Genomic DNA, 284,276 nt, shown 5'->3' on the forward strand with positions numbered 1-284,276 from the left:
TCCATAGTAAACGCTCAATAAACGCCAGCAATTGGCAGTGGTTGTTATTGTTATTCCTACTGTTACTATGGACATCCAGGAAGAGATCAGACTTGTCCAGGGCAAGAGCAGCATCTCCCACCCACCTTGTGGTCTACAGAACTCCTGCTCATGCAATGTTAATAGGTATCTATGCAAAGAGGGTCTGAAGCCAAATCAGTTTGGGTTTCAAGTAAACAAAACTGAAAAACTAGAATTTCTCATAGCCTTTAATATGCTTATGTGAATCGTAAATCTCCAGGAAGTGGGAGATGGCCTAACGTGCAGCATATCTCGAATGGATTTAACCAGGGAACCCTCTTTCAAGGAATGTTTATTACAAACTTGCAAAGCAAATGGTCGGTGGGACCCAGTTTGTGAACTGTTGTTCTCCAGTGTCAGCCTTCTTCCCTGCAGTGCTGGTCCCCAGGGCTTGGCTCCCTGAGCCTGACTCCTTCATATGGCCCAGCGCCTTTCTCTGTCTGTGATGCTGAGGCCCATTCAGCCACTCACCGCCTCAGATTCCCCCTGGAAAACCCGCCGGGGTGCTTCTGCGGAAAGATGAGCCGGGGCTGGAGTTTGAGAGTCCAGATGGGACTGAGGTCCATTAAGGACACGTTTGGACTTAATTCCAAGTGAGCGACTCCGTATCGATTTGGGTCACTGGTGTTAAGGCATCACTTTCACTTGTGTTTAATTTAAACAAATAGTAAAAGACTCCATCCTGTCTGGAGTGTGATCTGGTGGATGTTTAATTCCCAGCACGGAGAGGCAGAGGGCAAGGTAGCAAGGAGCCAGAGGACTGCGTGAGTGAGTGTGTGTACATGGGAGAGGCGGGGCGGGTTGTGGGGGGCGGGGGGAGGCAGGGGGTGGTGATGGTGGAAAGAGAATGAGAATATTCTCATGTGTGGATCTCTGAGGCAGACCCAGAATCCAGCATTCCTCTACCTTAGCCACTTGGCACAATTCTTTTCATTTCTCTGAGACTCAGTTTACGTATCTGTAAATTCGGCGTAAGTAAAGCTGCCACAGAGGGCTCTTGTGAGGATTAAATGAGATGACAGAGGTGGATCACACTGAGCTTATGAAAGTTTTAAAAATCCTATTTCTCATAGAAAGATTGGCTCCATGAGCCTGTGCGTGTGTGTGCACGCACACATGTCATGTGTGAGTGTGTGTACCTTGGCCATGATGAACACTCAAGAGCTCTGGCTCTGGACTCCTCCTGGGTACAAATCTGGTTCTGCTGCTGTGTTGTACTGGGCACGTGGCTTAGCCTCTCTGTGCTTCAGTTTTCTCATCTGTGAAATAAGAATAATGGTAACTCCAGCCTCATACGTTACTGTGAAGATTTAGTGAGTGCCCAGCAAAGGAGAAGCACTTTCATAAACGCTTGCTACTCTTAGCGCCATTATCAAACTTCACGGGGGTCACAGGGGACCTGTGACCTCTGGGGGTGTTTCCTAGGGTCAGGAGGAAAGAAATTTGTTTTGTGCTGTAGCGCCCTCTGTTGGGAGAGCCTGGCTCAGCACCATGGACAGAGGGAGGCTGGGGACAGACAGCCCCACTTTGGCCCCTGGGAGGCCCAGGGCACCTACCTGCTCAGCCATTGCACAAGGAGGAGGCATACCCCACCCTGACTCACGGATCTGAGTGCCAGGACTGCGAAGTGGAGACCATGCTGCTGGCAGTCCGTCCATGAGGAGGCAGGAGCCAAGGGACGTTAAGCAAATTAAAAGCCTGTGGCTGCCCTGGGTGACTTTTCTTTTGGCTGAGTCACCCCGTGCCCTCTGCTAACCATGCCTCTCAGTGCTTCAAATATGCCTGTCTCTGGGGCAGAAGAAAAGATTCGAAAGCTGTGTTTCAAAAACAGGAGCTGGATGCACGGGGTCCCCCAAGAGAGGGTGTACGAAGGTGGCAGTATTACTATGAACAATTACCATGTGCTATAAACACACACATCACAGCTGAGTTTTTTTTGGGGGGGTTGGGGGGGGTGAGGAACCAACTCTGCATCTGGGCAGGACGTCCTCTCCCTGCACACGCAATCCGGGGGGGGGGGGGGGCGGTTAGTTCTCTGAGAAGGTTCCTGCCACAGGCTGCCTGCCAACACCTGCCAAGTGGCAGCCTCGCACTAAGAGCTGAGGAATGCAGTGCCCTGCCTTCATCCATCCACCCATTCACCCACCCATCCAACAAATATTTATTAATGGCCTACTGTGTGCCAGGAACTGGCTAGGAGGAGCAATCATGACCATGCAGGATGAGATTACAAGGAAGTGGGAATGATTCGGAAGTCCTGGGGCTGGAGGGCCCACCACTCCCCTCCTGGTGCAACCCTTGGCCCTAAGAGCACCCCCCCCCCCCGCCCCGCCCTGCCACCGGCTTGGCTGCCAGGCCTCCTTCCCTCCATGTTAGCCTCTTGCTGGATGTCACTCACAGCTGCCACAATGGAGGTCTCTCTAGCCCCTTCCTGCTGCTCCCTGGGGATGTCCCCCCCCCCCCCCCCCCCCCCCCCCCGCTGCATGGACCCAGGATGAGAGGGGAGCTGGAATCCCGCCTGACCCCTGGCTCTCCTCTCTAATGGCTGGGCTGCAGTGCGTACAGACAGGAGACTCACCTGTTCAGGGTTCACCTGATGACTTGCTGCCGGTCCACCTGCCTGATTTGCAGCAAGGCCCACAGCGCAGGAATGTCTCCACCGTGATGCCTGGCATTGACCTTGGAAGTCAGACCAACCTGCCACCATGAGGGTCCTGACTCTGCTGCTCCCCAGTCAGGAAAGGCTTCCGCAGAGAGCCTGGCACCAGGATGGAGTTGGGTTCTGTTGGCTTTTTCCTTGGCAGGGCGGGGAGGAGGCAATCAGAGACTTGGCAGACTTGGATCAGCCCAAAGGGGGTGGGGGTGGGGGTGGAGAGGTGACTTAAGCTGGCCCTCAGCAACTTGGAAAAGGAGAGACCTGGGAGGGGGGGTGAGAGGGAGGGAAGAAGAGCCAGCCAAAGTGAAAAGAAAGGACCCAAGACTCCGATATTCAAGCCATAACCAGCCCAATCAGCCTGGCAGCCAATTAGTCTGATTCAAAAAAATTAAATAAATAAAAATAAACCCTGGTAGGGACAAACTGTAATCAAACACCTATTTATAAGGGTTTATTATGATCATTATTATTATTTTACTGAGAGGATCATTCTAAAGCCTGTCAGGTGAATGTTTGCTTTCAGGTCTTCATATATGCAAATTGCTCCTTCTCTGGGGCTGGGGGGGGGCAGAGCTGCAGCAGGGCTGCCTTGGGGAGCCTGTGGTGAGGCTGGGAGAGGGCAGATGTTGGAGGCGGGTCCCTGCTACAGGGCATCTCTGCACAGGGCTCCCCAACAGATGGCTTAGCAGCCACCCACTGCCCACTGCACTTCTCCCTCAAAGGGCTGCTGGGATGGAGCTGGCTATGTACCCATTGGCTAGGTAAGTAGTGTCAAAGTCTATGCAGCAAGGGGACAGAGCTGGGGGAGCTGGGGATTCTCCATGGAGTGCTGTAGAGAGAACACTGGGTCCGGAACCAGAGAACTGCATTCTGAGCCCTGGCTGTGCTGGCCTTGCAGTGCCTCAGCTGGCCGTCTCCAGGGATGACGTGCGCTGAGTTGCCCCATCCAACCTCGCCCCCAGCTCACCCCGAGGGCTAGAGTACCTCTCCCCTCCTAGGAGACCCCAAGGCCCACAGGCTCCATGGTGTGTGTGTGTGTGTGTGTGTGTGTGTGTGTGTGTGTTGGTGGGAGGAAGATGCTAAGATACAAGCCCCAAACCCCACTCCTCAGGCCTGGGGTAAAAGGGACGTCAGATCTGCCAAAAAAAAAAAAAAAAGTGAAAACGTAGTATCTGCCAAGAGGAAACAACCAGTTCCTTACCCATTCCCGGCTGGATCCGAGTGTGGCTATTCTAGGAAGAAAGGACCAAACACCCCACTTCCCTGGGTTCCTGGAGGGTGGGCACCCCTAATTTGGGAAGTTTCAGGACACTTATGCCCCTAATCCTTCCCACTAAGGGCATTACTACCAGTAAGTGGCAAGGCCAGTACTGGGGCCACACCCTGCCGGCTCTGCCCGCTGTGGAGGCATCCCTCTCAGGAGGCTATGAGGCTGCCTCCCCCACTAGTGTGTGGGGGGTGGGGAGGGGGGGGAGGAGGGAGGTGAATCCCAGGGATGGAATTAGGTGGAGGGGGATCAGCTGGAGCTTGGCTCATGGAGGGCAGGAGACCTAGGTCACCTGGGAGATGGTTGTGAAGATAAGGGTTTCAATCGAGGTGTGAGTGAGGGGGGGGTCCCCAGGGGTAGGGGTGGGGGGGAGGAGACAGGGAGGGAGGGGACGGGGGAGGGGGAGCTCTCCTTCTCCCTGCAATAAATCGGCTTAGCGGAGAGAACCGAACAGCCCAGAAAGGATTAAAGAAAAGTCTGTATAATACAGCGGAGAGCGCGGCGAGGGGAGGGCGGGGAGGTGGGGGGCGGGGAGAGAGGGGAGGGACGGAGGGAGGGCGCTGGGAGGGGGGCGCTCGCGCAGCCGAGAGAGGCGAGCGCGAGGCAGCGAGAGCGCAATTTGGCTCCAAACTCCAGCGCCGCCGCGGATCCGAATCCCGGCGGCGGTGGGTGCCGCTCGCAGCCGCGGAGCCGGGAGCCAGCAGCTGCGCCCGGAGGACGCCCGGAGCCCGAGGGTCGCGGCGCCCCGCGGAGCCCGAGCCCAGTCCAGCCGGGCGCCTGGGCAGCCGGGCCGCGGCGGCATGGGGGCGCCCCCGCGGCGCCCCGCGCTGTCCCCCGCGGTCTCGGCCGGCGGCCCGAGGCAGGAGCGCGCCTGAGCCCATGGCGAGGGGACCTGCCTCCGCCGCCGCCTCCGCCGCCGCCGCCGCCGCCGCCCCGCCAGCGCCTCCCGCTCCCGGGCAACATGCGGGCCGCCCGGAGCCTCCGCAGCTGCGTCTGCCTGCTGCTCGCCGCGATCCTGGACCTGGCGCGCGGTGAGTGCGCGGGCGCCGGCGGGAGCCCCGGCCGCGGGCGTGTGCGGGGCCGGCCGCCGGGGAGGGGCGCAGGCGGGGGTCGCTCCGGAGAGGCTCGGGTCCGAGCCAGGGTCTCGGCGTGGGGGTCTGTGGAGCTGGTCGGCTTGGCGACGGGGCGGGGGGGATGTCTCCTGTGGAGAGAGCGCTCTGGGCTCTGGGTCTGTGCCAGTGTGTGCGTGTGTGTGTGCATGTGTGTGCCAGTGTGTGTGTGTGTGTGTGCGCTCGTGCCTTTGTTGCGCCTGTGTGTGCGATGCCCGGGAAGGAGCTGCGTGTGAAGAGGGCGCGGGAGCGCATTTAGGGATGCGAATGTGCGTGATGGTGCGTGAGTGAGCGAGTGTCTGGAGGGTGTTGAGTGTCTGTGTCAGTTACGCGGGGAAGGTGTGAGAGAGAGCGGGAGCGAGAGTGCTTGGGGCTGAGTGGGTGCCAGCTCCTCCGCGAGGGTGTGAAGTGGGAAGCTCGTGGGCTGGGTGTGAGCGCGGCGGAGGGAGAGGGAAGGTGCGAGGCGTGGCGTTTCACGCGTGCCCCAAGTGTGCGGGTCCCCGGAGGGGCGTGTGACAACAGATGACTGTGTTTCTGGGCGGGGACTTGCGGGCACCGCAGGTGAGAATGTGACACTTGGGCAGAGTGTGGAGGTGCTCGTGCGGGGCGCGGGGGGGGGGGGGGGGTCGTCGTGTTGCTTCATGGACCCGAGTGTGCGTGCGTGTGGTGGACCGAGCGTGTGGTTGGGGGCAGGTGTGGGCGCGTGGGGGTGAGGAGGTGTGAGCGGTGGTCTGTGTGTGTCCCGCATGGACTGGATCCCAGCTGGAAGGAGGAAGAAGCCGAGCGGGCTCCCCAGCGCTAGCGATCGGAGATTCGAGGCTCCGCAGCCCTGGGGTTCTCGCTGCCTCCGTGCCTCCCGCCCCGCGCCCCTGGCTGGTGGGTCTGAAAAGCTGTGGGAGTGGAACCTGCGACTCAGGCACCTTCCGTCAGGGAGCCCAGGCACTGGCTGCCCGCCCAGCTGGAGGGAGGCGGGACCAGGGAGGAGCCGGGCGAGGGTCCGCGTCCTGGTCCTGGATCCTCCCTGAGCCTCTGTCAGACCTGGGTGCCCCAAACCGGCCCCTCTGGAAACACAGCCTGGTTCCGCCATGGAGGGGGAAAGCGACGTGTGGTGCCAAAAAGTGGCCATTGTGACCAAGACCAGTAGGGCTCAGCCCCTGGCTCAGTGGGGTGATGGAGGTGGGGGAGTCAGCTGCCCTCTGTGTGTGCCTTGCCCTAAGGGGTGGCGTCTAACAGGCTCCCAGAGTGCCTGCCAGGAAGGGGCGCCCCGAAACCCCCACCCCCTCTTCTCCGCGGTCCTTGGAGAGCGCTGGTCTGCAGACAGGAGCCCGCTGTTGGTCCTGCTGGCAGAAGCGGGGGAGAGGCAGGTGTGAGCCAGAGGAATGCAGGCCTGTACTCTGTGCCCCATCCGTGGAGCAATGGACTTTTCAAAGTGGATCAAAATCTACCCCCAACTTTGGGGCGGGGACTCCCTCCCTCGGATGCCCCCAGCCTAGAGGGAAGGTTAGATGGAGAGGAGGGGTGGGGGTAGGGGTTGACCGGGTTCCTGCGCTTCCGCCACCGCCACCGAGAGGGCGCCCGGCTTTGCTGAGAGGCACTGGAGCCCTCACCTGGCCATTGCAGGGAGCAGGGGTTGGGGTTGGAGGCAGGACGGGAGCACCCCCCTCCCCGGACCCCCCAGTGCTCAGAACCGAGAGACCCGGCAGGAAAGGGGGATGGCGGCGAGTGGTGGGAAAGGCTTTGGTGGGAAACCCGCTCCATCAGGACCCCACCCTGCGAGCTCTCCCCGGAACCCCGGCAGCGTTTCCGGCTCCAGAGCTGCGGGTGTCCTGAAGTCCCCCTGCCCACCTCCTCCGCAGGCTGCGGGAGGCGGGGCCCAGGAGCCGGGGTGAGCGCCTCTGGGCTTGGGGAGCCGGGTGGCCTCTGAGCTCCGCTGCTCAGGGTGAAGGAAAGGCGCAGACCCGATCGCGCACCGGAAACTTTCCGAGCCTGGGGCGCGGACCGGGTCCCGATCCGCAGGGGAGCAGTCTGTTCTCCGCAGCGGAGGAAAGACTGCGAGTGGGTGGGGTCTCTACTTCCCGCTTCCAAGTAAGTGCCCACGAGGGGGCTGGGATACAGCAGGGTCCGCAAGAGATGCAAGAGGCCGGCTTGCCGGAGGAGGGCGCCCTTCCCGGACCAAGAGCCAAGCACCTGGCACTGGGCTCCCGGCCCACCTGCCAGGGGCTGCCTCGAGGGCAAGAAGCGTAGAATCTGGAGCAAGTATCGTAAACATGCTTGCTCCATGGGGGACGCGGCGGTCATACTAGAGAGGGGTGCGGCCATGCGCCCTGGCCCGTTCTGCCCCTTTGGGTTGCCAAGCAGGGGGGTTCCACTTCGGAGAGGGAGAGGTGGGTTAGAAAGGAGAAAGGAGTCCGCTGCCCAGGCTGGCTGGCTGGGGGCGGGAAATGCCTGCCGCTGGCTCCCCATTCCCCAGAATCTGACTCCAGAGGAGAAACCCACCCTTCTCAGATCTCCCCATCACCCCGGGTGCAGAAATGGCTTTTTCAACTGGGCACTTGTGGGACGAAGCTCTGCTCTTGGGCCTCTGCAGTGGCCCCGTGGGGGTGGGGGTGGGGGGTGGGGGTGGGGGGCACCAGGGATTGGGAGTGGGGGCTGGAGAATGGTTCTTGGACCTGCCACATGTGGCTCTGGGACATTCTCCAGGAAGAGTAGGGGTGGTCAGGTGGAGCCACAGGCCCTGTCAGTTGTCTCTTCACAATCAAGCACCAGCAGGTGGGTTGGAGGGGGGTGGCCAGCTTGGCTGGGCTGAGGCAGCCGCAACACTGAGACTGCAGGGCTGTGCTGCTGGAGCTGGTGTGAGGATTTTACATATTTATCCTCCCTCTCCACCCCCACCCCACGCCCTGACCTGCTGGGGCTCGGCACCGCAGGGCTCCTTCTGAGCCCTGGGCAGCTGTGTTAAAGGGCCTGGCCCGTGCAGGCTGCTTCTCTCCTGCTCCCCCAGAATGCCGGGACCCCCAGGTAGCACTCCACTCCCTTCCCAGCATAGATGCAAATTGGAGTTTTGCCTGAGATGTTGAGCTAGGTTTTCTTCTTTATGTGCAGAAAACGCTAGTGCTGGGAGCAACCTCCAAGATCACTTCACTGGTTCTGAGAGTTCTATTGTGTTTTAAGCAGGAGAACCTTGTTAAAGTAGGAACTGATCACCCCCTACCCAACCCTAATGCCTTAGGCGAGATGATGGGCTCAAAGGGAGAGCTGCCCTGGTCCAGCGGTGAGGAGACCCTGCATCTAACAGCCCTTCCACAGCAAGTTTCTAACAAGCTAAGATCGCTCCCGTCTTATGTCGTAGCTAGGGTTTTGTGTTTTCAATAGCCACGATTATGTGGATCAGTTGCCACGTGTCCAGCACGTGCTGGCTGCTCACAGCCCTCATGCATGCTGTGCGATGGGTTTAAGCTTCTCTTTTTCACAGACCAGGAAAGTGAGGCTCAGAGTTTTCAGATTTGTTCATGGCAGGGGCACTGGCTCCTTCCAGCTCCCGGCTGCTCCAGCCCCAGGCTCGCTCTTCTCTTCCAATGACCCCTCTCTCGGGCTGCAGGGAGTCCTGTGAGACCAGTGATGCCTTAGGTTGGCCTAGCTACCTGACTTTTCAGAGCTGCTGTCTCTTACACACTTAACTGCTGTTACCGTTCACGGGCGGGGTGGTGGGGGAAGGAGGTGGAGGAGTTTGAGCAGCTTGCCCAGGTTTCTGGATAAGCAGTCTGCGTCTTCAAAGGCAGAGGCCAAACAAAGAGCTGAACAAAGAGGAGGCTGGTTAGTTCTGTTCACTGGCTTTCCTGGCATTCATGAAGGTGTCTGACCTGGCTTACCACCCTGCCCACCTCTGCTACATCCTCGGGCCCCTTGAAATTCAGTGATTCATGCACCCGCACATGTTTAGTATAGACTGATTGTGTGCGAGGCACTGTGCTAAGCATTGGAAACACAGCCCTGAACACGGTAGGAGGATTTTCTGCTAACAGCTTAGCGGGAAATTGATTCTTCACGTAGAGGGAGCGAGGGGCTAGATCTTGGACCCTAACTGAGCTCTCACTGTATGTCAGGCATGGTGCCATGTGCGTTGCTGTTCTTGTCCCCTTTAATGCTTACCACCGCCCTGAGAGGTGAAATTAGCCTTATTTTGCAGATGAGTCAATGGAGGCTCAGAGAGGTTAAGTGACTTCTCCAAGGCCATCCAGTCAGTACATGGCAAGCAGAGATTTTGACATGGGATTCTTCCCCTCTGTGCTCTGCTGTCTCCTAGTGAGAATGGCCTGCAGTCCCCTCCCCGGCTCCAGCCACATGGACAGTTGCAATGGCTCCAATTCCCTCTCTGGATGTTTTTCTCCTGCCTAAATCCCCATTGAGATAGAATTACCAGTGTGCTCGCCTGCACAGATGGGAGAGCGGGTGTCCCTGAAAGCCCTCGTCATCATCTAGAGAATGAATGGGCATCTGTTGTGGGCAGGGCGCTTCGGAAAAGAGGGAGACCTGAGACCCAGGGTCCTCACCCCAGTGGGGTGAGAGGGTGGGCATGTTCCTGGAAAGATGCAAGGCAGTCCAGGTGGACATGCATTGATACCTGCTTAGATGCCAAGTGAATTGATGTCCCCTCCAGCAGGTTCTTGGGGGGAGAGTGATTAATCGGGGTGTGAGGGGGATGCTTCAGAGGGGAGGGAGACATTTAGACCTTGAAGTAAAGGGAGGACGTTCATAAGCCCAGGGCTGTGGGCAGTGAAGTGTGGGGGTGGGGAATATGCCAGGAAGAGAAGCCTGTGTGAGCAAAGAGCCAGAGGCAGGACCATGCATGGTGGACCAGCTCGACTCAAGGCTGTCTCCCTAGACCAGGGGTGGGCAAACTTTTTGACTCAAGGGCCACAATGGGTTCTTAAACTGGACCGGAGGGCCGGAACAAAAGCATGGATGGAGTGTTTGTGTGAACTAATATAAATTCAAAGTAAACATCATTACATAAAAGGGTACAATCTTTTTTTTTTTTTTTTTTAGTTTTATTCATTTCCAACGGGCCAGATCCGGCCCGCGGGCCGTAGTTTGCCCATGGCTGCCCTAGACACTAGGACCTAGAGTCTTGTTGAGGACTGGGACAAAGAAGAGTGAGGGTGCTGACATCTACTGTGTATTATGCACCTATGAGGTGCTCTTTAGGCATTAAATGCCCCCAACAGTCCACGAGGCAGGATTATTAGCCATGTTTTGCAGATGAGGACAAGAGACCCAGGATCTTTTCCCCCCATCCCCCCTTCCTTTCTTCTTTCTTTTCTTTCTTAAATAATGCATGAGGCTTGGGATCTTTTTTAAGTGGAAGATCTGGGAGTTTCAGACCCAGGTCTAAGGCAATCCGACACGGCTGGTGCTGGAGGAGAGGAGAAACTAGTTATTTTTCATCATTTGCAAGGGGGATGCAGCAGCCTCCACCATTTGCGAGGGGACGCAAAGCCTTCCGTTTTGAGTGATAGATGCTGGTGGTGTTGAAACACATGACATCACTTCCTAAGAGGTGTCCGTCTTCGGGATGAGGTTCTTGGGAACGAACCAGAGAGATGAGATCCTGGAACCCATCTTTACAGATTCAGGTGGCCCAGTAGCTGAAGGGGCCCACGATCACCAAGATCTACTGTCCACGGTCCATGGATGGAGCAAATAGATACCATGTGCACGGAGCTGGAGGTGTACAGAGTAGCTGCCCACAGGGGTGGAAACGGACATTGGGACACCCAGGAAAGGAATCTGGTCTTGAGCTTGGCCCCAGGTCATTTCTGCATCTCCTGGCAACATGCCAGATTTGTTCTGGGGAATTATGCAAGCGCCACCCCCAACTGCACACCACTTTCGTAGGGGGCACAATCAGGTAACGCACCCCCAAGACGAGCCCATCAGACACACTCGCCCTGGAACCTGAATATTAAGCAGAGTGTCAGGAAGACTGAGAATCACTGGTGCATCCCCCTGACCCAGGGGTGGGCAAACTTTTTGACTCGAGGGCCACAATGGGTTCTTAAACTGGACCGGAGGGCCGGAACAAAAGCATGGATGGAGTGTTTGTGTGAACTAATATAAATTCAAAGTAAACATCATTACATAAAAGGGTACGGTCTTTTTTTTTTTAGTTTTATTTATTTCAAACGGGCCGTATCCGGCCCGCGGGCCTTAGTTTGCCCACGGCTGCCCTGACCAGTGGAGGCCCCCAATAAACTGTACTTTGCTGGTTTCCCAAGAAATAATGATGGGACCTACTTGGCAGGGAGCTGACAGGGTGGAACGAGTCATTGCATGCAGAGCTCTCGGCTCTGATGAGGGAACCAGCATCAACCACGGTTACGCCAGAGCTGTCCAGCTCATGTGGCCAGAGTCCTCCCCAGGCCCAGCGCTTCCGCTTGTCCTGCTCGTTAGTTCCCTTCCTTTGGCTTGAGTTGTCCAGAGTGATTTCTGCTCCTTGCAACAAAGACCCCACTTGACAGCCTCCCTAAGGCAGGATGAGCCTTAGAGTCACTGATTAGCAGCTCTGGGTAACCCCTGGAGGAAGGTTCATGACCCCCTGGCTGGGGTGACCGATTCCATTGTCGGCTCCCTGCCTTTCCCCGGAGGCCTGAGGCATTGCTGTCCCGCACGCTCCCCCTCCCCCCAGTGCAGCTCAAGAGCCAATGAACATTTTCCCAGTGGAATTTGGGGATGGAGCCAGTCTCCCTGTGGACCGCCCACATCCCACCTCCGTAGAATAGAAGCTCCCTGAAGACAGGACGCTGTGCGGGTCTGCCATTGAATCTTCTCCATGAAACACATGGTGGGTGCGCAATGGAGGTTGTTTGGATGCATAAGCCGCCTTTGGCCTTTAGGCACATGCGTCTTGATTTAGATGAGGGCTGGGTCCATGGCTTTCTACAGAAAAGTGTGTGAATGGGCTTACCTATGGCATGTGGAACTGAGACTGGTCTTACAGGTGAACTTCCTGTCAACCAAGTTCTGCTTCTATCTTTCTTGGAGATGCTCAAATAATCAAAGTGGTGGAGACCCTGACTCCGGACACCCCACTCTGCCCATTGAAAGCAATCGAGAGCTGACCACCTGCTGGCAGACCCATCGGTCCATATCGTCCTCGTATCAGAATGAAGGCAGCTACTCTTGAGCCTATTGAACAACCAGGGAAACTGAGGCTTAGGGACATGAGAGATGGCAGTAGGAAGGGGCTGAACTGGACCCAGGTTTGGTGGCTGCGAGCCCAGCCCTCCTTCTCTCCCTCACTCATTGTACTGCCTCATTTGGTCCACAGGGGTCTGGAATGAGGCCGGCCAGCTCCCCATGAGCTCACAGCCCAGAAATATCAACCAAAAAGCATGCGCTGTGAGCTGGGTGCTGTGATCGTCACTGTGCTGATGTGACCTCCTCTCTCCTCCAATGCTGTATGAATGGGTGTTTACATCCCCAATCCATAGGCGTGGACACTGATGTCCCTGGTCACACAGCATGGAGACCAGAGCCCACGTCTCTCCAGCCCACAGGCTAGGCCTGCCTGGGGGGTTTCTGGACTTCTCCTCCCCTCCTCCCCTCCTCCCCCACTTCTGCTCTTTATTGGCACAGAGAGCAGACATCTGCCCTCAGCCATCACAGCCCCTGACCCCCAGCAAACCTCTCTCCAAGCCTCTGCTCGCCCACTTCCCACCCTCCACTGCTGCCCGAACCTCAGTGACTCTGGTGTCCCCTAAGCGTGCTGGCAGCGTCACCTTGGGCAACATGCTGCTAAAACCACCTCCTCTGGGGATGGAGGTGGTTGTGGGTTGGTCTCCCTATTGAGCAGAGAGCTCTTGAAGGTCATATCCCTGGCATGGGTTCTAGTTCTGAGCAGATCTCCAAGATGTGTTTATTGAATGAATGAATGAATGAATGAGGTCTTCCCCAGCCTGGCCCTGCTCAGTTACCACTGGAAGTCTTCCCAGTGTGAGAAGGTGTTCATTGTCCACTCTGCCCACCACCACTCATGCCGGCATCACAGCTGACATCTGGGGGTGAGCCAACAGTAGAAGGTGATGGGAACACCAAAGGGCTTCCTCTTCCTTCTGAGCTCCCCTTGGCGGGGAGGGAGCTGCCCTTGATTGGTGCTGGGCCGGGGTGTGGAGGAGAAAGGAGGGAAAATGTATGCACTAAACATCTATTTGTGCCAAGCCCCACCTGAGCATAGTGTTCATGAGAAACTGGGAATGAGGTTGGCGTTGTTGGCGGAGGCCCGAGCGCCTGGTGAGGGGTCTGGATTGGAGCCTGGGGCTTTGGGGAGCAGTTGAAGAGAGAGGAGAGACCGTCCCAGAGCAGTGCTCCAGGAAGATTAATTTGGCTTTTCTGGGCCACCTGAAGCTGGAAAGTCTTTGGAACCGCCACTGGGCTGTAAATGATGGCTCTGGGTTCCCAAAGAGACACGGCCTCAGGGAAGAGAAGACCACCCACCTCTCCCAGAGTGTCCAGGCCTGCAAGGAGGGAAAGCCAGGCCCCTGCCCATGACCCATCCAGGTCGCAGGGCCTGGGAGGGGGCTGCTCCCAATGGAACTTGTACCTCGGGTCTGAGCCAGGAGTGATGGGAGGAGGGCGCCTCTGGGGAGAAGCTTCTAGATCTCTAGATGACCTGGGTTTAGATCCCATCTCCACCATGTGTCCACCATGTGAGCTCAGCTAACCTCTTCATCGCTTTCAGCTTCCATTTCTCTCATTGAACGTGTGGCTGCCTTGATGGACTGACTGTCTGGGTGGGGCTGCTGGGAGGGCGAGTCACGTGACCTGAGGGGTTTGCATGCACGGTGTCTAGTACGTAGTGGGTGTGTGGAAAGTGGCTGTCGCAGCTATAACGATGGTTGGCCCCCCAGCATGTGCCAGTGTGAAGAAGTGTTTACAGACCCCGGTGCCCAGGAGGACGGGGTACATTGTAGATTTTCCACGTGGAGCGTGACCCAGCCTTTGGGTTCGGAATTACAGAGCAGCGGGGCCAGCAGGGAGCTGAGAGAGATCTGCAGGGGAGTAAAAGATCTCCTTGCTCCCATTTAAAAGGTGAGGAAACTGAGGCCGGAGAGAGGAGCTCACGCCCTGGGCCTTCTCCCTCCAGGTCCCGGGGCCCATCCCAGGGCTCAGCCTCGCACACCCCCATCAGAGTTCCCCAGACTCCGGTGGGCATGTTGGCCGCACTCCCGCGGGGAGCGACCCCCAGCCTCATAAATCATAGGAGCGGCTCGGGAGTCGCCAGAGAGAGAAGCAGCTGAGCGTTGGGCTCTTTTGTTCCTTTGCCAAGCGGTTCCCTTTGCCCTTTTGTTTCTCGTTCTGCAGAGGCACTTGCACTCCTCTGGTGGGGCTGTTTGTCACCAATCCCGGCGCCTCCTTTATCTCCCCAGCTCTGTCTCTTCCTCCCCTCTCCCCGAGGCTGCCCAGAGGAAGGCGTCCATCATGGCGGCCCTGGCATCGGCTGGGCTGGCCTGGGCGGGGGCGCAGAGTGAAGACAGTGGCTGGTGCGGCCAGAGGGTGGGTGACATCCGCAGTTAGGCCTGGCGCTCACTGCCCCGGTGCAGGTTTTGTCCAGTGGGGATTCAGGTTGTGCAGGAACCCAAGGGCAGGTGCCTGGTTCCACAGAAGCAGGTGGTAAGTGGCTGATTGTCGCTGGGCACCTCCTATTCGAGGCGGGGGAGGAGAGAGCGGGGTGGAGGGCTGGGAAGGCAACCGCAGCACAAAGACGTCTTTGTTCACTTGGGCAGCGGGCAGTGGAGCAGGCGCTGGAGCTCAGTGTGGAGGGGAAGAAGCAGCCTTGGATGGGAGATTCCTGGGCCTGTGGCTGCCCGAGGGGCGGTGGTAGGAGAAAGACAAACCGAATGGGGAAGAGTTAGTTCCCAGGACAATCTGAGTTGCAGAGCGAGCAGTTTCTTGTTGCAGGAAGCAGTGTTATTCATTTATTCATTCCCTGACTCATTCATTGGTGCCGCAAAAATTAATGGAATGCTTTCCGGGGGCCCAGCACTGTGTTGTTCTAGAAACTCAGAGAATGAGCAGGCACGTTCTCACCCTCCTGGGGCTTACAGTCTAGAGCTGTGCTGTTCAGTATGTGGCCAGGGGTGCTGACTGACGTTTGCATTAAAACGAAGCAAAGTAGCTCAGCTTTTACTGAACTGAATCAAACACAATTTAGTTCTCCAGCCACATCAGCCCATTCCAGGTGCTCCGTAGGCCCCCGGGGCCAGCGGCTCCTGCGCTGGGTGGCACAGGTGTACACAGGACATTCCCACCACTGCAGGAAGTTCTGTGGGACTTGGGCCTGGGGCCCAGGGCAATGAACCTCTGTAGGCGGGGCCTGCCCATTGGCAACAAACCGCAGGGAATCACAGGGAGGGATTGTTTCTTGCTTGTCCTGTCCTTGTAGGTGTGCCCAGGAGAAAGCCTGGGTTAACGCTCTCATTTCCTTCACATCCTCTATCACTTGCTGATCTCTTTCCAAAAAAAAAAATCCAAAACAAACCCTATCGGTCTAGGGCACCCGGGCTTCAGGCAGCCAGCGGCAGCGAGGCTTAATAACAATGTTTTGGTTTTGTGGTCATTCTTTTTCAGTCGCCCTCTGTTTAAGGCAAGTGAGACTGGGGTTTGCCATTGGGGGCAGTGATTTCAATTCTCTCTCTTTTTAAAAAACGGCTTATGTAAGTAAAGAACGAGTCGCGTTAACGAGAAACGTTAAGTACACCGCGGAGCAGGTCGCTGGTGGATGCGGCCAGTCTGTGACCGTCGCCGGTGTGAATGCTGGCCGTTGGGAAACCCCACTTCAGAGGGACCCACACGGGCGTTGGAGGCTGAGGGAGTCGGGTTCAAGGGTCAGCACGGCTGTGGGCGAGCTCCGTGGCTCTGTGAGCTCTTCTACTCCCCTGCGTGCCAACCCGGTGCCAGCAGGACACACAGCGCTCCACTGGGGAGTCTGAGGTGGCTTATTGCAGGGGCTGTTTGCTGGGGGTTAGGGGATGGTGCAGCCCCAGGGGCTAGGGACAGTGGGAGCTGTTAACACCCCTAGCCTGGGAAGAGGGCTGGGGGGTGGCTGTGGGGACGGGGATGCAGTCAACTTTGGGGCACCTGGCAGGGAACCAGAGGGAGAAAGGCCCCAACTTCAGGCTTTTTCTGTCGTTTAGTCTCTTGCTGGTGTCGCTCCTTGACCAAACCCAACTGGGTGCCCCTAAAGGTTGGCCTGCCAGGCACAGAGCTGGTGGAGAGGGGAGGAGATTGAGCTGGGGAGCAAATAGCAGAGCGGCGCATCCTCCTGCTAAGCCTCGGTTTCCCCATCTGTATAATGGGGGTTGTGTAACTCACCACCCAACAGAGTGGGGGTGATGGTGACACGAGGCGAGGCACGGTGCTGATAATTGGCCATCTACGTCCATAACAGCAGCAGTCGATTCATAGGCCCAGTGCTGAGCTGGGTGCTAGGTTTTCCTGAGCCAAAAGGAGCAAATGAATACGGGGCTGGGTCTCCAGAGGCCCACGAAGGTGGGAGAGCAGTGCAGTCCGCAGAGAGGAAACGCCTGCCCTCGCCACGGCTGGCATTGACCTTTGCGATGTGTCATCTCTGCTCTAGACTCGTCAATGTCCCTCCCCCTCCCCTGTCCCCCGGGCCACCTCGCTGATGGATGGGTCCACCCCAGGGCATACCTCTGCGCTGTTCCCGAGTCTATTTTCCACCCTATTGGCCACGGAGAGGTTCCTTCTCCTTAGACCCAGTTAGTCATCTTGCCTGCCCGCCCCCTGGCTCTCACATGTGCGTCCTGGCCCACACCCGTCAGGAGCCGGCTCCACGCTTCCTCCTTCCACGGGGAGGGGCAGGTGCTGTCGCGTCTCAGCTGCTTTTCCCAGGACAGGATGCTTCCACCCGTGTGTGCGGGTGTGGGGAAGGGAGGGCGCGGTGAGTTCACTCCCGGGACCACCCGGTCTTCGTCCTGTACCTGAAGCTAGAAGTGCCACTGCCACTTTCATTCATTTATTTTATTTTTTTAAATGTTTTATTGACTTCAGAGAGAGAGGGAGAGAGAAACATCAATGATGAAAGAGAACCATTGATTGGCTGCCTCCTATTGGCTGCCACACTGGGGGTCGAGCCCGTAACCTGGGCATGTGCCCTGACCGGGAATGGAACCTTGACCTCCTGGTTCATAGGTCGACGCTCAACCATTGAGCCACGCTGGCCTGCACTTTTAGTGAGATCTTAGCAGGGTGTCACTGGAGTTCAGGGAGCTGCTGCCTTCTATCCTGAGGAAATGGTTTCTTGGGGGAACGTCCATCAGCAGCGAGCTCGGCTCCCAGCTCCCCATTGGCCGAGGTGACTTGCCTTGCGCCCCTCTGTCCCTTTGTCTGGCCCTTTTCCATCCACCTTGGCTGTTCGGATGGGCTCTGACGAGCACTCGTTTTGCCAGTTGAAATCTGTGAGACACGCATTCCGTGCTTTGCTGAAATTGCCATGACAAATACCAGCGGCAATCTCATCCCCGGCTCATTCTCCAAAGTGCTCCAGGCAAGACGGAGTGCCCCTGCCCCTCGCCAGCATGCCATCTGGCGGCTCCACCATCTTCTCCTCCTCGCCCTGCCCCGTGCAGGTTGGTCTCCGTCCTGCCCACTGGCTCAGTGGCAGCGGGACCCTCTGTGGGGGGGGGGGGGGGGGTGTCGATTGCTCACTGGGGGTAAATATTCCTTAGGAAAAACTCCACGAACAGTCTCCTAGTTCTCAGTTTCCAAGTTGGCCAAGGCAACATTCCCTTGTTCAGTACCCTTCCACCTACCACAGCTTTCAACTTGACTCATTTCCCGGTTGAATCTGGGGCCATATCCACAGGCTGGTCCTCCCTCCGTGCTGGCTGCGTGGCCTCCATGGGAGTACAGGCTGCCACCTCTGGCTTCAGGGGTAAGTCCTGAGCCTCCATTCCTTGTGGGGGGCGAGGGGCGGTGCTGCCCTCAGGTTGGCCAGCTCTGAACCATGCCCTGGTCCGAGCCTCGGCACCCGGCAGAGATCACCAAACTTCAGTCACCCCTTCACGACTTTTGTCTCATTCCCCCTGTGCTATTATTTACATTATCATCTTCTTAAAATCAAATTTAAATGGATTCCCTTTCTTTCTATTTGTGTTTTGTGCAAAGGCATAATGTATAGGTTTGTTAGACTGGGTTTATGTTTCCTTAATTCATATTGAAATAAACATGTGCCTATTTGAATTTCCTTCTTAATAAACGAAGCCTGTTTTATTATTTCAAGTGTTAATGATGAAGGATTCCGGCACAGCTGTTGCATTTGAGCCGTGAAGCCGCGTGCTCTGCTTCTAGCTCAGGAAACCGACGAACCCGGTGGCGTTGAATGGCATGACGACTGAGCACCGCGTGCAGACCTGTCAATGAAAGAGCGACTGGTTGAAAGTTACTGATTATGACACAAACGGGTATTCACAGTTCCAGCTTCTTTCTCCTTCGACCATCAGGTGCTCCACCCATTTGGCGTTTCTGTGTTGAAGGCGTTGGTCCTCTCTTCCGTTTCCCACCTTCTCTTTCTCTTCTAGGCCCACGTCTTCTCTCTTGATCGAGGTCATTGGGTGCCCCCCCCTCTGGAGCTCTGGCCTTAGGAAACCAGTCAGACCTGAGCGGAGGAGCATTGGGAATGGCATACGGTCGCCATTCATCAAACACGTTTTCTCTGTCTAATCGGATTTGTGACGCAGGCAGGTGAGGACATGGTCCTCTTCCTCGGTATAGTTGTTTCCTTGGCTAGCACCATCGTCTCCGCTGATGAAAAGGCGCTTTGTCCCGTCCAATCTTTGGTTCCAGCGCTTTTTCGATACGAACTCTGCTTTGAGTTCTTGCCTCTCCCCTTTCAGCCTGAGCCACACTCTTTCCTATGTCCTGCAGCTCATCGTGTCTTTCCCAGCGCACAGCCGAATATTCCATGACTTCTTCTGGAGTTTCCCCTTCTCCTTCTCCTGCTGTATTTTCAACAGCGTCATGTTCGCTTCCGCAGAGCTTCCCACACCACCCGGCACCATCCCCTGAGCCAGGGTGGAAAGCACCCTTTGGTGGACAGGACACTGGCCTCGGGTGATGAGCCCTGGGGGCTGATGGTCACTCCGGCGTTAACTGGCTGTGTGACTGGCTTACCTCCTCCTCTGAGCTTCAGGCCCATCAACAAAGAGGTGGCTCTGGATGCTCCAGTTCTGAGAGCCCTTGATGTATAATAACAGTGGGAAGGAGAGTCCCGTCTCTTCTGAAATAGTTCCTGTGAGACACACTCGGTGCCCCTAGACCCACCCCCTTTGGGATGAAGCACCCTGCTCCAGGGGACCTTGCTAAAGAGCAGCTGTGACAATGACGAGAGACACTCCAATAGCCACTCATTTCCTTGCAGGACAGAACTGGCCTCATTTCCATTCCATCCAGCAGCCATTTACTGAGCACCTGCTCTGGCCTGGGCCCTGTGCTGGGGCTGGCACTACAGGGGTCATTAAGACCGAGTGCCTGTCTTCATGGAGTTCACGGTCTCCTAGGGCAGTCAGGCAGGCCAACAAATAAATTACAGGATAATATTGGGAATTCTAAAATTGAAATATCTACCAAATCTTTGTGCAAAGGCAGAAGAAGAGATTACTGATCTGCCTGAGGTATTGGGGAAGGTTATATGTCACTAGAAGGGGTGATACATGACTGGGTCTTGAAGGATGCATAGGAGTTTGTCAGCCATAAGATAGCTCCTGCTTGTATTAGCTACTCATTATACCATCTTCACAAACCCCCACGGGGCGTGTGCTTCTAGGGTCCTCATTTTATGGCAGAAGAAACTGAAGCACAGAGAGGGTTAAGCCACTTCCTCAGGGTCACACAGCTAGTAAGTGGCTGTGCTGAGTTTTGAACTCAGGAGGTCTCACATTTTAACTGTTTTTCTGTGCCAGAGAGATCCCTCCCAACTTGACCTTCCATGGTTCTGGGGCTCTGTGGACTTTCTGTCTTGATTCTGCGTGGTTCTAGCGGACTCAGATGCTCCAGCAGTGGCCTGAGTTGACCATGGGCCCCAGGGCTGAGTCACTGTAGAAGACTGCAGTCCTGGCCCCTCCCTGCTCAGTTCTGCTCTGTTGCCTCTAGACTCATCATTATTATTATTTCTTTCCAACATGCTGCTAAAAACTTCCTGCAGAGAGCACGCAACCCCAGCTCTTTAAAATTTAAAGGGCTTTACTTAAACAATGCTAGTTCCCTTGGAAAGGAGACAGAAGAGGCATATGTGATGGTTATATTTAGTGCAGTATGGGTTTCAGCAGATGAGTGTGGGGCTCAGTGGGTGTGGAGGTTACCAGGAGGGTATGCAGCTGGTCACCCCTCCTTCTCATCCCCAGAAAGTGTGGCCTCAGAGGAAACCTATTGTGTGTGCAGTGTTCTAGGAAGAGGAGGATGGGTGCCACGTGAGGGAAATCGCTGGGAAGACATAGAGCTGAACCAAAAGCCCCATCCCCCTGCTGCGCAGGACCTTAGCACTGATGACACCGTGCTCCTGCTGCCCCAGGATCTTTGCACATGCTGCCCCTTCTGCTGGAAGCCACCTCCTTCTTTGGACAAAGCCCTGTGCATTATGCAGGTATCACCTTAGACATCACTTGATTCATTCATTTGAGCTATATTTCCCTACATCTACTAGGTTCACAGCACCATGGACACAGAAGCTATTTGTGACTCATCTGTATGTCCCCTGTGCCTGGCACAGGTCCTGATGAGAGCAGACATCAGTAAGTGTTTATGAAACTAATAAAAGCTCATGGAGATGCTGTGGGATCTGGAGGAAGGACACAGTTGCCTGCCAGGAGCTTATAGACTCCTTAGAGAGTCATACTGAAGATATTGCGAACTCTGAGTGAGCTGACAGGCCTGACAGAGCCACACCCTTTCAGGGAAGGAAGGGAGAATTCCGTCCTTCCTTCTTTTGACCATTTATCATCAATTCATCCATCATCCATCCATCAATCCATCCATTCATCTATCCATCATCCATCCATCAATCCATCCATTCATCTATCCATCATCCATCCATCCATCATCCATCCATCCATCAATTCATCCATCATCCATCCATCAATCCATCCATTCATCTATCCATCATCCATCCATCAATCCATCCATTCATCTATCCATCATCCATCCATCAATCCATCCATCCATCCAGCTATCCATCATCCATCCATCAATCCATCCATTCATCTATCCATCATCCATCCATCAATCCATCCATTCATCTAGCCACCGTCCATTCATCCATCCATCCATCTATCATCCATCCATCCATCCATCCATCCATCCATCATCTATCCATCATCCATCCATTCATCTAGGCATCATCCATCCATCAACCCATCTATTCATCTAGCCATTGTCCATCCATCAATCCATCCATTCATCTATCATCCATCCATCATCCATCCACCAATCCATTCATCATCCTTCCATCAATCCATCCATTCATCTATCCATCATCCATCCATCAATCCATCCATCCATCTAGCTATCCATCATCCATCCATCAATCCATCCGTTCATCTAGGCATCATCCATACATCATCCATCCATTCATCTATCCATCATCCATCCATTCATCCATCCATCATCTATCCATTCATCTGTCCATCATCCATCCATCATCCATCCATCAATCCATCCATTCATCTATCCATCATCCATCCATCCATCCATCCATCATCCATCCATTCATCTATCCATCATCCATCCATCCATCCATCCATCCATCATCCATCCATTCATCTAGCCATCATCCATCCATCCATCAATCCATCCATCATCCATCCATCAATCCATCCATTCATCTATCCATCATCCATCCATCCATCCATCCATCCATCCATCCATCATCTATCCATCCATCATCCATCATTCATCCATCCATCCATCCAATGCACTGGACACCTACTAGGTTCCAGGTAGTGTGGTAGGCACTGGGGATACAGTGGTAAGTAGAAAAAGGTAAAGCTAAAGCCTGACTTCCTGGAGCTTACCTCTGAGACTGTGTGACTAGATAGATAGGACACAGGAGTATCCTATATAATAAAAGCCTACTATGTAAATTGTCCCCTCGTATGGGCAGTTGACTGGGAGTTCGACCGGGAGACCAGGAGTTCAACCGCTCGCTATGATGTACGCTGAGCACCAGGGGGCAGTGCGGAACATGGTGGGCGTCAGTGATGCAGCGCTGGCAGTGGGCAGCAGTGGAGGCGCTGCTGGCCCCGATAGGCCCCCACGAGAGCGGGACCATGGTGGGATGGTGGAGCAGGTGAGCAGGCGGTGCCAGGCCAAGGTGGGTGTGAGTGGGGAGCCCTGATTGCCCCACAGATGGAGGCGGGGGGTGGGGCCACTGCCCGGCTCCTAGGCGCTGAGGGAGAAAGAGTAAATATCAATATTAAAATATTTCTTCTAGTAATTTCCCTTTCAATGTGCACAAATCCGTGCACCGGGCCACTAGTATAACATAAGGCGGGAAGTGATAACTGCTACGAAGGAGAATAAGGCCTCATGATAGTAGAGGTGTGGTCTACAAAGTGTAGGATTAGATCCTGTTTATTGAATGTCTGTGTCCCAGGCCCTGGCAGGCCCTGGGCTGCAAACAGTCAAGAAGCACAATCACCGACTACAGTACATGTTGGGATGGAGAAGGCCAGGGTGTTCGGTGGTGACTAGGAGAGACGCACGATCCTGAGACATGAGCTGGGCCTCGGAGGATGACAAGGTTCAGGCAGGATTTGGCAGACCCATGGTTCTCAAACTGTGCCCCTCTGGACCTCAATTTCCCATGGAGGTACCCTACAAATACACGTACCACTTTGAGAGGCCAGCATATGGGTCAAGGTGATGGTTGAGGGGGGCCCTTGTCCCCAGTTAAGCCAAGAGCCCTTCTTGCCTATTTGAAACACGGTCTTCTACTCAAGCTTTACTTAGAACACAGAGTCCTGCAGCCACAGAAGGAAATGGAAGATGAGTGGATTGGATGAGGAGGTGTCTCCACCGTCAGGGCTGGAGGAGGTTCTGGAGCTTTCTGGTTAGGTCCAGCCCTCCTCTCACTCTATGTGTGGGGAAACTGAGGCACAGAGAGGCCGGGGACCTGTCCTAGGCCACCAGCAGGAGGGGACCGTATCTGGGACAAAGCCTCTGACTTTCCCCTTGTTCAAGCGGAATGGAGACCTGTGAGAAGCGCACCCTGACCTTGGGCAGGAGGCTTGGGGCTGCCGTCCCTAACCTGGTCCCGCTCCACCCACAGCCCAGCCACAGGGCACCCCTCTGGACCTTTCTCCTCACCAGCCCTGCTGGGCCACCCCACCTTCCTGGGAGCCCGGAATTAGAGAAAATACTTTATGATCCGCTGCTTCATTATGTTTCATTAAAAGCATCCGTGCTGGCTTCCACCGTCACATCTGCCAGCCTCCATCCTGGGGCTTCCTCTCCCTCTCCACCCCCAACCTCTGACTGTCAGGGAGACAGACAGCTGCCACTCCACCCCCACCCCCTCCCTCATAGAGCAGGGCCCCAGCTGGGCTGTCAGATGTCCATGCGATAAAGGAATCCCTGCAGGTAAGGACAGACTGGAGATTCAGGATGATGACCCTGTGTGCTCACACATCCCTACCCTCATCTGGTCCTGCAGCTCCCCTGGAGGGGACCGGTTCAGAGAGGTGGAGGGCAAGTCCAAAGTTGCACAGCACATTAGGTGTACCCAGCCCTGCAGGCTTGGCCCTCCCCATGCACCCGTGCAAATCCACGCTCAGGCTGATGGCCCTCCTCAGCTTGTCATGCTATCTCCGCCGGTGACCACAGGAAGTGCCTTGCTCTCGCAGGCTCTTGGTTTCCATCCGGGAGCCAGGAGGAAAGCCCCTACACCCAGATATGTCCAGTGGAGAAGCACCCCCCACTTTATTCCTCATGGGAGGTACTGTGCCCTAACAGGGGGCCAGGTAGAGTCCTTAGAGTGTGGCTCCCCTAGATCTGAAAGCTCTGAACCTCAGTTTCTCATCTGTAAAATGGGAGTAACAGTATCCATCATGTTGAAGGCATCACCTAAGGCATCTGATACCGAGTGGAAGTTTAATACACAGTGGCGATGTTTTTTAATGAGCTCCCCCACTAACGGAGAGAGGGCGTTTAATCAGATCTTCACTTGAGGGAAGAAGGAAGTGATCATCTTGCTTATTATCATCATCATTTGCTGACACTAATAGACAACTTGTTATTTGTTTATCAAATACTTATTGATCTCCTATTATGTGCCCAAGAAGATGGTGCCAACAAGACTGTCAAGAGCCTTGGCCCCCTGCAGCTGATATTCTGGTGGACGAGGCAGAAATTAACCAACACATTAATAACCTCGCTTTAGATGGTGCCACACTGTGAGGCCAATGAAGCAGGGCTGTGGGATAGCGAGGGGCTTGGGGGCAGAGCAGCTTCTCTAGATGGGGTGGTCCAGGAAGGCTTCTTGGAGGAGGCGCCTTTGCATCAAAAAGGGAGAAGAAGAGAAGCAGGAAAAGGCTGGCTCCGCTCCAACACTGGCATCTCCTGGCCAGGCTGCATGTTTATAGCTGACCCCTTCTTCTGATGGGGACTCCTCTGGACCCTGCTCCATCCCTGGGGATGGGTCCCCTGGCGCTCCCTGACACCAGTGCTACAAGCTCAGCTGGCCCAGGACAGCACCCTCCTCCCTCCTCGGGGAAGCAGGGGGCCTGTTCTCATTGAATTCTTAGGCAGTGAGTCCTGTGCCTCTCTCTCCATTTTGCAGATGAGCAGCCCAAGACTCAGAAATGGAAAATCTCAGAGTTGGATGAGGAGCTGGGGTTTGAACCGAGGTCTGTCTGCTCTGCCCCTTCTGAATTAGCCGTCACCTCTTGCTCGCTCGCTGTGTATATCTGTGAGTTTAGCAAGAGGGTGGGGAGAGGGGCAGAGCCCACCCTCAACTCCTCTGGTTCCACCTGGAAGCCTCGGAGTGCCTCTGGGCTGGGGCTGGCGCGAGTGGGGCGAGTGGGCTGGGTGGCAGGGCGCCCACAGAGTATCGATGGCCCTCAGAGCTGGCAGGCGCTGGGAGGCAGAAAGGTATTAATTAGCAGTTATTCCCCGGCAGTGAGGAGATGGATAGAGATTAAGGTGGCGGCCCGCGCATCCGTTTTGTTGCAGCCGAGAAGCAACAGTAAATCAGTGCTCTGAATCGATGCTGTAAGAGGGAGATATGTTTTAATCTTATTAGTGGTGTAGCGTTACGGGAGCGAGGCAGGAGAATTCCTCACTCGCTGGGCCTGGGTCAGGAGGGGGAGAGAAATCGACAGGGGCCTGGGCCATCGGGAGAGCATCAGGATGGAGAATTTTGAGCCCTGTTGGGAAAAGGCAGGGGGAGGGGGTGGGAGCAGGGAGAGAGGGTGGGAGGTCGGGAAGGAGGACCCTCCAGTCTCCCCAGGGATCTTCGCCACAGACTTAGTTCTGCTGTGTGTCCCTCCGGCCCCTCCCTGTGACCGGGGACATTGATTCAACTGCTGGGCCTGGACGGGGTTCTGGCCGAGCCTCGCGTCCACCCACAGTGCAGGCTGGGAGGCTGGTGGTGGGTGGAGCGTGGGAGTCTGCTTGGCCGTATGGTATGAAGAAGAGGACAGAGCGAGCTGGTGACTGGGGAGCCGGCAGGCCTGTGCCCCCACAGCAGGGGGCGGGTCGCACCTTGAGCAGCGTGGCCTGTAGGTCTCCTAACAGCATCATGACAGGTGCCTTGTCCCCAAGGCCAGGGGGGAGCAGGGGCAGGCGGCGAAGGGACCTACACAGGCACCGCGGTGCCAGGCTGTGACCCGTCTCTGGACGGCGAAAGCCTGTGTCCTTCCCACTCACGTGCCGGGCCACCTCCAGCAAAAGCCGAGGGAAAACACGTGAGAGCCGGCCTTTCCGTGAGACGAGGGGTTTAGCAAGGGGGCGTCTCACACCCGCCCCTTCCGCCTCTCCCTCCTCAGTTCCACACTTGCGCCAGGACAAGACGTGCCCGTGGGAAGGAGACTGGTAGTCAGAGGAAAGGGTGGAGGAAGCAGCCGCGAGGATGCAGTATGAGTGCCCGCCTTTCTGTTCCACCCAGAGGTAGCGCCCGGCTCTCTCTGGGCCTCGTTTTCCCTACCAGATCCCAGAGGGCCCTCCAGCTAGAACGTCCTCCGGTTCCGTGTTTCTCTCTTCTTAAATGATCCGTTGCCTACTCTGGCACTAAATCCTCTCCATAGCCCCTGTGATGCAAGCATCATTAGCCCCATTTGACAGCTAGGTAAACTGAGGGGCTCAACGAGGGTTAGTGACGTGACCAAGGTTACACAGCTAGTGAGTGTCAGAGTCTGGATTCAAACCCAGATCAGTCTGCTCTCAAAAGCTCAGCGCCCTTCATCACGTGGCACCATCTCCTTGTTCAACAGCCAGAAACTCATGGAGAAAATAATGTCGCCCCAGAAGGAATCTGACTCCGGCTGTCAGCGGAGAGCAGCAGCCCTTCTGTGAGTGCGCAGTGGGGTTTCTTGCCACCCACCTGCCTCTAGGGTCTGTCCGTGTTTGGCTGCCCCTTATCAGCCAACCTGCTTTGAGGGCTGAGCCAGCCCTCCCTGTGTGTGGCTCTGATAGCCTGCACGGGGGGCCCGGAGCACCCCTGAGCTCTGGCAGCCTTCGGCGGCCAATGAAGATGTCTTGGAGGTCTGCCTGGGCTGCCAGGGACTGGGCCAGGCCTTTGAAGGGAGCCGGCTGCCTCCCAGGGGTGAAGCCCAGTGTCTCCACAATCTCGCTTCCTTTCATCCCGGGGGAAGGGACGGGGGTTCCGATGGATTGAGAAAAGCCCTTCCGGAAAGATAGCAACTGCCAGAGAAAGAGGGTCTGGCCTGGGGCCCTCTTGTCCCTGCTTGGGGTAGGGGGGACACCAGGGTCGGATTTATTTTTATTTTTATTTTTTGGTTTTCTATTCCATGTTTTTGCTAACAGAAACCACACTGGTGGCCCGAGGATAATCACCCAGCCTCAGCCTCTGCAGCCAGAGGCAAATGAGGACACCAGGCCTTCCGGTTCTAGGCTGTGGTTCCCTCTCTGAACCCCCCGCTAGGAGCATGTTGCCGTATAAAATGAATGGATGTGGGAGTCAGGTATAAGTCCCAGCACCACCGCTTTCCAGCTGTGTTACGCTGGGCAAGTTAATTTACCTCTCTGAGCCATGGTTTTCTCGTCCAAAAATGAGAGCAACAAGTAGCTACCCCATGTGGTTGTTATAAGAATCAAATGACATGAATCTATCCCTTTATTTACTTTATTATAATGGGCAGAGCATGGTTTGCAGAATGGTGGGATATAAAATTCAGTGAGATTAGATAGGGCAGCATTGCTGCTGTAACAGACCCACCCTGAAATGTAATGGACACAAGCTCGGTTGTTTATTTTTAGCTCACCGGGCAGGCATCTTTGCAGGTGCGTGCCTTTGCTCCATGTGGAGACTCAGGCACCCAGGCTCCCTTTATCTGTGACTCTGCTATCTCTTAGGGGCTTCAGGGTCCTTCTATGCAGCCAGTGGAAGAGAAAAGAGGAAGTAGAGAAGCATCTGGGAAATGCCATCCGTGGTGGTGGGGGGGGCATGCAGAGGGGAAGGGTGGCAGTTGCCTCTTAGAGACAACCCCATTGTATGTGGCAGGGTGGAGGTGGGGGGGGGGTGTATTTTTTGTGCACGGATTTTTGGTATCCAGATGATGTCTCCGCTTCAATAAGTGTCATATTTACTTTCCTGCCTCACCCACTCTATGAAATCAATAAGGATAGTGTCCTTCTTTGTTTTATTTGCCCTATCTTATTAATTTTTGCAATTTTAGAACCTAACACTATTCTGGGCACAGAATATGTATTTATTGAATATTTGGGTTGATGGATGGGTGAAGGATGGATGGATGATGGATGAATGAAGGATAGATTTGTGGATGGATGATGGGTGGATAGATGGATGGGTAGGTGGGAGTGGAAGATGGATGGATGAATAAAAGATGGATGGATGATGGATAGATGGATGGATGGAGGATGGATGGAGGATGGATGGGTGGATGGATAGATGGATAGATATGGATGAATGATGGTTGAGTAGAAGATGGATGGATGGGTGAGTAGAAGATGGGTGGGTGATGGATGGATGGAAGATGAATAGGTAGATAGACAATGGATGGTTGGTACATGGAGGATGGATAAGTAGAAGATGGATGGATAATGGATGGATGGAGGGAGGGAGTTAGGGAAGGAGGGATAGGGGATGGATGAATGATGGATGGATGGATGATGGATGAAGGATAGATGGACAGGTAGAAGATGGATGGACAATGAATGGATGGATGGAAGGAAGGAGGAAAGAAGGGATGGAGGACGAATGGAAGATGGGTGGGTAGATAGATAATAGATGGATGATGAAGGATGGATGGGTGGAAGATGGATGGGTGAATGGGTGATAGATGGATGGGTAGAGAATAGATGAAAGATGGATGGGCAGATAGATAATAGATGGATAGTGGGTGAAGGATGGATGTGTGGAAGATGGATGGATGGATGGATGGATGGATGGATGGATGATGGATGGATGGAGAATTGATGGAGGATGGATGGGTAGATAATGGATGAATGATAGATGAATGAATGGGTGGAAGATGGATGGATAGGTGGTAGATGGATAGGTGGATGGATAAAATGAAAGTGAATGAAACCACAATGACCTATGACTAAGGGAACTCATACCTTTATGGTCAGTCAGGAGGACATTCTGGCCTCAGTGACTGTTCGATCCCCACCACTGAGCATGGTACCTGGCAAATGGCAGGTTTTCAGTGTTTGTTGAATGGAATTCTCAGAGATCCTTGGAAGGTCAGCATCTGAACCTGGGCTGAGCCCTGGCAGCCCCAGCCTTCAGGGAGAAGGATGCCTGAGATTCCCTGGCTATGTGCCAACGCCCACACCTGGGAAGTGGCTGCAGACTCTTGCCCCATCAGTAGGTTCTGGGCTTAGGCAACCTCGAGGGGCCGTTGAGGAAGGAGAAGTTGCAGATCTCTCCAGGGCTGCCTTAGAAAGTCCCCCGCCCTCACTCGAGTGCCTGTAGGGACCCCTGGCGTTTCTCTGCTTTCTCCTCTGTGGAGGTCTGGGCCGTGGGCAGACAGGCGGGCTCTGGGTGAGGGAGAGATACTTGAGACAGGGTTAAGTGCATCTTTCTCTTCTTGCCAGACCAGTGAGAATTTGGCTTTAATGTTCTAACCTAAATAGAGTTATATTTGTTCTCATTTCCACTAGATGTAAAACTCCTTTTTGGAGCAATTAAGGAAAAGCATAAATCAGTCCATTTTTAAAAGCTCAGGCTGACTTTTTGGCTGGCTAAAATTAGTGTCTCCATAAAGGAGGGGGTGGGGGGGTGGAGAGGAGGCTGGATTAGGCCTTAAGACATCCATTCACTGAGGCTGAGGGTGAAGCCAGGCCTGTGCCCAGATGGGCCCCCAGGTCAGGGGAGCAAGGGCCCCCAGCCGCATCTGGGCTCTGCAGACCAGAGCACCTTTTCTAGTCCCATCCCTGATATAGTGGAAAAAGAATGGGCCTGTAGAGTGCCTGAGCCTGAACTCCAGCTTCATCGCACAGCTGCTGTGTGGCTCTAGGCAAGTCACTTCACCTCTCTGAGCCCCCAATTTCTATGTCAGAAGAATGCCACCCTTTTTCTTGCAGACCTTCCCTTGACCACCTGACCAGCCACAACACAGGCTTTGGACTCACACAGTTCAGAATATGAAATAGGCCCTTGGCCTAGGACCCTTGCCTTGGCTTACAATTATACATATTAGCATATTTGCTATTTAACCACAGCGACTCCTCCATTGGGGTGGAAGACCCGAGGGCCTTGTCTGCTTGTTCACGGCTGGCACGTCGTATGTGCACAAACAATATTTGTCTCTTGACCGGACGTATTTATGACAGCCACGCTCACCAGTCAGTTTACCTCTGGAGCCTCAGTTTTCTAACCGTAAAATGAGAATGAGACTCTTTTCTCTGCAGGTGAGAATTAAGTGTGATCAATCCCGTATTGGGGAGATGTTTACCACGCTCTCACTATATGCTGGGATTCCGGGACATAGCAGTGAGCAGCGTAGGTGTGGTCCATACCTTCCAGGAGCTACAAACCAGTGGGAGGCAATGTTTGTTCTAGCACCTTGGAAAGCGCCCTGCCGATGCTGGTTGAGTGATGAATGAGTGAGCAAGTGACTAAATGGAAAGACATCTCCATCTTCGAATTCCCTTAACGCTCACCTGCAAGGTTCCCACTACACATTGCCTGAGGGAGTTCGTTTTCGTGCTGACAGTGTAGAGACTTGGTTCAACTCTGGCTGTGTTTGCCCTGCTGGGTCCCATGCCTTCTCTGGGCCTTTTTTTTTTTTTTTCCAACTGTAAGAGGGGGTGGGGTTCTCATCTCAAACTTCCCTTCAGCTGGGCGGGATGTGCTGCCTCCTGTAGACAGGGCCTCAGGAGCTCCAGAGACAGAGATCCTGTTGCCACGCCTTTCCTCCTGGTCTGGTTCTCCTTTAGGTCCCGCTCAGATGCCAGCTCAATTCTCAGGGCGAAGGTTAATTACTCGCCGGCGCTATCCGCTCATCTCCCAGACCTCTTTTCTGGGGCATAAGCATCTAGGCAAACACATTAGGCCAAACAGGCCAGGCTCATGGGACCCGGAGCCTTTTGACAAACATCCCTGGGCTTCTCTCGGCCATGGCGGGTGCAGTCGGACATTGCCCTGTGCTCACCAGTGACCCCTGCCTCCAAGGCCCATTTGGCCCAGGCCTTTAGGATCCACCTGCAGGTCCCGAATATCCCAGGCACTCCCTTCGGGTCCTCTATCCCAGGGACCCTGACAGTGATCTTGAGCTCTGGCCTGGCCGCCTCCCCGCCAGCTTGCTCTGTGAGCAGATGCACTCCGACAGGGGCCTCAGTCAATCACTGCGAGACGGAGAAATCCTACACAGAGTCCCACGGCCATGCCTGGGAGATTAGAGGATTCTCTGCGATTTAGGTTGATCAACAGATTTTTCTGGAGGAAGAGGAGACTGTCACTGAACATATGTTCTCTCCATTCCTGGGCTTCCAGCTCCCACGTGCACCAGCCCACGCACCCTCCCCAGCCAGTGACCTGGTGTATCGAGCTCCCGTTATGGGGGGAGGGCCCCGAACCTCACAGAAGCAAAGTGATTCTTTCCCATCATTGAGGAGTGAATCTGACATTGACTGGGCACCTCAGGGGGCAGACCCAGGGCCAGGTGCCCCTTACCTGTCCTCCCCTAACGCTCACCTCACCCTAAGAGATGGCTGCCATTATTATCCCTGGTGGGGAAACAGGCTCTGAGGTGGAAACGCACTGACTCGAGGTCCCAAGGCTGGGGAGCGGCAGTGCCGTACTCCGCACCTGCTCTGGGAAACTTCAAAGCCCCCCTCTGTGTACTGCCCTGCAAAGCCACCAAGGGAAGCCACTTGGGGGAAATGGAGACAAAAAGAGAATTCATAACGCTACTACATTTGCATGATTTCTGCCACATACAAAGGGTTTTCAGATATTTACCATCTGGTGGTTCCACCACAGCCCTTTGAGGTAAGCAATATTCGTGTTTACTGAACAAATATTTATGTAGTACTTACTGTGCATGGAGCATCATCAATATTAATGTGTTTAACCTGAATTAAGCACTCCGTGAGTCAGGCTCTATTAGTTTCCCCCCATTGTGTAAATGAGGAAACAGTAGCACAGAGAGGTTAAGTACCTGACTCAAGGCCGCACAGCCAGTGAGTGACAGAGCTGGGATTCCATCTCGGGAATAACCCAACTCCTGGTTCTGATCTCTGGTTCTGCTGCTGTGTTAGAGGAGAAAAAGTTAAGCTCAGGGCAGGGAGTGACCTGCTCCCGACGGGCAGTGGGTAAGTGGCAGGGCTGAGCCTTGAATGGGGCTTGCCTTGGGCCAGGAGCTGAGGGACACGCCCTCTTCCCCCTGGACCCATCAGGTCCCCAACGTGGAGGGTGCTTTCTGTCTCGTGGCCAAGGTTGATGAGGTTGGATCGGTTCCAGGGAAGCATTTATCTGCCCCGGGGCTGGGGCTGGGGCGGGGGCTGAAGAGAAGGCAGCCCTAAGTGACAGGTGGGATGAGGGGATTAACAGGACTGGAGACTGTCTGTGCCTGAGCCCCACACATGGGCCACAGAACCAGCGAGCTTTAAGATCCTTATCTCTCGGCTGGACTATAATAATCCCTCACAGGACACGTGGCCTCACTTTCTTCTTTTCCTCTGCCTTGTCTGGCTGTTTATCTCAACCCATCTTTACGCAGCCTGAGAAAGAAGGAGGCAGGAACCAAGGCCATCATGGCACTTACTTACTTCTCAGCTCTTCTGGGGCGGGGGCCAGTTCTACTACTCCTAGAGGCCCAGTGCACGGAATGGTGTACGGGTAGGATCCCTAGGCCTAGCCTGCGATCAGAGCCATCTTCCGCCTGCTCGCCAGTCCCGCCCCGCCGCCACCCACTCTGGTTCCCCGTGGTTCCCTGTTCGCCATCCGGAGATCAGAGCCTGCAGGCTGAGGTGAGGGACCAAGAGGTCGGCCGTTCCTCCCGCTTGCCTGCTCGCCAGTCCCCAGTCCTGCCCCGCCACCACCCACCCTGGTTCCCCATTAGCCATCTGGAGATCAGAGCCTGTGGGCCAGGGGACGGGAGGAACCGAGAGGTGGTCAATGCACCTCATAGTGACTGGTCGAGTGGTCGTTCTGGTCATTACACCATTATAGTTGCTGGGCTTTATTATTATATAGGATTATTGTTCTTACTTGCTTTTGGGGTTAGCCTAAGCCCTAACTGGTCTGGCTCAGTGGATAGAGCATCGGCCTGCGGACTGAAAAGTCCCAGGTTCGATTCCGGTCAAGGGCATGTACCTTGGTTGCAGGCACATCCCCAGCAGGAGGTGTGCAGGAGGCAGCTGATCTATGTTTCTCTCTCATCAATGTTTCTAACTCTCTATCCCTCTCCCTTCCTCTCTGTAAAAAATCAATAAAAAATATATATTTTTTTAAAAAGTGAGCCTAAGACAAGATTTGGGTACAGGGAGCTTATGTGGGAGCCCTCCCAGGAAAAACCAGCAGGGGAGGGGTCAGGGAGCCAGGAGAAGGAAGTAAGCTGAACCCCGCCAGCAGAGGCAGGGGGCACATGCCTCAGGATTGGCTCCTATTGGGGAGGAAGCTGGGGTGTTTATCCACCAATCCCCATCCCTCATGGATTGAGCATCTCTTTGGGGTGCTACTATCCTGGCCTGAACATGTGGGCCAAGCGCGCCATCGTGGGGTCTCCTGTTGGGTGGAGAAACACAGGATACCAGCTCCGCATCTGCTCTTTCACTCCCGTTACTGTGTTACTGCTGCCACCACCACTGTTAACTGAGCATTTACTATAAGCCGGGCCTTCCCTGGATTCTCTCACCCACATCCCCTTTCAATGGATATGCTGGTCCTCTTCCTACAGATGAGGAGTGGAGGCACAGACAGGCCAAGCACAGAGCCTGAGGGAGAGCTGGGCTTCAGACCCAGTCACTCAGTCACCACGCACTCACAGGCACCCACCACGTGCCGGGCCTCTTGGGGACTCGGAAACTCACATTCAGAATCACTGACCTGGCACTTCTCCTTGTACAAGTGCTCGTCCCTCCAGGGTACAGAGACTATATTTTCCGGATTCTGCAGGACGGTCCCAGTTGCAAGTATTTTTATCCTTTTCAATAAAGACAATTTGTGACATATATAACCAAATGCGGGCTAATGTTCCGGCCCTTGTAAGCCTTTTCACATGAATAAATGTACGCTCCCCTGCCCACGGGGAAGGCTATGTCTGACAAGGCATTCTAGATCGGGCTGGGAAAACGTGGTCCTCGAACCGAGGGACGGGTTCCATTCAGGCTCAGGGAACCCCATTCAGGCTCAGAACCCAGGGCTCTGGGAGGCACTGCCTGGGCCACATTGGTGATGAGATCAGTGGGGGTTCCCCTTCCCAGAACATCTCAGGGTTCCCTGGGGATGTACCCCCAACTCTCCTCCTAGCAAGTGTTGGCCTCCCTTACTTCTTGCCCCCCTTCCTCTCCATCTTCACCTTTCACCCCCCCCTCTTCCTCCTGCCCTCCTCTCAGAAGGGGACCCCATCGGGCAGTGTGGCTCCAGGGTTACCATCGCAGGCTCTGGGGAGATCCCTGGGATTGAGCCCTACAGTGTTCTGGCTGTGTGAACTGGGCCTAGTTACCTGGATGCTCTGGGCCTCAGTTTCCTCATCTGCAAGATGGGGTTAATATGCTAACAGATACTGTCAGTGCTCAATCACAGCCCCTCGGCGTATGTGTTGACCGGAGAGCCACCTGCTCACTGTGAAAGCAGCGACCCTCAGGCTTCTTTGAGTCAAAACCCTGGTGTGTCCCTCTTTGCCTTATTGTCAGAGCTGGGACGGTCAGATGTCCCACACTCATCTGAGGACCTGATGGCCCTTCTCCCCACTTCCTCCCATGACAAGACACAGGAAATCTCTCCGGCCCCTGGGCTCTCCCGGTCCCACCACAGAAAGCCCTGCACAGGTCCCCTGCCCTCCGGAAGGGGGCATTGGGCCCAACCTGGGATGGCAGCCTTCACCCAGCCAGACTTCAGCTGGGCAGGAGCTGGGCTCTGAGCCCAGCAGCTCAGACCTCGGGCACTGCAGCCAATCCGGGTGGCTTGGCCAGGCAGCAGGCGATTCTAATTGCTCTGTGGACAGTGGACCTTGTTTGCATATATGCAAATTGGGGGCTTATTAGCTCTCCTCCAAGATGGGTAAGTTCAGGCCTCAGTCTGCCCCCTGCGCTGCCTGGTTTAAAGGCTTCACTAGCCAGTGGGCCAAATGCCCGTGCAGATGGAGGACTCACAGGCAGGGAAGGTCCATGGCTTGACAGCTGAAGAGTCCAATCGGGACCTGTTTTGAGGGGGAATGGAGACCGTGATCTGTGTTCCTCTGCCTCTCCCGGTCACAGGGCCTGACTTACGCCTTCTCCTCTCAGGAACAGGACTCATGAACCTGACCTTGGCCCCACACATGCCTAGTAACAGCGGGTGCCCGCTGTCCAGCTGCAAGGGCTCCCGGAGGCCGGCGGGCATCTGCAGAGGAGGCCCCTGGACCTGTGTCCTTGAGCCCCGCCAGGCAGCTGCTCAGAGTGCACACGTCATGAACCTCATCGGCCCCTCTGCCAGGCTGAGCTCAGAATACAGAGCTTCAGGGCCTCTGTCTGAGGTCCTCCTGCCAGGGCTGTGCCCTCCATCGCAGCAGGTCCTCATGCTGGGCTGTTCATGTCCCTTCCCTCAGATGACCACAGCAGTCTCGTCCCTGGTCTCCTGTCCCCAATTCTCCCCCCTCCCTCCTTCTCTCTGCAGCCCCTCCAGCTTTTAAAAATCACAAATATGCTCATCCTCCCCTCTGCATGACACTTCCCATGGCTCCCCAGGGTCCAGACATAACATCCAGACTCCCAACCGGCCTGTCACGTGGGTTTCCAATCCCTGCTTCCCGGTCCAGCACCCCCCTCTCCCACACACACACCACGAGGGCTTGTAGGGTGGGGACTCAGTCTCGTATCTTCAGAGCCTGGCAGAGCTGTGTTGGAATTTCAGAGGCCAGAGAGCTCCCCTTCTGGGCATGCTCACCCTGGACCCCCTTTTGCTGGATTCCAAGTCCCTCGCAAACTCGGCTAATGCAGACGACCCTGTGGGTGGTGCCCTCATTTCTATGTCTCTATTGAAAGGGTCCCAGGTTCCTTTTCTGGGTGGGCGTCTTGTCTTCCCTGCTAGATGAGGAGTTCTCGAATAGAGGAGGGGTATGTCTCCCCCATCAGACTTGGGACCTCCCTGGGGTGGCGGGGGGGGGTGCTGCGTCTCCTACAACAAAGTGGACCTTCCCAGGGAGGGGCTGTCTCCCCTCTCAGACCACGGCTTCATGATGGCGGGGGCACCGTCTCCTCCCATCAGGGTGGGAGCCCCTGCAGGGAGGACCCGTGTGCTGAGAACCATCACATTTCAGCCCAAGGGGAACGTGTCCCTCGTGTCTGTTTCTGTCCGTGATGTTTCACACGGTTGTCCCAGGAAGACACTGCAGAGGCAGGAGGTCCGGACACAGGGAGCTCTCTGTTGCCTCCGCCTGGGCACAGCCCTCGCCAGGGCAGCGAGGAAGTCTGAACTGAGTGGGAAGGACCGGGGCCCATGGTGACTCGCAGGCCTCCCCTCCTCTGCTCCATGCGGGGAGCCTGGGGACCTCACACCCCCTGCACCCCACCCAGCCAGGTCCTGCCGGAGGGGGCTGCTCCCCACTGCCTCCCTGCCCACATGGCCTGTGACTGAGGCAGCTGGTTTGGCTCAACTCCCCAAACCTGAGGGAACCTGGTCCGCTTTTCCTTCCACACCCGGTTTCTGTGTCTGCTCCATCCTGACCTAGCCTCGCCTGCATCTGGAACCTTCTGGAAGCATTTAGGTCCAGTCCCCTACCCCCTGAAGACACCACCTGATGTTCTGAGTCTGACCAGAGAAGCCTCCAGGAACCACAGCACTGAGACCACCAGAAAGAATGCTGGGGACCCTCCAAAGTGGGGCCCCTTACCCCACCTGAGGGCTGTCAGCCCTGACCTCCAACCCCGGCCCAGCAGGGGCCTGGGCAGGGGAGGGTGGCGGGCGACCGGCAAGACTGGGAGGGGCTGATGCCGCTTCCTGCTGAGACCCCTTTTCTGGGTCACTTTGAGTAAGACATTTGGTGCCTCAGTTTCTCCATCCGTCCATGTTACGGAGGACAAAACGAGATGCCAGAACGGGCACCGAGGTGGCAGGTTTTTGGGGGAATCGGGGCCTGGGAGATGTGCCTTCCTGCTGCTCTGAACGATCTGACTTTAAAAGTCACTTTTTCCCATTAAGAAAGCCATCCGAGAGCCGGAGACGATCTGCAGCATTTAGAAAGGCACAAAGAAGCAAACAGCGCGCTCAGAGAGACCGCTGTTCACGCCGCGGCGCCTACCCTGCCTTTCTGGGCACAGACACGCGGCGTTTCGGGGTGAACAAAGGAAAGTGTATGCTTCTTGTTTTTTTAAGTTCTCATTGGAGGAGTTGTTGTGGCAAGATGACACCTCCTTGTTTTTGTTCGCCGACCCTTGTGTGGCCCTGAAAGCCGCCCATTACCCTGTTTTTGCCACCAATTTCCTCGATTCATACTCCCTATAAACCACCCTGGGGAACTTTATAGACCCACAAAGGCATTCAAAGTTAATGGCAAAACCAACCATGTGAAAAGCGCCGTAAAACCCACCTCCCTCCCTCCCCTGTGCCCGGGTGTCCCTGCCCCTCCTGGGTCCGACCAGGCCGCCCATTTCCTGCTGTCCCAGCTGGCACTGGACCTGGGAGAGGGGACCAGGGGACCAGGGGGGAGCCAGGGATGGAGTCCTAGGGATGACCTTCCCTCCGCTGGGACCTGGAGCGCACACACACCCTTGCCAGCACAACACAGAGGCAATAAATATCAGGACTGTAATGTATGTAGATGTTTGGAGTCCAAACCGAGGGAGGGGGGGGGCCTAATGAAATGACATCCCTCATGTTGGCTTCTCGGAGCAGGGAACATGGCAGGGTCATCACGTGTGGGGACACTTGCTAACCTGAGGATGGAGGCTAGATCAATCCAACCGCTGTCCTTGGGCTCCCCTACGGATGAACGGATGAGGTCGAGGCTCTGGCAGCGGCCGGCACCCAGAACTGGGAAGGCCTTCAGCTACTCCTCTCTTCATCCCTTTGGTAAATGCTGCCAGGCTTTGCTCCATTTCCTGCCCAAGCCCTTCCCAGGCAGACAGGGACAGGAGCCTGGCTTGGTCTTTTAGGGGAGAAATGGATGGCTTCTGCCAGGGCAGGGAAAAAAGCATGGGCTTGGCACCGAACCGGGCTCTGCTGTGTGACCTTGGGCAAATCACTTGCCCCCTCTGGTCCCGTTTGGACATCCATCTAATAGAGAAAGCAAGGGCATGATCAAGACTGAGCGCCGTGCTGTGGGGAACCAGGCAGAGAGGGCGTGCGTGGCAAATGGCAGATTCTCCCCGTCCTCCGCCAGTTCCCTCATTTCTTGCAGACCGTGGGGGAGGACAGACCCTTGCCATGCGTCTCAGAGAACCAAGTTGGAAGCCCAGGGCCTAGCAGGTTTCATTCAGTCTGGGGACCATCCCCTTGTCTTTCAGACAGAGTCTGGGGGTGTATAGAGGGGAGGTGGGGAGGTGGGGCAACTCTGATCTAGTCTGGGCCCTTGATGGACTCAGCAGGTGACCTCGGCTGAGTCATTGCACCTCATTGGACCTGGGCCAGTGGCCTCCAGGGAACACCACTTCTCAGGGAGAGGTTCTGCAATGGAAGGAATAGGCTCTCCTCCCTCCAGCCCACCCACACTCTTTTGGGGCGAAGTACCTGTTTTTGGTCCAGGCAGATGTGGGAGCAGGTGATCTAGAAAACCATTTTCTTCTGCCTCATCTGATGGTAAGGAAACTGGAGCTGGCTTCCAGCCAAGGTCAGAGCCACAGGGGTTCCCAAGTGGGACCAGAATCTGGCCCAAGTTCCCCCTTCCTTCCCAGCCCTCTTTCCTGCCTCCCTACTCACGGCACTTTCACGTTCTGCGTCTTATCTCAATTGATCCTCACGGCAAACTCTGTAAGGAGCCAGATGACATTACCCTGATTAACAAATGAGAAAAGCCAGGCTCAGAGAGGTTAGGTGACGTATTCAAGGTCACACAGCTAGTTAATGGCAGGGTCAAAAATAAGCTGTATGCCCCCCCTAGCAGATGCCAAAAGAAGAGTCACCCTTGATTCCTCTCTTTCCCTCTCTCTGTATCCAGTTTAAGAACAAGTTCTGGCAGCTCTTCCCCCGACACATTCCAAATCTAGCTGCTTCTCTCTGTTGCCACTGCCACCCCCAGTCCAGGCCACCATGGGTCTGGGCCTGCCCAGCCTCCCAGCTGGCCTTCGTAGCTGCTGCCCTCACCCGCACAGAGAGATGTTATTAAAATGTAAATCAGATCGGGTCGCTTCCAGGCTTAAAACCCTCCAAGGTTTGCCTTTGTGCTTGAAGCCAAATCCCACTCCTTGTCCCGCCTCCTCACCCTGGCAGTGGCCACCCTCTCTGACCTCACCTGGTCCCGCTAGCTTCCCCACTCTCGCTGCTTCTGGCCTCCTCGCCTTCCTCCCTTACCTGTTAGGAGCAGTCCCGCATGCGTGACTTTGAACTTGAACTTCCTCTTCTTGGATCTTGCCACAGCTTCACCTTCCCCTCCTGCAGGGCCCAATTTAAGTAAAAAGGGCTAGGAGATGTCTTCCCTGTCATCCATTCAAATATCTTCTCTCTCTAGGAACACATCTGAGCCAACCTTCAGGGCACGTCCATCATTTGTCATCTTGTTTGGTCATTTGCTTGTTCATCATCTGATGCCCTGCTAGAATATCCTATTGTCATTGTTGTCATTATTGAAACACTTATGCCTCCTACATACCAAGACTTACTAGGTATTTGTACACAGGACTCATTTAAATGCACAACTCTGCCCTAGCTGGTTTGGCTCAGTGGATAGAATGTCGGCCTGTGGACTAAAGGGTCTCAGGTTCGAGTCTGGTCAAGGGCACATGCTCGGGTTGTGGGCTCGATCCCCAGTAGAGGGTGTGCAGGAGGCAGCCAATCAATGATTCTCTCTCATCATTGATGTTTCTATCTCTCTCTCCCTTCTTCTCTGAAATCAATAAAAATATATTTTTAAAAAATAAATGCACAACTCTGTGAGAGAGGTACTATTATTATATCCATCTTACAGATGAGGACACTGAAGCCCAGAGAGGTTAGGTAACTTGTCCAAGGCCACACAGCTGGGGAGTGGGTAAACTGGGGTTTGAACCCAGGCAGTTTAGCTCCAGAGTCCAGGTTCTCAACCGCAACACCAGACTGTAAGCCGCACCAGAACGGGCCCAGGTCTGCCTTGTTCCCCAGTGCAGTCCCGGCGCCTGGGGCGCGGTCAGGCATGGAGCGGGTATGCAGTATATGTTTGCCGAGTAAAGGTGTGTGGACTCCAGTGAGCAAGAGGTCTCGTGGTGTAGCTTATCTCAATGCTCGGGAGACATGGGGGAAAAAGAGCAAGAAGTGGAATCAACAAGCCTGTGTGATGTGAAGAATGCGTGTTTTATCCTTGAATGAATGAGGTTGATTCTGTTCAAGAACAGAGTGGCCTGCCCGCCCCCACCCCCACACAAACAACTTAATGGTTTACACCCATTAAAAAAGCCAGAGTGTAAACCCAGCCCTTGAACTAAGTGTCTAGGGCTCTGCCAGCGTCAGCAAGACGTGCTCACTAGCGTGTGTCTGGCGATGTCCGGGGACTCGTGACAGGCGAAGAGCACAGAGAGCGTTCAGGGGCCTGTGTTCTCTAAACTGGAGCCAACAGCCAGGCCAGGTATGTGTCACCCACACGTGCCTGCATCCTTGTGCCTGTCAGCGCTGAAACAGGACCAGCAACACGGCTCAGGACCAGAGAGCTGGAGTGGGCGGGGGGCGGGGGGGGAAGTTATAGTGGAAGAGCTTGGTGTCAGGGGTGGTCCTGAGGCTGGGACAACCCCCAAGGCTTCGGGGTGAGGGGCAGACTTGACAGAGCCTTGCAAGATGAGGATGATATGCACAGTGGGCATCCTGGCATGGTTCAGAGGCTCCGACTCATTGCTATGCTAATCATTAGTGTCAATACTATGAATCACAGAGCTAATGTCGCTAATAATAAGGGTGATATATCCTGACTCCGCCGCCGCCCTGGCGGGGTGCCCGGCCAGCCAGACCTGACTCCCCAGCACCGCTCAGCCCATGGGCTCCGGGCTGTAGGCCAGCCCCACATCCTGCCCCAGTAGGTCTTTGTAACATGAGCAGGTCATGGAAATCTTGGGTGTCTTTCTAGGGTCCCTCCAGGGTGGGACCCTGGCTTTTAAATCCATCTCGCCACCTGGGCTTCATCATTTTCCAGCCGTGTGACCTTGGGTGGGTCATGTTCCCCGCCTCGGTCCCTTATCTGTAGAATGGGTGCTATAATACCTCCTATCAAGGGTAGTTTCGAGGAATCTTGAGGTAATACGAATGCATCACTGAAGCGAACGCCTACGCAGGTTTCACTATCCGCCAGTTATTGTTATGGCGAGTCATGTTCATTTATTTGGTAGCAGGATTATAGGCTTTGGAACCTGGTCCACCTGGGGTGGAATCCCCCTGCTGCCACTCTGACCCTGGGCCTCTCTGAGCCTCAGTTTCTTCATCTGGAAAATGGGGATTGTAGCTACCTTATGGGAGGTTGGAAAAGGTAGAGATAGTGCCTATATAACACCTGGCACCTGATACTTAAGGCGGCTTAAAATTAAGTTCCTACTGTGTGCCAGTCACTATGCCTGACCCTGAGGGATTCTGTTTTAACTCCGGGTGTCTGAGGCTGGGTGGCTGGGGACAGGAACACTGGCCTCCTGGGCGAATTGCTTGTGGGTGGTGAGGACAGGTATATAAACACCTCGTTCAGGACCAGGCAGTCAACACACATTTGCCCTTTCCGTCCCTCTGGATTCAAGAGGGTCTAAATCACTTTCTCTGAACCTCCTGGGGGGCTGAGATCCCCAAGTTCCGAGTAGTGCCACCAGGCACCCCTGCAAGCTAGCCACCCCAGCAGAGCCACCCACATGTTCAGCAGGGCAGCTGCAACCTCGCCAGGGTCTCAGCAAGTGGGGTCACCAGTCCAGTGCATCTGGACTGTTCAACATGGAGCATGCCGGCTCTGCTAACAGGGCAAGAGTGGGCTCTGAGCTGACAAGGCAGCCCTGTCCCTAAAGCTCTCTCACGTCTGTTACCATGTCTGCCCCACCTGGGTGCCTTTAGGAAAGAAAGGCAGGGCCGTGCCTGTCCCAGTCTGCAGTAGAGAAAACAGTTTCAGGCGGGTTATGTGACCCGAGTAATGTGGCCAGGTGGTGAGGGATACGGCTCGGCCACCAGGAGTCAGACTTCTGGATCCCCAGGGCCTTTGCACGAGCCATGCCCTTTGTATGTAGTTATGTTATCTCACCTGAGTTAGCTTGTGTTCTAGTGTCCCCTCCCCAGAGAGACCTTCATTGACGACTTGGAATAGCCAGGTCATTAACACTAGCTGCTGTAATGAGCAACTCCAAACTCTTAGCGATAGCACGCTAAGCGTGGATTTCTTGCTTGGGCAGCGTCAAAAGCATCTACCTCTGAATTTATTCAGAGGCTCCCCGGGAGGCTCACCTCTGAACAGTGGTTCAAGGATCCCAGCCTCTTCCACCTGTGGTAGCCTCCCTGCTACCCTCCCCTCTGCTCCCTGGGCCTGTGGGACGTCGCATGCGCCTGGATGCCATCCCTTCCCTTTGTCCCCCGAGGGAAGGGCCAGCACAGGAAGCTGACTGGGGAGTAATCTGTGTTTCATCCCCGACTCTGCCACTCTGGGGCCCTGTGATCTTGGATGGGCGGTTAGACCCTCTGAGCCCCGGCTCTTTCATCTGTAAAATGGGGATAATAATACCTGCTTTGTAGGGTTGCTGTGGGAATAAGAATCCCGCCTCTGTATACGATGAGCTTGGCACTTGTTAAAGGTCCATCAAATGGCAGCTAGAAGGGAAAGGGGCCGGCTCACCTGCCCTCTCCAGGGGCAGTTCTGCTGAGCCCCCAGGGGAAGGGCAGCGCACTGGGCATATGGTATCCAGGGTTTCCAAAGAGCTGGGGTGCCCTGCTCCCCAAACAAGTTATAGGGGCATAGAGGCCATCTTGGCACCTGGCCTGGGCTTGGGGGCTGATGAGCCCTGGTGCAGCCTTGAGCGGGGCAGGGACAGGCCAGAGGAGGGAAGCCATGTCTCCGGGTCTCTCCGTCAGTGCTGAAGGCCCAGACGCCCGGCGGAGCCTCCCCTGAGGCCTGGCCAGTGACCTTGGTGAGCCCCACTCCCCGCCCCCTCTGGGACGAGGAGAGGGAAGCTAATAACTGTGGTTGGGCGGGGAAGCTGGGCCCCTAATTGATTAATGTTGGTATGTGTTTTGACGGGCCCAGATGCAGTGCTGGTGAAAGGTGAAGCATTAATACATATAATATATAATTATGATGTACCACCGGCCAGCAGCCTGTGTAAATAGTTACCCAGCTGGGAACTAATCTGGGTAAGTGGGCAGCCTGCAGGCCCCTCTCAGACCCAGCAGCCAGCTTCCGCCCTGTTGGGAGGGGCTGGGCTCCGGCTGGCCCTGCCCACCATGGGGCTGCTGGGGGGGGGGGGGGGGGCGGGGGGAGAGGGGGGGGGGGAGTTTTCCAGGGCCTTCAGGAAACGGAGACCTTTAAGAGGCTGCAGGGGGAGGAAGGAGACCAGGGTGGGTGCGCTGTGCACACACCACCCACCTCATGCTCCTATTTGCATCTCATCCTCTTTGCAGATGAGGAAAAATCGTTCAGAGAAGGTGAGTAACTTGCTGAAGGATGCACAGCAAATTACAGAACTGGGATTCACATCCAGGTCCCCCTGGCTTCCAGTCGAAGTGTTATTTCTTGGGAAAGGCAAGACCAAGGCCACCCTCCACTCTTATCCCTTATAAGGAGGATCGTGAGGGCAGTGTATAGCCTCCTGGGTCCCTCTCTGGAATGTAATGCAACCTTTAGAAACCTGCTTTCATAAAGAGAGTTTGGGGAAGACCCCAGCAACTATAGTGCCCCACCAGTCAGCTGCAGCTTTTGTCTCTGAGTCTGCAGAGCCCAGGGAACAGCGTGACCAGGAGGAAACATGAATGTGAGGGGCAATGGGTGGGAGGCCAGGAGTGGGGTGGGGGTGGGGAAACCTGGAGTCAAAAAGACACTCAGATTTAAAACAAGTTTCAACAGCCCTGGCTGCCCATTGTGCTCCCAGTCCAGAACCCAGAACCCTTCCCACCACCCCAGCCTCCCACCCTTCTCTGTCCCTGGAGGGCTTCGGGGAGAGAGGGGGTTGCACTGGGGGTTCAGCACATTCTCGGGAGCTTTAATGCTGCCTCACTGTGTGTCCCCAGCCTGGGCTGGAGCAGGACCCCGTCACGGGGACTCACTGAATGGTGATTCCAGCCAAGTCCTGTCCCCACATCCTTCCAGCGCTCCCCAGACTGGCCCTGCAGCCCCGACTCCCCAGGCCCTGGCCTCCATGGCTGTCTCCCATGGCCGTCTCCCCAGCCTGTCTCTGCTGGCTTCCTGCCTCCTGGCCTGGCCTGGCACAGGCATTAAGACTCCACGTCAGCAGCGCTGAGAGTCGGCCCCTCTTCCTCCGGCTGCGGCCCTAATGGGATGCTAAGTGCCTATTTTGCAGATGAGGAAATTGCAATTAGGAGGGGTTAAGTAACTTTCCCGGGGGTCACATATTGGGTTTGCCTGACTCCGATACCATGATTTTTCCACTTCATCACATTGCCACTCTGACGGACGGATCTGGGCAGGGGCTGTTTCCCCATCAGACGCAGGGCTCCCCTCGGGGAAGGGCTGGGTCCCCTCCAGCAGGTATGTGTTAGCTTAGAGCAGGCACCCTGTCTCTCCCACTGGACTGGGAGCTTCCCAAGGGTGGAGGCTGTGTCTCCACTCACCCGGGGACCCTCCAAAGGCAGGACCTGTGTCTCCCCCATCAGACTGGGATCTCCCTAAGCCTGGGAGCTCTCTGAGGACAGGGGTGAGTCTGAAGTCCCTCCGTGCCTCTGCCCGTGCCCTCCACCCCACCCCACCCCACTCTTAGGCTCCCTTGTCTGTGGGACCCTGGCCCTGGCCGTGTCCTGCTCGGGGCTCGCCTTCGGCCCGAGCTGGAAGCTGCCCATGGCCGCAGAGCCACAGTACACCCCGGGCATTAATTAGTGTTGCCGCTGTTAAGTGCTTTTTCCCATTTATGCAAATCAGCGAGGTAAGAGGCATATAATGAAGTGTTTGTGGTTTAATTCTGTGCAGTAGGAAGGAAGATGAATTTTAATTACTGGCTCCTAATTGGATGGATGGCTTGTTAATACCCCCCTGACAGGATGTCTGAGCCAGGACTGACCACCCACCCAGGCCCAGGTGTCTGCTGACCGCCTGCCCCAGGGCAGCTCAGGCTAAGGGAGCCTGCCCTGCTCAGGGGTCACGCTGAGCATCCCTCCGCCTCTGCCTTTGGAATTCCCCTGGAGATTTATAAACTGCCCCCCACCCCCTCCCACACACACACCTCTCTCTCTCCCTTTTACAGAGCCCCACTGTGCCACCTACTGTGTGACCACGGGCAGGTCACCTTGTGTTCTGCAGGTGCTCAGGGGTATGGGCGAGAGGCAGCGGGAAATGTGCAGTTAGGGGGTTTCCAGAATAGGGAGGTCGGAGGGGAGCCCAAGCAGAGAGCGTGGAAGAGAGGAATGTGGGTGTTCAGGAGAGATGGGAGATGGGTGCTACCCAGGGTTAGGGGTGCTGAGGAGGAACTCCCCACTCATCCTCAGGGCTCTGCCCTGGGCAGCCCTGCCTCCCAGAATTGCCCTGCCCCTGAGGCCCCAGGGTTGAGGGTCTCTGCCCCGGGTTTGATGCCTCTCTGTGCAACCCCTTCTTCATAGCACATTCAGCACACCTCCCCCCAGAGGCAATCCTGGGCACAGGACCTGCTGCGATACCCTGGGCCTCTGGCTCTGTCAGCATCAGGGTCTCGCCTCCTGGGCCTGAAAACTCCTGGGACTCAGGGGTTGAGATAAGAAAAGGGTGCTGTCCTCCCCCTCTCCCCTCGTCAGCACTGCTGTCCTTCACCCAGAGGCCCTCAGGCCTCCCAACCCCTCTGGGACGAAGGGGAAGGGCACCCAGCATTTACTGACCACCTGCTGTATGCAGCGGGCACCTTGAAACCACCCGTGCCCCAGATGAGGAAACTGAGGCAGTTTGTGGGAAGAAACTGAGGCAGCGAGTGGAGTCAGAGCTGGGATCAGCCCAGGCCCGTCCGAGTCCAACGTCATGCTGTGTCCTCTGGGCCTGTGGAACCTGCTAGATTCCCGAAAGTGTACCCAAGCCGCCAAAAGCCTCTTCCCTTCCTCCCAGCCCACTTTCCTGGGACCTACCAGCTGCTCCCACTGCAAGTGCTGTTCCGAGTGCCTGCCTGGGACAGGAGAGCAGGCGTCGGAGCCCTCAGGAATCCCCGGCCCAGAGCCCTGCCGGAGTGTTCGAGGATAGCAAAGCTAGGAAACAAGCATTAACAAAACAAAACAAAACAGAACAAGAACATTTGTTCGAAAGGGAAGCAGATGCCACGCAGATGTGTTCCCAATTCACACTGCAACCATCGAATGGGGTGGTGGAATGAGGCTCTAGCCTATGTCCAGTGGCCACATATTTGTTAAGGGTTTGCTGCCAGAGGTGAAGCGACGGGGCCAACAGCACAAAGGCTTTGGAGCCAAGCAGATGAAGCACGCCTGGGCTGGAACCCCAGCTTCCCCTGGAGTGCTGTGCGACCGTGGGCATGTCACTTTACCTCTCTGAGCCTCAGTTTTCTCAGCTGCAAAAGAGAATCATCATACCCGATGTACAGGGTTTACTACTAGATCTTAGGGATGTAGCACAGGTCCCGGCGTTTAGTGAGCACTCAATACATGTTCATTCCATTCGCCTTTTTTAGAGGCTCTGGCGAGCTAATGACACTTACCGGTGTTGGCCCTGCAGAGCAGGCTGATGGGAGGGGGCCAGGCCTCAGGGACTGTGACAGAACTCACGGTCCTAGAGGGGGAAACTGAGGCACAGACAGAGGAAGTAACTGCCCAAGGGTGTACAACGAAGAAGTGGCAGAGCCGGGATTTGAACCCTGATTCGGCTGAACCCAGAGCACACATTTCCCCCTCCCTCACTCCCTCTCTCCTTTCCGTTTCTTTCCTGCTTTCTTGTATTGGATATTGCCAAATTGCCATCTTTAGGGTTGCACACTTTACACTCCCACAGCACCACTGGGGAGACCCTCCCTTGCCTCCCCCCCCCGCCCCCCCCCCCCCCCGCCCTCAGTCTTGCCACACATGGTGTCGGCAAACCTTTGGGAATTCGGCTCCCCCGATAAGTAAGAGATGTGCAGTTTAAATTTATCATGAAGGAGGTTGAGCATCTTTTCCTACATTTATGAGCCATTTGTATTTTCTTTTCGGATGAATATCTATCATATTCTTTGCCCATTTTTTATATTCGTTTTTGGTCTTATTGGTTTCTAGGACAGTTTCTATATTAGGGATATTACTGGTAATAGGTGACTGTATTCGTTTGCTCAGGCTGCCATAACAAAATACTACAGCCCGGGTGTCTTAGCAATAGACACTTATGTTCTCACGGGTCTGGAGGCTGGAGTCCAAGATCAAGGTGTTGGCAGCTGTGGCTTCTCTTGAGGCCTCGCTGCTTGGCTGGCAGGGGGCCGCCTGCCTTCTCCCTGCGACCTTACATGGTCTTTTGTATGTGTGAGCACATTCCTGGTGTCTCTTGTGGCCAAATTTCCTCTTCTTAAAAGCACACCAGTCAGATGGGATTAGGGCCCACTCTGAGGGCCATAGTCTAACGTAGTCACCTCTTTAACAACCCTGTCTCCACATACAGTCATATTATGAAGTACTGGGGTCTAGGACTTCAATATATGCATTTGGGGGGGACAAAACTCAGCCCATCACAGAGTCCCACATTTTTTTTTCTGTCGCCTTTTTTTAACCCTACGTGTATGTTTTTCTCACTATGTCATAAAGCTCCCTTAAATATCTGAAATCTGGTCTGATCTGGAAAATGGAGCGTTCCTCTTTGCCCTGTTCCCTAACTTGTCTTCATGGACAGTGTGGCCCAGAGGGAAGGGTGTGGCCGACTCGGGAGTCCCTCTGAGTGGCCACAGGACCGAGTCCTGGCACTTCCCGGGGCAGCAGGGTGACCCTGGGCGAGTCACTCCATCAGAGCCCCCTCCCATAAGTGAGGCTAATCACGGCGAGCTGGCAGGGCTGCTGTGAGGACGAAATGAGCTGATGTCTAGAAAGCCTGGAGCTGCTGGTCTGGCCGGTGACAGGGTCCTGGTATTCTGTGGCTGTGGTGAGTTTCTGAATAATGGCGTTTATCAGGCATCCAGGTCATACAGGGCTCGAGGGGAGGGAATGCAGAGATGTGTGTTCGGATCTTTGCTCATGGTCTGGAGGGGCAGCTGGGATAGATGGGTCCCGCTGTCCAGCTGAAAGGGGGAAGGGAGGCGTCCAAGGATGCGCTGGCCTGTATCTGAGATTGGACGGTGGAGAGGACCTGCAAGTGGAAAGGAGGGGCTGAGGGAGCATGGTGGGGAGGAGGCCGGAACGCTCCAGGGCAGGGAGCCGGAGAGCAGAGGCCACCCTGAGAGGTACCTGGCAAGAACGGAAGTAGTTGGAACTGGGAGGTGCTGTGGCAGACCTGTCAGGCAAGCAGAACCCCCTTTCCAGGAGACAGGCAGACATACAGGTGTTTGATGGGATGTGGCTGTGACACTGTGGGCGCTCCCCGAGCGAACAGCAGCCACATTGTCGAGCAAACGCGTTCGGGTTCCACATCAGCCCCCGCTGAGTTGACCACGGGTGTCCAGGCTGAGGCTGAGCTCGTGGGAGCACAGGGCACCCTGGGGACAGTGCCCGGGAAGGCGTGGCCCGAGTGGGAGTGGAGAATGACCAAGGACATCCCTGATGGTGGGCACTGGTCCCAGGGAGCACATTGGATGGAAGTGGCCCCACAAACGATGGCGAGGAAAGGACGTCAGTGCCTGGCGCTTTATCGCATCCAAGTCCTGCCTCAGGCCTGCAGCGTGGGGAGGACTGGCCCCATCGTGCCGGAAGGAAACAGTCAAAAAGGTGACAGAGTTTGCCCAACGTCACGGCGGGAGGGCAGCTGGGCTTGACACCCAGGCCCTTCGCGGCCCTGTGCTGGTGGCAAAGGTCTCAGGCTCGGTGATGCTACTGAAAGCAGCCCCCGCGTCGGGGTTCAGGGACCCCCACCAACCACGTGTTCTGCCCAATCCCCATCTTCCCCACCGTGCCATTTCCGGCTTCTTTCTTTAAACGGTTGCTGAGACCTCACTGTGTACCTTCACCCTCGTGCCCTGACGGAGGAGCATATACTGAGCCTCACCTTTGCTCCCCACTCCTGCTGACACAGAGGAGAGGCGGGGACCCCCTCCAGGGAATGCGCTCCCCTTCTCCTCAGCCAGAGGGGCCGGGGATGCTCATTTTCCCTGGGGCTTCGGGTGTCACTCCGGATTTTCTTGTCTGGCCGTGGATTCCAGGCCAGGTCTCCTCCCAGAGGTCCCGCATGCTTCTCCCTGCTCCAGGTCGGCCAAACACCTCATCGTCTCTATTGTAGGAACGTGGGCTCTCCTTTTAAAGATCGCACGCATGGCAGGGGCCAGCCAGCTTAGCATCGTGGTCCAAAAGTCTCCAATGGGCCGAGGACGCCTTGAGGGTCAGCGGGTCCCCTGCTGCCCTTGGGCAAGGGGGCAGGGTGGAGACACAGTAAACTTTCTGAACTCCAAGGAGGGTCTCTGCTGTGGTCAGAGCCCCCTCCTCGTCCCCCCATGTGCCATGGAAGAGCACCTGGCCATTAACTTCTATATAATAATCCTTAACACTGCCATTAAGTCACCTCTCATTCTTTTAAACTACCCAGGAAGGGACTTCAGGGTGATGTATGGAGGCTTTTATGGCTGGTCCTGGGCAGCTTAAGGACTTAGCAGCACGCCGAACACACACACCGGTGCATAAATAAGAGCCGCTGTGATATCAAAGCATCACTCAGCTCCGCTCGGTGCCCGGGCTTCTCGGCGGCACAGACCTTCCCTGCACCGTCACCGCCCCTTGGCGAGGGGCCCCGAGGACAGAGGGACTGGCCCAGAGCGGGGCCACCGCATCCCCGTGATCGCACCACAGCTGGATGCACCAGGAGGCCTGTTAATGTGCCCGCCGCCTTCTTTCTTTCACTCAGCCTTTTCCTCAATAACACCCTCATGTTGCGTGAGGGACACGGGGAGGAACAGGGACGTCATCGGAATTAACCTATGACATGCCGGGCACCTGCACGCACTGTCATGTCAGACCCTGGCCCTTGTGCAGCACTGACTGTTCTGCCCCATTGCCGCTGAGTGAATGCAGAAATATGCCCAGGGTCACCAGCGGGTAGGCGACAAAGCTGGGCTTTGAACCTGTCCCTGTGCCTTGCGTAAGCGTCGCCTGTAAGAAACACAAAGCTCTGGGCTGGGGTGGGGGCAGGTCCTGGTGCAGGTGGACAGCTCTGGGGGGACCCGGGAGCCCCACGGGGGGGTATAAACACGGCAACAGGAGATGGGGAAGGGGGAGGCCGGGAGCTTTTCTGTGGGTTTGCAGACAAGGCTGCAGGGCTCACCAGGGCGGGTGCACTTGCGCACAAGCAAAAGGACCGTGTGAATATTTAATGAGCGAGGATGGCTCTGGGGGAGTTGCTGTTCACTCAGTGATTCTGTCCCTCAGCAGAGGGCTCAGGACCCAGGCCAGGTCTCCGTGGCAGGCCCTGCATTAAGGCCTGTCTGCAGGTGCCTCTGATGCAACTTTGGGAGCCTGGTCCATGTTAGTGCAGGAGAAGGGGGGAGAGCAGGGAACTACGGAATCCCTGTGCCTGGGGAATTTGATTTTTGCCCTGGGAACAACTGAAGACAAAGCCCAGACAACATTTCTTCCTTCTTCCTGTTTTCCAAGCCTCCTTCCCTCCTTCTGACACTGGCTGAGATGTTAGAAGTGTGCTGGGGTCGTCAGCTCTTTCCGATTCACAAAGACGCCCAGGGTTCGAGGCCTTGGGGACATAATCAGCCTCCTTTGCTCCTTCCACCTACCTGAGGACCGTGGCCTGGGCGGCCCTGTTAGCCAGTGTCGCTGCTGGGCCTGGGCCCCCACCCCAGCTGGGTGCGGACCTCTTCCTCTTCCTCTTCCTCACTGGCCGTTAGTTCCGCCTGATTAGCAAAGATGGAAGATGAGCTTATGGGTGCGGCTTACTTGGTTGGGAGAGAGAGCTCTCAAATCTCAGTCCTGCAAAGGGGGGAGGGGTAGTCAGTGGGGTCCCGGTGCTAAAGCGCCTGGGGCCCCCAGTGTGGGTGCTTGGGAGACAAGCAGCCTGAGGGGTGGAAGTGACAGACAAGCCTGAAAACGAGGGGCTGTGAGCCAGGAGGGGAGCAGGGTCTCTGTGAGGGCGGCTGGGGGGACATTGCTCTGCGGGAAATGGGACCAGGTGGCGTCAACAGAGTGGACCTGTCCGGGAGGCCGCGCCCCTGGTGGGTAAGGCACAGGCCTTGGGGTCACGAAGCTCTGTGTTCCATCCCCGCCTCTGTCACACCCGGCTCGCCGTGGGCACCCAGCCAGGAGCAGTGGTGACGGTATCATGGAGAGGCTGCTCAGGGAAGCCCCTGGGGAGGGGAGGTGGGCGCATAGGGTGGACTTTGGAGGCTCCAGAGGGAATTCTGTCATGTGGGGCATGCGGAGGAATCGGGGGTCATAGGCCCTCAAGACTCCTTTTCCAGAACCTTCCCAGGCTTGGTGAGAATCTGTCTGTGGTACAAAGAACAGCCCAGAAAGGGAGCAAACGATTTGGTAGGACTTGCCGGGCTCCCTTGATTCCAGGGCTGAGGGACAGAACGCAGGAGCCCAGGCTTCCCACGGCAACCTGGAGGGTGTGGCTCTCCCCGCTGCTCTGCTCCGGAAGCACCCGATGGGCCGACTTCCCGGCAAGGGTAGCAACGCTGCCGGATAAGTCAAGGCAGCTGAGTGCGGAGGTGGCAGAGCAGAGCGTCCAGGAGCCCCGTCCTCAGAGATGGAGCGTCCTCGTTCTGGCTCTGCCACTCACCAGCCATGTGACGTGTTCAAGTGGCGTTTCCTCCCTGAGCCTGTTTCCTCTGCTGTAAAATGGGGATTCACAAAACCCGCTAGAAATGAGACGACTCCCAACAGGCACCACTCACACTCAATCCACACAAGCCGTTATTGTTTCTTGTCACAGATGCTCTTGGTCATCACCTCCCAACCGTGATTTCTCATTTTTCCTTCCCAACAGGAGTTTAATTTTGTTCAGGGACTCACCTTCCTCCATGTGGACAAGGGAGGTGGCACCTCCTCCAGCTCCACGGACTGAGTCATCATTGGTCTGAGGCTAAGCCAATCTTGGCTTAGTGATTGGTGGAGTTACTGGCATCTAACACAGTTCTGGCCAATGAGAAGAAGTCCGCAAGGGGGTTTCTGGGAAAAGAGGCACAGGGAGAAATGGTCCCTCTTCTTCCCAGGGCAGAGCTGTGCCTGCAGATGATGGCTGGAATTGCTGCAGCCACCTGCAGCCATGAGGAGCACTGACAGGATGAGGGTGGCAGGGGCAGGAAGAGAAACGAGACTGGGGGCCTCCTGGAGGGCCTGGGCTGTGGGATTAATCAGCCCTAGAATTCCCCGAGCTCAGGATTTCTTACGTGAGATCATACATTTTCAACACTGTGTTCAGCCAAGTTGAGATGAGGTTTCCTGTTACCTGAGCTGGAGAATATCGACCCCAAACGGTGTCTTAAATAATTAAAGTTTACTAAGCACCTGGGTGTCCTGGAGCAAGGCACTGATGTGTATGTCATATTAGTTATCCTCACAGTCTATACAATATGTATAACACCACATACAGTAATACAACAGAACGAGTACCCCCCGCTGTCTTAGTCCACTGGGACTCCCCTAACACGATACCACAGACTGGGTGGCTTTAACACAGACATTTATTTTCTCGTAGTCTGGACGCTGGAAGATCTTGGTCAGTTTCTGGTGAGGGCTCTCTTCATGACTTGTAGACGGCCACCTTGCTGTGTGCTCACATGCCCTTTGCTTGGTAGGGGGTGGGGAGGGGGAGAGAGATCGAGATCCTTCTTATAAGGCAACCAGTCCTGAGATTAGGATTCTACCCTTATGACCTCATTTCACAATAATTCCTTAATTACCTGCTAAAAGCCCCATCTCCAGATATAGTCACTTTGGATATTAGGGCTTTGACATAGAATATGGGGGGAACACATTCAGTCCATAGCACACAAGAATATTTAGGCTTATAGGGGTGAAAAGACTTGCCTAAAGTTATATAACTCAGAAGGAGACAGAGCTGGGATATGAATGTAAATTTGCCCCAATTCCAAAGAGCTCTACTGGTCAAACACCCCTGGTGTGTGTGTGTGGGTGTGTGTGTGTGTGTGTGTTTTGATCCACACATCATCCCACTCTGAGATAAACTGGTATTTCTTATTTTTTAGATCAGCTTCAGTTGAGGTATATATAATTTTCCTACCAAAAAGTCACCAATTTTAACCAATTTTAATGAGAGGAACTGGACAGATGTATGCAGTCTTGTGAAAACCACCACCACCAAGGTGTGGCACAAATGCATCACCCCCCAAAGTCCCTTCCTGCCCTCTCATTCCCATCCCTGGGCCCAGGCAACCACCGATCTACTCCCCAGCCACTGTGCTTTGGCCTTTTCTAGAATAATCCTATATAATAAAAGGCTAATATGCAAATTGTCCCCTGGACTGGGAGTTTGACTGGGAGTTCAACCAGGAGGTGAGGCCCCTCAGCCAACTGCCCATGGCCCCTCCCCGTGGACAGTTTGGACCTAACTGAGGTGGGACGACTGGACCCCACCTGTGCACGAATTCATGCACCAGGCCTCTAGTCCTATGTAATAAAAGGCTAATTGGGAGTTTGCCCAGGGGGCGGGGCCAGCCCACCAACCACCCATGGCCCCCCCTCAACCAGTTCCCCCCCGCCAGTCGCTCCCCCTGCCCATTGGGGTGGGCCGGTCAGACCCCACCGTGCACGAATTTGTGCACCGGGCCTCTAGTTTCATATACCTGGAAGCGCAGTCTGTGTCTTCTGGGTCTGGCTTCTCTCACAGAGCATAATGCTTTTCCTATTAGGTGCCCTGTGGTTGGGAGTCTCCCCGCTTTTTCCTCTTTATTGCTGAGTAGTACTCTATCATACGAATATGCTCCCAGAAGCTCCGCCCCATTTGTCTGTGACTCCTTGAGCCCCATCATGGCTGTGGTCCTGCAGGGGGCGCACACTGAAGGCAGAGGTGTCTGGGATGATGGGGTCTGTGCAGCTGAGGCCCTGAATCTAAGCGCCTTTGGGGAAGGAACCCCACGTGTTCCTCAAATCCCTTAGCCAGTGTTAAGCATCTTCACAGATGGGCAGCTCCTCTTTTATCTCGTCCCAAACCTTCATGCTTCATTACCACCCTTCCTGCAGCTGATGGAATGGAGGCTTTGAAGTGAGGGAAATGTATGGGTCTGAAGGTACAGGGAGTACCGATAAGGAGACCTACAAGCCTGTCCCCACGTCCCTGGTTATACAAAAAGCTGTTGAATGGTGAAGCTGATGCTGTCGGGACCCCTCAGATCCCCTCGCTCTCCCACTGCAGAGCACACTTCCCATCTCCACCTGCCGGCACCAGCACGTGCCTTGGGCCTCACTGGGCCTGGCACAGCCCATCTGCCCACCAACACCCCATGGCCTTCTCCCCTCAGCGGGAGGACTCAGAGGCTTACGCTGGACCCTGGCTCTCGGTGTGGCCGGAGGGCTGAGCCCCAGTCACCCACAGGCCTAAGCTGCCTGATAGCATGCTTCATCCGGGTTCCCCAGAGCCCTAGCAGTGTTTCCTGGAACTGCCCCCCAAATAAACCACTTGCACTTGAATCCTTGTCTTGAGCCTGTTTCTGGGGGATCCCTCCTGAGGCTCAGGGAGAGGGGCTTTTTGCATTATTATCACACAGTCCCCTGAGGTGGGACCCGGCCCATGCCTGTCATTTTGCAGGTGAGAGGACCAAGGCTCAGAGAGGATGAGTAACTTGTTGGAAGTCACACAGTAAATGACCCAACTGGCTTTCAGCCTCCCTGCGCTCTCTCTCTCTCTCTCTCCCTCTCTCTCTCATACCTGTGTGCCCCTCATCTAGAGGTTGAGTAAAGCACTCTGTCTTGAGAGTCCAAAAATCAGACTTCTGTCCAACTCTGCCCCATGTGTGCTGTGCAGCCTCAGGCAAGTCACTTGCCCTTTCTGGGCTCCGTTTCCTCATTACGTCTGTGGGGATTGGATTGCATGATGGAAACAGGCCCTTTTAGCTCTGACATTTGGTAGACTCTCAGGTTGAAGAGGTGGTTTTAGAACAAATTATAGGCCCCTGATTTCACCCAGCAGGGAGTACGTGTGTAGAGTTAGCCCTGGTGGATGGGAGGGAGGGAAAAGAGAAAGAGCCATGGAGGGTTCAGGGCAAGTTGGCCCTGGAGGGAAAAGGCAGCCCTAGGACATTGGGAGACTGGGGTGGGGTGTAGAAGTCCAAGGTTAATGGCCAGGGAGCGGTGTCAGCCTGGAACCACTCCTCCAAGTCTTCTTTTGGAGGGAGTGTTCTGGGAGGACCTGGGAGAGGGCTCCCCCTGCACTGTCCCTTACGTGGGGCCCCCAGAGCAGAGGGTGCTCCCCATCCTCCTTCCCTAGAGGCCCCCTCATTGGGAGGTCGCCTCCCCAGCACAAAGGAGGGCAGATGAGGGGAGTGAGAGCTAATGAGCCAGTGCCATGTTCTGTCCACCTCTGTGCGCGAAGAGCAAGGCGGCGGGGAGCGCGGGTGAATTATGCATGCGCCTGTTAATCACCCCCTGATTAAAGTGATTGTGCTAATATTAATTCTCCCGGCCCTCTCGGCGGAGAGGCTCAGGGGCCCCTGGTGGAGGCCAGTGCCTGCTCCCCACTCCCGGCTCCTGATGCTAGATCATGACTGACAGACCATGCCTTTGTCGGGTGCTGGCTCCCCACCGATCCCTGAGCACCCCCTGGGTGGGGGCTCACCCCCTGGCTGTGTGCCCCCCTCACCCCACCCTGGGGAGGAGAAAGGACTGGTGACTGGCTTGGACTCAAGAACCTGCAGAAGGACGTTCAGAGATGCCAGAGGCTTCAACTATGGACACACAGCTCAGAGCCTGGCGAGGAACCAGACCTCCTGCTCCTCAGGCCGTGGGCTGGGTCTAGAGGTTGGGGACAAGGTGGGCTGTGAGGCACCACCTGTGGGTGAACACTCTAGAAAGGGCACAACTCTTTGCTTGATCGGACAACTGCAGGAGGAGAATGGAGACATCCTCAGCTACAAATACCTGAGGGGCGGGTGAACACCAGACACCCGCTTCCTCCTCTGTAAAAGGGGGACAAAATATCTGCCAGCCTCAAATGGGTTGAAAAGTTAAAGGACATAATGCGTGCCAAGTGGCCAGCGCCCCATAAGCGCTCGGTACACTGTGGGTGTGGCCACTGGTACCATGAAAAATGGGGCAGTGACGCCCACCTCCCAGACCCACTGTCAGGCCCGAAGGACACAGTGAGCTTAGGGAACCTCCTGGCCCATGGTGGGTGCTCCTCAGGAATGCATTTTCCGAGGAGAAACCCTCTAACCGTGGGTGCGGAGAGTTTACAGGTCCCGGAGTTGAGGAGTGTTCACCCTCCCCATCTCCCTCCCCGCAACCCCCACCCCCAACCCCCTGGAGAGCTTGCCACCTCTTCCTGGGCGAGGTGGGATGAGGTCCTGAGTCCCCACAGAGAACTGAGGACATGGAGCAATTCCCAAGGAAACAGTGTTCCAATCATTAGCAGCCACAAATACAAATAAAACTTTGTCAGCGCCCCCCTACATTGAGGGGCTCTGGGGAGCAGCTACCCTGGGGCTCTGACTACCATCAATAAGGATAGCAATGCAGCTGCTACATCAGCGATGGTACCGACAGCCACACCCACGGCGCACCGAGCGCTTATGGGGTGCTGCTGGCCACTTGACGTGCATTATGTCCTTTAATTTTTCAACCCATTTGAGGTTGGCGGGTATTTTTATCCCCTTTTACCGAGGAGGAAGCAGAGCGGTTCAATTACTTGCTGAGGTTTGTCATTCTCGATGTCTGTGCTTTTCACCAGGCCTTTATTTATTGCATCTACTGACACTGCTTCTCTGGGAAGATGTATTGCTTAGTCCAAGAAGCTAGCTCATAAGTGAACTTGGGGGGTAGACACCCTTCCACGAACTAAGGATTGCAGGGGCTCCAGAGGCCTGGAGGGTCAGGAGCCAGCAGTAATCAAGTCAGTGGGCCTTTTCTGATGGGCACAGGGCCCAGGGCAGGAGGGCAGGGCTCACAGGGCTTTGCCTCTGCCAGGGAAAGCCCAACAGAGCTCAGAGCCCATACCCAGAGATGACTGGTAAGAGCCGTGTGTGTGTGTGTGTGTGTGTGTGTGTAAGCGCCTGGGCACACACATGGGTGCATACGCATGAATCTGTCTGCACTCACCTCACGTGAGCAAAAAAAAAACATAAACACAGGCCACTGCCCACTCACAAGCTTTCCCAGATGAGTTTTCCCCCAGGTGATTCCTGCCTTGCCCCGACCTCGTCTCTCTTCACAAACACACTTATTGGCGTGGCCTGCACTTCGTCCGTCTGCATGGGTTTGCGCAGTGCCCGAGCAAAGATCAAAGGTCCTAACTCCTCTCTCGCCGGCACGCAAGCTGGGAATTCCCCCCTTTACAGCCACGACCCTGCTCAGGGAGGAGGCCCGTGTCTTAGAGATGGGATGGGGTGTGGGGGAGCAGAGGAAGGTGGCACGTGACCTTTAAAAGCAACATCCAATAAGCCTGTGGTCTCCAGTGCGTGTCCCATAGCCAGTCAAGCTTCTTGGTGGGTGAAGGAGACCAGGAACATCTGCATGTGAACCTCGCGGGGGGCGGGGGTGAGTTATCTGAAGTGGCAGAGGGTAGGGGGAGACTCCGGGAGAGCCAGCAAGCCTGGAATTGCTGGTTGGTGGGGTGTGAAGGCAGCCATGGAGGGACACGTGTCTCCTTTGTTTTGCCAGCTCTCACTGGCCAGGGCTGGGGCCCTCAGTAGATTTCAATCAGCTGTAACAAACATAACCTTGAAGTGGGAGGTTGTTGGGAAGGAGAGGAAAGGAAGAGTGGGAGCAGACAGCGGGGGATGCCTCCTGAATACCAGGTACGTGGCAAACCTCCACCCACGTCTGGCTGCCCTGCTGTCGCCAGGCCAAGGGTGCACACAGCCAGGCCTGCCCAGGGCTTACCCTCTTACTGCCCCTTTGCAATGGATTAACCTGGATTTCCTCCGTCTACACGTGAGGGCGTGGAACCTCAGAGAGGCCTCGGCCACCAAGAGGGAGACTCAGGTTCCAGCCGCACATGGGGCTTCCTGGGTTCACATCCCCGATTCCCCTTCCTATCATGTCATACGGAGAAGTCATCTAACCTCGTGCTGCCTCAGTTTCCTCACCTGTGAAATGGGGATGAATAAGCATTAAGTGAGTGAATATCTGTAAAATGCATGAAAGAGCGCCAGGCACATGTTAAATTCTGTGCAAGTATTAGCTATTCTTCTATTATTATTATTATTATTATTATTATTATTATTATTCTGTGTGTGTGGTTTGTTCAGCAAGACCTCAAAAGAAAGTCCTTTTCTCTCTCTCCCCAATCCCCCTTCCTGCCCAACCCCCCTCCCTTTTAGAGTTAAGCCTGGTGTCCGCTTCTCCAGCCAGCCATGAGGGCACCTCCTGCCTCCTGCCCTGGGGTTTGCCCGTGGAGGAGGCCTGTCGATGTTACCCCGGGTCCCCCCCACCCCTTCTCTTTGAGAATTTGAGGGCGTAAGTTAGATAACCGTGACACCTGTTTTAAATTAGCCTCCAGAAGCCTCCGACAGCTGAGAAATTATTTAACAGGGAAGGAATTGAGTACATGGATAAATATTAATATTAAATCGCTGCTTCCCCAGATTTAAGGGGTGGAAGGGGGGCTCACTGAGAAATGGAGGCCGCAGCTCTCCGGGCGCTGCCAGTGTGGGCGGTTCGCAGGAATGAGACTTGGGAGTGGGGAGAGGATGCAGCAGGCCGCTGGTCCCGGTTCCTGGCCTAGCTGGGCGGGGCTCCATCAGTCAGGGGGGCTCAACAGGAAGCCTTCCCAGGTCCCAGAGGGCAGGGGCAGTCTGAGGGCAGCCAAAGCTGCCCCCCACCCCGCAGAGAGGAGCCCGTGGACTCTCAGGAGCCCAGCACTGTTCTCCGTGGGCCCCGTCCTCCCTATAAAATCATTGCAATGTATATTTAATGACCACACTGGTCTAAAAGCAAACATGATCCAGGCTGGATTTATGGTTATATATTCATTATTATTACACTACTAGAGGCCCAGTGCACAAAAATTCATGCACTGTGGTGGGGGCTGAGGGGGGTCTCTCAGCCCAGCCTGCGCCCTCTCATAGTCCAGGAGCCCTCAAGGGATGTCTGACTGAGCTGCAGTCTGGCCACCCTCTGTGGGAGGCGACTGGCGGGCTGATCAGGGGACAGGCCGGCGAGTAGCCAGCCCCCCCACCCCCATCGCTGTCCCCTCCCTCTGTGCCTTGGCTGGCCTGGTGCCACCTGCTCGCTGGCCCTGCCCCCTGCCAACTGGTCATTCTGCTGTTCAGTCAATTTGCATATTACTCTTTTATTGTATACTAGAGGCCTGGTGCACAAAAATTTGTGCACTCGGCGGGGGGGGGGGGGGTTCCCTCAACCCATCCTGTGCCCTCTGGCAGTCTGGGACCCCTCAGGAGATAATGACCTGCTGGCTTAGGCCTGCTCCTGGGTGGCAGAGGGCAGGCCCAATCCCTAGGTGCAGCCCCTGGTTGGGCTCAGAGCAGGGCCGATTGGGGAGTTGGGGCGCCACCCCGTGTCATGCACAGAGCAGGGTGGATCGAGAGGTTGCGATGCCACCCCTAGTCACCCTCAGGGTACAGCCAATTGGGGGGTTGGGGCACCGCCCCCTGTCACACTCAAGGCAGGGTCGATAGGGAAGTTGCGCCGTCACCCCCTGTCACGCACAGAGCAGGGTCGATCAGGGGGTTGGGGCATTGCCCCCTGTCATGCACAGAGCAGGGCCCATCGGGGGGGGTGGGGCTCCGTACCCTGTCACACACAGAGCAGGGCCGATAGGGGGTTGAGGAGCTCCTCCCTGTCACGCACAGAGTAGGGCCGATAGGGGAGTTGGGGCACCGCCCCCTGTCACACACAGAGCAGGGAGGATCAGGGGGTTGGGGCGCTGCACCCTGTCACACACAGAGCCGCAGGGCGATCAGGGGGTTGGGGAATTCGCCCCCTATCAGGCACAGAGCAGGGCTGATCCAGGGGTTGGGGCACCTTCCCCTGTCACGAACAGAGCAGGGCAGATAGGGAGGTTGTGGCCCCGCCCCTGTCACACACAGAGCCGCAGGGCGATCAGGGGATTTGGGTGCTGCCCCCTGTCACGCTGATCCCGGTGCTGGGAGGCATATTACCCTTTTACTATATAGAATAGAGGCCTGGTGCACAGGTGGGGGCCGGCTGGTTTGCCCTGAAGGGTGTCCTGGATCAGGGTGGGGGTCCCCACTGGGGTGCCTGGCCAGTCTGGCTGAGGGGCTGAGGGCTGTTTTCAGGCTGGCGGGTGACTGAAGTTCCCAACTGCTCCTTTTTTTCTTTTTTTTTTTATTCTGGGCCAGCTTTAGCTCTGAGGCCTTGGCTGTTTACCTTCTGTATTTGATACAATGTTGCAGTCCGGCTTCCGCAGGTTTCTGGGGTTTTGTTTAGCTTCTATATTTGCAACATAGTTGCTTAGAGTTGCAGCTGAGAGGCTGGCAAGTCAGGCGGGGAACGTTGGAGTCCACTGTCACTGGAGCAAGCAAGCCTCCCTGTTCGCTTCAGTGCATGGCTGCCAGCCGCCATCTTGGCTGGCAGTTAATTTGCATATTGCCCTGATTAGCCAATGGGAAGGGTAGCGGATATACGGCTAATTATCATGTTTCTCTTTTATTAGATAGGAAGATTTCCTACTCCCCCCCCCCCCCCCCCCCCCCGCTTGTAAAAGGAGCCACAATGAGAAGATTGTCCCCGGCCTTGGGCACTGTGTCTGGGTGGATGAGTAGGTGCCCCTGGCCAGGGTGGGGCAGATGCTGAACCTAGGGAGGCAGGAATGGTGGGGTGTGAGGAGACCTCCTGGGGGGAGGGTCCCTGAGAAGGCAGGACCACCTAAAGGTGGTGAGGAGTTGGGAACTCAGATCCCACCTTTCAGGCCCATATTACATTTTAGGTTAATGCATAATAATAAATTACTACTAATAATAATAGTTATAATTATTATTATTATGAGGCACTCACTGTATGGCTGCCCTGGCTTCCTTGGCATTCAAGAGCCGCAGTGCACTGCAGACTCGGGACCAGGCCTTTCTCTCTCTGCCTTGGAACCCTCTATCCCAGTGGCCACAGGCCTGGCTCCCGCCCTCACCTCCTGGGGGTCCCTCCACTAATGTCACAGTTCGGTGGGGTCCTTTCTGACCTTTCTATTAAGCAGCCCCTCCTCCTCCTTTTCTCTCTGTCCCCTCCCCCTGCATAATTTCTCCATAGCACTGGTGAGTCACACGAGTCCCAGGAACATAGCTGCCGCCACTGTCCTAACCCAGCAGGTGTGACCTCACCCCTTTCACCTGCTGCTGACTGCAGGCCCAAGATCACACGGAGCCGCCCACCCTCCCCAGCCTGCTGCCCTCCCCTCCGTAATTCTGCTTTCCAATAGCAAGACCTGGCCCCTGTGTACTGTCCTAGCAGCAGCCCCGGGAGCGCCCGAGAGGGGGCTGGTGGTTCCCTGGCCGAGGCATCATCTCGCCTTGTGCTCGAGGTTAGACCCACTGGCTGGCTGAAGAGGCTTCCTCCCCAGAGGTTTGAGGGCGCCGTGGGCAGGGGACAGAGCACTAAGTGAGGAGTTAAGCCCCTTAGCTCTACTACACACACCCTCTCTGAGACTCAGTTTCCCCACTGAGAGTAGAATAAAGGTGCCACAGCCCTGGCTGGTGTGGCTCAGTTGGTTGAGCATTGTCCTGTGCACTGAAAGGTCTCTGGTTCGATTCCTGGTCAGGGCACATGCCCAGGTTGTGGGTTCAGTCACTGGTCGGGCACGTACAGGAGGCAAGCAATCGATGTTTCTCTCTCACATCGATGTTTCTCTCTCTCTCTCTCTCTCTCTCAAATCAATAGGAACATATTTTAAAAATAAATACATAAAAAGGTGCTTCCTTCCACGGCTTCATTCCATTCACTGAGGCACCATCCATCTCTGAGATTTGGGGGCTCTGCCTTCCCCGTGAAGGTGCAGATGCCATGAGAACAGGCCGTATCTGTGAATACCTCAATAGAGCTGACAAAAACGAATGCACATGAACCAGATATGTGGCAATCAAAAGAACATTCTAGACGCAATGAGAATCACACGCATCTGGTGCCAATGGGCAAGAGGTCAGAGATGAGCCCGGACAGTGCCAACCTCAGTGGCTTAAAGCATTATCATTTGTGCTCCTGAGCATGGATCTGTGGTTGGGTGGGGGTCAGGGATCCGGGCTGGGCTGGGTTCTGGTGGGCAGTTCCAGGAGGCGTAGCGACAGGTTGCAGGTGGAGCTCAACCTGGCCACATGTGTGTTGATTCTGGGGTCTCGGCCGAGGGAGAAGCAACTCCTGAGGAAGGCTCTTCTCGTGGAGAAGGCAGAGAGCAAGAGGGTGAGTCCCGCGGCTCAAGCCCATTGGCTAGAGTAAGTCATGTGACCAGGCCCTAAAATCCGTGGGTGGGGCAGCATGCTCTGCCCACCAAGAAAGGGGGGATTTGCTGAATAACAGTCCAAGCGATCACAGGGTGACTCGGCGTAATGGTCAGGCCAACGTAGGTTCCCATTCTGATCCTCATCAGCCAAGTAACCCTCCCTGTCTGTGCCTCAGTTTCCCCACCTGAGAAGCAGATGTCATCAGGCCTAGCCCATTCCATGGCATCATGTCCATCCAGCGTTCCAGCCGTGGGCGTCACATGGATGAGCACCTACGTCAGCCAGTGTTTCAGGGAGGATGGGAGAGGTCCCAGTTTCATCTTTGCTGTCATTCCTGGTCTCCTTCCCCCTCTTTTCTTTCTTTAGCACCAAACCGGCCTCCCCCGCCCCCTCCCCAGGGCCTCCACTCTCTTTCAATGTCTGGACATGTCCCCAAGGTCCCCACCTTGGTCATGGTTAAGCCAGACTGCACACAGGTAGTTCCTCTAGTCTTTCCCTGTAAATTAATCCCTCTGAACCTTCCATCACTTTCCTTGAACAAGATTTAAATGAGACACATCTCTGGGCTCCCACCAGCCACAGGCTGCAGTCAGCGACCGGCTGTCCTGCCACACGGCTCTTGTCCTGCAGGGAGGGCACACTGGGCTTCCCAGAGATGAGAAGGTGTGGGCGTCAGGAACCTTACCCTCTAGCAGAAGCCAGGCCAACGTGTTTTTTTAAATGTTTATTATTATTACTATTATTATTATTATTATTATTGTTGATTTGGGAGAGAGGAAGGGAGAGGGAGAGAGGGATAGAAGCATTAATGATGAGAAAGAATCATTGATGAGCTGCCTCCTGCATGCCCCCCACTGGGAATCAAGCCAGCAACCAGGGCATGTGCCCCAACTGCGAATCGAACTGTGACCTCCTGGTTCATGGGTCGACGCTCATTCACTGAGGCACACTGGGTGGGCCCCAGACCAAGTTTGGTTGGTGTCTGCCCACAGGTGGAAGGACGGTCTGTACCTGTATTTCCTGCAGTGGGGATGGGTGGTTAGACACACGCATGCTCCCTCACCCAGCTCCCACATGGCAGTTGGCCACCATATACTCCTTATATGGGATGTGTGTCCTGTCTTATATACAACTAGGGGCCCAGTGCACGAATTCATGCACCTTGAAAGGAACTGTGGGCCAAGAGGCTGTGGTGGGCACAGGGGAGGGTTGCGGCCCCTCCTGCCACAGCCCATGGTCCCCTATCTGCTGGCAGCTCCCACGCAATCACAGCGCTGGCCCCAGCTTGCAGCCACTGACAGAGCAGGGGGAGGTGGAGAAGCCCTGAGGGGCAATTGGGGCCAGCAGCCGCCCCTCGCACCTGCTGATGGCACTGAGTGATCAGGGCTGGTACTGGGCGCCGGCGCTGGTGGGTGCGAGCGCCAGTGGAACTGCAGCGGCTGGAGCAAAGAATTTTCAGTAACCACCAGAGGCTCGCCCCAATGACAGTGGCCGGAGCCCCACCTTGGTCTGGCACCCCCACTCACCTGCTCCACCATCCCACCACGGCCGACGCCCGCCATGTTCTGCGCTCTGCCGCCTGCTGCCAACACCCGCCAATCCTGCACGGCCCCCTGGTGGTCAGCGCACATCATAGTGACTGGTTGTTTGGTTGTTCTGCCGTACGGTCTATTTGCATATTAGGGTTTTCTATAGATAGTTGTGTCTAACCGTCTGATCCTCCATGTTAATTTTAAGACATCAGAACCCATCTCTGTACAGCTCCAGAGCCTGAGGTGGTTCTTGCTCCTGGCTCCCCCTTGCAGAAAGGGATCAAGGTGTCCCCACAGACTGGACAGTGTGTGGGACCGACAGGCCCCTCTGGGGGCTGCATCCAGGGATCTGGGACTAGCAGAATGTCAGGTCACACCAGTCCATCCTTCTGTCCGTCTCTGGAATGTGGGTTGGAAAGCTGGAAGCTTATTTCTATGACCTTCTAGGAAATATCCCCCCAGCCAAGCTTCAAAATGGTCCCCAAATATAAAAGTCAGCAATCACGGAGAAACATGAAGCAAGCATGTCCCGACCCCTGGCCCTCCAGGCAGCGGGATCCATGTAGATTTGTAATTCCTTACTGCATTTTTCTCAGGCGCGTAAACCGCACATTGTATAGTCCACACAGCGGAAGTATTGTTACACGGACACTGGGCAGTTCTGAGTGGAATTCCTTCTTCCTAAATGTGAGAGCGTATAACCCGGTGGCTAAACATAGATTTGGGAGTGAGACTTCTGTGGTTAGGATCCCAGCCCTACCACTTACCAGCTATGTGACCTTGGGCAAGCAACTTTGTATCCCCGTGCCTCAGTTTCCCCCTCTGGAAAATGGAGATGCTAATAAAACCTATCAAAGAGTTTCTGTAAGGGTGAGTAAATCCAAGTGTCTAAAAATGCCTTAAAAGTACCAGGCACGGAACAAGGGCTCAGTATGCATTTGCTGCTGTCATCATTGTTGCCACTTTGCTGTGTCTCTGTAGCAGAGCGTGTCATTCCCTGCCTCTGAGCCTCAGTTTCTCCCTCCAGAAAATAGGTCTGCTGCTATTTGCTCCTCAGGGGCTCTTGTGAGAATCAGGTGAAATAAAGTGGGTGAAAGTGCTTTGCAGGATGACAAAGCATCGTGCCTTTCGGAAGATTATCTGAGAGATGGCTGCGGACGTGTGCTGGCAATGAGGGGAGTGATGAGCTGTGGTATTTGAATGAGAATTCTAAGCTCCCCAGAAGCCTTCATTTCCCCGTCCCCAAACACTTATTGTGTGGGAACATCTTCCTGTTCTCTACCTGGGAGACTGATTCACTCAAAATTGGCTTGGGGAAGGCAAAGCTATTTGAGGAAGGCGGAAGGGAGGGGAGCTTGTAAATCTCCCCCCAGCGGAGAGCTGCTGGGTGACTGGGAAGTGGATTGTAGTCTCAGGCTCTCTCTCTCTCACTCTCTCTCACTCTCGCTCTCTTTCCATTTCTTCCTCCCTCCCCTAGAACTATGAAGGAATGAGATGGATACCGTCTGTCTCAAAGCCAAGGACCTGGAAGTCATTCCATGCTCCCTCTCCCTTGTCTTCCTCCTGGACCGCAGAGTCCAGCCTCTCTCCCTTGAATGCCCTCAGTAGCATCCTAGCCGGATCCCTGCTTCCTTTCTCATCCTCCTGGACTCCATCCATGCTCCAAGGAGCCGCTAGCGGTGTCTTTAAAAAATGCTAATCAGCCCTCCCCTAAGGCTTTGGTGCCATCCTTTTGTTTATACCAAAAACAAGTTCAAAATCCTCTGAGGTCGTTACTGTTATGATCCCATTTTACAGATGAGGCAACCACAGCCCAATCCAGTTCATGCACTCAGGCCCCAGGTCCCACAGCTCCAAAGTGTCAGGATGGGGATCTTTACCCCAGCAGCCTGTGTTTGTCCACCTCTCCAGCCTCCTCACAGGCCACTGGGGTCTTCTCTCTGGCCCTCTGACCGAACAGGCTCCATCAGACCTCAGAGGCTTACACTGCCTTTCCTGTTACCCAGAATCACCTAGAATTCGCTTCCCTCCTCTCACTGTCTCCCTGGCCCCACCTAATGTTACCTGGGCGGCTCCTGCTCCTCCTCCAGGTGCCTGTCCCCACGGCACTGGCCAGGGAGGTCTCCCTGCCGGCCTGGGGTCTACACATCCACAGCCCTCCCCCTTTCTGAGTGCACTTCTACTTGCATCATCCCTCTGTGACTACTTGTTGACGACCTACATCTCCTGTCAGAACACTATCTGGATGGTAAGGGTGGTGTCGCAGTCAGCTCGGCTGCTATAACCAAATGCCACACACATTTATTTCTCATGGTTGGAAGCTTGAAGTTCAAGACCAGGGTTCCAGCTGGTGCAGTTCCCGGTGAACCCCTCTTCCTGGCTTGCATTCGGCCACCTTTTCGCTGTGTCCTCACATGGGGCAGAGAGAGAGAGAGAGAGAGAGAGAGAGAGCTCTCTGGTGTCTCTTTCTCTTCTTATGAGGATACTAATCCCATCCTGGGGGCCCCATGCTCCAACCTCATCCAGACCTAATCACTCCAAAAGGCCCCACCTCCCAATACTATTACATTGGGGGGTTTGGGGCTTCCTCATATGAATTGGGGGAGGACACAAGCTTTGAGTCTGTAACAGGTAGTAGATCTCTTGTTCCCCTCTAGATCACCGATTCCAAGTTCTTGGCACTAAGCAGGCACTCAGAATATTTATTGAATGAATGAACAGATGGATGGATGGATGAATGGAAGAATGAACAAATGGATGAATGGATGGATGAATGGAAGGAAGAATGAATGAATGAATGAATGAATGAATGAGGATTACAGTCCTGCTTGGACATTGAATCTGGAGATCCCTCCTAGATTTGAGACCAACTCTGCAAACCCACATATGTCCCACTCAAGAGATTTTTGTGATACCAGAGAGGCTAGAAGAATCATCATTTAGCAAAGACTCTGCTTTTCATTAGCAGTGACCTAACTGCTGGCAAAGCTCTGGCTTGCTAGGATAATTTCGCTTTCCCTGAAACATACATTTAAAAAAAAAAAAAAGAAAAGAAGAGGAAAAAGTCACATTGCACTGCTCCAATCTCCCACCCGTGAAATCTCCCCTGGGATAGGATCCCTGCTATAAAATATTGTCCCGAGATTAGATCTCCAGCCATGAAATATAACCATGAATTTAGATCCTCACTTGCAAATACAGTTTCCTGATTAGATCGCCCCCCATGAAATATGGCCTTTGGGTTAGCACATGCCGGTAAAATATGGCTTTTGATTAGATCACTGCAGGGGAGGCTGAGTCGCTAGCTGGGAGCGGGGCTCTTTACCACAGCCTCACAAAACACGGTATAAATATATGGAGAGGGAGAGAAGGCAGAGAAGGTGAATTATTAACCGTGACATTTTGGAACTTGGACTTCCTTCCAAGTTGTCAGGGGGACGGGAGAGGCTGGGACAGACCTCTCACCTGCCATGCGGGAGCCTCCCTCAGCCAGTGGCCATGGTGGTGGTGACGGCTGATGTCCTGGGACTTCCTATGTGCCGGACACCGTGCTGACGGCTTTATGTGTCAGTTCGGGTTCCCCAAAAGGAAGGTGACATAGTTATGGTCCTCAGTTACGGGTGGGAACTGAGGCACAGAGAAGTGAGGTCACTTGCTGGGGGACACACAGCTGGAATGTGTCAGAGCTGGGATTTGAACCTGGGTCAGCTGCCCCTGGAGACTTTACCCTTAACCACTGCCCTTCGGTTGGCTGAGCTGATGCACCCCCTGGCCTGGCCTGTGGCACTGGGTGATGTGGCCCCCACAGGCTCTCAGCTGCTGCAGGGGTGAGGGGGTGGGGATCCCTGCAAGGGTCAGAGATGATGGGCGCTGTCCCCTGGGCTCCCCTGGGTGAGGATCAGGACAGAGAACCAGGGGATCAGCTGGGCCCATACCCGAATTTAACTAGAAGCTTAGGCCAGAGCTGGGCAGGGGCAGAGCCAGGCCTAGAAGCCCAAGTCGCCTGCCTTTGAAGCAAGTATCTCCCACTTGCCCTGTTACTCACTCTCTCTCTCTCTCTCTCTCTCTCTCTCTCTCTCTAACTAAATTTAGATCCTAAGTTTATTTGGGAAGATGGGGTCACTTGTAACCAGGGGTCTGACCCTGGGGGTCCCAGGCCCCTTTCCCCAGGTGCTGCCCGTGGCAGAGCATTTCTTCAGCAACAGCCCTGAAGCCCGCCACCTAACCCAACGCCGCGCCTTCCCAGAGGCAGCCCCACCCAGTGCTGCTGGATGGGGACAGGAGCCCTGCTTTCTCGCCTCAAGTCAGGGCAGCTATGAAGGGTCCTCTCGGCTCCAGGAGCCCCAGTGGGACTGGCGGAGACACGCAGCCAGCTCCCCTCCGCCTGTTCCTCTTTCTGCATGCCTCCCGGTGCCGGCCCCGACACCCCGAGAAACCCGTACACAGCTCTGGTCTCGTGGTGTGTTCCTCAGAGTCTACCCGGCAGACACTCCTTGGTGTCTTCAGACTCTAGTTTCTGGTGCACAAATTGGGGATATGAGCACAGCTACCCCCCGGGTGTGTTGTAGGCAAAGGTGTGAAGGTGTGTGTGTGTGTGTGTGTGTGTGTGTGTGTGTGTGTGTGATGTGCTCAGCCCAGCTCCTGGAACACAGTAAGTATTCAGTGAACATTTACCCAAATCCCTGATGGGGGATCCCCAGCTAAGAAAGCAATTCCCTTCACCTCCTTTCATCTGCACGGTGGGGCCCATGGGCCATCCTGTGGGTTGTGGTGGTGTCTGCCTGCTGGGGCCCTGAGGGGCCGTGGGGCCAGAGAAGGGACTCATCCTACGCCAGTTCTGGCCCCGTCTTTCTTCCCCTGGCCTGGGAGGGGGTGGGCAGCTCCTTATCTCTCTGGAGCCAGCCAACTGGCCAGCTCTTATCGGGGATTTGTGAGCTTGTAAAACACGCGCTATCACGTCATCACCCTAGGATGAGGGTGCTCCCTGCTGGGCCTTATCAGAGGTGAACTTGGCCTGTGATTGAGGGAAAGCCGGGTTATCCGGAGTGAGTGGCAGCCAAGTCCAGTGGGGAAGCTAGAGGGCATCGGGCCTGCCTGCCAGGGTTGGTGTGACATCAGAGTGGACAAAGCCGTGTGCATGTCCCCTCTCCTCTTCCCTGCAGAGATTTCAGACTGTGGGATGACCCCGAGGCACTCCAGAAACCCAGAAGGAGAAAATTCTGGGTTAAAAAAAATAGTGGCATTAACCTCAGTGACCCCCTTTATCTGTCTATTCCTCATTAAGCACCTACTGTGTGCCCAGCACTTAGCTGCCCAGAGCGCTGGGCTTAGTCTCAAATTTCTCAAATTTCTACTTCTCACGGTTTCTAGCTGTGTGACCTCGGGCCAGTCACTTGCCCTCTCTGAGCCACATGTGTCCAATGGGAATCACGGTACTCATCTCACCAGGCTATCATCAGGGCCCCTTGAGGCAGTGACTGTGAGGGAGCTGCCCGATCAACTGTGAAGTCTTGTGCCCAGAGCAAGGATGAGCTTGCATGTGGATTATACACCAAGAGAGTGGGGTGCGGGAGTCCCAGGAGCCAGAGCGGGATTCCCTGAGTGGGAGCAGATTGTGCTAGCGATGGCACCAGGGGTGGGAGGGAGTGGGTAACAGAGAGAGGGCATTCCAGGCAAAGGGCCTGCCATCCACAAAGGCGGCTGGGCAGGGTCACTCGGGCAGGCCCTCCCGGTGCAGGCCAGCAGCCGCCTTGCTGGTCAGGGAGGCCGGGCCCATCTGGCTTTGTTTTTCTCCTGCTGTTTGGATGCTTTTCTGCTGAATCCCCCATTTGTCACTGTTTCCCTGCGATTCTCTTTTGAACTTGGCATCTGTTTGGGCTCCATCCGGTCCCCGCCTTCTGCGTTCTGATGCTCAGGTCTGTTTGCAACCTGGGCCCCTGGTCTGAGGGCAGAAGGTGGTTCCGGCACCCTCAGCAGGTCTTGGGGATGGAACCAGGGACGGGTGTGGCGAGGGCAGAAAGCCCTTGTTCACGCCCCGGCCCCGCCTGACCCCAAGCATGAGGCACCTGTCTCTGCTGAGAGTCGAGCCAGCAGCTTCCCTTCTGCCCAGGCATCTCGGGGGGCCGCCGTGGGCTCCCCCTTCTCCAGCAGGCGCAGCTGTCTCTCCCGCACCAGGCTTCGAGCAGCAGAAGAGCCTGGTATTCCGGCACTGGCTTTGGAGCCAAGCGAGCCTGGGTCTACCCTGTGGCTCTGTCACTTAACAGCTGAGCATCCTTCGCCATCTCCGGGAGCCTGTTTTCCACCTCTGTGAAATGGGGATAGTTCTGCCTGCCTGAGGATCGCCTGAGGGCGCAGAGGCATGAAGCCTGGGATAAGCATGCAGGAGGAGCAGAGCTCTGGGCCGGCTGGTAGACCCTGCGTCCTGCATCTGCCAGGGCACGTAAGCTAACGCCTCTCTGGGCCTGCTTTCCTCATCCACAGGATGGGAGCAGGACCTGCCTTGTAGAGTGGATGGGAGCAGCCAGTGAGTTTATGTATCTGTCAGGTGCCTAGAACCGTGCCTGACGCTTCGTCATCACCACCACCGGCATCATTCCTGCCCAGGAACATTATCCTGGGGCCGAGGAGAGGGCACAGGCCATGGCCCGCTCAGCACAGGGCACCTTGAGCACCAACCAGGTTCTGCATCTGGGCTGATCTCTGTGTGTAGTTGTGTGGGGGGGGGGGGGGGGGGGGATGCAGGTAGAATCAGAAGACTCGGGTTCGAGTCTCTCCCCTTGCATCGTCTGGGTGGACTCCAGCTGGTTACTTCCCTACCAAGTTCAGTTTTTTTTTCTTCACCCAGAAAATTAAGATCATCTCTCCCCTGAAGCATTCGTGAGAATTAAACAAGAAAATAAATGTTAACATTTTTTTGAAAACCGAAGCGCAGTGGACTGATTCCACGCATGTGTTTAACATTTCTCCACCGAGCTTCTGCGTGGAAAGCACTGCTCTGGCCCTGGGGCCTGGGTGAACGGGACAGGCCGATCCAGTCCCCACAGAGTCCCCTGTCTAGAGGGGGCTGCGGGCAGCAGCGCACCCCACCCAGCCGGGAATGAACTCTCCATGGTGCTGAGATGAGCGCTCAGCATGGAGGGCTGAAGGCTGTGGCCGGGGCAGGCGGCAGGGAGGCAGGGAGAGCAGGCGACATTGGACATAATAGCTGAGTGAGTGGGGACAAGCTCACAGACGCGTGGGGCAGAGGGAAGTGCAGCGCAAAAGCGGGGCTGTTCAAGGGGTAACGAGGGGAATGTGGGGTGTGACCCAGGGCCGCCCCTGCAGGGCCTTGAGGCCAGGTCAGAGTCCGGGATCCATTCCAAGGGAGGTAGGAACCACGGGGGGCGGGGGAGGGGGGCGGCCGGGCGTGGGCAGGGGAGGGGCATGGTCTGGTGGAATGTTTGTCTGTTACACTCATGGGGTACACGATATTGGTTAGCCGCCTGGCGGGGTGGCTCAGTTGGTTAGAGCGTTGTCCCATATACCAAAGAGTTGTGGGTTCGATTCCCAGTCAGGGCACATACCTAGGTTGCTGGTTCTATCCCCAGTCGAGGCATGTACAGGAGGCAACCGATCGATGTGTCTCTCTCTCTCCCCCTTTCTCTCTCTCTCTCTCCCTTCCTCTTACTAAAAATATCCTCAAGTGAAGATTAACAAATATATATATACATATTAGTTAGCCTATGATAGGTGACAAATTTTGCCATGAGGGTGTGTGTGCGCATACACACACATGCAGGGAGGTATTTGTGAGTGTTTGGGGAGGGTGTTTGTGAGTGTGGGAACAGGGCTATGATTTAGAGAACAATCAAGAACCAGAAAAGAGATACTTACCTGGCAGTGGAGAGGCCACGATCACAAAGGTGGTTTTCCCGGGCGAGGCTCATCCATTGCACTCTGGATGTGCTGACCCCTGCGATTTTCCCAAATGTGGGAAACTCGACTGGTGGTAGGGACTGTGTTCTCACTCTCCCCTGAAAAAAAAAAAAAAAAAGAAGAAGAAGAAGAAGCAGAAAAGAATTGGATGAGTCAGCATTTGAGGTGCCTTTTGACTCAGAGACTCCGTGATTTTATGAAGAAACAGCTCTGTGGCTTGTTTTCCAAGTCCCCAGACCAGGAGCAAATTTAGGCTAATGGGCAGGACATAGGGTGAAGCTGGGTGTGAAAGGCGCTCAGTGCACTGGTCAGCAGGGGAAGCTGCTGTAGTCCTGCTTCTGCAGAGCCGGAGGTCTCAGAACCCCAGGTGGAGGGGGCGGGGGAAGAGAAGGGAGACACGGAGACGGAATTAATAAAAGCGGCCGGAGCTAATGCTCTTGGCGTTCACTGTGTGCGGGCTCCGTGCTCGCGCTCCACCTGAAATCCATCGTTGGGCTCTTACATCCACGGTGTTGGTCTGGCAGGGCGGCCCTGACGGATTGCTGCGGCCCAAGTGGCTGACAACAACAGAGATCCATCCTCTCGCACCTGGGCAGCACGGGGTCTGACATGAGGTGTCGGCAGGGCACTGTCCCTCCCAGGCCACCTGGGAAGGCTCTGTCCCGGCCTGTCTCAGCTTCTGGGGCCGTCAGCAGTCCTGGCATTCCTTGGCTTGTAGACACTCCGCTCCTGTCTCCGCCCCTGTCGTCGCCACGCGGTGTTCTCTCCGTGTCTCTCTGTGTGTCTTTGTCTCTCCTCTTATAAGGACCCGGCCGTATTGGATTAGGGGCCCACCCAAAAGCAACATTACCTCATCTTAACCAACTACGTCGGCAAAGACCTTCCTTCCAAGATCACATCCTGGCGCTGCAGGTGGGTGTGAGGGCTGGGACACTATCAGCCCTGTATACTGACTCTTTCGAGGGGGTAAGGGTTTCACCCCAATTTCACAGAACCTCCAGAAGGTGACATAACACACTCAAGGTCACACAGCTACAAAGCTGGATTTGAACCTCTCTTCGACAAAGGTTCACTCTCTTGCCAGCCACCAGCTGCCTCCCGAGGGACTGGCATGGGTGCCAGCAGAATGGCTCAAGGCACCCTGGGGTGCTCAGGGCTCCCCAAATGGACTGGAGCACTGGGGTTGGCCGGCCGGAGATCAGCTGAAATGGAGTTGGAATGAGGATCAGAACAGGCGTGGAGGGACAGAGGGGCCCCTCCTTTCTCTCCTCCTTCACCTTCTGGATGCTTCTGAACCTGCCAGAGACCACCTGCCCCCTCCCAGGTTCCCTCGCCCTGCCGGGTGTCAGCCCTTGCTCCAGCTGCCCAGCCCCGTGGCTGGTGTCTCTCTGGAAGGAATCAGTGCTCTCTGTACCTTATATTCCCTGACTCGGAGTCACCTCGACGTGCTCCGGGCAAGGACTGTGCTTTATTCTTCTGTGGTCCCGGCGCTAACCCAGGGAGTGGCACATCGGAGGCGCCCTGCAGTTCACTCGTTCATTCCACAGGGAGTCATTAGCACGATTGCGTGCTGTAAACTGGACACATGGACCGGCATGGTGGGGAGACAGACATGCAAACAGACTGGCCATGGGGGAAGGGCAGGGGATCGTGGGAGCCCAGCGAGGATTCCGGTCCAGAATGGGGAGTGGGAGGGAGGCAGAGAAGGCTTCCCAGAGGAGGCGGCGTGGAGCGTGATGGGGGAGGCGGTGCAGTGACACGGTGATGGTGGCGACGGGAAAGGAGAGGGAAGGTCAGTGCAGCTGGAGGAGCAGCAGGTGCAGAGCCCTTCAGGCAGGAGAGGGGCTCGGAGCTTTTAGAACTGCAGGTGGCTTGCTGAGGCCGGGCGGCAGGGGCGGGGGGCGGGGGTCCAGAGAGAAGGTGGCAGGGAAGAGTTGCTGGAGGAGTCCAGATGAGGAGGTGGGGCGTTCTCTTGGGATAGCTCTTCCCTTGAGACAGACAGGAGGCAGGAGGCACTGAGGACTTTTAAGCAGGGACCGGACGTGGCAGAAGGCTTTTCCTGGTAGCGGGTGAGGGAGGCTGGAGGCAGGGAGGCAGCAAGGAGTCCATCCTGTGATCCAGGAGAGAGAGGCCAGTGGGCTGAATGGATTCGGGGCGGGGAGGGTGCTGAAGAGGGAGAGACTTGGGTATCACTAAGTGCTCAGTGCACTGGATTCTATATTGACCCGCAGGGCCTGATTTGACCTCAGTGCAGGGAGGAAGGGTCTTACGCCCACCTCCTGAGCCCCTGCTGGGTGGGGAGGGGAGTGTGGGGTGAGCACAGGGAAGGCAGGAAAGTGGTCTCTGTGCCATTCCTTCGTGATGGAGCAGACCTGCCTATTTCCTGGGATCAGGCCCTCTCCCTTGCCCACAAACCCCCATGGGGCCCGCGTGTCTGCAGAATCCAGGTGCACGCTGCATGGCCCTAAGCTTAACAACCAGTACACTTAGATGCCAGCAAGAGAGCCCAGGTCTGTGTTCACAGACACAGCTTAGCATGGGCCTCTGAGGGGCCTTGAAGGTGCCACCCTGAAACAGTCCATGTTGGGGATGAAATCTTTTGATGGCTCACTATTCACCAGACCCCACCGCAAGCGCTCTATGCGTTATCTCATCTGAGCCACCTAGCAGCCCCACCAGGTAGGGACTCATTATACCCATTTGACAGATGAAGAAACTGAGGTTCCCAGAGGAGAAGTGATTTGCCCAACATCACACCCCTTGGAAGTGGCGGAGCTGGGACTTGAATGCTGGTCCTCATGACTCCTGAGCCTGGCCTGTGCCCCCACTCAGGGAAGATGCCATTTTTCCAGGAGGCTGCTGGCTCCGGAAGATCACCTTCACCCCGAGCCGCAGAGCAGGGTGGGAAAGCCGCCCCTACCACCACCCCCGTCCCCACGCGTGAAGGAAGACTGATGGGCTGGCTTCCTTTCTTTTCCTGGCTTCCCGGTACCAAGTATATATTTTTTCTAATCGGCCCGGCTGCTGATGGTTATCTGGCTTCGCGAGAGAGCGAAAGAGACTTTGTGTCAAATGCTGAAAAATGACTTTTCAGGCAGCCTCTCCGTCTCCTGAAAGGAGGTGACGTGCTCGGAGCATACAAATCACTCAGCTCCGGGCATCTCGACACAAGGAAGGAGTGTGTTTAGATTGTTAAAACCACCCCCGTCCCTTCCCAAGGTCACAGGCAGGCAACCCAGCGTCCTCGGGGCCTGGAGGGCAGCGAGGCCCAGAGGGGAGAGGTGATGTGACCCCAGACAGCAAGCCCAGTGGGCTCTGGGCCCAGGAGGGGGCTCCGGGATGCAGGAGGTGTGAGACCCGAGAGGAAGTCTGGCCTGGGATCCCAGGTCTCCATCAGCCCGCCGTGTGCTGTGTGACCTTCGACGAGTTACTTAACGTTTCTGGACCTTGGGAAACCCTTCCATGGATATAGGCCCACAAACTCGGACGTCAGCTCTGCCATTCATTCAGCTGAGTGTCCTAATAACGGCGTGTGCCAAATACCGACTGGCACTCAGGGGTTCCCAGGCAGTGGGATTGACTGAGGTGCCACTGCGTGTAGGGGAAGAGGGTGGACCTGGATCCGGGCTCTGGATTGAGCAGCCTGCTCGGGTTCAAACCTGGTTCTGCTACTCCAGCTGTGTGACCTTGGGTTTGTGGCCTAGAAACTCTGAACCTCAGTTTCCTCCTCTGTCACCTGGGGAAACCAGCAAGCCCGTCTCGTGGGGCCTCTGGTGAAAATGGAGGCCCTGGCACGTGTGTCTGTCTTCAGCGAATAGCAGTCCTGCCTGGTGACTGCTCCTTAGCTGTGCTGGCTGGGCAGGTCCCCTCACCTCCCCAAGCCTTGGTTTCTTCATCTGTAAAAAGAGAAGGAGGATTCGAAAGATCAAAGTTCTTAAGTGCTCGGCACATAGTAGGCTCTTTATCATTCATTGACAGTGTGGCTCTTTGCAGAAGGATATTTTTAAAGACAATTCTGGTTTTTAACTGTAGCCGATGTCTTGCATACCCTTTGGAAATGTATAACAAAGAAGTGTCTAATGAATGTATCTCAGTATCAACACTCAGTTGACTGGAATGCCCCATTTCTGAGTGGCCATGGGGGTCCCCTGATGGGGGGCGTGGTGAGGGAGGGGGTTTGTTGACCAGAGCAGGAGCCTGGTGGAGGTCTGGGCTTCAGCAGGTCACACGTGCCCCCCTCTCCGATGTAGCAGTTCCTGTGCCACCTGCACTTCTTCCTGGAAGGCCGTGGGCCGGGAAGCTGGCCCCCACCTGTGCAAAGCAGCCGCCAGAGAGAGAACTGCGGGAGATTACGAGCCAGGCTCCTGGGCTGCTGGAGGGACATTTGTCACTTGTCGCCCCATTTTTATCTTCCTGGCTGTAAAGTGAGAGGAGCCACATCGCCAGGCCTTTAAAAGTACAGACGGTCTCCAGATGAGCTTGTGATGTTAGACAAGGCCTGCCAGGAGCTTGCCTCCTGCTAGAGCAAACGCATGGTGCTCCCCGGCCAGGGAAAATTCTAAATTTAGGGAGCAGGCCGGTGCATAAAATGCATGGGGGAGAGAGAGAGAGAGAGAGAGCACAGAGGAGGGAAAAAGGGCCCCAGGCTCGGCGCCAGGCGGAACACAGGCCTGGGCGTCACTGGATGGTGGGTGACCCCAGGTCCCGTCACCTCCCTCCTGGCCCCACTTAACTCCTGGGGTGGGTGAGGATCTAATGAGATCATGGAGGTAAAAGCTTTACTGTTTAAAAGGATTAGCATAAAATGATGGTGGGAAGGCCATTCCCCCTCAGCACCGACGCCCACCCAGAGCAGGAGCATATGGCAGTGACAGGCTTCATGGGAAAGAGAGGGTGGTTGGATGAGGCTCTTAGTCAGTCCCTTTCCCCTTCTCTCTTCCTGGCCTCCCTCCCCGGTGGGTCCTGGACCGAGGCTGGGATGCGGGGCCTGTGGCCTGTGCAGGGGGAGCCAAGGAGGGCTCAGCCAGGAGCGCCCTGGAGAGGGCAGTAGCAAGATCCCGGGCGTGTCCTGTCCCGTGGGGCTGAGCGGAGAGGGAGCCAGCGTGGGGCACGAGGCAGCGGCATGCGGGGCACAGACACAGACTGGACAGACCGGCATGGAGGATGGCCCAGCAGCAGTTTCCTCGGGACCCCCGTGGCCTGAGCTCGGGGAGGAAGGAGGCCCAGACCCAGTGTGAACACGCCATGCCTCCGTGCTTGTAAAAGAGGTGAATGAACTAGACCGTTCTAATACACAGCTTTGGGAAGCATCCCAATATGTCAAACACATAAATGGGGAGCTGCCCTGGTGAAAGGGTGGGTTGACGGCCCTGTGCCCCACCTATGAGGTGCCCCAAGTTCAAATGCTGCTCCTGCCACTTACTGACTGGATGATGTGTTTAAATTAGTTGACCTCCCTAAGCCTCTGTTTCATCATCTGTAAAGTGGGAATAATGCTAGAACTTACCTCACTCGGTGAAAATTAAACAAGGCATGTGCCTGATCCAGGGTGAAACCGCCGCAAACATCCCCATTCATGGTTGTATTGGACTCCCTGACGCCCCGTCCACCCTCAGATCCCTCAGCTCTGCTGGCACAGCCCTTGGAGACATCTCCAAGATGGCCTGTCGCTTCCAGCTCCATCTGCCTCAAAGTTCTCAGCATCCCAGCCCCGTGGCTCCCTGGGTCTCTGATTTGGCACTGCTGCCTTCCCGTGATGGGGGGTTGGGCCTGGTGCCACCTTCCCTGTGGCTGTGGTAATAGAGACCGGGGGATGGGGGGGGGCGTTCAGCAGCCCCTTGCCGCCCCCTGCACGCCCCAGGTCTCCCTCCTTCACTATCTCACCTGCGGCAGTCCCAGCCTCACGCTCTATTTAATCGCCTCCATTGTCGGCTCCGTGCAGGGTAATCTCGGCTCGGAACACGTGTTAACAAATGGGCAAAGTTTTATCGGGAGCCGGGCGCCCTCCCTGCTCTGTCAGATAAGATGCTCCTGCTTTCTGGGCTCACGCTTGGGCAGCTGCTCCCGTGGGAATCGATCCCCGGGCAGCCGCACTGTCTGCAGCAGGATACCAGGCAAGGTGAGGGGGGCAGTTCCGGGGCTCCAGGAGCCGGAAGGAGGCCCACACCTGGGTCCTGCTGCTCCCTGGGCGGCTAGGGGCCCTCGGAGACTCTGTTAGCGGCAAGGCAGGGGGAAGGGGAAAGCTCAGTTCAAGTCCCACCTCTGCCTCCTCCTAGCCGTGGGCTCTGCAGTCACTTCCCTTCTCTGGGTCTGCGTCAGCTCGGAAGAAAATAAGGAAAAGCCATTTGCCTCATCTACAAAGTGAGGTCCCATGAGATTATGGACGTGCAGTTGCCTCAAGCTTGGTGCAGAGGTAGCTGTTCCTTTGTCCTTCCTCCCTACATTAGTTTTCTGGAGCTGCCATAACAAAGTGGCTGAAAGCAGCGGCATCTATGCTCTCACAGTTCTGGAGGCTAGATGTCCAAAGCCACGCTCCCTCTGCAGACCCGGGGGACCCCGCCTTGCTCTCCCCGCTTCCTGTGGCTGCGGCAGTCCCGGCAGCCCTTGGCTTGTGGCTTCATCGCTGGAACCCCGCCTCTGTCGTCACATGGGGTGCTCCCTCTGCACACCTGTGTCCCTGTCCCGATGTCCCTCTGCGTATAAAGACACCAGTCGTATTGCACTAGGGCCCCTTCTCATCTTAACTTGGTTTCCTCTGCGAAGTTCCCATTTCCAAACAAGGTCACAGGGACTGGGGATGAGGACTTCCACATATCTTTTGGGGGGTGGGGAGCACAGTTCACCCCACAATTCCACCCTTTGACCAAGCCCTCCAACTCGGGTAGAGGGGATCCTTGTTGCCCTTGGATGCAGCCTCTGTCGCTAAGCTCACCCTGCCCAGAGGGTCACCTGCCTTATGTCGTCTACCCCACCACAGCCCCACGAAAAGCGTGCTGTGATGGGTCCCCCTTCTCTCCTCTGCCGCATCATCCTGTCCTAAGGCAGGGATAGGTGTGTGAACAGATTATGGTGTTTGCATGCGACAGGGCCAGGCCAGAGAGATGAGCACTGATGGAAGATATGGTGTCCCTTCTGCGCGGAGGGAGAGTTAAATCAGCAAGCTCTTGAGGGATCAATGGAGCTGAGCCCAGAAGGATGCCGAGATGAGAAGGGCATTCTGGGCGGAGGGAACAGACCAAGCAAAGGCCCGGGAGAAGGTGTGTAGGCAGCCCTGGAGGCTGGGTCGGGGACTGAGTGTGTGTGCTGGGGGAGGAGGGTGCTCCCTGGAGATGAAGCTCTAAGGGGCAGCTGGACTGACACCTGCAAGGACCAGGTTAAGGAGTACATTGGTCCTGGGCACTGGGGAGCCAATGAAGGTTGTAGAGCAGAGAACAGGGTGGGCTCAGATCTGTGGTGCAGAGGGCTAACCCAGCAGCAAGGACATTTGAAGGCTTTGTGAAGGGACGGCTTTTCTACCTAGAGACACATTATCACTGGACTTTTAAAGAGCTGGCGAAGTCTGTCCACTAGAAACTTCCCAGTGGGGCCCTCAGCCCAGCTGGGCCGACAGCAGCCACAGTGACCCAGCCTTCTGGTCCTGATTTCCTCTTCGTGTTGATGCTGGACACCAGCTTTGGCCCAGGATATCCAGGGGCTGGGACCTGGCCCCCTGTGCCCCTGATCAGGGCACGAGGATCTGCCCTTCTTCCCTGGCACCCCTCGCCCACCCCACTCCCAAGATTTCAACTTTTACATCCAAGACGAAGCCCTCCAGGTAGAAGCTCCCAGAAATCAGCAGTGAGAGGCTCCACGAGGCCCGGGCATCCATTTCTGTGCCCTGTAAGTGCAATCATTTATTTCTGTCCTCTAATCTTGATTAAACCCACCTGCAAATGAGCCCGATATTAAATCCACGACCTTAATCTTCCCAACCTCCCGACCCTCCCTCCCTCTTTTCACCCCCAGAGTGGTCAATTTCGTCCAGGAGAGCACCAAGCGACTGGAACATTCTATTCCAGGCCAGCTCATCATATTCCCACCTCTGAGCGCCCCGCCGCCTCTCCTGACAGTTTCACTTTTAACTCTATTTACATTCTGGAAAGTACACAAGATTTCTATCATGTACTTTCCTAATGTCAATTTTCCCATGATGAGAATAGGCTGTAAACACCCATATTCTCATAAGCCTATTATGGTTCTCCATACATTCAGAGTAGGTGAGCGATGCCATCTCCAACTCCCGGGGCTGGGCGGAGCTGGTGGGACCTGAAGGGGACGGGCCCGGGAAGCCAGCCCAAGGCGAACACTAGGAGCTGAAACTCATAGATGTCACCTTTATGGTTCACTGGGTGACCAGGCCACAATTGGGTGGCCTCTCTTCCCCGCCTAAATCAGTACCATCTCCTTTTATGATGGGCGCCATTAAAACCCATTAGGCTACCAAGTCAAGGGAATGGACAAACCCCCCAAACGGCATGCATACAGCATGCATCCCCAAGCCCTCGTCACCCCAGGGAGATGCCTTGGCCTGGCCCCCTGGACCCACGCTGGGCTGGGCTCTGGGAGAGGGACACCACCCTGATGCTCTGTAGAGTTCTGGGGACCATGGGAAGGGACAGGACGCGGTATGACGGTGGGATTGAAGTCCCTGGGCTTCTGGGTGGTGGGTGGGTGAGCTTTCCCTGGAGGACAACAGCTGTCAGTCACCCAGAGGGGTTTCCTCATCAATTTCATTTTACCGGAGACCTCGGCTCCTCCCTGCAGAGCCCAGCTGTTGCAAGGCTAACAGGAGGGCGGGGGGGGGGGGGGGGGGTGGGCGGGGGAGACTCTAGGCCCAGCAATGAGCTGGCCTGTGTCTCCTCAACTGTAGGCCTCATCCGTGTAGGGACATGGCTGGCTCTGCCTTCAGCCCTTGGTAAATAGTTGTTGAATGAATGAATGAATGAATGGTGTTTGAATACCCTCCCGTTTGGGCTAAAGGAGAAACATTCATTAGAAGGAAAGCAGCAGAGTCTATATGGAATTGGACCAATTTGGGGACAGAATCCTGCCTCCAGCCTTTAACCCTTTCTAAACCTGGGGTGGGCAAACTTTTTCTATAAAGGGCCAAATGGCTTTGCAGGCCCAGAGGTAAAATGGAAGCTGTTATGTGGGTACCATTTAAAATGTAATCATTTAAAAATGTTAAAAATCATCTTTAGCTGGTGGGCCCTAGAGAAACAGGCGACGGGCAGGACTCGACCCTGGGGGCCGCAGTTCGGCGCACGCTTCTCTAAGCCTTGGTTCCTGGACCTGTAAGTTGTGACCAACCCTCGTCTTATCGGTGGTTGTGGAGTCCCTGCTGCAGATGAGGTCCAGCAGCGTTTAGCATGTGGTGAGAGCACAGTCCTAAAGCAGAGGGCATGGAGGGCACGCAGGGCCCAGGCACTGCTCTGAGAAGGGATTCGTGAGCTCCAGAGCCCCTGAAGCAGGTACTGATGTGATCCGTTCCACTGAGGAGGAAGCAGAGGCAGCAGGCGCAGAGTGGTGCAGCCACTTGCCCGAGGCAGAGCTGGGATTTGAATCCAGGCAGCCGGGCTCCAGAGTTCGTGCACTTCCCCGCCAGGCTCGGCTCTCTCCTCGTTGTCTTCGTTGCTGCTGCTCATTCTCATTTTCAATGACCCAAAGGCGTCACAGCTGGTCTCCAGACCATGGTGACAACACGCTCCTCTGTGGGTGTGCCATGCCTTTGTTAGTTTTCTTTGGCCCCCGATTTACCTCCTGAGTTACAAATGCTGGGTCTGTTGGTTTGCCATCTCCGAGCACAGGCCTGGGGACAGAGAGAAGAGGAAGGGGAGGAGGTCCGGGGTGGCTGAGCTGAGTTGGAGAGTCATCCAGTTCACAAGCTCAGCTCCAGACAATGGAGCAGGAGCGCTGGATTCTCTTCATGCGGAAAAGGAAGACCAGGCGGGGGAGGATAGGAACTAGAGGGAAGTCGAAAAGAGTGGAACTCACAGCCAATCATGGTCGGAGGCAGCAGGAGGGGCAAGCTGACCTCTCAGGGCTGCCTCCTGCCCCTTGGAGCTGGGGAGTGTGTCCCGCAGAGAAACTACTTCGTGGGGGCCAGTGTCCTCCTTCCCGTGCCGCTGCTCCAATCCCCTTTTCTTTTCTTTCCTTTTTTAAAAAATATTTTTATTGATTTCAGTAGGAAGGGAGAGAAAGTTAGGAGAGAGACTCATTGATTAGCTGCCTCCCGCACTGGGGATCGAGCCCGAAACCCACACATGTGCCCTGACCGGAAATTGAACCATGACCTCCTGGTTCATAGGTTGACACTCAACCACTGGGCCACACTGGCCGGGCATCCCTCAACCCCCTTTTCAGTTTTGTTTAAAATGGGCTGAGGTTGGAGAAACAGGGTATGAGAGGGTTTGCAAATGCTCCCTCTGTCTGCACTCGCCTGGAAGATGTTTGGGGTATTATGGTATTGGTGTTGCGGACTGAATGTCTGCGTCCCCCCACAATCCATGTGCTGAAGTCTTAACCCCCATGTGATGGCATCGGGTGTCAGGGCCTTGGGGCAGGGATTCAGTCATGAGGCCAGAAGCCTCCTGAACAGGATCGGTGCCCTTAAAGGCACCTTGGAGAGCTCCTTCACGCTGTGGGGATACAGGGAAGGGACATCCATCTATGAGGCAGGAGGCGGGCCCTCTCTGTCACACCTGGATCTTGAACTTCCCAGCCTGCAGAACCGTGAGAAGTCAGTTTCTGTTGTTTATAAGCCACTCAGTCTATGGTGTTCCACAGTCCAAACTAAGACAGAAATAAATGGAGTCATTAGCATCTTTAAATCTAGTTAGAGAGAGCCAGTTCCAGAAACTGCAGCATCCATTCAGAAAACCCATCCTGAGAATTCTCCTCTTTTGGAAGAGGCACCACAGTCTGCATGAGTCAGGGTTCTCCAGAGAAACAGTGTCCATATGTCCTGTTGCTGTGAGGCTGGGGGGCCACAGGATCTGCTGTCTGCAAGCTGGAGGCCCAGGAGAGCTAGGGGTGTGATTTAATCCACGTCAAAGGCCCAAGGAGCTGATGGTGAAAGTACCAGCCCGAGGGAGGAAGAGGATGCTAGGGGGTGCTCCCAGCTCAGCAGTGGAGCCTTTTGCTCTGTTGAGGCCCTCCATGGATTGGCTGATGCCCACCCACCTTGGGAGGGTAACCTGGTGGACTGAGTCCATCAATTCAAATGCTCCTCCCATCCAGGAACCCCCGCACAGACACACCCCGAAATAATGTTCCACCTGGGCATCCTGCGACCCATTCAAGTTGACACATAAAATTAACCCCCACCACCGGACAGGAGAAGGTGTGTCTTGACATGTCAAATGAAACTAGTGTCACAGAGATGCGCTAAAAAGTCGATGAAAAGAAAGAGAAAGGGAGGCAGAGAACGAATGAGAATTCCAAAAATACCAACAGTGACTTTCTCTGTCAGATGGTTTACAGGAAGGAATTTGGCTTCCTGCACAATTACGTGTATCATTTTTTATTTTCTAAAACAAACAAATATTCATCTTGAAATCCCCCAAGGGAGGAGCCATTAAAGACGAAAATGTCGATAAGAGGAGGGCTGTGTCTCTTTCTTCCAGAACCAACGGGAAAGTTACCTTCTCGGTGGAAAAACCACTTTGCTTGCACAGGGGATGTTTATCAGCCAAGTCTTTCCCCGAGTCCCCCTTATCTTGCTGACAATGAGAAGGATGGCGAAGGGGCCCTGAGCGAGTGCAGCCTATGGGCCATGACTCAAGCAGTGGCTGTGGAGGGAGGCCATCTCAGGGATCAGCGTGGGGGATGACATACAATGCCAGGTCTGCTCGCCAGGGGATGCTGGCCGAGCTCCGCGGGAATCCTAGAGTCCCGTTGGAGCTGGGGGACAACTCACTCAAGGTGACCGCTATGCAGGGTCCTAATCAAAATGCAGAATCAGAGTCAGGGGACACTGTGCCTGCTGGCTGGCAAGGGTTAGTGAGAGAGCTACGGAATCCTGCCGACGGTGGGTCTTGCTCGGTCAGGTGATCTGCTTTAATGGTGAATGGTCGTGTTGACTTGTCCTTTTTGTTAAGCTACTAGATGGCACCTGATGCCGTGGCTAGTGCATTGAGGGCGCTACAAAATGCCAGTGATTCCCAGGTACCATTTCTGGTGCTGGAGACACTGCAGTGAACAAAACAAAGTCCATTCCCTCGTGGGGCTGACATTCTAGTCGGGGGTGGCGGGGTGAGTAAGAGGGTATGTAGCATTGATAATGAGCAAGTGGATAAATGTAAGATACAGCATCAGGCAGAGAAGTAGTGTCATAAGTAATAAAGGTGTTTTAAGGAGAGAGGGAGAGACGTTGGGTGGGAGTTTTAGAGAATTTTAGACTAGGTGGGCCGAGGAAAGCTTCTGTGGTGACATGACAGTGAGCAGAGATCAAAATGAAATGAGTAGGCAAGCCATGTGCATAGCTGGGATGAAAGTGTTCCAGGAAGAAGAAATGGTCAGTGCAAAGGCCCTGGGGTAGGGATGGGCTTGGGTGTTCAGGGAAGAGCAAAGAGGCCAGGGTGGCTGGAATGGAGTGAGCCAGAGGGAGGAGTAAGAAGCGAGGTTGGAGCGAGGCCAGGGGCTAGACATCCCGGCTTTCAGGACCATGGGAAGGCCTTGCCTCTCACTGTCCATTGTGATGGGAGCTATTTGAGTGTTCGGAGCAGAGGAATGGCGTGATTTGATTGAAGCTTCAAAGGAACCCCCTAGATGCTGGGATCTCAGAAAACACCTTGTATTAGTCTGTTATTGCTGCATAACAAGTTATCCCAAACTTAGAAGCTTACAAAAAACCCGTGTTTGTTTAATCCCATAGTTCTTAAGGTCCAAAGCCAGCATAGGCTGGGCTCAGGTCTCTGTTCTGTGTCTCACAAGATCAAAACCAAGGTGCTGACTGACTGGGCTCTTATCTGGAAACTCTGGGGGAGAATCAATGTCTAAACTCATTCTGGTTGTTGCAGAATTCATTTCCTTGTGGGTGTAGGACTGAGGATCCATGTTTGCTCGCTGACTGTCGACCGGGTAGCTTTCTGCTCCTATAAGCTGCCCATATTTTTTCTTCAAAGCCAGCAAGCGTACGTGGAGGCCTTCTTGGACCTTGAATCTCTTCCACCTACACCAGTGGTTCTCAACCTTCTGGCCCTTTAAATACAGTTCCTCATGTTATGACCCAACCATAAAATTATTTTCGTTGCTACTTCATAACTGTAATGTTGCTACTGTTATGAATCGTCATGTAAATATCTGATATGCAGGATGGTCTTAGGCAACCCCTGTGAAAGGGTCGTTCGACCGCCAAAGGGGTCGCGACCCACAGGTTGAGAACCGCTGACCTACACAATGGGATATATGGTTTAGCTCTGCCTGTGGCAACGCTATTTGGGTCTGTGCAAGTCTCTAACGTGGACCGTGAAAATACGGAGTCATAGAGTTGACCACACCAGTCTCTATTGCACTCTTCTGAAGTGTTTTATTAAGCACTGCTGTAATCCAGAGAGTGTTGTGTATTATGGAAGTATTAAAAAAAAACCACAACAGACAATTTTGTCTCACTGGGGAGCTGGGACTAATGATGCAGAGAGCAGGCAGTGGATGCGGTAAAATACAAGAGAGCTGAGCACTAAGGCTGCAAAGCGGGAAGGATCTGGCAGGGGTGTGATTCTATGTCCGCGCATCTCCCTCCAGACCGATGCAAAGCTCTTTTCATGGCCCAGCAACTGGCAGGTGCTTGGTAAATATTTGTCTAATAGGTGAACGAGTGAATGAATCCATGTGCTTCAGTTTTTTTACCTGGAAAATAGGGTGTTGGCCTCCCCGCAGGCTTGTGGGCAGATCAGAAACAGGAGGACGTGTACACTTGGCCCAAAGGCAAAGCAGGTTCAAGCATCAGTGTCATCTTTTTGGGGAGTGTCAGGGGTTGGCTTTGACATGCCCCTAGGAGAGAGATGGGGAAGAGGATTCCCATCAAAGGCAAATACATGGCCAGCATTCCTATGAGATGCCCCCAGTGCCCCTGGGAGGAAGGGCAGGGTCCACAGGGCTGGGTGGGCATAATGAAGGCAACTCGCTTTTTGCCCTAAAATCCAACAGAACAGAGGACCTCCCTGCCCAGAGCTGGCTCGGGACAGGATCTGTTCTGCCCTTGAAGAAAGTCCGTTGTCCCTTGGGCCTAGGAAAGTTATTTTCATGACAAAAATGGGCTTTATCCATAATATCTCCGAACTAGGAGCCCCCTGAATGTCCCTCTATGGTAGGATGGATAAACCCATTGTGGTATTTCTTATCATGGAATACTTCCCTGGGAACATTTTTTTAAAAGCATAAACTACTGATAAATGCAGCGCATGGCTGAATGTAAAAAAAATCATGTTGAGAAAAAATAGCCCAACACCAAAGGGCACATCTTGCACGATTCTATTTATAGGAGGGTCAAGAAGAAGCAAAGCCAAGCTATGAGAGAGGCCAGCACAGAGGTGATCCTGGGGCTGGGGGCGGTGACCGGCGAAGGGCGCCAGGGAACTCCCGGGCGCCTGGGCATGTGCTGCGTTTTGATGTGGGTGGTGGTTATGTGGGTGTGCAGCAGGTAACATTCCACTGAGCGTTCACTTGAGATTTGTGCGTCTTGCTGCTAATCAGACCTATCAAAAGTAGCAAAATCGTCCCGACAACGATAGCATCCCCCCTGTATTGAGTGACACATTAGCCCTGTGCCTCCATTCTCTCCAGCCCTGGGAGGGAGGCGTCTGGATTCTACCTCATGGATAAAAAGACGGAAGCTTGCCCTAGCTGGTTTTGCTCAGTGGATAGAGCATTGGCCTGCGGACTGAAGGGTCCCAGGTTCGATTCCGGTCAAGGGCACATGCCTGGGTTGTGGGCTCAATCCCCAGTAGGGGGTGTGCAGGAGGCAGCCGATCAATGATTCTATCTCATCATTGATGTTTCTATCTCTCTCCCTCTCCTTTCCTCTCTGAAATCAAATATATATTATATTCCAAGAGCACAGAATTAGGAAGAGGCAGGGCAAGATTCCAACTTGGTTTCATGGCCTGACGCAAGCCCTTTCCTATCAGAAAGGCAGCTGGTCTGGGGTGGGGCTTGCACATAGTAGGTGCACCATTGTTTTCTAAGTTGAGCTAGGCGTATCCAGTTGTTGGGTTGTCCACTCTCTAGGCCCTGGTGACAAGCTGGCCCCAGACATGGTTGGTACCACCTTTGCCTCGAGGCTGCCTCTCTGCCTTGGGCCCTGGAGGATGGGAACACAATGCCTCCTGCTCACCCCGCCCCAGCCCACTTGCTCCCCAACCCCTGACCCCCTCCACTCAGTAAGATGTCTACAATCTCTACCTTGGCCTCCAGCAGGAAGAAGTCAGATGGGGAGCGAATCAGGCCCCGATCGCCTCCGGGTGACAAGCAGGCACTCTATAACTGAACAACTGTAATAGGCTGATGTTTATCTTGCAGGATGGGTGCGTTTAATAAAGCATTAATATGAAGACCAGATTGCTTTTCCTGCCAAGCAGGCAGAGTGAGATTAGGCAGGAGGGAGGCGCGTGCCCTCCCCGGGGAGGAGGGAGCCGGAAGACTCTCCTTTGTGAGCTGGGACTCCTTTGCTTTGCAGAACAAATGCTTTCTGCCAGGGGTGACCAGAAAAGGACTTCCTCCTAGAATTCGCCTATCACAAGAGCAGAGAGGGTCCCGGAGGGCAGGAAGGATGCTCCCTCAGAGAGAGCTGATCCCCTGTGACGATGGAGAGGTTTGGGGGGAAGTCAGGTGCGAGGCAACAGAGGGAGAGCTTTCAGCCACCTACACTCCCAATTCAGAAGGAGGTCCTGATGTGTGGGAACTCTCTCTGTCTCCTGGGCCTCTGCTGTCTCTGCTGCAGGGTTTCTTAACCTTGGTTCTGCTGGCTATCGGGGCTGGATGCTTCTTGGCTGTCAGGGGCATCCTCTGCATGGTAGGATGTTTAGCAGCAACCCTGGTCTGAACCCAACAGATGCCAGTAGCGTCCCCCACCACCAGTTGTGACCACCAAACATGTCTCCAGATGTTGCCAAAGCCCCCATGGTGGGGGTGGGGTGGGATCGCCCCTGGCTGGGCCCACTCTGCCTTGATTGGGCTATTTGGAACGGCTGCTTGAACGCAGATGCATAGCGCGCTAGACCGGTGAGGCTGCTGCGCTGGTAACTGAACTGTGGGCTTGACAAGTCTGGATTCAGAGATTTCCTTCTGCAAGATGAGCCCGTTTCCTGATCTGTCGTGGGGGGGGGCGGGGAGCGAGGGGGGAGACACGCTGCCACACGAGTTTATTTAAAACTGACGCAGATCCAGAGCGCGAAGCCAGGCTTCCTTCAGACCATCTCTTAAATGAGTAGCCGGAGGGAGACATAACCGTCAGTGAGCAAATTCCCTTTGCAAATGTCCAGGCCCTCTGGTGCCAACGTGAGAAAATCCAGTCTCGTGCGCATTGCCTTTGGGGAGAGAAAAATAAAAGACCCAAAAAATTAAGGATTCCTTTATTGTGCCTCGAGCTTTGGAGCTCGGCAATTAATTCCTCCATGCTAACGGACCCTGTGTTTACGAGGCATTATTATTTCATGGAGGCCCATTTTAAATGGCCATTTTTTTCATTAAGCCGCCTCGTTTTACTGATGAAGACCAGTTTATAACCTCACTTAGACTGTGTTCCTTGAGTCATAACTATTTTTCTTTTAAAATATTTCTTAATAACCTACCATCCATATTTTAAATGTTACCCCAAGTCAGAGAAGCCTTCTCGTTGCTCAGGAGTCTGTCCTCATGATTCTGGGTCATGTCCAAGGACTCGGGGCTGCCAGGCCCTCTGTGCACCCCGATTTAAAAGCCCCCAGAGGAAACCAAACAGCCTCGGGCTCAGCCTGACCTACTGATGTATTTTGTTGTCTATTTATGCGTCTGTTCATTCGCTTTTTTTCTCTCACCAAGAATCTAGTGAGCACAGAGCAGGGACTGGGACAGCAGGAGGACACGAGGGTTCGGATGGAGATGTGCTTGGCAGCCACATCAGTCTCCTGCGGGAACCTGTCCCCTCTACCCTGTTGTCAACCCAGGACATGCTGCTGCCTAAGGAAGTTCTTCCCTTACAGACACCTCAGGGGAACGCACTGCCTGAACAAGTCCTCCCTTCTCTGGCCTCCGTGTCTCCCACCCATAAAATGGGGTGGAAATGCCCCACCCTGGCTCTCCAGGGAATTGGGGGAGCATCGGGTATCTACAAAGGACCATAGAACAGCCTTCTCAAAGCTTCTTATTAATAGTATAACCACATCATTATCAATAATGAAACACAAATGAATAATAAATAAACTAATGATAAATAATACGTATGTCAGGAATAATACATTAATACAACAAGACCTTTGAGCATCGATGGCCTCTGACAGAGGAGGATCCGATTGGCTGTCTGGAGATCACACAGGGGGTATATTCCGGAAGGGCCTGGGAGACCAAGGCAGGGGAGGGACCCCCAAAAGTGGCAGGCACGTCGCCAGGCAAACGCTGCAAAGCATTTGAGGTCCCTGGTGGCCTGGAGCCGAGCTGGCCTGCTGCTGGGGGAGTTGAGGACCAAAGTGAGGGTGAGGCCTCCTCCTCTAGATAATCTCTCCTGGCTCAGCTAAGGACCATGCTGATAATCATGAGGGTGGCCAATTCATAGCCCAATAACATCAGAGTGGATGTTATGGCCAATGTTAGGACAGGTAGCTGAAGAAGTTAGTCACCCCTGGATTCATGCATTCATTCAACATGCCTTCGGGGCCAGCGGTGTGGCCAGAGCAGGCTGAGCCCTGACAGCAGTTACTGAGACAGGCTTTTGCCCTCTAGCAGCTCGCAGTCCACGGTGATAGCAAAACAGGGTGTCACCGGGCAATGGGGTGGGGCTATGGCAGATGCCAGGAGAGGGACACAGCCCAGGATTGGGTGCTGGGTATGGAGTAGGCATTAGAAGAGGCCCTTAGATAAACGATGGCTAAGCTAAGAGTTTAAGGGTTTATCAAAGCTGGGGGTGGGCGTCAGGCGAGTCAAGTGGTGGTAGGTGTTCCAGACAGAAGGATGGCAGGTACACAGACCCAGCAGCCAGAAGACCCAGGCATATTTGCAGAGCTCAGGGCGGCTGAGGCTGGGCATGCAAAAGGCAGAGAGATGAGAGAGGAGCTGAGGAGGAGCAGGCCATGAGTGTGAGAGGAAGAGGTCTGGACTTCCTCCCAAAGGCAGTGGGAAGACGGAGAAGGATTTGGCCTGGGACGGGCATCAGTGCCCTGGACTGCAGCGTGATCCCGTTCCTCCAGGGCTCCCGCTCCCGAAGCCCTGCCTTTGTCTCATGCAGTGTTCCGGTGTGGGTTCATTCATTTATTCATACAGATGCACACCAGGTCCCTGACTTCAAGAAGCCCCCAGTCCAAGGGCGGAGACACACAGAAAGAAGCATATGTGATATTACAATGTGATGCAGACAGGCTGTGATTGAGATGTTTACACGGGGCTGTGAGCTCAGAAGAGGGAGCATCAGAATCATATAAATCAAGGACCGGGTGACTGTGGCTTTGAACCTGAAAGGACGTGTGGAAGTTTCCGTAGGTGAACTCAGAGGAGGAAGACAGTCCAGGGAGAGGAAATGGCACAGGCGAGAAGAGCCTGAGGTCTGGCAGGGCTGGTGGGTGGATTCCAAGGTGGCACAAACGCACCATGAGACGGGCGAGGTGGAGAGGCCAAGAGGCAAGATCATTGGGACCCAGTTGGCCATGACCGAGTCTGAACTCAGTCCTGAATTGAAAGGCAATGGGCTGGGAAATGAATGGCATGAACCAGAGAGGGGGCGTCATTGTATTGATGCTTGAGAAATATCGTGGAGACACCGGTGTGATGGGTGCGTTGGAGGGACAAGGCTGGAGGCTGGACACCAGTGAGCTGGCCATGCAGGGTCCTGGGGAGGATTGTCAGGGCCCAAACCCAAGCATGATCGGTGTGGGGCAGGGCCGATTTCCTCTGTTGGACAAGGCCTCCTGTCTGGCCCCCATGAGGGGCCCCTGGATACTCCACGGTGGCGCCAACACTGGTTCCAGCAGATGTCAGAGAGGAGGATCAGAAGGCACCTGGGGTCAGAGGAGGCCCTGGAGCTGCCTGGACCGAGGCCCACAGGGAGGGGGTGCTTCTGAGAGGGGCTCTGGGGAACGCCACCCACTCTGACGACGGGGAGGTCTAGGGAAGGGGAGGGATTAATTTGTTCCTGTTTCAACACCTACTCCGATCCAGGCGCTGTCCTAGGCACGTGGGTCGCATGGCAAATGGAAGCAGTTCTCGGCCTCGTGCGGCAGTGAGTGTGCACCGAGTACACCTCTGCAGGCGACCTCAGTGTCCTACGGGGCAGGGAGGGAGGTTTGGGGGACTGATAGCCTAGGGCAGGGGTTCTCAACTTGTGGCGGTCGAATGACCCTTTCACAGGGGTTGCCTAAGACCATCCTGCATATCAGATATTTACATTATGATTCATAACAGTAACAACATTACGGTTATGAAGTAGCAACAAAATAATTTTATGGTTGGGTCACAACATGAGGAACTGTATTTAAAGGGCCAGAAGGTTGAGAACCACTGGCCTAGGGAGTGAGGGAGAGCTTCTTATGGAAGTGAGACTTCCATGAGTCCTTGAAGGATGAGCAAGAGTTGCCCGAGCAGAGTGAGGGCTTGGGGCAGAGGGGACAGCGAGAGGGTGCAGGGGAGGAAGAGGAGGACACAGCAGGACCTGGATGGGGCCTAGGAGCTGAGAGGGGCCAGCTTCACCAGAGCCCTGGATGTGGCCGGGTCACCCCTGAGGATCTTCGACTTTTTCTGTGGAGCCCCCGGAGGCTCTGAGGGCCGGAGAGGCCAGTAGTGAGCATCTTAGAGAAAGAAGTCACTGTGGCTGCTGGAGGAGGAGGAGGGGCAGGCACGGATGGAAGCAGGAAGTCCAAGACAAATCCTGATCTCGCAACGTCCTTCCTTAACCTCCGCCATCGTCTGCTGACTGCCCCCTGAACATGCAGGCGCCAGGAGGAGGTCAGCACTCACTCCCACAGACCCTAAGGCTCAGCCGTGGGCAAACTACGGCCCGTTTGAAATGAATAAAACTTAAAAAAAAAAAGACCGTACCCTTTTAAGTAATGATGTTTACTTTGAATTTATATTAGTTCACACAAACACTCCATCCATGCTTTTGTTCCGGCCCTCCAGTCCAGTTTAAGAACCCATTGTGGCCCTTGAGTCAAAAAGTTTGCCCACCCCTGCTAAGGCTGGTTCAGGGAGGCGTGGCTACCCTCATGATTGACGTAGGTGGAGAGGTGTGAGTGAGTTACCAGGGCCACCCATGGCCGGGGTGGGGTTAGAACTAGGGTGACCAAGCTGCTTCAGTTTGCCGCCCTGGTCTCAGAGAATCCCTCGGTCCTGGGCACACTGAGACACCTGGTCACCTTAATATAATTTACGTCTCTTTTCAGCGTACTCTCCCCACGGAAACCCTCACGGACTCCTGTCCACCCACGGGCCAGGCATGAGTCCGACCTCTAGAAGCATCCCCTCTGAGCCGGGCGAGGGGAGGGGCAGCGCTGGGATGTTGCAAGTCGGTTTCTGGACAGAGGGGCTATTTGTCATCATCTCATGGGGAGGGCGCCGGTTCCTAAATATTGCCTGCGATTTTGCTAAATGTGTCTTAACGGGAGCCGTATAAATGCTGTCGGAGATAGAGGGGAGAGTGATGGCCGCCTTCCGGATAATGAACTCCTTAGTTAGGATGAATCCGTGCCACTCCTGATGCCGCGCCGCGATACCTCGGGTGGGGGTGGGGGGCTTACGCATCGGGGCTGACTGGTGGCAAAGCCAGTGCTGGATAAAACAGAGCCTGCCTCTAGCTGGTGGCTGAGTAGTTGGCAGACACGTCTCGGAGAAATGGCGGGCAGTCGTACCGGAAACGAAGGTGGCGAGATCTGGGCGCAGTTAACAGCGGACATGGGACTGATTGGAGCGGGAAGGCCCCAACAATCCAGCTCATCCCTCATTTCACAGATGAGGAAAGGGGGACCAGAGAGAGGGACGACCTGCCGAGGTCCCAGAGCTGGTCACAGCTGAGACCAGAGCTCATGTCCTGCGTGGCCTCAGCCCGTTGTGTGACTCTCCTCCCGGTGATCGCAGGCGGTGGTGCGATGAGACTGGCTACCGCGGCGGGCAGATCTGGGTTCAAATTCCGGGTTTGCCGCTTATATCACAGCCGTAGCGCAAGGCACTCTGAGGCTCTGAACCGCACTGCCTCCTGCGACCGAGGGATATCCCCAGGGTGGCGTGAGGATGGAGGATGCACAAGGGAGAAGGCACAAACCGCAGCACTTGTCTAATTCCGCTTTCAACACTATTGGGAATGGAACTCGAGTTGCAGAAGGCGAGGCAGATGTGCAAACAGGCAATTACACTGCCGTGTGACATGCACAGCGATCCTAGCATCGTGCAAGGCGGGCACGGCTGTTGCGAGAGCCGATGAGAAGCCCGAGTGAAAGTGCTAGGAAAACTAGAAGGTTCCATCAGTGCGCCAGTAAGGCGGCTCTCATCCTTAGTGCCCAGGCCTCCTCCTTGCTCTGCAGCCTGGAGCCGCTCCTCAGTCCCAGGGGCCGAGAGGAGGAGGAGCCTCGGCCAAGAATGGCTCACCCCGTCCTCCGCCCTCTGTGGCTCCAGTGGGGGACCTCGGGAACCAGAGGCACAGTGACTTCCACCTCAGCTTGGAGAGGTGTTTCCTGGTGTTTGTTCCAAAGGGCTCTAGCGGACCTGGATGAGGGGCTGGCCAGCGGGACTCAGGGTCCTCCTTTAATTCTGCATCGTGGGCATCTCGCTTGCCTCACCCTCATCCCAGCCCTGGTTGTCGTCCCACAAAGATGCTCGGTCAAAAATGGGCTCCAGAGTGTACCAGGGCATGAAGACCTTTCCTACCAGGGCCCACATGTGGAGTCACAGAGCACGCTGAGCACGCTGCAGCCTCAGGGCCTTTGCACGTGTGCTGGGCTCTGTCTGGAATGCTCTCCCCCTGGATCCTCAAGTGCTCACGCCTTCCTTTATTCTGGCCTCTTCAGACCACCGGGTCCAGAGCAGCCCCTCCCCCCTGGCCCTCTGCCGCTCTACCCTGATGTACATGTACCCTCCTGGCATGTTTTCGGGTGTTTGTTTGTTTGCTCATTGTCTCCTCTGCTGGAACGTCAGCTCCATGAGGGCCTGTTCTCGCTGCTGTGTCCCCAGTGGCCAGCACAATGCCTGATAACGAATAGAGTCTCAATAACGTTTCTTTCACGAATAAAGGCCAGACAGGAAGGAGGAAAGAGAGAAAGGTTCTGAGAGTCTTGAAGGGAAGAGCACGTCTAATTTTGTATAACCCACATCTCCCACACTTAGTTGTGGATCAGAGAGTCTCGTTGCTGAAACACCCACTAGGAGTTCCTTCCTTTCTACACTCTGGGAAATGCTGTCTTATGGCATCAGAGCCACCACACTCACGCATCCACTTCGAATCCTCCCTCTGGTGTTCAGGGACCCCTGTCTCCACTGTGCAGGGAGCTGCTCTCTGCTCCTGGCCTGGCATGCCCCCGTGAGTTCCCACCTCCTTCCGGTAGGAGTGGCCATTCTTTGGTCTTAAGCTATTCAGCCATCCGGACTGACGATGCTCAACGAACTCTTAGCTGTAGCATCACAGGTGAGACCCTAGGGGAGGGCAGCCCCACTGGACAGGTAAGCCAGGGGGTCAGCCCCAGGACGGGAATCCGGATGGGATCAGGTCCTGGACTCCTGCCGTGGTCTCCCAGCGGCACACCCCTCCTCCCCAGGGTTGGGCGTGACATGTTTGCCACCCCTTTCCTCACCTCCCCCATCATTAGCAAGCCTGTGCATAGCATGGTGGTCATAAAGGAGCAGAAGGTCTGGGTTCGAGTTCCAGCTCTGCCACTAGGGCTGTGTGATCTGGGCAGGCCTTGGCCTCTCTGTTTTCCCGGTGGAAAGTGAGAATAATACCTGTACCTCTCTCCTAGGGGGGTCATGGCAATTGCATGAGTGAGTGTGCGTGAAACACGTAGCCCAGTGTCTAGCTCAGAGCGGGTGCCATGGGATTTCGAGCCTTTCCTGGGATTTGGCTTGCCCCAGAACTCTCCCTTTCACTGGGTCCATCCCCCTGAGGGCAGGCTCTTGGTCAGGGTTTAGGATCCCGGCAGGGCCTGGGGACTTCCCTGATTGCTCAAGCTGGGCAGGTCCCCCCTCACCTCTCCCCACCATCACCCCCTGAGTGTGAACCTGTGTCCCCTCTGCATTCCTGGAGGGCGGGAGATGCCTGAGCCTCCTACTTCCCAGGTCCGGTCCAGCCTGCGCAGAGCAGGTGGGAGCAAACACTGTGGCCGAAGGAAGGAGGAGAGGAGGAGGCGGGAGGCCGGCCCCTCTGACCTCCGTTCTTTCAGACCCATGGCTCTGGGGCTCCCTGTGCGCCGACTTAGGTGTAAGTGAGAGGCTGCCCAGTGATGAGCCCCACATCCTCCCCACTCACCCTGGGCCTCGGCACCTGAAGCCTTGGGCCTGGAGGTCGAGTCTGACTTCAGTGTCCACATTGATCCTCCCAGGTCGATGTCTGTGTTTCACCCTGGAGTGTTGTAGCCATTATGCTCCAGGCAGCGGTCAGGCCCTGGGCTCGATCTGCTCAGGTCGCCTGCACAATTGAAACCCCCGAGCCCATCCCGGCTGGTTTTCTCATTAAGACGATTGGACTGGATCGATCCATTAGGTCGATGGCTGGACATCAGCCGGTGGGAAGCCAATCGGATGAGCCTGGATGATAAACCCAAGAAGGAGGCCCCCCGCCGAGCTGGAGGGGCACCCAGCCCTCATGGATGGGGGTCAGGGAGGCAGGGGGCGTCAGAGGCCTCAAGGCTGGACTTGGTATGGAGGCAGCTCTGTTCCCCTGGGCACGGCACCAGGTGAGAGTCCCCGGGACGCCCGGGACAGCTGTGGGCGAGAAGTAACATCTGGAGCTGGCAGAAGTTTGAAAGTTCTGCCCAGGCACTCAGCCCATAGTCACCTTCCACGACATCACCACCCCCAGGGCCAGGGTTGGGACCGCCTCTCCCCTTGAGGGGCAGGGTGCATGCAATGCGAGATTCGGGGTGCAGGAAGCAAACAGCAGTCCCCCGGAGCTGTCCGTCCTTTTCACCAGGGGTAATTGGGTTGCGAGGCTGGGGGGATCTGGCACCCAGGACACCATATCCTGATGTGGGTTTCGCGGGACCCTGGCTGCATGGGATGCTGATGGTGTTTGGAGAACGGCTACAGGACCCGTAATCAGATAGTTTTGGCAAGGCGAGATGAAATGCGTTTGAGCACGCTCACTTCCTGCGTGGCCCAGCGGGCTGACACACATCCGTGGCTCTCTCAAAGGGGGTGGGGGTGAGTGTTTGACCACAGAAGGGTTTCCCAGGGTGCCAGCAGGCACCGCTTTCACAGAGAACTCATCCCAAGAAGAAGTGTTAGGATTGGAGGGAGCCACCAGAGCCAGGGAAATTCCCAGAAAGGGGACGCCAATGAGAAGGAAGAAGAGGGTGATGGCTCATTCTGGCTCATCACAGAGACCACAGAGAACAGCGGCCCCTACAGAGGTGCCGGCCTTCTCCACCACCCGCCCCGATCAGCCCGCCCTCCTGATCAGCTCGTGCCCTTAACTCCTCATTCTCCTTTTTTTCGCCCCCATAGGCTACTTGACTGTCAACATTGAGCCTCTCCCACCCGTGGTGGCTGGTGATGCCGTGACCTTGAAGTGTAACTTCAAGACAGATGGTCGCATGCGTGAAATCGTCTGGTACCGGGTAAGTCGCCACCACTGTCCCCTTTACTCCTCTGGCCATAGCTAAGGGTGGGGTCCCCAGAGCCCATCTGGAGACCCTCCCAGGTTGGGCTATACCCTCAGCCCTCAGCCCTCAGGCAGCCCCGAGCTGTCCTGTGCCCTCTGCCAGGTGGGGACCCTCCGCCGACACCTTGCTCCAAGACCACTTCGCTCCGTCTTTCTTCTGCTCTCAGATCTGTCTCGTTCTGGCCCCTTTGTGCCCCTGATGCTGCTATGCTCGCGAAACCGCACAAGCACTCAGGACACTGCGCGTGGGCCCTGGTGCAGGGGGACCACCATGGGGTGCTGACGGGTGGAAGTTCGAGCAGGAGGCTTTGGGTGCTGTTTTCGGCAGGGGAGAGAGAGGAACAGGACAGCTTCCTGCCTTCCTAAAAACCAAACTACAGAGCTGGGCTGCCTTCCAATCCGCCCCGTAGAGGACTAGTCCTGGTGGCTGGCACCCTAAGTCTAGGTCGGAGAAGGGGTGTCGCTAGTGATGTGCAGAGGCCCACCAGCCAGGGCCCTGGTGATGGCAACAGGAGGACCAGCTTGTGGTCTTGGGCACGCGTGTTGGTCTTTTCAGGAACGGATGGAAGCTTCCTGTGTCTGCACGGGGCATCCCGGATGGGAGGCGTTGACATCCTCTCGCAATGAACGTCGGGTTTGTCCAGAGCGAGGCCCCGCCGTCTCGGGAACAGGGTCGGCGGAGGACTCCCCTTCCATGATCTAAAACAGAGGCTGGCCAGTTTGTTTTTTTCTTCAGTGGGGCCCAGAGAGTAAATATTTTCCTCTCTGGCGACCATATGGTCCGTGTCGCCGTGACTGAGCTCTGCTGCCACCGTGTAAGGACGGCGACAGACAGCGTGTCGAGGGAAGGGCGAGGCCGATTCCCATAAAACGTTACTCGTGGGGGCCGCAGCTTGAATTTCACGTCATTTTCATGTGTCGCAAAGCATTCCCCTTTTTTATCCTTCTCAACCATTGAAAACGATTTCTGAAGACCTTCTGGGTGGAAGGCCACAGGTTGCAGGTGGGACTGGTCCCGTTTTGCCATCGTTTGCCAGCCCCTGGTGTGACATGACACTTCCCAAACCTCCGTAAGCTGCGCCGCCCTCTCCTCCAATGTGACCAAGGGTGACAGTCAAATGGAGCTGCTGTCCATGGCGTGGATGGAGCTCGGGGGAGAGAGTGGGGGCGAGGTGGGGAGTGGGGGTGGGGGAGGGGGAAGTGGGCACAGCTTGGTGATCAGGCATCTGAAACTGGTTCCTTTGTTCCTCCAAGTTCTGTCCACACCCACGGCGCAGTCCACACTCACCATTCATGGCCGTGACTCAGAGCTGCTCCCCTCCATTCCCTTCCTGCTCCTGATCCTGTCTTGCTTTGAAGCACCTGCCCTTGTGCTTCCTTCTTGCATTTTTCGGTCTTTGATTCATCACTGGCTGGTGACGGTTATTTTGTCGGCTGTGACCTGGGTTCCTTTGAACCAAAATTGTTGTTCTCTGTCTTCCCATTGTAGCCCGTCCCCCTTACCAGTAGATTCACCTCCTGGGCCCTCCACCCAGGCAGCCGGGCCCCACGGGTGTGACGCTGACTTCCGGGGGCCCCGGTGATAGCTGAGGGCGCCATCCTAGATAGGTCGGTGGGCCTAGAGAGAGGCAAGGCGTATGTTAGATAGTGCCACGAACTGCATTGCTCAGAGGCGTGTTTACATGATACAGGAACTGCTTGGCTGACACGCTGTGAGCATCTCATTAGCACCTGGCAGAAGCACTGGGGTGAATTAACTCCAGCTCCTCGCTGCTGACGATGGGGCCGTCTCTCCCTCAGCCATCCGGAGGTGGGATCTGAGTGAGGGGCAGAGAGAACTATGGACACCCAATGGGAACACTTAATGGGGGTGGAGGTGGGAGGGAGCGTGGAGACAGGGAAATACCAGCGGGCACCTCGCTGCCTGCCCAGCCCTCAGAGCAAGTGTCCTCACTCTTGTTTGAAATCAACTGTCACCATCACAGTGGTGACCATCTCTCTAGGGAGGTCGCTGCCAGGGAGAGAGGATGCCGGTGCCAAGCCCAGGCCCAGGGATAGGAAACTGGGAGCCGGCCTCCCCGTGGCTCAACTCTCTGTTCTCTGAGGCTGGGGGATGGGGCTGGGCAGGAGGAAAGTGCCCAGTTTCCAGTGCAGACACTTTCCCTTCCCTTCTCCACCCCCAACACGGGGCACCCTGGCCCACCCCATCCCCGCCGCAGCCTCATCTCCCTCCACCCTAGCCTGTGATCACGTAGACTGCTTTAAGAATCTCTTACGGTGTCAAGCCCTGCATATCAGGCTATGGTAGGCTGCACTAATTAATTTATTTCATTTCACATCCTTTGACGGAGGGCCTTTGGGGTGGGGGGTGCAGATGTATGCAAATCGCATGCAAATTGCCCACTGGATCAAAATGCTTGGGTCCTTTTGATTCTGTAGCTGGACTGAGGTAGCAGCTCAGCTGACTTGGGACTCTCCTTGGGACCAGGCGAGCGCCGCGTGCCCTGTCTGTGATGGTAAGGATGGAGGTGGAGGATGGGAGGCAGCCACAGGGAAATGGCTCCAGGCTGCCAGCTCCCTCTGCCTGCTGCCACTCTGGCCTTCCCTCGCAGATGGCCTCTTTTCCCAAGGAGCCGACTGAATGGAGAGAGATAAGAGGCTACCAAGATGGGGGCACCAGGAGCTGTGGCTGGGCAGGGCTTCTGGAGGGAGTAGGAGAAGCATCAGCAGGAGCCCCAGCCTCCTTCCCCAGTCAGACACCATCACCACCACCTCCCCCCCCCCCCCCCCCCCCCGCCACCAGCACGCCTCACCCCCCAGCTCCCCCACCCAACCAGGAGCTGCCGAGCCAGTGTTGTTTGTTTTCTGTACATGTGTTTGCCTCCCCAGCTTCCTTTCCTCCTCCTCCGTGAATGAGCTTACAGAGCCCGGCTTGGAAGGAAATGAATAGATTACACAGGCCCAGCCAGGGCTGCGTCTCCAATCCCTTTAGAAGGCAAAAGCAGGGCATTGTGGTGAGGCCACCCCTGCCCGCTCAGCCCCGTGGGCATGGAATGGCCCAAAACATGCGTAAAGCCCAGCAGCCTCTCCTCTGGCCCTGAGGACATTGTCTTAGGAATGGGGTCGCCCTGAGCTTTCAGAAACGCAGTGAGTGGAGCGGAATCTTTGGGCAAAGTGAGGGAGCTGATGACATTGTCTGGAGCAAAAGGGATCGCCTCCTTGGGGTTAACGAGACCTCTGGCTGAACATTTGGGAAGGTCTTGCCTTGTGGGCCCCTTGGGAGTGGGGTGGGGTGGGGGGCAAGGAGAATAGGAGGAGGTAGCCAGGGTCCCCACCCCGGACCCTTTGCCCCACAACCTGGCCAATGTGTAGAAGATGCCAAAGCTGTGGACTAGACTCAAGGACGTGCACCTGGTCAGAGCCCCTGGGTCTGTGCTGTCCAGTGTGGTAGCCACTAGTCACGAGTGGCTATTTAAGTTTAAATTGAATTAAGTCAGATTAAGTTTAAAGTGTTTTTCCTCGGTCAGACCAGCCACATTTCAAGAGCTCACTAGCCACGCGTCATCAATGGCCCCCATATGGGACAGAGCAGCAGTATGGAGAACATTTCCATCCGCACAGAAAGTTCTACTGGGCAGCTTGCTGTAGATATTTGAAATATTTTTCTGTGGTCTCTGGTATATACTGCGCTTTCCTATTAAAGAAATAACCGTGGATGTTCATTGGACCAGCGTCCCAGGAAAACTCACTCTAAAGTGAATCTCAGAGAAATGAACTGTGTGCGTTTTGTAACCTGCCATCATTAGATTGTGGGGCATGGGGCTGGGTGGGAGGACGGATCATCTTCTCAGAAGACTTCTTTGAAAAGATAGAGATGTTGAGAGAGTTGTCAGGCCCTTAAAGTTCTGGGTATCTTCGTTGCCTATCAAAGCCCCGTTCAACGGAAGGCTGCTTCCCAGCCCTCCTCACCATCTCCCGATGCTTTCTCCCTGTTCATGGGCTTCTCCCCGAGTTTTGAGTCTCCCCAGCTCTGTCTTCACAGCTCAGCCACGTAGCTCTCCTTTCTCCCTAGAACAGCGGTTCTCAACCTGTGGGTCGCGACCCCTTTGGGGGTCGAACGACCCTTTCACAGGGGTCGCCTAAGACCACCGGAAAACACATATATAATTACATATTGTTTTTGTGATTAATCACTACGCTTTAATTATGTTCAATTTGCAACAATGAAAATACATCCTGCATATCAGATATTTACATGACGATTCATAACAGAAGCAAAATTATAGTTATTAAGTAGCAACGAAAATAATTTTATGGTTATGGGGTCACCACAACATGAGGAACTGTATTAAAGGGTCGCGGCATTAGGAAGGTTGAGAACCACTGCCCTAGAACAAGACAGTGGCTAATAGAGTAGAGGTGCAATTCCATTTATGGCCAGTAGGAGGCTCTCAGTTAACAACCAAACTACCTTAGCGTTATAGAAAATGAATGATAAATAACATCCTTTACTTAATCATCCCTACTCACTTACACCTGTAATTGGAGTTTATTTGGGAATGCTGCTAATACTAGTCTGCGTGGCTGGCATTTGAGCCTCTCCTATGTGCCATGCATATATGCCTACATTTCATTTTCCTGTTGGCATTGCGAGGTAGGGATTATTGTTAAGCCTATTTTTCAGATGAAGAAACTGAGACCTTTCAAAGAGACTATCTCAGCTCATGTTGCTGACCCTGACTTCTGCAGAAAGTTCTAGATACTCCCTACTCCATAATTCTTTTCTGTGGGTCTACACTCCATCATCAAAACACTGGTGTGCCCACTGAGCATCTCGAGCACAAGGGCCAGCTGCATCCTACTGGGCATGCCTAGTAGTCGCCTCAGGAAGTCTTTGTTAGGTGAACAAATGGTAGAGTTGTAACTATAAATGCGTGTGCACGTTTGACCGACCACACCAGGTCCCCACTTCTGTTTCCGGTGGCCATATGTATACAACTGATAGCATCATTCTGCTTGGGGCTGAGTGTGAGTCTTGGAGTACTCGGGGCTTTGTGGAATGTGGATAAAAGGAACATTCCTTATCGGGGAACACTGGCTAAACTCATTTAGTTGGAGGTCCAGCAGGCAAAGCCAAAGGTCTGTTTAGATCATAGAAATCCATTAATCAGCCATAGAGGATCATGGGAATTTAACTGTTCACAGCAGTTTTTATTATATCTCCTTTGTTTTATCTCTTTCCTTCACAATTTGTTCCCAAGAGCTGCACTGGTCCCATTATTACAAGGCACAGTGAAGAGAGCCATGGAGAGAGATAGCGAGAAGATCTACACACAGTGGCACCCCCACTTTCAGGAGCCCCTTATCTGCCCTCTTTCATCTTGTGGGGATCGGGTGCCTGGGTGTTTGTTTCATGGTGGAAATGCCTCCTCCGTGATGCTACCTGGCCACACAAGCGCCCGCTCTGGGGCTCTCTGCTGGGTGCCTCTGTAGTGAGAGATCATGGCTGTTTTGGACCATTAGAGAAAGGGTGAGGCAGAAGCCTGGGAAGGGTAAGGTAGACAGAGAGAGGACGTAAGCATCAGGATGCCTGCAGATGAATTCAGGGTGTCTGACTTTGGGCAGTGGCCTGACCTTTCTGCATTTCAGAAACCTCATCTGAAATTGCACACGAACACACCCGCATCGTAGACTTAAATGAGGTAATGTCTGCAAGTAAACAAGCCCAGTGCTTGGCTCATTATGGCACCGATTCAATCAATGGTGGCCGTGGTCCTATCCTGTCTCCCGGTAGCTTAAGGGATCCAGAGAGGAAAATTATGAAACAAGAGTGGAAGGGGTTTTGGGAGGATCGCCAAGATCAGATTCCTTGAATTCCATCCTACCACCCACATTCCCATGGCAGGTGGGCAGAGACCACACTTGATGCTGGAACTCTTTGTCCCTATGTGGTTCTGCTGGTGAATGCATTGGATTTCAGTTCTTGGAAATATCATTACACAGCTCAGCCTTTTCCATGGGTCTTAGCTCTCCCTGAAGTACGGAGTTATTTCAAAATGGCTTTACTGGCGTTGCCTCTCTGTGAATCTCAGTCCTTGACTCGGTCCTTTTGTTGTCTGAAACAAAGTAGAAAATGATTACCCTAAAGGGCATTACAGTCCGCTGGCCTCATTAGAGCAAGAAGGCAGGTACACTCTTGGTAATGCTGTAGGCCAGGGCCCACGTTCTGGAGCACAGAGCTGGACCAACCCTCTGGCTTCTCGGCTTGGAGCCCAGCACGGCAGCTACTCAACCTGGCTGCTCCCCTGGGCCCACAGCCTGATCCTGGCTCTCCGATCTTACAGCTCCAAGATCTGGAGAAGGAAGGGGATGAGGAAGACAAGAGAGCTTCCTCACAGAGTCAGAGCCAAGCAGGCCCACGCTGCCTTGTCCACCCCCTGCCCCTAGCCTTCCCAAGGGGCAGACTCCTCTGGTGAGCAGCATTCCACGCCCAATCTTGTCACACCGGTCAGATAAGAGGAGGGAGTACCAGAGAGAGAGCCCACCAAAGGACAGTTGACTGTAAAATAAATATAATAACACATAAAGGAGAAGTGAGAATATGTTTCTAAGTCTAATTCCATTGCAATTCTTTTATTTCATCTTCAGCGGTCGTTTGTATCCATTCCAGACCCTTACAACTCCTTCTTCGGGGATGGAGTGGTGGGAGAAACCTTCAGCTCCCCCTAGAGGTCAGAGTGTGAAGTGCAGTTATTGCTGGCCCCGTCCGTAGTCTTGAGTGGAAGCTTGGTTGTTAAGGGGTTGCCCACTCTGGCTGCTTTTTAGAATGTTCCGAGGGACCTGTAAAGATACACTATTGGCCGAGCCTCCTCCTACAGTTATGGAATCAGAATCTCCAGGATTGGAGCCTCGGGCCATTTATGCTTTTAACCCGCTCCCTCTGGTGATGGTAAAGCCCTCGGCTCAGCCAGGGTCCACGTTCTGGTGTTTGGGAAACTCAGAGAGGGAGCTGCTCCATCCGTTCATTCAGCATTAATTCAGCACATGGTTCCTGAGCCAGATGGTTCCAGACACTGGGGGCACATCCAGAAACAAGACGACAAGATCCCGAAGCCATGCAGTCTACCTGGGGGGAGGAGTTAAAAAGATAGACAGACAAGAAAATTGCCAGATAGTCACCGGGGCAGTGCATACAGTGAAAATAGGCTGATGGGATGGGAAGGGATTGGGTGGGCAGGAAAAGACTCATTTAAGCCAAGATCTTAACCCTTTGTGCGCCACAAGCATCTTAAAGGCCACAAGGAACCCGCCATGCCAAGGGCAGGAGATGGAGCATTGCACGCAGAGGGAGGAGCGGATGCAAAGGACCTATGTTAGGAGCAAAGAGCAGAAGGAATCCCACCCCGTGGCCTTGGGAATGAAGCTAGTGGGGAGAGGGAGAGGGAGAGGTGAGGCAAGACGGGTGGGCAGGACTGCTCGTGCCAGGCCCTGCGCTCAGGGACCTGGATCTGGGGTTTTTCTAAGGGCAGCTTTGGAGGGATTTAAGCAGGAAAGTAACAGGGCCTCGTTTACTTAATTAATAGGCCACTTCTTGGCGGAGACCGGATTGTAGGGGAGGCACGACTAGAGCAGAGACCACAGTTCAGGCGAGGGCAACGGTGGCTTGGGTGAGGACGAGGGTGGTGGAGACGATGGGGGGAAGAAATTCTGCTGTGACCTGCAGGGAGAGTTGAAAGGGCTTGCTCACGTGTGGGAGGGGTGAGAAGGGAGGATTCAGCGTGATTCCTGGCTTTTAAGCCTGAGCAGCCAGGTGTGGGGGACAGTGCTATTCACTGAGACTTGGAGGAAAGGAGGGAGGAGACCTGGAAAGGATTCTCTGTGTCGGGGTCCATGTGGCTCTACCCCATGGAGATGGAGCTATGGGGGCTGCAAATCTAGAATTCTGGGGGGATGTCAAGATTGGAGATTTCTGCTGGGGGGTGGTCATCAGAGTATGGATGGATTTAAAGCCACGAGCCTGGGTGAGATGACCGAGGGAGGGGGGTAAGAGAAGAGCACCCAGTGTGGGACCCTGGGCACCCAAGATTTACAGACGAAAAGTAGCCCAGCCAGGAGACTGAGAAGCAACAGCCAGTGTGAAGAAACCTAGGATTGGGGTGTCCCAGACCCCAGGGGAGAATAGTCAGCCCTGCCCAGTGCTGCAGCGAGTTAAGACAAGAAAGGAGAAATGACCGTGACTTTGGCAACACAGTGCCCTCTGGAGACCTGGACAAGAGTAGCCTTTTTGGAGTTAGGAGGGACAGGAGCTGGAGTGAACTGAAGGAAGCCTGGCCTCGAGGTTTTGACTATTAAGGGGATTTGACCTTGAACTTCCGGACAAATCTTTGCAGATAGAGATCTCAGCTCTACCGTCCAATGCACTCAGTGGCCTCTGGACCCCAGCCGTTCACACAGCCTTCCGGAGGCCCTGCTCGGTGCTGAGCACGGTACCCAGGGATGTAAAGATCAGTGGACTCACCTCCCCTGAGGGCGGAGGTTCCGGTCCAGCCAGGTGCCATTAAGTGGTAAAGATCCGCTTCCTCATCAGGCCGATGGGCTTGATTGACTTCCCCTAAGCATCTCACAGGGGTTTGTGTCAAACGAAGGATGCGCTTGGCAGACGAGTCGTTTCATCACCACGCGCGCAGGGGAGGTACCCTTCGCCTGCATTACTTCACCCTCTTTCCCGCCTGGCCCGGTCTTACTCATTCTCTCCTCTTCGGAGGCCCCTGACCTGGCTCACCGAGACCGAATTAAGAGATCCTCCTGCTGTCTTCCCCCAGCGTGTTGTACGTCCTTCGATTAGAGAGCCATCACCTGGATTCACTTATCCATCTTGTCTTTATGTCTGTGGCTGACTTTTATTTATCTGCTTCTGCAGTGAGGGCCGTGGTGCCAGCAAGCCCTGGCCACAGTCCTTATGTGCGGTCTCAGGATGCCTAAGACGTAGGTGGATAGGCTCTGGGGATGCTTGAAACCCAGGAAATGAGTTCCGTATGTTGTGTGCATTTGGTGGGGGCGGGGAGGAGCTGAAGGTTCTCCAAAGGGTCTGTGAGCCCCTGAGAAGTTCAAGAGCGACAGGTGCCCAGGTGTCCGTGAGTGTGCGGGCGTCATAGTCTCCACCTTCGGGTCATCACAGTCCATACTCAGGATGCACCTAGGACCTTGGTCGGCAAACTGCGGCTCGCGAGCCACATGCGGCTCTTTGGCCCCTTGAGTGTGGCTCTTCCTAAGCCTTAGGAGTACCCTAATTAAGTTAATAACAATGCACCTACCTATATAGTTTAAGTTTTAAAAAGTTGGCTCTCAAAAGAAATGTCAATCGTTGTACTGTTGATATTTGGCTCTGTTGACTAATGAGTTTGTCGACCACTGACTAGTAGACCAAGGGCTGCGGCACCATGAGAAAGCCTGTGGGACCTGAGCTGTCCAGGGAGCTGGTGCTGCCGTCAGCCTTAGGTGGGGAGAGCAGTGGGTGTGGGGATGATTAGACTCAGTCCAGATGCCATAGGACAGTCCACAGGGAAGTGCCTGGGCCGGGAAAAGGAGATAAGGTAGGAAGAAAGGAAAGGCTTGCTCTAGTAGCCCACCATTGCTCTCCCTGGCACATGGGGGGCATTCTGACCAGAGAAACCCATCCTTTTGGGGGAACTAGCATCAGGTTTCTGCTACCGGCAATGACACCGTTTCTCTGCCCGGAGGCCTTCATATGGGCCTGATACCAACCCTCGGCTCCCAAATTGTTGAGTCGAGGTGCCAGCCATTGTCGTGGACACCCAGATGACCAGAGGTTCTGTTGGGCCACAGGTGGACTCCTCCAGGAATAAGCGGCCCTATTGGATAGTAGACTTGCCACTGGAGAAGGTAAATGACTTATCTCGTCCGGGGAGTTTGTCCTCACTTGCCAAGTGCACAGAGGAGGAAGAGCAGGGGCCAGGGGGCCAAAGGTCGTACTGTGTGACCTTGAGCACATCACTGCCCTCTCTGAGCCCCAGGATCTTCATCCGTTCAGTAAAAGGGTGACGTGAGGTGGTCTCTATAGAACATGCTGTCTCTTTCCCGCCTTGCAGCCCACCTCCCTCCCTCCTCTCTCCCCTGCCCCCCCCCCAGAACCCCGGGCTGGGGGAAGAGGCTGGTGCTTCCCCTACAGGGCATTCCCGAGGGGGAGCTTGGACAGCTCATCGGGATGGAGGTGCTTGAGTTGCTGCGGGGGCCTCTGAGCCAGTGAACTCGGAGCTATATTAAGCCCAGGGTGTGATTTCCAGACGGCTGCCTGCCTTAGCCCCGCCGGGTTTAAATGACAAGGGGCTGACTTAACTTGTCAGAGGGGGATTTAAGGCGAACTTCCACTCCAGCACGCCGACGAAATAAAATAACAAGCCTGAAATGAGGGATGTTTCCCTGAAGACCGGCTCAGAATCCTCCTCCCTCCCAAGCCCTTCCTCCTCCTCCTTCTATCTCTACTTTCTGCGTGTGTCGTCCTCATAGGGAGCGTGACCGTGTCCCCTCTCCAGGACACTCGGCCATGTCCACGGGGCAGGCACCGTCTCCCCGCTGCAGATGGGCACAGCCTGGTGCTTTTCTAAAGAGCACACATCTGATCACACGAAGACCACCCACCCTTTACAAGAGCTCCCATCACCTTAGGACCAAGTTCAGGGTCACTGGCCCAGCATACAAGATCCCTCTTGATTTCTTCAATCTTGTTTTTTGACCACATTCCCAAATGGCTCACCACTTGAATGGCCTATTTGCAGTTCTCAGAACTGCCAACCCTCTTTCCCACCTCCACGCAGATGAGGTGCTGCTACCCCTGCCTGCCCTGCCCCTGCCCCCTCCACCTGTTGAACCCTGACTTGCCCTCCAAGGTCAGCTGTGGTGTCACCCCCTAGAGACCTTTCCCATCCTTTCCCCCCTCCACCTTCTCCCTCAGGCAACTGCCATGACCCAGGCTGACTTAGCTGCTCAGAACATTCTCAAAACATTCAGGACTCTACCCTATGCCTTCACACACTGGGCTCATGGGTCCATGAATGCAGCAGCTATTTCTTGAGCACCTACTATGTGCTAACCGCTGGGAATAGAGCACTGAATAAGAACAACATGGCCTTGCTTTTATGGAGCTTGTAGTTGGGCAGGGGAACAAGTATGGCATGAAAAGTTGTTAAGTAATTGCTTCCTTAAAATTTTGGACGGGTGTCTGCTAGCCAAGAGCTCACGCCAGGGCAAGATTGTAACAGTGGAATGTCTCTCGCAGAATGCAAGCCTCTTGTTGGTAAGGACCAGGAGTCCTGTTAGTCTTTGTGTCTGAACACATAGCTTAGAGAATGAATGAATGAATGAATGAATGAATGAATGAGTATCTTATGTGGTTGTGAGGGACGTAGAAGTAAATTCTTAGTTGACGAGGTAAAGAATTTTCTCACAACTAAAGCTTTTCAACAATGGATGGGGTGTCTTGGGGACTGCTGAGGGTGTCTAAGCCATGGTCACAAACGCAATAGAAAGGACGTGTGGCGTCCTAGCCCAAGGGAGCCCAGGGCAGGGTGACTGTCCATGTCAGTTCTGGAATTCTATGCTGCAGCTCGCCCAGCTGCCCAGCGATGACATGGCGAGGTAGGGATGGGGCATCCAGCCAACTAGGCTGGCCCCATATCAAGCGTGGGCACCAGGACCCCAAAAGTGCGCTGCAAACTGAACACCATCCTTCTCATTTTAGGGGGGAAACCAGGGAAACCGAGGTTGGGGGGTGGGGGAAGCTACTTGCTGTAAGTTCTGCTTCTAGGTGTCGTCAGGCCATACTTTAGACCCTGCTGTCCGACTCCAATGATCTAGATGTGAGGGTCCTTTGAAGGCCGTCAGTGTCACTGAGGGGTGGGAGGGATTTCCCCTGAGTGACAGGCAACCCCAGGGCCGACCCCTCAGAAGGGCTGGCTTGGGGAGCCTGTCTCTTCCTCGTGATCATTGTTAATGCCGTCCCTGTAGAGTGGGTCAGGGGCTGGGTCAGGATGTGACAAATCACCTCCCGGAATGCCCACAGAGGCCATTTGATACGGGTACTCTTGTCCATTTTAGAGCTGGGCACACTGAGGCTCGGAGAGGTGAAGGAACTGGCCCCAAGCCTCACAGACAGTAACGTGGAGCCGGATTTGTACATCAGCCCATCTGACTCCCCCTGACAGCCCGACCTCAGCCTCCAGCCTGGTCCCCAGAACCGACAGAGGCCCTCTGGGTCCCCCTTTGGGCGGCTCCACAACCTCTGCCACAGGTGAGAGGGAGAGAGGGCCACCAGGGTGGGCTGTCCTCATTATCACACGGCCAGGGCCACCTGTCGGCAGAGACAGTGTTCCAGATCCAGAGGCTGTCACGTCAAAGGGAGGCCAGAGAGAAAACAGCCACCGCAGAGAAGACATGGGCGGCAGGGCTCACCCAGACCAGGAACATGCAGAGCAGACGGGTGGGGGGACAGGGCCTCCCCTCCCATGCTACACACACACACACACACACACACACACACACAACACACACAACACACACACAACACACACACACACACAACACACACAACACACACACACACACCCCACACACACACACACACACACACACACACACACGGCAGCTGCCCAAGCCCCAAATCCCTTTGGTGAGCTTTACACAATGTTCAGTGAAACCTTTTTCAAGCCATGGCTCCCGGCCCTCAGGAATCTGTTAATGAGGGAGACAGGTGGCCTGGATTCGTGGGAAGTCTGAATGGGAGACTATTCTTTAAGAAACACAGCTTTTTAAAATTATTATTATTATTTTGCATGGCGGTGGAGTAACTCAAATGAGTCTAAACATGTGTTGTCAAGTAGTGGTCCTTAGGGGACCTGCTTTAACGGTTATAATAATCATTTTAATTGGCACATTAATTATACGTGAGCAGGTGCTTCCAAAATAATTGAAGGTGTTGGAAAGCTGTTTATTTCTTTAAGTGGTTTAAACATCCCCCTTTCACCCTGTTTACTCGATGAATATGAAATCACGCAGGCCTTCTTGGAAACAGAGAGAAGAGCAGCCGCCTGAGTGAGTGGGCTTGGGCTTGGCGAGGGCTCCAGGCCATGCCCTCACTCCTTCATGCACGGAGCTAGCTCCTGTCGGGACAGGGAAGGGTCACTGGTTTGCATGGGTTGTTGCAGGGATGCTGGGGGCCTTCCTTCCTCTGCAGCAGGGGCGCGGGCTGGAGGGGGACCAGTTGGAGCTGGAGGGAAGTCCCTCAGGAGATCCTCAAAGAAACCCAGCTGTGTTGTTGGACTATTTGGGTCTTGCCAAAGGATGCTGCCTTCTCTATTGATTCATCTTTCACCAAATAGTTATCGGGAGCCTGCCATGTCCCAGGCAGGGTGCTAGGGGCTGCGGTCGAGGTTCTTCCCTAGTGGAGTCGAGGAAACTGGTGATAGTTTCATGTTGTCTTCTATGCAGACGTCTTACTGACAATGTGCCAGTTCTAGTACATTTTAAAATTTCAGTCTTTTGGTTTTTCGTGTGATGCAATGATAGTATCTGCAAATAATGATAACTGTTCTCATCTAACACCTGAGCATCTCAGAATGTATAAAAGCTCATGTTGCAAAGGATCAGATCACTTGGATTCAAGTTCTAGCTTTGCCACTTGGGAGCTGTGTGACTTTGGGCAAGTTACTTAACCTCTCTGTACCCCAGTTTTCTGATCTTACATAAGAACTTAGAACAGTGCCTGGCACTGTTGGTGCCATTATTACTTATTGAACTTACTATAAATTCTTGCCTTATTCCATTGCCTGAAACTTCCGGAATGCTTATAAAATGTTTCCTTGTCTTATTTCTTTTTGTCTAGGATTGCTTTTATTTAAACATGGCCTGTGCTATTTATTGCCAGTTTCTGACAGATACATATTTTTCATGTAAAGGGAGTTTACTTCTATTCCAATTTCACCTAGAGTTTTTATAAATAAAAATTAATTAAATGCTTTTTAAGAAGCTATTGAAGTAATCATATGGTTTTTCTCCTTTAATTTACTAAAGTAATGAATTATGTTCATGATTTCCCTAATATTGATCCTCCAATGGGATTTTATAATTTCTTTCAGCAAACATATTGTGTCCCAAATAAAAGGAATGCTCAAGTACTTATTTTTTATTCTTATAAATGGAATCTTTTTCATTGGATTTTCTGTGGGTCTCTGGGACGTAAGAATGCAATGCAATTGATTTTCTTGGTGGCTTTATCTTGCATCCTACAAATTAGATGGATTCATTTAATAAGCTCGTGGTGGCTTTCCTTGTATTGTCTGGGCATTCAGTCTTCCTGAGAGAACATCTTTCTTTCATCCATCTTTTGGATCGGCATTGCAGGGGCAGGAGTAATGAACAAGCATGGGCTGAGTACCTACTAAGTGCCAGGCACTGAGCCAGGTTCTGCTTCCTGAGTACTCCCGTGGCTGTTTGGAGGATGGGGTAATTGGGGTACCCTCCTCAGCTGATACACTGAGAACAGAGGCCTGAGAAGGGGAAGAAATCCCTCCAGGCCCCAAAGCCACTTAGATTCTGATTGGGATTCAAACACCATTAACCCTGGGGCCAGGCCACCTCCCAGCTGATGGGTCTTCCCTTTCGGGGGCAGGAGCAATTAACCTTGACCCCAAGGGGAAGCCAGGATCAAAGATGCATCCTGAGAGGCACCAGGTCACTTGTCGAAGTAAAAGTGAAGCTAAACACCCTGACACGAACAGCTGACCTTGAACTGTCCAGCTCTCTGTCCCCCTTTTTGCCCTTGAATCTGGTACTTGCTTGGACTAAAAAGGAGCTAATGCTTCAGTTCTAGTTTTGTGGGGGGTTTTTCAAGCAGCATCTCAGCTCTGAAGGGCTTGAGGTAGTCTCGCCAGGTGCCATGGTCCCCGGCTTTCCCTGGAGCCTGTGGACGATGCTCTCCTGCTCCCTGGCTGTTGGCATCTCGGTGCCCATGGCCTCCCCTGCTGCCTGGCTTGCCTCTGGCTGCCTCAGGCCCCACACCTTCCTGCCTGTCATCTGGCTCTGGCTTTTCACGCTAATTACTCCAGCTCCTCATTGTGCAGGCAGCCCCTTCCCGCTTCCCAGCAGCTCGCACCCCGAGGAGCATGTTCCTTGTTATCTCCCTTCACCTAACACCAGTCAACTTAATTATCCTGTGGAGCTTAGGGCTCCGAGCTCCAGGCTCATTCCCACCATCGCCCTCTGCGGTCTGGTCCCCGCGGGCTTCCTCGGGCCTCCTGCAAAGATGGCAGCCGGTCTTGCTGCGGAGTCCCTGCAGCGATGCAGCGCCTGGGTGCTCGACAGAGAGGGAAGGGGGCTGACTCAGCGGCGCTCTAATCTCCACGTCCCAGGCTTCGGACGCCCTTTACTGATTCATGCCAAACAGCTGTGTGGGTTTGCGGCAGCCTGTCTAGCGTGTCCTGGTGGCCCCAGAGCTGCCCTGCCCACAGAAACCCAGGCCTGAGAGCCTCCTGGGGTCCCTGGCAGCCCCGGCTCTGCCCCGACCCCGGCTCTCAGAGACTGTGGGGAACTCATCAGCAGCTGTGGCTGAGTTGGGAAGCTGCTGGGGACTCAAGGAGGAGAGAGGGAATCCTCCCTGACCGTTGAGCCACGCCGGGCACTGTGAGCAGTTCCATCGTACATACAGGGAAACTGAGGCTCAGGTATGTGACCGGACTTCCCCAAAGTGCAGGGCTGGAGTCCCAAGCCGGGTCCTTCTGACTTGAGCCCCGCTCGGGCTGTTTCCTGGCTCCCTTGAGATGGTCTGTGGCTGTGAATCTTCCAGTTCCCAGGGGCTGTGGCCGTGGGGACCCCAGGATGGAGCTGGCCCTGGTCAGGCTTCCAGACCCAGGGCTGTGCGCCCCTTTCTCCTCCAGGCCACCCACACCCACCCTGGGGCCCGCCGCCATAGCCTCACCTCCTGCCTGTCTGTCATCCCGGTGGCGGCAGGGAAGGGGCACCGTCTTTTGAGTGGGAGCTGCCAGAGCGCTTGGCAGGGAGGGGCACGGGAGGTGAGAGCAAGAACAAGGGCCCTCCAGCCCGAGAGCCTGTGGGTCCTGGCAGGTCCCGGGCTCAAAGCCTCTGCTCTCTCATCCAGCAAATGAGGGAAACAGCATCCTCCTGGGGGCCTCGTGGGGGTAGAATGAGCTCATTCCGGCAAGTGCTTCCCATGGTGTCAGCCACAGAACAGCAATATCAGTAATAATACAAGCTCATCCTGAGCACCGACGATAGGCCAGACACCGTGTAAGTGCTTCACATAGACCGGCTCATTGACTCCTCATGGCAGGCAGCCTTGTGGGTAGCTACTGTCCTTGTTCCCATTTTATAGATGAGGAGACTGAGGCACAGACAGGCAGTCATGTGGTCAAGAGCATACAGTTGGACAGTTGAAGAAGTGGGATTCCAACCCCGGCAGCTGGGCTTCAGGGTCTCCACTCCTGTTTTAGTAAATACTTCAGAAGGTTAGCTCCTTCCCATGTCTCCCCTGTCTTCCCCCCCGCCCCCCCGCCCCCCCCGCCCCATCTTCTTAGGCAAATAGAGCCATGAGCTAAAAGGAGTGAACACTCCGATGAAAAAGGCCCAGGAACAGAAGTGGCTGCACAGCGTGGAGGATTGTTCCCAGGGGAGAGGCGCCAGCCAGGTGGGATTATAGATTCCCCGGGAGCGGAGGCTGCCTCTCCTCCCTCCTTTGTCCCTTCCATCCGGTCTGTGCACGCTGTGGGGGCCCAGCAATGCGGGCGGACTGGCTTTGAAGGGAGACACTGCAACTCACTTCAAGCTGCTGGGATTGACCCCTCGGTACATCTCCAAGCTTCACGCCACGTGGGGCTTTCGGTAGCCGGTCGGAGGCCGATTTCCGTGGCGCTGCCCAGCTCTGCGGCGTGACTTCTAGCGGCCTCTGAGGGAGAGCAGTGCTGGGATTTTCCATTAGGGCCGGGCAGCGTGCTGTGAGGCTTTCTGGATCAGGGGCAGGGGCAGGGGCTGCAAAACACCTCCAACGCAGGCGGGCAGCTCCTAATGGGGCCTTGAGAGATGCATTCACTCTGCTCGCTCTCGCCTGCCACGGGCCTCGGGACACAGATATTGGTCAGACATGGCTGGGAGAGGCTCCATGGCGTGCTCTCCCGTGTCAGGTGCTCCGAGTGAAACTGTTCATTTACCCGCCATCCCCAAGTCCTTCATTTCCTTAACCAATATTTCCTGGGCAGCTACGGGGTGCCAGGCTCCGCACCAGATGCTGAGGATACAGCAAGAGCAAAACAGACAGGTCCTCTCTGCTTCCAGGGAGCTGACATACTACTGGGCATGCCGAGGGCATGGACCAGAACCTGGCATGGACCAGAACCTGGGTGGTCAGGGTCTGCTTCCCAAGGAGGGAAAGTATGAGCGAAGGTTCGGAGGGTGAAGAGAGCCTGCCTAGTCTGGGCAGACATTCTAAAATGAGAGAAAGTGTGGCACCCCAGAAACTCAAGTGGCCGTCTGTTGGGGCCGAGACAGGGAGGGGAGGAGAAGCAGAGAGCAGTGGACGTTGAGTGGGGCCTGGATCTGGTATCCATCTTGATAAAATGCTTGAACTTAACCCTGAGAGCAAAGGGGAACCCATTTTTACACAGAGGAGCAGCGGGCACAGTCTGTCTTGTCCTTGGCTGCTGTGAGGTCAATGAACCAAGATTGGGTGGAGGCTAGGGAGGCCATGGGCAGGTAAAGACTCCAGGATGGAGGCTGCTGCAGCAACCCAGGTGGCCCGAGATCGGGAACTGGCAGTGGGGGATGGAGTGCAGGGGATGGGTTAGTGGCCAGGGGCCTGCCAGATGCCCAGCAGAGGGATCAAAATACTGAGGGCAGGGGGAGGGAGGGTAATGAAGAAGTCTTAGAAAGGAGGTGGCCTGGAGGTGTGGGTGCCTTTACCAGGTAGAGAAGGGAGGGGAGATGGAAAAGTGGGCCAGGCAGGGGTGGCCTTGGTGCCAAGCAGCATGGGTATCCGGGCAGCTTCTCTGAGCTTAGAGAACTTGGCCGGTACAGTTAGGTTGCCACTCCAAAACCCAAGCCCAGTTTGATGCTAATGGCATCTCTCCACATTCTGTACCCCTCAATCTCCCTGGTCTCTGGTCCAGAGGAGGGGTTGGGCAGGTGGCACGGTGATGGAAACCCACTGGTATGGGAGCTGGACCATCAGAATCCACCCAGGTCCTGGCTCCTGACCACACTCACCGACACACATGAGTGTCCTCAGACTCCTTTCCTGTCGCCGGGGAAGCCTGGGCACATCTCTGCCTGCTGGTCCGTGAGACAGTCTACTCTCCTCCTCGCACTGCAGAGGGACCTGCGGATGCCCCGTGCTCACAGCACCATCGCTCTGGCGCTGGCTCTGAACATGTCTCTCTCTCTTTCTTTCTCTCTCTCTTGATCTCTCTCTCTTGCTCTCTCTCCCTATCTCCCGCTCCTGCACTCTCTTCCTCCTTTCTCAGTTCAGTTGGTTAATAAAATTATATAGGTTTCAGGAGTACAATTCTATAATACATCATCTGTATATTGTATTGTGTTCACACCCCAAGTCAAGTCTCCTCCCTTTATCCCCATCACCATTTGTCCCCCCTTTACCCTCTTCTACCTGGACTTGGGTGAGTGTATGAGTCAGGATAGCCTAGGTTGTGCTGCATTAACAAAATAACCCCCAAAGCCCAGTGGCTTGAGGCAAGAAAGGTTTGCTTCTTGCTCACAAAAAGTTGGATATCGGTCATAGAGGACAGCTCTCCTCCATGAAGTGACTCAGGGATCCAGGCTCATTTCATCTTATGGTTCTATCCCGTCAACATGCATGGTTACCACCTGAAAGGGGTATAAAAGCAAGAAAGTCATGGGATAGCTTTTATGGGAGTGACTTAGGTTATTCTGCTCATATTTTGTTACCCAGAATGCCACCACCTGGCTGTAATTTCAAGGGAGGCTGGAAAATGTAGTTTTACTGAGTGTCCAGGAAAAAGATAACAAAATGAGATTTAGTAATTACCCAGCACCCTCCATGCTAGGAACAGCAGCAGAGTAGGGAAAGAGACAGTGGGCTCCTGCAGTCTTCTAGATGCAGGATGTGGTGGCCTAGCCATGGGTGGTGGCGATGGGGATGCAGAGAAGTGGACAGAGTCGTAACAGTCATACAACACCTGGTATTATGCCTGCCCAGGAGGCCCCATTAAGTGATCACCCCTCTTGTAATCCCTTAAAATTAAAACATTTAAATTCCCCTTTGCAGGATGAAGTCAAATTCCCCAAAGGCCTTTGCTCTGATTCCATAAGGTCAACAGGCTGAGATGTTCTCTGACCAAGGTCATACTATGTTCTCTGACATGGTCATAGGTTCTTGGAGCTTTAGCCTTGGGATGGCTTTTCGAGACATCCCAGTCCAGGTGGAAAGCGTGGCCTAGAGAAGGCTATGGACTTGCCCCAGTCATTGAGGTGGTCACTAGGCCACCAGAGCCTGGGCCCAGGTCTGCATACCCCAGGTCTCTATGCCTTCAAATACCTTCTGGTTTTCTCCTTCCCCAGCAAGTCCAAGATGACAAACCACTGGGGAAGTTCCTCAGGCAAAGTCCCTCTCCTGGTCACCTCTGGTGAGATCTGAGTGGACGGGAGGGAGGGAGAAGAGGGTGACTGGGTTTGCTCATCCAACCTGCTGCTCTCTTTCGTGTCTCCATGGTCTTGAGAAAGAATGTATGCAGCCTGAGCAAGGTCAGGGTTCCAATCCCACCTTTGCTATTTCTTCACTGTTACATCTTGAGTCAGTTACTTAACCTCTCTGAACATTAGACTTCTTTTTCAGACAAGGGGTCTAATGATGCTGGCCTCATGCAATTGTTATGAGGACTGAATGGTGTAGGTCAGTGATGGCGAACCTTTTGAGCTCAGTGTGTCAGCATTTTGAAAAACCCTAACTTAACTCTGGTGCCGTGTCACATATAGAAATTTTTTGATATTTGCAAGCATAGTAAAACAAAGACTTATATTTTTGATATTTATTTTATATATTTAAATGCCATTTAACAAAGAAAAATCAACCAAAAAAATGAGTTCGCATGTCACTTCTGACACGCGTGTCATAGGTTCGCCATCACTGGTCTAGGTAAAAGCCCCAAGCTCAGAGCCTGGCACCTAGGGGGTCTCAGCCCATGGGGGTAATGACTGGGAAGAACTGCCAAGCCACCTTCCACCCCACCCCTCCCATACCCCTGGGTGCTGACTCTGTACCATGTGGCCAAAGCTCCTGCGGGACCAGACAAGTCTGAGAACTCACTCTAATGAAGGCTTCCCTTCTCCCCGAGAAGCAGGCGGCCTTTCCTGGCATCGTCATTCACCATGTAGTGTCCATGCGACTTGACATTCCTCTGTCACAGGACGGAACTCAGCATCCTTACCACCATGGCCAGAGATCAAAGGGGCCACAGCAAACCCAAACTCTCCTGAGTCACCGGAGGGGCTGCACTCTTTCCTGGCACCCACGTGTCCTTAAATGGGCTTCTGTTGTTTGTCTCGGATCATATTTGTAGGGGAGAGATCACCGACTCCCTTGCGTAGTGGGGGTGGGTCAGACCCAGGTCTCTAGCTCCTGCCCATCGCCCTCTCAGAAGGTGTAAGGCCCCCTTCATCTCTCGTGGTCCTGCCCAGGGAACCTCCAGGCTGGATCCTGCCATCCCTGGGATCCAGCATGGGCTCTCAGAGGTAGTTCAATAAAGAGAATTTTAAAGCCTTTTAATACTTAGCAGGGAATCTTTTCTTTGCCAAAGCACCAATTAAAGGGACAGGCCAGTTCAACTTGACTTTATTACTAGCATCTTATCTGGAAGAGGAGACACGGGGGAGGTGCGGGCAAGGAAGGCCCTGAGACAGCCATCTCAGCTTCCTCGGACACGGACAATGGTCTACAGTAACAAGGCGCCTCCTGCCTTGAAGGCTCCAAAGAGAGGCCAAAGGACTCCTTGACGTTACCCCTGCCCTTAGGAACTCACAAAGCAGTGGAGAGAAAGGAGACAGTGGAGCGAGGTTGGTCAAAGAAGGCTTCTTGAAAGGGACAGACTTTACTAGTAAACTGGGCTTTGAAAGGTAGGTAAAGTTCAGGGAAAGTGGAGAGAAAGGAGGGCCCATCTTGCGTGAGAAGCTCTGCAGGAGCAAAGGCAGGATTAATGGGGAGTAACCAGTAATGTTTGGAGGGTATGTCTATGTCCCAGGAACTGTGCTAAGCACTGTATAAATTATCTCTAATCTTTCAAATAACCCTATGATACAGGTTCAATTATTGTCACCATTTTGTAGATATAGAAAGTGAGCTTTAGGCACTTTAGTCCAGTTCATGATTCTAGTAAGTACTAGAGTGTGGACTAGAAGCCAGGCCAGTGACTCCAGTGTGTCCACTTTGAAGTCCTGGGCTGAAACGTGTGAGAAGAGGTGTGGAGGGGTCAGGAGTACAGGGTTGTGAAGTTGGTGGGGTTTATATTTACTGGAGGCCCACAGGTCCCCATCTCACTCTTTATGAGCCTCCCAAGGACATGTAGCTCTGTCTACCCACTCACCAGCTCTCCACCTACCACCTAAACTGACCTGGTCTACGTCCCATTCCCTCTTATCAGCTGTCTTCTTTCCTTCTATTCTAGCAGATGCCTTTGGAAGCTGTTAGTCCCAAGGGAGTGTCTGTCAGTTGGCTTTCTCAGGTTGTGGCTGGTAGTCTTGGAATTCCTTATCAACCACCAAATAGGCTAATGCCTGCACTACTCCTGAACATAGACTACTCAGGCTGGTGGCTCTGACCAACTTCTGGAATCTTCCAAAGAGGCTTTGTCCATGCCTAGAATCCATTAGAGCATGATGATCACTCAGGTGTTTGTTCATTCTTTTAACTATCCATCTATGCATCCATCCATCCATCCATCTATCTATTCATCCATCCATCTACTCATCTATCCATCCATACATCTATTAATCTATTCATCCATCCATCAACCTATCCATCCATCCATCTACTCATCCATCCATTCATCCACAAATCCATTTAGCACTTATTTTGAGACAGTAGCCTTGTTCTCCTTACACTGGGCTTTCAAAACCCCTATAGGCTTGGACTTTCTGGGAAATGGAGAGGTTAGTTCCTCCATGCTACCTTCATGCTTTGTCCAGTAATAGGTACTCTGAATACATAAAGTGAAATTCAGTGACTCCAGGGCAAATGACAGGCCTGGCCCTGCCCAGACCCCTGGCCATTCAGTCTCCAGCTTATTCTACTGTAGGGAAGTGGATGGAGAAGTGTACAGAGTAAGAAACTGAGCCTGCCTTGGGCGCATGGCAACGAGGAGCCATCTCTGAGCATTGTCCATGACGCCTCACTCAGACACCATCCTGTGCTCCTCGCATATTTCCCAAGGGCAGGGAACCTTCTTGGTCTGACTTTCTGAATCTGTGATCAGCTCCACCTGGTGGATTTGGGTTTGTCTTTATGTGGGAAAGCTTCAAGCCTCTGATAGCACACCTGCCTCTCAGCATTCGGCCAGATTTCCAGGAAAGAGGAGGGGCCGTTCCAGCAACAAATAATTCAATAAAGATTTTCTCTGTCCACCAGCTTTGTTCCTTCTCCCTTCATCTCTGACGATCAAGGACATGGAGACCAGATCCCCCTTCCTACTACCTGGCCAGGTGCCAGCGAGGACACCCTCTCCAGCCAGCTTCTTTGTTCATACCATGCCCGGAACTGGCTCGCTCTCTCCACAGCTCACCCATCTCTGTGGCTTCCCCTTTTCCTCTCAAACTCATCCCTCTTGGTAATATTGGATTAGCCCACTTTCTTAAAAGCTGGTTTTTATTTGCATAATCCTCTGCTCTTGGAGTTACTGGGCCCTGAGTGATAAGCTGATGGATGGGGGCAAGTCAAACAAATTATACTCTTTACACTTAACAGTAGAAGAAGCTATTTTCTCAAGAAGACACACATTTTATTTTCATCTCCACATTCTCTTTGACCAATAGTGCCATCCCAGTTTGGGGTGCATTCGCCTGTTTCCTGATCTCTACCAGGAAGCCACAGCAGTCAGGATGGGAATTAGACCTGAGGAAGAACTTCCTGATTGTGTTAGTGGAGAGAACGTGCATGGAAGCTCCTTGCAATCGCAATGCATTACACTTTGTATGTGAAGCACATTTCCATATGTCATCTAACTTTTCCCCATGGAACACCCCAGGCAGCCAGAACAGGCATTTTTCCCAGGACAGTGGAGGCGAATGAGACTCAGAGAGGTTACATGTGGTGTCGTTGGTGGGACTGGAACTAGAGCTCCTGGTTCCAATTTCTCCAGCGCCCAACTCACTGACCTCCATTCCAATCAATAAACACCAGCTACCTACTGTGTGGCAGAGGCGCCAAGCCCACGCCAGGGAGCCTTTTATTGAGTGCCTACTGTGTGGCGGGTCCACACATGACAGCCTGGGGGGATTTGGCACAGAAAAGGGGTGGGAAAATAATCCAGAGGAAGGCATGTCTTTCCCACATGCCTCTTCTCTCTACCCAGGAGATTTTTACAAATCAGATGATCATCCATGTTGACCTGAGAGGACAGAGAAGAGGTCTGAAAAAGGCCAATGGGTTTGGGGCCATGAAGTCCATCCCTGAGCTGCCTTCATCCCATCTTCACTTCCCTGGAACCTCTCGCCTTCAGCCATGCCACTGGGTAGGGACTTCTCTTTTGACAGTTCATATAAAGAAGAGAAAGGGCAGGAGTGTGAGGGAGCAGGTCCAAGGTGTGTGTGTGTGTGTGTGTGTGTGTGTGTGTGTGTATGTCTTTAGGGTGGGGAGCTGTACACATGCTTATTGGCTGAAGAGAAGGAGCCAGTGCACGGGAAGAGCTTGGGGTGACATGTGGGGAGGAATTGAAGGCCAAGGCCCCGGCAGGTGTGGGCAAGGGTGGGCTCACACTCAGGTGGAGGGGCTCACGTGGGAAGGAGAGCGAGTCTCTCACCGTAGGGCAGGATGGCGCTCTGGACAATGTAGAGACTCTGGCGACAGACAGCCCTGGGTCCAAACGCCAGCTCCATCACTGGCGAGATGGGCAGCCTTGGTCCCTTCATCTCAGCCTCAGTTTCCTCCCTTCTCAAATGGATAGGAGCCTTCCACCTTATCGATGTGGGGGGGGGGGGCGGTTAAGAGGAGCCTTTAATATGGCTCGTGGCATTTGGGACGTTCTTCACTAATGTCAGCTGCCTCTCCTCCGAGCTGGGGGAGTGAGGAGAGGAGGAGGGAAGGTGCAGAAAGGGTAGGAAGGAGGGGCGTTGAGGGTGGCCCAGGGGAGTTAAAGCCCAGCGTCCTTTCTTTTTTTTTTTTTTTTTTTTAAAATATATTTTATTGATTTTTTACAGAGAAGAAGGAAGAGGGACAGAGAGTTAGAAACATCGATGAAAGAGATCAATCAGCTGCCTCCTGCACGTCCCCTACTGGGGATGTGCCTGCAACCAAGGTACATGCCCTTGACCGGAATCGAACCTGGGACCCTTGAGTCCGCAGGCCGACGCTCTATCCACTGAGCCAAACCGGTTCGGCAAGCGTCCTTTCTTAAATGACTCTCTGTCCATGTCAGAGAAGGGCCGGGTGGCTGGCCCCGGGGCCCAGTGACAGTCAGGAACCAAGAGGCCGAGAGGTGCTGGCAGGCCCCTGCTTCATCCTGATAACTGTCATACAATTGCCACAGGAACCCATCCTGGTCTTGGCTAGCGTGGCCCAGGCCACATGCAATGACCGGGGTCGCCTGCAGGAGGGAAGGTGTGGGGATGAGGGGTCAGCAGGTGGAGCCAAGGTGAAAAGATTGGGGCATCTCTTTGCCTTCAGGCCAGAGGCATCCTAACGTGGACTCATAGTTCTCACGTGCTGATCCGCCCGGGGTGAGCCTGCCGGAGCGCCAGGCTGGGTGAGCGGGGCAAGCTGACCTCAGCCGGCCTGGCTCCTTCCCCATAGGAAGCAGCTGGCCACGGCGCCTACTCCAGGAGATCGTGTCACAATTAAGCGGCACGATACACAGGAGCATTTAACAGGGGTGGGGACATCCAGCCCACGGGCCGTATAAGGCCCAGGGATCATTGGGTCTGGCCCTGCCAAGACACTAGGGTGAGTTAATTAAATGTGTGACCATAGCAGGCTCATGTTTCCGTTGATGATTTTGTATGGCCCTCGAATGATGTTATAAATACCCAAATGGCCCTGGGAAGGAAAAAGGCTCCCCACCCTTGACTTAGAACAGTGATGGCGAACCTATGACACACATGTCAGAGGTGACACGCGAACTCATTTTTTGGGTTGGTTTTTCTTTGTTAAATGGCATTTAAATATACAAAATAAATATCAAAAATATAAGTCTTTGTTTTACTATGGTTGCAAATATAAAAAAAATTCTATATGTGACACGGCACCAGAGTTAAGTCAGGGTTTTTCAAAATGCTGACACGCCGAGCTCAAAAGGTTCGCCATCACTGACTTAGAATTTAGGCTGCGCTTTCCCCATCTTCCTTCTGGCGTTGTTTGTGAAGGTTCCCATGAAGCGAACCTGAGGAAGGAGAGGGAAGGGTCTGGGGTCTGCCTGTCCTCACCCCCCCATCTCCATTAGACATCACGGGGCAGGGAACCAGTGTGGGCCCAGCTCTAAGCTGCCGTGGGGCCTTGGGGCTCCAGTGTCGGTCTGCGATGTGGATTTACCGGGTTCTTTCTGAGATCCTCTCCTGCTCCGACACATCTGCTTCTTCGTGTTATCAGAGTCCCTCAGAACCATCCACTTCCCCAGCCGAGCGGGCTTGGCAGATGCCAGGGCAGCCTTCCCAACCATGCAGCCGCGGGCCGCAGCCGCAGGAGGGAGCTTACTAAGGGCAGACTCCTGGGTCTGCTGTGCAGGCTGGGATGTGTGTCCTCGCTGAGTGCCCACCTCCCTCCCGCGGTGACTCTCACACACACTGCGTTTTGAGAACTCCACTCCCCTCTCTCCTGTAACCAGCGAAAGCCACCCAGCCGGGCCCGGTCACCTGACACTGGTGCATGTAATTTCTAAGTGGGAACAGCAACTCATCAAATGGAGCGGTTTGCAATTGCCTGGGATAAAACTATTTTCTTTTCAATCTTCCCTGGAAAGTGACAGATAATAACCAGCCTGGAGATGGTAATATTATTAGGGCCAAAAATAAAATAAAACCCCTTAACGGCTTCCTCTGACAGAGGGAGGCCAAGTCTTCTTCCATTCGTTTCAATCAAGTGATTGTTTTCCTTGCTTATTATCTTAGATTCCCAGGAAGCTGCATCACCTGCCTCCCCCGGGGCCAGGGGAGGGTCCCGCTCTGCCCTCTCCTATTGTCTCCCAGGGCGTCTCTTATCTCTGATGTGTCTCCCACATCACCCGCCTCCGGTGCAAACCCAGCAGCAGGAAGCCAAGCATGCATGAACCCTTTTAGCAAGCCTGTTTCCAACCCAGCACCCACCATTTCCACGAAATGGGATCCTGCACGTAAGGACACAGAAGTAGGCCTGGTGTAGAGTAAGTGCCCAACTTATGTTAACAACATTGCTGATAGTTATTGTTAAGAATATCGAATGTGGGGCGCATTTGAACACGGTGATTCTTGTCATGCCAAGACAACTCGTGCCCTCCGGCAAGTCACTGTGCATGAGCCTCCGTTTCTCCAGCTGTGAATGGGGGTGGGGGGGTGTGGACACAGTGAGACCAGAGCAGGGGTCCGAGGAAACCCCTGGGCACAGGGTCAGTGGTCGTCAACGCCTCCTCATTCCCTTATTCCACATATAAACGGAAACAGGTGCAGATGCAGCTCCGGACCATTGAGTTTAAGCTAAGCCTCTCTCTTCCTAGCACTTTAGCCCTTTATTCCAGATGATTCTCTGAATGCAATTTGCCTCTTTTATGCTCCTGCTTCTTTTTACCTGTTGTGGGGACTTAGGTATTCCTGTAACCTTGGCAACCCGCCCTTTCTCCTTCTCTGCAGAATGGAAAAGGCCATGCCCGCTTCTTAAGGTCCCGGTGGATATTCCGGCCGACCTATGGGCAGGGCCGACCACATGGTGGACACCCGCGCACGGCAGCGGTGGCAGAGGTCATTGCATGCGCTCATCATTCTTACTCTATTTTCTCCGGCCCACAACCCCTACCTGCAGCCCAGAAACCCAAAGGGATCTGAAAATTGAAAGGAATTTTTTTTATATAATTTATTTGCTGGCCACACTGGACCTGACTCGAACTGACTTGGAGGCAAAACCCAGCCTGAGCCAATGGGAGGTTATTTATGGTCCGTATTGATCTCACTTAGTGTTACTATCCAGACGTTTCGCTGCAGAAATATCGACGTGGGTGATTGCGGAGCGATTCCTTGGCCCCCGGGTGGGTCTGGAGTACACTGAGCGAGCTCCACACCACCTTCCGAGGAGAACGAGGCCATCGGGCTGCAGATCCCGGGTGTGGACGGTGGCGGGACTGTTCCTGTTAGGTTCTCCCTTCTGTCTGCTGTGTGCCTCCTGCAAGACTCTGCTCTTGGAAAACCGTTGATTCCCCAGCTGCCCTCTCACTCACATGTGCACGTAAATCCAGCCCAAACCCACTTACCCAGGTGCATGTCCTTTCCATGCCACATGCACGCACACACACACTCCCACACACGCACGCACACACACGCACACGTGCATAAACATGCACTCACACAGGCACACACACACGCACATGCACATACACACATGTGCACGCGCTCAGCATCCCCTCACCCTTGGTCAGCCCCTTCTTCGTGTGCTTGCTGACTCTTCCTTTTAATACGCCTCCGCCTCATCACCCGTTTCCAGGCGGATTTCTGTGCCCACCAGGCAGCTGGAAGGAAGGCCTCCGCCCTGCCTGGCCTCCACAGGCTGCCTTTCCCCCACGCAGCGCCGCCAGCTGAATTCTCTGCTCCTCACAGGGATTTCTGGCACCAGGTCCACACAGCCAGGGGTCTCCAAACAGAAGTGTGCCTTTCCCAGGCAAGCCGGCTCCTTTCCGGAGTGCCCGTGGAGGGCTCTGTCCAAGGTCCTGGATCTTCCCCTGCATTTTCCTCTGCAGGTTTTTCTTCGGAGCCACAGAGATTAAGAGCTTGGAGGTGGCCCCTGAGGAAAGAATTGTCAGTGATTTAATGAAACAGTGATGGAGCCCGGAGTGGCAGGGGTGGGGGTTGTTGTTTTTTTAATCAGACTGTGCAGCGGTGGGAATGACCGAGGAATTTATCCTCGCAGGCTCTGGTCAGCCCTCGAACAGCAATAATATTTTTAACAACCACTTGCTACGTGTTCTAAGCACTTCTACACAAACTATCTCATTTAATCTTCACATCACCCTATAGATGTGGGTGATTGCGGAGTGATTCCTCAGCCCCCAGGTGGGTCTGGAGTACACTGAGCGAGCTCCACATCACCTTCCGAGGAGAACGAGGCCATCAGGATCAGGGAGGCTAGGTAACTTGCTCCAGGTCACAAATCTAGTATATAGTGGAGCCAGAAGCTGATCCCAGACCATTGAACTGTACTTAACCAAATTCTTAACCAAACATATATCAGTTACCTATTGCCACAGTAATGCTGCATAACAAATAATCACAGTCTCTGTGTTTACAACAATATGCACTTTTTGCTCACATATCTGAAGTGACGAACTAGGTGATTCTGTTTTCTTGGCTGTGCTCGCCTGTCTGGGGGTGGCCGACTGTTGGCTGGCCTAGATATTGCCCTCACCCTAATGAGAACGAGTTGTCTAATAGGTGAGATGGGGCATCCATATAATTAGAAAACAAGTGCCACTGTAAACTGATTCAGAACGACCCAGATACAGGAAAGACCCAATCCAGGAGACTCAACCTGGGTGGGCATCCTGGAGGAGGTGAATCTTGGCCATAGTTAGGAAGGCAGAGGAAGCTCCCTGCCAGGCAAGGATTAGAAGGTGGGGCCACAGAACACAGGGGAAGAGGGTTTGGGGAGCTGATTTTCCATCTCCTTAGCCCTTTGTGGGGGCTGAGCAGCCGCTGTGGAGAAGGAAAGCCTTGGGCTCCAAGGGATTTGGAGAAGGAGGCCCCAGGCCCCTTTGTGAAGCTCGTAGAAAGGAGGAAAGCGTTGAGCAAAGGAGAGGGAAGGGTAGAGAGCAAGCCCTGAGCTGGAACCTGCTGCTTTTCCAAGACCCTGAGCTCCCAGAGGGTGAGGCTCCGTTCTTTGGGCCGGGACTGGCTCCACCATAGAGACAGAGCAGCTCCTTCTCCAGCCTGGGTCCCCTGAGCAGACGCAACTGCAGCCCACACGCCCAGCCCGGCCACCACCTGTTTTTGCAAATGAGTTTATTCAAACACAGCCGAGCTTACTCATTTGCTCATTGTCTGCGCCCATCAACAGTAGGGCTGAGTACTTGCAACAGGAACCACGTGACCCGGGAAGCTTTAAATAGTTACGCTCAGCTCTTCGCTCAGCTCTTCACTGGAAACCTTTGCCGACCCTGCTCTAGAGGGTGAGCCACGGAGGGGCGGGGTCTCTGTTGTAGTCACGCTGTCACCCAGCACCCAGAGCCTCACAGGCAGGTGCCTCCTTGGTGCCTGCGTGCTGAGTGCAGGAAAGGCCCTGCCTCTCCTCCTTCCCCGCTGCTGCTGCCGGGGGTGGGGGGTTGGGGGGGGGGTGTCTCTCCCACTCTGCTCCTCCATTTGTTCTCCCTGGTGGATCACTTCAGTGAGAAGACAGAACTTGAAGAGGCCGGTGTGAGCAGCCTTACTCCTCCTGCTCATTGTCAGCAGAGCCGGCACTCGGACCCAGGTCCCCTAACTCCACATGCCCCACAGTCCCCCCTCCGGCCCCATCCCCACAGTCACCTAAGCTGTCTGCTCTGAGGTTCCAGCTTCAGTGCTTTGTAGGGGGTTCCCATGTGGTATAAGGACGTTGGGGCTGTGGGCAGGGCCTTAGGGACTCCTGTGCCCCTGGGGAGGGAAGCTGAAGGAGAGACGACCCAAAGGCAGGTGCCCGAGCTTCCCTGCGACGTGCCCAGAGGCGCACCCAGCCTCACCCAGGAGGGAGCCCGGGGGGTGGCTGTGCTTTGCCTCCTGCTGAGGGCTGCCACCCCCGTGCCTTGGGAGTGGAGGAAGTTACTGTTGCCAACCTGCCCAACAAAAACCAATTCGTTCCTCCCGGGACTCTAAGCAGGTGGAAGTGCAGGGGCACCAAACCTGTGGCTGGCCTCCACCCTGGGGGCTCCGTGGGAGGGGGCAAGGGAAGCAGCTGGACAACTGTCCCAGAGGTTTATCCAGGGGGACGGGCACTTGTCACACACGTGCCACCCAAGGCAGGGGTCTCCCTCAGCCCCGTGGACGGCAGACTGGGCAGGTGGACACGCTCACAGGCTCCCTCCGTCTTCACGGTGGCTCCAGGGTCTTCTGTGCAGCGAACCTTCCGCCTGTGTCAGTTCAGGGCCATCTCTTTCCTGCGCTGGTGGCCTGTTCTCGGGGTCCCAGCTCCTGCACCGGACCTCTTAGTCCAGAAGCCATGGCTGTAGACGCACGTGTCAGGACGAGAGGGGAGCTGCTCCCTAAGGCACAGGAGAGGCAGGGGAGCAGGGTCGGGCCGAACTGGGGTGCCTACAGCCAATGGGCTCCCATCTCATTTGTGGATGAGGGAAGGTGCATGATTCTGATGGGACTCGGGGTGACAGACCTGGGGCGTTCCTGGGGCAAGTGTGACACCCTGGGGGGCTGCTGCGGCCTTTGCCTGAGACTTTGGGTGACTCTCAGTCTCCTCCTAGTGGGTGAAGGAGGATCCAGACTGCCTTGCTCCTGTGTTGTGGGGTGGGATGCCATCTTGGGGAGGACTTCCTGGAGGAGGAGGAGTGGCAGCATTCCTGAATGAATGCTGAGTTCACTGGAAGAGTTCCCTGCGGGCTTCCCTCCGCCAGGGAGCGGCCTGACAGAAGGTCCCCTCTCCGCCTGGAAGCTTCCCAGAGCCCCACGGCCGCCCCTCTTTTGTAAGGCTCAGTCTCCCAGTCAGACTGGGCGCTCCATTAGCGTCGGCCTGCGTCTCCTCCCTCAGACTGACGATGCCCGGAGATGAGGGAATAGGTATGTGTTAGCAGCCCAGCAGCCCCCAGAGGGCGGAGCTGCCTCTCTCTGGTCCAAGCACACGTCTCCCCCATCGCTCCAGCGACAAGGGGACGCCTGCCTTGTTCTCCACTTGTGACTCTAGGCCTTCACCTCCGTGGGGGCCACAGGGCCCATTGAGTGAGCCATGGAGTGAGCACCTGGAATTGGCCAAGCGGCCTCAGGCCAGCCCCTCCCCTCTGCGGCGCGTAGTTCCTCGCACGCAGAACCCAAGAGGCTCACCAGCGTTTGGGAGACAGACTTGCAGCTCTGAACGCCCGCCCTGCACCCTCTGGAGGCACCTGTTTCCAGCACCGGCCCCTCCCTCCGCCACATGCCGCCTCCTCCTCAAGGACTTGGCGCTGAGGCTGAGCCCGGCAGCATCTCTGTGCTCCCGCTGGCTCCTGGCAGCTTCCCTTCCCACCTCTTTGTGCGCACAGGTGGCTGAATTACCAGCCCTGCAGGGAACCCAAATTAAGAGACTCCAAGCCCTGTCTGTCCCCTCACCCCCCGGAGCTCAGGGAAGTGGCTCCTTTGAAGACCTCAACTGAAACAAGAGAAGACAATTGGAGCGATCCATCCCACTCTCCTGGCTCTGTCCCTCAGAAGTGTTTTCTTCCCCGGCCCCAGACAGTCTAGCAAGAATGGGCAGACGACTGAGGGGGCAGGGGGGACACCCTGAAAAACTCCGGGGGAGCGGTGCTGGCGGGGGCCTTTTGTACCCCGACTCAGACAGAGGCATGGTAGCTCAAGCTGGCGCGTCCTCAGGGTCCACAGAGGCAGAGCCCTAAATCCCCCTTCCTCAGGCTCCCCGGAGCCCACCGCTGACTGGAGGGGGACCAGGTTTCTGACCACGATCAGGGAGGTAACAATGTCCGCTGCCCTGGAAACAGGCCAGGCTCAGAGGCAACGGGCTTCCTGCCCTCCAGGCAGACCTCAGCCCCGGAGGAGGAGATCTTCAGGCCCCTTCGTATCAGTGTCTAGCAAAGATTTCAAAAGGAAAAAAAAACACAACAACCTGCCCAAACCAGAGCCATTGAAACTGTCCATCACTCGTCCCCACTCACAGGTCATGTATGTAATTTGATGCACTGGTAGCATTTCTGCAAATTACGCATCATTCTCCCCACCAAAGCCGCACCTTTGACTGCTGTCATAGTCACCTGGCTGTGCAAGTCATTTTCAGGCCTCACTGAGCGGACCGGTGAGGCGTGGAGGGAAGCAGGGATGGAGTCGACTGGGGACAGCAGGCCCAAGAGCTCAGAGAGACCACTCCTCTTTCCAGCTCACAGAGTTCACCGCAGAGGGTGGGCTTCTGGGGACTCTCTACCGAGAAGCATCTAACTGTTGCTTACATGCCCCTGATGATGGGGAGCTCACCACGCCCCGCAGACACACCGTTCCATTGCTGAGTACCTCTGACAGTCAAAAAGCGCCCGTTGATACTGATGGAATCTGCCACCCCATACCTTCAACCTATTACCTCTCTGTTTTGTGGGTGACAGAGAATTAGGGTGACTGACTCATCTGAGTTTGCCCAGGACTGAGCTAGTGAGAAAGACCAACATCTGGTTGGCCTGCAACTGACCAGGTATTAAACCCCAAAGCCCTGCAGTCTGCTAGCCCCCTCGGTCCCCAGCAAATCTGGACAGTTGCTCACCCTACAGAGAAAAGGCCTGGGTCCGCTTTTCCTCCTCTGCCTGACCACCTTTCTGAGGCTCGAGGCAGTCCGAGTGCCCCCAGCACCCCAGCCAGTCACAGTGGCCAACCAGTCACAGCGGCTGGCCGGGTCTCCAGCGGGAGCGGCCTGGTGAAAGGACCAGGCTCAGTCCCGGCTCAAACCCACCTGTGCCACCTCTGAGCCGAGGGCCCACCGCTCTCCACCTCGCTCCGTCCACGGCTGCCATTCAGACCACGTTTTTCTTCCCTCGCGTAACCAGCTCCATCCTTTTCAGCGTCTTTCCGTTGCTCTGACCTCCGTGTGGCATTCTCTCCCTCCAGCCTCCCCAGAGCCATTCGGTTTCCGGAGGCCGCCGCTGGTCCTTCTCGGAATCCCCAGGCCGATTCCCAGCCCCCACACCCTGGTGTGTTTGCTGCATAGCAATGGTCGCCCCTCGAGGTCACCTTGCTGATGGATTTTCTAAGTTATGTGTGAGTGACTGGTCTCTCGGTGCAGTGGGTGCTTGGCACAAAGTCGTAACTACTGACTACATCATCATTTCATCTTTGCCGAAACCTTGGGCAGGAGGCAGCAGTGTGCCCATTTACAGGCGAGAAGACTGAGGCCCACAGAGCTCCTGAGGGATCTCAGTCTCTCAGGGAGCCTGTGGCTGAGCTGGGATTTGGATCCAAGATTGTCTGACTCCAAAGCCCACTTCCTTCTCTCTCTCTTTCAGTAATCACCCTGCCGGGGAAGTCATGGCTCTCTGGGGACAAGGAAACAAACTACAGGCAGATCTATAATGAAAAGCAAATGGGATTTTTTTGTTGTTGTTGTTGTAATAACACCAAGTGTTGTTCAAAGCCAGGTAAAGATTTTTTTTTAATAGGCTGGGTGATTTTTATTGGACAGTCTCCTTGTAATAAGACCAACACCAGCCTCTTCCGTTCTCTCTCTCCCAGAGGAATGAAACCAGTCCTGCTGACCCCGTGGGCTGTGGGAACATCTACACACTCTTTTGGGGGGGGGGCTGTGATACCAGCTGCCCATGCCACCTCTGTGGCTATACTGGGAAATCAGTGTGTCAGTCTAACGCCTGGATGTGGCTGAAATGAGCCTGACCTGGGCATTAGAATCTCAGCTCTGTCGCTAGCTGTGTGTCTTAGGGCAAGTTGCTCAACCTCTCTGGTAAAGGCATTTACCAGGTCCACCTCAGAAATGATTCAGGGGCTCAAGAGGCCCACTGGGAGGAAAGACTTGTAAGTATACGGCCACGCATTTGGGTGTTGGTCCGCTCATTCCGTCGGCACGTTACCATGCTGGGATTGGGGGTGTATAGCCCTGCTCCTGTACAGTGTGTACCTGGTGCTCCCCCAGCATTTACCACAAAGCTCCATGGAGGCTGCCACCACGCCTTCTTGCTCACCACTGTAGCCCCATGCTGAGCACAGGCTTGCCTCTTAGCTCGGGCTCCACAAATAAATATGTACGGGTGCTTGTGTAGGCGAGGGCAGAGGTGTGCAGCTGAGCTCTCTCTGGAGATGTCAGGAAAAGCTTTTGAGCTGAGTCATAAAGAATTAGACTCAGGAGAGCAGGGGCTGACAATCCAGAGCAGGGGCCCAATCTGGCCCTTCATCTGTTTTTGCAAATAAAGTTTTATTAGAACACAGCCATGTTCATTCATTTGTTTGTAGATTGTCTGTGGTTGCTCTCACGCTGTAACAGCAGAGCTGATTGGTTATGAGAGTCTGTAGAGCGTGCAGATCCTGAAATATTTATTATCAGAAAGTGCGCTGAATCCTGATGGAGACAAAGGAATCAGACCAAGGGAAAGCCCGGGGGCCTCTCACCTGCTTGGCGATACCTAATTCGTGTGGGTGAAACTGTGGGCTCCTTCCTTCAAAACTGATTACAGATTTCAGATTTCAAGATGGCAGTGGCAAAGCAGTTAGCCAAGTGTGGGGCCCCCTAAGCACAGGATGCCCATGTGACCACTCAGGCGCGCTGATGGTGGAGCAGCCTGTGGGAGTCAAGCTTTCCCCCAGAAAACTGCCCTGGGACCTAAATGGTGGGGAGAAAACTCCACCTGGGCTCTGTGTCAGGGCTCAGCATCTCCAAGCCCCACACCAAACTTCCCGCGAGGACCAGTCGAAGGACCTACTCCTCAGGCCAGGGAAGGACCGGCCTTCCTTTCTCAGCTCCCCTGCACCCCCATTTCGCAGAGCCTGGCTCTGATGAAGAAGCAGAGATGGGCCCAGCTCTTGCGCCCTGTAGGCAGGTCTTTTGATCAAACATCAGGTGACCCTGGGAAGAAACGTGGCGGGTGAATGGGAATCTCTCTCTGACGATGCCAGAGGGCATTTATGGGGGAAGGGACCTTGCTTCGCTCAGCCATGGGACAAGCACACAAGGAACAGCCTCTAATGGAAACCACCTAAGCTGGGTGACCACTGAAACTCAGCCCCCTGGATTCCTAGAGTCCGTGCCATCCGTCCCCATGGGAACAGCTCCTCCTGACGCTCCAGACCCCTTCATGCTTCTCCATCCTTCTTTGTACCCAGAGGCTGAACTCCATGGGCGGCATCAATGGGCTTCCTTGCCCTCTGCCTTCCAGTGGTATTTGTCTGGTGCCTGGGGGGCACCTGCAGGAGATGGGAGGGCAGGTGGAATTGAGGTCAGGATCTCTGTTCTCCAGCTCCTCCCTGCTGGGTTCCTGTGCGCCTCTGCCCTTGTAGGGTGGCATTCTCTTGTAGGGTGGCATTCTCCTTTATCTGCTGCTCTCTCTCAAGTACAGGTAAACTCCCAGGCCCTTGCCCCTTCCCCTCTGCTCCTTAGAAAAGTAGCAGCTCCCACTGGTCCCTGCTCCAGGTACCACCCATGCCATGCTCACCCTTGTGTAAGTAATCCTCACGCTGAGGTCTCTTCCTTTACCTTCTATGTGTGGGTCATGTTTCTGGCTGGGCCCTGCCTGACACAGCCAGCTCCCCCCACCCAGGTGTGGCTTTCATCGAATAGAGGCTCTCGCGATCGGATAGGAACTTCAAGGTACTTCCCATGTGTACAGGTGCTGACACTGCGCTCTTCCTCCGAAGAGGTTGCGCACACAGCTCTAGTTATCCCTGCGTGCCACCCTCCCTCCAAATGCAGGGGCTTAAAACAACAGCCACTTTATTACATCACACAATTCTGTGGCCAGGAATTCAAGCAGGGCTCAGCCGGCTGATTCTCATGCTTCAAACGGTGTCAACTGGGGTCACTGGGTCTGATTCGGTCGGCAGCTGGTCTGATCTGCAGGTGTCAAGGTAGCTTCATGTGTGTGCAGGCAGGGCTGCAAGGCTGGGCCCCGCTAGGAGCCCCTCTCTCTCTGCGTGGCCGCTCCAGCACCATGGTCAGCAACAGGAAGTGGACACGGCCACCTGCTAAGGCCCTGGACTGGCAACGGGTACACTTTTGCACTAACGCGCATTCCATTGGTCAGAGGGACCACAGGATGTCCCCGGTTTCAAAGGGGAGGGAGGGAGCATGGACCCCCCTCCCCCATCTCTGAGTGGAGGTTTGTCAGGAAACGTGGTTCCACCTTTGATCCATCACACGCTGCTTCCTCCAGTTAGCATCCTCCCTTCATTCGCTTCGAGTTGTGCTCACAAACTGCTGTCTGAGACCAAGTTCACAGATTGTGCAACCCCGATAAACACTGGGGTTTTATTTTGTAATTAAATGACTTTGGGCCTGCATAGCGTCTCCATCTCAACAGTGGTCCCACCACTTCCCCCGTCTGCCAGGGGCCCACATACAGCTCCTGCCTGGCTCCTGGGGCCCCTGAGTTTACAGGCCTGGATTGGGAGGCACGGGGACAAGTGTAGTCTGATGGCCTCGTGCACTGGACACAGAAACCCCCAAATAATCAAGGCTTTTATATAACTCAGCTCTCCCAGTCCTACTTCCGGTAGGACATGTTGGTCCAACAAATGCTGAGACCTTTTCTGAAGGTCCTCAGGATGAAGCCATCCTGGTATCAGGAAATATCCCTGGCAGGAGGCCTGGGAGCCTGTGTCCTCATCACGGCACCGCCCGCGTGAGCTTGAGCAGGTTGCTGGCCTCCCTGGCATCGCGCATAACAAAGGAAAGAGTGTGGTTTGAAGTTACCCCATGTTTGAAGCCCAGCTCTGCCACGTGTCTTGGACAGGTCACTTCCTCACTTTGGCCTCAGTTGCCTCCTCTGAAAACTGGGGTCACAGTGAGCATCCCTCGGGCTCTCATGAGGATGAAACATTGGTGACGTGCACACAGCATTGGTCCCCTGTGCATTCTGACTTCTGGTACCAGCTCGGAGCTTCTGGAGCCCAGGCCCCCCACCCAGGCCGAGCCACTCACCTCAATGTCTAGCACAGGTCCTGACACTTAGTAGGCACTCAGGAAACACTTGTTGAGTTCAACTGACTCTTTATCAAACAAAGCAGTAGCAACAGAAATAAAAACATATGTCCATTAAAATACTGTGTGGCCCTGACCGGTTTGGCTCAGTGGATAGAGCGTCAGCCTGCGGACTGAAGGGTCCCAGGTTCGATTCCGGTCAAGGGCTTGTACCTTGGTTGTGAGCACATCCCCAGTGGGGGGTGTGCAGGAGGCAGCTGGTCGATGTTTCTCTCTCATCGATGTTTCTAACTCTCTATCGATCTCCCTTCCTCTCTGTAAAAAAATAATAAAATATATTTTTAAAAAAAATAAAATAAAATACTGTGTGCAAGAATGCTCATAGCAGCGTATACAGTGGAGAGCCACACAGGAAACTGGCCAGGCATCTATTACATGAGAATGGCTAACCAATGGTGATATCTCCTCCAATGGAATACTACTCAGCTATAAAAAGGAAGGAGTGATGGGCACACACAACTCCATGGGTGGATTCCAAAGATATTTCGCCGGGACAAAAGAGCCTCCACTAAGAATAACCTGCTGTGAGATTCCACGTATGTAAAATTCTAGAGCAGAAAAAACATGGTGTGAGAAAAAACGGCATAATGCATGCGTGGGGGCAGAAACTTGACTGGGAAAGGGGAGAAGAAACTTTCTGGAGTGATGGTGATGTTTGAGTCATGAGAGGGATTCGGGTTACACAGGTAAATGCATTTGTCAGAACTCACGGGCAATCCATTTGAGAGTTGTGCGTTCTATTGTACGGAAATTTCACCCAAAAAAGAGACTTGTGCGTAAACATCGACGTCCAATCGATGATACGCATGTTGAAGCATCTAGGAGCGCAGTGTGCCGATGTCTGCGGCTCACTTTGGAATTCATCCAGAAAATACAGGTGGATGAGTGGGCAGAGGGGTGGATAGAGGGAGGGGCATGGGATAAAACGGACGTGGTCAAATGTCCTATATAGATGCCAAGTAGTAAGGCTGCAGGTGTTTGCTCTCAAAATTCTTTACACTTTTCCGTATGTTTGAAAATGTTGATCATCAAGCGTTGAGGAATAAGACTCGATGCTGTAGGGCCACGCCAGGGCAGTGGGTGACTTGTGCGAGGTCACACAGTCTGCCACCAACATGGGGGCTCGTTTCGGGGAAAGCGAACGTGGGATTGTGTTCGCCCGGCTGGATCTGGACTGTGGGCAGTCAGTAACCCCCCTCACCTCTCTGAGACTCTGGCCCCATCTGCAACACGCAGAGAGCACCGCCCGATTCAATGGGAAGCCAGGAGCACTGAGCAGAAAGCAACTTGGTCCTTTCCAAGCCTCACCCCTTCCTCACTGGGATGTCAGCTTGAATGTGGGCTCTGGGCCGGGCCTCCTCTGGCCACCTAGTCTGCCGTGGCCCCACCTGCTCCATCCATCACACTATTTTAATTGTCTGCATGACAGTTTTCCCAGGCTGGTGCACTTCTTCAATCTTCCTTCATCTGTCTCCTCCCACTAGAATGTAGACCCCAGGAAGAGGGATTTTGCCTTCTTCGCGACTTTATCCCCTGCACCTGTTGTAACAGTCTCTGGCACGTGGAGGGACACGGTGACTCTTGGTTGAAGGAACGTATAAATGAACAGTGTTGGGTAAGCTCCAGGGCAACCCCTCAAGTGCAGAATTCTGCCGCCCGGAGTGTGCCTGTGGCTAGCACCACCTGCACGGAAGAGTAGGGAGTGAATTTAGGGATCAGCCATCCTCATCCCATTTAACAGATGAGGAAACTGAGGCTCAGAGAGAAAATGCAAATTTCCCTGCATCCACTGCCGGTTAGTGGCTGAGGGGAGATGGGGCCCAGGCCTCCTGGCTCCCACTCAGTGCTGTGTTTCCCCAGCAGGCTGCTGGGTGCTCGGTAAAGTGCTCATCCCCAGGGGTGGCCGCAGATGGACAGACACGCAGGCTCCACCGGGCTGGGCTGCCCGCGAGGCTGTGAGCTAATTTCAGGGGGCAGGATGTGCCAGCCTAGCAATGTCCGCAGGTGGGCAGGCTGGCACAGGCCGCCGATGGGCCATGTCCATGGGTCTGCTGGCGGCCGATCCTGCTGACACGGGCCCAATTGTCTGCACAGCCTGCCGAGTGTGGAGGACTCGGCCGATTGGCACAGTGAGGTCCCTCCCCGAGGGCTGGCAGCCCCTCCTGGCTGCATCGGTCAGCCAGACTGGCACAAGCTGGGCATCTGTTCCCATGATGAGCCCTTGCTGGACACAGCCTGTCCACACAGGTGTGCTCGCCGACAGGCAGCCTAGGAGGTGCAGTGGGACCGAGCGCTGAGTGTGGCCACGCAGGGCGTCATGGGAGGTGGCATGGGCAGGGGGTTGGGGCCAGGGCCTTGCACACGGAGACTCAGACACCAGGCTCAGATGGGGCTCAGCCAGGCCCCATCCCCACACACACCTGCTCAGCAGGCTCGCAGGATCCAAAAGTCAAGCTGAAGCTCTGATGGAGGGGCTGGGGAAAGGGGCTCTTCCCTCAGTCCTACAGCCTCTTCCCAAGTCCAGACCCGCTTGTCCTTAGACCATTATCTACACGGCAGCCGGGGCTCTTCCTGACCTGAGCAGGAGCTGTCACTCCTCTGCTCTCGAAGCCTGCGGTGGCTGCCATCTCTCTCCCATAGAATGAGAGCAGTAATAATATCCATGATGTAATAGCTACTGTGCTAAGCATCTTACAGGTACCACACATAGCACACAATTACAGAGCGTTTACTGGCACTTTTCTGAGCACTTTACATGGAAAACTACCTCCATCCTTCCGCCACTTATGAGGTGGTCCTCTCGTTACGCCCATTTAGAGATGGGTAAACTAAGGCAGGAGCTGTGAAGTGACTTGGCCGAGGCCTTGAATTAGATCTGACACCCTAGGAGTTGGACACCATCAAGTGTGAAGCATGACCCTTCACACCAGGCCCTGCTCCACGGCCAGGCTCCAAGTCCCTGCATCCCACACGGCATCCCACAGAACCCATCCTGAATCCCCGGTCCCGGTACCCAAACCTCAGCTCTGCCTTGCTGTTCTCTAGGCCTGGAGGGCCCTCCTGCCTCCCTGTCTGCCCTGCAGACCCTTCTCCGTCCTCCCAGGCACAGCGCAGTGGACCCTGGCAGGACTCCTTGCCCCCTCCCTACCCTGTGCTATTTCCTTGCCACGCTGGCCACTGTGGCAGGGTGAGCACGTGCTGCTGATGTTTCTCTCTGTGATCTCCCTGCCCTGCCCTTTCTGTGAGGGCCAGGATCATGTCTGATGCCACCCTTTGTCCATGGGCCTGGCCCCAGGAGGGAATGAATGAATGAATGAATGAATGAGAAGCTGAGGTCACTTGGATTAGAGGAATGAAGACTGAGGGCAGGTAATGAGGGCTGGCCTTCGGGGAGATAGAAGATGGGTGACAAAGCCATTCTTCCTCCTCCATCAGCCCCACCACATCCAGAACATGACAGGGCAGCTGTAGCCACATGGGAAAGAGCCCTCCGGTTGGGGTGGGGCCCCCTCCGGTGCTGGGACCATGGTCAGGCGGCGGGGAAAGGCATGGGGAGCTGGGTACCCCCAGCCTGGCCTGAAGTGGGAAACAGCGCCCCTGGCGCCTGGGCTGCGCACCCATGGTGAGCCTAGGTTTCCAGGGTCTGGATTCCAAGAATCCAGAGGGTGTGGTGCAAAGAGGAGGGGCCTCGGAGCTGAGGGCTCGGCTCCTGGCCCTGCCGCCTCCTTCCTGTGTGGCCCCGGCATGTCCCTCTCCTCTTTGATTCTCGGTTTAGCCGTCTGTCAAGGGAAAGGTCTAGATGGGCAGTGAGGGGTCTCCTGCTCTGAGAGGCGGGCCGCCAAGGGCACCAGGGGAAAGGTGTGCAGAGGTTCTGGCTGGGGAGATGTGGGGAGTTCAGGACAGCCTCTCCCAACTGTGGTCCCCAACCCCTGCACCCAGCCGACTCAGTGGGGCCTGTTAAAAACGCAGCATTGGGACTCCAGCCGGGACTCACGAAATGGAACCGCTGGGTGGGCTTCCAGGGAAATCAGCATTGTCATACCTACGCCCTTCTGCCCAGGTATACACGGAAGTGGGAGTGTCCCGCATCTCCCCAGGCCCTGCCTGTCTCCCTGCTGCCTGCAGCACGGATTTTGGGGGGAAGCACAGAGATGGACAGGGAGGTCCCAGAGCATCCAGGCCTGAACCTGGCAGTTTGCGGGGTAAGGAGGCTGGGAGCTGACTGTGGCTTTGCATTTGACCAATGTGTGCCTGCCTGGGGTGGGAGATGCCAAGGGGGCAGGGTTGACATGATGTTGTCTCCCAACCTGGCATTTCTCAGAAAATCACTCCCACCCACAGGCACCCGAGCTGACATCCCTTCCCCGCTGGCCTGGAGCAGGGCACAGGGAGTATGGACTGGGCCTACACTGTGGGTGCAAGCACCATACATACACACACATGCACACACACCAGGAATCCACACACAACCCTGACACACAACCCTCAACATGTACACACATAGTATCTTACACCCCCAACCCTCATCTAGACATTTAGAACAGCACCAAGGATTCTCACCCTTCCTTTTCTTTACACACACACACACACACACACACACACACACACCTCTTCATATGCAGCCTGGAAGCGCACAGGCTTGTATACTCCCCCCTGCTAACACACATAGGCACTCACACCCCTTAATGCCGGCCGCTCCTGGGACCTGTGCTCACACTAGTTGCGCACACACCTCCTCACACTTGCATAAGCACCTGCACATGTGTGTGGAACCCATAAAGCTAGCAGCCGCTCTCTGCGTTTCATTCTCTCCAGCCCCCGGGGCCCCGGTCCTCCCCACACCCCATCCCTGAGCTGCTGTCTGCCATCACGCGGTAACCAGATGAGACAAGGCAATTTATGACACCAGCTGTCTCTGTCAAAACCGGATCTCGCACTCACGGGGGAAGCCAATTACCCCGATCCCAGCCCTACCAGAAGGTGGGACTCACCAGGGAGACACAGCAGAGGTGGCATCCGGCCGCCAGGAGAGGTGGGTGGCTCCTGGCTTGAGGGTTTCCCCTTCTCTCTGTCCTTGGAAATCTGGCTTCTCCCAGCCCCAGGCCCCAGGGGAGCCTGCCCTACCCTCTCTGGCTGCTCCTCTGGCCCAGCTCCCAGACCCAGGATGGAGAACAGGTGGGCAGGAGGTCTGGGGGATGAGTGGTCCAGGGTCACCATGGCAACAAGGAAGACAGGAACCCTGGGCCTGCCCCTCCCCCTACTCAGCAGGCCATGGAGAGGCTGCATCACTGTCCCCCACTTCCTCTCTACCCTCATTCCTCTCCCTCCTCCCTGAGCAGGTGGTTTCATGCACCGCACTCCTGCCCAGGCTTCCCTTGGCATAGAATCCCCGCTCCCTTCCTTGCCCCCTACCCAACTCTACAGCCTGAGCCACTTCCAATCCTACAGCCTGAGCCACTTCCAATCCAGACCTCAGAATCGGACCCTGGTTCAAATCTCTGCTCCTCCACTTACCCGCTTAGCAGCCAATATGTGCATCTATTAAAAAAGAGGCTCATTTCTGTAAAACTGTGGGCCGAGAGCCCCCTACCTAGTGGAACTCCGCTCTGGGCGTCAGAGGAACAGCATGGGCGTCAGGTTCTAGCAGAGGGGTTGGGGCTGCAAAAAATCAAGGGAGTGATGGTGTTTCCTCACTGTCTCATCCGCGGGGCCCATGGCTGTGCTCCCGGAAGAAGCAGCGCTTGTGAAAGGAGCTCAATCCGCCCACAGAAGCCCAAAGGCACGAATGGCTGGAGCCCTGGCCCTGGGCTTGACCTGATCGGAGTACGCCCTCCATGAGCGCTAGTTAATCTGGTGCCATCTGCACACCGGGCTGTGGAGGGAGCATCCTCCGCATCATGGCCGAATGGCTGGACAGAGACAGGCCTGCCTTGGCCCATTTCTTCATCCTCCGACTCATTTGTGCATCCCACAAGCATACATAAAGGACATACTATGTGCAAGTCCGCATTCTAGGCACACTGGGTTGAGTGAGGTGAGGAAGGGGCTTCTGCTGGCGTGGCAGAAGGTTCTAGATAAGCTTTTCATCACTAACACAATGCTAGGAACACAGCAGTAAATTCACGTTTTCCAAGATGCGTTCATGTATATTTGTTCCCTTTAGTGTTTCGAACGACTGGGACATCGGTTCCATTAACATCCCTCATTTAAGAGACAGGGAAACTGAGGCACCGATGACTTGCCTGAGAACCCAGGGCCGGGACCTGGCAGCACCCCCAGCAGAACGGAGTCTCCGAATGCTCGCTGAGGTTTCCAGCCCACATTTGTCACTTGTGTTATCTAATTAGCTGTCCCTGTACCCCCAGCGGCAACCCTATAGGACCTGCCAGTGCTGGGCCTTGAACCTGGGTCTGCCTGACCCGAGAGCCCAGGCGCCAGCCACTCTCCCACATCTAATCCGTTCATTGAAACCCTCTTGGCAGACCCTCCCTCTCACTGCCCAGCCCCGGAGACCTCAGCTGCTCCATCTCCAGGACGGCCATTCCTTCCCGGCGGGAGAGGTGCTGGGATAATGTAGGCAGGCAATTTAAACAGCTCCGGCAAAATACACCAGCACTTTCCACTCTGCCACTATTACACTCTCCAGCCGCAGCGGAATTGGCCCCTAAGTGGGATATCAAGTTTATTACAGCTATTTCCAACCTGTAATTGGTTTTGTGGAACACAAAGGAAAGGAGGTTGGGGGGTGGGAGAGGTGATTCCACCCCCTCTTTCTTTCCTTGTTTTTTTTTTTCTCTTCTGACGATGGCACCCAGGGATGTTGTGGGTGAGGAGGCTGGAGCTGGAGACATTTGTTTTTCAAATGAAATACCCTCTGCTGGCCGGTGGGCTCTCGCGCTGCTGGCTCAACCAAGTCTGTCCGCATGCTTTGGTGGCACCACTTGAAAATCAACCTCACCTGGCTCAAGGCAAATTTGCTGGTGGGGGCAGCCGGGGCTCTGGGATGGGATCCCTCAGGGGCCTGGGGGCAGCTGGTTGCGCCCTAATGGGCCAGCCCAGAGCGTGAGTAGCTGTGATTTCTAGGGCCAGCTGTTCTAGGATGAAAACATGGTGGGCTTGTAGGTAGAAAGGGCCCCCTGAGGTCGCTCTGCCCCAAATATCCCTCACTGAGCATTTAGGGAAACTGAGGCTCAGAGAGGGGGACAGTGCAGAGACAGCCGTGGGTCTTAGAACCCAGGTCTCCGCTTTCTCACGCCCTTCCACACAGTGTAGTGGATCCTTCCGCACTACAGGACTCAGATGCTCATGGGAGAGGGGAGAAAAGCCACCCATTCTTGAGCACCTACTACGCACCTGCTGCCTTCATCAGAGTCTGCCCACCCTAACCAACCTTCCTACTTTGGACCTAAATAATACAGTAGTCCCCCCTTATCCACAAGGGACATGTTCCGAGACCCCCAGTGGAGGCCTGAAACCGTGGCGAGTCCTGAACCCTATGCAGGCTGTTTTTCTGTATGCGCACACCCACGATAAAATCTAATTTATAAATTAGGCACAGTAAGAGACTAATGAGAAAAACAAATAATAAAATGGAACAATTATACCAATATGCTGTAATAAGTTATGTGAATGTTCTTTCTCTCTCTCAAAATACCTCATTCTACTCGATGCAGAATGCGGATGTGCCGGACAAAGGGCTGATTCACGGCCCAGCTGGGACGGAGCTGGCGGTGAGAGATTCCATGGCGCTGCTCAGAACACCCGTGCAATTTGAAACTTAGGAATTGCTTATTTCTGGAATTTTCCATTTATTATTTTCAGACCATGGTTGACCGTAAGTGACTGAAACCATGGAAAACAGAACTGCAGCTAAGGGGGGGACTACTACAGTAGCTCATTCTCATCGGCTGTTCCCCTTATAGTTACACAAGTTTGTGTTTGCAAACGATGCCACAAATGCTCGCCTCCCCTGCCCAAGACCCATTTAACACAAGCAGGGATTGACTCCTCAGGCCGACAATGAAGCCCAGACACGGCCCCAGGGTAAAAGATGTAAATAAAACCACAGGAAAACGAGGTGAGTCCTTGAAACTCCCCTGTCCCTCGGCCCGAAACAGGGATTTATGACTCAGATAATTCCCGGTGCTTTACCTGGGGTGCGTGGGCCTGTGTGTGCGCGCGTGTGGCGTGCCAGTGTATTTTCCTAGTAATAAAACCCTCAGTCTGGAGAATAAATTCGAGCAGACAGTTTTACCGACAGGCTTTTTTCTCCTTTGTATAATAATAATAATTTAAAAATAGGAGTGAAATTTGAGATTGAGACGATAAGGGCTGCCCAATTTTAGGAGCCGATAGAAGGGAGGCGAGGCTGTGAGTCAACCGGGCAGGACGCCCCCCACTATCATGGAGGAGAAAATCCTCCAACCTCCCCTTCTGCGCATCTGAGTCCCCCCTTACGGAGCCGCCGCTGGAGCAGGGGAGGGGCTGGAGGGGGTGAGCCCACCCACAGCCTCTCTCAGCCTAGTGGGTGGGGTGTGAACTCTGCTCTAGGAGCCAGAGCTTTGCTGAACCCCTTTGCCTCTCTGAGTCTCAGTTTCTTCATCTGCAAAATGGGAACATTATTGTCTAATCTCACTTTTCAGGGGCATTGTGGGTCCACACGAAGGGGTGGGCCTAGAGCAGGTTTCTTGCCCTCGGCACTGCTGACGTTTTGGGCCAGATCATTCTTTGGGGGGTTGTTCTGTACATCGTATGATGGTTATAGCCTCTGGTTATATGATGGTTATAGCGTCCCTGGCCTCTACTCTAGATGCCAATTACTCCCCTCGCCAGTTGTGACGACCAACACCGGATCCAGACATGGCCGGGTTTGAGGGTCCTTTACTCCTCTTCCTCCCTCTTCTCCTTGTCCCCTACTGGGAAGCTGGGCCGGTGTTGCAGGAGAGGCAAGGGAGAGGGCGCGAGGCCGTGGTGCCAGCTTCCCAACTACATGGGCGAGAGGCCTCCTTATTCTGTTCATTTGTTGGTTGGTTAATCCTCACCTGAGGATATTTTTCCCATCGATTTTTAGAGAGAGTGGAAGGGAGGGGAAGACACACAGAGAGAGAAACATCGATGGAGAGAGAGACACATCGATTGGTTGCCTCCCGCATGTGACCCGACCAGGGCTGAGAATCGAGCCTGCAACCGCGGTACATACCCTTGACCGGAATCAAACCCAGGACTCTTCAGTCCACAGGCCGATGCTCTATCCATTGAGCCACACAGGCTATGGCTGGGACCTCCTTATTCTTTAGGAGGATCCATACGAAGGCGGCCGTGCCTGGAACTGGGCTGGTGCTCAGTCAGTGCCGGCTGGACTGCCTGCATCTGTCTAAACCAGTAGCAGCACCTCCTGGGCCTGACAGCTGTGGCTCAAGTCTCCTTGGGCCCAGATGTGCCCAGAGGGGCCCAGCTGCACCCAGGCCAGCCCTCCCAGAAGGGTGACAGGTCCAAGCTCAATGCCCAGCCAAAGCGGGTGGGGGAGAGGCTTTCAGCGTCCCCCACCCCAGCCCCTTGGAGTGCCCCGGCCCCCGCCACCGCCCTCCCAGCCCCTCTCCCCTGCCTCCATGCGCAGAACCGCATGGAGCTAATTCCACTTCTCCAGGCCCAGGCATGAGGCCTCCGTCGCAAGCTGTTAGCCCGGAGCCCAGCTGAGTGGCGAGAGGCTGCAAGCTTTCAGTCTATAATAGAGTTGCTGAGACAAGCGGAAAACTGCAGCCGAGTAAACAGATAAATAATTGAAACAGTGACAACACATACCTTGCTGCTTTGTGGAGTAACACTTTCATTAGCGGGAGGCAGCACGGGCCGGGATGCGGGCGGCGGGGATGCGGCAGCAGCAGCTGGGAGCCAGGGACACTAGGGTCTTGCTTTTAATCAGCTGTGAGCAGCTGGGCACCTGAGCAGCTCCGTCCTCCGGCTCAGGCTTTACTATCGCCTCCTGGGTCCCCTGGCTTCTCCGGGCTTCGTGTTTTCAGGTGCAATGTGTGTGGGCCTCCTGGCCTGTCCCAAAGGCAGCCAGGGGAGAGCAGGTCCATCACGCTACCCCTTCTCTCCATCCCCCATGCCAGTAGACTGGGTTCTCAGCCTTCTCCCAGGTCCCTGGGCTCCAACGTGCCCCTTGAACCAGTCCTCACCCTACACTCAGGCCAGAGGGCAAATCTGAAACCCTGTGGCCCTGTTGCCCCCGCCCCCACTCCAGGAAGCTGGGCTCCTTTGCCTCCATGATCGGGCACATGGTTCTCTCCCCAGGGCCTCCTCACGCCACGACTTGCTGCCCTGGCACCCTGAACAGTCTACTTTCACTGTTATTTCCTGCCCCAGGACCTTTGCTCCTGCTGTCCACTCTGCCTGGAAGCACTCGCACCATTTGCCAGGCTGTCTCCTACTCTTCCTTCAGAAAATAACTTAAATCTCTTGCTCCAAAAAGCCCACTCTGACGACTCTATTCCCAGGATGGGGGCTGCCCTCCTCTGGGCTCCCCTGCCATTCTGGGCCCATCACTGGCAGGATTCATCAGGAGCTATTGCAATGTAGCTAGTTGGTGTCACCCATGAGACCTTTGCTCCAGTGGCTGCCCAGTCCCCCTTCTCTTTCTGTCCAGCCTGCAACCCCCACCCCCGGTTCTGTCTCTTCTCAGGCGGGGATGGCGTTGGGATCAAGCCGTGACTCTGCGGCTGATTCTGCAGAACGCATCCACAGGTGCTGGCTCAGTGTCCAGCTCTGTATGCCAGGCTGACCAGGGGGCCGCAGAAGTGGAGCCCCTGGCGCGGTGGAAAGAGGGTGAGAGAAGGGCCAGCTCTGCTGCTTCTCAGCTGTAGGACCTCCGGAAGCCGCTGCACTGCAAGCCTCAGTCTGCACATCAATAAAAAGGGGATGACCTGGGCGGTTCCAGTGACAGCTGCAACGGGAACCCAGGGCGGTGGGCTCCCTGGCTTCTGCATCTCCCCAGTGCCCAGAGCCCACCGCTGCCTGGAGGAAAGGGTGGCCAGTGCTGGCCGCACGCTCACCTGTGGCTGTCTCTGTGCTCCGTTGCAGGTGATGGATGGCGGCACCATCAAGCAGAAGATCTTTACCTTCGACGCCATGTTCTCCACCAACTACTCGCACATGGAAAACTACCGCAAGAGGGAGGACCTGGTGTATCAGTCCACCGTGAGGTGAGGGGCAGGGGTCGGGGACCGGGAGGGCCACCTCTCCACGCCTTTTACATCCTTCGTACAAGGTTCTTAGGGGGTCTCAGGACCACCCTCCATGGGCTTGGAAGGCAGAGGAAGACTCTGCTCAGAAGTGGGACCCATTTCTGGAGAGAAGGAGCAAGAAGGGGTCAAGTCCGACCCCTGCCACACGGAGCAGACCCCTGACAGCCAGCCCCTCCCAAGTCCTGCAAGGCGGGCTTTCCAAGCCCTGTTTCCAAGCGAGGACACTGAGCTCCAGAGAGGGTGAGCCGTGTGCCTAACGTCACACAGCCAGGAATGCCAGAGCTGCGGTGGGAACCAGCTCTGCCTGGCTCAGAAGCCCATGGGCCCCAAACGTGGCAAGGAAAACAGATCCTACATAGCAGGGCCCAGGTCAGAAGCGGAGGCAGGATGGGCAGAGAAGAGGCCTCGAGGATGGAGAGACTTAATTCTTCCCCCGCTTTTCCAGAAGACTTTAAGGGAGCTGATTCCCTGCCAGGCCCTGCCATGTCCCCCCACCCACTCCCTAAAAGGCCCCGACCCCTTTATCCCTCTGACCTTCACACACACTGGGCCCTCTTCCCAGAGTGCCTGTCCCTGTGGTCACCTGGGCAACTCCTCATCCACCTTCAGAACCCAACCCAGGTTCCTCTGTGGACGCCTTCTCTAGACCCCCCTTCACCCCAGCAGAACTGATCTTCCCCAAAGCCTATGGCTGCCACCCCTCCAGGACCTGCCCCCACAAGAAGGGGACCTCACCAGATTGATGAACAGTAGCTTCACAGGGGCGCTGAACACGCACAACTTCACACACACACACACAGCCAGCTGCTTTGCCTGGTGGATAAAGCGCAATCTCAATCTGACTGGGCCACACTGGGCGCACGGGGAGATGCTGCCGCACACACAGGGGGTGCACAGTGCTTCCTGGGGGGCCTCTTACACTCCCACTCAGTGCCTGATGCCTGACCCTCCACTCCCCACTCCTGGGTTGCTTCTCCTTTCTGGGACCATGAGCACCAGGAGACAGAGCAAGTGCCCTTTCGCCCCTTAACTTTGTACTCTCAGCTCCCACACAAGGCCTGACGCACAGTAGATGCACAAGGAAATTTGCAAATCCACTGGATGATCCTGGGTTTGCTCCTTGGCCCCTTGGGCCTCAGTTTCCCCGTGTGTAAAATGAGGAAATGGGATGAGAGGATTTTAAAGGGTACCTCCACCCGGCACAGGGACTCTGGGAGGTGGCCCCTCCCTGGCTATGTCTGTATGATCGGGAGGTGGCCCCTGAGCAGCAGACCCCGAGACAAGGATCTGAGTGAGCGGCTTGTTTGGGTCCCCTCCTCTCTGGCTTTGTGCCGGGAGGCAGACCCCACCGCCTGCTGGGGAATCTGGTGAGAATGTGGGTGCAAAGGGGCTCTGAGGGGACTGGGGGCACGTGGCCACACAGGTGCCCTCACTCGTATATTTACGATTTCTCCTGCACCCGCTTCCAACGAGGACTTGGGGCGCCTTAAAACATTAAAGCACCCCCAAGACCAGCCCGTGGCCATCAAGATGAAAACGGAGGCAGACACTCATTTTGGAGAAGAAAATCACTATTCTGGGACCCACAGATGAGTTTACGTCAAGTGAACATTTGAATCACCCCCAAGCTTCCCAGAGCCCGCTCCTGTCGCCCCACCCCTGCGTGGTGACCATGGTCTCTGAGACCCCCAACCCCCACCCAGGACCCCAGCCTATCCATCATTCCTCGTGCCCTACCCCTGCCGCAGGTATGGTCTCCAGGTGGCCAGAACACCAGCACAGCAGAGCCCCGCCCTCCTGTGCTCACTCCCTGCGCCTGGGCTCCAGTGGACAGCATGGGGGTGGGGGTGGGGGGGTAAGGCCAGGGCAGAAAGGAAGAAAGGAGCAGACCCTCCAACCCTCCAGAGTCTAATCCGATTCCACCAGCCCCTGGGGCGGCCTCGCTGGAAGAGGCAGCTTCTTGAGGCTGCAGGGCCCCATTAGGGCTGGTGGTGGGGTGCGCCCGGGACTCCACATTTACATATAAATGAAGATATTTACAAATTAATGCATATCAACTAGAGAGAGTCCCAGCTCCACAGCTGTCTCAGCCACTTCCTCTTCAGCTGGGGAGAGGGGAGAGGAGGCTGAGAAGATGAGCAGGAATTGGCAGAGAGCCCTTGTTTCCTGGGCAGCGGAGGGGAGAGGCTGCCGGGGACTCCCAGAGCTTTCCTCCGCTGGTGGGGTTCCGGGGGGATGGGCTTCCCGGGGCAGCAGGGCTTCTGTCCCTGCGGGGGGCGGGGGCGTGCAGGTGTGGCACACCTTGGGAAGGTCCCTGTCAAAGGCCTTTCTAGTTCTGAGCCTCGGAACTCCCTGCTTGAATTTGGCAATAATTTATTCCTTCAGAGGGTTTGTACTTGAGAACCTCTAGGAGCCTGGCGTGATGTGAGGAGCTGTGACCCAGAGGTGCAAGAAAGGCGGGGAGGCGGGCAGTAACCTAGGAAAGCGAGACATGAATAATACGTCACTACAGGTCCTACCAAGGATGACCTGCAGGATGCACCACCGTGTGGGCACCTTCCCTTCCTGCTGGTTCTCCACCCCCTCCCAGCTGCCCGGGACACCCTCACAAACAAGCCGCTCACTCAGGATCCTTGTCTCAGGGTCTGCTGCTCAGGGGCCCCCTAAGTGGGGAGGTGGGGTACAGTGTGGGCGACAGTCCCACCAGCTGGCCGCCTGCACACCCACCCTCTCACGTCCTGTCTTCACCTCCGTTCACCTGTTACACCAGGCCGGCACAGGTATGAGCAGATTGGTGGACCTGACCATGGAGATGGTTATGTGGGCAAATTCATTGGTTCCTGCAGAATGCAGCTACCCCAGATGGCAGTCAAGACCTCCCTAGAGGTCAGGGTGAATCCCCAAGAGCCTTCAACCACCCCTGTGCCCCCCCTCCCCCCCCACACACACACACAGACACTGTGCTTCCATTTCCCAAAACCCTTTGCAGGCCCCTGTTCCATTCCATCTGCCCAGGGTGTCATGAGGAGCACTGGGCAGGTCTCTCTGGCTCTAATTTGTCAGTAGGAAAATCTAGACTCTGGGAGTTAAGTGTTCTCCTGCCCCTTGCACTCCTCGCCCACCTTTATTTTGCCAAGGCTCTACTCATCCTTTTCGATTCAGCTTAAATGGCACCTCCTCCAGGAAGCCAGTCCCGATTGCCCACACTGGGTCAGATCCTCAGTGTATTTCCCCTTCACACACTTTCTGCCCAGACACTAGGGATTCAGAGTTTGCCTCCCCAACAAGACCAGAAGTCCCATGAGGACAAGGATTGGGTCTGATGTCTTCACCACTATCTCCCCAGTCCTCAGCCTAGCACACCTCCCCCCTCCCCCACCACACACACACACACACACACACACACACACACACACACACACCAAGTATGCTGTGAATGATTTGAAAATATTTGAGGGGTGGATGAGTTAGTGGTGGAAGCTGTGGCGTTGGATGAATTAGGAAGGAGCAAGTCAGGCCTCTGAGCCTTCCCTCAACATTTGCATCATTCATTCATCACAGGGAATTGAGCAATTGCTATATGTCAGAGATGGTGCTGGAAATAAACTAGCGAACAAGACATAATCAGACCTGCTCTCGTGAGGTTTACGATGTAGCAGGTGAGTAGGGACAGACTATAGAAATATGTTTAGAATAATAACAAAAATATTTACAATTGGTGACGAGTGTGTTGAAGGACATAAGGTCGTGTAATAGAGAATGAAGAATAATGGGGAGGAGGACTACAAGGCTTCTCCTAGAAGAGACATTTGAACAAAAATCTATGGGCTTAAAAGAAGCCATCCAGACAGCGCTGGGGGTAGGAAGGGCATTCCAGGTAGAAGGCACAGCAAGTGCAAAGGTCCTGAGGTAAGAAAGAACTGGCCGGATCTAGGAGCTGCTTGGCCAGAGTTCAGGAAGTAAATTGACGTTTATTCTCAGCGTCCTGGAAGCCACTGTGATACGTGCTTTGTAAAGTTCACCCAGGTTGCTGAGTGGAGGGTGAGTTGGAGGTGCGAGGGCAGGACAAAGCCCTCGGAGGAGGAGCCCGGGGAGGTGGGGGAGATAGGTTTCTTCACAGGCCTCAGGACTCCGTTTCCAACTCCGAGTGAAGCTGGGGAGGGGAGCTGGAAGCCCACCTGGGCTGGCAGGGCCAGGAGGCAAACCCAAGAGGGGGCCAGAGAACCAGCTCACCCGGGGTCTGATTTCCATGCCTGTCCCCCCAAAGCTGACTGAGCTTGGGAACAGCTGGGTGGGGTGGAGCCGAGGGAGAATGTGGGAGCACCGTGATGCCTTCCTAATTCTTACTGATCAGGGGAGGGAGATGTGGGAAAAATCAAGTAAATGAAAAAGGGAGCCTTGAGGATCGAAGATGTGGAAAGAAACGCTACTTCCTTTATTACTTTGAGATACAGCCGTTCACGTATTCACTCAACAGGGCATATTGAGCATTTGCGGCATGGGAGGCACAGTGCTGGGGGCTCAGAGCCGGCGGGGGGGGGGGGGGTGAGGGGGGCAGGCACGGTACCCCAAGGGGTGAGAACGCAGCCCCTGCCTCCATGGAGCACACAGCCCACCCCCTCTCCCACCCACCCGTAAGCTCCTTCATCTTAGTAACCCCAGAACCGACTCGACATTTCGAGAGGGACAATAAATATTTGTGGGATGAAAGGAGAGAAAGGGGAGATAAAACAGGGAGATAAATAGCTAACAATTCAAGTAATAAAGTGATAGCTGTCGTAGGAGAGATTCAGATATAAGCAGTGAGGCGTCAGAGATGGAGAGACTGGGGAAATCATGGAGACGGTGGCATTTGAAGTGGCCCTAGAAGCAGAAGTAGGTCTTGGACAAAGAGCGGGGGTGGGGTGGCGGGGGGGGGGGGGGGGCAGGGAGTCTTGCCAGAGAGGCGGGCGCTGTGTGCGTGAAGGGCTGGGGGCGGGAGGCGGACGTCCTGTGGGTGGACAGAGGTTTCACAGCAGATGCCCTCTGGAATCCGTTCAAACGGAAACAAATGTAGTTGGCTTTTTAAACAGACGCATTAACTGTCTGGTCCAAAGAGCTGAGAGGTTTGTTTCCCTTTGAAAAGTTAAATGTCCCTTCTGAGTCCCATCCATTAGTGCGCCGGGCAAACTCTTCACGATGGGCACAAAGAAATATGCGGCCCGACCCTTGTTGGTTTCAAAGCCTGAATCCCACAGCTCGCTACTCCCTCTTCCTATTGTCCTGAACCATACGTCTCTTTTCTCCAAGAGACACATAACACGTGCCGCTCGCACGTGAAATCGCCATTCATTTCTCCGGGCCTGGGGACACTCGGCACACACATGCATTGAATACCTACTGCGCGCCGGGCTTGCGCTAGGCACTGGGAAAACAGGGCAAACCCAAGCCCTGTCCACATGGAAATGACTGTGGAGATTGCACCACATTCCTAATCCACTATAAACCCATTCTTCCCTCCCCCACCCAGAAATCTCCCAGGAACAGGAATGAGCCGAGGGAGACTGTAGGGGTAACCGTGAGCCCCTTCCAGCGCATTATTCCTAACAGATAATGCCTCTCAGTAACATCAGAATTGAGCACCCCAGGTCTTCCACCCCATGTGGGAGTCAGGTCCCCATCTCTACCCTAGGGGACGCTTTAGGAGCGAGGGCTGCAGTTCCCCTCCCCGCCACCAGGGGAATTTCAGTCCAATTGTCCCCCCAGCAAGGACAGGCTGCAAGGTAGTTACCTGAGCAACCAACCCCCCCACCACCCGCCTCGGAGTCTGCATCTCAGCACCGCAGGCCTGTCCCCGGACCACCTGCATTAGGATCACCTTGGAAGTTGCTTTAATAGACCAATTCCGGGTGGAATTCAATTCCAGTGGTCTGGAGCAGGGCCTGGAAATAGTCTTTTAAAAAGTCTTCCAGGTGAAGACGTTGGCAGCGAGATCTGGAAAGCTCTGCTCACACAACACTTCCATCTGCTCCGGTGTGCAGATCTGGGCCAAAGAACTCAGCAGGAAGCTGCAGGCACAGAGAATTCTGGTTCTGCTGGCAGCCGGTGATGGACCATTGTCCTGAGCCCCGCCTGCCCCCCAGGGCCAGACCCACTTGGGTTGAAGATAACAGAATAGGTGGACCAGCCAGCGACCTCCAGTCTAGAGTGACCCCCAGGTACTGACCAGTCCCCCAGCCTGGACCACCCCCATGTCCGGCTGCCACCATTAATCAGAAGAACGACACAGCTGAGTGCCAGGTCCTGTGCTGAGCTTCTCAGGAAGTGAGGCCATGGCTGGAGGCTGGGACCCTGGAGCAAGGAGCTCTTTCTGCAGCCCCCTGCCAAGGCATTGCCCCCTGAGTGTGCCCACGCCCACTGCCAAGGCATTGCCCCCTGAGTGTGCCCACGCTCTCTGAGTGTGCCCACGCCCCCTGAACCAAAGTCTTGCTGAACCCAATCCTGGCCTCCCACCCCGAGTACCCGGTAGGGAATGCAGTCACCAGACCCTCTCTGTGTCAGGCCTGCAGGTGGCACTCTGCAGAGGCCACCAGATCTGCTCCCAACCTTCCTCTCTGGGCCTGTCTCCCAAGGCAAGGACCCTCCCTCCTTCATCTCTAGGTCCTCAATGCCTGGCACAGGGCCTGGGATGGAAGTCCGGGGCCTCAGTGCAGGTTTGTTGAATCAATAGGCTGACAGGTTATCCAAATGTGGAATTACCATTTCAAACAGTCAGCAGAACGCTCTCCCATCCATCATCCGCTTTAACCCTCACAGCATCCAGGGGAGGCGGGTCTCAGGCTCATCGAATCCTGCCGTGCTGTACAGCTGATGACACGAAGAGCAGAGAGCTGCAGTCACTTGCCAGGGGCTCGCGGTTTGCACACGGTAAAGCCTGGGTGCGTCCCCACGGGCCGTTAGAGCCATATTGGGTCCCTGGATCGCTGGGGCGGAGTCATTCAACAGCCATTGAGTGCCCACCCTGTGCCAGGACCAGTACCAGGCACTGAGGACTCGGTGACTTAGTGAGGGCATGTGACCTTGTGTTTCCACCCTGTATGCACACATGTACACACGGGTGTGCCCATGCACGTGCGTGCGTACACACACACACACACACACACTGGATGCCCGGCCTGAGATGCTTGGTGCCTCCAGGCAGGAAGCTGCCAGTCAGTCACCACCTTAACAATCGCCACCGCCTGGCAGCCCCAGGCCCCTGGATGCTCTGGCCTGGCGACCAAGTGATGCCAATCCTGGCTCCAGAGTGGGGCTCTCGGAGCCTCTGCCACCCCAGCTGACAGCCCCCGTTCCTTTGACATGCTGAGAAGTCCAGTGACCTGACCAGCCTCTGCTGCTCTGCCCAGGTTCCCCATGGAGGACACCCCTCCGGCTCCCCGACTCGCCGCCACCCCTTCTCCTCATCCACGGATCAGCTTCCCACTTTCCTCCTCCGGTGGCTCCTGTCCTCCCTGCCTTTTTGGAGCCCAGTCATGCTTCCAGGCCCAGCTCAAATGCCCTGCTCATCACAGCCCCCCACCCCCGCAAATGCCCCCCCCCCCGCCCCCCCGAGGATCAGTCCTGCTCCGGGAGCACCCTGCATGGTGCCTCTGCTCTTCTCACTCTGGTTGCCAGTACCCACTCGCACAAATGCTGTCCCCACTGAGGCCATGAGCGCCCAGTGGGCAGGGCCCAGGGTCACTCACACACTGGCCCTCGGCACTTTCCGGAGGGATGGGCACTGCCTCCTCTCCTCCCAAGTCCCTACTCCCCACCAGTCAAGGTCGATTCTTCTCCTTTTATTCCTTGACTTTCAGCCTTTTCTGCTGCTTCTATGGTGGTCCTTCCCTAGGTGATGCTTTTCTTTCCTTCATTTCTCCGGGCCTCACCCTGCCCACGTGGGGCTCTCCCCCCGCCCCCCCCCCCCCCCACCCCGCCGGCACAGCCTGGCATCTCTTGGCTTGGAGCCCCTCTGTGGCCCAGAACCTCCCGAGAGCACAGACCCTGGATCTCAAGGCCCCAGTAGCATTCTAGGTGGTCCCTGTTCCACATGGCAGTAGGTGGGGGTTGTGGGTAGAGGTACTTCTCTGTGGTTGGGTCTTGGGTTCGTGGAGACCTTTGAAGCAGGGGACTGAGGTGCACGCTGTTGAGTCCACAGCGGTCACCAAGCAGTCCTCCACCCACCCCCCATTCTCTCTTTGCCCCCAGGCATACAGGAGGCCTCTAGGGCTCCTGCTTCACTAGTCTTTCTCTCCTGGGGAGGGAAGTGCTTGCAAAGCTGTCTGCTGCCCTCTGGTGATGTATTGGGCTATTGCAACCAGAGGGGCGGTCCCCTGCCTTGGCCGCTCCCCACCCATTACCAAGAATGATGGGTCTTGTCCCTCAAAAGTGGGGACCTCCTTTCTTCATCTCTAAGGCCTCGGGGCCCAGCAAGGGTCTCAGTGGAGATTTGTTAAATTAATGAGCTGACAGGTTATCCAAATGTGGAATTATTATTTCAAACGTTCAGCAAAACTCTTTCCCATCCATCATTTGCTTAAACCCTAATGACATTTTTATGAAGTGCAGATCTCAGGCCTTATTCGCCGGCCTCAAGCTCAGCCCGGAGAGAAGTGAGAGCCCATGAGCTGGGAGGGTCCCCCTCAGGCAGGACTTTCTTGCCCCGGGGCCTTCCCAGGGAGGGGGCTGAGCCCATGCTGACGGAATGGGGCGTCTGGGGGGGTAACCCCTTTTCTCCTCTGGGTGGCAGTTTGCCTTTTACCAGGGGCCTTCTGGAGACAGAGTCTTCCCCCAGAATCACCCCAGGAATTGCAAGCGCCGTGTCCGGCTGCAGTGTGGCAGGACCGGGCAGGTGGTTCTGATGCATGTCTCCTGTACCAAGATGTGTTCCAGCCACCTCAGGCAAGGGCTTGCCCTGATCCCTCACTTGCTGTTGAAAGCGTGTTGCTCTGTTAGCTGTAGACCTCAAGCAACAGGGGTACCTGGGGCAAGGGGCAGGAGGGGCTAGAAGGGGTTAGTGGGGGGCTGGAAGGGGGAGAGATGTAATAATTTCAACAACAAAGATTTTTTTAAAGGCACAAGGGTACACAAGGGCGGTGAGGTCCCTGCCCGCCCCCCCCCCCCCCCAGGTGACCTTCCCAGGGCGCTGCCTGCAGCCCAGGGACAGTCAGGGGAGGGGCTCTCTGGATGGAGAGATGAGGCAGCCATGCAAAGACCGGGAGTGAGCATTCTGGAGGAGGAGAAAGGGGAGCTGGAGTGTCAACCAGGAGCACAGAAAAGCCCGGAGCAGAGGGGCTGGGAGCAGATGAGCCCTGCGGGGAGTGCGGGGTGGGAGGAGCAGTTGGCACAGGCAGGGTCTCATGCAATGAACTTGGCGGGGCATAGGGCTCACCTTGTCAAAAACAGATTCTCATGCCATGGGTCTGCCATGGGGCCTGATCGTCTCCCAGGTGGGGCCAGTGCTGCTGTTCGGGTCTCGGAAACCCCCAGGGAGCGTTACACACTCCCCACACGCCCGCCAAGCCCAGCCCGGTAATGAGAACTGAGAACGTTGCTGGTTAACCTTCCAGGTGATCCCACTCTGCAGGCCAGGCGAGAGCCCCTGTTGCAGAGCATTCTGGGCCGTCAGAGCCCGGCTGAATTGTGTTCTAGGAGTGGTGAGGGGCCATCACAGTTGCATTCGTTTGTTTGTGTTGTTAATAGAACCCACCTGAGCTATTGGGGAGTCTGGGAAGTGGAGGAGAGGCGAGGGAGAGGAGAGGAGAGGGGAGGGGAGGGGAGGGGGAGGGAGAGGAGGGGAGGAGGTGATAGATGGCGGGTAGGGGTGAAAACAGAGCTGACCTGGCCAGACTCATGAATGGACTGGAAGTGGCAGGGCGTGTGTGTGTGTGGGGGGGGGGGGGGGGGGGGAGGGGGGCCGGGACTCAGAAAGAGACAAATTGACAGTGGCCTCTAGGGCGAGGGTCATGGCATGTAGGTGGAGGGGTGTTCCTTTCTGAAATGAGGAGACCCATAAGGACCAGCTAGGGCTGGGGACGGGGTGTAGAATTCTCAAGTTCTGTTTGGACTAAGTTCAGGCACGTCTCTTAGACACCAGAACAGAGACGGTGAGTAGGTCGATGGAAACACGGGGTGAGGGAGGGGTTGTGGTCACAGTTACAAGTGTGGGAGCCGGGTAAAGTCACTGTCCCCTCCCAGACCTGGGAAGCGCAGCCAGCACTCCCCTCGTTCTGCAGAACACCAAAGCCCAGAGACTAGGGGTGACTTCCCCAAGGTCACACAGCAAGTCGGCTATGGAACTAAAACCCAACTTCTGACTCCCAGATGGGGCGGCTTCCAGTCCGCAGAGCTCAGAGCAGCTCCCCCCCCCGCCCCCACCCCACCCCCCTGGCCCCAAGCACAGTTCCAGGGACAGAGTTGCTGAGACAGCAAATAATTTATGTCTCCGCAGCCAGAAAACACGAGCTGTTAGAAATTATCTGCACACGCGCACGCGCACGCACAGTATCCTTTTCCTTCTAAGTAAAAAATCAGTAGCCGGCTGTCAGCTTTATTACTAATTACACAACTACTTTATTGCTGGTATTTTAAAAAACTGAAGGCTAAAAATGTCCGGGAAAGACTTAATTTAGTAAACAGTTCAGAACAAAGTATTTGTCGCTGTGGTATTTCTTCACATTAGAATTCGCTCCGGGTGATTCAAACCTCGTCTTTACTATATTATCGCAGTTTAATAAAGTTCCCAGGTTCTGGGAGAATCTTCTTCGCCATGGAAGGTAATTGTGTTTCAGGAGGTGAGGGTTAGGTGGGATTGATGGAGAAGGGGGGTGGGGGAAGCGGGGGAGCCCAAGGGTCCTGGAAAACACAGTGGGGAGAGGGCGGGAGAGTGAGTGCCCTGCTGAGCTCACAGTGGATGATGGACAGACAGATGGGAGGACGGACGGAGGGACGGAGGGAGGGATGAACGGATGAATAGAGGAGGCGCTCCCAGCCGAACCACCAGGTGGTCGCTCAGCTTAGTCAAGGAAAGGGAATCACCTAAAACTTGCCATTGATGGAGAGAAAGGAGGAAGGGTCGGTGGGCCACTGGCTTCTTGTACAAAAGGGCACCTGCCACCTCTGTGTGCACCTCACAGAGATGGCGGCTGAGCCGATGAAGCAACGCCACACAGGCTGCAGGGCGTGGAGGCAGAGAGGCAACTGGAGAAGGTGGGCGACTTGCTCCAGGTCACACAGCTCCGTGGCCATGGAGAAGCTGGGCGGGCCTCAGGCTTCCTGGTGTCCAGTCAGGGGCTACCTTTCCTCCCAGGTCCCCACAGCTTGCGTCCTGTCTGGGCACCTCCAGGTTCCTCCCACACCCAGCAGCCAGGTGAGCATTCTCCAGTGACATGATACTGTGACACCTGCTGTCTGAAGCCCTCCAAGGGTGCCCTGGCTCCCGGGGGAGAGAATCCCATTTCCTATCAGGCCTGCAGGCCTCGTCTGTCTCAGTCTCCATTCTGCCCTCCCCCTTACTGTCCTCAGGTCTCCCTGACTCTGTTGGCAGCTTGTTCCTACCTCAGGACCTTTGCACATGCTCTTCCTCTGCTAGGTACACCCTTCTTCCGTCCCAGGTCCCCAAGCAAGTGTGACCTGCACAGAGGCCTCCCTGACCCTGGTCTGGAGGAGTCCCCACGCCCACCTCAGGCACTCTTCACCCTTTGCTCCTGTTGTCTTGTTAATATCCAGTAGGACTCTCTCCTTTGTGCATCTGAATAGGTTTCCCTTTTTCTTCTCCAAGGCCACCCTGAGGATGAGGACTTGGTCCCTCTGGCCCTCTCCTGTTCCCCCCACATCCAGAGCCAGTGGCCAGTCAATATTTCTTTTTTAAAAAATATATTTTATTGATTTTTTTTACAGAGAGGAAGGGAGAGGGATAGAGAGTTAGAAACATCGATAAGAGAGAAACATCAATCAGCTGCCTCCTGCACACCCCCTACTGGGGATGTGCCTGCAACCAAGGTATATGCCCTTGACCAGAATCGAACCTGGGACCCTTGAGTCCGCAGGCTGACGCTCTATCCACTGAGCCAAACCGGTTAGGGCCAGTCAATATTTCTTATGTGGATAAGTGAACTCACCGTCAGAGGGCCGGGTTATCACACCACTGCCGGGGACTGAGCCAAGAGCCCTGGGTCTCAGGATAGAGTCTAGTCCAGCCGTAGGCAAACTATGGCCCGCGGGCTGGATCCGGCCCGTTTGAAATGAATAAAACTAAAAAAAAAAAAGACCGTACCCTTTTATGTAATGATGTTTACTTTGAATTTATATTAGTTCACACAAACACTCCATCCATGCTTTTGTTCCGGCCCTCCGGTCCAGTTTAAGAACCCATTGTGGCCCTCGAGTCAAAAAGTTTGCCCACCCCTGGTCTAGTCCCAAGTCTGCCATGAAGCTGCAGTGGGAGACTTGGCCAGACACCCACTTCCCTGAGCCTGTTTCGCTTTTTCCCAGTGCACTAACAGGAGGGGCCCGGGTGATGGACAGCCCTCCCAGCTCTACCCCTCTCCGCCCCTTCCTGGCCACACTATCAAGGGGGTCAGGCCAGGGACCCGGCCCCCAGGGGACCCGGCTGGGGCCTGGAGGCAGAGGCCTTGAGTCTGAGACAAGCTGGGAACCGTCCTGAGTGCCAATCGCTTCTGTGTGTGGCTCTTGGGGGAGCGGCTCGCTCTTGCTTCGACAGTTTCCTCGTGAGCTGGGCGGACACTTCTAATTATTGTTTGGAAAGGTTTGGGGAGGCTCGGTTAATGGATTACATATTTCCTTCCCGACAGGGCATTTGTTCCGTCGTGTCTTTTATTTGTCCCCTGCCAAGTTAGTGTTCCTGGGCGTGTCGAGTATTTTGTGGGGACCATGGGACTAAAGCCCGTCAGAACTCTCCCCCCCACCCCTACCCCCCATCCCCGCTCACCAACCCTGCCGGGGGGGGGGGGGGTGGGGGGTGGGGGGGGGGGCTTCAGAACACTTTAATTGAACTTCACCGGACCTTCGCTTCCCCAGGAGGGTGATGAGAGAGCCAGGGCCCTGGGATCCGAGGCCTGGTAACCATGCCAACGCCAGTGTTAAAAAGCTCCTACTGTGTGCCCTGCCCGCTGTAAGCACTTTACACACATTGACTCGTAAATCCTCACCATGCAGGTGCTGTTACTATCCTCATTAGTAGGGGGAAGGGAAGCTCAGAGAGGTTAATTGACTGGCTCTCAGCCGCTGCTCTGTGCGTCTTCCGGTGGCTTGGGGTACGGGGTACAGGACCCCTAGAACCTTGGCGCTGGTGCAGCAGGTGGGCCTCGAAGGTTTTTCTCTGCCGGACGCTATTCGTGGTGACGCTGGGCAGGACTTGGAGCCCGGGCTACTTCATTGGTAAGAAATGAATGATGATTTTCGCTCTCCAAGCTGGGTGAGGGTTGTAGGAACGCTTAGCTTCAAAAGCCCTCATGTCTAGCACACAGTGGTGTTAAGTAAAAACAATAGCTGAACCCCCTGGCCGGCTGGTTGGGCGGCATTCCCTGCACTTAAAGGTGGTGGGTTCGATTTGTGGTCAGGGCTCACCTGACCTAGGTTTCCAGTTCGATCCCCAGTGGGGGTGCATACGGGAGGCAACCGGTCGATGCTTCCCTCATACATTGATGTTTCTCTCACTCCCACTCCCTCTCCCTCCCATCTCTCTAAAATCAGTAAAATACATTGAGAATTTTAAAAAAATAGGGGACTCACATGTGCTTGTTTATAATATACTTCTAATGTGTAGACCTCTTCCATATATTCTTCTGTATGAGACACATTTTATGCCATGATGTCAAATGGTAACAATAATGATAACAGTAATGGAGTGTAAAGGTCGTTGACTCACAGGAGGCTGTCCTCCCTTGACCCAGCAAGGAGACCTGCTCCCGTGGTCTCAGGCGCCTCTCTCATCACCTTTCCCTGGTGTGACCACCCCTGCGGGAGGGAGGGAGCGAGCAGGTGTGCACCCACCCTCATAACTAGGGAGGAGACAACCACTATTATTCCTTGTTGCAGATGGAAAAATGAGGGCCTGGGAGGTTCGGCGTCTTGCCCCTGGTTAAGCACGTGGCAAGGGGCAGAGCCAAGATTTGAACCCAAGCAGCCTGCAGCCAGGTCCCTGGGCTTCTCCACTAGGCCACAGCACCCCTGGTCACCACTGGCCTGTAAGTCCGTTCACCTGTTCAGGTGGTGCCCGAGGGAAGGGTAGGGAGTATGGAGGAGGGGGCCGGGCTTTGGGGTGAAGCAGACAGGAGTGGGGAGCCCAGATCTGCCCTTTGGAGCTGTGGGACTTTGGGCAGGTCCCTTGGCCTCTCTGAGCCCCGTACCTCACTTCCTGGACCAGGGGGTTCAGACCTACTACGGTGGCCATTGCATCCGCTGCGGCCAGCTTGCGGTTGAAAGTCTGCCTCCTTTTTGCCTCTGCAATGTGCCCACAGAGGAGGCGAGTGATGAGGTCTGGGCCCGAGAGCAGGCGGGTGGAGGTGCTGAGGTCTGATGGAGTGTATACCCGGGTGCCCTGGGAGGGATGGCGCTGATGAGAACAGAGAGGGCCCAGCATGCGAGCTGATGAGGAGAGGCGGGCGGGAGGGAGCCGCCTGGGCTGCGTCTCTACACCATTAGCTTTCCCTGCTCTGTTCCTCCTTGCTTGCCCAGGCGGTGATGCCAGCCTGTGAGATCGGGGTGGGGAGGGCCATGTGGAGGCCCTGCCAGCTGCTCTAGCTGCTGATGGGACGAGGGGGCCCCTGGGCTCATTATCAATCTCTTTAGATGCCACTAAAGGCCCCCGTGCTGCCCATGGCTGGACGCATCTCATCCCTGCTCAACATGCCCCACCCCCAGCCCAGGAGGCCACAGAACCGACTCCCGCTGCCCTGCCAACTACGTTCCTGCTACATCAGGGTATAGCAGGCACGCAGGAAGGTGCTTAGACTAAAAGTCCAGCTCAGGGAATCGGTGCACACGCATACACCCCGGGGCCACCCTCCGTCCAGCTCGCCCCTGTTGCTCCTGCTAGAAATTAGTCTCCTCATGTCTCCCGCCCAGGGCCCCATCTCCGGCACCGGCACCGGGAAGGCCGCCTGAGGCAGTCGATAGCTATTTGTTGAAGAGGTGAATGAACGGACTGACCCAGCAGACGGGGGATAGGAGCGGCCTGCACGGGCCAGGGTGGTTCTTGGGAGATTAAATGAGATCACGCTTAGTTAGGTTTCAGCGCAGCGGGCGCTAACTCTATCAGCATTAGCTGTTGTATTAATTTCTTATTGCTTCTGCCGCAAAGCACCATAAACCTAGGGCTTAAAACAATACAAATTTAATGGCTCAGAATGCTGGAGGCCAGCAGTCCTACATGGGGCTCCCTGGGCTAAAACCGGTTGTGGGCAGGCCTGACTTCCTTCCGGAGGCTCCGGGGGGAATCTGCTTCTCAGCCTTTGGAAGCGTCTAGAGGGGCTCGCATGCCTTGGCTTGGGGCTCCTTACAGCAATGGCCTCGCCCAACCTCTGCTTCTGCCGCCGCATCTCCTTCTCTGACTCTGGCCCTCCTGCCTCCCTCTCATGAGGACCCTGTGTTTTCACTGGGCCACCTGGATGGTCCAGGGTCATCTCCACACCCCAGGATCCTTACTCACATCCACAAAATTCCTTTCGCTATATGCAAGCTACCACTCCCTTCTTCCCTCTGTATCTCCAGATCCCTCTTCAGGGTCTGGCACACAGTAGGTGCTCAGGAATTCGGTGTGAGCACCTTGCAGGCAAATCGATCCCTGTGCCCCAGCTCTCTGGGGCTGGGCCTGGCAGGCTGGGGATGCAAAGGCGTTTGTTGAACTAAGCAGACTCACTAGGTCAGTGATGGCGAACCTATGACACGCGTGTCAGAGGTGACACGCGAACTCATTTTTTTGGTTGATTTTTCTTTGTTAAATGGCATTTAAATATATAAAATAAATATCAAAAATATAAATCTTTGTTTTACTATGGTTGCAAATATCAAAAAATTTCTATATGTGACATGGCATCAGAGTTAAGTTAGGGTTTTTCAAAATACTGACACGCCGAGCTCAAAAGGTTCGCCATCACTGGCCTAGGTGCTGTGTGGGACCAGGGAGGAGACTGCCTGGCAGAGGAGGGAGGGCCTGGGGGAGGCCAGGCCGGTGAAAGAGAGGAAGGTGAGGCCAGCTTAGGGAGGGCTTGGGCTCCTAATGAAAGGTGTTGTATTTGACACCGTCACAGTGTCATGGAATTGGACCTTGGTTAGGAATAATAAAGCTGAAATATAAGGAACGCTGAAGACAGGAGGTAGCAGATAGGAGCTGTCCTGGAACTTGGCTCCTGGCATCTACTGGTAAATCCCACCTCTGCCACTAACTGGGATTGGGACCCCAGGCAAGCCACTGCCCCTCTGTGCCTCAGTTTCCCCATCTCTGAAACGGGATGCTAAAAATAGCGCCTACTTGGTAGAGTGCTTGTGAGGCTTCAACGAGTTGGCAGAGCTCCTAGAACTGGCACGATGTACGCGCCATCGGATAATGGTGATTGTGTGCTCAGCACCTCCCAGGGATGGTGGCCTCGGCCACAGTCACCAGCACCGCGTACTGAGTGCCTGTGAGCAGCCAGGCAGGGTGCTGGGCTGGTGGAGACTGTGGGAAGCAGTTGGGCGCAGGCCCTTTTCTTAGGCTCTCGATGACCAGGTGGGGGCGAATTATTATTGTCCCATTTTATGGGTGAGAAAACCGAGACCTAGACCTGCTACGTGCTGGAGGGCCCATAACTAGGAAACAGAGGAGCTGCCGTTTAAAACCAGGCAGCGTCTTGTCCTCTGCCTGTCGCCTTTCTGGCTCGTGGCCCCAGGACTGAGTCTTTCTGGAAAACTTGGAAACAGTTCGGAAGTCAGGGGCTCTTCCCTGATTACGACCATCTCGGGAGCACGTGAACATTGGCTCTGATCAGATCAGGCCCCTGTTGTGGCATAACTTTCTCTATTCACCATAAAGCTAATAAACTAATAAATTAGACAGAATGAAAATATCATTGGGCCAGACTGCACACTAACGCATTGCCGTAATTACTCTCTCGGCTGGGGCCAATTCCTCAAATTTCGCCTTGGCCAAGTTTCCTCAGCTCACCGTGTCCCTAATAAGGCATAACTCACTCTATAAACATTAAATTGACTTATTTATTTTAAATGGCAGCGGAACGGAAAACCACCTTGAGAAACCTGTTCTTCCCGCCTCTGCCTCCCGGTGAGCTTCGCCCTGCGATGGTTTTTTAAACCCAGACGCTATCTAGTCTGGTTCACCCTGCCTCCCGCGGCCTGGCCTGGCTGCTGCTCCCACGCACGGTTCCAGCGCTGGAGATCTGACTGGTTCTCTGGAGGCTGGCGCAGGTCACCCTCTCTGTACAAAGATGATTCGTGCCTAATTAATGATAATAATGGCGCTAACATCTGTGAGTGTGTGTGACTGGTGCTGTGGGCTGGGCTCTCCGCAGCGGCCTCCCTCGTATGTTATGGATTAGCTTAATCCTCCTGATAAGCCGGCCAGGGCCCTCCTTCTCAACCCCACTTTGCAGAGGAGGAAACGGGATCAGAGGAGGGACTTGCCACACAGAGAATGACTCGGAGCTGGGCGGGGACCCAGGCAGGTGGTCTGAGGCCAAAGCCTGGGTCCTCACCATGATACTCCTACCTCTCAGCGGACTGGCCCCCATGATGCCTCGGGCTGGGGGGCAGCTAGGAATTCAGGCGCCGATGAGACACATTGCTTGAGTTGTGGGAGGCACTCACAACCTGGTGCGTGTATGTGGGGGGTGGGGGAGATGGAGATCTGGGCACCTAGACAGTGGTTACTGGGGACGCCCGGGTCCAGAGGCATCTACCCAGCCTGGCTGACAGGGGTGCAGGAGGTTGAGGGGCTTGGGTGGTGTATCAGAGGCCATGGTTGGTGGGAGTGGTGGGGGTGGAGAAGGCCAGACAAAGAAATGGGGGGGGGGAGGCATTCCAGGGGGAGGGCACAGCAGGGGCAAAAGCCAGGCAGGGCACCCAGAGATCGGTGGCTAGAGTGAAGGGAGAGACATGTGGGAGCCTTTGCCCTGGTCCAGCACAGTCTCAGGGCTGTTCCTAATCACACTGTGGAGACGATGCCGCTGTCAGCTGACAGCGGTCTCTGTGCTGCCATAAGCTGGCCCACATGGAACCACTGGAACCACCGGAACCAAGAAAAGAGGGAAGCCTGGCCACATGGGAATTGGGTTTGGCAGGGCTGTTGTCCCCAGAGATTAACCCAGCGCCTGGGCACCTACGAAACCCAAAGCCGCCTTCTCTTGTGTCAAATGGGTAGGGACACCTCCATCAAGGGACATTGATCCTCAGCCTCGGTTCTCTCTGGACCCACAAGCCCAGCCCCTTGTTCAACATTTCCCTTTGTCTGTCCCAGGCAACTTAACTCAAACTGAACTCGTAGGGGCTCCTCTCAGCCACTCTTGCTGCTCATCTTAGGGAAGGGCCAGGCCAGCCGCCAGCTACCCACACTAGGAACTCAGTAATGTGTTCAGGCGCTTCTCTACCTCACACACCGCCCCCCCCCCCCCCCCCCAGTCAGTCACTGTGTCCCACCCCCGGTACCTCCTGAAGTCATTCCACTGTGGCTTGTTTCGATTGCCCCTGCCAGACCAAGCCGCCAGCATTTCTCATTCACACCATTGCAGAGCCTCCTGGCTGCTTAGTCACGCCCACTCTGTCCTTCCTCATCCCACCCTCTACCCAGCAGGGCTAAGACGCAGACTAGCCGTGCATGCCAATGCCCTCATTCCCCTCAGATTTCTTCAGTGACTGCTAGCTACTCTTCTTAGGAGAGAAACCAAACTCACTAACATGACCCAGGAGGCCCGACCCCTGCCTGCCTCACCTCTGCATCCTGTGCCACTGCCCCTCACTCCACTAACCTTCCTTCACTTCTTCAGTGACCACTTCACCACCCTCCCAGGTTCCCTCTGCCTGGACCCTCGCCACCTGCCCTCCCCCACTGCCTCACCGGCCAAGTCCTGCTCCTCCTTCTGACCTCTGTTTTCATGTCCCTTCCCAAGAAAGCTTTTCCTGACTTTCCAGGGTGGTTTGCTCAGATCCTCCACTGTCAACCCTAGTAGGACCCTGGGTGTCTCAGGGAACTCATCACACTATTAATTAAACACGTATTTCTGTGGTTAGTTCCATCCCTGACTGGAGCACCAGAAAGTAAGCTCCATGAGAGCAGGGATCATGCCTGCCTTGTTCACTGTTGTCTCTAGTATTTACCCCATGTGCTATTGAGTGCAACAGAGCAGACACACAATGTAGAGTTGTTAGATGAATGGATGACGGATGAATGGATAGATGGATAGTTGAATGGATGGATAAATGAGTGGATGGATAGTTGGATAGATAAATGAATGGATAAATAAATGGATAGTTGGATGGATGGAAGGATGATGGATGTATGATTGAGTAGTTAGATGGATGGATAAATGAGTGGATGGATGGATGGATGGATAAGTGAATGGATGTTGGATGGATGGATGAGTGGATGAATAGATGGGTGGATGGATGAGTAGATGGATAGATGGATAAATGAGTGGATGGATAGCTGGATGGATGAATGAATAGATGGATGGATGGATGGACAGATGGATAAGTGAATGATGTTGGATGGATGGATGAGTGGATGAATAGATGGGTGGATGGATGAGTAGATGGATGGATGGATAAATGAGTGGATGGATAGCTGGATGGATGGATGGATGGATGGACAGATGGATAAGTGAATGATGTTGGATGGATGGATGAGTGGATGAATAGATGGGTGGAGGGAAGCACTGGGTAGTTTTATGAGATCCTCTGTGGAAGCTCCCAGCATGGTGTCTGGCATAGAAAAGTCACCCAGTGTTTGTTAGGGTGGAAACACGAAGGTCTGCCATGCTCCAGTGCAGGGATTTTGACTTCGCCTCAGACTCACTTTCTGAAAGGCAGAGCTCCTGATGGGAAACCAAAACCCGGAGCCAGCCAAGACAGAGGCATGGCAGAGGCCCACGGTGGTCCTCAGCCTGTGCCAGTCAGTCCCTGGGCCTGGGCTCTGCCAGGCAGTCATGCAGGGGACTGGGGGAAGGAGGCCCTGGAGACCTTGGACTCTGTCATCACAGAGCTGCCATCTGTCGCCTCCTTCCCAGCACGGCCATGGCCCCTGCAGGGCCACAGAGAGTGAGTTCCAAAGCTGGACATTGCAGAGTGGGGTCCCTGCTGCCACTGGGGATGACCTCCCCGTGCATTTCAGGAAGCACAGTTGCCCAACCTTTCCTGCCTCTTGTTCAGAGGGTCCTACCCCTGCTCAGTGTAACTGTGAAATGACTTGGCTGTGCGCATGAGGGAGACCCCCTGGCCCTCCCTTCCAAACTACAGGTGGGTGGACAGTCCTCCTTCCTCTTTCTCACCTTCCCGACACCACATCTCCTTACATTGGCAATTAGCAGAAGGAACAGCTGGTGGGAGGTTTCGCCTGTAAGTGAGCGTCCACTAAAATGCTCCAGTCTGCCAAGCCACGGCTCACTTCTGCCTTGTCTGCACTGATAAGGGGTGTGTGTGTGTGTGTGTGTGTGTGTGTGTGTGTGTGGTGTCTGTTTGTTAAACAGGACTGTTTTTGCTTTGAAGTTGGTGAGAATCCAAGATGCTCAGTCCAGGAGCTTGAACCCAGTGGGGCTCGGAGTGGGGACTCGCCCACACAGGCGCTGCCACCCCAACTCTTCCATGGAAGGATCGACTTTGAGCGCCTGGTGGTCCCATCTCTGCCCCGCCCTCGCTCAGGCCTCCTGTGAGTCCTTCCTCTCGTGGGGCCTCACTCACAGACCAGGGGCTCACAGGTCAAAGCTGGCCACTAACAAGTTCTGTATAACTGACATAGAATTGTTTTTAATTTAAAAATGTTTTCAATTAAATTAATGACAAGTTTTGAAAATCAGGAGATTTTTACATACAAATCTTTATTTTTTGCTTTTCTTTAAAAAGCTGAATATATGACTTTTCTACTAGTTATTCCCAAATTATAGCCATCAGCTGCTATAAGTAGTGACTGGACTCAAACCGGGGAACGACCGCTCCATTCCCTACAGCCCACACCACTCACTACTGTCTAAGTCAGGGGTCCTCAAACTATGGCCCGCGGGCCACATGCAAATACAAATATTGTATTTGTTCCCGTTTTGTTTTTTTACTTCAAAATAATTTATGTGCAGTGTGCATAGGAATTTGTTCATAGTTTTTTTTTAAACTAGAGTCCGGCCCTCCAATGGTCTGAGGGACAGTGAACTGGCCCCCTGTTTAAAAAGTTTGAGGAGCCCTGGTCTAAGTTATATCCATCAGAATTAGTTTGGGCTATATGAAAACACACACACACAACAAATAAATGTGTCTTAAACTAGATAAAAGTTTATTCTTCTTTCTCCTAAAAATCCATGTAGCATGTGGGGTATTCCTTGGTGTCAGGGACTCAGGCTCCTTCCCTCTTGATGTCCAGTGGGCACAGCCTCCATTCTCAAGTTTACCTCAAAGTCTAAGAAGGCTGCTCCAGCTCCAGCCATCAGGACTACATTCCGGCCAGAAGGAAAGGGGGAGGGGAAGAAGAGAGACTCACCTCCTCCCTTGAAGACCCTTCAGGAAGTTGTACATAATATCTCTACTTACATTCCATTGGTCAGAACATAGTCACATGGCCATCCCTGCTGCAAGGATGACTGGGAAATGTAGTCTTTATTTCAGGCAGGCATATGTCCAGCTGTCAGGGGTTCTATTACTTTGCAGAGAGAAAAGCTATTGAATTATTTAACTTCCTTACACAGGCCATAAGCCCATGAAGAGGAGAACTTGTCTTTGACTTTGTCTCTGAGCTTCTGTTACTTTATTGGCAATTTACATACTGTTGTTCATCTCATAAAGTTCTTAGGAATTCACAAAAAGATGATGGATGTCAGCATGCATAGCCAACTGTGTGGCACTTAATGTCAGTTCAGTGGTTGTTGGCTTCATCCATTCTTCCCCCAGATGTCCACATGGCTCACTCCCCTCCTTCTGTCTTTACTAAACATCCCCTCCCCTGACCACCCTGCAATTTAAAATTTAACCCCTCCTTCCTTCCCACCTCCTGCCCCCCCTCCCCCTCATCACTCTCTATCCCTGGCCTGTCTTCATTTATTTTTTTAATTTGTTTTGTTTATGGTCTGTCTTCCTCAGACCATAAACAAGAACATCAGCTCCATGAGGACAGTGATTTTTGTCTGTACTGCTCACAGCTGTGTCCCCAGCACCCAGGACAGGCCCTGACACAGAGTAGGTACTCAATAAAAATAGAATGAATGAATGAACAGATAGATATTCCTTGAATGTCATCCACGTGCTAGGCACTGTGCTAGGTGTGAGAGACAGAGCAGAGAATGAGATATCTTCCAGTTTTCACATCCCCGTGGCATCGAGCCCAAAGCCGAACGCATGAAGATAAATACCTATTACCTTGGATGGGATCTCAGTGCCAGCAGGAGTCCAGGCGTTTTAATTTTGTTTTGACAAAGAGGCTGATGGGAGAGGCTGGCTGGCTCCTCTGCCTCGCATCTGCTCGCGGTCCCCGGCGCCCTGGCCTGACCTTCCCTGCTCTCAGCCCACGGAGCTCAGGACAGGAACGTGTAATTGGCCTGCCCTACTTTTTAAGAGAACCCAGATTGAAGGATTGGGTTTTTGGTGGACTGACCTGTTTAAGAGCCTTAAGAGGAAGCTGGGAGTTTCAATTTTCCACTGCCAAAGCAGGGCCATTTTTAGCTCGGCTTTGATGAAACAGCGGGAATCAGCTTCGGCCGTGGGTCACCCGTCAGCTGACCTGCTTGGGGAAGGCCTCCTGTGGGCCCGGGCCCAGCTGCAGGCGGTGGGGAGTGTTAGGGCTTTACTCCAGCCGGGTGATTGGTCCTTCCCTGACTCAGCCCCGGGCCGTCCCAAAGGAGGGAGTGAGCTCTGGGCCACTCTCAATGTTTCCTCCTCTTGATGGGCTGCTGGAGCCAGACAGTCCTGGGCTCCCGCCCCAGCTCTGCGCACTTTAGCTGCAGGGCCTCATGCAGTTCACGGGGCCTCTCTGGGCCTCAGTTTCCTAATCTGGTCAACGAGGTTCGGCATTTTGGTCTCACTGCGTGGTTGCAGTGTCAGTGGCACTAGATGATAGAACGCCAGCTCAGACTTTGAGGATATGTCCCCCGATTCTCTCCCTGCACCGAGCTGGGCTGATGGACAGCACACTTGAGGCCAGGGGGCTCCGGCAGAGGAGGCTGCTCCGAATTGGAACACTGGGGCCCGCCTCCTGCTCTTCTAAGGGTCAAGAGCCATCTCTTTATCTTTTCTGATCCCTTTGTCGAACCGTGATGGAAGGGCGTGGCCCCAGGCGGGTCGGGTCTCCCACGAGAGGCATCGAGGTGATGGATTCGCGCTGGCGTTTGCTTCTGGGGAACATGTGGTCGCTGCAGTGAAGAGACCTGCTCTTGGTCACCAGAGGCACAGCCAGGCTGGGCACCCAGGGCCTCATGTCCCTTCAGCTGGCAGGAGGCCCAGAGTGGAGATCGTGGCCGACCTCAGAGCACCCGCTCCTCCTGCTTCCCCTTTACCACTCTTCTTGCTCCGTGGGCCTTGGTTTCCATCCTGCCCCTGACCTTCGACCTTGCAGAAGCCCAGGGCCACTCCCACCTCAAAAGGCAATGAGCATGGCGTTCAGGGCACCACCTCTGGGGCCAGCTGCCGGAGTGCAAACCCCAGCTCTGACATCCTCTGGCTGAGGGACTGTCAAGTTCTAAAGCACATCCCGTGCCTCAGTTTCCTCATCTGTGAAATTGGGGTGATGATGCTAATACCTACCTCATGGGATTATTGTAAAGATTGAGTTTAAAGATGGGGACACTGAGGCTCGGGTACTAAATAACTTGTCCCAGGTCACTCTACCATAGCTTTAGCTGAGAGTGTCTGATACACGGAAAGCTGTTTATTATTATTATTAACTAGTGGCCCAGTGCACAGATTCATGCACATTGGAAGGAAATTAATTAAAAGAAATATTTTAATATTGCTATTCGCCCTTTCTCTATGATAGAAGTGTCAACCAAATTCACAATCGACAATGACAGATCGAAACACATGCATGCGATTGGCGCCAGCGAGAGCTTTATATGTATTGTGCATGTGCGAGGCAACGTTTCTTTTTAAATTGCCAGTGTGCGTCATATGTACAGGCCGGTTGGTCGGATGGTTGAATGGATGAATGGTTGGTCACTTAGCCTTTTATGTATATAGATTATCATTATTATTATTATTTCAGATGGCTTTGTGGGGTTTGAAAGAGATCAGTGTCCATAGTGACTCACACAGGGTCTTGCACATAGTAGGTGCTCAGTAAACCGCTGACATGCAGAGGTGAAGGAAGCACGCACTGTCCCCTAGAATCCCTTGGTCCAGGGGCCTCGCACAAGATCAGAGTGCTCAGCGGTGCCAGGAGGTGCAGGAACCCCGGGTCAGCCACCTGCCATGCCTTCCCTCTCCTGCTGAAGGCAGGCTTGCCTCCCAGGGGCTGGGGGTCTTCATGATGCCAACTCTCACCCATTGCCACATAGAGAGGCAAAGACAGAGAGATTCCTGTTAAAGAGCGAAGCAACCACGAGGGATATAAAGGAGGCAGCTGGCAAAGCCGCGTGCCCTCAGCGTAGTTGCCTCGCTTCTGGTTGGCTCACTGCCACGCTTCCTGGTCTGAGTTTCCCTTAGCCGCTGCCTGGTTTCTAGTCCCCCACCACCCAGTCTGTCACGGGCCACGGGCCCTAATCCCTTCCTGTGCTTGCTGGGCCTGGGATGGCATGAGGTAGATGCAACATCCTGAACCCCTGGCCCCTCCCACCCATGCCCGCCTCCCAACCCAGACCCTGAGTTGAGCAGACTGACCATGAGGGGCTAATGGATCAATCAGGATGTGGAAGAGAAAGTGGTTTCCATGGCAGCGGTAAAAGACTGGAGAAGAGAGGCCTGGGGAGGAACGGGAGGAAGAGAGGAGAGGAAGGGGTCAGAATGGGAGGGGCAGGGGAGTGGGGGGCAGGGAGCCAGAGAGTCAGGGGAACGGGGTCCACAGAGAGAGATGGAGGATGGGCTGGGAGTGGGATTCAGGGCCTGAGGCTCAGGGTGGGAAGGGCCAGGATGGATGGCACAGTGACTGGGCATCAAGGAGGCCAGAGCGGTGGGGTCCAGAGATCCCAAATCTGTCCCCATCCAGGATCTGGGTGCTAACTGCCTGGGCTGGGTGATCTAGGACCTCCAGGCGAGGCTGTGTTTTCTTTGGGAAGTCATCGTTGGGAGACAGAAATCTGACTTCTGAGAGGTGTCTTCTCACTGGAAACAAGTTACCCCACTTGCCCCCTCCGCCCCCCCGGGCAAGCGTGACTGCCACTCTGCAGCAGCCCTCTGGGTGGGAGTGACGGGGCCTCCACAGTGACCTCCTTTGAGCCTCAGAAAAGGCTCCCGACAGCGCTGGCGCAGAAGCCCAGGTCCAGAGCCACAGGTGACCTGCCTGAGCCCAGTCCTCAGAGGCCGGGCTGGGCTGGGCTGGATGAGCCCCCACACCTTCCAGTTCAGCAGGAAGGTCCCCTGGGTGTGAAATGCTAGAATGCAGAACAGCGGAGCTTGGGGGGGAGGGGGGAAGGGGGGCAAAAGAGGCAAGCCCCGACCTTTGGAAAAGTAAGAGGGACAGAATGGGGCTCACCGGGTCCTCACCCTCTCCTGTCCCTGTAAGGAGGGGCCGGCCAGAGACTGCAGCTGTTGGACGCTAATTATAATGTCTACGCTCAGGGGTGGCATGTTCTGCAATTTCTCTCCCCTTTGCCACCCGTCTTCGTTATCCCTCCCTCCCAGCCCTGAGTCTGATTGGAAGCCACTGGTGTTTTACATCCACTGAGCAGTTTCATGATGGAAACCGTTTTCAGCTTGAAAGGGGATAAAAACCACGCTAATGGCTTCTTAAAGGCCCCTGAGAAAAGGACTCCCGGCAGTTTCTGGAAAGAACAGTGAGACCACAGAGGGAAGAAGGCACTGCAACTCGTGGTGCTGAGGGAGGGCTTCTTAAATAAGCCGGTTTTCTGGCTGCCCAGGCCCCCCTGCCTGGAGCTCCCCTCCCTCCCTCCCTGGGCCCCCTGCCCCCAGATGGAGACCGCTGTCCGCCTCTCATTGTGCTGCTCAGAGTTCTCACAGTTTTTTATTCACTAATTTATTTATTTAATACTAGAGGCCTGATGCACAAAATTCATGCAAGAGTAGGCCTTCCTTCTCCCAGCTGCTGGCACCGGCTTCCCTCTGACACTCGGGACCTGGGCTTCACTTACAGCCCTGGCTTCGTCTGGGAGGTCATCTGGAAGGATGTTCGGTCTAATTAGCATATTACGCTTTTATTATTATAGATGTGTTGTTGTTTTTTTAATTTCAGAGAGGTAGGGAGAGGGAGAGAAAGAGAGAGAAACATCAATGATGAGAGAGTATCATTGATTGGCTGCCCTCCTACACGCCCCACACTGGGGATTAAGCCCGAAACTTGGGCATGTGCTCTGACCAGGAATCTAACCATGACCTGGTTCATGGTTAAAGCTCAACCGCTGAGCCATACCAGCCAGGCAAGCCTGCACATTTAGACTAGCTGGACCTTGGCTGGCTCCCCAGCCTGGGGGCATGGCTGGAAGATGGTGGGGCCCCAGTTGTGGGCTCCCAGGCCCATGGAGCGGGTGGGGCCTGCCCTTCTGCTTGGCCCTTAGAAAAAGCTGGACCCAAACTCTCCAGCTTAGTGCGGTGGAAAGAGCACCCGGTATTCCTGGCTTGTTGATACTCCATTTCATTAAGTCTTCCGGCTCATGGCAACCACAGGTGCAGTTCAGTGAGCACCTACTATGTGCCCCCTCCCCATGTGAGGGGCTCTGTAACACCATCACCAGCCCTCAAACCACCTGCCGGGGATGGGAGGGGGGGGGGCGTCCTTGGCCCGTTTCCCGAGCCCTCGCTGGGTCACCTGGCACTCTTTATCCTTGATGGGCTCCTGACTGCTGTCTGGCCTGTGGCCAGTCACTCCTCTCTCTTTACTTTTCTCATTTGTTAAATGTAAGTGACCAACCATTCTGATCTGCCTGGAGCTGGAGAGTCCCTGAGACATGGAACGTTCAGTGCCCAAACCAGGCAAGTCCTGGGTAAACCAGGTTAGGCTGGGAGATTGGTATTAAGGAGAACTGGCCTGCTCTCCATACACCCTGTGCCATAGGACTGTCCTTAGCTTGGAGGAGTCTCCTTTCTCCACCAGCATCTCCACCTGGTACAGTCCACTGGCTCCACTCCTCTGGGGCGGCAGGGGGGGGGGGGGGGGCGAGAGAAGCTCCTGGAAGAGTCTGGGCGGGGCAGGGCCAGTCTGCTCCTGGAAAGCACTGGCCTGGCCGGAGGAGAAAATCCAGGGAGTGGCCAAAAGGAGGCAAGGGACTCGGTTCTGGGTTTCGGGCTGTTCTGTCGCTGTCCCAGTGGGTTGAACAGGTGGCTTTCCTCGAGAATATAGTGACGAGGGGTAGCTCAGGTCTTCCCGTTTCAGGTGACTTTAGCCCAGGTCACACCAGGCAGAATGAGACCATTTGCCCTTGATCTAAGTCTCGGGTCCCCTGTCTGGGGGGTGGGGGGTTGGGGGGCGGAGCATAGACCCACCCCCACCGCCGGAGGCCAGGAAAGATGGAGAATGCATCCTCGATATCAGAAGCTGGAGGACAGGCGCAGGGCGGGGCCCAGGGGGCAGGATCAGCATAAAGTCGGTGCAGAATGAGAATGGGGGAAGCACGGTTTGCGTGCGGCCGGCTTGGTGGCAACCCCTGGTGGTCAGAGGGCTCCTTGCAAAATCTATTCTCAGGTCATTTCCATTGCACTGCTCTGTCACCAGGGACATACCATGCGTCCAGGCCCCCCGAGCTCTAGGGGAAGCCAGTGGGAGGGCACCACCCAGTGTGTCTGGTGGGGACGAGGGAGGTTAAACAGGTGGTTGGGCCCAGGGGGAAGGGAGAAGGGCTGGAGGCCTGAGACTTAGAGCGGGGCCACCTGGGAGCTTGTTAGGAACTCTGGGTCCCCACCCAGCCCTATAGCGTCTGCATTTGAACCAGATCCCCAAGGATTTCATATCAATGGATCAAAGAATGGGCACTCTTTGGTTTGAGACAGGCTTCGCTCCTCCGTTCCCTCCCAGGGTCTCCTATAGAGGATCCCATCCCAAGACAAGTCTAAGTCTAGACAAGGCCCTTTCTTGCTGGTCACCACCTGACTTTACAGCCATTTTTATGAGCTTTGCCCTGTGGCACTCTGAACGTGTGGCCCCAGCATCCAGGGGCGTGACCCTGAACTTGGAGCGTGAGCAGGTGTCCAAGGGAGGGAGAAACAAGGGCCAGGCCAGTGGGGGGATGGGGGGGGGGTGCAGACAATCAGGGAAGCACGGCAAACAGTAAAACTTCATTATTTCCCACTCGAGAGCTTTCTTTCCAGCGGGGATGAGGGGGAGCGGAGCTGAGCAGGCACTGGGCTAATAAGATTGCAGGGGGTGTGTTTAACCTACTTGCAAGAATGAACCATTTCCTGGCCCCTTAGAAGCTCTGTTTCCATGCAAACAATGGTTATACAAATGAAAAGGCTCTCCAGTCTCTTCATTAAAGCAGTGCCTCAAAGGACCAATCGCTACCTGAATCTCCTCCATTAGCCCAGAATGAGATACTATGTATATAAATGAAGATGTTTGAATTACAAAATGCCTTTTAAAGAGGGTGGATTATAAAAGTTTGGTCCTGACAAGCCTTCTGATTCCACTGCTTTATTTCTTCCACAAGAGATATGAGGCCACACACCCTTCCCTTCCTCGCTTTGTCCCTCCCTCCCTCTCTCCCTCCTTTCCTTCCTCCACCCCCTCTGCCTCCCTCCCTCCCTCCCTCCCTCCCTCTCCCTTCCCTGCCCCTCTTCTCCCTCCCTCTCTCCCTTGCGCCTTTTTGGGTCAGGAGCAGATCTGGGAAGGTCTTGAAATCAGACTGAGTTTAGGCTTAACTCTCCAGCACATGGACATCAGGGGAAGGGAAAGTTTCAAGCTGGAAAAGGACAGGCCAGACTCACTGGGATAAGGTCACGCTGGCAGCAGGGTGGGGAGGGGACAGACTGGAGAGACCCAGGCAAGGAGAGGTGGCAAATGCAAACAACAGTGGAAACTTCCGACAGAGCAGAGGCAGTGGAGTGGGCGGAAGGCGATGTCCACGTGTCACTTGTCCCACAATCCCCCCGCCCCCCAGAGAGGATTGGAAGGAGAGCGGGTCTCAATCCCTGCCCTCAACTGCCACGCTCACTCTTCTCTCAGGGCAGCGATTTTCAGCGGCGTGCTGTGCCTTGAGAATGTTTAAAACGTGCCGAATCTGACTGTTTATCAGGGGCACTGACCTCGTTTCTCTTAGACTGTCAAATTAAAAAATGACAACAGCCGCCACAGCAATAGCCATTGGTGTGAATGAGTCAAAATTATACCTATTTCTTTTGTCAGGTCGGCAAAAAAAAAAAGCATATGTTTTTTTCGGTGTGCCGCAGAATTTTAGTAATTGGTTTATGTGTGCCATGAGATAAAACAGGTTGAAAATCGCTGTCTTAGAGAAATCCCGTCGCCTCCGCCCTCCTGCCGAGCCTCCTTATCCCTACTGCACACACAGTTCCAACAGGACTTGTAATTTGGGGTTAAAGCTCACTGCAAAAGGGGTGGGTGGGAGGGGTGACATGGATGAGATGCTTCTAGAGCAGCGGTTCTCAACCTGTGGGTCGAGACCCCTTTGGGGGTCAAACCACCCTTTCACAGGGGTCGCTTAAGACCATCGGAAAACACATATATAATTACATATTGTTTTTGTGATTAATCACTATGCTTTCATTATGTTCAATGTGTAACAACGAAAATACTTCCTGAATATCAGATGTTTACATGACGATTCATAACAGTAGCAACATTACAGTTATGAAGTAGCAACGAAAATAATTTTATGGTTGGGGGTCACCACAACATGAGGAACTGTATGAAAGAGTCGCGGCATTAGGAAGGTTGAGAACCACTGCTCTAAAGGAAGGCACCCCGAGCCCTGTGTGTGAGAGACAAGAACTCATAAAAGGCTGCCCTCGTACAATCCCTTTAGCAACAGTTGGATGGCGTCTTATAAAGTTAAACCTACGCCCAGCCTCCCACTCTTTGGTATTTACCAAGAACAGTGAAAGCATGTGCCCCCCACACAGACTGTCCCCACAGGCTCAGAGCACTGCCATTTGTCACCCCCCCCACACAGAGGGCAACCCAAGCCTCTGTCGACACTGGCCAGGTAGACAGAAGTGGGCGGGTGCACACACGTGATGGTACTCAGCCATAAGAGGGCCCAGCTACCGATCATGGCAATGACATGAACGAATCTCCCAGTAATGACGATAAGTGAACGAAACCAAACCGAAGAGTACCCATTCTATGACTCATTGATAGAAATCCCAGGACACGTGATCGACAGGGGTTGGGGTGGGAGGGATTATAAAAGGACACAGGGAAACATTGGGGAGGTGGTATGCTCCTTATCTTGACTGTGGCAGTGGTTTCAGTGGTGTATACATACGTCGACACTCCACAGATGTGTAAACTTTATGCAGTTTATTGTTTGTCAGTTATACCTCAAGAAAGCCATAAGCACATTTTTTCCGAAGGCAAGGGCGCCGGGGGATGGATAGTGAGGGGCAAACCAACCTGACACATTGCACTGCCCCTAAGACGGGCAGGATGAGAGTGGTGTCTGCGATGACCTTGAATCTGAGGCCACTGAATGAGTGTCCGGCCTGCTTCCTCTCGCTGTTTAAAAGTATTGCCCTGTCTTCTTCCCTGCTGTATACTCAACACCCCAAACAGCGCCTGATACTAGGAGGGACTGAATCATTTGTTTTACATTTTTAATCCATTAGCAGTGTTGGGAGAGGAAACTGACAATGCCTGCAGCTCGCCAGGCTCTGTTCGAGGTGCATTTACATACGTTCCTCACCTCAGGCTTCAGTGCCCAGCAAAGTCGCCGACTGGTCCTTGATTCCCCAACAGCACAAGACGAGTAACTCACAGACCCACCCTGTGTCCTCCCAGCCCACCCTCTGCGCCCAAGCCCTCCACCAGGACCCAGGAGAAGTGAGGACTCTTTCCCGTGGAAGACAGAGCTGGGGAAGGAGCACACCCGAGGCCGTTAGGTCCAGTGGGTCTGGAGAATGTGAGCATGACTTGCTCAGCCAACCCCAGTGATCAGAGCGAAGGGGCCCACTGGACTGAGGCAGAGAAAGGGAATTTAGAAACAGAAAAGCCTGTCCTGTTTCTCCAGCGGGAGGAAGCGGATGCTATCCTTACCTGGAGAGTGGTGTGGCTCAGATAGAAATGTGCTCAAGAGCAGTGGAGGCCAACTCGGGAACCAGAGCGCTCAAATGAATGGCTGGTGCAGGAGGGTGGCTGGTGCAGGAGGGGGGCTGGTGCAGGAGGGTGGCAGGAACAGGAGGGTAGCTGGTGCAGGAGGGTGGCAGGTACAGGAGGGGGGCTGGTGCAGGATGGGGGCTGGTACAGGAGGGGGGCTGGTACAGGAGGGTGGCAGGAACAGTGTGGGAGAGGGCCTCCGAAGACAGTGTGTGGGTCTGGCATCCACCGGGCTTGGTTTTGAATCATGGCCTCCACCTACTCATTCTGTGACCTCAGTCATGTTACCTCTGTTTTGGGTGTCTCAGTTTCCTCATCTATACAATAAGCATAATAATATTATTATCACTACAGAATGCCTATTAGAGCATGACTTATATACCGTGTCATATAATAGGGTGTTTTCAAGGATCCAGTGAGACAGGGTAACGTGCTTACTATACAAAGCCTCCCATTACAAATAGTCCCCCAAAAGCTCTCACCCCACAAGGCGAGTATTATAATACCCATTTATCAGATGGAGAAACCAGAGGACTCCATCCAACCACACACAGCTAGTCGGGCCCAGGGCCCAGGGCGCCTAACAGCCTAACCAGGCTTAGGCTGCTCCCACTGCCGTCATTCACACAGTGGGTGGCTGAGCACCTACCAGGTGACCAGGCTCACAGACAAGGGGCTCGTATGCTTCCCTGGAGGAGAGACAGATGGATTAACGTGCAATGAGATGCAGCCCTGGGGAGGTGGAGAGGAACTCTGTTTGCACAGGGGTGGAGTCAGGGCAGCCTGCCTGGCAGGGGTGGCATCTGAATGTAGAGCTTACAGACCGCTTATGTGATTCTAGCCCATTGGACTATCATACCACCCCAGCTCTGAGCTAAGTCCTTGAATCATTCCATAGAATCTTCTCAACTGTCTGATGGGGTGGGATCAGAGATAGGCTTCGAAAAGATGGCTAGAGGCATGCTATGTAGACAGAAAGGAAAAGTGGTCCAAGCAGAGGTAAAGGCATGGAGGCAGGAGTCACATCCTCGGTAGCTATGCATCCACCTCCACCAATGCTCAGTATGGGGCACAGCACCCAGTAGGCATACATGCTGTGCCCAGGGTGGGCAGCCCGCAGCCCTGGCCCCAGGCCTGGCAGAAGCCCCCGTGACCAGCCCTTGCATGGCCTCAGCTGAGCCACAGGGGCCACGAAGAGAGCCAATGGGGCCCCGCCATCTCTGAGCCCAGCTTTTCAAAACCACAATTACTCGCCCTTCAGAGCCGCTGTCAGTGTTGGTAAACTCCAGCCACTAACCTGCATTACACTGATCTCGCCAGAAACCTTTGCCGTTATTAATAGTTTATTGATCGCAGCCCATAGCTGATGAGAGTAGGCCTCCTCCCCAGCCCCGGCGGGGCCCTGCTATCTGCGAAGGCCTTCTATTCTGCATGCAGATCAATGCCACTCAAGTCTGGGAAAAGGGGTCTCTGGGCCGCTTAATCCACTTCGGAAGGATAACGCTGAAGGCACAAGCTCAGATGAGACACTGAGGCGGATTGGTCCAAATCAAAGCTATGGCTTGGTGGCGGCTGGATTTGAAGATAAGAACTAGAATCTGCCTGGGGTGGGGAGGGGCTGGCCCTGGTTTCTGCACAGGGCGAGGCAGGGTTCTCCATGCTCACACTACAGCCACCACCCATCCATGTAACAAATATTGATCGAGGACCTACCATGATGGTGAGCTCTGTGCAAGGCCCGATACACTGGTAAACCAGACGGATGCAGACCCTGCCTTCATGGAGCTTACTGAGCGTGGCCAGGAGGGGAGGGCATTTGAGAGTCGCAACATATCCGGTTAAGTTACCATTTAGACAAATACTACTCAGGAGAGCTAGGAGGAGACCTGCTGTATCAGTTAGCTATTGCTGCATAACAAGCAGTCCCAAACCTGGATGGTTTAAAGCAGTGGTTGGCAAACTCATTAGTCAACAGAGCCAAATATCAACAGTGCAACAATTGAAATTTCTTTTGAGAGCCAAATTTTTTTAACTTAAACTATATAGGTAGGTACATTGTTAACTTAATTAGGGTACTCCCAAGCTGGCCTTTGCTAAAAATGTCCTCAATCTGATTGAGGTACGTTCACTGAGGTCAAGCCCTTCCAACTATCCCATCCACACTCGTCTTGTATACTTATTTCATCTATCTCCTTTTGTTCATCCTCTCTATATGTCCAAACCATCTCAACATACCTTTCTCAATCCTCGACACTACATCTTCTTTCACTCCACAACGTTCCCTAAAATTAACTTAATCAACTTTACTTAAAGTTTTAAGTCAACTTCGCACTGTACATGCGCGCCCGCACGTGGTATTCTATGGAAGAACCACACTCAAGGGGCCAAAGAGCCCCATGTGGCTCGCAAGCCGTGGTTTGCCGACCACTGGTTTAAAGCGACAACCATGTATTATTGCTCATGAGGCTAGGGGTTGTTGGCTAGGCACATTCCTGAATGTAGCCTTGACTGGAAGGGCTGGGCTCTCTCTCCATGTGCCCTCATCTTCCTTCAGAGCAGCAGTTCTCAACCTGTGGGTCGCGACCCCTTTGGGGGTCAAATGACCCTTTCACAGGGGTCACCTAAATACATCCTGCATATCAGATATTTACATTACAATTCGTAACAGTAGCAAAATTACAGCTATGAAGTAGCAACGAAAATAATTTTATGGTTGGGGGTCACCACAACATGAGGAACTGTATTAAAGGGTCGCAGCATGAGGAAGGTTGAGAACCACTGCTTCAGAGGCTTGTTCTCGGGGCAGAGAAAGGGAGAAAGTGAGGGGTGGGGGTTCTTTTGAGACAAGTCACAGGGCCAAGCAGGGGAAAGAGACTCCACCCCTAGACAGGGGGAACTGCAACGCACATGGCAAGAAGCAGGGATAAGGGAGGCCACCCATCCTCGTCATCGATGCCAGCAGCCTGCCCACCCTCCCAGTCCAGGAGGTCACTGAGAACTGACCACTGCTCTGTAACTTGAAGGCTGTGCCAGGGGAAGAAAATGCCATCTTCTCAGGAAAGGAGAATGTTGTCAGCAAACATGCTGAGTCATAAAGGGAACGTGGCTAAAGTCACCTGTGAGTGTCACCTCTGAGGGAGCCCGATGGGATTCTGGGGCAGAAAAAGGAAAAGCTGGTGGCATCCGGGTAAAATATGGAGTTAGGTTAGCAGTGACATGTCGACTTGGGTCTCTTACGCTGACGATGGCACTGTGGTCGTGTGAGGTGCCAACAGCGGGCGAAATTGGCGAGGGTGTGGGGCGCTCTCTAGTTTCTGTGCGGTTTTTCTGTAAACCTAAAATAACTCCGAAATAAAAGGTGTGCATTTTAGAAAAAGAACTTGGCACCCAGGAGTGATGGAAAGAACACCCCTGTAGCTGGCGAAGGGGAGGCTGAGGTGTGGCTGGAGACCGCGTGTGAGGCCCTTCTTGGCCAAGATCAGGACCCTGGTCTTCATCCTGGAGCAGAGAGAAGCCTTTGAAGGCCGTTGGGTGGGGCAGTACCATGAACACCATTTGCATTTGAGGCCCTCTGGGTGCTGCCTGGAGAGCCGATCAGGAGGGAGATGGGCAGGGGCAGAAAGCCGGTTATCTGTCCCTCTCCCTGTCCCGGTGAGCAGCGGCGTGCAGTGCAGGTGGGGGCAAGTGGATAGCACAGGATCCGTTTAGGAGGCCGAACCCCAGGGTGCCGTCCCTGACTGTGCCTGGGGAGAGAGAAATGGGGGGGATGAAGGATGGAACCGGCCGTGAGACTTGGACCATTTGTGGGGCCCGGGAAACCAGGAGAGGGAACATCTGAGGCGGGAGAGCAGCTGCGTGAGATGCTGCCTTCCTCATACAGCACCCACCCAGGTGTCCCCTGAGCTGTCTTCTGCACCATCTGCGTCATGTCACCCATACGTGTCACCCAGACATACTGCTTATGTTACTGTCGCCTGAGCATGTCATCAGCGTAGCGATTGCCTAAACGTGTCACCCGTGTCGCTAGCACATAAGCACGTCTGCGCAGATCACCAATGCGGAGGCCACCTGAACATGCCCACCTGCGTGTCAACCATGTCATTATCCTCTGATTACATCATCTGGGTGGCTTCCAGCCACACGGGTCCCCCGAGCCGGTTTCTTTGCAGAGCAGGCACCGGAGCGTGCCGCCTGCACACCTGTCGCCCACGCCGTCGCTTAGGCAGGTAGCCTCGATCCCTGACACTTATGAGTGTCACCTAAACATGTCGCCTGTGGTGACTGTCACTGTCAGCAGTGCCCCCTGGGGAGGGAGGCTATTTTTTTTTTTTTTCAGTCTAGAGTTACTAACAAAGAAAACACTTCCTGGAGGGGAGAGAGAGCTCCCTGCTGTTTCCAGGTCACTGTGCTCCCTGAGAGCCCAGGGAGGGAGGAGAGGGAGGCTGCATCCCCCACCCCGTTTCCCTGATGAAAAGCTCCCTGTTCTTTAAGTCTTTCATGACAGTCGGTGGACCAGATGTCAACCTCTGTATATTCTATGTAAATGAAGGTGTTTGCTTATGCTAATGTGGGCTGGGTGGTGGGAGGAAGGGGAGCTGGATCCACTCAATGAGACAGCAGCCACGGAAATCCAGGCTGGGGCCCAGGTGTGGGGTGGCAAGGGGGAAGTGGGGAGGGGGTAGTGAATCATAGGAAATGGAGCTGGAAGACAAAAACAGGGGGTACAGCAGAAACAAGAGGAGGAAGGCGTAAATCTGAGGTTAGATTGCTCAGCAGAAGCAGATGGGGGAGAGAGAGGCTTAGCCAGGAACCGTGGAAAATGTGTCCGAGATGGGTGGGAGCGAAGAACTGGACTGAGGAGCCTCCCTTCTCCGGGTGGCAGGGCTGCGGACACCCCGAGCCTGTGCTCTTAGCCACTGCCCCCCAGGGGGGCTCTCCGACGGGACCGTTGGGCCAGTTTAATGCACTCGGCATTTACTAGGCGTTTGTAAGTTTGAGCTTCTTCCCCCACTTTCCTGCTGCAGCGTGAGAACCTCTAAGAGCCAATCACGTGACCCCACTTCTAAGCTAGGGCCAGAATAGACCCCCTTTTGGCTGCGAAACTGGACCCAGATAAGGTTGGAATTGGCGGGAGGACACACAGATTTCCTGATGCAGCCGCTAGCGGCCTCTAACTCCAGGTCAGGCTCTCGGGGCATCGCAGGATGAAGGGACGGCAGGGGACAGTGCCTCTCCACTCAAGGCCACTTTCGTGCCTACAGAGGTCTGGCCGGGACTGCGTCTAATTTAATCCTCACTGAGGTCCTGGGAAGTATCAGCCCCATATTTTAGATGAGAGAACGGAGGCTCAGAGAGAGACAGGGGTCTCCCACGCAGGAGTGAGGAGAGAGCCGCCCTGCCGGCATTTTCCACAGGGAGAGAGAACCGCGTAGCAACCCATTCTTAGCACACCCTGAAGAAGGATCTAGAACAGTGATGGCGAACCTTTTGAGCTCAGCGTGTCAGCATTTTGAAAAACCCTAACTTAACTCTGGTGCCGTGTCACATATAGAAATTTTTTGATATTTGCAACCATAGTAAAACAAAGACTTGTATTTTTGATATTTATTTTATATATTTAAATGCCATTTAACAAAGAAAAATCAACCAAAAAAATGAGTTCGCGTGTCACCTCTGACACGCGTGTCATAGGTTTGCCATCACTGATCTAGAACAAGGATCATCAAACTACAGCCTGTGGGCCAAATCCAGCTGTTGTTTTTTAACAGCCTGTGAACTAGAATGTATTTTACTTTTTTTTTTTTTTTCCAATGATGGGAAATAGCAAAAACAGAAGATTTCAGGGCACAAGAAAGTATTTGAAATTCAAATGTCAATGGCAATAAATGAAGTTTTATTGGAACACAGCCACACTGATTTGCCCAGGCCCTGTCTGTAGCTGCTTTTACTCTACACAGACAGAGACTGTAAAAGCAACAAAGCCTAAAATATTTACTCTCTGGACTGTTAGAGGAGTGAGGTTTGAATGGGTCTCTCCTGTCCCCACGGGTCACCTCCTCCGAGAGGCCCTCCTGACGACCTGGGGCAGAAGCCGCTGCTCCCTCTGTGCTCAATTGGCCCACCCTTTCCCACGCGATTGGGAGCGATGATCGGCTGCCCTGCCTCCTCGTCCACGGGGGCGGGCTCCTTGAAGACAAGAATTTTACTGTGTTTCTTCTCAAATCCCCAGATCTGGGCATAAAGAGACAGTAGGGCAGCGTTCAAATTCCCACCTTAGCTTGTGTTAGCCACTTTGTCCCCCTTACAGCTCAGTTTCCACGTTTATGAAATGGAATGACAATCCGTACATGCAGGGTGGCCACGGAGGGGATGCGGCAGGTCACAGTTCTGAGCCTGTGCCACATGCCAGGTGCCTCCGGACCCATGTCATCCCCAGGCCCCCTCGGGTGGGCACCCCTGCCATCCAGTTCATGAAACCGAAAGGAGCACAGATTTAATGTGGCTGAACACAGCCTCACCCCCGCCCTCGGAAGCACTGAGCACAGGCCGCATACAGTCAGCGTTCCATAAATGTGGCTCCTCCTCTCAGCCCAGCAGGCGCGCGCTTGATCCAGGAGGGTTTGCTCAGCGAAGGCTGAACAGTGGGGCTTGGGGGTGGTGCCTTTCAGGCCCGGATCACGGCCCTCACCCTGCTGCTCTGCCTCCCCCAGGCTGCCCGAGGTCCGAGTCTCAGACAACGGTCCCTACGAGTGCCACGTGGGCATCTACGACCGCGCCACGAGGGAGAAGGTGGTCCTTGCATCGGGCAACATCTTCCTCAACGTCATGGGTGAGTGCAGGGCCTCGGCCCCGGCATCCCAGTGAGGAGCTGTGTGTGCGTGTGTGTGCATGTGTGTGCCTGGGTGTGCATGCTCACATGCACATACACCGAGGGGCTGTCCCGGGCACCACCTGCTAAAATGCCTGTTGTGCTGGCAGCAGGCCTTCTCCTTTCCCACCCTTGACCTTGAGGTATGACCGGTGTGTCCTTGCCCCTGAGGGTTTCCTCTCTGGACCCCCTTCCTCTACCAGCACTGAGACCCTGACGTCATGAAGACAGAGCTGCCCTCACCACTGGGCCCTCATGGGCCGGGCACCTTGGAGGGGCTCTGACACGTGGATGGGAACAAATGGAGCTGGGGGTGTAGTCAGAGCCTCCCACAGGTCAGCGGCTGTCGCGGTCTCCGGGTCTCAGTTGTCCCTCTGTTAGATGGGGCGGGATGCAGGAAGAATGGATCCTCATGGACCACGCAGATGCGGGCTCTGGAAGCCAGTAAGGACTCAGGGAGGGAGGTACAGGGCACTGTGGGAGCAGCTGCGAGGGCACCTTTCCCAAGCCGAAGCCAAGAGCCACGTTCATAGAAACACCCGTGGGGAAGTGCAGTGGATGGCGCTCCTCAGGGAGGACAACCCAGGAGCCTCCAGGGGGTCTGAGACATCGTCTCGGCGGGACGCACACCTGCTGCAGGAAGAACGATTCTGACCCGGCCGCGTGCCCCTCCCTGGACCTCCCAAGCCCTTGAGCATCTAGGGACGAGGTAGAAAGCACACTGGACTGCATGTCGAGGCTCCTGGGTTCTGGGCCTGGCTCTGTGCCTCCATTTCTAATTCGCAAAGTGGGGGTGCTAATGCTCAGGCCTGTCTCTGGCTGCCTGTGCCCCCCCTCAGTATCCCCATCTGTAAAAACAAGGGCCTTGCGCCCAGTGGTGGCCGAAGCCCCTTCAGCACAGATGTCCTGCCTCCAGAACGCTAGGGTCGTGGTCTCAGCTCTGGGCTCCAGTGTCCCCCATTTTCTTATCAAATGGTATTTATCAGGAAACAAAGCTTGCGGGGCGCGAGCAATCAATGGAAGCATAAAGGCGCCGTGGAAAGCCGCGGCTTCAGGGGAAATTGAAAACCTCCAAAGGCCAGGCCTCCAGGAGGACATTGATTCCCATGATGGCAGCAGGTGGAGCGCTCTGGCCTCCAGCAGGGCAGGAGGAGGCATGGACTCCTGGCTCAGCACTGGCTGGGAGGGGGAGGGGAGGGCTGGGATGGGGGGGTGCAGCATGAGGGGGTTTCTGTACAGACGTCCTATAATCCAGCGGCCATGCCAGCTGCGAGGCAGGCACTGGACTGTGCCTATTGTGCAGACCTGGGCTCAGAGAATGGAGTGGTTTGGCCAAGGGTGGGAGGATTAAATGAGATAATCCACAGAACAGAGTGCTCTGAGCCCAGGCCAATTTCCAGCGTTCAATAAATAGTGTCTCTTTATAGTATCAGCCAATCATAATCATGTCAGCAAAAATCAGGCACAATTAGGAGAAAAGTTGTGCCACCCTCTCGTCCACCTCCATGGCTCCTTTAAATATATGTCAAGGCAGGTTTCAAACATTAAACTCTCTTCATTGTTTTGTCCTGTCGGTGACATTGCATCACACACACACACACACACACACACACACACACCCTACCTCCTATCGAGGGGGGTCTCCTTTGTGCCCCGGGGGATCCTAAGGACCGTGGCAGCCAACAGTGGTGCGAGATGGCCCCGCCCCTGGCTAATTTGGGGGTCAAAGGGAAGCTCCCCAGGTCAGTGGGGAGATGGGGAGCCAGGCACAGCCCAGGGCCCCACATGCATTGTCAGCTCCGAGCAGTTCTGCTGCAGAGCCCGGCTTCCCAGCCTGCCCTCGCCGAGTGTGCATCCGGCACATCCTAACGCACTGTTTCCAGAGGCCTCTGGGTAGAGATCAAAATTCGAGAGTGGCTGTAATTTCACGCCTCTAACAGCCCCGCTATGTGGTGGGGAAAGACATTTGGGAGCCCCGTGGGGGACACCGAGGGTTCGTGCCGCACGCCGTCATTAAAATGTTTTTATCCGGGCTGCAGATAAATCGTAAGCCAATTTCAAAGCTGCATGCTGGGCCCCGGGAACGCATTACACACAGTCACAGGAGCATGGCCAAGGCTCTTCTTGGGGTGCAGGGCATGCGGGAGAGCATGTTCAGGGTGCGATGTTACAATCAATTAAATGTGGCGAGGCCCAGACAGCCCCACCCTGTGCCACCAGAAGACCGAAGCACAGGGCTTCTCGGCCACCGTCACGGGGCAGAGCTGTCACCACCGAGGGGGCTCTTCCAACCCACAGCTAACACTCAAAGCCACGTCCCGCCAAACACGGTCTGTGTGCCCACCACTGGGTGCTGAATGTCAACCCACAGTTAACCGTGTGACCTTCACGAAAGCCCTCGGAGGCAGGCATGGTCACCCCCGTTTTACCGATGAGGGAGCAGAGGCTCTGAAAGTTCCTGGGGCTCACCCACCTGAGTGACAGTCCCACCAGGCCTGCCGAGATCCGGGCAACTCTGAACTCCCAAGGGAACCATCCCTACCTTTCGTCACTCAACTGCCAGAAAGCGATGGGCGGTGGGAGGTGGGGTGCAGAATGGAGAGAGAGGGGACCTCACCTGGGTAGGACCGAGGCCTCACTAGGAGCACTTGGCTTTCCGAAACTCAGACAGTCGGGTGGGGCTCCTTTTCCGTCGGGGCCTGTAGGAGTCTGGGAGGACAACGAGCCATGCCCCAGTCCCCATGGCTGTACCCCTTCTCCCATCCTCTGAGACCCAGGGCCCCTCTCAATCCCTCTGAAAGGAGCACTGGACCAGGAGTCCAGCAGCCCTGAGTCCAAATCCAGGTAGGTTTCCACTTGTGGCAAGGACGGTCTGGTATTGAACGTCCTTTCTAGGAAAGACAAGATCAGAAAGTCTTTTCTGTGAAAACGTTAGAATAGGCCCCTCTGAGCGTGGTTACATCTACAAAGACCCTCGTTCCAAGTCAGGTCACGTGACAGGCACTGGGGGTTAGGGCTTCAACAAATCTTTTCTGGGGGAAACAATTCAGCCAACACCAGGAACTGGGCCAGGAGGGAGCCGAGCAGGAGTCGCCGCTGTCTGACTCTGAATCCCACACTCGCTGCTCCCAGCCACAGGGGTCTCCCTCCATTGAGCATTTACTAATACGCCAGGCACTGTGCTGAGCTCCTCATAAGTTAGCTTAATGAGCCGGCACAACAGCTCCATTAGGCGGGCACACCGTTCCCCCTTTGCCAGATAAGGAAGCCCAGAGGTGCTACCGCCTGCCTAGGCCACCCCGGCGCCGGTGGCGGGGCAGGGGTAGTGCCTCAACCTCACGTCACCTCTCTGCTCTACCGGAAGTCGCAAAGTATCGATCGGCATTAGTAAAAGGTCCCATCTCAGGATCCCTGCCTCTCTTCTGCAGGCTTCTGAGTGAGGTTGGCACATGAAGGTAGAATTTTGGAACCTGAGGCTGCAGTGGCACCGAAGCACACCATATGCTTCCCAACCCTGGGGCCAGGGGACACAGCGCCCACCCGGAAACAGTTGTTATGAATTCTGAATAACAGCTGGGGTTTTCCCAGGGTATTTTACTGATTTTTTAAAAATTGATTTCAGAGAGGAAGGGAGGGAGAGAGAAATAGAAACATCAATGATACGAGAGAATCATTGATCGGCTGCCTCCTGCACACCCCTATTGGGAATCAAGCCTGCAACCCGGGCATGTGCCCTTGACTGGAATCAAACCCAGGACCCTTCAGTCCGTAGGCCAACGTTTTATCCATTGAGCCAAACCAGCTAGGCCCGCAGCGGTTCTCAACCTGTGGGTCGCGACCCCTTTGGCGGTCGAACGACCCTTTCACAGGGGTCACCTAAGACCATCCTGCGTCTCAGATATTTACATGACGATTTATAACAGTAGCAACATTACAGTTATGAAGTAGCAACGAAAATAATTTTATGGTTGGGTCACAACATGAGGAACTGTATTTAAAGGGCCAGAAGGTTGAGAACCACTGAGCTAGGGCATTTTTTTTTTTTAACTGGAATTTTATTAAGTACATCTGGTGCTTCCCCCCACCCCCACCTCATCCCCTGTGTTTTCTTTTTAAAATAACTTGTTTTATTGAGATAGAATTCACATACTCCAATCATTTAGAGTATACGACCCAGTGGTTTTCAGCATATTCAGAATTTGCAATCACTTTTAGAAGGTTTTCATTGCCCCAAAGAAGCCCTGTACCCATTAGCCGTTGCCCTCCACCCCTTATCCCCTCCCCCTCCCCCCAGTCCTGGGCAAACACTAACCTGCTCTCGGCCTCTGCGGATTTGCCGGGACAATTCATGTTCATGGGGTTACACAATGTGTTCTTTTGTGCCTTCCATCACTTCGTATAATGCCCTCGAGGTGCGTCCATACTGGAGCGTGTATCACACTTCATTCCTGTCTGAGGCTGAGGAATCGTCTGCGTATGTCGGACGACCTTCTATTTGTCCACTCACCAGCCGATGGCCAGGGGGTTGCTTCCACTCTGGGGCTACTGTGAATAGTTGTGCTGTGAGCATTCATGTTCAAGATTCTGCGTCAACATATATTTTTAATTTCCTTGCAAAGGGGCATTTTGATTTGCATTTCCGCGATGGCTAATGACGTTGAGCGACTTTTCATGCGCCTCTTGGCCATTTGGATATCTGCTTTGGAGAAATGTCTCCAGATCCTTTGCTCATTTTCGGTTCAGTTATTTGTCTTTTTATCATTAAGCTGCAAGAGTTTTTTTATTCCAGATATAAGCGCCTCCTCATCAGATATATAATTTGCATACATTTCACCCCATCTCGAGTTATCATCTCACTTTCTTGATGGTGTCCTTGAAGGGAAAACGGTTTTCACTTTGATGAAGTCCAGTTTATGTATTCCTTTGTTTGTGCGTTTGATGGTCTATCTAAGGAGGCGTTTTTGGACCCAAGGTCACGATTTGCTCCTGATGTCCTGCCAGCGGTCTTTGCAGTCTGCACTCCCGCAGTGAGGTTGGTGGCCTATCTCGAGCTTGTTTCTGTGCGTGGCTGAGAGAGGAGCGGCCTCCGTGAGCTGCAGGTGGATATCCGATGGTCCCAGCACCAGTTCGGGAACAGGCTCTTGGTTCCCTGTTGGAATGTCTTGGCATCCTTGCTGAGAAGCAATGGACTGTGAATGTGAGGGTTTACTTCTGGACTCTCTGTTCTATTCCCTTGATCTGCATGTCCATCTTTATGCACTTCTGCTGCTTTCTAAAGCCATCTGGCCTCCTCTGGTCTGGCCCGGTCGCTCCCCTGCTGTGCGCCTGTGGCCAAGCAGTCCGCAAGAGGTCCCCCTGCAGCAGTCCCTCCAGCTCCCCCATTGCAAGAATCTCACCCTGGGGCTGGTGACCGCTCCCAGAGGGAGATTACAGGCTGTGGGGGGGGGGGGGGGGGGGGGGCGGGCAGGCTGAGCCCACTTTCATGAGGCCAGGCCAAAACCTAGGATTTCCAGAGACCTGCTTTCGAAGACCGGATTCTTGACTTCAAGTCTCTGGACTCCCAGCCCAGTGCCCCTCTCTAGAAAAAGGAGCCCATTCCCAGAACCAGTGAATGGAGGGTTGAGGACCCCTCTTGACTGGGGAAGCAGAGATGTCTGTGGCTCCTCATGGGGTGGGGAGAGCTGAGGGCTGAGGGTAAACCCTGTGCCCTCCAAGGCCTGGCGGTGCTCCCACAGGCCTGAGCGAAGCGGAAGGGACACAACTCTGAGTCTCTGAAGGGTGCCGGTGGGAAAGGGGCTTCCATTGCAGGCCGCCCTTCCAAGGAGCCTGCCTGGGCGCAGGGCAGCTTGGGGGATGCGAGTCTCCCAGGCAGAAACAGCGGTTGCAGGTGCACGGGGCCACCCAGGGGGCAGGTGGGGTCCCTGGAGGGAGGTGGCTTGAATGAGAATCCCTGGGGGTCCGCAGGCAGGGTCGCTGGGAGGCAAGATTGAGAGCCACCAGCAGCATCCTCAGAGCCCAGGACGCCTGCTGGGTGGGAAATGATCGGCTCCCTCCCCTGTCTGGGAGCCTGAGCACTTGAGCCCCCTGCTGGGCTCCAACTAATTACGTGAACTGGCCCCAGGCGACTGTAGTGGCCACAGGCTCCAAAGAGCCTGTCAGGAGGAGGAGTGGGCGGGTTAGGGTCGGGGCCTCAGCTGCAGAGGAGCCCAGGGCACTGAGGAGCAGAGGGTGCAAGCGCCACCTCCCACCCAGGAGCCCCTGGGTCCTGAGGACCAGGCCCCCTTGCCCCACCCCTCCCCACCCCCCAGCAACAGGCTGGGCAGGCCCCCCTTCCAGCCCTCTTCCCTCCCCGCCTTCCTTCCCACCCACCCTGGGTGCTGGCAGCCTGTGCCCCGGCTCTCCCACGCTGGAAGGCAGGCGGTAGTGGCCACGTGAAGAATTGTCCCTCTACCCAGGGCAGTTGGCTGGACACAGCACTTCCTTGGAGAGCTGAGGAGTGGTTCAGGGTCTGAACCTTGCATTCAGCCATGAATTTTAAACCCCGTTTGCTATGACCAGTAATAAAAGCGGCAAATGTTTATTGCACATTGACTATCCACCAGGCATGGTTCTATTTTGCACCTGTCAACACATTTAATTGTCATAACAGCCCTCTAAGGTAGGGCCTGCTGCTACCTTCCCTGTTTGCAAGTGTGAAAACGGGGATGTTAACAAACGTGCCCAAGGGCACAGCTCCAGTGAGGATAGGGTCAGGGTTCCAACCCAGGCAGGGGGGCTCCAGAGCCTCTGGACCTGACCATTGCGCACACTGGTTGGTAAACCCCTGAGCCTCAGTTTCTCTACTTGCTTAGTGGGGGGGTTACAGTCAACCCTCCCTGTTGGGGCACGAGAAGTGAAGGCCTGTGTCCCCAGCTCTCAGTGAGCTCATGAAAAGGGTATCTGTTCCTCCTTCCCGCCCGTTCTGCCCTAACCTTCACCCTGTCAGGGACGGCCGGCCTCAGAATGGGTGCCAAGCTGCAGGAAGGGCCCAGTGGGAGACCTCTACGCCAGGCGGACCCCTCTGTCCTCCCATCCTGGCCATGGAGCAGCAGCCCTGAGTCCCACCCCCACCCCCACCCCCACAGTCTGGCTGTGCCTCTTCCTCTCCAAGCTTCAGTTTCCTCATCTGGAAACTGGGGGTGGGGATGAAGGTTCGTGCTTCCTAGAGCTGTTGTAAGAGAGATGGTGCGGAGAGAAAGGCCAAGGGCGGAGTGGGCAGTTAGAGGGAGACAGGAGCCAGCCCGGGGCTCGGGCAACAGAGGCGGAACATGCCAGGTGTTCCCAGACAGAAGCCAGAGGACATGGGGACCAATTGAAAAGATGGGAGCAGATGTGGAGGACATGGCAGGAGCTGGCAGGAGACAGTCCCCTGAGAAGGTGCCAATGAAAGGGTGTGATCTCACTCGGCAGAGGTGACTACTGAAGAGGGGCCACTGGGTACAGTTCCGAGGACCTCTGCAGGCCTCCCCTCACCAGCCAGGGTTCCTGAGGGGGCAGCTGGCTGGGCAGAAGGGGCATGAGACAGATGGCTGGGCTGGGCTGTCAGAGGGGGGCTGTGGCCCCGTGACCGAGGCCAGAGTGGCCAGGGTCTTCCCAATTGGACATAAGAGCGTCTTTACAGACTGGGCATGGCCGTGCTGAGTGCCGGGGCCTGGCCTGGCCAGGGACCTGGGGACAGGCTGCCCACTCTGCTTGCCTGCCTGCCCACAGGTCCCCAGCTAGCAGAGGTCACCGGCTGAGAGCCAGTTCAGAGAGGGGCCGGACAGATGGGTTGGGCGCTCAGAGGAACACTTTGGAGCTAACTGGGTCATCTACCAAGGACAGCCACTTCCCAGCTTCAGCCCCAAAGGCCCGAGCCTGCTAACTGCCTCCTGGACAGCTTCTAGAATCCTCCTTCCCTCCCTCTCTGAACACGGCCCTGCAAAGTAGGAATGCCCTTGACCAATGCCCACTGTGTGCTCAGCAACAGGCCCACCGGTCCTCGCTGTGCTGCCGCACTGACAGTGGCAAACTCCAGACTCTCAGAGAGGCCAGGGAGCAGGCCCGGCATCCCACAGCAGTGGGCGGCTGCGATTTGAGCTCAGGTCTGCTGGGAGCCAGAGCCCTCGATTCTCCCACTGCACGGGGCTGCCAGGAAGAGGGAGGGCCCCTGTTCCTCTCCAGGCGTGGGGCAATGTGGCAGCCAGATGGACCGTCACCAGAGACAGGGATCCCCTCAACAGCTGGGAATATTTGGGCTGAACCAGCAGCTGCTCCTCCCAGCACGATCAGCATGATCAGTAGCCCCATTTTACAGAAAAGAAAACTGAGTCTGCTAATAAAGAGAAGCCTAGAGCATGAACCTGACTGTTCTCTGATTGCCACTCACCCTCTGTGGGAACCTGAGGCCCTGAGTTGGGGGTGCAGACCAGACTTCCATAGCACATGTGCACTTGGGCGTGATTTGGAACCTCTCTGACTCAAGACTGTGGCTGGAGGGAGCGGGCAGCTCATATAAGCAACAGGCATTGTTCCCGGGGCCACAGAGCGGACCAGCCCCTCTCTGAGGAAGACCATCTGATCACGCTTACAAGTTCTTGATTCAACCAATATTTAGCAGCACCTACTGTGTGCCTGCTCTGGGGGAAGGACTGAGGGAGATTCCTTCAATATGGGACAGCCAGGACACATGATGATAGTGGTGAGTTTTGCAGTTACAGGGTGCCAAACATTGCTCCAACACTTGAAATATATTCATTTAGTCCTCACCCCTCTAGGAGGTACGTATTTCTATTTTTACACGTGAGAAAACTGAGGCCCAGAGAGGTTGAGTCACTTGCCCAAGGTCACACAGCAAGTGAGTGGCAGAGCTGGTTTTTAAACCCAGGCTGCCTGGCTAGAGAGCCTCTCTACAGCCTCTCGTGGAACGGCCCGTCGTGCCCTGCTGAGCCAAGCTGTGGAGGTTCATCTGCTCCCTGGAATTGTCTAGGCAGGTGTCGGCAGCCCCAAGGCCCTCACCAGCTCCTGGACCTTCTGTGTCTCACAGACCAGGACTCGCCTCCTGTTCAGGGCTGCCTCCCCCCACCTCCTTCCCACCCCTACAGGCTCCAGTCTCCCGGCCCCACCAGAGCAGGCCTGCAGGTGCCTCGTTAAACCTTGACAAGTGTTAGGTCAGTGCTATGCTTTATCCTCTCCGCCGCTGGGAGCTGGATTTAGTGTCTCCGGCAGAAGGTGAGCCTCCCCTCCCCAGGACGGGGCCCTTAATTACAAGTGATATGTGGCTGTTAAAACGTCAGTGCCTCGGGCCCAGCCATTTCAGGAGCAGGCATGAGGCTGAGGCTACAGGTGTGAACAGAGCTGTGTCAGGAGCCGGGAGCAGGGACAGGGCAACCGTGCCTGCTGCCTGTAGACACTCTAGTGGCGGGGGGCGGGGGGGGGGGGGGGGGGGGGGGCGGGGCGTACACAAGGAATCCCACTGCCTCACTTGCAAAAAGGGAAACTGAGACCAAGAGCACACTCCAAGTTGGCTTGGCCTGGGAGTCAGCAGTCCTGTCTCTGCTGCCAGCAGTTGTGCACCCCTGGACTCAGTTTCCCCATCCATGCATGAGGAGGCAGCACTTCGTCACTCCCTAGGAATGACAATCTTAATAACAAGTTTAATAACAGTGACACTCTCAATAACAAAAAGGCACTCATCATGTGTCAGGCACGGTACTAAGTTCTTGGGGAGCCTTCTCGTGTTTAATGCTCACGGCAGCCAGTGGGAGAGTGAATGTGGTTATGCCCATTTCACAGAGGAGGACACTGAGGCTCAGAGAGATGAAGCCACTTGGCCAGGATCACATGGTTAGTGAGTGACTGAGTGGAGAGCCTCCGCTGCTCTCTCTGAATGCAGGGCCCGGGGATGAGCAGGATGTAAGACCAGTGTCTGCCCGGAGGCGTCCCTGGGAGGTGGGGAGACAGAGAGGGGCACAAGTGTCCAGAGTCCAGGGGAGGAAAGCAAGGTGCTGAGTTGAGGTTCGCAGGGGGCGGGGCGGGTGTGGATTTGCTCAGTGTCCTCCTCTGCACCCTGAGTCTGGGACCCACTGGGTCCCCAGGGACGCAAGGGTCAGGGTCGGGGTGAGGGGTGGAGAGATGACTTCATCACCCTCTCCACTTACTGGTGGTCACTCTGGGGAGGGTTCCGTGGTGCTGGACTGGGGGATTCCTGGTCTTCTCCAGTTCTCAAGTCTACTGCTCTGTGCGGGGAGGGCCGAGAGTTCAAGGTTAGAGAGGAGGAAGACCTCCTGACCAGCTGTGAGACCGCCAGGCTGGTCAGCAGAGGAGGGCCCGGCTCTCCCTGACGGGGAGCCTCAGGAGTTGGGGTCACTATTCTGATGGGCCTGGGGAGTCTGCGCTGAGGCCCATTAGCAGAGTGACCAGTGTCCCTGGCGTGAGGAACTCCTCCCCCAAAAGCCCTTTCTCCGAGGCTCCTCCCCTCCACCGTCTCCTCGCCCCTGGAAATTGCTTTATGAGACGTAAGCGGCAAGAAAGATTTACTTGCCCTCTGACTCGGAAATCAATCTTGAAATGCTGACAGGACAGGAAACACTCCGGCCACAGAGCCCTCTGGGAAATATCCTGCTGGAGGGGAGGCTCTGATCGGGGGGCAGGGGCTAGGGGTTGGGGCTCTGCTGTGAGGTTGGCAGGGTGGCCCCTGCCATGTACTCAGTCCTCATGAGTGCCCCACATGAGACAGGCACTCGAGGGGCGAGGCCCAGAAAGCTAGCAACTGCCCAAGGTTCATACCACCTGTGAACACACGGGCAATGACCTTGGGGCCAGGTGTCCCAGGCCCTGGGTGGAAAGGTCAGGGGTAAGTCCTTCTCTGAGCCCAGAACACTGAGGCCCAGTGTTTAGGGGGTCACCATTCTGCTGGAAGGGACAGAAGTTTTCCAGGGTTGGGGGGTAGAGGGAGAGGGTGGGGTCCTGCCAAAGCCTTCAAGCTTTCTGGAGGGTAGGGCAGGGTAGGTAGAGCAGCCCTGAACTTGAACTTGAGCAGGGAGCACTTGACCTGGGTGCCACTGCCACTTGCCAGGTCTCAAACATGCTTCTCCACTTGCTCCGGCCTCCCAGGCTTCTGCAGTCCTCTGCAGGCTTCTTTCATAAAACTACAAGCACAGCACCTGGTAAAATCACCCATGTGTGTAACATATCCCTCTGGGATCCATTGAAAACATCCCCCAAATAGCCAACCTTGCTGCTATTTAAAACGGATTCATGTCACACCCCATAGATTTCATTTCTGCAGAAATGGCACCCATCTGGGCCTGAACACACTTGCTCTATTGCCACATAAACGACAATGGCCAGCCTCACGCGGTGGCCACAGACAGGTAGTCAGTCTCTAGCCAGCAAACCCCAGGTGCAGGGTAGATGCATATGGGACTGGCAGCCTAGGAGACCAATCAGAAAACTGGGAACATTGACAAACAGCCAATGAGGGTGTGAGCAGAAAGTTGCCCTGTTGGGAGGGCGGGGCTTTGGGGATTTGAAGTCGTTTGACCCAATCAGTGCAGAGAGTCTCTGGAGCGTTCTGCCCATGACCCCTTTAGAGAGGCCTGGAGAATCAGAGAGGTTTGTCTTCGCTGAGCCTTCTCCTCCCAGTCAGTAATAATGTCCATTACTGTTCACTGAGCACCTACTATGGACCAAGCCCTTCGTTCACATAACACCAGTGAGGCTTGCTATCTCCAATACAGAGGTGAGCAGATGGCATCTTCCCAAAGTCAAGGTAGTGGTTCACACACTGAACTTGCACTAGAGTCTCCTGGAAGGCCTGTTAAAACCCGGGTGGCTGGATATCACCCTACCTTACCCCCAGGTTGAGGTTTCTGGTTCAGCAGGTCTGGAATGGGGCTCAAGAATTTGCATTCCTAACCAGCTCCCGAGGAGGGCTGATGCTGCTGGCCCAGGGCCACACTTGGAGAACCACCAGATCAAAGTCTAGAAAATAGGTCTAGAACCGATCCAGATCCTCACAGAACCTGCGGCCCGGTCTCCTCTAAGAGTGTGGGTGTGTGGGTGGGTGTGGATGTGTGTGCGCGAGCACAGGGTTTTATTTCTTCAGCAGTAACCTGAGTAGAGTCCCGCTCTTCCCAGCCTTACTGACTCCCTGCCTAGCACAGCATGCTGCCCCCCCTCCAGCACCCGCCCTGCTCCCCCAGCGCAGTCAGCCAGAGCCTCGGTTGGGCTGTTAATTTTATCTTTCACCGCTGCCAACGCACAACAGCTGGCAGGGGAGGGGCGAGGCAGGTGAGTGGGTGCTTGCAGCCAGCTCCCCGTGGAGTGGGAGGCAATGGATGGATCATGCCCGCAGCCACAGGGCTCCCTCGTGACACCCCCACTCCACTCAGACAGGCCCCCATCTAGCACGGAGGGTCCTGGGCAGCCGCCACCCGCACTGGCATGACCTAGACCCCAGGTCCTCACCCCGCCGTTGCATCAGCACAAGGCTACCCACTGCTGTCAAGCCGGAGGGGGCTGGGGCCCCCCCGCTCAGCAGCTGCCACAGTAAAGGGCCCGTTGCAGCCATATAAGCACAGACGCTGCGTTTATCTCTCTTGTCACTGATGGCGGCTCCATTTGGGGGCTTTTTGTCAGGTTTTTTTCCCCTTGGCTGCTGTTATTACTCAGTTCAATATTTAATTTTCCCATAAACCAAGGAGTTGTGCTTTTTCTCTCTCTTTCTTGCTGGAGTCGCACCCCCACGGTGGGATCTGCCTCCTCCAGCTCCTGCCGGAGACGAGAGACGGGGGCCTGGGCCGGAGGTTTCAGTCCTTCCAAACTGGGCGGGACCTGGAGGGCAGGACCCTGGGTCCCGCCCCTCAATGCCTCCACTTATTCCCCTGACAGATATTTACTGAGTAAATTCTAGTGTTTCAGGCCTTGGGATTCGACCGTAGACAAAAAGAGCTTCTTCCCTCGTGGTCTTACATCCTAGTGCGGGGACATTGGAGAAAAAGACAAGTGTGCAGACCAATGCATGAAGCAATTATACACCCTTTATGACGGCCTCTATGAAGAAATAACAAAGTGCTGGGGCAGACGATAACAGGGACCCTAGCTTAGGTTGTGGGGTGACGCTTGAAAGATGAGCAGGACCCAGCCATGCAAAAAGCTGAATGAAGGACTTCAGGCAGAGGAAGCAACAGATGCAAAGGCCCTGGGGTTGGAACAATCTTAGGATGTTCATGGACCCGTCAAAGAATCTCATTGTGTTTGGAGCATGGTGATGTGGGGAAGATCAAGAGAAGGATAGATATGGGGGCAGGGCCCAAAGCATGCAGAGTCTTGTGGGATTCCTTCCACACACAGACTGCATACGTGCCCGTGCTGGAAAAATGAAAGAAGAAGGGAAACAAACAGGAACTGAAATTGAATTCCTGTGTGGTGGGCCTGCACTAGCTCTGAGGTTATAGAGGAAGGACAAAGCTCCAACCTTCAGGACCCAGGACAGATAGCACCTGTGAGTATGACAAGAGTAGGATGCTCCCAGAACCTGGGGGATAAGCCCTTCATGAGTCTGGCAAAGTCCTGGAAGACTGCCTGGAGGAGGCAACACCTACATGCCAGCTCTAACAGATGTGGCAGAGTTACTAGCAGAAGGACTGCTATGTGCAGGGCACAGCGGAGGCAGGAACCTTGGCAGCTCAGTGTGGCTGCAGCAGGGAAGGCTTCCTGGACGAGGTGCTCTTTTGAGCAGCATCTTAAAGACGCAGAGAGAGACGGGAAGAGAGGTTGGGAAAGCAAAACTGAGATGCGGGACCCGAAATAAAAAATAGGAAGAAATGAACCCAGGGAACATGGAGGCACATTTATATTCATGGACACTTATATTAAGAGGGTGGTGTTCTTTTTTCTTCTTTGAAATATGGTGTAATGACTAGGAGCTGATTGAAAAGGAAGGCAGTCAATAGAGCAGGCATGCTGAGAGGAAAGAATGGATTTTTGCAAATAATATAATTTTGAACTTGTCTTTTCCCTTCCCCGCCCCTCCTCCAAACCTAATTGATTACCACCCCATGATAAATGGCACTCAGCGCAGAAGTGTGCTCAGCACCACCATAAAGTGGTACCCGAGGAACAGGACGGATTAGCCCTTCCTCCAGACAATGGCCGTTCCAGGGAGGGGACGAAACTCCCCCAGACGTGCCTCTCAGCCCAGGGGTGGGTATGGGCACGCGAAGCGGTAACATAAATAGTCCCTTTGTGTTTGCGCAGCACTTTGCTGTCCTTACAGAGGCTTCTGTTCATTTCCTCGTTTGCTTCTCCTCTCAACAATTCCCAGAGATGAAAGGTTGGCAGGGTATGTTTTATTGAACCCATTTGATAGCTGAGAAGACTGACACCTGGGGAAGGGCTCGGTTGATTTGCCCAAATTCTCAGTGGGAGGTTGGTAGCAAAGCCTGGGCTGGAACCTTAGAGCCAAGCCCCCAGCGGGAGTGGGTGGGGGTGGACCTCATGGGGGGAAGAGAACTTAACTCCAGTGGATGCAGTTACACACGGGCCTGGGGCAGGCTGCTCCTCCCAGGAATGCGAGGGTCTACGGGAGACCAGGTTTGGGATTCCCAAATTGCAAAGGCTACGGGATGATTCACAGAGCCGAGAGCCATCGCTTTATCCCCAAAGTGAATTATGATGGCCCCCACAAATGTCCGCTTTCAGGAGAAAGGCAGGCGATATCTCAGTGTTAATTTCATAAACCCGATCACCCAACCATTACCTCACGGTGTCTGTCTCCACCATGGACTCTAAGACATCAGCGCCTGCCTCCCGTGGTGGCCAAGGATCAGACACGCGGGGGCGAGCTGTGACACGCGGCTGGGTCTGTCGGATGCAAAGCCTGTTACCTTTCCCGATACAAGATTAAATCAAAGACACCTAGCGGCCGTCAGCCCTCTTTGCTTAGGGCGAAGACAAAAATAAACTGGGAAGGCCGCTGGCTTGACTCGGAGTCAGTGGAGTCAGGGGAGTTTGTGGCAGTGGCCTCTGTTTGACCATGATGGTGGACTTGTAGAATTGGGGGGTTGGGGGGGTCATCCTACTGCCCAGGACTGGGGTTGACAGTGCGAGAGTGCCCCCAGGTGTGGTAGGTAAACCTGAAGCTCTGCCCATGTCCAGGTTCTTTACCCTCCCCCACCCCAAGCCACATATGCCTGCTCGGTGTCTCTTCACGTGAGGAGGGTCATCACAGGTGCACGGGACCCACCCCCAGGAGAGCCTTGTTCTAGCACAGACATGTCCGGAGAGCAGGCTCGAGCCGCCCGGGAACGAGGCACTCACAGTGGGGCGTTGGACACTGTCGCAGAAGAGCTGGGGGGGCATTAGTGAGCTGGGGGCCTTGGTTGGTGACTCTTTGCCATTCTATGCCGCCCAGAGCACCAGGCGGCTCTGCTTTATACCGCTCATTCCAGAGCCCGGCTCGGAACTCAGGATTATTCTCGTCCAAGAAGTGGCCGGGGCCTGCAGCTGGCCATCTGCCTTCGACTGGATGCAGCTCTGGGGCCATGGAACCTATCCCAGGACATGTGAGGGGGCTGCTCCTTTTGACCTTGGTCAGAGGTTGTAACAGAGATGGGATGGAGATGAGAATGGAGATGGGGTTGGGGTTGGGGTTGTGGAAGGGATGGAGACAGAAATAAGGGTTGAGTTGGGGGTGAGGATAGAGCTGGAGGTAGAGACAGGGATGGGGAAGGGAATGGCAGTGGAGATAGGGCTGGAAAGGGGGAGGGGATTGAGGTGAGGATGGAGGTGGAGAAGGAAATAGAAGATGAGATGGAGGTGAGGATGGAGGTGGAGAAGGAAATAGAGGAGATGGGATGGAGGTGAGGATGGAGGTGGGGATAGGATATAGTTGGGAAGACTAAGAGTGAAGGAAGGCGGCAGGCGACAGCCCTACAAAGCAGTGGGTTGTGGGGGAAAGAGTGCTGTTCGTAATCAAAGGAAGGGGAAGGAAGGAGGGAGGGGAGAGGCTAATAGTGACGTGGGGGAGCATCCATAAGCAGTCGGGGGCCCAGGTGTCGGCAGCCCCCTGACTGCTGGTCCTCAGAGCCCTGCCAGGCGAGATGCAGAGAGACATGTTTCTAGGACACAGTGCCTGCGGACTACATTGACGGGCAGAGTGTGGGGAGCCCGGGCTGTCCATGCTGATATTAGCAGCCCTGCTGTGTCATCGTCCATACAACTGAAATCTGTTATTGTCTTATGAGCTTGATTAACTGTACATATTGCTAACACCTGCTCAGAAATATAACGAGAGACGGGAACACGGCTCCCAATCAGGGTCTGTGTGGGTGGCGTGCGTGACTTGGGTGCAGATCTCCAGAATGGGGATGTGTGTTCACGCAGATGTGTGTGTGTGTGCATGTGTGTGTGTGCATGTGTGTCTTGGGGGAGGGGGGACACACCAGTGCTGTGCAAAGAACCCTGGCCTGCATTGGTAACACCAGGGGGCCAGTCCAGGCTTTGCCATCGACTTGCAGTGTGACCACAGGCGGATCTCTCCCTCTCTCTGACCTCAGTTTGCTGACCTGTAAATGGAAGGTCTGACCCAGCGCTGTGCACTAGAAATACAGTGCCAGCCACATCTGTGATTGTAAGCTTTCCAATAACCACACTGAGAAAAGCTGTAAAGGTGAAATTATTTTTAGTAATCTGTTTACTAAGTTCAACATTGCCCAGATGTTATTTCAACAGGTACCCAATATAAAATATTCATAACATATTTAACATTCTTTTTAAAACTGTCTTCAAAATTCTGTGCGTGTTTTGCCCTTACAGCCCATATGAACTTGAAAAAGCCATATCTGAGTGCTCAGGAGCCACACGGGGTGGGTGATGACTGTATTGAACAGGGCCAGGCCCGGGCATTCTCCGGTCTCCTCATCGAACTGTGGGTGCCCCAAAGTGGGAGACCAGGTTTGTTCTCCCAGCCGGTAGCAAGGAGCCCCCGAGAAAGCATGTTCATAAACAATATTGCGGATAAAGGCAGCTGCCATGGTTTGGGTGCACTGTGAAAACGCTTTCAGGCACTGCTTCATTGAATCCTCGCAGGTGCCCTATAATTTCATTCTGCGGGTAAGGAAGTCGAGGTTCAGAGAGGTTAGGTAACATGCCCAGGGGCACACAGCCGGGGAGTGGTACCCTGGTCTTTGAACCCTGGGTAGTGAGTTTAGAGCTCACACTCTTAACCGGTGCCCCAGACGACCTCCCTGTATTACAGATAATATGAGTTAACATTGCTGACCTGCCTGGCGGGGCTTCCTGTGTGCCAGGCGTCTTGTCGGTATCGTCTCAGGTACTCCTCCAAGCCATCCTACAAGGAAGGTTCTAGGCGCCTGCTTCCTGTTTGCTCCATGAAAGCGAGGAAGAACGAATGAGTGATTTTGAAGGTGCCCACCGCCTAGCTCTGGGCCTCTGGGAATCTTGGGGGGTGTACTTACACCTCACATATGCCATCAGGAGCGGTGCCAGAGCTCTATGCCAGACTACTTGGCATGGTCCCTTCATCTCTGGGGCAAACGAGTTAAGCAGAGCCACCCTCAGGAGCAGTTCTCAAGGGAGCCGGCTTTAAGGTGTCCACGGGAGCGGAGATATGCCGGGTGAATGCGTGTTCCGGGCGGCAAACAGGCATACTTGGAGCTCGGGTGCCAGTGGGTCTCAGCTCCTTCCTTCTTCCTGAAGGTCTGGTAGCACAGCTTCGCGTCCGAGTTTAGGCTCTGGAGCTGGGGCCCTCAGGTTCAAATCCTGACTCCCTGAACCCAGGCAGGTTGCTTCAGCTCTCTCGTCTTCTCATCAGTAAATGGGAATACATAACCTCACCTCCTAGACCAGTGGTTCTCAACCTTCTGGCCCTTTAAATACCGTTCCTCATGTTGTGACCCAACCATAAAATTATTTTCGTTGCTACTTCATAACTGTCATGTTGCTACTGTTATGAATCGTAATGTAAATATCTGATACGAAGGATGGTCTTAGGCGACCCCTGTGAAAGGGTCGTTCGACCGCCAAAGGGGTCGCGACCCACAGGTTGAGAACCGCTGTGACCTAGACTAATGGTGAGGATTAAATGAATGAAGACAGGCAAGGGCTTGGAAGGGCTTCCTGGCTCATAAGCCTGAGTCGCTCGCTGCCGGCGCTCGCTGTCGGATCCAGGTTTTCAGGGTAGTTTTAGAAACATTAGATTGTGGAATCTGCGACTCCTGGGTAATTGGAGTGTTCGGATGCGTTCTTCCCCCTCGGAGTTCCTACCCCACTTACCATCTGTTTCATCCCATCTTACACTTAATTACAATTCTCCGCCTATTGTTCTCCCATTGTCTCCCGTGTCTCTGCTTCCCCCGCTGACAGCACGCGGTGGCTGCCCGAATGAATGGATGGCTCCTACCTGGCTCCCTTTCCCTAGACCTTAAAATAGAGTTGCCAGGCGGCTGTCGCCCCCGCCTGCCGTGAGCTCCTCCTCGCGGTGTCTGCTTCATCGCTGGGCGCCTACCGCGAGCACCTGGCACCACGCCCCGCACCTAGTAGGTGTCGGGAAATGTTTGTCGAATTTAATTAAACTTCACTGGGGTGGAAACCCCCAGCCGGAAGGAAAGGCCCGCGCCTCTTTGCTTCCTCGGCTCCCCCCGCAGTTCAGTACAGAGGCCGGATAAGCCGGAACCGACAGGCTTTCCCAAGCGAAGTTCTCAGAGGATGGCCTTGGGGCTGATTACAAGGGGTTGGGAGGTAATAGGAGGAATCCCAGGATAGGGGATTCCTGCCACGTGCTACGTAAGCCCTAGTTTATCGATTAGCTCATTCTTCAGATATGGCTGCCAAGGATGAGTCCCATTTCATTAACTGGGGAACTGAGGCACACAGTTGTTTTTTGTTTTGTTTTTAATACATTTTTTTATTGATTTCAGAGAGGAAGGGAGAGGGAGAGGGAGATAGAAACATCAATGATGAGAGAGAATCATTGATCGGCTGCCTCCTGCACGCCCCACACTGGGGACCGAGCCCACAATGAGGGCATATGCCCTGCCCAGGAATTGAACTGTGACCTCCAGGTTCATAGGTCCAAGCTCAACCATTGAGCCACGCCGGGAGGGCCTGAGCTCACTTGCCCGAGGACATGCAGGCGATGCTAACTTGGCTGGGACTTGGGCCCAGGTGTACCTCATGGCTCCATAAGCCCTCGTCCCCATCCCCACGGCGCCTGGAGCCCTGGCTTTGGCAAAGCAGCCAGTGGCAGCTGGTGAGGAGAGCTGGTGGCAGGCAGGACGGAGCACAACCAGCCAGTGCGCCCAGAACAAAGCCTCCTGGCGCCCAGGGCCTGTCAGAGTCGGCCACTTCTTCCTACTGCCCGCCATGGGCGAAGCTATCTCTCTGGCCTAACTTCTGCTTCCAGTCTCTTCACAATGCAGCTCAGACCACGTCGCTGCTCTTGTTGAAAACCTTCAGTGGCTCCCCACTGCTCTCAAACCAAGAAGAACAGCTCGGCCCAGGGGTGCACTCGTAAACCCTCTCTCCAGCGGCTGGGGCAGGGGGAGGAACACACCAGCAAAGAAGCCCTGATCTGTAGCTGTGGCTGATCTGCATGGTGTAGAGACGCCCTCTGTGGCCCGTTTCGAGCCGCCGTGTAATAACCGGCTCAAAAAATCCCTGAAAATGCCACAGCGGGCTCTCCTGCGGCTGTGGGAACCTGAGCCAAGGAGTGTGACCCACGGTCAGCCGCCCCGGCCAGTGTCCAGTACATGCCCCCAGTTCCGGCACATTCCCCTGGTTCCTTGACCTGCCATCACCACGGCCTGCCTCCCATCCCTCCTGCTGCCCCTCTCCCCCACCAACCTGCCGCAGGCTTTTGCACACGCTGTTCCTGCCGCCTGTCATGCTTGTCCCGCACACGTTGCTTCCTCAGGTCACAGCGCAGCGTCACTTCCCCGGGTTAGGGCAGTGCCCCTTTACGCTCTGTTCGCCTCCCGGCACCTGGTGCACTTACATGAGCGATGTGACCCCTTGGCTCAGGCTCTTATCCAGCAGGCTGTGAGCGCCGTGGGGCAGGGCCTCTCTGGACCCCAGCAGGGACAACATTCTCACTGCAGTTGATGCCAGTGGCAGCCTCTGGTGGGGCAACATGTGCCCCCAGCACGCAGCATGGGGCCTGGCCCCTCTTAGGTAGGCGGTGGATTCTTCCAGAACCTTCCAGCTAAGCCTCTTTCCTTTTGTGCTTCCCTTCTGGCAGCTCCTCCTACCTCCATTGAAGTGGTGGCTGCGGACGCACCAGCCCCCTTCAACCGCTACCAGGCCCAGAACTTCACACTGGTCTGCATCGTGTCCGGAGGGAAACCAGCGCCCATGGTGAGTGCCCCTGGGACCACCCTCCCCTGGCTTGGTCAGCTGGAGAGGACAAGGCCTGCAAAGTTAACTCTGCCGCATCTGTCTTGGTCTGACCCTGTCCACTCCGCCGACCGCCTCTCCTGCTCCGGGTCTCTCAGCACTGGCAACCCCACTTCTGCTGGACCCTGGGATCCTCGAACTACACAGTGGGAGCAGTTTTTAGGGGACCCCAGCATCGAGCTCACCCCGGTTATTGGGCAGGATGCAGGCACATGAGGCCCAGAGAGGGGAAGGGACATCTCAGAGTCACCCCCCAGAGTGGGGCAGTAGGCAGGTGGTCATGTCAGAGCTGGGGTTCCAGCTCATGTCCTCCAGCTGCAGGTCCAGTGTGGAGGGAGGAAGGAGGAGAACGGAGGGAGGGAGGAGGGAGGAAGGACAGAGGCGGGAGGAAAGACAAAGGAGGGAGGGAGGAAGGAGGGAAGGTAAGAGAGGAAGTCCCTGTGTGGGCCAGCTTCCTCCTGCAGCCACTCTAACTGCGCTGAGGGCTCGGTCCAGCACCTGAGCTGTTGCCACGCCGATGCAGGGGCAGGGATGGAGGGGAGCCACCGCTGAGAGCTGGCTCCAGCCCAGACTGCCGCACGCGCCGAATGGCCCTGAGCAGGAGGTTCTCCCCTCCGCTGCTCATTTCTGCCAGGAGGTTTAGAGGCTGGACCATGTGCACAGTTTTCAGCTTTTTAAGTAGCAGTAGGACCGTTTGGTCTGAATGAAATGCACAGAAGCTCCGTGTATAAAACATTTAACAGTGAAGGGGCACGCGCCTGGACCGCTCCCTGAAGTGCCCTGGCCCTTCAGGTTCCACGCAGCCACACTGAGAACCTGCGGGCTGCGTCGCCCCAAGGCCCCTCCAGTGGGCACGTGGCCGAGGACTTTAGGTCTCAACACTGAGAGTTTCTTGCGTCATTAGGATCAGTGAGGGGTGGGTAGGAAGGGTTAGAGTTCAAGGTGGAGGCTAGGCATTCCAGACCCTGCCTGTCTCACAGGCATCATCCAGTGGGGTGGCCGGGGGACTCAGGCCAGCCTCACCCAGCTGCCCAGGACAGGGCAGTAAACAGGTGCAGAAAGACCCAAGACAGTGGCCAGGTGCACGCAGGCCCGGGCGGGGCAGTGGGCAGGTGCATGCAGGCCTGGGCTGGGCAGTGGGCAGGTACATGCAGGCCAGGGCGGGGCAGTGGGCAGGTACACGCAGGCCCGGGCGGGGCAGTGGGCAGGTGCACGCAGGCCCGGGCGGGGCAGTGGGCAGGTGCATGCAGGCCAGGGCGGGGCAGTGGGCAGGTGCACGCAGGCCAGGGCGGGGCAGTGGGCAGGTGCACGCAGGCCCGGGCGGGGCAGTGGGCAGGTGCATGCAGGCCAGGGCGGGGCAGTGGGCAGGTGCACGCAGGCCCGGGCGGGGCAGTGGGCAGGTACATGCAGGCCTGGGCTGGGCAGTAAATAGGTGGGCAGAGATGAGCCTTTGGTGAGGCCCATTGCTCTCCACTCACACCTGTATCCCGAGGGGACAGCTAAATAGGCACCTTCAAAGCCAGCACTGGTGGGAGCAGGACATGGCTCCGTGTGTCCCCTGTGGAGCCCATAAAGAGGTCTGGCCTCCCTGAAATCAAGCAAGTTGGTCTTTTTCTCCAAAGAAAAACTCACTTTTCCAAAGGGCCGAAAGGAAGTTTCCTCCCGGCACTGCGGCTGTGGGAACACCCCTCCCCGAGCCTGCCTGCTCCTGCCATTTAAGACACGGCACTAAAACATTCCAATATATATAGTAAAAAGCATATATATACATATTCCTCATCTTACGTTTGCCTGGAAGGTCAGAATTTGAAAGAATTCTTTGATATAAATAACAAATGTGCTTCTGAAGCACTTTTCAAAAAAAAAAAGAAAGAAAGAAAAAACCCAAATCAGCCTATTATGTGCATAGGAGATTCTTCGTTGGAGCTATAAACTCTGACAGATTCTCTGCGCTGCACATTCCACTTCCTCCCCCTCCTCCCCCTCCCCCTGCCTCTCCTCAGGCATCCTCCTCCTCCTCCCCTCCCCTCCTCCCTCCTTCCACCCTCCTCCTCTTCCCCCTCACCTGCACCAGCATCCTGAAAGCTGCTTCCGTCCCTCCGCACTCCCTGTCTCCCTCTATTTATTTATCTGATTTATTAAAAATACACCCAATCCCGCAGGCCCCTGGGCACCTGTACCGAAATAAAAAGACAGCAAATTAAATTAAATGCCGCCTCTCAAAACTTAAATTCCTCGCCAGCAGAGAAAGCAAGGAGACGGTCCCTTTCGCCTCCTCCCCCGCACCTAGCTCCCTCCCCCCCCCCCCCCACACCTGCTCTCTCCTCCTCCAAAACCTGCAAAGGGACCACCGCACAGAGATCCTTTCCTCATCCTGCCCATATCTTGTTTCCTCTCCGCACCCTCCACCTGCTCTCCCATCCACTTGCTCTCGCCAGGTGGGCACAGACCACCCCTTGGTGGCTGCCCGACTGTCCAGGGCCCTTCTGTCTGCTCCCTGCTTCTAGGCATCCCACACCCCATGAAGTAGGGAAACTGTGGCTGGGAGGTGGTAAAGATGGGCACAGCCCCTGCCCCCTGGACCTGCCCATCCTCTTGAACCAGCCGACTCTGTCTCGGTTGCTGGAGGGACATGAACCAGGAGGTCCACCAGGAAGGCTACCAGGAGGAGGAGGCTCCGGAAGGACCCGCCTCCTGCGGCCACACCCTCTGAGAGCCCAGTGGGAGTTCGAGGTCATCGGCACAAAACCTTTTCCTGTACCTTCCTTGTCATTTCAGGTTTATTTCAAAAGAGATGGGGAAGCGATCGACGCGGTGCCGCTGGCAGAGCCGCCGGCGGGCTCTGGCCCCCTCCAGGACAGCAGGCCCTTCCGCAGCCTCCTGCACCGAGACCTGGATGACACCAAGGTGCAGAGGTCACTGTCCCTGATGGACACTGAGAACCGGGGTGGGCGTCCCTACACGGAGCGCCCCTCCCTCGGCCTGACCCCAGACCCCAGCATCCTCCTCCAGCCGACCACCGAGAACATCCCCGAGACGGTGGTGAGCCGCGAGTTCCCCCGCTGGGTCCACAGCTCCGAGCCCGTCTACTTCCTGCGCCACAGCCACACCCCGGGCAGCGACGGCACCGTGGAGGTGCGAGCCCTGCTCACCTGGACACTCAACCCGCAGATCGACAACGAAGCCCTCTTCAGCTGTGAGGTCAAGCACCCAGCGCTGTCGATGCCCATGCAGGCAGAGGTCACGCTGGGTAAGGTGTGGGGCGCCCATCTGCAGGCCCCCTGCAGAGCTGGGGGTGGGGAAGCCTTGGAGTAGGGCCCTGGGCTGCTGGTCGTCATGGAGACAGGGAGGAGGTGGAGCAAACCGCATTCAGGGTCAGGCACGGAGGGCAGCGTCTGCGTTCGTAAGGAGCTTTGCTGAGCTGGATAGGAGAGCAGGGGAGATCCCAGGGCCGCCAGCCAAGTTCGCTGGGTAAGGTCAGGACACGAGAAGTCACGGGAGTCCGGTCCATCAGGATCGAGAATATGCATCAGATTTAGAAAACACGGAAGGCTTTTGCCCTGGACGGACGGTGTGGCTTAGTTGGTTGAGCATCATCCCTTGCACCGAGGTCGCCGGTTTGATTCCCAGTCAGGGCACGTGCCCAGGCTGCCACTTCAGTCCCCGGTCGGGGTTCGTGCAAGAGGCGACCGATCCACATTGATGTCTCTCTCTCTCCCTCTCTCTTCCTCTCTCTTCCTCTCTCTCTCAAATCAATGAAAACTTTTTTAAAACCATGGGAGGTTTTCAAGGTTGAAAATGGACGGTGGGAAGCAGAGGGAGGTTTGCTGGGTGAGTGGAGAGCACAGGGCCGGACTTCCCAGGGACAGTGGCTGAGTCGGGTCACAGGAAGGTCAGGGAGGGTTTTCCCGTCAGCTGGGGACACAGGAGGCGACTGAGGTTTTCTGTGTGAAATGAAAGACCCATTGGCTCAGGGGACAGAGGTCTTCTGCTGGAATGGAAGGCCCGTTACCTCAGGGCAGTTACCAGGTAAGGGTCATGGACATGGCAGGCCGGAGGCCAGGGGGATCAGGGTCCCTTTCTTCGGGGGCCCGTGTGCCCAGGCCCAAGCCTGGGGGGAGGAGATGGGCCTTTAGAAAACAGGGCCCTGAGGAATCTGACCTGGAAGGGGGAAGGTGTCTGCCCTGACCTTTAGGGGTTCAGGCCTCTCCTGGACGTGGGTGCCCTTCCCCGCCCTCTGCTGGCCGCGGCCCGACAGTGCGGCCCCCGCAGGACAAAGAGAGCGGACAGAGTAGCCCAGGGCCGCACTGCCCACCCCATGCAGCGCTTCCCACCTGCGGACCGACCTACAGAGTGTTAACAAAGAGGGTGGACAGTGACTTGAGCCCCCTAAGCTTGCATTCCCTGGGACGATCTCGAAAGGTCGTGAAGTTCAATGAGATCTTGCACAAGGCGTGAACACAGGGCCGGGCCATTCTGTGCCCCTGACAGATCTCGGCCCTCAGACCTCTGCCTCCTGATTTTCCCAACATCCAGGGCAGGGTGGACACTGGTGGTTATCATTGTTCCCATTTGCATTGGGGGAATGGCAGGTGGTGTGACTGGGCCGAGGCACACAGAATAGAGCAGAACTTGCTCTCCGCCCTCCCCCCCCCCCCACCCCCCCACCCCCCCCCCCCACCCCCCCCCCCCGCCAAGGCCAGGACCCGCCTCGCTCCTGTGGGTCCCCCTTCAGAAACCAAAGGCAGGCCTTATCCACCCTTCCCCACCTCAAAGCAGGCCCAGCTCTTCCCAATGAGGCTCCAGCCTCCCCCTGGGGCACCTCAGATGTCTTGCTTGTGATTTAATTAACAGTCCTTTGGTCTCCTTCTCAGAGAAGGAAGTTGGCAGGGCCTGGGAGAGACCACCCACGTTGCCCGATGCTCTGATTTCGCTGGGAGCATCTGAGTGGGAAGGAGAGGGTAGGCCAGCAGGCAGGGGCAGAGGGGGGAGGTCCCAGGCCAGCCCTGCACCGGGACAGAGCTTTCTCCTCCAACAACTCGGTGAGGTGTTCACAGAGTGGCCCCGACCTGGCACTCTGGTTAGAACACTATGGCCCAGGAAGGTACCGGATCTGTCCCCAGCTCCCACCCTCCTCACCCCCTAACCCTCTGCCTCAGTGCCACCCCCTGGCTGTTCCCTCCGCCTAGAACCTTCCTGTCCCAGAGGAAATATCACCTCCTTGGAAGAGACACTGACCACTACCCCCCCTTAGCGGGATTCTGTGCATAACGCTAACCAAGAAACCCTGGGAGTTTCTTGTCTGTGTACTTGTTTGCAACTAAGTCATAAGTTCAAGTCAGCAGGCACTTGGTTTGATCACCGCTGTGCCTAGCCCTGCCCCACAGCCTGGCACAGGGTTGGCTCGATAATCACTTGTTGAGAGAATGAGTGAGTGAGTGAGTGAGTGAATGACTCTGGGGCAGAGTCCTGGCCTGAAAGTGAGGAAAGGTGGAAAGCTGGCTGTGTGACCCCTTTGTTACCGATAGGCCTTGGTTTCCCCATCTGAAACCTGAGGGGACAGATCCCAGTGGCTCGTCCATCCTGATGTTGTCTGTCCACAGGACAGCGGTGACCTGGGGTACCTGTCTCCCACGCTCAGAGGTGCCAGGGGGCTTTGGAGAAGTGACAGAAGGGCGTAAGGAAGAGGGGCAGGGAGGACAGAGAGCCAGGATCCCCCACACCTTGTCCACTGGGGCAGAGACCGTGTTCTGTGCACTGTTGAATCCCCAGCTCCCAGCCAGGGTCTGACCAGGGTCTGACTCATGGCAGGGGCTCAGGGAATGTGTGCAAATGAACGCAGGCAGGCTCGAATGGATGAATGAATGAATGAATGAATGATGAGCATCCTGGAACTGGAGTAGAACTGGACTGGCTCTTTCTCCTCCATTTCCCTGCCCCTGCTTTCCTTGCCCAGTCTCCCCTACACCACATACACACACACACACACACACACACCTCTGACCTGGTCTTCCTCTCCCTACAGTTGCCCCTAAAGGACCCAAAATCGTGATGACGCCCAGCAGAGCCCGGGTCGGGGACACGGTGAGGATTCTGGTCCACGGATTCCAGGTCAGCCTCTCTCTGAGCCCCTGGGCGGGTGTGGGAGGTGGGAGGGGCCCCAGCCAGGCACTGGGCTCTGAGACCCGCCCCGCCACCTCCAGCCCAGCCGGTGGGCCTCTGTCTGCTAATCCGTCTGCTAATTCGATGAGAAAGGACAAGAGGTTCCTGCGTTTTTTGCTTACCCGTCTAGAACCCGAGGTAGACATGCCTCATGCACTTGACCTTCTCTCCAGCCCTAAGTCCTTTTCTGCCTGGTGTGGCAGGAAGCCCCCCCTAACCCACCCGACAAGCATGTGTCCCCAGGCCGGGCCGGGCCGTGGCTCTGAGCCCTCGCTGCTCTGGCAGAATGGCTCCTCCTGTGACCAGACTTCCCCTGCTCTGGCCAACAGAACGAGGTCTTCCCAGAGCCCCTGTTCACATGGACGCGGGTCGGGAGCCGCCTCCTGGACGGCAGCACTGAGTTCGACGGGAGGGAGCTGGTGCTGGAGCGGGTTCCCGCCGAGCTCAACGGCTCCATGTACCGCTGCACAGCCCAGAACCCGCTGGGCTCCACCGACACGCACATCCGGCTCATCGTGTTCGGTACGCTGCGCCCAGCTGGGGAGCGGGAGGCCCACCCAGGGCTCTGGCTGACACTGTCCCGAGGAGGGGGGAACAGAAAGGGCCTGAGAGGGTGCCCCACAGGGAGACACTGGGGTTACAACCAGAGATCTGTGGGTTCAAACCCCAGGTCCACCACTTAGCAGCTGGGCAACCTTGGGCAAATGGCATAACCCTCCGCAGTTTCTCCATCTGTACAATGGGGCTGCCACCTCCAGCCCACAGGGGTGTGTCCGCACCAAGACAGCACGTGAAAGCACACGGCAGGTGTGGGATGGAGGGGCGCTCCTTTACTGCGCTCCGAAGCCATCCACTCTCTGGTTCTCTTTCTGTCCCCCCCCACAGAAAACCCAAATATTCCAAGAGGAACGGAGGACTCCAATGGTAAGACTCCACTCAGAGCTCCTTGCTGGAAAGTGTGATTTTCAAGGCTGGAAGCTCTGGTCCCCAAACCTCCCATTGCCTACCCCTGCCCCGCCCCTGCCTCAAGCCTTGGCAGGAGACTGGCCTCTAGTTCACAGAGTCTGGTCAGAGGCGGTCAGGAGTGGGCCCTGAGGCAATAAAGGGGACTCGGCACCCCAAAGTAGCAGCAGGGATTTCCAGCGACTTAGTGTGTCCCCAACACCATCCACAGCGAGCGACTCCAGTTTTTTTTTTAAATCCTCACCTGAGGGTATTTTTCCCATTGATTCTCTAGAGCAGCGGTTCTCAACCTTCCTAATGCCGCGACCCTTTAATACAGTTCCTCATGTTGTGGTGACCCCCAACCATAAAATTGTTTTCGTTGCTACTTCATAACTGTAATGTTGCTACTGTTATAAATCATCATGTAAATATCTGATATGCAGGATGTATTTTCATTGTTAAAAATTGAACATAATTAAAGCATAGTGATTCATCACAAAAACAATATGTAGTTATATGGGTGTTTTCCGATGGTCTTAGGCGACCCCTATGAAAGGTTTGTTCGACCCCCAAAAGGGTCGCGACCCACAGGTTGAGAACCGCTGCTCTAGAGAGAGTGGGAGGGAGGGAGAAGAGGTGGAGAGAGAGAAACATTGCCATGAGAGAGACACATCGATTGTTTGCCTCCTGCTCACGCCCTGACCAGGGCCAGAGATTGAACCTGCAACCGAGATACATGCCCTGGGCTGGGAATTGAACCAGTGACCCTTTGGTCACACCAGTGACACTCTAATCACTGAGCAAAACTGGCCAGGGCAGCGCCTCCAGTGTTTTTAGCTCAACTTCCTGATCCCAGGGACACATGTCCAGCCTGGACAATGGGGCCGTGCCTGGGACCCGGGACCACTCCGGAGGGTAGTTGGGAGCACGGACAGCTGGCTCTGCTGGGGCGCTTCAGACTGCCCTCCCAGGATTCCCCCAATCTGGGCACCACCCCAAGGGACCCAGGCACTGCTCCCAGGCCACCAGCCCTCCTGTCCCCACACTGGGCCCATCTCACAATTCAGAATGGAGGCCCCCAGTCCTGGTCCCTACTGGAGGGTCCTGATGGCCACCAGGGAGCCTGACCTCAGCCCAGCAGGCCCAGAGCAATGAAGGGGTCACCTCAGGTGGGACAGGTGGCCGAGCTGGGATCAGATGCAGTGCCTCCTGAGGCTGAAGTCCAGACACTGCTGGGCCCTGTGAGGCTCCGCTATTCCCAGGCTCTATCAGAAAGCGCTGGGTGGGTCTGCGGGCTCTGACCTGCTCCCTGCGCCCGGCACAGGTTCCGCCTCTGGCCCTGCTGGTGTCCGGCTCATCCTGGTGCTCGCCCTGACAGTGGTCCTGGAGCTGACGTGAAGGCTCGGCCCGGCTCCCGCCACTCCACCCGGCACGGACGCCTCTGAGATCGCTTTTCATTTCTTTTCTAAACTATTTCCAGTCTTGTTCTTAGTCTCTTTCTGTCTGTGTCTTGGCTTCTTCAGTCGGTTTGATTAAAACAAACAGAACGATTTTCCCCACCTGGGTCTGTGGCTCTGTGTCCTTCATTCGTTCTATCGCGGCAACTGGGTGCCTCCTGGCCTCCAGCATCAGGCCAGGCACTGGGTGGAGGGAGGTGATGAAGGAGACGGAGCATGCTCCTCCCTGGATGAGGGGCAGAGATGCAGCTCCATCTCATGCATATCCTAACAGCCAGGAGTGGGGAGTAGCCAGAGACATTCAGGAAATTAAAGGTTCCTTGGGGCCAGGTGTAATGGTCAGCTGTTGCCACAATAATGCTGCATAACAAACCGACCCACATCTCAGTGGCCTACGACAACAAGCATTTATGATTATGTTCCTATTCAGGACGAAGTGGTAAAGCTGATCCAGTCTGGGCTCAGTGGGCCCCTCTGCTTCAGGCGATGAGGAGAATATTCTCACTTCCTGTTGTTCCTAAATTCCTGGCTAGCCTCCAGGCTGTTGGGCTCAGGTCTCCTGCAAGGGTGTTTGCTCTGGGCTAAAGGTGCAGTGGCTATCTGACATTTAGCCATTCAATGGTAGATCGCCAACGCTGGAGGAAAATAACAAACCACGCAGCCACCATGAAAGCATCTGCCTGTCATGTCCATGACCACTCCTTTAGCCAAAGCAAGTCACATGGCCAAGGCAAACGTCAATCAATCAAGGTCACATGTAAGTCAGGGGCAGAGGTTCTGGAACTTTCTAATCGATCACCAGAAGAGTCCCCATGCCACTCAGTGATTAGCTCTGGGGGAAAGAATGCATCATTGGCAGGGCTGGGTTGGCCTCTCGGAGCTGTGGCCAAGACTTGAGAGTCACCAAGGAGAACCCATGAAACACTGTACTGTCTGGAAGGGAGAGGCTAGCCTGCAGGAACACATCAACCCCAGACTCTTACTGCATCCACACAAGGAAAAGCTATCTGTGGCTATGAAAAGCCCAAGGCAGATTGGACAGTCCTCTTTCACCTATGGCTACACCAGCTGGAACATGTGGCTTCTAGCATATTCTCCAGGGCAGAGGAGAAGGGGGCTACAGGGTCAGTGCAGTGTGCAGAATAACGGTTCCCCAAAAAGATATCCACGTCTTAATCCCCAGAATCTGTGAGCATGTTACCTTACGTGGCAAAAATGATGTGATTCATTTCAGGGTTTTGAGGTGGGGAGATTGCTCTGGGTCATCCGATTGAGCCCAGTGTCATCACAAGGGGCCTTATAAGATGGCAGAGAGAAGGCACGAGAAGGAACTGTGACAGCAGAAGCAACGGATTGACAGGGTGGTGCGAGGAGGGGGCTGCGGGCCAGGGCAGGCCGGCCGGCCGCCTCTAGAAGCTGACAGAGGCAGGGGAATGAGGCTCCCCTGGAGCCGCCAGGAGGAGCTGGCCCTGCCAACGCCTTGCTCCACAGTCACCTCCAGGACCCCAAGGAAATACATTTGCATTGTTTTCAGCCACTGAGCTTGTGGTAATTCCTTCCAGCAGCAATAGGAAACTCATAGGATATTTTTAAGTGCCAAGCCGAGTGGTGACATAGATCACCTCTGCCTGCATCCCATGACCAGAGTAGTCACATGGCCCCTACCTAGCTGCAAAGGAGGCTGGAAAATGCAGTCTTCCTGTGTACCGGGTGAGCACAGTGCATCGGGTCTGCCAAGGAGAGGCACAAGCCGGAGGAGCCAGAGGAGCCAGAGGAGGGGGTGCTGGGAGGAAGGCCCTCACCTGCCTCTACTGCCTCAGAGTGCCCCGGGCCTCTCCCTTCCCAGCCAGGAGACACATGACCTCACTGAGCCCTCTGTGCCTCTCCCAGTCCATGCAGATGTCCCGGGGAATTGGGGCCCCTGACTACAGAGCCTCCAAGCCCCCGACATACCAGTCTGGGAGTTGAGCAGTGGCTCTGTCCTCTTGTTGCCATCACTGCCCCTTGCCCTCTGCCCGAGGCAGGACCTGGATGATCCATTCAATTAACTTTCACCTTGACGCCCACATCTCTGACTCCATAACTTTCCCCCGGAATTCCAGACTCGATGTCCAACTTCCTACTGCTTTCCCCTCTCCCATTGCATTTCCAACTTCATGTGGCTGAAACCCAACTTCTGATTTTTCCTTTGCAAAACATGGTGTTTCCCCTTTTCAGGAAATGGTGCCACCATCAACCCAGCTGACCAGGTCCAACGTTTAGCTGTTCTCTTCTATTCATCGCTTTCCTTCACCCCTCCACAGCCAATCAAATAGCTTGCTGACGTTGCTCTCAAAGCTCATCCTGAATTCACTGGCTTCTCTCCTTGTCCACTGCCACCACCCTACACAAACCTACCTGTCACCTGGAAACTGCCTCTGCCTCCTGTTTGGTCTTCAGATTGCCTTCTTGCCCCGCCCCCCCCCCCCCCCAATAATCTGGTCCCCCCAAAGCGGCCAAAGAGATCCTTCTCAACATAAGTCATCCCACAGTGCCCTCCAACTCAGAACCCTCCAATGGTTTCCCACCTGCCATAGAGTCAATGTCTGTGTTCCCCACAAATCCACGCGCTGAAACCTAACCCCCAATGTCATGATATTAGAAAATGCGGAGGTCACCAGGGTGGAGCCCTCATGAATGGGATTAGTGCCCTTAAAAAAGAGGCCCCAGAGAGCTCCCTCGCCCCTTCCACCACGTGAGGACACAGCAAGAAGTTGGCAACCTGCAACCTGGGAGAATGGGACCGTGCTGGCACCCGGATCTGGGACTTCCTGCCTCCAGAACTATGAGAGATAAATTCCTGTCGTTCTGAAGCCACCAAGTCTGTGGCATTTTGGTATAGCAGCCCAACCAACTAAGACTCAGGAAAGAAATCCAAACCCCTTATAAGTCCTACAAAGCCTGCTGGCTTTGTCTTGTTCACACTGTCCTGGTCTCCTCTCTCCCCCCCCCCTGCCCCCCCCCCCCCCCCCCCCCCGCTTCATTCACATACACCTTCCCATTCCTCAGACTCTTCAAGCCCATTCCTGCCTCAGGACCTTTGCAGGGCTGACTCCTCCTTTCCATTTATGTATCAGCTTAACTATCCCCTCCTCAGAGGGACCTGCCTGACCACCACGCCCCTCTCCCCATCACGCCATCCTAATGCCATTCTCTGCACAGAACACGTCACTAGCAGATGCTTTTCCTATTATTTATTGCCAGTCTCTCCCTTCCCCTTGGCCAGCATGTCGGCCTGTGAGTGTGGGGACCCCATCTGCATCCTCCACTTGTGCATCCTCAGCGCTTAGGCCAGAACCTGGCACGTGGCAGATGCTCAACAACCACTTATTAAATGAGTGAGTGAGCGAGTGGGCACCTCCCGAGGACATGCTAAGGGCCAGGCTCTGTGCCAGGCATCCAGGCTGCAGGGGTGAGTGGGAGGTGTACTCCACCCTGAAGGAGCTCACAGCCCAGTGAGGGAAGGACACTTACCCCACCGACCGAGGAACTGCAAACCGCCACGGGCGCTCAGCACAGAGCCTCCCCCGTGCTCTAGGGATCCATTCCTCTGCCGTAGGGGTGCAACGAGGGGGTCAGAGGAGGCCACAGAGAACATGTGACATGTGAGCAGAACTTGGAAAGAAAACGGAGTCTGACCAGGCAGAGGAGGGAGGAGAATATTCTAGACAGAGAGAACACCAGCAAAAGCCTAGAGGCCAGACAATTTAGTATACATTTAGGGGAAAGACAAGTTGTTACATCAGTGCTTCTGACAGCACATAAATTTACTCAACAAATATTTATTAACTACTCACCATGGGCCACGCTTGCAGTGTGATGGATGCTGCACATTAAGTAGGAACACTGTCATATGGCTCTTGTATCAGTTATCTATTGCCACAATGGCGCTGTATAATGAACATCCCCAAAACGGAGTCGCTTAAAACAACAGCTATTTATTATTTCTCGTTGGGCTATGGTCAGCGGCCAATCCGGGCCAGGTTTGGCCTATGGAGGCTGGGCTCCCCCCCTCACTCACTACCCCCCTCGACACTCCCCCACCCCCCCCCCTCCCCCCATTGCATCTAAGTCAGCTGCTGAGCCAGCTGGGGTCTGGCTGATCCACAGCGGCCTTTGCTGAGGTGGGTCAGCCCAGCCCTATCCGGTCTCTCGTCCTCCAGCAGATGAGCCTGGTGAAGACAGAGGGCCAAGGAGAGCAGGAGCACACACTCCCTCCTGGCCTCGGGGACCCTGCACTCCGTCACCTCTGCTGCATTGTTTCGGCCAGCCCAGCGCAAGTCATAAGTTCAGCCCAGATTCGAGGGGTGAAGAAATAGATGGTGCTTTTTGATGAGAATAGCTTGCAAAGTCACATGGCATAATGTGTGGGTACAGCGGGAGGCAGAATTAGGGCCCATTTTTTGCAATCTACCTGGTACAGCAGCCCCACATTCTGAACTTGGTGTTCTAGAACCTTGGTTTCCCACCCTCCATGTTCACATACCCTCATTTAAACGGAGAAGCCCAATGACTCCTCACAGCAATTTCTCTTCTAAAAATATAACAAATCAATGATCCATTCATTCGATGAATATTTGCCTATCCACATTTCGCAAGTTGATAGCAACCCTGACGCGGATGATTTTCAAGCCTTGAAGGCTCTCAGATATGCATCAGTATAAACACCCAGGCCAGATCAGTACGCAACAACCACACAGCACTGTTGGCCACCTGAACCTACTTCCTGCTTCCCCTGCTCTGTCTCACATGAGCCTCCTGCCCCCTCTGCTGCCCGCCAGCAATCCTACCTAAGCCTCTTTCACACAAGGATTTTGACTGTTTTCTGGAAGGAATAAAAAAGGATTTGTTCCCTCTCTTTGCCTTAATAGAGGGAAGCCCATGTAGGCATGAAATTGAAATTGCTTTGCCCTATTAACATCATAGTCATTGGGCTCCACTGACCCCGAAGGTGCATTAATATCTCCGCAGAGAGTGGCTAAACCACGTAAAGTGGCAGCGAACACACCCGGAGAAAGCCAGCTGAGGACCACGGTGGACGGGGCACTGAACGTGGGGATTGTGTGTCCTGAGCAGGCTGGAGAGCAGGCTTCGTTCAGCCTGGGATGGAAGGGAGGGGGAGGAATGACGAAAACAGAGCCCAGCCTGAGAAGGGAGATGGATGCTTCCTTCATTCATCCACTGGCTCATTCACTCATCTGATGAACTCTTAGCACCCTGGCCTGGCTCTATGCCAGGTAGGGAGGCCTAGAGACAAGCTGGGCAGAACCTGCCATGGAATAGCCCCAGATCCTTCTGGAATGACAGACAGAGGGGAAAGAATTGAAACCCTACACAATAAGCATTGAAGGAAGAGTGAGAGAGAGCTCAGTGCGGTCACAGAATGGGTGAAAGGTTGTTCTACCTGGGGAGGCCAAGGCAGGCTCGCAGGAGGTGGGGACACGCAGCCAGGACTCGAAGGCTAGAAGGGGGCATCGGAGTCGATGCTGCCACCTTCACAGTTTGGCTCCAGGTCAGTTCAGAAGCCTCAGCTGTCTCTCGGGCACCCGCCCAAGCGCTGCAGTCAAGGGAGAAAGAGGGTCTCGCGTTCTGGTCGAGTTTGCATTGTCCCCTGAGGCACATCCTGGCTCAAAGGCAGTCCAGCCAGATGCCTGGTGGATGGCCTGGGCCTGACACCCAGTCCTGGTCCCCTGGGAGCTCCAACTCTGCCCACTGCTCTTCCCAGCACAAGCCAGGCCTGTCCCTGTCCACCATGGGTTGACACCACCCCCCTGCCCCCGGGTCAGGCTCACCCTGGGATCAGACATCTGCAGACAGGAGGATCCTCGGAGGGATTTGAAGATGGGGGATGGAGGGGACAGAGAAGGGGTCCCTTGGGAGAGAGATTCTGGAAGAGAACTTTCCAGGCCATACAGAGAGGTGGGGGTAGGGGGAAGCCAGTCTAGACACAGAAACAAAGAGGGTGAGATGCAGAGAGACAGCAAGGAGGAAAGGAGAGAGAGACCCAGATGGAGTGGGAGAGACCGGCCTGCAGCCAGGGGGAGGTGGGGCCAAACCAGGCCAGAGCAGCCCTTCCGAAAGGCACTTAGGTTGTTATGTCAGTGATTGCGCCCTTGGCCCCCTGTGGGCACGATGGCCCTGAGTGATGGGCGGAAGGAAACGGATGTGCAGAATACATGCACTTTTCCAGAATGGGCCTCATCACCAGTGGCAGGCCGAAATGTCAGCACACACGGCAGAGCCCGGGCTGCCAGCTGCATCAGACCTGTGACAGAGCTGCCTGGCAGCTGCCTGGCCTGCCTCCCCCTGCTCTTCTCTCCTCACCCCCCTCCCCCTGCCCCAGGCCGCCATTCCCTCCAGCCTCTCATTCCATTGATCCTGGAGGGGCACAGAAAACAAGCACTCGGGAGGAGTCCTTTCTAAACTGGGGTCCCCACCCCACCTTCTCAAACTTGACACACACCCCCCCGACAACCCCCTCTGACCCAGGGACAGGCCCTCCCCACGTCCCTTAAACCCCAGGCTGTAAGAGAAGCCAGCAGAGCGGCCAAGGTCAAGCACACAGGCCGGCCGGCTCGGAATCCAGCTCCACCACTCACTGTCTCGGCGACGCAGGCGCTTTACTCAGCCTCTCTGTGCCTCTGCTCCCCGGCCTGTAACATGGGCAGGCCAGTGCCCACGGCGCTCATCGGAGAATTAAGTGAATGAATAGATGGGAAGCTCGGAGAACAGGCCCTGGGACATTGCACGTGCTCAGTGTCAGCTGCCGTGTGCTCGCTGTGCGACAGGGAGGCAGCTTCGGCGGGAAGCTGAGAACCACGGAAAAGGCTTGGAAGCCGAGTGGGCGGTTCCAGAGCCTCCTCGCTCAGTGTGCTCCCAGCATCCCCCGGGAACTTGCTAGACCTGCAGAACCTTAGGCCCCACCCCAAGCTGCCAGATCAGAATCTGCATTGTAACACGGTCCCAGGTCACTGGGTGCCCGGTTGTCTGAGGAGCCTGCTCTTGGCAGAGGAGGCCGGTTAGTGGCGCACTGAACTGGTTCTGGTGGGAGCTTCTGTGAAGGGTAGTGGCCCTGGCTGGTGAGGACAGCCCTAGGTGTGACGAGCCCTTTACTTACCGCACAGTGTGCAGGATAGGTCAGCCCTTAAAACACCCTGCACCCCACTTTCCAAACGAGGAGAGAAAGCTCAGAGGGGCTGCGTTCCTTGCCCAGGGACGAGCCCTCTGTGTGAGGCATTGCCGGGGCAGAAGCAGGTCTGACCACAGGGAGCAGGGCCAGCAGTGGGGCTGGAGGGGCGCAGGTTTGGAGGAGGCTGGGCCCCCAGGAATGGAGGCTGTGAGACATGAGGGAGGGGGCACCGTGACACAAGCCAGGGGACCTTGGCCTGCACAGGCAGAGACTCAGGAAAGAGAACCCAGAGGCCGGAAGCTGATGCTGGGCCAGCTGACCTTGGAGGAGGAGGGACGTGCCAGTGGTGGTGCCCAGCAGGTCTGGGCGCAAGAGAGATGCTAATTTGGGACCCTCTGCCTTGAGAACGGCCAGCATTCATGAAGCACTGACCGCTTGCCCGGCACTCCATCCATCTCACTGGCTCTAGGAGCAGATGTTCCTTACATTATGGATGCACAAGTAGAGGCTCAGAGAGGTAAGCTGTTCGTTTACGATCACACAGCTTACAGCCACCGCTCTGAGGGCTGAGCCCACAGCCGCCTGGGTAAAGAGCTCGCCATCTCTCCCTGGTACCAAACCACAGGTAATCAGGGCTTGAAGTGGGTTCCCCCGAAAGCAGACCTTGAGGGGGACAGGGAGGGGCCCAACAGAAAAGGCAGAAGGAAAGGGAGGCCTGCTCTGCAGAGCCTGTGTGGGCTGCAGGAGGCCCGCCCTCCCCCCAGCGCCAGAGACCAGGCTTCTTCCTTCTTCCGGCTGAATCAGGACGGGTTGCCGCGTCTCGGTCAGTACAGCTGCTGGGAGAGCAGAGGCCGGGCAGCTGCCCAGGCTACAGCAGGTTGGCAGCAGAGTAATGACCAGAAAGCAGGATGGCTGACCCCAGCCCTTTTTCTAGAAACGCACTCAGTTGTCTGCCTGGTCGAGAAAACATTAACTCAGGCGGAGACCTCTCTCATCCCTTTGGAGCCATGCAATCTGCACTGGGGAAGGATTCCAATACAGATGGCGGGGGCGGGGGCGGGGGCGGGGGCGGGGGGAGCATCTACGGTGGGGAGGGCCTCCCCAGGGATAGGGTCGGGTCCACGCCCTGTGTAGAGGCTGAGGCCTGAGCCTGGTGCCACCTCCTGGGGATGGGAACAGTCTACCAGAGCAGGTACCCATCCTCAAAGACAGTCACAACCTCCACCTGCATCACCACTCCCACCTTCAGGCGCTCTGAACTCTGTTCTGGAGGCTCTGGCCAGGGTCCCGAAGAGCCCAGGTTTTAAATAGCAACTAGCCTTGCTGTGAGCCTGCCTGCTTCCACCATGTTCTTTTTTTCTCCGTTTTTCCTAAAATATATATATATAGTGTGTGTGTGAGACAGTGTGTGCATGAGTGAGTGAGTGTGTGTGTGTGTGTTGAGGTTGTTCCTGGGGGACTATTAACTAAGAATAATTTATCCAAGAAATTTGTTATGTTAGAATTACCAATTAGATATGATTATAACTTACCCTGGCTAACACTGCACTACTGTTGGAAATCTGAATCCCATTAAAATCTAATTAGCATATATTAAGTCGAAGGCGGTTTTACTGCAGTGCGCCAGCAGGTTTGAGCCACGCCGGGCACACGGGTTTGCTGCCCACTTCAGCACACGGGCCACGTTGTTCACAGGGCCCAGGTGTGTGCCAGGCTGCCTCCGGGCAGCTTTCCTCTTACTAGACTGGGACCAGATGGCCCATGCCTATAGAGGGGCAGCTCCAAAAGTGGACATGACGTTCGAGGCTGTGTTCCTGGATGGGTGGCCAGGATCCTCGGAAAGGCATTGTTGTGGTTCACACAGTCCGGGTGCTCTGGGCTAAGGGGACAGGGACTGATTTTGGCAGCCCCTAGGAGCCAGTTACCTCGGTGACTGAATGCCAGCGCCACAGAATGTATCCCTCCCTGGGCTGGAGGGCATGGTGGGTTCGGACATGAGGGCGTGGCTGCTATGGCGTCATACCTAGCAAGCACCTGGCACATCAGCAAATGTTTACTGAGCTCTTACAGTGGGGCTGCAGGCTCTACTTCCTTATGATTTTTCTTTTTAATATATTTTTATTGAATTCAGAGAGGAAGGGAGAGGGAGAGGGAGAGAAACATCAATGAGAGAGAATCATTGATTGGCTGCCTCTTGCAGGCCCCACACTGGGGATCAAGCCCAGAACCCAGGCACGTGCCCTGACCAGGAATCGAACCGTGACCTCCTGGTTCATAGGTCAACACTCAACTATTGAGCCATGCCAGCTGGACATGTTCTTATTCTTAATCCTTACGAAAACTCCAAGACAAAAGTTCATAATGGATTTATGCCCATTTTATACGCGATGAACCTGAGGCTGACAGAGGTTAAGGAACTTTCTCGAGGCCACATAGCCACTAAGTGGCAGAATCAGTATTTGAACCCTGGTGGCTTTTCTGAAAAGTTGTCTCTCCTACAACCTGTTTGGGGATGAATGAGGTCCTTCGTCCAGGTCCAGGTCAGGCCTCGCCACTGCCCTCCTCCGTCAGCAGGGGGCGGAGGTGAGCAAGGAGGGAGCTCAGGGCCAGCCAGGCTGTGCCAATTTGTGTCACCTACAAGGTCGCTAGGGAACACTCCAGGTGGGGACTGCGGGCCCCAAAGATGCTGCTACAGAGATACAAGTTGGATGCAAGCATCCCAATCAGTGGTCCTGGGGATTTTTTTAGGGGAAAAGAATCCTTCTTTCGGGTACAAAGCATATTGAATGCAGTAGATTAGATGGTTGTGCAGCACATTTTCTCTCCCCGCCCCCCGCCACCACCACCCCACCACCTCCCAGGTGATGAGACTTCCCCTTCCGCACCCTGTTGATGTTGGACAGGGCCAGGGCACTTGCTTTGGCAGATGGCTGTTAGTGAACCCACCACGAGCGGGCCCTTTAAATGTGATTACTGTGAGCTCGCTCCCCATTGGCGCTTCTGCCGACCATGGGGACGTGCCTGAGTGCCAGGTGGAAAGATGAGAGATGCCTGGGTCAAGGCCAGCCTAGACCAGCTGGACCGTAATTAAGAAATAAATGCTCTTAAATGCCACTGAGGGACCCTCCAAAGGCTTAACAGGGCAGCTCTGGTCCCCAAGCCCCCACCACAAGTGGGTGCAGGAAACATTGGAGCAACTCCCACCCCTCCAGCCTCGGGGCTGAGCTGAAATTGCCAATAAAGGAACAGCCTAAACCTCCCCTGGGCTCAGTTTAAACCAGGCCTGAGACAGGCAGCGAGGCCGAGATCTGGGAGGAGACATGCCCGTGCCCTGGTCACCTGAGGGCACCAGCCAGCAGGTTTCCAAACATAGAAGACGATGGAGGAGAAGGCGCTATGTCACGTTCCGGTGGCTGCCGTCACAGAGCTCCACGCACTGTCCCATGTTCCCAAAGGGTTGTGCCCTTAACAAACTCTGCCCACACAGCAGTGAGCATGAGCCAGTGACCACCGCACACCACAGCACGGAGGAGCCGGACAAGAAGGTGAGCAGGAGATGCAAACTGGAAGGAACGTGTCCTGTGATCACCTGCGCACCAAGTTCAACAATGGGCCGCGTGAATCTCTGCCGTCGGAAGCCAGACCTCATCATGGCTAGTCACCCTGGGAGGAGGGGAACCTTGACTAGAGGGATTGCTGTCATTCTCGCTCTTCATCTGGGCCTGGGCACAGAATTGGGATCATTTTGTGCAGATCCATTGAGCTACACGCCCTTTATAGTTTAGTTAGTAATATCACACCAATGTCACCGTTCTGGCTGTGGCGGGGCTCCGTGGCTGTGTCAGATGTCATGGAGAAAAGCTGGGTAAAAGGTACTGGGAACTCTGCACTATTTTTGCAACTCATTGTGTCTTAAATCATTTCAAAATAACTTTGTTAATGCTATAAAAAATAAAATAAAAAAACAATGAAAGCGAGACATTTTATCTTAAGGTTTTCCTACCATTTTCAGCCCCGGAAGAGTGGCAATGAATGTTAAATTAAAAAATGAATAAAAAAGATTTATGCCCTTTTCCGCGTGTATGTTATACTTCAATTAAACGTGGAAAAAAAGGCTCTGCCGGTCTCTCTGAGCTTCTGCAAAGAGAGGAGGGAAGCGGCAGAATACAGATCACACGCCTAGAGTTCCAGGTCCCCTCATTCATTATTCGGAGGGAACGGGGAGGGGAGCACTGTGGCCATTTGCAGATGAGAAAACTGAGGGAGAGGCAGGGGACTGGCCCAGAGATACCCAGCTCATCCGCCCCAGTGCCGTCTGCTCAGAGGCCCCGCACTGGTCCCTGGCCATGCTTCCCAGTTTGGAAGGACACCCCTCCCACCTCTGCTGCCTCAGCCTGCCTTGCCCAGCCTCAGGGTGGGGCACTGAGGTTCACCAATCACCACCTCCCCCGACCCCCCGCCGCCTCCCACCCCGGTTGGTCCCACAGGTGAGGCTGCTGACATGAGGTTTCCCAAGGAACACCCACCCACCGGCCAAGCCCCCGCTGGGTTGACTCCAGGCCATTATCAGCACCTTTAATTGCTCTGCTGAGCACACAGCTCCCCTTCCCGGCGTCCCCAGGGGCCCCGGAGCACATGCCAAGCCAGCCCCACTCCCCCAACACGTGTGTGCACCCTCAGCACCAAAGTCCCGAAGACACTTGGCGCTTGGACAAAATTAACTCATTTATCCAACCAACCCACTAGGGAGGACTGCCGTTCATGGCCACGGGCACTAAAATTAACCTGGCTTATCAGAGCCTCTGCATTCTAGCTCACGCAGCAATTTCAAGGACTTCCCGGCATCTGGGAACGAGAGCAGCTGGAGGAACTGGAGTTGATGGCTGTGATTCGGCCTCAAAGATCATCTCTGAGGGTGGACTGAGACCTGAGGGGGAGAGACTGTCCCCTGAGGTGGACGGAGGCCTGAGGGGGAGAGATTGTCCCCTGAGGTGGACGGAGGCCTGGGAGAGTCCGTGGATCTGTGCTTGGGCCTTAGCTTCTCTGGGTCCTCCTGGCTGGCAGGTAGCCAGGGAGTGTGCTGCAGGAGACTGACAGGTGTTCTGCCTAAAAGAGGTCCGTGAGCACATGAGCTTCGGACAGTGTCCTCACTGCAGGACTTCTCAGAGCCCTTCCTACACTAATGTGCCCCGGAGTCTCCAAGAGGGCCCATCTGAGAGCGTTTCCCACTCTCCTTTGGAATGTCCCTCAGAGAAAGGCTGGTCCGAGGCCTTCAGCACACGTGTCTCGAGGGCAGTTCTGGATCGAGGAAAGAACCTGCAGGGCTGGTGAGGTGATAGGCAGGAGGAGGCCTGTTCCCATTTTGCAGATGGGGAAAACTGAGGCCTGGAGAGGGGAAGACACTTGCCAGGTCAGCAGGCAAATTAGTGAGGGAGCCAGCCCTAAATCAGCAAAGGTCAGGTGGTTGGAAACCACTCCGTTTCCTGGGGTCAATGGTGGGCAAGATTGGCACCCACACTCTCTACCAGGCCTGGAAGGAGGAACCAGCAGAGACACATAATTTTATCTGCACCTGTGACATTTACAAAGCGCTTTCAAAACTATTCCTTATTCTTTTTTTTATTTTTATTTTTTTAATATATATTTTATTGATTTTTTTACAGAGAGGAAGGGAGAGGGATAGAGAGTTAGAAACATCGATGAGAGAGAAGCATCGATCAGCTGCCTCCTGCACACCTCCCACTGGAGATGTGCCCGCAACCAAGGTGCATGCCCTTGACCGGAATCGAACCCGGGACCTTTCAGTCCGCAGGCCGACGCTTTATCCACTGAGCCAAACCGGTTAGGGCTATTCTTTTTTTTAATTGTCGTTACCCTTTATAATTTTTACAAACTTTCTCGACTTCTTCGGCACTCAAACGCCATTTTGAAGAGGAGGCAACCAGGCCTGGACAGGGCGATGCGATTTGGCCAAGGTCTCAGGTCCCATCGATGGCAGAGCAGGGACGTCGCCGCTGGTGTCCCAAGATCCTGAGTCCCAGCCGCTTTCCATGCAGGACTCCAGCCCCTGCCCGCAGGGGCAGGACATAGTCTTGCTCAGTCCAGTGCCCACAGCGGAGGGAGGCTTGGGCTCTGGTGAAGGGTCCCCCAGGGGAGGCACTACAGGGCGATTTGGGGTTCCCATCCTTGAGACACTGCTGACTGGTTGGATGGTGAGCACCATTGAGGCAAGTGTGGCCGGGGACCTGGCTTCTCTGGAAACCGCCCTGAAGCTGCCTGTGGAGGACGGGGGTGGAGGGCAGGGGATGGACCAGGATACGCTGGAGGTGTTTCTGAGACATCACATCACCAGTTTCCCACTTTGCTCCTCTTCCAAGGGGAGCCCGGAGCCTGGGCCTGGAGCTATTTCACTGGCTGCCTCGTGTCCCTGCAGCGTTTCATGGTGACGAGGGTGGATTGCCTCCCTCGTCACACCCTGGATGCTGTCAGCCCAAGAGGCTCAGAGGAGAATGGGGATGGGAGGGAGGAGGGGCCTAACTGGCTGCCCAGGAAACAGGTCTGATGAGAGGGAAGTGGGGGGTCTGAGTTGGTGCTTCCCCCTCAAGCCCCTCAGACCGCAGGAGGAGGCCCCGTGCCTGCTGGCCAGGCCAGAGGGATGGGGGCCATGGAAGGTCATCTCTGGCAAGATGACCATCGTTGTGGAGGTGCCGATGGCAGCTGATGGGAAGACACAACCTCCTGGGACGGCCGTGTCACTGTCACCTTTTGCTCGGATGGCAGTTGACCTCTGTGCAGGCCGACTCTTCCCAGTCCCCTAACCTAATGAGCAAGGTAGTCTTGTCCGTGAGCCTTCGGCAAGGGGACACCCGCACCGCCAACTTGCTTTACCCAGAGCCACCTGATCCTACCAGCCAACCCAGCTCATAGCTCCCACACCTCAAAGCCAGAGGAGAAATTGCCAAGGCCATGGGTTTGGGGAGGCCTGGAGGAGTGGGATTAAGTCACCGTCTCCCGCTGGTGGGCACCGGGGAGGGGGGTGCTCTGTGGGTGGGAGGACCGAGGAGCCAGTCCAGGATGCCCGTGAGGGGATCGGAAGGTCCCGCAGGGATGGGCCACAGTGGTCCTTCCTGCTCCGGGGCCATTACAGCATCATTCATTCATTCATTCATTCGCTGAACAACATTGAAGTTATTCACAGCGAGCGGGTGACTGCCCTTGCTGCGTGCCCGCCTTGTTCTCGGCGTTCAGGTGGCAACGTGAGTGAAAGGAGTCAAGGTCTGACCCTCAGGACCAAGAGGCTCTGTCTCTGTTTCTGGCTCCTCCCCCACCTCACTCCGTGACCTTGGGAAGGTCACTTCCTCTCCGGGGCATCACAGCCCCACTAACAGTACGTTACATTTGTAGACCACTCTTGGCGCTGTCAAATGGGCCTCACCGAACGCGCTCTGTGAAGCTGGTTTTATTGCCTCCCGCCTGACGCGTGAAGCTAATGGGTAGGAAACGCAGCTCCTTGGAAGTGCTCCCCAGAGAGGACTGGGGGGTGGGGGCGGGCGAACCCCTGATAACGAACCCCAGGATCTTCCCTACCACAAAGTGGGTCCCTGGATAACGGTGAGGGTTGTCATTTCAAACAACGTTTGGGGCCACACAATTCCTGTGTGACCCAGAGACTGGGACGGCCTCCTTTATCTTCCCTTTTATTTAAAAAAGCTGCCGCTCTGAACATTTCAAAGATCTCCGTAGAACTTTTCCAATTTAATTTAAATAAAGTGAAAGAAAAAGGCTGCCTCCTCCTAACGGGCTTCACAAATGAAAGAGTTGGAAATGGGGCGCCAGCCCGGCCGCGGAGAGCAGCCTAATCGCTCCGGCTCTGAGTTTAATACGGGGCCGAGCCGCCTCCCAAACCCGGCCACCGGGCCGCAGAGGGAAAGGGGGCCGGGTCCCACTCTCCCTGTCCGGTCCAGCCCACCTCTCCACCTAGGACGGGGTCACGTCTACAGCAGGCTTCTCACAGGGTGGCTGCAGAGTGCCCGGGGCCCAGCCCTACCTGAGTCAAGTCTCTGCTTGGGTCACATGTGCTGATGTCCATGGGCCAAAGCAAGTCAGGTGGCCCAGCCCAGCATCCGTGTGGGAAGGACCCCCGCCAGGGCGCGGACAGGGAGGGGAGGCCCACGGGGGAGCTATTCATTAGCAACCTCCCTGGTGCCTAGTGTGCCAGCTCCCCAGCCCCAGTGGGACAGTTCTTAGCTGTGTGCCGGCTCTCTGAGAGTCTCCGGAGGACGTGGGTCCAGCTGCCCACAGCTGTAACCCACTCACAACCACGCCCATGATCATGGACTTTTCTCTCTTTCCTGACTCACTTTCCCCACTCTCCCCCCCACCCCCCGCCCTGCACTTCCTGAAATCCCCGCCCGAATAATGTGCCTGCACCCTCGTCCTGGTCCAGGGTCGACTTTGAGGAAACCCACACAGGGTCCATGGCAGAGCCAGGAGTTGGAATCCGAAGCATGTGTCCCATTCTGCCCACGTGGCCCCTTGGAGGGACTGGGGTGGGGGCAGAGGACAGGATGAGATGGAAACATGGCAGCCAGGGCACTGGGGAGCCACTGCCAGCTGTATGCAGAGAGGGGCATGATCAGCAGATGCTCCAGCCCCTCTCTACGCCTTGGCCCGGCCTCCAGGGATGGACCAGGCTGGGTGAGGGACAGGCCCTGACCCGCCCAACAGGACAGGAAGACAAGACCCGGCAAGGGCCTGCCAGGTAGGGCAGACCCTCAGGTTCATGGGGTCCCCAGAGTCGTGCTTACAATTTGCGGGCCTGAAACCTCTCCTGCCCCCGCCCCCCCCTCCCCCGCCCTTTCCTGAGTTGTACTGATTATGCAAATCTCCCATCCCAAGCAAAGCAGGCTGGGAGTAAGGCAGCTCGACAGGATAAGATGGGCAAACGACAGATTACAGCCACCCACTCTGGTAAACACAAGTTTAATTGCTTTTTCAGGGGGGAGAGGAGGCGGGGGACGGGCACCGAAATAAAACAAATTCCCAATCAGCTGTGTCAGGGCCACCGATCTGATGGCGGGTAACAGTGGACTCTGATGGGGGGAGGGAGGAGGCGGGTGATGGAGAGGGGGTGCTGGAGACCTGAGGCGTGCTCTGGAAAGGCGGGGGGCACTCTGCCCTTCAGGCCAGTCTGGTCAAGGCCAGGACACTGTACCACTGTGGTGGGGGAAGCTGATTGTCGGGACGCTCCCCTGGAGCTCTCACAACCGTGGGAAAATGCTGCCTGACGTTTACAGAGTGCTGGCTACGTACCAGGCACTGGACTACCTGAACTGACCACTTCATCTTCACAACAACCCTAGGACAGGAGTATCGTCTCTGTTTACAAGTGAGAGGATGGAAATGCATATTCCATTTGCCGAAGACACAGGGAAAATGGTTCATTCGTCCACCGGAGCCCGAGAGCCGATTTATTCAATAAGCCCCCAGATTATCGAGCCCTTGCTCTGTGTCGGCTGCTTCAGATCCTAGCAACCCTATTACGTACGTGGGCAGAGTTCTCCTCCTCATTTCAAAGATGAAGGAACTGGGTCTAGAGAAACTCATAACTGTTGCAAGTTCATGTAATTAATAAAGGGTAAGGCTAGGATTCAAATCCAGGTCTTTCTGATGCCAGTGACGGTGCCTTTAACTACTAAGCTAGACAATGCCCCTGAATACTGTTGCCCACGTCCAAGTCATAACTCCTTCTTGTTGGGTAGTTCTGCGCCCTTCGCTCCTTCTCATGTCTTCAGTCCCCGAGAGGCCTTCAACCAGAGGATGGGGACAATAATAATAACATCAGCAGCGGCATTCACTGGGTATTTACCTTACTCAACATGAGCTGGGCCATAAGTGCTATATATATATATATCATCGCACTGAGTCTCCATACTATCATTCCCATTTTACGGGTCGGGAAACTGAGGCTCGGAGAAGCCTATGACCTCTCAGTTTCGGGGTGAAGGAGCCCAGTCTGCCAAGCCCGTGTGCAAGCACCAGGTAACTCAGGTGTGTTGTGAGGGCCCTGGCCCCAGGCCTTGCTGCTTTTTCTGGCCAGCATTTGAGTAACTTCTCTGAAATTGGAGACTTTCCTAGCCGGCTCCAGGATGACCTGGTTGTGCCTGGTGGGCCCAGCCTGGAATTCGAGGGACAAAGGAAAGTTGAAAATGCCACCTTGTAAAGGTCCCCTGCCCCGGCCCAAAACCTGCGATCCAGCCAGGTTGGGAAGGCACCTTGCCCCTCCCTGTCACAGCCATCAACTCAGACCAGGAAGTGCTCATTGGAGCCTGTGAGGTGGCACAGGGCATGGGGAGCTGCCCCGGGGGGCGGGGGGGGGGTGGTAAATCCACAATAGCCTGAGGTCCACTCCCAGCTGTGTGACCTCAAGAAAGCGGCTCTCCCTCTCTGAGCCTTTATCTCCATCCACAATGAGGGGATACTGATATATGTATCATGAGGTTCTTCTAAGGATCACACTAGATAGTGGGCGTGGCTGTGTCATACTAACGGTACATCGTCAGGGGCCACAAAAACATCAGGCGCAGCAAAAGAAACCACCAACAAAACAAAAAGAGAGCCCACTGTATTGGAGAACATATCTGGCAATGATACATCCGATAAAGGGTTAATATACAAAATATATAAGGGACTCATACAACTTAACAAAAGGAAGACAAACAATCCAATTAAAAAATGGGCAAAGGACCTAAATAGACACTTCTCCAAGAAGATACACAGATGGCCAGGAGACATATGAAAAAATGCTCAAAGTCACTGATCATCAGAGAGATGCAGATTAAAACGACAATGAGGTATCACCTCACACCCGTCAGAATGGCTACCATCAACAAATCAACAAATGACAAGTACTGGCGAGGATGTGGAGAAAAAGGGAACCCTCGTGCACTGCAGGTGGGAATGCAGACTGGTGCAGCCATTATGGAAAACAGCATGGAGTTTCCTCAAAAAATTAAATATGGAGCTGCCATTTGTCCCAGTGATCCCACTTCTAGGAATATATCCTACGAAACCCAAAGCGCCAATCAGAAAGAATGTGTTCATAGCAGCACAATTTACAATAGCTAAGGTCTGGAAACAGCCCAAGTGCCTGTCAGTAGATGAGTGGATAAAAAAGTTGTGGTACATTTACACCATGGAATGCTATGCAGCAGTAAAACAGAAGAATCTCTTATCTTTTGAGACAGCATGGAGGGAGCTGGAGAGTATCATGCAAAGTGAAATAAGTCAGTCAGAGAAAGTCAGGTATCACATGATCACACTCTTATGTGGAATCTAAGTAAACAACTGAAAACAAACAAACAAAAACCATCAGGCGTTATCTTTGTTTTGTTCATCCTCACCCGAGGATTATTTTTCCATTCATTTTTAGACAGAGTGGAAGAGAGGGGCAGAGACAGAAAGAAACTTCAATGTGAGAGAGATGCATCAATTGGTTGCCTCCCACATGTGCCCCGACTTGGGGCCAGGGAATGAGCCTGCAACCAAGGTACATGCCCTTGACCAGAATGGAACCTGGGACCCTTCAGTCCTTGGGCTGACACTCTAACCACTGGGCGAACTGGCCAGGGCTGTCAGACATTATTTTGAGCACACAGAGCACAGTTCCTCACAATGGGCCACATGGCACCACTTGAATTCATGTGCGCATAGTAGGACAAGTCGGTGCAGCTGGCGCCCAAGGAAAAGACAGGTACACAGAGGAGGCTGAGGTGGCACATGCTCTGCAGAAGGCTCCCTTTCTTGATACTCCTGGGATTGGAATCAGAACGGGGTTGAGGTGGCATTTTAGACAAGCTTCCCAGTAACTCACCCGAAAGCCATAAAGCCAGTTCTTCTCAAGTTAGGGGCAATTTGGAGCTGTATTGAGTACTGTGTAGAAAGCCCCTACTGTGTGCCAGGGACTCTTCATACATGATCTGGAAGCATATGTTGTAGACAGGAATGGTGCCGCCCAGAACAGTTGAGTGACCTACCTGCCCACGGCCACAGGGGAGGTTTCCATTCCACATCTCGGTCATGCTTGTCCTCTTGGCAGTGCAGAGTGAAGGGAAGGCGGCAGGAGTGTCAGGTGACAGCTACTTTTGAGCAATCCCGGATGCCATCCTGGAAGGGGTGGTGGGTATCTCCTACCCAGGTCCCTGGAGAACAAGCAACAGTCAGCCCCGCCTCCAAGAGGCGCTGGCCCGGGAGGTGAGGGAAGAGCCCTCTGCCTGAACACCCCTCATTTGATCGTCTCTGCTGCACACCAACCCCCAGGGCTCCAGGCGTTCACCTAACCATTAGGCCTCTGCAGTTGGGAAATGGAGATTTACAGACTTCCAAACCTCCATTTAAATGCAAATGCAGCGTTGTCGCCCAGAACCATAGATACGGATCCCAACAGTATTAAAGTCACCATGGTCCCGTATCTCCTGCTCAGCCGGGCCATCTCTGGGCCCCCACTTAATCCTTAGGGTGCTGCAGGCACCTGCTGGAGCCAGGCCTGGGGAGGGCAGGGGACAGGGGCCCAGGTAATGGACTCTGAGTCAGTGCCTTGCCTCCCTTCAGCTGCAGTTGCCCCCATGACCTGGGTTGGTGAGCAGGTGTTAACCTCCAGCCCAGTTTGTGGCTACAAGACCTTATCAAGGTCATGCACAGCTGGGAAATCCTGGAGCCAGGACTGAGCCTTCCGACAGCTCTGGAACCTTAGGAAGGCCACACTCTGTGTCGAGTGGCACCATCTGAGTCCTCAGAAAAAAAGGGGGATAATGGGTTGCATTGGATAGGGGCCCAGGAAATCGTCCTTGAGTGGAAAGCAAGTAAAAACCTATCACATAAATTAAGCTAATAGCAACCAGGCCATTTTATTGAGCATCTACTACGTGCCAGGCAGAGAACATGCCACTTCATCCTCGCCAGATCCTAGGAGGTAAGTTTTGGGACCCTCATTGCTGAAAGGGAAAACTGAGACTCAGGGAGGTAAGGAGCCTGTAGAGGTCACTCAAGGAGAAGGTACCAGAATCTGGATTTGAACCCAGGTTTGTCTGACTCCCAAATGTAAGCTCTTGACCACGACTCCGGACTCTGCCATCCAGCTAGCTCCTGTGTGACCGCTGGTAAGTGATGTTATCTCTCTGGCTGCAGCTTCTGGGTCTAACATGGACACAGTAACCATATCCACCTCTTAGGGTCTTAGATCTGGGACTAAGGGAGTGAATATAAAGCCCCAAAACTGGGAACAGTGTCCGGTGCATAGAAAGCACTTAACAAATGCAGTATTAGCAACAATTTCTATTCATTACTCAGAAAGTGGGGGTGCCTCAAGAGAGGTACCGACTACACACTTTGGGGGGCTAGGGGGACTCAAGGAGACTCAGATTTCATGCCGGGTGTGAAATCAAGGTCAGCTCCTGGCAGTAGGCAGCCCTAGCACTGGGCCTCCAGGGCTGGGCAGGAGAGGGAACAGCTGGAGAGTCTAAGGCAGAGTCAGGAAGTGGGCAGTTGTCCTGCCAGGCTGACCCTGGGTGGCACCCACAGGAGAAGGTGCAGGAGGGTGCAAAGGTCATCTGTGGCCGGCTGGAGGGCCTTGAATTCCAAGCCGGGAAGCAGGGACTGTATTTTGCCTGTGATGGACAGTGATGGATTTGGCAACAGACAGTGTGGCGGGTGGGGAAGGGGAAGCCGGGATCTATGGTTGGAAGAGTGACCACGTATGAGCCAGAGACTATGCCTAGTAGGTCCCTCACTCCCTCCTCCGAGCAAGCATGTTGGTCTTTATTACTATTACTCTGTTTCAGATGAGTGAGCTGTGGCTCAGAGGCCTTAGGGACCATTCCCAAGGTCACAGACAAGGAAGGTGGAGCTGGCCCCACCCCACCCCCACCCCCAGCACTGCTGCTCTCTGATGCTGACACCAGCCTGGGTGCCTGGTAGACGGGTGACGCTCAGGTGACCAACTCATCCTGGTTAGCTCAGGACTCTGTGGCTTTAGAATTAAGTCTTGTGTCCCTGGAAACTCTCTGGAGCAAGCCAGGACCATTGGTCACCAGAGCAATGACAAAGGAACAGGGGGTGGGGCGCTGGGAAAGGGATGGATGAAGTTTTTGACACGCAGAGTTGGGCCCTCAGGGAGCAGGCCTGGCCACTGCTTCAGCACCAGGTCAGGGCAGAGGCCCAGACTTGGGGCCCACGCACGGAGAACTGGGGAGCCCCTGGGACCTAGAGAGAGGGGTCCATCCCGAGGAGGGGGTCTTCCTTCCCAGGCTAGAGAGGGCACAGAGAGCCCTGACCCGGTTCCAGCGGCCGGCGGTAAGTGCGGGTCCGGGAAGACCCTTCCCTTGATGTTGTCTTAGCTACTGACCTTCACAGGACTTTGGCTCAAGGCTTCCGTGTTTCTGGAATGGGTCCTGTTTCTCCTTCTGTTTCTGTTTCTGCAATCTCTCCACTTCCAGCTCACTGCATCTCTGGCCTCTGTGTGCTTTTGACCTTTGGCCTCAGAGACTGACCACGAAGGGTGACAGGACTCAGGGCCAGCTGTGCACAGGGGGCAGCACAACCCCAGGGAGTTAATGGAGAAGGCAATAACAAATTCCTCTTCAGCCCCCAAGTACAGAGACACTCCTGGGGCAGCGATGGGGCGGCCCATCCACTCACCGGGCCTGCGGTCTGGGAGACCCCAACCTGAGTCTAGCTCTGAACGCCACCAACGGGCTCTGTGACCTTGAATGAGCTGCTTTTCCTCTGTGGGCCTTAGTTTACCCATCTGTCAAATGGAGCCCAAAGCTTCACATGGGACCTTAGCTGTGGGGACCAAAAGTCAATGTCAAGAAAGACAGGAAGAAGGAAGGGGGAAAGGGAGGGAGGGGAACAGTGAGAAGCATATAGGTGAGGTGTTCCAAGGAGAGGTACAGAGAAGTCAGACTGATGGAGGAGGCAGGGGAGGGCATGTTGAATCAGGGGGGAAGAGGGGACAGAGGTGGGCTCATCAATCAGTCCTTATACCCCCCTGCCTGCCCCTGCCGCCTCTCCACCCCGCCCAGCCTGGAGGATAATTACAAGGACACCAATTAAGAGGACCAGCCCCCGGCTTTCTTGTTTGAAGCCCTCCTGGTGAATTATGCAGGAGGCTGCGGGAGAGACAGGGGCTGGGATCACTTCATTATTGATGAGAGATGATGGGGCCGCTGCTGACAGCCCGCCTAAGAGAGATGATTAGCTCGTAAAAAATTAATCACTGTTCTTGGGGAGGACACAGATTAAAGCCCCAAGGAGCGGTGTTATCGATGCTCCCTAATTTCAGGGGACTTTGAAAAGGTTTTAGCGTAACTCATAACTCGGAGGAGACAATTAAACTCAATTAGAATCACAAGTGCCCACATGTCACTGCCTCCTGTGACGTGGACATGGAGGTGGCCCCGGAGGGAAGGGGCTGCAGGTGGCTGGCCGGCCGTGGGCGGGTGGGGCGGCTCTGGGAGCCTGGCCTAACTCTGCAGCTCCTTCTCTCCCCAGGTGATCTCATGCTCACCCGTGGCTCCAATCACCCCCTGGACGTCGATGACTCACACATTTATGGCTCCGGTCTGGCCCTCTCCCCAGAGTGTCCCCTCCAAGTACTCAGCGGCTTTCTCAGTACCTTCTATGGGGTGTTGCAAAGGCACCTCCGGCTCAAAGTGACCTCCCAGGCGCCCCCACCCTCCCCACCTGGATACCTGGTCCTGCCCCAAGATTCTGTCTTAGTGAATGGAAGAGCATCGCCCTCAGCCAAATCCATCCCCAAGACCTGCTGAGTTAACTCCTGGGCACCCACCTTCCTCGTCTCCCTGAGCCCCCACCTGGCCCTGACCCTCTTCCTTTCTCACCGGGATGACGTCAGCCGCCTCCTCACAGGCATCAGACACTTCCGGACCCGGCCTCACCTCACAGCCCCTCCTCAGACTTCACCTGAGGTCGGAGTGGACAGTCCCTGGGGCTTGATTCCCCGAATTCTGACACGGTCTGGCCTCAAGCATGTGCCGTCATGGTCTCCTCGGCTGGCCCTGAGGCTCCTCTGATGTTGGGGGACCTGCGCTCATGCTCGGCACTGGAGTTTGGGAAGGTCGTCCCCCTGATGGACGAGGTCCAGCCTCCCGTTGGGGGCAGGTAGCCATTCTGAGAGGCCTATGCTCGGTTCCCAGGGGGTTCCAGCAGGACGGGGTCCCGTTGCCTAGAGCAGATCCCAGTGATCTGAGCCCACGCTCCCAGTTTATCACACATGCTCCCCACAAACCTCCGGCCCCCGGTCCTCATCTCTTCTCAGTGTTTGAGTGACCCCAGGCTAAGACATCCGCTTCCCTCCGGACCCCTCAGCCCTGCTCTCCCCACCACATGAATGGTCTTCAGTAACACACCTGATCGCGTCCTCCCCCCGCCAAAACCCGCAAGATTTCCCCGTGCTCTCAGGCTAAAGCAAAGCCCACACATGGCCTCCAGAGTGAGATCCCCCAACTCCTCCAACCCTGTCCCCTGTCACCTCCAACCCTGTCCCTGTCACCCTCCAACCCTGACCCCTGTCACCTTCAACCCTGTCCCCTGTCACCTTCAACCCTGTCCCCTGTCACCCTCCAACCCTGACCCCTGTCACCCTCCAACCCTGTCCCCTGTCACCCTCCAACCCTGTCCCCTCTCACCCTCCAACCCTGTCCCCTGTCACCCTCCAACCCTGTCCCCTGTCACCTCCAACCCTGTCCCTGTCACCCTCCAACCCTGTCCCTGTCACCCTCCAACCCTGACCTCTGTCACCTTCAACCCTGTCCCCTCTCACCCTCCAACCCTGTCCCCTGTCACTTCCAACCCTGACCCCTGTCTTCCTCCAACCCTGACCCCTGTCACCTCCAACCCTGTCCCCTGTCTTCCTCCAACCCTGTCCCCTGTCACCCTCCAACCCTGTCCCCTGTCCTCCTCCAACCCTGTCCCCTGTCCCCCTCCAACCCTGTCCCCCGTCATGCACCTGCCCTCTGGACCCTCGTGTCCACCTTGACGGTCCCACCCTGGAGCTGGGCCCGCACTGGCCTCCGTGTCCCAGCCTCCTTCGCCCTGCACTCAGGTCATCCTTCCTGTCCTGCCCAGTGGCCATGTCTGCCAGAGGTTGTCCCGACCCTCTTGATGAGGTTAGCCCTTTCTCATGAATTCTCAGAGCGCCAGACCCCTCTCCTCTCACTGCTAATCAGAGTGCAATTTCACAAATTTCACAAACTTCACATGTCTTTGAGGGAATCGTTTGATTAAAGTCTGCCTGGGGAGTGTCATGAAGACAGACTGTGTCTGGTAACCCCAGGGTCAGCACAGGACATTTTAGGAGGCGGGAGGGAGGGAGAAAGGAGGAAGGGAGGAGGGAGGAAGGGAAAAAGGAAGGAGGGAAGAAAGGGGGAGGGTGCGCACTTGAGCTGATTACAATGTTCCTTACTCCAAACTCCGCTCCCTGTACAAGCTGAGAGGAATCAAAGCTTTTTAGGCCTCCACTAAACCCCAACTTCTCCCCAACATCAGTCCCTACCCCTGCCCCACAAACCCCTGAACCCCCAGCCCATCTGAGCCGCTAGCGCTCCTCCATTTGGTCCTCTTTGGTGAGTGCCAGATGAGGACGTAAGCTCTGTGAACCAGGGCGGCTCATGCACCCAGCAATCGCGTGAGCGTTCGTTGAATAAATGAAGGCCCTTCACCTGGGCCCCTGGCTCTGCCTAGCTTGCCCCTGAATAGCTGCCCGTGTTGTGCCAGGTGCTCTGTGGGACTGTGCTGGACATTCCCAAAGACCCTTTCTTTCTATTTTACAGATGAGGGACGCTGGGACTCAGAGAGGTAAAGCCATCTGTCCAAGGTCACACAGCCTAGCCTGAGAGTAGCCGAATGTGACTGTGAAACCCAGGCTTTTCACACGGGGCCCATTGCCCAGTGTCCCTGCTTCCCGTCACCTCCAGTGTCCAAATTCTCCCCACTCCTGGAGCTCCATTGCAAATGCCACCTCTTCCTGGAAGCCTTCCATGATCACCATGCCCCTGGCTATAACAAGCGTTTCCTATTCTGAAAGGCCACCAGAGCCTTTGCTTATTGGTTTTGGTTTGGGCTGTATTTTAAGAGCTTTATTGAGATACTAGAGGCCCGATGCTCATGCAAGAGTAGGCCTTCATGGCCCCGGCTGCCTCGGCCCTCACAACTCCAGCTGCCTCGCGGCCCTGCCCCCCGCCCACTCGTCGTTCCGGAAGGTCGTTCTGCTGTCGGGACTAATTAGTATATTAGCTCTGTATTATATAGGATAATTTACATTCCATAAAATTATCCTGCTCTAAGTGAATGATTCAAAGATCAAGCCTGTGTTTTTACGCCCTGACCTGACATATATTGATTCCTAGCTGTGGTCATTATTCACACACAACTCTCAGCTCCCTGCTGAGGGCAGAACCAGGGCATCCTCATCTCTGGACCCCCCCTAGCAGGGCCTGCACCCCATGGTGCTGGTCTAGGTGAGTGAGTTTGCTTCTTTACTCCCCCTCCCCCTTCCTGCACTCCCACCCCATCCTCAGGGCAAGAAGAAGCGATTCCATGGGTACCAGGTGAGAACCAGCGATCTGCATCTTTAGCAAGTAGCCCAGGCAGGCAGTGATCTCCCCCTTTCACAGCTGGGGAAGCTGAGGCTGGGAAGGCATAAGAAGCTGTCCAGGGTCACCCAGCTCAGAGGCTCTATTGCTGAGACAAAATCTAGGCTCCCACATAGCTTTTAACAGGGACCCACGATGCCTGCTGCGGGTCACTGTCAGGAGCTGGGTCTCCAGCAGGAGAATCAGAGTGAGAATGGGGTCCCCTGGACCCCAGCAGCAGCAGGCCTAGGCCAGGGTCTGAGCGCCCTGTCCTCTCAGAGCCAGGGAGGCCCGAGGAAATGACTAGATGCACCCCCAAGAGCCACCGCCAGAGGAAGCTTCATTAGCTGGAATTGGAGCGGCACTATCACCTGTTGAAGAAGTTACTAATAACGCTGGTTTTAATGACACTAAATTAGTGGCGACAGTGGTGCAGATCTGAGGGTGCTCCTGGAATTGAACGCATTAGCCAGGCGTGGTTCCCAGAGCATCTCTGCCCCAGGGCTGGCGGGGGGGAGGGGGGGGAGGGACATAGGGAGAAAGACACCAAAAGTGGGTACACATCGGGGAGCATCAGAAAGGGGTCATTGGGTCATTGGGCACTGGGGCCGTCAGGCTAAAGGAAGCAGACAGACTCAGCACCCAGCACCTGGCCTGCCCATCTCTGTGCAGACGAGGGCGTCTACCAATAGCAACACTGGCCATCATCGCCATAGCTGTTCACTGAGCACTTAGTCGCTGCCAGGCCCCGCCCTACGTGCTTTCCACGTATTAACTAATTCATTTAATCCGCACAACAACTCTGGGAGGCAAGTACTAGCGGCTGCTATAAAACTTGACCCCAGATTCTTGGACATTCAGCCCACCAAGAGGCATGGTCTATGTCCCGCACCCCCTTGGGTCTGGGTGGCCTTATAACCACAGCTGGCCCCTGAGCAACACGAGTTTGAACAGCGAGGGTCTACTTCGATGCGGATTTTTTCAATTGACCTGTGCAGTTCAAACCCACGTTGTCCAAGGGCCATCTCTGCCGCTGGGATCCGAGCATGTGGTGAGCCCACTGTAACGCGTGGCTCTGTGAAGGCGTGGTAGTTTGGTGCCCCTAACCCTGGCATTGTCCACGGGTGGACTGTATTTCAACTAATAGGATGCAGTGGAAAGTGATGCCACGTGACTTTCAAGGTTGGATCGGCGAAGAAGCAGCAGTCTCTGCCTTGCTGGTGGGAACACTCGCTCTTGGAACCCTAACGCCCCGTGAGTGAATCTAACTATACTGAGGCCGCCATGCTGCAAGGAAGCTCAAGCTACATGGAGGGGCCTCATGGGGGTGCTGCAGGCGGCAGTCCCAGAAGAGTCCAGTCCCCCTCCCCCCGCCATCACCTCTTCCCAGCTGCAAATTCCTGCCCTAAGGAATCAGAGCATCATAAAAGAGCGGGTGCTCCGTGCCTTAGAGTTTGGGGATGCTTCATACACAGCAGTAGATAATCAGAAGTTACTACCCCCTCCATTTTTCAGTTGAGGAAACTGAGGTACAATAGGTAAGTGATAGAAATAAGATGAAGCCAAAGGCAGTCTAGTCCCAGCGTCCTTGTGCCAAAAACCCTCAATAAATGAAGGCGGTTATAATTTCAATGGCTCTTGTTTGTGTTCCTTCCCTGCCCCAACCTCAGAGCCATCTTCACTCCAAAACCTCACATTAGCAGCCGGAGATCATTACAGTAATTGCATTCTTTACCGAAGTCTCTCGTAGTAATTCAAGGTGACCCAAAAGTTAGTCCCCAACCTTATCAACAACCCTATTCCTCTCCCATCTACCCCTCCCAGCCCACTTCTCAGATGGACGCCCCCAGAGAAGTTCTCTCCTCCCCAGCAGTGGCTTTCTCAGCAGCGACCCCACTGCAGCCCTCTGCCCCTTACCTCCCAGCAGGACAGAGCTTCTGCATGTCAGGAGAGGGGTGCAGGGGGCTCCAGACCAACAGTTGTGGGGTTCTCTGCATAATTAGGGGAACTGGGCACAGCCTGGCAATGCTCCTGTCTCCCACTTGAGTCATTTTTGTCTGGTCCCATTGCAGAAAGCCCTCGGCCCTATCTGATCATTTCAGGAGCTCTGATTAATATCAGGAGTTTCCCCAAACCGTGCCCCCGGGGGGCGGGGTGTGAAGAAGCCCCAACATTCCAGGAAAACTGGCTTTCAAGAGCTGACATCTCCACCTGGATGTTCCCTTAAGCACATCTGGTTCAAAGTCCAACACTGAAGCCCCTCCCACCCCCACCTGCCTCACCCACCTCCCTCCCGCCCCGCCTCACCCAGGTCCTGTCTCAGTAAAATGGCTTTGCTCTACCCAGTCAGCAAGGCCTCACTTCCTCACGGCCACATCCAAGCAACAGCCCTGTGGCTTCTCCCACTACAGTCTCTCATGTTCTCCCCAATGCCCTGGGCCCCCTACCTCAGCTCACCCTCACTCCATGCCCAAGGCCTGAACCTGGATATCTTCCCTCTCCTCCTCCATCACAACTCCCGTTGGTTCTACGCCTTGAAACTCTCTCTTCCAGGCTCTCCTCCCCATTGTCTGGGCCTGAGCTCTCTGGCTGGTCTCCCAGCCCCTCATCTCTCCTCTCTTTGCTCATCCTCCATGGAGGGAATAGAGGGTCTGCCTTCGGGCAACCGGGCCCCGTCTGTCTGTTCACTGGCATCTTCCCGGCGCCTGTAAGTAAGTCAAGGAGCTGTAGCTGAACCCAGCTCTGGTCCCCACTCCGAGTCACTGTCTCAGCAGCCCTGTCATGGCGAGGACTTGGTCCCCATTCCTGGAGCCCCTACCTCTCTGACCCCTGTCTATAGATGCAGAACTGCCTTGGCCCCAATGCACCCTGACGCCTCGGTCCCGGGCATTGGGATCTTCACCGGAGCCCTCTCTGCTACCTGGCCGAGGCCTTGTCTCTTCAGGAGGCAGATATGCCACGTGACTTTCAAGGTTGGATCAGCAAAGAAGAAGCAGTTTCTGCCCCATGGGTGGCCCAACTCCAGCAGCCCAGCCCACGGGGCAGAACCAAAGCCAAAGCTTCCACACCTCCCTCCCAGGAAGGCCTCCGAGGCCCCTCTCCCCCGGCTGAGCGGTAATCCCCCGGCGGGCACAGACACTTGCTTACCGAGCACTTTCGATGCATTGTCTGTCTTTTTCTTTCTCCAAAGAACATGTGTTGGGGCCCTTACGTGCCTGGTGCTGGGCTGCGTGTTCCCTCTGCCATCTCCCTCCAGTCCCCGCGTTGGTTCTCGGGCCAGGTGGGCACTGTTATCCTCATTTGCTGATGAGAATTGGGAGGGCCTGGGAGGCTCTACGTCAATAAGAAAATGAGGGGCATGCATAGCAGTTGATTGAAAAAGAACTAGGGACGCGCAGGCAGCAGTGCAGCGAGGGGAGAGGTACTTCACCAAGTGGTTTGGTCTTTAAACTCCAGAGACCGAGAGCCCTGGGTTCCAGTCCCTGCCCAGCACCGTCCAGCCATGCAGCCCTGGGCCTTGGTTTCCTCATCTGTAAAACCGGGATCGTCATAGCACCTGCCTCGCAGAGACCAGAGCCCGCTACGCCGTAAATGGTAGCTTTAAAGGGGCATGTAATTGACACCTAAGTAAAGTGTGTGTGCATGTGTGTGTGTGCACGTGTGGGCAAAGGAGAAAGTCTGTGTGTGTGTGTGTGTGTGTGTGTGCACGTGTGGGCAAAGGAGAAAGTCTGTGTGTGTGTGTGTGTGTGTGTGTGTTTGCAGGCAAAGCAGAAAGTCTGGACTGGTCCCTTTTTCTGGGAGATGGGACGCCAGAAAATTGTTTTTCTTTCTTATATCCTGCTTGGATTTTTAAAATTGAGAAATATACACTTTGCAAACAGATAAAGTAAAGACACTTAAAAGAGACATTATGGAAAGGAAGAGGAAGAGGAAGAGGACAGAGAAGGGAGGGGCTATGTGTCAAGGCCAAGGCCTCCAGCCCTGTGCCTGTGCACGAAGGGCTGGACCTGCGCACGAGTCCTGGCCTGCCCTTTCCGCCTGCCCTTTCTGCCTGCCGCCGCCTGTCTCCCTCCCTCCTCCCCGAGGGTGTGGCAGGCCAGGGGGAGAGGGGCGGGCGAGGGTGTGAGCGCTGATCTTGCGGTGGTTCCTGCTGTGGAAAAGGCCAGGGCATCGCCCACTGAGCTTGTCCCCCACCTACTTTGTCTTCCTCATTAGAGGGCAAATGGCAGCACCCACGGTCTCCAGCAGGGTGGAGGACTGAGGGAGGGGAACCGACTACGTCCATTGTTGCTACAGCAACGATAACTGTAAAATCTGTGATAACCATCACGTTAGCTAACATGCACTGACTGCTTGCTCTGCGCCTGGTCAGGCGGTGCAGGCATGGATGCCAGTTCAGTTGTAATCACTGGCGTGGCTAAGAATTTCATGTGCATTAAATGCCGAGGTGTAACGTGGTCATTACAGCTACCTGTTAGCTTGACACTGTCATTACCCCACTTTACAGATGAGGAAACTGCTGCACAGAGAGGGTGAGTGACTTGCTCAAGGTCCCCGAGCTAACAAGCGACCGAGATAAAAATTGGACCTGGGTGGTCTGGTCCAGACTCCAGAACCAGGGCCCCAGAACTGCCCTGAGCCTCGGGTTTAGGAAGCACAGGCTGTCAGCCGGGGTCACACTGTGAGGGGGTGTCCAAGCCACAACCAGCCGGAAGCAGCAGCCTGAGACCGCTCGGTGCCTCGGTTTCCCCTCTGGGGCCGCCGCTTGCCTCCGTCCCCGCCAGAGGCACTCAGCCTAATTCATGCTTGGGGACCGCTAAGTGCCTTGCTTGACAGGTGTTTCTAGAGCACAGACATTTCTCTTCTGCCTCCTCAGCCTCTCTAGACAAGCAAGCGCTGCCCGGCTCAGAAAGTGCATTAGCACGTTTTACTACCTTCTTGGGTTTATTATTTGCATGATGCTTTGACATCCGGGGGCCTTGCTGGCAAGGGAGAGCCAAGCTGGTTCCTAGAGAGAGCCAACAGCTGCCCTTCTTCAAGGGCGCCTCTCACATGCAGACCGACCAACCCAGGGCCCTACCCCCAGCCCCTCCCTAGGGAGCCATCCCATGTCAACCCTGCCCTGACTGCCCCGGGGCCAGGTGCCAGGCCACCAGGGGCATTGCCTGCACTCCAGTGCCCGGGGAGATTATTCAAAGCAGCCAGTCCTAAACCTGCTTAGCCTGCTCTTCCTGCCTCACTCCTTCCTGCAGAAACCACAGTACAGGCTCTCTCCTTGTCCACGTGTCCCCTGGTCCTTTCTGCACCCGGCTGACCCTGCAGGTGCGCCCCCCCTCCGGGGAGCTGTGAATAGCTGCCTTCTTTCCATGGCAGTCATTTCCTGGTCTGCTGGCCTCACCAGGCCTGAATAATAATAAAACCCACACTTAAAATCACCAGCCCGTCTTAGGGAACGGATGGCCTAGTCAGAGGGCACCTACAATGTCAGGGATTGCTCACGAGGGGCGCCCTCCCGCACCGCCTCCGAGGCCCCCCCTTCTTCCTGGCATACCCGCTCCGACTTGGCCCTCCTCGTCTCTGACTCCTGGGAGAAGCTTCTCAAGAGAGTTTGCTGAGAGTGTGGGCTCCAGGCCTAGCTGTGCACAGTGTCCCTGTCTGTGAATCGGGAAAATGACCCCAACCTCACATTTCTCCTCATTGCTGCGGGTCCCTTAGGAAGGGAGGAAGGGAAGCAACCTGGGCTAGAACCTGTGATGAGGACCCTGCTAGGCAGGCGTCGGCACCCCCGCTCTGCAGAGGAGGAGTCTGAGAGACACGCGTCTTCCCCAGGTCTGATGGAGAGGAGCGGCAGAGCCAGGGTGCAAGCCTGTTTCACCGTCTCTCTTCTCCACTGACAGGGCCAGGGCCTGGGTCAGGTGGAGACGCCCCGGGTGCAAACCGTGGGGAGGCACTCAGTCTGGGGCTCAGGTGCCTGCTCCAAGGTGAGGCCGAGATGCCTTGCTGGCCTCACCCGAGTCCCAGCCCTCCTGTCAAAGGTACTCACCAAGGTTTCCGACTTCCCCCAGCCCTGCCCCCAACATTGGCCTGGGGTCCTCGTCTTAACCAACCCTCAGAGGAAGGGATGGGCTCCTGGGGACAGCCTCTTAGCACACATGGAAAGCTGGGGCCAGGCTTGCTGTGTGTGTGTGTGTTTGGGGGTGTGGGGGGATCAGGGTGTCGCAAACCGATGGACTCCCCCGTGGAGCTGTCAGAACGCCACCCACCACAGGGACGGGGTGGGCAGCCTCCAGGGAATTTGTTTCCAGCATGTCCCCCATCCGAGGTTGGGAAGGCAGCGCTGCTGGCTGAGGTACGTGACCCTGATAAGACAGACGCCTCCGCGGTCCAGGCTCAGCAATGTCATGACCGCAGGGCCCCAGCTCAGCAACCAAAAAGCAATTTTTAAACAATTCAAGTTCTTTGTGTTTCTCCAGCGACAGGACACAGCCCATAGCAGCACTGGGTGGTGTGCATAGGTTAGCAGTGAGTGGGCCTCCCACCCTTGAAACAGGAGCCCATTTCTTCCAGCCCTGTTCCCATCACCTCCCCGGTTTTGCACAAGCCATTCCCTCTACTTCAGTGGTTCTCAACCTTCTGGCCCTTTAAATACAGTTCCTCATGTTGTGACCCAACCATAAAATTATTTTCATTGCTACAGTTCCTCATGTTGTGACCCAACCATAAAATTATTTTCATTGTAATGTTGCTACTGTTATGAATCGCAATGTAAATATCTGATATGCAGGATGGTCTTAGGCGACCCCTGTGAAAGGGTCGTTCGACCGCCAAAGGGGTCTCGACCCACAGGTTGAGAACCGCTGCTCTACTTAAAGCACCATATCCCTGCTTTTCCTCCCTCTCTCCCCAACCTTCACTTCTTCCGCATCCCCCGCTTCCTAGTTTGTGACCCTGGCAAGCTACCTCCATCTGCTTTGATTTTCTTGTCTGGGAAGCAAAGGCGACATTAGAATTTTTGTGGCAGTGAAATGAGGAAATTCATGAACGGAGCCTTAGAACACTTACTGAGCATGCCCAGGTCCCCGAGAGCCAGAATTTGAGCCCATGTCAGGGCCTGCACACAGCCATTCTCAGGCCCACAGTGCAGCAGGAACACGGGGACATATAGTAAGGGCTCATAGAAAATTTGCTATATGATTATTATTATTATCTATATCATCCTTTAGGTCTGAGTTTACACATCACTTCCTCCAGGAAGCCCTCTCTGACTACCTCTGCCCAGATCAGTTACTTGCCCTGTTCTGTGCCCCCACGCATCATGTTTAGGGTGAAAACCCATCAAGTGTAACAACACTTAAGTAACTATTTACTCATCCCTGACAACAGAGATGACAATTTCTCTCTTGTTTACTCTTGTATCTTCAGTGCCTAACACACAGCCTGCCACATTGTCACAGATAAATAGGCACCTGTGAGAAAGAGAGTGAATAAACGATAGAAAAGGCGCTGCTAGCTCCTCGCACCACCTGAGTCACTGGGCCGCCAGTGGATTCCCCGCGGGGTGGGGAGGGTTTTCTTCTGCTCTGAGAACTTCCTCCTCCCCCACTAGGACCCTCCCCCCCCTCCCCCTACCTCCTGGTGCACACCAGCCTGGAATTCAGCATTCATGGCGGGATTCGCACCGTCTCTTCCCTCCAGCCTGCCTTTCAGAGCAGAGGCCTTGTCCCTCCCAATCAGCCCCTCCCCTGCCACACCTGGAGTCCCATAAAAGGACTCTAATGTCCCTCCCACAGCTCAGACCCATCCGGCACATTTTGGCTGCCCATGGGGCCTGACCTTTCCTCACCCCAGGGGCCCAGCCTGGACATCACAGCCTCCACCCCAGTCCTTCCAGAACGGCATGCACCATTCACGGGGATGTAGTTAATCCACGTGGGCAGGTGGGAATCCAGGCAAAGATAATCCCAAACCAGCGGAGGACCCACAAGTCATTTCTCTTTGGCTTTGACGTGCATTCGGTGAGCTGATTCTTTTCCCCACCACAGGTTTCGTTCCTTAATCCTCTTTCACTGCAGCTGATATCGAAATGAGATGGCCTGCCCCGTGCACACGCTGGGGGAGACTCCACGACGCATCTAAGGGTCACAAGGAGCAGCTTCAGGTTGGAAGTGACCAATGCAAAGAGCCTGGCCCTGGGGCTCCCGGGGCCCCAGCAGAGCAGCAACCTCACAGCCAGGCCCTGGAAAGGCCTGCAGTGGTGCGCGGATCATCGGGGCCCCTGCCTGCCGCCTGCCGCTCCAGCCCTCCCTCGGGATGAGCACCCTGACTCCAGAGAATCAGAGCAGCTCCTTCCACTATCGCACACATGCACACATGCACATGCACACGCGCGCGCACACACACACACACACACACATGCAGAACCACCTTTTCTCAAAAGCAACAACAACCTAATTCACTTCTCATGTCCCTGGAGGAACTCCTCAGACCCTAGAATTCCTAGCACTTCCCAAGGAATGGGAGCTCCCAGCCTCACCTCTCATCCCTTCTCCCAGGCCTATAGGAACAATCCCTCCTTCTGGGTAGGAAATGTGGATTCGGAGGCAAAAGTTCATCCATTTGTGTTGGCTTATCTGGGAAAGGGCACTTACCTCTCTGAGCCTCAATGTTTCTGAAAACTGGGTTTCGGTACCTGGTCTGCTTACCTCCTCAGGTGGTTGTGGGGAAACCGTAGATGGCGGTGGTGATCTGAAGTTACCTGTGGGCATCGTCTTCGTTACCCCCCCACCATAACGGTAGCCAAAGTTAGTTGAGCACTTACTATATACCAGCTTTATACAAAGCTCTATAATTTGTAGAGCGTTGCGTACACTAACTCACTGGCTCCTTAAACAGCCTCCGAAGCAAGCATTATTACTCTCCTCCTCCTTCATGCAGACATGGAGCCTTCAAACACGTATGAGCATGCCTAGGTCCCCCAGGGCCAGAATTTGAGCCCATGTTAAGGCTTGGACACAGCCATTCTCGGGTCCACAAGGCAGCAGGAGCACAGGGATAAAAAGAGCAGGACAAGGAGCCATCTGCTAGCAAGAAGCCAGCCCTGCACTTAGGGAATGAAAACAGCCTAAACGCTCAGGCCGGCCAGTGAGGTCCAGAATGAACACAGGGACCCCGGTGCCCAGGCCTGGACAGGAGCAGGAACCGTGCTGACTGGATGGACACTGGGCAGCTCTATCTCCCCTTGGTTCTACCTCCATCTGCCTTGGACCTTGCTTCAGTCATTGAACAAACCTCCATTAGAGTCAGGCTGTGTGCCAGGCCCTAACGTGAGCCCTGGGCACTGTGAGCCTCCCCTGAAAATCACCTGTGCCCTCCCCATCCTGCAACCAGAAAACCCCCACGTCGGTAACCAATACTCCCAAAAGGGCCTGCTGGGTTTCCCTGATCCAGGCCCCAATTTGGGCAAAGCTGGAGGTGGGGGAACAGGCACCGTGACCCTCAGTGGGTAACCGTTGCTGCCAGTCTGTGGTGTCCTCCTAGGAAGGAACTCACAGCAGGTGAGGGAGTGAGACTGACCGGCAGGGTGTAGCCAGGAAGCCCTCCTGGAATGCAGAGGGTTCCCCACGCAGAGGCAGGAGGAGAAAAGCCTGTCTCCTGGGACCCCTAGAAGGCGCTCTTCAAAGTCATTCTTTTTGGCTGTTGTTGATCCTCAGCGGAGGATAATTCTTCCATTGATTCTTAGAGAGAGTGGAAGGGAGGGGGAGAGAGAAAACATCCATGTGAAAGAGACACACCCATTGGTTGCCTCCCGCACACACCCCAACCGGGGCCGGGGATTGAGCCTGCAACCAAGATATGGGCCCTTGACTGGAATCGAACCTGTGACCCTTCAGAAGGTGCGTTTAACATTTGAATATGCCACCTGTTCATTAGCTGTGTGACACTGAGCCAAGTCCTCGCAGGGCCTCGGTTTCCTCTTCTGTGAAATGGGTCAGCACTGGTATACTTCTCCTGTTGCTGTGCCCTTGGAAGATATTGCTAAAGGGTCATTCATTCATTCATTCATTCAACGAATGCGCTTATGCTCACAGGGTACCACCTACGTAGTAAGTAGGTGGTGTCCTAGGTATGAGAGGTACAATAATTTACAAGATGGAGAAGTTCTCTGCTCTGTGGAACTTGCACTCATTTTACTCTTACTCACTGAGCTTAGCTGGGGTCTCAGAATCCTTCTTAACACAGTTTTCAAAGCAGCCACTAACTGATCAGATTAGCATGAGAGATGGATTCTGTGTCAGTCAGGGTTCCCCAGGAAAACAGAACCAGCAAGACATATAGATGTCTAGATAGCTAGTGATATGGGTTTATTTTAAGGAATTGGCTTGGGCAATTGTGGGGCTGGCGAGGGTGAAACTTGTGGGGGGAGCTGGCAGGCTGGGAACTCGGGCGCGGTGTGCATGTTATAATCTTGAGGCAGAACGACTTCTCCAAGAAATGTCAGGTTTTGCTGTTAAAGCTCCCTCTGATTGGATGATGCAATCACCCCGTTATTGAAGGCAATCTCTTGTACTTAAAGATAATTGAATGTAGCTGCTAATCACGTCTATGAAATATCTTCACAGTCATGCGTAGACTCCTGTTTGACCCAACAGCCGGCACCATGGCCTGGCCTGGTTGACTCATCAAATTAACCATCACAAACCCTGTAACCCACTGGGAGGAATAATCCCTAAGCAAACACTCAGAGCCGACAGCCCAGGACCCAAAGCTTTGATTCTGTGCAGTTCTCGGCAGAGCACATTCAGCCAGGCAGTGGATTAAGCAATCAAAGAGTTCGAGTGAAGTCTCTGCAGAGCAGTCAGGAAGGAGTATTTCTGAGAGGACAATTTAGACAATCACCTGCAAAGAACCCTCTGGGGATGTTTTGTTACAACAATCTGTTATCGATTATCAACCAAGAAACCTTTCTTCTTGTTTAACCCAGAACTTGGGAATGCACAGCCCCTGGGATTTTGAGAAGGCTCTGTCTCAGGGCCAAAACCATTTCCAGGTCAGTGAACTCTTTCTCCCTAATGCCTGCCCTTTCTGTATTAGCAGGTGGCTTCTGCCTACCTGAGTCCCTAAGGGAGGGAGCATCTGCCCTGGGCCAGGCCCCGTGCTGGGAGTTGCATCAGTCAGGAATTGTGTAGGTTATGCTGCGGTGACAAATATAGCCCTGGAATCTCAGGGACTCGACACAACAAAGGTTTATTTCTCTCTGATGTTATACGCATGACGCAGGTAGCAGGCGGCTACGCTCTAGAATCGCACAGAGAGGCAGGTTGATGGAGGCGCCGCCGCTTTTTGATGCTGCTATCCCGACATGTGGCTTCCAGAGTCTCCATGGTAGGGTAAGTGACCGTGTGGAGAAGTCACATGTACTTTTAAATGCCTTGGCCTGGAAATGAGGAGCTGTAGATCTCCTCACACTCAATTGGCTAGCACTAGTCACATGACCCTACCTCGCTGCAAGGGGTGCTGGGAAATGTAGTCTCTGTATGCCCAGTAAGGACAAGAGAACTAGATCAAGAGCATTATTCCTCTCTGTTGCGGTCCATTTTAACCTATTATTATTACCTAATACCACACTTCACCCTCACAGCAATACTCGCACGAGATATGCCTGTTCTACAGATTAGGAGATTGAGGCCCTCTCCTCTGAGCCACAGGCAGGCACTGCAGTGTAGGGATTTTCAAGGGTCTTCTGTAATCTCCTGGTTCTCATCTGTGTTCTGGACTAGCCGTTCTCAATCTGGGTACTGCGACATACTAGGAGGGTTCCCCAAATGATGTCTCTTCACAAAGGGTAGGGTGTAAAAAGTTGCAAATTATTTGCTTTGTTACAAAAAAACATATGAATTAGAGCAGTGGTCAGCAAAGTCATTAGTCAACAGAGCCAAATATCAATAGTACAACGATTGAAATTTCTTTTGAGAGCCAAATTTTTAAAACTTAAACTATATAGGTAGGTGCATTGTTATTAACTTAATTAGGGTCGTCCTAAGGCTTAGGAAGAGCCACACTCATGTGGCTCGAGAGCCGCAGTTTGCCAACCACGGAATTAGAGTAAGTTCAAGGTTAACCCTAGAATGGCAACAGTCTTGGGGAGCGTGCAAACAGGAGGGGCATTCGAGTAAGGGCAAACACCCATGGTTTGCCCGCTCCCAGACAAAAGGCTGCGAACCACTGCTTTTAGCAGCTGAGTTTTCTAGTCTACTGTCCCCTACTGAGCGGCAGAGTTTTTATGCCACCATCTGAGGGAAGCGGCTACAGTCACCTCATTGGATAGAACCGTGGTCCTCTGGGCCACACTCGGGAGAGAGCCACCTGGGGCCCAGAGGAGCCTGGACCAGGGGTCGGGCTGGTGTGAGAATCCTGGCTCCCTCAGCTCCGAGATGAGCTCCAGCCCACGCACCGCCTGAGCCTCAGTTTCCCCACCGTGAATCTGGGAGAGCCGTGCCCACCTCCCAAGATCTTTAAGAGACGAAGTGGGAAAAGGCCAGGAAGCTCCTGGCACGCGCTGGGCCGCCGCCTCCGCCTTCCCCTTCCCTGCTTGACGGATGTGTAGCGGGAGACAGATGTGTCAGTGTGTCTCATTATAGACCCAGAGGGAGCTGCTGCTCCCACCTTCACCTGTCACGGGTGTTTAAAGCGCTGTGTTGAGAAATAAAGTGGAAATGAGTTAAATACCCAAGTACAGGAGACTGGTTAAACACACTCGTTCAGATTGATGAAGATGGCGCCGCCAAATGTTTGCAAGGAACTTGAAGTAGCACAGGGAGTGTTTATGAGCCAATTTTGAGAGGGAAAAAAATAGGGCACAATATGGTATATGCAAGATGGTACCAACTCTGCAAGCACAAGGAGTTCTGTGGCCGAGGAAAAGGTCTAGAAGGGTGGGATCCCCCCAAATGCGGCATGGGTCGTCAGATGGATTATTCCTTAGGCTTTTTCTTTTCTTTAAATTGTGTTTCGTTTCATGTTTAGTTTATGTTGCAATTTTAATTTTTCTTGCCTTGAATGTCATATTTTAAAATACAACCCATTATAATAATGTGGAGTCTCCATCGGTGCCAGTATGTCAGGGACCTGGCTCTTGGGTGTTGGATATGAGCAGGACATGCAAGGCAAGGAGTGGGAAGCAGCCAGCAAGTCAGGGCAAGCAGAGCTGAACTTGACCTTTCTAGTTGTGTGACCTGGGGCGACTCACTTAAATTCTCAGAGCACCCCCATCCCCTAGGACCTACAGAAGCTTCCTAGCAAAGTCGTTGACAAATGCTTTTTCTTCTTTACACTCTGTGGGTATTTCTGGGGTGTAGGGGCTCCCCGCCACCCAGATCCGGACACTGGCGACTGCTGCGGAGGCCCTAGCCCAGGACACAGGACGGATGGGCAGGATTTCCCTCGCCGTCTGTACCTCAGCCAACATGGACCCAGTCCCTGCATCCTGAGCGATTCCCCCAAGGCCCTTGGACTCCTGCAACTTGATTGCAACTCTCTTTGCAAGTCACGGAGTTGCCCTCCGTCACAGCTTCGTCTTCAAAGGGAGGCTGACTTAAGGAGCAGCGGCTTCCTTTGCTGGAAGCCTTTGAAGTCCAGGTCCCAGCGAGCAGGGGGGTTGGAGGAGATGACCTTGGAGACCGCTTCCAACCCGAGGGCCTGAGATTCTCTTCTGCACTTTCTTCCCGTCCTCTGAGAGCTGACGTGGGCTGAGCTGGGCTGGTGCAAGCTCACGCTGCGCCACAGTCCGGGGGGGCCCACACCTCTCCTTTGTGTCTCCACCTCCTGGCTGTCCTCTGAGGCTCCACACCCCAGCACCCCCTCTGAGGCCTCCCTTACCCTCACCGCTCTCCTTCAGACAGGGCTGGTGCCCTCTCCCTCAGTTCTATTCTGCATCCTCAGTAGTATAAGTGCCCTCTTAGACGCCGAGTCCCTGGGGGGTACAGTCTGGGTCTTGTTCATCTTGGCGGTACCTGGCACGGGGCAGGAGCTGGGGAGATGATTGATGAATTCGTTCATTGAATTCGTTAATCACATTATCCCTCCCCGCCCCAGGATCTCACCAGGGGGCTGAGGCTGCCTGTGGCGCCCCTGGAAGGGGCCAGGATGTATAACAAGAACCAATCTCTGTGTTAGGCACCTGCCAAACCTTTCACTACCCCCTTTGCATTCCCCAAAGTACCTTAGGAGGTGGGTGTTGTTGCTCCCACTTTACAAATGAGGACGCTGAGGCTGGAAGAGCTTAAGTGACTCGCCAAGCAAGTGGCAGAGTGGGGACCCAGCCTGGGGCTGTGGCCCTGAGATTGGGGCCTGCAGCCCTCCTCTCGGTCCCCTCCCTGTCAGAAGGCTGGAGACGCTATCCAGGGATTCAACTACTTCCCTTTGAAGACATGCTACAGGCTAAAAATACATCTATTTTTAACAACTTTATTGAAGTGTAAGTGGCACATTACAAAGCTCGCCCATTTTAAGTGTAGAAATTGGGTGATTTCTAGTAAATTTTATAGAGTTGTTCGGCGATCACCACAATCTAATTTTAGAACATTCCCATCATTCTGAAAGGAAACCGCATGCCCATTAGCAGTCACCATCCTTCCCACGCCCAGCTAGGGGCAGTCACTCATCTGCTTCCTGTGACTATGGATTTGCTTTTTGGGACATTTCGTATAAATGGAATCCTACAACATCGAGTCTTTTGTAGCTGGCTTTTCACGTAGTGTGTTTGAGGTCCCTCCGCGCTGTGGTGTGCGTGAGTCCTGTGCTCCTTTTTATTGACAAGTAGGCTGTCATCCTATGGCGATACCACGTCTCGCTTACCCATTAAGCACTTGATGGACACTTGGGCTGTTTCCAGGTTGGGGCTATTATGACTAATGATGCGACCATGAATCTTTGAGTGACCCACATAGAGATCCTTGAGTGAAATTCTTCCTTTTCATTTCTGATGAAATTTCTAGGTTATATGGTAAGGTTATGCTTAACTTTCTAAAAAACTGACAAACCTTTTTCCATTCCCAGCAGCAGTGGGGGGTGAGGGGGGGGGGGCGACTCCAATTCCTCCACATCCTCACCAACACTTGCTAGTGTCTTTGTTTTGTTATTATAGCCAATGCACTGGGCATGGCATGGTTTCTCACTATGGTTTTAATTTGCCTTGAATAACTAATGATGTTGAGCATCTTTTCATGTGCTTATTGGCCATTTGTGTATCTTCTTTGGTGAGATATTAATTAAAATCTGTTGGGCCCATTTTAATTGGGTTATTTGTCTTTTGTTGAGTTGTGAGAGTCTGTTTTGTTCTCCTAAAGCCACATTCTCGTATAGCAATTGCTTCGGGGAGAAGAAGAGAGGAGTTCATTTGGTAGGAAAACAGTCCTGAGTTTAAATCTTGGCTCTGCCACTTTCAAAAGCATCTGAAAGGTGAACATCAGGTGCAATAATGCAAACGAAACAGCAATATATAGTAGGGACTCATCTTCTGTTTACTCACAAATATTTGTTGAACCCAGCTCTGTGCTGAGCCCTGTTGCTGGGACCAGGGGTCAAGCAGGAGTCGAGGCAAACAGGCAAGTCTTGCCCTCATGGAGCTCACATTCTAGAGAGAAAGCAGACAATAAATAACAAAGCCAATGTACATGTCAGGGAGTGACAAGTGAAATATAAAGCAAGGTGAGGAGACAGAATATGGCCAGGAGCCTTCTTGGATAAGGTGGTTATTAGTTACAATACAGGTTTGTCTGAATACACCCATGGTCCAACATAACAGTGGCTTAAACAAAGGAAATTTTTGTTTTTCTCACTCATCACCTGGTTTGGTGGCTCTGTTCTTCAGGGTCAGCCAGGCACCCAGACTCCTTCCACTTTGTGGCTCTGTGTTCTCTGGATCATAGGCCTCCCTCCTCTATAACATCTACAGTGGCTGACCATATTGTCCAGGAATGACACATCTGCACAATCTCATTTCACAAAGATCACTCCGGTGAGAGCTCGGACTCTGGTGAAGGTGAAAGGGGTCAGCATGGGGTATATTTTGGAGGGAGAGTTGAGTTGACAGGACTTGTGGAGACAGGTTGGGTGTGGAATATGCAGATAGAAGAGGAATCCAGGACGACTCTTATGTTTCTGACCAAGCATTTATTCTCATAGAGGTCTGACTGTGACCAACAGTGATAACACCACAGAATTCAAAAGTCAGACCACACCCCTCTCTGCTCCAAACCTACTCACATAGATTCCCATCTTGTAGAACAAAACCCATACGATGTGCCAGGCCCTCTGTCCATCTCATAAAGTAGACACGGCTCCCTCATGTTTTAGATGAAAAGACTAAGCCAGCGCCTGGGAGGCGATGCCCACAGCAGCACAGCCTGTGAGTGATGGATGCAGGATGTGGGGCTGATTCTAAGGCTAAAGCTCTTACTTATTAAACCAAGCTCCATGGGGCCCGTGTCCCCCGCCAGGCCGGGCAGGCACTGATTAGATCACTGTGCTGCTGCCTGCTCTGGCTCCAGTCTCCCCATGTCCCTCCAGCCTCTGCTGCACACACATACACATGCATGCACACACATGCAACTCAGGCACATGCACACATACAGATACATGTGCGTGCATACAGATGTGCACGCACATGCGTGTACAGTCACACACACATACATGCACACACACACTTGCACACAGGCACACACACATACACACCATCCCAGCCTCTTCCTCCCGCTGCTGCTCCATCTCATATTATGTGTGAGCACAGCAGGGGGTTGGCATCTCAGGCTGAAATAACCACAACTCTCCCGTCTTCAAAGGCACCCTGCATTGTCCATCACCACTGCCTTCTGCACAGTGAGAGCTCCTCTCCCAGCCCCTGGCGGGGGCTGCAGTGTTCCCACGAGCACTGGGAACAGTGGGGCTTTGAGGATCTCAAGGGACCCCTTCCTAGCACGCCTCGTTGGGTGCCTTGCCACTGGAGATGTTCAGTAAACGTGGTTGGCGGTGTGTGTAAATCCTTCCCAGGTTCCCACTTCTGCCTGGTGGTTCTCTCTGCTGGGTAAGGCCCTAGAACCAGGAGTCCCAAGTTCAAACCCCAGCTTACCCACTTACTAGCTGTGTACCATTGGGCAAGAAGGGTAATGCCATAAGCCTCCATTTCTTCATCTGCAGACTGCTGGCCATAGGAACACCTAGTACAAAGGACTCTTGAGAGAATTAAATGTTTGGATTGGTGCCTGGCACGTACACTGTGAGCACTAGATCATATCACTGTTACCCTGATGCACTCTTTCTACGACTGATCCTGACAAAACCTCCCCCCTCCTCTATGCAAACCAGACAAAAAAAAATCTCCCAGTTTGTGTTCATGTCTGCCTGTCACCATCATTCTGCTATGAAGCTTACCATGACCTATTTAAAGTCTGTTTTGCTTTAGGGCCTCAGCTTTAACCATACATCCTGTGTCTTTCTACTGCCCAGCCACTCTGGCTTTTCCGTCTACATAAGTTAGACTCCTGCCTCTGGGCCTTTGCACATCCCTCCAAGTCAGAAACTCTGTGTCCAAGAGTAAGAGGTCTCACAGGCACACACACATACACACCATCCCAGCCTCTTTCTTTTGCTGCTGCTTCATCTCACATTATGTGTGAGCACAGCAGGGGGTTGGCATGTCAGGCTGAAATAACCACAGCTCTCCCGTCTTCAGAGGCACCCTGCACTGTCCATCACCACTGCCTTCTGCACAGGGGTCTCCAGGGGTCAAGCTAAGGTTCGAACTCAGGCCCTCTGGCCCCAGAGACTGAACACTAAACCACTATATCATGGCTCCCTCTTCTCTTCTCCCCTCTAAGGTGTATAAATATCTGAGGAAGGCCTGTTTCCTCCCAGTAGCTGGCACCAAAGCCTGCCTTTATGGCAATAGCATTTCTGGAAGAAGCCTATTGTTTTTTATTGTTGTTGTTGTTGTTGTTGAGAGTAATACAGATGAGAAGCCTGTTCTTAGGCAAGGAATTGGAGCCCAAAGGGCAGGAGAGGTACTCACAGGGGAGCGGGGCTGCGGGTCACACTCTATCCTCCTGGGGTCACCAAGTCTGCCAGCACCTGCGCTGCCTTATCTACAGGCCCAGCCAGGGAGGGCTGAGGCCTGGAGCTGGATTTCAGAATCTAATCAGCCTCAGGGGAATCTGCCTTTTCTGCTGAATGGGTGGCAGAGGAGGGGGGTGCTGCTGGGATCTGGCTCAGGGAGCGAAATGGGAACAGGAGTCGGCATCGCCAGCGGTCTCTGCTCTCCTAGAAGAAATGAGCCTGGGGTGAAGGGACAGAGCAAACCAGGAGAAACAGAATATGAGCAGCCCAGACTGGCCCACCCTTGACCCTCAGACCCTGCATGACCCCTTCTACCTTCTGTGCCAGGCCTAGGAGCCGGAGGGGGGGGGGGGGGGGGAGGGGCGGGGACGGCGACGGGGAGTGGGTGCCTTTGCCGGTCGGAGCTGATCACAGAGAGGCTGGGGCCTCGCATTGCTGTTTCTCTGCACCTCCTCTGCTAGTTTCCCACTGCTGCTGTCCCAGTTACCAAAGACAAAGTGGCTCTAAACCACACAGATGTATGATCTCACAGCCCTGGAGACGGGGTCTGACACAGGTCTCATGGGCGAAGGCCCAGTGTCAGCAGGGCTGTCTTCCTTTGCGCAGGCCCCAGGGAAAAACCGTGTCCTTCCACTTTTCCAGGTTTTCGAGGCCGCCCACATTCCTTGGCTGGCGGCCCCATCCTCAGCCACATTCCTTCAGCGGCCCCAGTGGCCAGTCACTTCACTCTGGCACTGACTCCTGCCTCCCTCGTCCACTTGGAAGGACCCCTGTGATCACCGTGGGCCCACCCTGCTCGTCCGGGGTCATCACTACTCTTAGGGCAGCTGAACAACCGTTATTCCCTTTTGCTCGGTGACCTAATGGTCACAAGTTCCAGGGGTTAAGATGTGGACATCGTTGGGGGGGTCACTGCTCAGCTATCACAGCACTCACCCCAGATCCTCACTATTTGCGGGGGGCACCTCCTGCAGATGAAATCCTGGGAGAGTTGGGCCACATCTGACTTTCAGAGCCTGGGGCACTTTGCCTTCTTTCATGAACAAATATTTAAAAGTCTGTTGTATGACTTCCTTGGGTGGATACTATTCATTTTTTATTTCTGGTTTTAAAAAGTGTCCCGGGCTCTCCTCTGACAAGTAGACCCTAGGGACCGGCAAAGAGACCACCCAGGGTCACACAGCCAGCAAGAGGCAGCACCAGGGGCCATCTCCGCACCCCTGGACTCTGGGGCAGTGCTCAGGTCGCCATCACCCTGCCGCTCTCTTACCATCCAACTACTCTCTGCAGAATCAGACTTGGAGCCGTAGGACACTACAGATTATTTGGACTCAGGTTCTTGTTTTGTAGATGGGGGTCCATGTGCCCAGAGAGGGGGTGCAGCATTCTTAGGGACACACAGCAAGTTAGTGCTGTTGCCCGGATGAGGACCTGGTGTCCTGATTGTCCACCTGGGACTCTTTCCCACTCCCTTCTTTCATGTGCCAGCGCCTCTGACCTGAGAAAGAGCCCAGTTCCTCCCCACCCTGCACACAGATGGGCACACACACACACACACACACACACACACGCCTCTCCCTCTCTTCCTGCATACAATGTCAATATAAACCTTGGCCACTACTGCATTGACTGTTCTTTATGTCTGAGCTGGTTAGGATCTACACAACGCACTCATTTCACAGATGGGAAAACTGAGGCTGGACCAGGAAGTGCCAGACCCAAAGCCATTCAGCAGTTACAGAGGAGCCAGCATGCCAGCCCAGTTCTCTGACTCACGCTCCTGGGCTCTGCCCGCTGCCACTTCCCCACACGTGTGCTCTGCAGCTGATCACAGACATCAGGCGCCAGCCCGCTGAGCGGCCTCCCTTTGCCCTCACCCGGCCCCTGGAGGTAAAAGAAGGTTGCGGGCCTGGAAGGTTCTGAAAGAGCAGTTTCCAAATCCTCAGCATCTAGAGTCTAGACGTGGCACGGTGCTGCCTCCAGCTCAGAGTCAGAGCAAGAAAAACCAGTTCTGGGAGGCCACCCGGGCCGCTCAAGGCCACCTTCCTGCCCAACTTTAACTCCACGGGGAAGGCAGGGGTCGGTGCCCAGGCGAGGGGCACAGGGTGAGCCTGGGGTCAGGCTCCGAGCTACGGCGTGGCAGCCCCCTCCCCCCCACACACCTCTGAGCCTCAGCTTTCCCACCTGAGAATCGCAATAGTACCTCAGGGTGGCTGTTGCTCGGGGTTAAATGAGGTGCTTAGCTCAGTGCATGGCACGTGTTGAAAGCACAGAAAATGTTACGATACTCATTGTTCTAATAATGCGATGAGACTTAATGGCAGTACCTGGAGGAGCGGTGCTTGAGCTGGATCCTAAAGACAAGAGGAACTGCCAGGCTGGCAAAGGACCAGCCCAGCCCCTCGGGGGAATGGCACAGGGGCAGGTACCAAAGCCAGGGAGGACGGGCCCCTGACTGGAGGTCCCCGCCATGGCCTCCAGGACCACAGGGGGGCCTCTGATGGGGCCCCAGCGCTGACAGAATCTTGAATTCTCTACCCACTGCCCTCTGCACGTCCCCACTAGCAGAACATACGCCCAGGGTCTTGGACCTCTGGGGCAGAATTTCAACTCACAGCGGGGGAAACTGAGGCCCAGAGAAAGGAGTCACTTGCCCAGGAGCACACAGCTATTTCTTGACTCTGCCAGGCCTCAGCCTGGGGCCCTGATTCCACAGGAAATGACAGACCACTGTGTGTGGGCATCACGGTCTCCCGGTGGCTCAGCCGCGCCAGCACCGGTTCTGTTTCTTTCTTCCCTTTTCCATTTCCAAACCTGAGCTGACATCTAACCCAACACAATGGACTGTCCTGGAGCTCTGAGAGTCACTTCAAGAAAGAATGGATTGCTGAGCTCGGGGACTGCAGCCAGCTCCACTCCCGTGTCCCGCATGTCACCGCAAGTCAGGGTGACGCAGTCCCCTGCTCCAGCCACTGTCACTTACCTCCATCCAACGCAGCTCCTCCCACCTCGAGCCTCTGCACACCTGTCCCTCCCCCAAACGCTCTCCCAGTGACCTCTGCAAACCACACCCCCCTTCCACGCGGGCACCTTCCAGCCGCCCTGCGGGCCCTGACGGTTCTTGGCCCTGCGGACACCAACACCAGCTCACCGGCCCTGCCCCTCGGCATTTAAAGGAGTCGAAGGCTCCATCTGTGCTCTATTCATTTGCTCTCGTTAACATGGATCCATCTGTTCTCATTCATTCATTTGTTTCTTCAACAAATGTGTTCTGAGCACCAACTCCGAGCAGACACTCACCCTGTACACAGCCCTCCTTCTTGTGGGGAGGGCACCTCATGGCAGCTGTAGGGTGCTGGGTGTCCCTGGGGCTCTGCCTTTGTCTCAGGAGCTGTCCCGTCAGGAACCTGGCCAGATAGGCAAGGGTCCCGCCCATGCTCTCGGACGCTGCCTGGCGATAGCTCTGGAGGCTTCTGAACCAGCCTGCATCCCCCTGGCGGCCCCAGGGTTCCAGTGGGCAGCCACCCAGCTCTGCCCTCTCTGAGCCGGGGACTTGGCAGCTCACTTCCCTCTGGGCCTCTGTTTCTCGTTTGTGAAACAGCACGGGGGGCTCCCAGCTCAGGGGTGTGCTGTGGGGCAGGGCAGCGGCCTACAGCACGTGGGGTGAGGGTGAGGCCCATGGAAGGCTGTGGGGCCCTGAGCTGAGCTTTTCGTGCCTAAAGCAAAGGCACTTGCAGGCTGCTCTCCTTCATGGGGATTTGCGGGGGGTCTCCTCCGTTTGTCTCCACCTGCGGTACAAGAGGATTGGACTGCGAGCCCCTCAAGGCCTCTTTCAGCGCAGATTCCTGGGAAAGCGAGCCGGCTGCCTGGACACAGAGGCCATGAGACTCTGCCCTGAGAGGCGTGTGCTTCCTTTGCGTGCACCCTGCTCCCCCCCCTCCGCCCCGCACCCCTGGCTCCTGCCTCAGGCTCTCAGACAGCGATAAAAATGGAAACACAACACCTCTAAAGATGGAGGACAAAATAAGCAGCATTCAGCCTTCGCCAGCGCGAGGGATGTGAACCCAACCCATCAGGCAAAGCGCCCCACCCCCTCGCATCACGGGGCCCAGAGTACAGGCCAGACTCAGGCCTGGGCAGATGGAACTTGGGAAATTCGAACTCGGAACACAGAACACAGAAAAGAACCGTGCTCCTGGGGCGTGGGGGACAGGAAGAATGGGGTCACACTGGGGGGCACAGACACAGTTTAGGCCCCCCCTCCCACTTGGAACTGTCACCCCTCCTGTCTCCTGCCAGCGTGGGGTGACTGCTGCTGGGGGAGCCCCACACCTGGCATTAGTTGGAATGTTCCAATCAAGGGAAGTTCTGTCATCTCAGTCTGTCTTGCTTTCAGTCCTAGGGCTTATTTGGTCTCCATGTCATTCCCACCCAGTGGAGACTCGTTCTGGACACTTTGACATCCTTTACCAGTGATTCTCAACCTTGGCTGCACATTAGAAGCATCTGGGAATCTTTTTTAAATCCTGATTTCTGGGCCTCATCCTCTGGAAATTCTATTTCTTTGTGACTAATGTTGTGGCTCCACCCCATAACAAAGAAACAGAATTTCCGGAGGATGAGGCCCAGAAATCGGAATTTTAAAAAGATTCCCAGGTGATTCTAATGTGCAGCCAAGGTTGAGAACCACCGTCCTATACGCTTTCAACTGCTGATACCCATCCAGGCCCGAGCGCCTTGGCACCCAGTGCGCCCTCTACTTCAGCTTCCCTCTCCCTACCTGGTCCACCTGCCAAATCCCTCAAGACTCAGCTCTGGGAAGCTCCCCCAAAGCCCTGGCTGTATCATTCTTGTTTCCATGGTCCCCCATGGGCCCCCCGTCATGTGTCATCATGATTGGGTCTGATGTGGTCCCGCCCATGAGTTTCTGGAGGGATGGGGTGGGTCTCACAGGGCACCACGCCTGGGCTGCTCTGCCAGCTGGGTGACCTGAGCCTCTCTGAACTTTAGAGTCCCCATCTGCACAACGGGAGCAATCCCTTCCACCATGAACTTTTATAGCCCAGGAAATTATGCTGGCTTTGCCAACCCGCAAACCCTGAACTCTCAGTGGCTTCACCCAATACCAGTTTATTGTCACAGTCTTATGTGGGTGGAGGGTCCCTCATCCATCTGGGACATGTGGCCTCTGAGTCACCACAGCGTGGGGAGCGAGGGAGCAGGCCACACACGGCCTCTTCACCACTTCATCTCAAGTGCCACTCGAGTCACTTCTGCTTGCCCTTCCTAGGACACACACACACACACACACACACACACATGCACACACGTGTGTACACTGCAGGGGGTCTGGGAAATGCCGTTTTCCTGGGTGCCCAGAAGAGCAAACTGAACCAGGATTTGGTTGAACCACAGCCATGTCTCTGCCACAGGGTTGTCATGAAGATTAAATGACAAATAATGCGGAGTTCCTACCCCAGTCTCTGGCACACAGTAGGTGCTCAAGGAAGCTGCTCATTCTCCATTGTTTCCCCAGAACCAGCCTGGGTCAGGCTCCTAGCAGAGGTCGCCAGTGCTCCGTGCTCGGTGCAGGCCCTCGGGGCCCCCAACCAGGCTTCCCTGGCTGCTCTCCCTCCAGCCTCCCTTTCCTCCTCCCTCCTTCCTTCTGTCTCCTCCTTCTTCCCTCCTCTCTCCTCCCTCCTCTGTCTCCTCCTTCTTCCCTCCTCTCTCCTCCCTCCTCTGGCTCTCTCCTTCTTCCCTCCTCTCTCCTCCCTCCTCTGGCTCTCCCCTTCTTCCCTCCTCTCTCCTCCCTCCTCTGGCTCTCCCCTTCTTCCCTCCTCTCTCCTCCCTCCTCCGCCCTCTGCAGCTTACCTGGGGCTGCTTTCTTTCTCCACCATCTGCACCTGGGCACCTGTCTCTTTTCAGAGCACTGATTTGCTCTCGGCCAGAGCGGCTCTAATGGGCCAGTGAGGCGGGCTGCGCTGAGTTTGCTCCGTTAGAGGCGCAGGCCTGTGGAACGCAAACCTGCCCTGCCCCCCTGGAGCCGGACAGCTCTCCAGTCTCTGGGAGAAACAAGAGTCAGGTCTGGCCTCTCCCAGCAAGGCCCACGCTCACTCCCTCACACAGCCCCTCCCTGCTGGTTTGGGGAGCAGCTGGGAGCCACAGCCCTGCCCACTCTCCACTGGGGGCATGGGAGAGGGTCTCCCCCCGGTAGTCTCCTGAAAAGAAAACAAGATGAGGGGCCCAAAGACAGGATGGTCCTCACCTCAGCTTAGCTCATCCGATCACCATGACAACTTATACAGAAGCAGGTTTTATTGGCCCCATTTTATAAATAAAAGAAATTGGGGGGAAAATTAAAAAAAGAAATTGAGGCTCGGAAGTCACAAAGCAGTATTTTCTAAACTTAACTGCCAGGAAACCTTTTTGGCATGGAGTAAGCCAGGCACACACTTCCAAGCATGTCACCCTCAGCTGGCCTATTTCTTACCCCACGGCCAATCTGACACACACTTCCAAAAGCTCAGTGTGCGCCTTCCCCTAGCCCAGTGGTCGGCAAACTGCAGCTCACAAGCCACATGCGGCTCTTTGGCCCCTTGAGTGTGGCCACGAAGTTTCAATCGCACTGCACATGCGTGCCCGCACGTGGTATTTTGGGGAAGAGCCATACTCCAGGGGCCGCAGTTTGCTGACCACTGCTCAAGCCGGTTCTTAACCAGGATCCAAGGGCCTGGGGCCTTCCAGAATTTGCATGTGAAGTGGGCCGTGTGGGCATTTTTCTAGAAAGAAAGGGTTTGTAACTCCCAGCAGATCCTCAGAGGAGCCCAAGACCCAGAATGAGTGAAGAACCCCTCCCCGGCTTGAGTCCCCGTAGAGAAGGCTCAGTTTTAATCTGGGGTTTTCAAAATCGAACGGCAGAGACGTGGCGAAGAGCAGCATGAGGGGGAGAAATAGCCCGTGCAGCAGCAGGGACGAGGGGACAGTAAACGGACGAGCTTGGCTGGAGCAGAACGAGAGTTTGGGAACAGTGACAAATGAGGTCGGGGTGTGGAGGGACCTTGGAGAACAGGCGGGCGTTTAGTGGGGCTCAGAGAGGCCGAGGGGAGCCCCAGCACAGGCTGGAGCCGGCAGTGGGGCTCGGAACCGCTTTAAGGAAGAGGAGGTGAGAGGGGAGGGGAGAGGGGAGTGGCCTGGATGGGGCTCCGTGGATCCTGGAGCTGGATGGGGGGGGGGGGGGGGGGGGGCGTGCTGCCCCTGGAAGGGCGCTCAGGGCTGGTGGCTGCAGGAGGAAGAGACAGCCGGCTGTGAGCAAGGTCTTTAGACCTAGAGGTGCCTGGTTTGAGTCTCAGACCTGCCATTTCCTGGCTGTGAGGCTTTGGGAGGATAATTTAACCCTCCTCGTTTCTCCCTCTTAAAACAGGGATCACCGTGCCTGCTTGGTAAAGTCGTGAAAATTCCCTTAAAGTGAGAAATTGCTGTGAAGCACACGGCCAGCCCTCGGCAATGATGGCTTCTCTCAGGACCCACCAATTCATTCCGTAAACACTTGCCAGTCCCCGTTATGTACCCGCGCCGAGGGCTCTCCGAGGCATCCTAATGTGCTTTCTGACAACAGCCCCATAGGCGGATGGCATCACGCCTATTGGAGAGATAAGGAAGCCGAGGCAAGGTGGCTGTTTTCAGAACCAGCATCAGCAGGGAGGTTGTTGCGGGAAGTCGGATGCCAGAGGGTCAGAGACAAAAGCGTGACCTCTCTCTGACCCAGGGTGAGAGAACATGCATGCTCTTGCCGATGTTCAAGGTCACACAGCGGATTGATTCTTGGGTGGGTGGGGTCCTGACCCAGGTGTTTATAGGGCTTTGTGTAGGCATCTGCTTAACACGAGGATTCTGCTTTGTTGAGGCTGGGAGATCCTGCGTGCTAACAAACTCCCGGGTGACACTTCTTTAAGTAGCAAGGGTTTCTAGGGAATGGCTTGGGAGTAAAACAGACTGGGCCTTGGGGAAGAGCCTAAGCCTCAGTTTCCCCATCTGTAGAATGGGTCTTACCTCCCCTGCAGGATTGGTGTGAAGATTTAGGGAGATGGTGCCTGCAGCCTCAGCAGAGCACAGGGTCTGACACAAAGTGGGCACCCAGCGAACATCAGCCGCTATTATTATTATTATTATTATTATTATCATCATTACTGTTGGCTCTGAGCCCTCTGTGAGAACTCCCTCCCTACACGCAGGCAGAGGGTGATGCCACATACTCAAACCTCAGGATGCTTCCTTTGCTTCAACTCATTCCACCCCAGGAGCAAAAAATCAGGATGCACTCTGCCATCTCAAACGGCACCCACGAATCGTTTCACATTCAATTTCCCCATCAAATTCACAGGCACGTATCGCATGCCATTATTCCATTTCTTAATGGTCTGTGCGGTGGAAATCGTAAGTAGGACATTTCTTCATGCCCTTGGCATTTCCAACTCTTTAAAACTCCTTTTCCAGGCCAGACGCCCCCCTTCCCCTCCCCTTTTGCTGGCTGCAGCATGCCTCACCCTCTCCAAATTCCTCGCCGCACCTGCCCAGGCCACTGCTCATCCCAGAGGGGAAGGGAACCGCAGTGACCTGTCTCCTTGGAGAGCCATGTCGGCCTCCTTTGAGCTTCCGCAGAGGCAGCAGGGTGAGCAGCAGGTGCAGGGTCCAAGGTCAAAGAGGAGACTTGTTTGGAGCCTCACCTGCGTGCCACTCACCAGCAGTGAGACCCGAGCGAGGTCACCTCGCCTCTGGGGAGCCTCATCTATAAAATGGGGATGATAATGCCGACCTCACGGGGTGGTAGAATCAGAAGTACCCCATCAGGGACTGTGCCCACAACGACCATGGCAGCTATCTGCTGAGCTCGTGTGAATGGAAGCCTTGTAGGGATGCCCTGGCAGATGTCATCCACACGGCAGGTCCACAGGGTCCTGGTTTGACACACCTTTGCAGGCTCCGAATCCCGACTGAGGTGGCGTCCTCAGTCCCAGGCCAGCATCACCCTAGATGCGCAGACCGGGGGCCTGGGGGAGGCAGCGCCGGGGTGGGAATATTCAGCATCTGACCTCCTGGCCAGGCATGGCAGTGCCCGAGCTGAGTGGCACAGAGTTTGAGGAGCTTGCCCTTCCAAGCACTGACTTCTAGTTCATACATAGTGGGGAGAACAGAGGGAGCTGGGGGGACAGCACCCAGGCTGGAGGGCTGGGGCAGAATGGAAATAGTTCAGCGTTTTAAGCACCAGTGTGGACATAGCGTGCAGCCTCGGGCGCTGCCCAACATGTCACCACCACCAAAGACTCACTCACTATCCTGCAGACCAGTAGGATGTTAACCTTGACCTCCTCCTCCACCCCCGGACCCGGTGTGACCCCCTGGGTCCTAGTCCCAGCTAGACAGACTCTTTCTCACTCCTGCCTCAGTCTCCCTATTGGTCAAACTATGATCTGTTTATCCCTTATACTTCTAGACTGAAAGGTCCACAGTCCCCCATAAGTGTGTGTGTGTGTGTGTGTGTGTGTGTGCATGCTCATGCATGCATATGCATGTGCTTGCATGTGAGTGCACACATGTGCACGTGGGTGTATGCATGCATGTGTGTGCATGTGGGATCGTGTGTGCATGGATGCATGGATGTGCCTCCCTTTCTGACATCTCCAACCCCTCTCTGCACACACACCTCACTTCTCCAGTGCCCGTGCCCACCACTCAGGGCCTCACGTGCCCCACCCGCATGATGGGCCTTTGGTGAAGGCAGCCCCGGGCCGAGAAGACCTGGGGAGGCACCGGCACGGTGGATTCAGAGCTCATCGCTGGAAGCTGGGCCTGTTTATTTGCATGGCACGCATTTGTCTCTGCCTGTTTTATCCGGCCCCTGAGTCAACTGAGGAGTTCTCAATTTATCCTGCCCGCACGGGGAGGCCAGATTGGAGGCACGCACGCACGTTCGCAGAAGCCCAATATAGACTTCCAATTATCTTTTAATTTCGCTCCTGTCTTCATTTGTTCATTTCACTTTTTCCAAAAGGACTAAAAAAAAAAAAAGCTTTAATTTATGGAGTCTGGAGTCAGCCAGTGGGAGTGTTGGGTTCACCTGTCAGGAAAGGGACCTCAGGGTAGAGTTGAAAGCTCACTCCAATGGCCCTGCCTCCTAGGGGTCCCCAAGTTCCTGCTCCTCTGTCTCCTGACTCTATGGTATCCATAGCCTCTTATTCTCTGTATTCTTTTTTGTAATCTTTATTGTTGGAAGTATTACAGATGTCCCCTTTTATTACCCATTGACCCCTTCTGGCCCACCCCCCTCCCACCCCAGGCCTTCACCACCCTTATTGTCTGTTCCATGGGTTATGCATATATGCATACACGTTCTCTAGTTGATCTCTTCCCATCCACCCCTGCCTCCCCTCTGAGCTTCCACGGTCTGTTCCATGCTTCTATGTCCATGGATCTATTTTGCTCATCAGTTTATTTCGTTCTTTAGATTCCACATGTGAGTGAGATCATGTGACACTTGTCTTTCTCTGATGGGCTTATTTCTCTTAGCACAATACTCTCCAGGTCCCTCCATGCTGTCTCAAAGGGTAAGAGATCCTTCTTTTTTACTGCTGCATCATATCCCATGGTATAAATGTACCACAGCTTTTTCATCCACTCATCTACTGATGGGTACATGGGCTGTTTCCAGAGCTTAGCTATTGTAAACTAGAGGCCCAGTGCATGAAATTTGTGCATGGGGAGGGGGGTGTCCCTCAGCCTGGCCTGCACCCCCTTCAATCGGGACTCCTTGGGGGATGTCCAACTGCCGGTTTAGGCCCGATCCCTGTAGCAGTCAGACATCCCTCTCACAATCCAGGACCACTGGCTCCTAACCACTCACCTGCTTGCCTGCCTAATGCCCCCAACTGCCCTCCCCTGCCAGCCTGGTCACCCCCAACTGCCCTCCCCTGCCAGCCTGGTCACCCCCAACTGCCCTCCCCTGCCAGCCTGGTTGCCCCCAACTGCCCTACCCTGCCAGCCTAAAAGCCCCTAACCTCCTGCCAGCCTGATCTCACCCCTAACTGCTCTTCCCTGCCAGACTGATTGCCCTTAACTGCCTCAGCCCCCACCACCATGGCTTTGTCTGGAAGGAAGTCAGATGTCCGGAACATGGCCGGTCGACCTGGTCTAATTAGGATATTACCCTTTTGTTAGTATAGATTGCACTGCTATGCTCTGACACCCAGGCCTGCTAACCTTAAATGGGGAGGGACTTCCCACCCAGGTTAGCTAGTTCCTAGATAGCCAATGACTCACCTAGGACACCTTTCACATGCAGATGAACCAACCCAAAGCCTTTACCCCAACCACTACCTTTCTCAGGTTCTCACAAGGCTCTTACTCACCAGGGCCAACATTCCCTGCCCTTATCACCCCCAGACCAGGCATGAAACCACTACAGGCAGCCCGGAGGCCCGTGAAATGACTCAAGCGAGCCAATCCTAACCCTGCTAACCCTGCCCTGTTTGCTCCATCCCAGGAAAACCACAATAAAGGCCTTTACGCTTCCCCCTCGCCCCTCTGCCTCCCTACAGCCCCCGGTGCTTCCCAGTGTGGCCCTGTCTGGCGTGGCCTGTTGTGAAAGGGGGAACTCCTCATGGGAACTGCGAGTAACACACTATCTTCTCAAGAGCACTCATCTCCTGATGTGTTGGCCTCACTGAACTTGAATAACAATAAAACCTGCATTTTAACACGATCTCGGTGGCTGTGTTCTCAGAGCTGCACTGGAGGGCGGACAGCGGGAAGCCTCCTTTAATGAAGGCTCCTCTGTGCTCAGCTGTGTCACAGGTGTCGCTTCTGCCCTCGAACTAGGGAAGGTCCCAGGAAGCGCCGAGCCAGCAGGAGCATCATCACACTTCACCACCTCACTCAGCATCTCCCCCCCCGCCCCAGTCGGGCAGTCTCCATGGGCATCGGGGCCACCCGTGTTCCTTTTTATCTATAGATACTGCTTTTTATTGGTTTCAGAGAGGAAGGGAGAGGGAGAGCGAGATAGGAACATCAGTGATGAGAATCACTGATCGGCTGCCTCCTGCACGCCCCCTACAGGGGATCGAGCCCACAACCCGGGCATGTGCCCTGACTGGGAATAGAACCGTGACCTCCGGGTTCATAGATCAAGGCTCAACCACTGAGCCACGCTGGCTGAGCCACGCATGTTTCTTTAACCTATGACACTGCCTCCCAGCACAGGGCCTGGCACATGATAAGCACCCCGTAAATATGGGTTCAAGCCATCAACCAGTCTAAGCCCCTGCTTCCTTTATCGATAGCCAATGCTAAGCACCTCTTTCTAGAACCCTCCCCTGGCCTCGTTAATTTTTCCTTTCTGATAGACTGTGGCTTGATCATAACTTGGAGGCATGTGCCATCCTCCCGATCAGGACATCAGTCCCCTGGGGCTGAGCCTGAGTCTATGGTTCCCACGGTCCCCCCACCTTTCCCTGCTGCCCCAGGGGCTTGGTCTGGCCACACGCGGTGCCCAAGAACAGGTTCCAACCGGGAGGGGTGATAGCCTGACTCAACCGGTTTACCCTGGAGCCGCAGGGAGAGCACTCCTGGGCACAGTGGAGCCTTTATTGGGTAGAAAACCTCACATCAAAGGGGCCCAGATCCTGCTCACTGGGTGGCATCTGAGAGGTCACCACACACCTACGGGGGTGGGGGGGGGTGCAACAAGTCCTTCCCTCTCCACGGGTAGGAGAGTCCCACGGCTGTCCCCACCCCACATCAGCCCCACAGCCCTGGACACCTCCTTCTTACTGCCATTCACACCTGGTCCTCTCCTTCCCAGGGGAAGACACATGGGCCAGGCAGCTACAGAGGCCTGGTTATAAATCAAGACCTGCCACTCACCACCAATGTGACATTGACTCATCCCTCTGAGCCTCGGTTTCCTCACCTGTTGACAAGACCCCCTCTCCAGATTCCTGGGAAATGAAATTACTTTACTTATGCAAAGTGCCCAGGACTTCATCCCCGCTCCCCCCGGCCCCACCCCCACCCCCCACTGTTCCCTGGGACTCACCTTCGTGATCTAGGGTGTAACTGCTCACCCCACCCAGGAAGAAGAGGAATTCTCAGCAGGTGGGTAGAAACGCTGACCTAGTTTACAGCCCTAGACCCACTGAAATCTCCGGAGAGGATTGTTGAAAATGGGGTTTCCCCCCCAAACCTCCTGAATCAGTAAGGGGCGGGGAGGGGAGGGGCTTGGAAGCTGAATTTCTAACACACACGCTCCGTGTCGGTGCCTGTGGAATTCAGGATCACTGCCTTGACCACGATGGGAAGACAGGGACCCTGCTGCCCGTCCCCAGGGGGGCAGGGGAGGAGGCCGCTGGATGAACTCAGGTCGGCAAAACTCCGGGGTCTGGAAACAGAGAGGAAAGCCCCTGTTTACAAGCAAAGCGACATAAGCGTGGAGCTGCTGTAAAGTCGGGGTGACGATTGTACTTTTCTTAAACAAACGCTGAGCAGGAGATGAGACTCGTCCCGCGCGCCCACCTCCGTCGCGGTGCCTGTAAGACACCGGCTATTACACCGGCCCCACACCGGCCTCGGGGGCTTGGAATCCTTAGAACAGAATGCACTTTGACCCACGGCCCATGATAGAGGCTAAAAGAGGAGCGAAGAACAAGGACCCAACGAAGGAGAAGATGACGGTGGGCAGGTGGATTCACCGGGAAGAAGGCACGGGAGGCACAGTCTTTGAGTCGACTCCGCAGGGCTCAGGGATGTGGACCAGCAGAGAAGGTTAGGCGGAGCCCCAGCCCAGCGCAGGCACGTGAGGCAGCCAACAGGAGATGAACTCGGGGGGGGGGGGGGGAGGGGGGGGGGGTGTAAACCGAGGCTGGAGTGTGAGGGGATGTGGACACAGGCATGGTCAGGATTTTCTCCTCGTCAAGGCTTCAGAGATAAATTCCTCACAGAGTGGGGATTATTCTCATTTTTTAATTAGATGCCATCATTTAGAAATCACGACTAATCGCATCACTGCTTAGAGCAGCGGTTCTCAACCTGTGGGTCGCGACCCCTTTGGCGGTCGAACGACCCTTTCACAGGGGTCGCCTAAGACCATCCTGCATATCAGATATTTTCATGACGATTCATAACAGTAGCAACATTACAGTTATGAAGTAGCAACAAAAATAATTTTATGGTTGGGTCACAACAAGAGGAACTGTATTTAAAGGGCCAGAAGATTGAGAACCACTGGCCTAGAGTAAGCGTCTCTGAACAGTGGGGCCTGGCAGTGCTGGGCCTGCCCGCCTGGCACCCTCACGGAGTGGGTCCTCGGGTTACCTGCCTGGCTCCTGTGGGGAGCACGGGTTTGAGATCCCTACCCTGGCCTTTGGGGGCCCAGAGAGGACCTCGGTCTACGGAGGGACACATTAGATTTGTGCTACGGAAGGTCCAGCGGATGCTGCTTCATAGAGTGACAGGACGCGGATGAGGAGAAGGAGGAAGAGAAGAGAGGGAAAGAATGGCTGATAGCGACTGGGCTTCTACAAGGCTTTCCACACATTAGCCCATGTTGTCCTCACCACAACCTGAGGAGGTTGGTGTGCTGTCACCCTCATTTCTCAGATGAAGACACTGAGGCCCAGAGAGGTGAGGTCACACACCTAACGTCACACAGCTGGTAAGTGGCAGAGCCGGGTAGTCGGGACCTGGAACCCCCAGCCCTGGCGAGATGGTGCGGGTGAGTCTCCCTCGGCCTCTCCTCCTGGGATGCCCTCCGGTTTGGAGGGTGAGACTGTGCCCCGCGCCTGCTCCTGGCCCGGACATGAATGCCACGTGTTTTTCCCGAGCTTTGCCAGGAGGGCAGAGGCATCAAGAGCCGGGTCAGGTGGCTTGGCGGCAGTCCCAGGCTCAGCCTCCCCTGCTGCTCCCTGCAGACCCCGCCTGCACTGTGGGAACCAGGGGCCCCCCAAGAGGGAGAAAATGGACCCAGGCGGGTCTCCTGCCACACCTGCCGAGGCTCCACCTGCCCCACACTCGCCACACCCAACCCTCCCAGCGCAGCTGATTTGCAAAAGAGAAAATAAAGCACGCACACAAATAGTGACCAACCCCCTGCGTCTCTAGCATCGGGTGATGTTTGGTCAGGAACTTCCTCCCTCTTCAGGAGCCGCCGGACACTCCTGACATCCGCCAGCTGCTGCGGGCTCAGGTGGCTGATCACAAGTTCAGCCTCAGGGCAGACCCCACCCCCAGGGAAGGCACTGACCGATCCCAGGAGGCCAGCGCTGGGATCTGCCGGCCGGCCGGGGCTCGGTGGCCGCCCTCTGCCAGCTCAAAGTCACCTTTGCTCCAACTCCTCAGCTGGCCAGAGCCGGCCCCGAACCCCCTCCGCTCAGCTCAGCAGGAACCAGGAGCCGGCCCCCATTGGGCAATTATTAATCAGATTCTTGACATTCCTCCGCCCCAGGTTGGCTTGGGAAACATGCTCCCTGAAGGAGGAGGAGGAGCCGAGGCCCAGGACTGGCATTTGGACATGCAGCTGACGGGCAAGGTGGTGCTGTCCGCGGCCACCCTGCTCCTGCTGACCGCAGCCTACCGGCTGTACAAGTCGAGGCCTGCCCGAGCCCCGCTGTGGTGCAGGAGCACCAAGGCCAAGGCCGAGGAGGAGGCAGAAGGCTCCGGGCAGCCTGAAGCCCAGGGGGCTGCTCCCGGGGCACCCCATCGGGGCCTGAGATGCCGGAGCGGAAGCAAGGGGCCTGGAGTACCGTTGGGCGGCAGCTGGGAGAATCCGGGGGGGCCCCAGGTCCTGGGAACCCCTTCCAGCAACTTGGAAGCCGGAGAGACTTGGAAGCCCAAGAGGAAAGGAGCCGGTGAGGACAAGGGTGGGCGGTGCCTGGAGTCCGGTGGCCAGGACGCCGAAACAGCAGCTGGTGGTAAGCCCGACCTGCCCCACCGCCCCCCTCTGGGCAGTGAACCCAAAAGCTCCCCAGCTGTCCTGGCTGCGGTGGACGGCAGCGGCGTGGGGGGTGGGCCAGTTCCGTGGCAGGACGGTGGGCTCCCCGAGCAGCCAGGGGCTGGGGAGCAAGCGTCCCCCCTCCAGCCCTGGATGGCCCACTGGGAAGGCAAGACTGACATGAGCCAGAGCTGGGTCCTCACCCACGTGCTGGGGGCCTGCAGGGAAGAGGTGGGGGCCCTCCGGGCCGCCTCCAACATGGGCCTGGCCCTGCATCAGCAGGAGGGGGCCACCAACGCCTCCTACACCTTCTCCTCGGTGGCCCGGGTTCGAGTAGAGGAGAGTCTCCTACAGGAGAAGGTGGCGGGGATGCGGCCCAGGCTGCAGGGCAAGGTGTACGAGTACTACGTGGAATCTACCTCCCAGGCCACCTCCAGAGGCAGGCTGGCCCCCAGGACCGCGGCCCTGGCGAAGGCGCCCCCCCCTGTGCCAGGCCCCCTGGGAACAGGGACAGTCCCCAGAGGCCTTGACGATGACAGAGAAGGGGGAGCCGATCCAGCCGCCTCCCCCCAGCCGGTGCTGCCCCCCGCGGGGGGCTTCAGCAGGAAGGAGAGCCTCCTTCAGATAGTGGACAACCCCGAGTTCCAGCTGCAGCTCCACGGTTTCGGGAGCCCCGCTCCATCCGGCACAGACCAGACCGCCCCGTCCAGCCCCCCCATATCCGAGGAGCCTCTGGAGTCCAGCGCAGCCGGAAGCAGCGGGGACCCCCACCTGGAGCTCGTGGCCGGGACCAACTTCTTCCACCTCCCTCTCACCCCAGGGTCAGCCCCTGATGTCCGCCTGGACCTGGGCAACTGCTACGAGGTGTTGACCTTGGCCAAGAGGCAGAACCTGGAGGCACTGAAAGAGGCCGCCTACAAGGTGATGAGTGACAACTACCTCCAGGTCCTGCGCAGCCCGGACATCTACGGGCGCCTGAGCGGGGCCGAGCGGGAGCTGGTCCTCCAGAGGCGGCTGAGGGGCCGCAAGCACCTGGTGGTGGCCGACGTGTGCCCCCAGGAAGACGCCGGCCGCCTCTGTTGCTATGACGATGAGCAGGACGTCTGGCACCTGCTGGCCCCGCTACCCCCGGAGGCTGTGTCCCGCGGCTGTGCCATCTGCAGTCTCTTCAATTACATCTTCGTGGTGTCCGGGTGCCAGGGTTCCGGGTGCCGGCCCTCCAGCCGGGTCTTCTGCTACAACCCTCTGACGGGGATCTGGAGCGAGGTGTGCCCACTGAACCAAGCCCGGCCGCACTGCCGGCTGGTGGCCCTGGACGGCTACCTGTACGCCATTGGGGGCGAGTGTCTGAACACAGTGGAGCGCTACGACCCTCGCGTGGACCGCTGGGCCTTCGCCCCTCCCCTCCCCAACGACACCTTCGCCCTGGCGCACACGGCCACGGCGTGTGCCGGGGACATCTTCGTTACGGGCGGCACCCTGCGCTACCTGCTGCTCCGCTTCTCGGCCCCGGAGCAGCGCTGGCAGGTCGGGCCCACCGGGGGTGGCAAGGACCGCACGGCCGAGATGGTGGCGGTCGATGGCTTCCTCTACCGCTTCGACCTCAACCGCAGCCTGGGCATCAGCGTGTACCGCTGCAGCGCCAGTGCCCGTCTCTGGTACGAGTGCGCCACGTACCGGACGCCCTACCCAGACGCCTTCCAGTGCGCCGTGGTGGGCAGCCTCATCTACTGCGTGGGGCGCCGGCGCACGCTCCTCTTCCTGGCTGACAACATCTCGCCCAGGTTTGTGCCCAAGGAGCTGCGCAGCTTCCCCTCCCCGCAGGGCACCCTCCTGCCCACGGTCCTGACCTTGCCCAGCCTCCATGTGCCTCAGACCAGGGTCTAGCTGCCCCTCTGCTGGGCTCCTCCTGCAAAGCGGGAGGCAAAGAGCGCCCCCTGCCCACCGCTCCATGGGCCGTTTCTGGGAGACCAGGCAGCCAGGAGCTTGGCTGCAGAAGGTGAAGTCCAGTCCTACCTCTGTCAGTGGCTGGGCTCCCAGATGCTTTGGTGCCAGCGGGCTGCAGAGGGCGAGGGTGAGATAGAGCTAGGGCCTGGTGCTCCAGGGCCGAGGGCAGCCACATCTCCCGGGATGGCTTCAAGTCTGAATTGGGGGGATAGAGGTGGGGGGGCTCCAGGACCCTAGCAAACTTTAGGGGCACAGCCTTATCACAACCACGATTCAGGTGCCAGTTGACCCCCAGTGACCCCTCAAGCTGACTCCGGGCCTCGTTACCGACTAGAGCAGGTGTGCTCCTCTCTCTGGAGCTGGGCCATCGAGGTAGGAGGAGATGGCTCAGGGGGCCCGCAACCACCACCTGGGGGCATGATGGTCAGGTTCAGCTACAGAAGGAGAGGCCAGGACTGTTCCTGTGGACAGGAGCTCACACTGTAGTGCAGGAGAATGGGCAATTCTGAAAAAGATACATGAGTAAATAGAACCCACGAGCCACCGAGACAGCTAAGCAGGCGAGCTGGATAGTGTGAGCAGGCCTTCCTGATCAGATACACTGAGCAGAGACTTGAGTGCAAATCCGGGGGCCTGCAAAGACCAGGTGGCTCAGGGCCCGGGAAGCCTGGCCTCGCACCTGGAGCCTTTGTCACGTGGGCGGGAGAGGCGGGTCCGCCTCCCAGGAGCTCCATCTCGGGGTGAATAGGGTGGACAGGGCCGGAGCCCAGCTATTCTGCTGCAGCCCCTCACCTAACGGAGAGAATCCTGTCCCCCTGACATTTATAAGAGAGGTTCCTTGCATGGGTAGAAACTGCTTTCCCAAGAGAGAAGCCGTGTTCGCACATTCAGAGAGGAGAGTCCAAATAATCACCAGGACATCCCCGCCGCCGCGGCTGGGTGTGTGGCTGGGTGTCAGGTGGCCCAAGTGACACCATGGGCTCAGGGTCGAGGGTTTCCACCTGACCTTGATGAGTAGCCGGGTCTGCCCACCTGCGGCCCTCAGCCTCAGAGTGGCCTGTTTGTCAAAGAAAGCTTATCTTGGGCCATCTGCTTTCCCAATAAGAGTTCTTTCTTCTTCAGGAAAAAAAAAAAAGAAGAATCTTAAGTTTGGGTTGCTTTCTACATTAGGCCAACCATGCCGTTATAGAAAAATTGGAAAAGAGAGAAAAGTATGAAAAAATTTCCCCAGTGAACCCCTGCTGTGACACGGGTCTCTCCGACCTGTCCCTTCTGTGTGTGATTTCGGTCGGGCTTGATCCTAGCCTAAGTGTGATTATGCTGAATTTACAATTCGGTCCTGCTTCCTTTTGGCACCTCACTTTTGAAAATAAGCATTTTCCCGTGTTATTACAAACCCTCGGTAAACATCATTTCCATCGTTGCACAATATTCCACCCACTGGCTGCACCACGGTCTATTTAAGATCCCTCCCCCCGCCTCCCCCGTTGGGCTTGTAGATTTTTTTTTCTGTTGGTTTCTTTTTCTATCATAAATAAAACGTCCCTTGTTTTCCTGTTCCTCTCTGTCTGGGGCCTTCATCAATATTTACAAGAGAAAGCCCAGCCTAGGTCGTGTCCAGAATAGCAGAGTTGTTAAAGCAGGGCTGGGGCCTGGGCCCCCGCTCGGACTGCAGGGCACAGGGCTGCCCTTGGCAATGCCCAGCCAGAAAGGAGACTGTCTGGGAGGGCCATCCCAGGTGCCCCACCCTGAGTTGTCCCTGGAGCCATAAGAGGGATCCCCTGATCTGCACATGCAGGCGCTGGGTGAGATGCTTCCTGCATATCATTGCACTGACCCTCACAACAATCCCATTTTACAGATGAGAAAACTGAGGCCCGGAGAGTTCAAAAGAACTTGGCAAAGTTCAAAGACCCTCAGTTGCCTTAAAAGCACACTGGAACCGGGCCTACTCCCAACATGGTGTCTTTCCATTCCCCTCGCAGGGGGCACTGGAGCCCAGCTAGCATCAGCTGGCATCTGGGCTGTCCCCAGTCCCTTCTCCACCCACGCCAATCAATCACGCTCTATTCTTGAACTTGGAACTCAAATAGCCCTTCTTAAACACTGACCCTCATTATCTACACCTGTAGAATGGGTTCACCACTGCCAGCCCATCGTGGATGTTATAAGAACTAAGAGAATGTGTGTAAAGCACCCAGCCCAGGGACTGCTCCAAAGTCGGTCTCCTCTTGGTGTCTTCCACAGGGGGCTGCCCGAGCCAGCTCCGTGAGGCCAGGGTCTGACATTTAAGCTGCAGGGCCCCAATTGGTCTGAGGAGGTCTAGGGTCGCTCGAGGTATCAATGTTTTAGATCCTCTAGGTCAGTGGTTCTCAACCTTCCTAATGCCACGACCCTTTAATAACAGTTCCTCATGTTGTGGTGACCCCCAATTTCATTGTTACAAATTGAACATAATGAAAGCATAGTGATTAATCACAAAAACAGTATTCAATTACCTGTGTTTTCCGATGGTCTTAGGCGACCCCCTGTGAAAGGGTTGTTCGACCCCCAAAGGGGTCGCGACCCACAGGTTGAGAACCACTGCTCTAGGCTTTGAGATCCTGCGGCTCCATGCCCCTCGGTGGGGGGTGGGGGTTGAGGGGTGGTGAAGAACGGACTGGCAGCTGGTTTGAGCTTCCCAGGCTCAGCGCATGGAGCACTTTCCCAGGCTGTCTGACCACCGAGGAGCTGCCCACAGAGCTGCTCAGAGCCCCGGTGCCCAAACCTTGGGAAGGTGCGGGGTGGAGGGACTCCTGTACCACTCAGAGCCACTGGCAGATACTTGGATATTTAGAGCCCTGACAAGTGCCCAGCACTTCCTGCCTTTGCCTCCTTCCCTGGAGGGGCCTGTGGCCCTGGGGAGTCCAGGAGTCCCTGAAGCTTTGCTGGGAGCAGCCCCCTAGGCATCCAGGGGGCCACCACAGGGGAAGGGGGGGGGATGAAATACAAGGGAAGGAGGTGCCTCCAGGCGGGAGATGTGGGGAAGGCAGCCGGAGCGGAAGAAAGGACAGCCCGGGGGAGTTCCTGCAAACAGCTCCCAGCCTCCGGGGTTTTGAAAAGTGGGATGTGGGTCCAAATAAAACAAAAAGGTATAAACAATCAAGTCTGGGTTGCCTTTGTGTGTGTGGGGGGGGGGGGGGGGGGGAGATGGAGACATGAATCTTATACCAATAATAGGAACTCCTGCAGGCCTGCACCGGGCTCTGCAATTACCTCGCCTCCATCCTCACCTCCACCCACCACCGCCAAGGTTCTGCCCTGAGACCCGGAGGGTCACCCTCCCCATACAGGGGCGGGGACGAAAACGAGACACCCGCAACCATTCAAAATCACTGTTTCGTACCTACTGTTACATCTACCGTCTTATTATTAAAGAACTGGAAGGGAGAAATGCCATCGTTGTCACTACATGTGTTGAGCACTCCCAGTGCTAACCGGAGCTCTATTTACCTGATCGCATTTTATCCTCCAAACAACCGTAGTTGATGGCAACACTGGCCAAATTCTCTCCTGCCCATCAATTTCCCCACCCCTTGCTTTCCAGAGCTGGGCCTCGGGGTTTACTCTCTTGTGGCTCTTAGAAACCCTGCCACTGTCCCCAGCCTGCTGGCCTGCTGGCAGAGGGGAGAGGTGTGGCCCAAACGCTTGTCAAATTACCCAACCCTTGTCTTCGCGCAGAATTTCAAACCTGTCATCATCCCATTTCACAGATGAAATGACTAAGGCTCAGAGGCAGCTCACAGCTGCGATGTCAATTCTCATCCTTGGTGATGTGGCCTCAGCTCCTCCCCGCCGACACCCCCACTCCTGAATAGGGTGCCCCTCACTGCGCCCCTCACTTCTCACTCCACAGCCTCTGCCTGTAGGTCTGCTGTCCCCAGTGAGTCCCTGTGGGTGCCAGGGATGTCTTGTCTGCCTGTGTCCCAGGTGCCAGCCCAGGGCGGCCCCACGCAGGGCTCAGAGGAAGCCGCCACTGAGCTGTGTCCTGTCAGGAAGGTCCCGTGGTTGGGCGTTTGGCACTGCCCAGCTGGGATGCTTTCCTGTGTCCAAGAAGGACCGTTTCATACCTTCTGCCCTTCCTCCAACACCTCCTCCCCACATGGCACACAATATCGGGGCACAGAGCCCCTTTTCTCACAGTGCCGAGCTCAACGGCTGCAATGAAGCTGTCAGCACTTGCGCGCTAACCAAGAGCCCTGCCTGCTGCCCACGTGAGGGGCAGGCTGGCACAGCCTGGGGAGGGCAGATGTACAAATCCCCCGGCTCCCTCCACCCTGGGTGGGTAACTCGGCTCTGCACTGGCTCCTGGATAACAACATCCCTTTAACAGAGTCCCTGCAGGCCCCTGTCCACGCTCCCCCGCACCCCCCGCCTTTGGGAGATGCCCCCCAAGACTCTCTAGGACTTCACACCAGGGACAGCCCTGCCCTGGCACCCACGACGCCCCTGTTTCCTGGGCGGCCTGGCCTCTCGGCGGTGGAGGAAGAGCGCGTTCCCAGGATTGCTGATAAAGAGAAGCCTCGGCTCCACTTTCGAAGGTTAAAAACACGACACAAATACGATGCATCTTTATTTGTCATGAGTGTCAAGGCGCTGCGGTGTCTTTGTGTTCCGGGAAACAGTTCATTTTATCCTCTGAAGATTTGTGATTGTTTCTCCTGCGAACGTGTTCTGACTCTCGCATTCAGCAATCTGTACCTGGTGGGAAATATGAGGGTGAGCTTCACCTGGCCTCAATTTGAATCATAATAAATCCTGAGTAAACTCTTAAAAAAAAAAAAGAAAAGAAAACCTCTCGTTACAGAAGGCTTTCCCATCTGATCTGGAGGCGTCAACACCTTGGGTTGTACCTGGGACATTGAAACCCACGCCTGGTAGCTGAAAGCTACCCAGTTTCACTTCCCAGGCCTGGCCTCGGGCGGGAGGGTAGAGCGGGGGTATTGGGGGGTATAGGAGGGTGGCAATTGGGGAAATATCAACTTCAATAAAACCCTGGGAAAGGATGTCTTCCGTACAAATTGTCTTTTCTCTTTGAAACATATTTTTATTGTGGCAAAATACACATAACACAAAATTTACCATCGTAACCTCTTTAAAGGGCACAGTTCCGTGGTATTGAATACACTCGCCATGCTGGGTGTGTTTTATCTGATTACAAAGGACATAAACATTTATTGTCAAATATACAGTTGGAAAAATACAGAGAAGCCCAAAGAAGACAGTAGAAATCACCCCATTCGGAAACAATGGGTTATTTGTTTTGACGTCTTTATTTCCAATCTCTTATTTACTCTCCATGATTTTTTTAAAATAAAAAACGGGGTCGTACTCTGAACTGGCTGTGTAACCGATCTTTCCTTCTAGCAAGAATATGATGATACTTTCGAGTTTAAAAACATCACTGGGTTTATTTTTATTGTAGTAAAACATTCACAACATAAAATTTACTGTTTTAACTATTTTTTAAAAAATATTTTTATTGATTTCAGAGAGAAGGGAGAGGACGAGAGAGATAGAAACATCAATGATGAGAGAGAATCGTTGATCAGCTGCCTCCTACACGCCCCCTACTGGTATCAAGCCTGCAACCCGGGCACGTGCCCTGATGGGGAATCGAACCATGACCTCCTGGTTCATAGGCTAATGCTCAACCACTGAGCCACACTGGCCGGGCTGCTTTAACTATTTTAAAGTGTGTGGCTCAGTGGCAGTAAGTGCATTCATTATTGTACAACCATCACCACCATCCATCTCCCAAACTTGCTCGCTGTCCCAAACAGAAACCCCTGCCCAATACACACTAACTCCCCACGCCCTCAGCAAGCCCCCACCAGCCCCTGGTGAGTAAAAGTTTTCTTTAACTTTGACAAACATCCTTTACGAGTAGAAGGAAGTGCTCTGCTCCGTCAGCACAGATAATTGGGAATGTGCCTTAAGCACAGAGACACACTGGTCTGCATTCATTTCGGAAACATCCGCAAACAATGCAGAACCCAGCTCAATGGGATGCTTTGGGGCAAGAGAATCAATAGCTTCTTTCTCAAAGACGCTGCCATTCCTCCCTCCTCATCGCCAAGGGGAAAGACAAAGGGAAAGAAGGCGCTCTCTGTTCTCCGGGAGCCTCCTCCATCATCACGCCAAACTAATTACTTCTGGCGCTTTAACAGAAATACAGTTTGGAAAAGGCAGAGGTATAAAGCATGTTAATGACTGTGTTGTATTGTGAGTCCTAATTATGAAATTACGAGCACTTGCAGCAATGTGGAAGCGAGTCCCTGCAATGCCATCGTAATAACCTCTGCGGGGGTGCGCACGCACCCAGGGCAGGGGCCGATGGAAGGAGCCTCCAGGTGCAATGCATACTTTGAGTGGACGGAGCATGGAGGGTTGAAAGACCGGGCTTGGCCGGTAAAAGGACAGGTTCCCCTTCCTGTAGGCAGGGAGGTCGGACAAGGCTACCGGGCCAGCACAATTGGACAGACCCGAGTTCCACCCTTCCTTCATTCATGTTTATACACTTCTGTGCCAGGGCTGTGCTTGTGAACGGGTTGGGCACATTCCCCCGGGGCAGCCAGGCCTTCACAGGGGAACAGCTACCTAAAACGCTGGCAGATCGGCATAAACTCAGTGCAGGAAACAAACGCAGTGTGATGGGGAGGGACAGGGGACCTGATTCACAGTCCTCAAGGTGGCTTCTTGGAGGAGGTGACATTTAAGCTGTGATATGAAAAATGAGAAGGCCTTGGCTTGAAGGGAGAGAGGGAGAGCACTCTGGGAGGAGGGAACACAAGAGCCAGCGTCCTGTGTCCTACCTACCCCAGAGGCCAGTGTGGCCAGAGAGGTAGAGTGAGGCCAGGGCCAGCCAGGCCACACAGGGCAAGGCCAATGTCACATGTTCGATTGTCAGCCAGGCTGAGAAGTTTGGTTTTGTCCTCAGCCCGAGGAGAAGCCCTCAAAGGCCTGTTTTGGTTTGTTGATTAATAAACTTTTCAACAAGCATAGAAAAGTTGCAAGGATCGTGTAGGGAGATCCCGTACACCCCATCCCCAGCTTCCACCGTTGTTCACATCTTCTATTAATACTAGAGGAGATTCATGCACCGGTGGGGTCCCTCAGCCTGGCCTGCGCCCTCTCACAATCGGGACCCCTCAGGGGATGTAATAGTGCACGAAGCATCAGGCAGCCAGGGAGGAGCCTGAGCCCAGGCCAGGTGCCACGCTGCTCCCACTCATATGGCCCCCACTGTGCCTGCTGCTGCTGCTCCGTAGCGCTGCTGTGGAGGCGGGAGAAGCTTGCACTGCTGCAGCTGCGCTTGCCAGATGTGAGCTTGGCACCTGGCACCTGTCAGTCAGCTGAACGGCGCTCCTGCCATGGGAGCACACTGACCACCAGGGGACAGCTCCTGCGTTAAGTGTATGCCCCCTGGTGGTCAGTGTGCGTCATAGCGACAGGTCAACAGGTCATTCAGTCGTTCGGTCATTCGGTCACTTAGGCTTTTATATATAGAGATAGATGAGACATTTGTCACTGAGGAGCCAACACTGATACAGTCTCACTAATAAAAGTCAAAACTTGATTCAGATTTCCTAAAATGTTACCCAATAGCTTCTTTCTCAAAGACGCTGCCATTCCCTCCTCATCACCACGGGGAAAGACAAAGGGGAAGAAGGCTCCCCTTGGTGGTGCCGGCTTGCAGACTTTCCCTGTTTTGATGGCCATGACCATCGTAAGGCGTTCTGGTCAGGGATTGTGCAGACTGTCCCCCAGTTTGGTTTTTCCTGTTGCTTTTCTCATGGGTTATAGGTTACTCGACTGAGATTGTGGAAGGAAGATCGTGGAGGCACAGGGCCATTTGTATCCTGTCCTGTGCAGGGTACATGCCATCAAGGTGACTTTGCATTGTTGACCTTGACCTTGATCCCCTGGCTGAGGTGGCATTGGTCAGGCTTCTCTGCTGTGAAGTTACTCTTGGTTCCTCTTTTCATTTTCTTTCCTTTAGAAGGAGTCACCGCTCAGCCCACAGTTAGGGAGCAGGAACTAGGCTTCGCCAATGGGGGACTAGCTCCATAAATTACTTGGAATTCTTCTATACCATAGAGTTATCTCTTCCCCGTTTATTTACTTATTCAATAATCTATTTACTGTTGTTAATCCTCACCTGAGGTTATTTTGACCATTGATTTTTTAGAGGGAGTGGAAGAGTGGGAGGGAGAGAGAGACAGAGAAACATTGATGTGAGAGACACATCAACTGGTTGCCTCCTTCACATGCCCAGGGCTGGAGATCTAACCTGCAACCCACCGTGCCCTGGACTGGGAATCGAACCTGAGACCCTTCGGTGTGTGGGCCACACCGGCCAGGGCGTTCAAGTATCCATTGTTACCAGTACAGACCCATAGATGTTTACTGTGTCCTTGGGTTATAGTCCAACGCTGCGCTGTTTATTTTCTTGCCCACATTATTCCAGCTCGGGCAGCTGGGAGCTCCTGTGTCCCTTTGACACACCCCATCATTTGGTTTCCTGAGCATTTCCTTTCATCCTGGCACTTGTGTTTCTCTGCCCAGTCCTAGAACCCACTGTGTCTCCAAGGAGCCCTAGTTCCCCTTGTTAGAGAACGGCGTTGGGAACCCAGATTGGAACCTGGGTCTCGGGAGGTTTGCAAGCACAAGGGTGTCATTACCTGATTTTCGTTCTAAATGTGTCCCTCTGGCTGCTGTGGAGGGAACGCACTGGTGGGGGCCAGAGAGGAACCCGAGGTACCAGTGAGGAGCGTGCTGTGGGCGTGTCGGTGAGAGCTGGGCGTGTCAGTGAGAGGTGGGCGTGTAGGTGAGAGGTGGGCATGACGGTGAGAGGTATGGAGACCACCTGGATGCCCCCAGGTGGTGTGAAGATTACTTTAAAGACAGTTGATGCTACCAGATGCAGAGAGAAGCCTTCTCGGGGCTTCCTTTATCTCACTAAAAGCAGAAACTTCTGGGAGTGAAACAATCATAAA

General features: G+C 55.0%; 2 protein-coding genes, 1 long non-coding RNA gene and 1 pseudogene across 3 annotated transcripts; 3 read left to right on the top strand and 1 right to left on the bottom strand.

Annotated features, from left to right (window-relative positions):
- Positions 1–334: 334 nt before the first annotated feature.
- LOC139001635 (uncharacterized) lies at positions 335–2,718 on the bottom strand. Its single transcript, XR_011470081.1, has 3 exons — positions 2,639–2,718; positions 1,200–1,319; positions 335–569 (listed from the first exon to the last, which is right to left on the bottom strand). It is a non-coding gene; the product is annotated as an uncharacterized lncRNA (long non-coding RNA).
- A 1,927-nt stretch (positions 2,719–4,645) lies between these two features.
- On the top strand, positions 4,646–213,484 carry IGSF21 (immunoglobin superfamily member 21). The gene is made up of 10 exons (XM_070403146.1): positions 4,646–5,014; positions 97,228–97,340; positions 145,767–145,888; positions 184,232–184,350; positions 204,671–204,786; positions 207,604–208,075; positions 210,851–210,936; positions 211,317–211,509; positions 211,873–211,911; positions 213,257–213,484. The coding sequence occupies exons 1-10, from the start codon at positions 4,945–4,947 to the stop codon at positions 213,328–213,330; spliced, it is 1,404 nt and encodes a 467-aa protein (XP_070259247.1). The 5' UTR covers positions 4,646–4,944; the 3' UTR covers positions 213,331–213,484.
- On the top strand, positions 72,311–72,461 carry LOC139004559 (U1 spliceosomal RNA; annotated as a pseudogene).
- Positions 213,485–272,820: 59,336 nt separating the features above from the next.
- KLHDC7A (kelch domain containing 7A) lies at positions 272,821–276,797 on the top strand. The gene has a single exon (XM_070404206.1). It carries the CDS (start codon positions 272,821–272,823, stop codon positions 275,176–275,178), a length of 2,358 nt encoding a protein of 785 aa, XP_070260307.1. The 3' UTR covers positions 275,179–276,797.
- The last annotated feature ends 7,479 nt before the right edge of the window (positions 276,798–284,276 follow it).

Source organism: Myotis yumanensis, unplaced genomic scaffold (genome assembly GCF_028538775.1).
Source record: "Myotis yumanensis isolate MYYU_CA2020_CCGP unplaced genomic scaffold, mMyoYum1.0.hap1 SCAF_2, whole genome shotgun sequence".
NCBI lineage: Eukaryota > Metazoa > Chordata > Mammalia > Chiroptera > Vespertilionidae > Myotis > Myotis yumanensis.

Bases quoted from the DNA above. Each gene is read 5' to 3' on its own strand.
- IGSF21 (XM_070403146.1), top strand. From the start codon at position 4,945: ATGCGGGCCGCCCGGAGCCTCCGCAGCTGCGTCTGCCTGCTGCTCGCC. The intron at 5,015-97,227 runs GTGAGTGCGCGG...TCGCCCCCATAG, and splicing joins GATCCTGGACCTGGCGCGCG to GCTACTTGACTGTCAACATT. The intron at 208,076-210,850 runs GTAAGGTGTGGG...CTCTCCCTACAG, and splicing joins GCAGGCAGAGGTCACGCTGG to TTGCCCCTAAAGGACCCAAA.
- KLHDC7A (XM_070404206.1), top strand. From the start codon at position 272,821: ATGCTCCCTGAAGGAGGAGGAGGAGCCGAGGCCCAGGACTGGCATTTG.